Source organism: Cyclopterus lumpus, chromosome 14 (assembly GCF_009769545.1).
Source record: "Cyclopterus lumpus isolate fCycLum1 chromosome 14, fCycLum1.pri, whole genome shotgun sequence".
NCBI lineage: Eukaryota > Metazoa > Chordata > Actinopteri > Perciformes > Cyclopteridae > Cyclopterus > Cyclopterus lumpus.
The window spans coordinates 8008925-8297282 of NC_046979.1; the positions used below are offsets into that span (position 1 = coordinate 8008925).

At 41.5% G+C, this 288358-nt stretch overlaps 11 protein-coding genes across 29 annotated transcripts; 6 read left to right on the forward strand and 5 right to left on the reverse strand.

The window, feature by feature from the left end:
• The first annotated feature begins 81981 nt into the window (after positions 1-81981).
• ccni2 (cyclin I family, member 2) lies at positions 81982-90063 on the forward strand. The gene is made up of 7 exons (XM_034549398.1): positions 81982-82333; positions 83032-83180; positions 83376-83510; positions 83914-83988; positions 84114-84254; positions 87208-87507; positions 88367-90063. The coding sequence occupies exons 2-7, from the start codon at positions 83067-83069 to the stop codon at positions 88694-88696; spliced, it is 1095 nt and encodes a 364-aa protein (XP_034405289.1). The 5' UTR covers positions 81982-82333; positions 83032-83066; the 3' UTR covers positions 88697-90063.
• Positions 90064-93348: 3285 nt separating this feature from the next.
• Positions 93349-119375, reverse strand: sept8a (septin 8a). The gene is made up of 10 exons (XM_034549397.1): positions 119114-119375; positions 109617-109731; positions 109269-109464; positions 107283-107469; positions 102552-102713; positions 100890-100986; positions 96049-96217; positions 95809-95941; positions 95275-95444; positions 93349-93672 (listed from the first exon to the last, which is right to left on the reverse strand). Exons 1-10 carry the CDS (start codon positions 119141-119143, stop codon positions 93669-93671), a joined length of 1263 nt encoding a protein of 420 aa, XP_034405288.1. The 5' UTR covers positions 119144-119375; the 3' UTR covers positions 93349-93668.
• A 1526-nt stretch (positions 119376-120901) lies between these two features.
• LOC117742711 (ankyrin repeat domain-containing protein SOWAHA-like) lies at positions 120902-123020 on the forward strand. Its single transcript, XM_034550300.1, has one exon. The coding sequence runs from the start codon at positions 120960-120962 to the stop codon at positions 122415-122417; it is 1458 nt and encodes a 485-aa protein (XP_034406191.1). The 5' UTR covers positions 120902-120959; the 3' UTR covers positions 122418-123020.
• Positions 123021-127465: 4445 nt separating this feature from the next.
• On the reverse strand, positions 127466-157108 carry shroom1 (shroom family member 1). Of its 8 annotated transcripts, XM_034549852.1 has the most exons (12): positions 156877-157100; positions 143137-143193; positions 141050-141090; positions 138556-138654; positions 135750-138451; positions 135468-135654; positions 135185-135237; positions 134056-134736; positions 133308-133904; positions 132572-132680; positions 131665-131937; positions 127466-129969 (listed from the first exon to the last, which is right to left on the reverse strand). In XM_034549852.1, the coding sequence occupies exons 5-12, from the start codon at positions 138443-138445 to the stop codon at positions 129715-129717; spliced, it is 4851 nt and encodes a 1616-aa protein (XP_034405743.1). In that variant the 5' UTR covers positions 138446-138451; positions 138556-138654; positions 141050-141090; positions 143137-143193; positions 156877-157100; the 3' UTR covers positions 127466-129714. The 8 variants fall into 8 exon arrangements, with proteins under 8 accessions (XP_034405743.1, XP_034405738.1, XP_034405741.1 ...); XM_034549847.1 differs by having other exon boundaries at positions 135750-138654; positions 141050-141157; XM_034549850.1 differs by lacking the exon at positions 143137-143193 and having other exon boundaries at positions 135750-138654.
• A 1916-nt stretch (positions 157109-159024) lies between these two features.
• On the reverse strand, positions 159025-189704 carry aff4 (AF4/FMR2 family, member 4). 8 transcript variants are annotated; one of them, XM_034551067.1, is made up of 21 exons: positions 189412-189704; positions 176261-176390; positions 172503-173306; positions 172166-172204; positions 171907-171993; positions 171510-171537; positions 170976-171039; positions 170660-170752; positions 170115-170259; positions 169117-169864; positions 168822-168973; positions 167822-167907; positions 167245-167479; positions 166807-166904; positions 166392-166455; positions 165381-165517; positions 164750-164821; positions 164453-164546; positions 164262-164305; positions 163767-163987; positions 159025-163066 (listed from the first exon to the last, which is right to left on the reverse strand). In XM_034551067.1, the coding sequence occupies exons 2-21, from the start codon at positions 176384-176386 to the stop codon at positions 162939-162941; spliced, it is 3465 nt and encodes a 1154-aa protein (XP_034406958.1). In that variant the 5' UTR covers positions 176387-176390; positions 189412-189704; the 3' UTR covers positions 159025-162938. The 8 variants fall into 8 exon arrangements, with proteins under 8 accessions (XP_034406958.1, XP_034406957.1, XP_034406956.1 ...); XM_034551066.1 differs by lacking the exon at positions 189412-189704 and adding an exon at positions 181237-181502 and having other exon boundaries at positions 172503-173297; XM_034551065.1 differs by lacking the exon at positions 189412-189704 and adding an exon at positions 181237-181502.
• Positions 189705-190647: 943 nt separating this feature from the next.
• zcchc10 (zinc finger, CCHC domain containing 10) lies at positions 190648-197867 on the reverse strand. The gene is made up of 5 exons (XM_034549466.1): positions 197643-197867; positions 196291-196752; positions 194876-195037; positions 193599-193640; positions 190648-191412 (listed from the first exon to the last, which is right to left on the reverse strand). The coding sequence occupies exons 2-5, from the start codon at positions 196329-196331 to the stop codon at positions 191172-191174; spliced, it is 486 nt and encodes a 161-aa protein (XP_034405357.1). The 5' UTR covers positions 196332-196752; positions 197643-197867; the 3' UTR covers positions 190648-191171.
• Positions 197868-198441: 574 nt separating this feature from the next.
• hspa4a (heat shock protein 4a) lies at positions 198442-211580 on the forward strand. The gene is made up of 19 exons (XM_034549457.1): positions 198442-198772; positions 200725-200782; positions 200898-201038; positions 201861-201983; positions 202798-202897; positions 203370-203503; positions 204079-204323; positions 204660-204736; positions 205512-205663; positions 206002-206108; positions 206647-206780; positions 207519-207700; positions 208217-208300; positions 208552-208704; positions 209220-209345; positions 209486-209593; positions 209943-210062; positions 210218-210379; positions 210592-211580. Exons 1-19 carry the CDS (start codon positions 198666-198668, stop codon positions 210790-210792), a joined length of 2514 nt encoding a protein of 837 aa, XP_034405348.1. The 5' UTR covers positions 198442-198665; the 3' UTR covers positions 210793-211580.
• A 754-nt stretch (positions 211581-212334) lies between these two features.
• Positions 212335-218115, forward strand: rnf14 (ring finger protein 14). 3 transcript variants are annotated; one of them, XM_034549458.1, is made up of 9 exons: positions 212335-212404; positions 213067-213225; positions 213396-213526; positions 213712-213901; positions 214298-214683; positions 214807-215035; positions 215736-215908; positions 216296-216426; positions 216538-218115. In XM_034549458.1, the coding sequence occupies exons 2-9, from the start codon at positions 213075-213077 to the stop codon at positions 216596-216598; spliced, it is 1452 nt and encodes a 483-aa protein (XP_034405349.1). In that variant the 5' UTR covers positions 212335-212404; positions 213067-213074; the 3' UTR covers positions 216599-218115. The 3 variants fall into 3 exon arrangements, with proteins under 3 accessions (XP_034405349.1, XP_034405350.1, XP_034405351.1); XM_034549459.1 differs by lacking the exon at positions 212335-212404 and adding an exon at positions 212411-212539 and having other exon boundaries at positions 216538-218113; XM_034549460.1 differs by lacking the exon at positions 212335-212404 and adding an exon at positions 212550-212974.
• Positions 216659-223988, forward strand: endou2 (endonuclease, polyU-specific 2). 2 transcript variants are annotated; one of them, XM_034549462.1, is made up of 8 exons: positions 216659-216753; positions 219153-219267; positions 220555-220708; positions 221146-221248; positions 221948-222069; positions 222356-222468; positions 222884-223037; positions 223608-223988. In XM_034549462.1, exons 3-8 carry the CDS (start codon positions 220607-220609, stop codon positions 223860-223862), a joined length of 849 nt encoding a protein of 282 aa, XP_034405353.1. In that variant the 5' UTR covers positions 216659-216753; positions 219153-219267; positions 220555-220606; the 3' UTR covers positions 223863-223988. The 2 variants fall into 2 exon arrangements, with proteins under 2 accessions (XP_034405353.1, XP_034405354.1); XM_034549463.1 differs by lacking the exon at positions 216659-216753 and adding an exon at positions 218470-218990.
• Positions 223989-224745: 757 nt separating this feature from the next.
• On the forward strand, positions 224746-231233 carry LOC117742303 (NEDD4 family-interacting protein 1-like). 2 transcript variants are annotated; one of them, XM_034549464.1, is made up of 7 exons: positions 224746-224953; positions 226215-226302; positions 227067-227197; positions 229119-229206; positions 229328-229452; positions 229641-229707; positions 230067-231233. In XM_034549464.1, the coding sequence occupies exons 1-7, from the start codon at positions 224924-224926 to the stop codon at positions 230168-230170; spliced, it is 633 nt and encodes a 210-aa protein (XP_034405355.1). In that variant the 5' UTR covers positions 224746-224923; the 3' UTR covers positions 230171-231233. The 2 variants fall into 2 exon arrangements, with proteins under 2 accessions (XP_034405355.1, XP_034405356.1); XM_034549465.1 differs by having other exon boundaries at positions 224751-224953; positions 227067-227185.
• Positions 231234-276012: 44779 nt separating this feature from the next.
• On the reverse strand, positions 276013-283289 carry spry4 (sprouty homolog 4 (Drosophila)). The gene is made up of 2 exons (XM_034550632.1): positions 283020-283289; positions 276013-280573 (listed from the first exon to the last, which is right to left on the reverse strand). Exon 2 carries the CDS (start codon positions 280520-280522, stop codon positions 279371-279373), a length of 1152 nt encoding a protein of 383 aa, XP_034406523.1. The 5' UTR covers positions 280523-280573; positions 283020-283289; the 3' UTR covers positions 276013-279370.
• Between the last annotated feature and the right edge of the window lie 5069 nt (positions 283290-288358).

The window sequence follows — 288358 nt, forward strand, 5'->3', positions numbered from 1 at the left end:
CTTAGTTATTAAGGAGCAGTGGGCTGCATTGAAATGCCCGGGGGAGTAACTGGGGGTTCAGTGTCTTGCTCAAGGACACTTCAACATGCAACTATGGGGAGAACGGAGGTAGAACCGGATACCTTGTGGTTACGGGACGACCACTCTCCCCTTTGAGCTACAGCTCAAAACAGATTGCTCACACCTAGATCGCCCTTCCTGAGAGCCGCACTTGCTCCTCTTAAAACAAAAGACTGTGGGTGCTGTATAATCAGACTTCATTGATAGTGGCCTGGCAACATAGACGCAACTTTGATATCACACTTTGATCCAAATATTGTTGGAGTGAAGTACAGTATGTGACCCCACCCTATGAAACAGCCACAAATGTTCAAACTTAAAATATTAAATTCATGTCGGAATTCGGAATTCATGGCAGCACCTACGTTTCTGACAAGTGAAAGGGTTTTTTCTATTATTTGGGAGTTTTTTTCCTTCAATTAGAGTACTGATATCATAACTTTGTGATACTGACACATGGTGCTACTGCAATTCTTCCATCAGTCTCTGTCATTATGATTATGTGACTACCCATAAAAGTAGGTCACATTATGACAAAGTGAAAATCTAAGCCAGCCCCTCCCTCCTTGGGGCTCAACATCAAAAAGAGGGGTTTTGGGTGTGAGGCCCTGCAACAGTCTAACATCTTGTCCAGAGGATGTATTTGAACATAAATCTGCCTCGGGCTACAACAATAAAGATTAGCTGCAGCTCAGTGGGCTTTTTTTAAATTAAGACTTACTTACTTACTGTACTGCATATAGTGACTTGCTTCTTCATTGACTCATTTATTTATTGTGTTCCATAATTTGTTTTAACTTCTGTTAACTCAGAGTACTGATTTAGTAATCTATATACAAGTGAAATGAGCATTTCCAATGTGTCCCCCTTGACCTACTTCTGAAGACAACGCATTTTAATGATGCCTGTGACATTTTGTTTGGTTGGAGTGAATTACTTTCTCTGAGTATAGCTTGATTCCACATCAACTCCACAGCATGACACTGACATACATGCCTCCTCTTGATCAAGGACCTTGTGTACCTGGTGAGACAGCGAAGAGAGACGAGGAGGAGAGGGCGGGGGGGACTAAATGAGGGGCGAGGGAGAGAGGGATTGGGGAAGAGGTGTTAAAGGGTGCGAAGAAAATTCATTCAGCTCGGTTAAGTGTGACTGCCACACTTTACTGTGTATATATAGCCTCCATAAACAGAGAAAGCTATTTTTATGTTCCAAAACCAAAAGCGATCCTTCGCTTGAAATTGCTGTTTTCCACTTCATGGCCACTGCTCCATTTCTGCTTTCCACACACAAAACTAGGTGGGGAATTTAGACTTTTTGTAATGATGCTTAATTTACGATGGCGGGGAAGTCACGGCAATCAAAAATCTGTAACTTTTTCATTGCAGCATCACACTTGTGTTCGTCACCATCTTAATGATAATCGTGCAGCCTCTCAACTTAGCACTCCTCCTCCTGTTCCCAGCCCACCGCTTTGTTGGTGTCTGCACTCGTTCCTGCTTCTCTCACTTTCTTTCTTCTTCCCATCATGTCTTCAAACTCCGACACGTCCCTGCCTCCTCTCTTCAGCTCAGTCATTGCCTCCTCCATAAAGTAGTTGTAAGCACTTTCAAAGAAGTCTCCAACATGAGGTATGAACCAACACTGCCCCCCAAAGGCTGAAGGAATTTGGGGGAAAAAAATTGGTAAAGACGTTCAGGAAGCTGGAGAAGACGTTCCTCCTGATTTATTACATGTATATTTTTAAACGTTTTAAATGGAGTCGGCCCTAAACGGTTCAACTAGTCACAGCACAATCTAGACAAAACTTTGTCTCCTGATTTCATGAATCTTTTTGCAATGCATTGGCCTTCTGGCTCTATCCCGTATCAGCAATGGGCTCCAGTGGCTGATCTGTTATATTTCTCATACACACTTGCTATAATTCTTGGTCTGTCTTTACTAATAACGAGTATAGATCTGTAATTCAGTGAGGTCCAAAATTTATTTGACAAAGCAAGTAAAAAACAGAATCAAGACAGATTCATCAATGTTACGTGAAGCCAATACCTGCTTGATGATGCTTCCTTTAACAATTCTTTGTAGTCTTTAAAAGACCAGTCCAAGGTCTGAATACAACTGTAGGTGTATCTAAACATTATCAATGGTAGAACAAAATTGCTGTGAAGAAACGCTGTGATTTGAAAAGGATTTGTCTCTTGAAACAACTGAAATTCCTCGTTAAGTACTTTTAGGAATAAGCATGCTTATAAAAGGACTCTAGTCTTTTGCGTCAGCTTCAAGTTTAGTTTATTCTCTCTATGTTCTCATAACATTTGCACTACAAAGTGCCTTCCAATTTTCTAGCATTGATACTGTAGGTGTTGATTTTGCAGTGACAGTCATTTCTTTCTGTGTTTATTTAGTCCGACAGCAGACACGGCCGTGAGGCGTCTTTTCTTATCTACCTCAAAAGAGTTAAATCAAGTCTGATGGATGTGGACTTTCATAACCACTGGCATCGCATTTACTACACTGAGTTTAATTAACAGTGCATGATGATTTTTCTCCGTACCAATCATTTTGTAAAAGCATGCGTCACTTTTGACTAAATGTTGGCTCCAGTGGAGCCAAACTGTTCACATCATACACACTAGAACAGGATGGGTGTTGTCAAGAGAAGAAACAATGGTGTCAGAGACTTGCAATCACTTTGAATATCAGAATCTGCAAAGTGGTGTCCGACCTTATGATGAACACTATTTTCAGAATTCTAATCTTTAGTTGTGTTGTTGGGTATGAATAGAAACATATTTCGGAAGTGACGTACAGATGTTTCATGGAAGCTCTGAGGTAGATATTTGTTTGCAAGGCAGTGTTTCGCCGTGCTGCAGTGCAATCACAAACATCAGCATTTCCATTACTACTGCATAAAAATTACCATTTGCCCCTCTGCACGAGGCATTGCTGTATACTTTACACAGAACCTCGGTCACCTACAAGTCATTGATATTCAGTATTCAGGGAGGTTTCTGAGCTGCATACAGAGTTGGCACACTCCTGTACTCCCTACAGTAGCCATCAGCATCGCCACACACTCTCAGCCATGTGATTTTACTGGAGTCTGTTATGATTTACTGCAGCAGTGTACAATTATCAAGAGGCAATGATGTCCCTAATCATTTGATTCCTTGCATTGTGTCATATAAGAAAAAATATATATAAATCAATAATAACATATTAAACAGCGAGACAAAATACTCACAAAAACCTTTGCGATAATGGAAGGGAGTCATTTGGAGGGAGGCTCTGAAGAGGGCCCTGAGACATATTTTGTTCAGGGGCCCCACAAGTTCAGCACTCTTGGATTTATGTAGAAGTCGTGGCCTCGTGTCTCTGTTTGCCGCAGAAGCAGTTGCTTCCTTCAAAGTAGATTTCCTCAGCAATTTTCACTGACGATCCCACTCTAGCCATGGAGCGACTGTAGCGACATACTGCTTCAGTTTAATTTCAGAAAAATCAATGACGACTGCAACAACAGACTTTAAAAGGGTGCAGTGGAAGTTTGGTTTTGTGTACGAGGAAGGTGTTGTTATGTACAGTCTCGTGACCATTGTTGTACTTAACTTTACTGGCATAAGTTTCCACAGAATGTTGATTTGTCTGCTGTAATCCTGATAGCTGTGACTGATGGTGTGAGGAAAGATGACTCATGACCATAAAAGATGCAATGTGGCATGCATCATGAAACCGTGAGTAAGACTACCAATTAGTCAATCCAAATGAATCTTGCTACTGGCAGTGAGTATTAAGTATCCCAGATCAAGTCCCATGAATTACTAATTTACATGTCTACTGTGTTGCTTGTAAATCACAAGAACATTTGAATTTTACAATTCAATGGGTTTTCTGAGGAGACAGTTCAAGCAAGCAAGTGCTCAGATTCTCATGAGTGGACATGCAAATGTAATGAATGGAAGACATTAGTCTCCGTTATGTGTAAAACAACTGTGAACAAATGGTTGGTCGTGAAACAATATAAAAATAGACCGGTGATTGTTGGATACATAATACATGACATAATACATAATACATAATACAGACAGATTGTCAGTCCATCAAAGACACCAGTGAGCAGACTCATACATATGCTAGGGTTGATGATGCTGAATCACCGTTGAACAGTAAGAGGAACGAGGAAGCTATGTCACCTCATCGCTCCGTTTGTGTGGCTTCTGTGATTATGACTGTGTCACCAAGACGCTTCACAGCAACAATCAACGAGCTCCAGTTAGCTTTCACTACTTGTTATATAGTCCCGTTAGGACAAGAGCCTGACTGATCCGCAGATTTGAATCACATCCATCCAAACGGTGACCGATCATTTATTGGTCATTTGAGTTCATTTAGAGACAGTGTTTGCTATAATTAGTTTTGCATATAAACTGTAAAATGTTCTGCTCGGTACTTCCTTTGTTTTTTTTTAATGGCCAAATTGAAGGATTGGTTAAAAAGGAAGGAAGTTAAAAAAAAATTAACTTATGTGATTAAAATATTAACTTCTGTGATTAAGTTAAAAAACAAAATAACGGACGATGTAGCATTGTGATAGTAGCCCAAGTTGAGAAGAGTCACCTCGTCTTCTGACCCCTCAAAACGCTGCACACTAGGTTTCATAATTCACCCTCTCTCTCACACACACACACACACACACACACACACACACACACACTGATTGTAAAGCCCTGTGTATTCCATGTGTGTCTTCCCAGTGTCTCCTGAATGTTTATTCCCCGCTCACCGGCTCTCGGCCACTCCCCTGCCCTCCCATGTGTGTCTCTCCTGATTGTCCATTCTATTCACCTGCTTTCCATGTGTTTGTCTCCTGATGTTTCCTTCCCTACACTTGTGGTTACCCCTCACTTATATACTCTTCATTTCATACATTTTAGATTTGTTTCCAGAGAAATATTGAGTTTATATAGTGTCTTTGCTGTTGGAAACATTACTTTTGCTGCTCTAGAAACAAAAATGTATATATATTTTAAATACTTGAAATACAATGGAGTGCAGTTCTACGCTGTGTGTGTGTGTGTGTGTGCGCGTGTGTGTGCAATGAACAATGCTGTATTGTGTGATTGAATGAATACAACCAGTGCTGTTGGGCATTGTCCAAAAAACTTGATTCAAACTCAAAAACATGCGACGATGTTTACAAGCTATGGACTCAAAGTCACTGTATAATACGCTTCATACAATCGTGCCAAAACACAAAGGTAAACTCATCAAGGGCTCTGCCCGCTTAGTGGCTGCGTGCCGGAGAACATCTGCACTGGCACTCCATTAGCTGTTAGAAGTTAGCCAAACACACCGCCAAAACACTAAAAGTGTGCAAAGTGAGAAAGTGTGAGTCAACGGTGTATATGTATTAATTTTTTTTAAGTGATTATTTATTAATGAAAGAGAACCAATAAGAGGATTGATAGGAGGAGTAGTATGAATCCCAATCCTTAGTTTTTACTGCAAATTAAAACCGTGCTATTTCTTATTTTGTGTTCTTTATATAGTGTTGCATTTATTTACACTATCACCGTGGTGTCTTTTCACAACTTGAATAAATGGCCTGAGAGCTGAAGGCATCAATTCAAAAGGTCAGCTTTGTTTCTGAAAGGCTGCTAGAAATTATTTCAGTTAATCTGATTTCATGATAATTTTTCCTGTCAGAGTTGAGGGCAATGACCTTCTTTTCCTTTATTTCCCTGTTAAACATTGGGCACTTCCAATAGTGTTACAGTGTTAAACACTGATAGTAACCCTAATTACCTTCTCTCTCTCGACAACATGGACCTGTGTGCTGTGTCATCTGTTCCCTTTGTACATATGCATGACCCCTAGAGGATTAGGAAGTGATCCCTGCCTCAACCGTGCCTAATGAGACACACGCGCACACACATGCACTATACTCTCACAGAAAAAAGAAATGCGAATTAATGAATATCATGTCGGCTGCACTGGACACTCAATTATCCGATTAATGCAGATATGGTGTTGTAAACAATGCAGCTGGGAAATCTCTCTGTGGCTTTAAATACAAGACTAGGTAGTAACAATAAAAGCAAATAAGTAATGCTTATTTCCACAATTTCTATTTTGGACTACTTATCTGAAGTGTTATTCTCCTATTTTGTCACTAAGGGTAACAGCAATACAATATCTAACTATATTATTTTTATTCTGATTATTTTGTTATAGAGAGATTATGGCATTAATGCCAGTAAGGCGGAATAAAGCTCCGTCTGTCATAACAGTGAGTCTTACTATACTGAGAGCCTTATGGGTGGTTCTCTTTACAGCCAGAGATGATGTCACTGTCAAGCCACAACAAATTCGCTGCTCTGTATTTTAATATAATAAGAATATTTTCTGTCTCAGACAACAACGAAGATTCCTTTAACGTAAATTCGATAGAGGCCATTATTTCCATAGAGCCATGCCACTAGCAAGTGGCACGTTCCACAAAAAACAACTATTAGTAAGTAAGACGTATGTAAGTAGTATGAGTGAATGGCTTATCATACCAAGTCTGCATCCATATGAATAGCATGTAAAGACCTCAATCTGAAGTGAGCCAGACTTCCACGACCTCTGGCAGTTAAACAGTAACTAAGCATGTTCAGCACGGCCCAGAGCCAGGTTTTTAGTCCTTGATTTGGTGCCAAACACAACCAAACGGAAGAAACAATCATCTGAAGGACGAGAGGAGAGGTGAAGAGGTGGTCGGCTGAACACAAGATCAACTCTTTTATATCACCAAAAAGGCATTTCCATTTTGTTTGATGGTGATGGTTTGTGTCAGAGATGATAAGCAGAAGGACGAGAGGCATGGAAAATATTTGGGTTGTGGAATGCGTTTTTTGGGAAGCAGAACATACATATGGATGAGAACAGAAATAGAGAATTTCAAAATAAGACCAGTAATTCCAGCCACACATTAGGAAAATAGCATACATCAATCATTACAGCATCGTCAAAGATCAGTTCATTGGTTAGGAGTGGAAACCAGTCTGCTGGTTTACACATGATTCAGTTCACTTCAGGTTAACATCTGTCAACAAGGGAACACCCTCTTTATAGCCAAAGGCATAACATAAAAGTTTATAAGACATAAGACTAAAGACTATATGTACATAAGACTATATGTGTTTAGACTTACACCCTGAGATCTAGAGCTAACTCACAGATGTATGTGATACAATAGACTTAATGTAGCATTAACCTGAGCTTCAATATAGGCGTTCTGTTCCGAAATGGTACAAATGTTGAACCCAAACCAAAGTTGAAACCTTTAAAAGCTAGAAACAAACAAAACAGAGAATAGAAAAGAGAAGGAATGGCGTATGTTCAGCAGTCAGTGAAGGCAGATAGATAAAAGTGCATGTGAAAATGCTTGTAAACTATCCACATCATCAAATACACGAATGCAGCAAACACTTCCTTATTTTCACTCTGTCTCTTGGAATCTGCCCATTTGCTTCTCAAGGAACCGAGGACTTTTTGGTTCTTTTTACCCTTTTGACTAGGGAAGGTTGCTCAGATCACATTCCTATTTGCAGAGGAAACCTGAGGGAGTAGCTGCATGTGAAGGAATAGCCACACTAATTCACACACTCACGCCTGGGAGCAGCTCGGTGTCATCGTGCCACTGTGCAGTACCGCTGAAGAACTAAGGGATCTAAATGCACTCTCCCTTCACAGGGAGACTAGACTGCCATTTGCAAAGCCTATCCGCTTCAGATGTCTTGACAATGATACAATGAAGGTCCCAGCAACACAGACCCTAAATCTGCAACAGATCAGCTACTGTATGAAGCCATCAAACAACTTGTGTTTGTGGTGGTTTTCTTTCTGTCAGTGATGCTCATTCAAAAACGTATGTACACCCTTCACAGGGTTGCAGTCACAATGGCATTATCCATGAGGTTTATGATTTTGGTCAATGATCCGAAAGTAGTTAAGAGCCTTAATAAATATACAACGCTCTGTTGAACCAGAGCCCATCATGTCCAATAACTGCTGTTACAGCCAAGAGAGACATTTGTTCTAGAGGACATACAGAAGTCACAAAAAGTCCACCCGCTTCTATTTACACCCTTTAAACTTAAACTGATTCCCCCCCCCCCCCATTTAATTTGCAACTCCTTCAGAGTGTGTCCTTGTTTTCATAGTCATGCTTTTCCTTTCAATCCAATGACAATCTGCTAGAAGGGCATCTCTGATACATTACTTGTTTGAAATAAATCAAATCTGAAAAAGGCTCAAATAACGTTAGGCTATCAGCTTGATGGAGTTGGGGACAATGAAAAGTTCCACTGGCAAAGTTTGCCCGGGTTGTCGGCACTTCAGAAATTCAGACACTGAAAGACTGACCAATAAATGGGCTACATAAAAATGTAATGGATGGTTTTCATCATAACAGGAACTGATCATTTCCCAAATATTTAGTCAGAACTCAATTGGTTAGACAAACCCTTCATATGAAGCATCCACTTAAGTGATCGGACTATAAAACTAAATACTTCAATATGCTACATACCATAAGTTCAAATGGAATTGTGGAGACAGAAAGAAGCTTTGCAGGGTAATATTGCCTCTACTCCATCTAGAGCACAGAGAAAGAGAGACAGCAAGAAGAGCAAATACTTTAATGAAATAATGAAATGAGATGATAATGATTTGTCTTTATAGGAGTCCAGCAGTGAGGAGAGGTGGATGAAAAGAAGCGGAGCAAAAGCAGATATCAGGGGAGAAGCAGTCATATAGCAGCGGAGTGAGTGGTGATGAAGCAGGGAGTTATAGGAAGAAACTATAACCAACACAATTAAGCAAAGTGGAGGGACTTAATTCAGTAGACCAGATTCCAGAAGGAATAGTCTTCTTCACTTCCACATAGACAAGGCCACAGCTTTGGTGACAGGCAGTTGGAGCACTTCTGAGGATCGGACTGGTAGGAAACTCTCCGAGTTGAAACATCAGTAGAAACAAGAAAGGAGAAGCTGCGTTCGAAAAACAAGTTGCACACAATTCCCAAAGAGCAATAGTGTAAAGCATTAATTTACACATCTTAAAATTGTTTGGTCCATGCCGTTCAGGGTGAAGTCAAGGTCAAGAATACACTTTGAAGAAGTAAGATGCAATCAGTTAAGTTTCATTTTATGGGTTCATTTGATCAACTTTAGCAACTTAATGTTCTGAATAAGCCGACCACTCGCTGAGGCTCACGGCGACCGTGCTATTTAGAACGATTTGAGAATCTAAGATGAAATATTTACGAATGATTATCGAACTGTTAAATCATTGAAGACACCCCTGTGTTTCTATATTCAGGCACATTAAAAATAAAAAAAACTTTTTTAAAGTTTCAAATGCCAATCTGTAAACCTTCTGTCTTTCAATTGGACTACTGTCATCATTTCATTCATTGCCATTTCAAGAGGAACTAAGCTATATGACAAGCATATGTCATAGTTGAACAATAATGATAGCAGCCCATTGTGACAGCCAGTCAGCAGTCAATACAAAGTGAGGTTATTTAAGCAACCATCTTCCATAATGCAATTTCATTAAAATGTCAATGCTGTCTTTTTTTTTTTTACTCCATAAAACCGGAACCGTATTTACCTGCCATCCATCAGTTTTAGAACGAGAGCATTTGGAAATGAAGTGGATAAAAGATTATGCCTCTTCAGAGAAAAGCAAAAACAAACAAGTAATACCTGTTTTGAAAACAGATCAGTCAGGAAATTCTTTAAATGTTTTGTGTCGTATTCTTTTCCAAATTGGCCTCTCTGCTTTTCATCAGTCTTTCTGTATTCTGGTAGCTGCGAGAAAAAGAAATCAACAAAGGGCACCAGTCCATCACGGAGAGGAGAGGTGACCTCGCTCTGATGGGAGAGATCTGCTGTTCCCATTGGTAAAAGTACCATTTCTACCTCCAACAAAACAGCTTAAGAACGTAGATGCAGAGGTTCTTTTTTAGAGTGAGGAGTAAGCAGTGAGACAAAAAAACATCTGGTTAACGTTTGAACTGCATCAGAATAAGACACAGTTGCATCATGCATCGGTTGGCATGTGTTAATGCACAGATTATATCTGCTTCCATGTTTTCCATGTTAGCCTTATTTTTTAGCCACAATGTTCCTTTAAGTTGCAAGTCAGAAAGTGAGGATGTAGCAGCCGAGGTGGTGTTACAAACCTTCTATAAGCTTTCATCTTTTTCTCTCCCTAATGTAAGCATAACCAAGTGTTGTAGTTGCCTGATCGTACCCATACCCTGATTATTTACCATAACCACGATCACATCATAATTATAAATGTGTAAATACAGTAGAAAGCGGTACATTTAATTAGCGCTTCAACGATTAGACGATTAATCAATAAATCAATTCGTCAATTGTAAGGAAAACTTGTTCGTTAGTTATCATAAATTACTGAAATTATATATCAAGCAAAATATCCACAAATTCTCTGGGTCCAACTTACATGTTAGGATCTCATGTTGTCAGAAAACACAAGTAATTTAAAAGGAGTTACCATTTGAGCCCGGTATAGCTACAGACAGAGTAGGTTGTCACGGTAGCAGGGGCGTGGCGATCAAGGGTGAAAATGTAATAACAGCGACGGAGAGCTGACGCATGTCAAAATTGGACAGTGACATATCTCAATGAGACACAGTGGGAAACTTTGACTTTGTACATTCACTGCGTGTGTGTGTGTGTGTGTGTGTGTGTGTGTGTGTGTGTGTGTGTGTGTGTGTGTGTGTGTGTCTATTCACTGTATTTACTGCAGCAGACCTTTTCTACCGTACACTTTCCCCTATATCAATGTCATTTTTTATTATCAAACATGTCAAGACTAGTATATTTTCCTTTTCTGTTGTCCTTAAAAATCCCCAAACACGTCCTGTTGAAGAAAATGAATAGCTAATAGACACCTTTTTAATGGTTTTGTCACGTTTATATACTATTCCAATGGTGAGCTGCAGGGAAGGTCCGTTGTTTCAAACAAAGCAATCTAGAGTCTCTGTAATGGAGCTGTTCATAATTAAACAAAAGCCTAAATGGAAGATGCATTAGGGGCATTCACTGTGTCAACGAATCACAGTGAAGAGGAGCTCTGACTTATTACGAGTCTGGTCACATTCAATGCCAAAATCTATCACCGAAATTCTCTGTTAGCAGTATCAGCTAGATGAAAATAAAAGGGCATTATTGAAGTTGCTCAGTGACAACATTGTGGTTCTCTTGTTGCTACGCCAGTGTTATCGCCTGTACTTCAGGGAGAGGCGGCGTGAGTAACACTTGGCTAGTGATAACTAGGCCACTGATACTCTTGGCCTGGAGGCCACTCACAGCTTTTGAAAAGTTTACATTTTTCAGAATAAAAGTAGCCTAAACTTCTATTGAAAGCTGTCTCTCGAGTAATTTCATCCTTGGTTGCTGGTTGAAAATAAGAAAAAGAAATTCTGTGATATGTTCTCCAGAAAGTAGGCCGACTTTAATTAAATCCCAGAAACAGGAAAAAGCTTTTTAATTTGTTAATCTTGAGGCATAGCAGGAACGGTGCAAATTATTTCGTTAGCGATGACATGACTGGCCTAATAATTCTGATTTACCTCAACGGTAAGCATGGAGTTGGCACTGAACATCCTACTTTTGCTTTTCTCTGTCTCTTTTGAAAATGGCACCCAGGCTGAGCTAATTTATTTTTGACTGGGCCTATGTGATGTAATGAGACGGAGCTATAGTGACATGTTACATCATTGCAATGGCACTCTAGATAAAGGAGTGGGGAAGAAATTATTTATTTTCCCTTTACAGCTTTGTAGCGAAATATTTAATCCAGATTTTGTGAAACAGCACGACTACGAGATTGACTTTAACTGACTTCTGCAACTCCATACTCGGGTCTCTAGAAGTTTTTTGACATTTCATTTTACTGCACATAGGTGCAGCTACGGAGGAGGTCACAGCTTATGACAGGTCAGTGGGTCGTGGTGACGTGTAAAGTCATCACCAGCCTTACAGTGAAGAGGTGCAATACACTAAATAACTAATGGTAATAGTGAATACTACCTTTTGATTCTGGAAACTACATCAAAGCCATTTGATTCTGAACTAATGAATGCAAATCATAAAAACACTTATACTGTTAAAATCAGCATTCAAATGGATGTTCGTTTTATCATATTTCTTCTGCTGAATGTCGAATATCATGATAAAGGTTAAGCTTAAGTATGTGCACATAGTTGAATTAATTATGTGTACGGTCATATTAAAAGGTCTGACACAGGAAGATCTTTGCAAGACAGTAAATACCGGCACCTTTCTAATGCATGGTTATGAACTTTACTTTATAGATTTGACTCCAGTTTTAAAAATACATTAGCATATACGTGATATTACAACCCGGAAAGTCACCTGAGGCATTGAGAGATGAGGGCAGCGTTAATGAGTACAACAAGTAGCCTCTGCACTGTTGCTGCTAAAGTTTCCCATCTGTATTCCCCTGCACATTATCACCCCAAGTTTATATCTCTCACACAGTTATTCCCCAGGCATCCGGATATCAAATCCTGCTGTGGCAGTGATGGATTACATAGTAAATGTGTACACATTTTCTCAGTAATGACAAAAGAGATGGCAGCTGAGATGTGAATTATAAACTCATGACAAGGTATAAGCATGACACGGGCTCTAGCTACTAAAAACAATGGCACTGCCCTTAAAATACCCCAAATTGTTGTTGTATGCCAGGTCACCATGTGGATATTTGTCCGTATGGCTCCTCATCTGGCTCCTGCAGAAGACAGAGGTGACCAGGCAGGACAGACAAGGAGGAAGAAATCTAGGATGTACAGAGCCAACAAAACTGAAGGCGGCTGAGCCTAAGCTGGAAGTACAACAATCTTAAACAAATTAAGTATCGAGCAAAGCTGATTCAGCCAAATTTAAAAACTCAGGGTTTGCCAACACTTTGATGCAGGATTTTCACTCTACACTTGTAGCTCTCTGACGGAAGGGTAACTAAGGCTAAATCTGGTGGAGCGAAAAAGTGTCCCCCTCTGAAAGCAAAGAACATAGGAGTCTTAAAAGGGTAGGATTCCACCTATAAATTAAATAAGGCGGCCAGTGACAAGCTGTTTAAATGTCAAGACTGATTACACCCTCAGCTGATGCAGTTGCTCTGGGACCACTAGTAGGGGCCTACATAAATTAATGTGTACGTGACCCTCCCACTCCCTGCAGGTAATAATTACCTAGTTCATTTCAAACAAAAGAGAGCTCTGTCACTTGGCTGAATTAGGTTTACAAAACCCAGTGTGGTAATCTGAGGTTGATCAGACTGTTTAGTGTATCCTAAAGAAAGAAGCTCGTAGGGCTATTGTGACAGACTAGTGCCAGCAGGCTATGTTAGCAAGTCATAGGAAATGTGCCCACGTCACCAAGCAAATAGTTAGCAAATAGCGCTGTGCCCAGGCGACAAACTCCGGGTCAGAAAAATTAAGCTAATGCGGAAGTAAACTTGCTTTCTGAAAGACAGCAAGGAGCGACTCCTCTGGTGATGAAACAAAGAGGTCCGATTGTATAGAAGTCTATGAGAAAGTAATCCTACTTCTCACTTGATTATTTCCTCAGTGAACATTGTGAATAAGTTTATGATCTCAATCGTGGGTTGCAATAAAATATGTTGTTCATTTTGAAGATTACAGTCCCATTTTGAGAAAGAACGGTCAGCTTTAGAGCGTGGCGTGGATTGCCCGGTCAATACCACAGCATTGTACCATTTTGGTCATTATTCAGTCTCTTGTACTTTAACTGGGTAGTTAAACAGGTAAATAAATCTTCTATATATATATATATATATATATATATATATATATATATATATATATATATATATATATATATATATATATATATATAAATATAAACAGGCGCTGTACCGGTCCGTCTTGGTGAAGAGGGAGCTGAGCCGGAAGGCAAAGCTCTCCATTTACTGGTCAGTCTACGTTCCAACCCTCACCTATGGTCACGAACTCTGGGTCGTGACCGAAAGAACGAGATCTCGGATACAAGCGGCCGAAATGAGCTTCCTCCGTAGGGTGGCCGGGCTCAGCCTTAGAGATGGGGTAAGGAGCTCGGACATCAGGGGGGAGCTTGGAGTCGAGTCGCTGCTCCTTCGTGTCGAAAGGAGTCAGCTGAGGTGGTTCGGGCATCTAGTCAGGTTGCCTCCTGGACACCTCCCATTAGAGGTTTTCCGGGCACGTCCAACTGGTAGGAGGCCCCGGGGAAGACCGAGGACACGCTGGAGGGATTATATCTCCCAGCTGGCCTTGGAACGCCTCGGGATCCCCCAGAATGAGCTGGAAAGTGTTGCGGGTGAGAGGGAAGCCTGGGTCGGCCTGCTGAACCTGCTGCCACCGCGACCTGACCCCGGATAAGCGGGTGATAATGGATGGATGGATGGATATATATATATATATATATATATATATATATATACGTGTGTGTATATATATATATAAACCATCAAAATGGCGAACATGAGGCTTTGAAACCAAAGTCTGGTAACAGCACTGTAACAGGCTTATAAACAGGATATATGCAGAGGCCTTATAAAGTCAGTGGGATGTATGTTTCAGAATCCTCAAAGTTGCAGATGACAATTTCACATTTAAATATCAACACCTATTGACACAACATGTATAATAATTAATGATGCACCCTTTTAAAAGAGTGTAGCAGACATCATCCTGAAGCCCTGAATCGAGTTCTCTCACTCTCACAGTCAACAGTGTGTTTGTAATCCTGTTTGCACATACACTGTCAGGCAAAGCTAAGAAGAAGAGTCACACACACACACACACACACACACACACACACACACACACACAGCTTATTATGCAAGCTGCAAGGTAAGCAGTGTACTTTAAGCTAAAATTGCCTCAGTTATACACTTGCAAAAAGTTGGCAAGAGCATGGTGTTCAAGAAAAGGAAAGGAGAGAGCAGAGAGAGTGATGCATGGATCAAGGAGGGCGAAGGAGAAAGACGGGGGGAAGAGGACAGGGCTTGGGGGTAACTCAACAAATTGGATATCAAATTAGATTATGAGGTTGGACATGTCTTTTTGTGCACTCAGGCCTTCTTGCTTTGTCTCCTTCTCTATCCGTTTCTCTCCCTGTCACACCTGACTAAGAGACAATAATGTGAGAGGAGCGTGTTCCATTTGGCCACAGTGAAACACTTTATCCTTGGCCACCTTCCACTTTGCACACAAATAGACATACACACAAAGAAATGCACGTACAAAAGGACACACAACCTGCTGGCGGTGTCAGCTACACTGACGAAAGAGAGATTGACTAGCAACGTTACCTCTTTCCGCCAGTCTGGTAACTCTCTCTTTCCATGCGTTACCATTCTGTAGGACAGGTGTAGCGCGTTGCAGTGTGCCTGACCTAACAAAAACAAATCAAACATGCAACATAAAAACATATTTTGACATTTCTGGATGCAAGGGTTCTGCTGCAAATACTTCAGTCAAGTGAGTGGGTGGTAGTTGTGGTTGCTCATTGTGGAAAACTCATATGCAACAAACAAACACAACATAACAGGCGTCTTTTTGTTGCTGTCACTCGTGCTCTTTTGGGTTGCTGTTTCTCTCCACAAAGGCAGAGCTCAGTGGTAGGTTGTAGGTTTCATAAGCAGATGTGAACGCGGAACAAGAATCTCACTGAAACTAGCGGCCTCACCGTCAGATTTGGATCCACTGGATGAGATTGTACTGAACATGCGACGGAGAAAACTGCCCCAAAACAAAACTTTTAATATTAATTAAGGTGGCCACCAGAGTGAGATCAGACCAAAGAGATCAGATCGGCAGTGAAAACAGATAAATCTGTGGAATAGTGAAATCAATAGGGCTGAACAGAGCAAAGCTCAGGTCGATAGCTACGCATTTGTATTCTCAGAAGCAGCCCTCTAACAGGGCTCTATAGCAGGGTTTATCAACCTTTACTGGACCATGACCCCGGTTACAGGGCTCTATAACAGGGTTTATCAACCTTTATTGGACCATGACCCCAGTTTTACTACCCATAATTCTCCTAATTGCAGCAATTAACTGTGAAATTGCATTATTTTATATCATATTTTCAAGAGACGTATAGAAGCTCTGCGTTGCATATCAAAATGATCATGCATCTGTAGAACAAGCAATGCTCGTTCCCAACCCCAAAGGGTGACAAGGAATTTTTTTATTTAAGTTTACATACTCCATCATTGTGACATAATCCTTTGAAAATAATGGGAGCTCCTTATTAGATACTTTTTCACACTTTTGTACCATTTCACACAGAATTTGCTTTTTGACCCCTAATACATGCAGTGAAGGGGCCTTGGTTGCTACAGCGACATCAAAAGCCAATTGGCAATAACCACCTTAAATGAGGGTTAACCAACAACCCTGTCCCCATAGGAAGGAGCTGATTTGTGTGCCTCAACATGGCCTTGCGTTCAATAACAGAGGGCACAAGTGGGGCAAAAACAATGCAACCTCCCCACTGGGATGAGGGTAGAATGGTTCATGCTCAATCATGCAAGACAGTGACCTTCTAATACTCTCAGGCATGCAGGATGGATTTTGAGTGTAGAGCTTGTCACAGATACTGAACTGGCTGGGCATGCAGATCACTCATTGTCATATTCAATGTCAAAGCATGCAGTCTGTCGGAAGTGATGTCAAAGACATCTGAGAGATCAGTCAGTGGAGTTTGAAAGGCTCTTTGGAAAGATCCTCAAGAAGCAAGGAACCACTGGATCTCCTCCGGGAAACCAATCTCACTCCGTCTGACACACACACACACACACACACACACACACACAAAAAGTGGAACGCAACTCAACGAAGCAATGCTTTATTTCATATCACCGCTTCTGAGTGTTCCTCTCTGGATAGGAAGATAATTAAAAGGCAACCTCAGACCAGGCCACCATGCCTATTGCACTTGAGTGTGCAACCTCCACGAATGTTCCCTTGCACTCAGAAAATGTAAATTAAATATTTGTAAGGCCTTGAGGACAGGAAGAACACAGAAACACTAGGGGAAGTTAATGCTTTAGCTGGTCACTAAAGGGATACCGACGATAAAAATAGCCCTTCTGGCAAACAATCCAGTTTTGATTTTGTCGACCAAAGGAGAAAACTGGCTTCGCTGCTATGACCGCACCAGGCAGCCCCCAGCTGATGGTTGGTATGCGGAAGGACAGGAAGACGGATATGAACACTGATGCTCTCAACAGTGGATTTTCATTATATTACAGAAGCTCTGCTGAACTAACAAATGGAGGGACCAGGATGTTAAGTTATGTGTTTCCACTATGAATGCAAGTAGTGGTGCATGTATGACAGGATCAGAGGTGCCGGCCACCCCATACTCCAACTCACTGTGAAAACAGCCGACGACACTCCAAACAATGCCACAAATTTGATTAAGCCGGCCATTAAGAAAACTACAGCTGCTCTTTGATCCCAGTGGTCCTTCGGGAAACCAGGTAGCAATGGTGACGTTTAAGCCATTGCAAAACTTTCTTTAAATGAGGTGCATCAAGCATTTTCAATCAAAATGCTTGACTTCAATGTTGTAAGTTGCCTGAGGCAAAGATGCTTTTACAGCAGTAATTCAAAGCCAGGAATGTTGGCTCCCACAAAGAGGTTCACTTTCTCTGCCAGACCTGTTTACTTAATATGGGGAAGTTACAAATAGTTCGATGTTTCTGTCATGTTAAAGTAGATAAGGGAATCTAAGAGAATATGTTAAGTAGCAATGTACATTACAGGAGGGTGTACATTGCGGAAATCTCCCGGCATGACCTCTGTGATGGCTACATTGTTGTTCACTAAATGTATTCACCTGCTCAGCTTAATTCATATTTATACCAAAGAGGAATCGGTTATTTCTCGCTGACCTGAAATGCAGACCGACTATCCAGACAACTGGAAATGTTTGCTCTAATCTCACGCTTGATGTACCCTAAAGTAAAAAATGTTGACGAATCAAGAGGTTTGAAAGAGAAAAATGGTCTCATGCCAATGTCTTCCTGTCTTCCTGTGATGCACCCTGGACACAGATCCCCACAACAAACACCGTCTCCTTTGCCTGTTCTTTTTGATGCGGCTGCCAAGACAATCACAAAGCATGGCGTCACTAAGAGGAATAAAATGCGTTGCATGCCAAATAAGACACTTTTGAGGATGAAAGTAGCCTCACACCCCCTTGACGGACATATACAGACAAACACAATTGTTCTCCTGATGACAGACTTTCCCTCAGTCCCATCCTCACATAACCACAGTGATTGAGCCGGGCACATAAGGCACTTGCCCAAACGAGCTGAATGTGAAACATTAGTTTTGAGTGTAACCCCTGCAGAAGGCATAATATAGATTGGGGAGTTTTTATATAGAAGAGCTGAGAGTGTCACCCCCTTGCTGTGGCTTTTGAAGACCGGGGTTGGAGTGCACAAAGCCAGAAACTATACAGCGGGACATGGAGAACCAGGGGCAAGCATCTGTTTTTTTTTGCTTGGTTTATCTGTGCATTTCTTTCCCCTTTCCGTCTTGTCCTATTTTTCTCTGTGTCTTTTCCTGTATTGTTCTCCCCCTGAATGACTTTTTCACTATGAAGATAAGATGAATCTTTAATGACCCTCTGTGGAAACTTTTCCACAAGCAAACGTCATAGAACAAAGCATGGGGGTGAATATGAACATGAAAACACTGTACAAGTATTTGGAATTATATAAAGTTATCTGAGCTGTCAAATGAAAAGATTGTTAGCCAAAAATGTTTTTTTCCAAAACTTTTCAGGCACGAAGAAAAGCAAACCACAAATGATGCCGTGGTATGGGAATCTGAAAGTGGTTACTATATCCAAGACGCTGTATAGGTTTGTCAAAAGAAATACGAATATTTGGGTGTTGGAGTTTGAAAAAAATGGCAGTCAGAGGTAACTCTTTGATAACTGCATTGCTGTTCCCAGGAATGATCTAATGCTCACAGCCTACTCATGTGTACCAACCCGGCCAAAGGATATCAAAGTGGCAGAGTTGGAGGAGCCAATGTTATCGAGGCCAGCTTTCTCCAGAGTGCTCGTTTGTTACCATTTATAGAACACAGTTTTTATTTTACTGTCAAGTTTTGATTGATCTCTTCCTCCGAACAGAGATAATTTCCTGTCAGAGGCCGAACCTGCCCGACAGGATTTCATTTGGGAAAATACGTTTATTAAAGCTTTTCAGGCGCTCTTCCCTACTGCTCCACTGTATGATTTAAGCTGATAAGACTAGTGTAAGCTATTGGCTTGGCTATCAAAATAGCAATCAAATTGGTTCTGAATGGAGTGTCAATGTCAAAAGAGTTTTTTACATGCTAACATTTTAGGCCAATGACAGCTGCTTTCTCACGACACAGCTGAGCCTGCCAGCCCTTTTGATTAAGTAATATTTTGTATTTGGCTATTTTTTCACCTTTTATAAGTGGCGATCAAAAACTCGTATACACTTGTCTAGTGTATAATAAAGGTTACAGCTTGGCAGTGCGACAGACATTTAATCGTTTTACATGAAAACATTGCCTTTGTTCAATCTGTGCAACAGATACGTCCATCCCATGTGTCGATGACTCGGTCTCTCCCTCTCATCTCTTTATCTGCATTGCAACACTTTATCCCTCCTTCCACCTCGAGCACATCAGCATCCATGTCTACCTCCCTCCCCCTTATCCCTTCAGCCCCCATGCTGTCAACCTCAACCCCACTCAACCATCAGCAGTTAGATCAAAGTATCAAGACGTGGGTTATTTAACCCATCACTGGTCCTGCAGATAAGCACCTTCAGGAGGCCTGCTGACAGACTAACACACACACACACACAGTTACATGTCATGACTCAGCAAGAGAAAGATGTTTATCTTTGTTGAATATAATTTGATATATGTTAATAAATAACTAATTTATTTCTGTTTTCTCTGCATTTAGCAGTATCTATTGTTACTGCTAAATGCTGAACCTATAACAATTAAAGCCATAATTAAAACGTACTTGGAAATATATTACATGAGGGACAATGCTAATGAATGGGAAAAGGTATTTATTTTATTTTACTTTAAATGTATACAAATGTACTGGAATTATTCCACAATGATGCGCACATGCACACGCACACACACATACACACACACACCAAGAAGACTCCCAAAGCCTGCAAGGAGAGAGGAGAAGAGGACAGGTTATTGGCCTTTAAAACGCAGAAAGTGCTGATGCTTGCCATCGATTGATATCTTTCATCGGTTCGATGGGGCGAATGCATGCATAATCACAATTACAGATGGGTCTGATCTTTAATCTACAGGCGATTCATTTTTGTCGATGCCTTTCATTTATATTCATTAGCTGTTTGAACCTGAAATGGTAGATTTCCTTTCACACTGTTAAGGTCAGACACTGCTTGCTGTCACATAACTTTTGGAAAGCAGAGTTTCACTCCCTCTCTCTACATCTGTCTTTACCTCCCTGTATCTATCCATCCATGCATAAAACCATACACTTTTCGGGAAAGTTTCCTTGCCCTTTGATCGAGGGTATACAGGGATGAACATCTAAACTACACTTGGTGGGAAAGAAATAGCTGCCTCATCTGTTTTGACTTACTTGTGAGTAGTCCCGCAAAAACATTTCTTCAGTTTCAAAGTGGTTTCATCATGAAATGGGTGCCGTCATAATATCCAAAGAAAGCAGAGGAGAGCCCATAAATTAGCACATGCATTACTCTTTCATCAGAGTTGCCAAAGTAAGCTACTGTTTAAAAGTGAGGGGAAGCAGATGAGTAACACTGAGGATTCATACTTTCCCAATGGGAGAAAGAAAAAAACGAGAGCCCTCGAGGTGGCACAACTAATTGACCTCCGCTTTTGCAAATTGTGTGTGAAAATACATCACACAGCATATTTATTGTCTTGACAGATGTCTTTTTTTTAACCTTGCCACGTAACAGGAACATGCCTGTGTTGCTTCTACATTTGTAATTGTAGCCTCTGGAATCTACAGTATGTGTGACGTAGATATCATCAGAAAGATATCACGATCAATCCCCCAAGCAATAACATATCCGTCTTTTGATGCTGTCAAGTTGTGACGACTCGTATGGAGCACTGACAACTGGAAAGCTGTCTCTCTCCTGAGCACCGACTTACAGGCCTGCCTTTTCTCCCGTGGCCTTTCCACTCAAGCTAACCTCAGACGTGCCATATATTGAAGAGCTGTGATAACACATGACAAGGTAGCAAAGGAGGCTATTAAAAAACGCAATTACTGTAATGGGTGTGCCAGGACGTTCAGTTTCTGTGTAAATGGGGGACTATTTTTCTCGTGATCTCTAACCCCTGTCTCAAAGCCATCACAGCTAATATGGGAAACTAATATTGACAGATCCGTTCGTCAGTGATGATTGGGCTTTTGATGAGAAGGTATGACGGTTAATATGAGGAGAACACTTTATGGCTATGAGCTATATATATATATATATAAGCTATAAGCAATAACATCTGTACACAGACATTCTCGCCACCGTGTGAAGGCGTGGCTTAATTTTTTCCGAGGGCTTGCAAACAGATGGTAAAGATGGTGGAGATGGAATTTGCTAACTAAAATATCTCCTATTACAAAAGAAAAAGAAATGTAATATATCTCGGGACTGCATTTGAGTAATATGCCTAGTGAAAAAAAAAGTACTTATTTAAGTTTAAGCTTGATTTCCCTCAACATCTTCATGCGTCAAACTGGTGACAGTGAAAATAAGATGAATCCAGGAAGGAGAACAGTCTAAATGAAGGGCCACATGTGCATCTCTGTTAATTCCTTCGCCCATTTCCACAGCGAAACAGGCATAATGATGGAAACCATCCGCTGATAATAACCATCATCAGTTTGACAGCTGGAAATATTATCTGTGATGGAGCAGCAGTTGCGAAATCACCTGAGACATTGAGGATATTCTATTTTCACTGAGCCACTGCATCATAGAGATAAAAATCCAGGGATGAAACAGATTGAATAAAGCGCCGGCATTTCCATCTTTTTAAACCACATTTGTGGATGTCTTTCCTCTCATCTTTTCCACCACCCCCATTTAAAACCGTAAAAAAAAAAAAGTTCTGTCTGAACACTCATGACTCATAGAGCAGACGAGAAACACGGACAGGAGCTTGTTAGCTTGTTGAAAACAATTTGTTAGTTTCAGGTGTGCAAGATGTCAAATCCGTCTTTGTTAACAGATGTGAGAACAGACCCAGCACGTCACAAATCAGACGACATCAGCAGGGGGCCGGGTGCAACTTGTTGTGGCAGGAGAAATTAATTACTGCATTTAGCCAAGCTGAACACTAGTCAATATGTGTAATCATTACTGTTCACGTCATCATGGCTCACTCACAAGGCATGCTATGTGAATGATTTGTCAGGATCTGCATCACGCTAATATGGTTCCTGTGAGTTGACAGCTACGGTGCTGGGATTCACCCTGTGAGGTTAGATTGAGACCAGTGGCGGCTGGTGGAATTTCTTTTTGGTAGGGCCATCCAATCAATCATATAATAATATTCAGTATAATATGATATATAAATACCATCTAATGTGCCACAATATAAATATTGTATAATATAAATCATAAATATATATATATATATATATATATATATATATATATATATATATATATATATATACTAGGATGCCCCTAACCTTGTTAGGGTTAAAGTGTGCCTGTCTTTATCCACCTCCTCATTGTGTTTCTTCACCGTAATCCTGTGTCCATTGTCCAGCTGGTAGTGACATTCACTTTGCCCAATATGGCCGCTTGACGGAGTTATCCATGTGTGTCCTGGTGTTCTCATGTTTTCTTAATTCTTCCGACAAGTGCTTCATGTCCCTTTCTCCGGTAACTGTCCATGCTGGATCTGTCCCCGTTGATTTTACCGTGTCGGGTCTTCTTGGAAGAGATGTGCCTGGCCGTTAACATCTCGTTAAAAAAAGGCGCCTGACGAGAACGCGCAGCTTTTGGGCCACTGATTGAGACTATAATTACCGTTTTTCTGATTAAAAGTAAATTAGCCCTGACTATGTGACAAAAACATTGGCTGATTTGAATCATTTTACAACATTAACCTTCTGGTTTTTAACATCATGAATCTCTCCGGTTCAGCGATACAGAGGAGAAGACTCAGTGATGTTTGCTTTCCAAGTCCTAATGAGTCTCAAGTCATACGTCCATCCTAGGATTATTCAAGTTGACATGCATAACGGCCTCATTCAATTTAATAGTTGGTGATTAATTTTGACTATTTTGACTACTAGCATATTCCTGTTCTGGTGATGTGTTTTGGTTGAAGGGGAACACAGAGAGGTTTTACCAGCCTTGTTAAACTGAACACTTTCAACTAAAAATATTTTTTTTCTGCTATAATAATTGGATAAAGCTTGTCAAAAAACCCAAATAATCACCTAAACAAAGTATCTAAACAGAAAGAAATGTGGTGAATATCCATAATGGTGTTAATGTAGAACGCTTATTGAATAAGCATTCTTCTCAAGTCTCAAATGCACATCAGAGTTTTGACTTTACACTTTGTTTTGAGTTAAGTCCGATTGGACTTTTATTACATATATGGCTCACTTGGGCAAGAGAATTTTTAATCTCAATGAAACCTTTTTTTTCCATGACCTTCTCTGACTTAGTCAGATGTTCCAGCCAAATAAAAGAGAGATCGAGATATAGAGACAAAAAGAAACTTACGTTTGTTCAGGATAAAAGCACTCAGGGTCCTGGAAAGTCGATAGCGTGGCGTAACTGAATTTCCTCCGAGTCCAAGAGCATCATGAAGATAATGGATTTGTTGTCAGGGGAACGGGGTCTTGGTGGTGTGACAGGCCAGCTGCCTACACACACACACACATACACAGATACTATACTGTAGTAAGAAAAGGATAACTAAAATGTTGACCGAGGAAAAGGATAGAAATTATTTTGAAGAAAAGAAGAGAGAGGGATGCCGGCCAGAGGTAAAATGAATTGGAAGGAGGAATGCATTTTTTAGATGGAGGACAAAAAGAGACCCATAGGGAAATGAAAGAGCCAGAGGAAAAGTTGAAAAGAGTGAGAGACAGTGTGAAAGATAAGCAAATTGACCAAAGAAAGAATAGAAATAGTAGTTAGATTGTGTACGGAAAGAAAGAGGAAGACAGAGGTAAAGGAAGGACGAATAATTTGATTCAAGGTTTAAATGACACCCTTAGGGACTGAGCAAGAGAAGGGAACGTTGAAGAGGCAGAGAAAAGAAAGAATGTTATAGAAGTATTCAAAAAGGTTAAATAATGTTGCTTGAGCATGCAGCGACACAGAGGCAAAGAGAGAGAAAAACAAGAGGAGGACAGAACGAAATAGATAGACATGAGGAAGAAAGGAGGGGAGCAAAAATAGAGAGTTTCACTGGAGGATTAAGAGGGACCCCGAGGGCGAACCCGAAGGAAGTAAGGATGATCAGAGAGAAGCACTGACAGGTGGTGGAGATTTACAGTTTTACATGAATTTCCTTCTTTTTTTTTCAAGTAACAATAAGTTCACTTAGAAGTTTGTGTCCGCTGATAAAAAAATGTGTGAACCACCAGAAGCCTCAACAGGCTTTATTTTGCATTCTAGCCCCGGTCTTGCATCTTTGCCAGTTTCTCATCAGCAGATCAGAGATTGTTAAGACAGCATTAGTCAATTCAGCAAACCTTTGGCCTTCGTATGCTGACATAACAGCCTCCACTCTTCTGGGAAAGTATACCTCAAGATGTTGAAAGCCTGGATGCAGGAATCAGCTCTCATTTAGCCACAAGATCATTGGTGAGATGTTGAGCGTCAAGACCTGACTGACAGTCAACATTCAGTTCATTCAAACATTTTGGATGCGGTTGAGGTTCAGGACTCTATGCAGCTCAGTCAAGTTCTTCCACACTGTTAACCTCAAAAACTATTTCATCTGGGATCTCTCGTTGTGGACAATGGGAATTGTTTTCCTGAAAGGGCTTTCCCCAAACTTCCATTAAGTTGGAAGCACACTATAGTTTTAAATATTGTTACATGTTGTACATATGTCATTAAGAAGGGGAGGGGGCCTAACCCAACCCATGATATCTATTACCAGATCAAAAGTGCACATGGGTTTCCACATACTTTTGGTCATTTAATGTATCTGTATTTATAAAATGAGCTTCATCTTGGTCCCCTGATTATTTCCAATGTTGCAATATGAGAAGCTTGAAGACTGTACTAAATCACATTTCTTCTAAAATGCTTGATGTGTGGTAAAATATATTCCTACTAATCTAATAAACCAACCGCATATATCATAGTTATAGTCAGTGGAGACATACTGTTTCTTACCACTGAAATAACAAACTTGAAGTGTACATTTAGTCATTGTTTCTTATAATACTGCGTGGATATTACATTACATTTCATTTAGCTGATGCTTTTATCCAAAGCGATTTACAACACATCCATACAGCTACGGCAGTAATTTGGGATTAATTCAATTCAATTCAGTTTATTACCCCAAAATCACAAATTACAAATTTGCCTCGGAGGGCTTTACAATCTGTACACATACGACATCCCTGTCCCAGGACCTCACATCGGATCAGGAAAAACTCCCCAAAAAAATAGAAAAAAACATTTCACGGGGAAAAGGGGAAGAAACCTTCAGGAGGATCCCTCTCCCCGGATAGACAGAAGCAACAGATGAACAGCCTTTCCAGAGTTACAACACATTTAATGAATTTGACATAAATGTATGAATAGGCATGTACCATGATCCAGATTTCCACAATCCATGAAAGAGAGGAGGGGGGGTGGGGCGCATCAGCAGGGCCATGGCAGGAGGCAGGAAGCAGGAGGCATCGCGAAAGAGGCCACACCAATGAGGTCGGCCTTTGAGGCAGAAGGCACAGAGTCTTGCTCAAGGACACATTGACATTGGAAAGCTGAGCCGGGGATCGAACCACTGATCCTCTGATTAAAGGACGGACCTGCCCACCACTGAGACAGTCGTGAGCAGTCACTTATTGAAACTATATAGATTTTAAAAACAGGACGCTGTACTGGAATGCATCCTCCTCAGAATGTGAATCATTGAATAAATAAAAATAATGTCCCACATCTGCAAAAATGCCCTTTTAAATGTGCTGATCTCCCTCTAAAGCTATTCTAACATATGTTCTTAAAAAAATAACTTTCTGTAGGAGGTGGGAGTTTATAAAATTAAGAGTTAATAAGGGCTTAGCTAAATATGTTGTTGTTGCAGTAGTGATGAATCAATTACCTCTCTATATATATACACACACAAACAAATACAGCAATACTGTTTTCCCAGCCTTGTAGTGTTTCCCCTCTCACATATTTAAGTCTCTCCTCAACAGTGAACATGCATTTTCTCCTCGCTCTTTTCATTTTCTAATGGTACATTTCCGTTTTGCACATCCATTGTCTCAGTCTACCGACTCGAAGCGCAGAGTGAGCAGCAAACTACATAATGTTGTGCAGTCCATCAGCTGCTGGACCATGTGTGTCAGCCATATGGGAATAAGGGAGGAAAAGAGAGCAGAAAGAGAGGGGGGAGTGTTTCTCTGCCGTTCTGCCATGACGGTTTCATATTGGAGTTGTTAGATGTTGCTCATTCACGTACCAATAAATTCACTCCACATTCAGAGGGCCAAGTTTACTCATGCACACAATACACACATTGTATACTGTTTATATAACTGTAATTACACGACAGAGACTCATCTGCACATAACCTGTTAAAAACGACATCATGCAGAAACTCATACGCAACTGCCTCCTTTAGATGCACATGAATTACCTTTGCTATACCCCTGAGATTGATACTGAAATTGTGTTGAACTGAAGTCAATTAATCAATTTGTTAAATTTACTGAAAGCCATTTATCAATTAAACAAATGTAAAAAAAAAACGCATTAATTCCAAAGAAGTTTATTCAGTTTTAGGAAGCCATCGAAACAAACAGTGACATCTGCTTGTCTACACAAAATACAACGTGAGCTTAATAGCCTACTGACTACTTGCAGGGCTAGTTGGTAAACTGCTGTTGCGTGAGGGCCAACCATTAATTCACTAGCTGGCCTGGCTAGTGCTGGTAAGTCACAACTGGTCCGTGCCATCCTTATGTTCACTTCCCCCTGCCAATTTGTGCAATGGTAAATTTGTTTACCATTGCACAACCTTTCCTTCAATAAAAAAAGACATTGAAGAGGAAAAACAGAAGGCGGCCATTTGGCAAACCTTTTTATATCAGCGTAGCCCCATTGCTAATGGGACAATTAGTTCATACAGTTTATTCAAAAGCCTCTTTTGTATCCTCAACTCATGTCTCATAACTGGTTGCAAACCATTACTCTGTTGTGGAACAGTTTTTACTCTGCCAGAAGAGGCTAAATAAATGTTAATGATGGCAACTCTGCTAATAAGCTACAGTAGCCTCCTCTACTTTGGACTCTGCGGCTCTCAGTCTCCTCAAAAGCGCTGTCAAGGGGGGTTGCATGTAAAAGTTCACTAAAGCTGAACTCTACACCGAACATGTGCACAGATTTGATTTGCCTCATTGAGGAGATCTTCTGACTGTTGCCATTCCTTGAGGACACATTTATTTTGCCAATTGATTGGTGTGTCCTTTCCTTTAGTGATGTAAAACAAACAATTCAAAGATGTCACCTTAGACCCTATGAACTTATTATTGAATGAATAGAAAATCGTGAACATAATGACTGATATGGGCTGCATGGTGGTCCTTCCTGTGTGGACTTTGCACGTTCTTCCCGTGGGCGAGAAATTAATTTACTCTAAAAGTAGGTTTGGATGTGAGCGTGATTGGTTGTCTGTCTCTATGTGTGCCCTGTGATAAACGACATGTCCAGGGTGAACCCTGCCTTCACCCAATGTCAGCTGGGATCGGCTCCAGCTACATAGGTTAAGTGGTTGGGATAATTATTGGATAATGGAATGACAGATTATATTACAAGTTGGATGATAGCATTCTCCAATCATGTCCCATTGTCTCTGGGATGAAACCTGTCACTTTCTCCTTGCCAAACAGCCTCTCCACTTAACATGCAAGCCCACAGTTTGAAAACGTATGGGAGTGTGTTTCAGGAGATAAACTGGAGGGAGTTCAGGGCCTAAAAGTATTGGCTGGACTTTGTTGACGGTAAGAACATCTTTTAAAGTTCAGGATCAGGATGTAACTGTAATTTGACCTTCACTTTACACTCTGTTGTTTTGTTGAGTGTGTTGGCAGACTGGGCCAGCGGCATGTCACTTGTGATGGAAAGGTCTTGTAAGGAGCAGGATTTTCCAGTCTCGTCTCGCTTGAGGTTGCGATCATGGGCAGATTTCCAGCTTCAGATATAAAGGAGTGAACAGAAAAAAAGAAGAAAGGTAAAGAGTCACAACCATGCCAGCAGCAGGTGTTGACGGTCATAGATGCTAGAGCCTAGTTGAGAGGGTGCACTGTGAAAAGAAGAGATCATTGGCAGACCTCCACATCCCGAGGCCAGCACAGGTGGAAAAGAGCATCTGGTGGTCGACATTCCAAAGGCAAGACGGATGGAGAGGAAAAAGGGTAATGTTTAAAGACCGAATGAGAGAGTGAAACTAGCCTGTTTCAGAGCTTTGGAGAGGGGGAAAAAAAGACATTTACTTTCCTCCAGTTTTTCACACCACATGGGGCACTGATAGAGTGATTGTAGCTGATTGAAGGCAGCTGATATACAGCCAGATGTAAGGTAAAAGAGCATGTGATGACGGTAGGCACCAAGGGGGGATTCTGATTAGAACTAATGGTCAGGAAAGTCTGTGATGAAAAGACTAAAAGGGCAGAAATAAAAATGAAATGAACATTGTGTGGGGAGTTGTAGACATGTACAGTAGGTGTCCCATCAAGGTCATTAACTATTTAATTTCAGAGCGGTCTCGCAAAATAAGGATGCATGCAAGAAATGATGGCCTGTGAGCATTATAGTACTATGTACTATCAAATGTACAAAGCAGAGTCGTTTCTATATTGCAATATGTGAGGAAAGGCTACAGATCAATCCAACAACATCTTTTAATAATTGAAGGAATAACTAACATGCTAAGTGCGCAGGTTGTGTGCGTATTGTTAGTGAGTATGAGAGGGAGAGAGAGTACCACAGCCTCAGTATATTCGAGACACGGACCACATCTCTACGGACAATATCTCCAAAACTAAGCAACTAACACCAAAACTATCTAGATTGATAAACAGTACAGTTAAGAGGGAAATTATGTATTTTAGATTCTGGGGTGAACTGTCTTTTGAAGATTTATCCTCTGGGCATCATGAACATATTCACAAAATGTTATAATAATTTTCATAGAATTTCATAGACGATTGTCTGTACCATTTCTTCGCAATCCATTTGATTGTTGTTTATATATTTTACAGAGGCTGATATTGCCTTTGATATTGTTAGAGCCATGCCACTTGCATGAACGACCACAACCACTTCATCGGGTTCTCCACTTGTTTACACATGTCCGCCAATTCCACCCTTACTCTCAACCATACTATGAGTAATGCATTTCAAGACCATCTATAGTCTCTACTATCCTTATATTATTGTATCTCCCTTTCCCTGTCTCCCTCTCTTTCCTTTCTACTCTACCACTCTTGTTGCTTTTATCTCTTTCCAATAAATCCAATTTCTCCTCCAGAGCTTCTCTGCTTTCTTTTCTGAGTGATTTAAGTTCAAACACACCCTCTCTGTTCCCTGTGGGCCCTATTGGTGATATTACTGAGCAAGGCCACATCGGGATGATGTTAGTGGAATGGGTTTGGAGTGAATACGGTGTGTGTGTGTGTGTGTGTGCATGTGTGTGTGTGTGTGTGTGTGTGTTGTCTGGATGGCTGCCCGTGTGTTTCATAATTTCCATGTGAAGACTAATAACCTGCACCAACATTGTCACAATCGGGGTTTCCAGTAGACCAAGTAAAAAGTCAAGATTAAAAATGCAGGCAAAAGGAAGGTGGGCGGTTCAAATTCATGAGCCAAGAACTCAGAGCTGCAAAAGTTCCACTTTGCACAATGACTGCTGTGAAAGTACCATTTCTGAAGGTAATTAATCTCAAGCTGTTCCAATGGAGTGACACAATGGCCAGAAGTAAATGACTGTGGCTCTGCTGGCCAAGTCCCGGGTGTGAAGGAAAATAAGGACAATATGGAATTAGCAATATTGAAATAGATCAGTACAGTATAACATTCTTGTACGCCAAACAATATCAATAGATAGATGGATAGATATCCTAATATTGGCAGGGGCCCTGAAAATCCCTTATTGGTCTGGCTCTAATCTATATAGATGTGAAACTGCACCTCAGACCAAATCAGCTTGCCCTCCCATCCGAACATGGCCATGGAGAAATCAGATGGAAAATACCACCTTTATCATATAGCACCAAGAGAGAAGGAACCATCAATCAGATCCCGATGACAGCCGAGTAATTTAAACTGCAGCACGCCTCAGGCTCATGTGTGTGCATCACGGGTTGTGTGTACGTACATGTGTGTATGACTGCACAGTATGTGAGCGTGCGTGTGTGTGTGTGTGTGTGTGTGTGTGTGTGTGTGTGTGTGTGTGTGTGTGTGTGTGTGTGTGTGTGAGCATACAGGCCGACTACCGCTCAGCTCCACAGCCACTGGCAGGTAATGAGAGCTTTATGTGTTTTCATTACTTTGTGCCAGACAACAGAATCACACTGAGGTCTGCTGGCAGAGACAGAGGCTGGAGGAATGCAGTCAAATCAGATTAAGGAGCTGATATATATGGTACTACAGGTGAGCAGGTATACTGACTGAACTAACAAACCCCTGCTCCGGCGTGCAACACACACACACACACACACACACACACACACACACACACACACACAAACACTCACATACCTGAAAGCATGAATACAACTCTGTGTGCACACAAACACAGCATGTGGACCACAAACAATGTCTGACATGCAGAAGAATATACATTGAATGGATTTGTGTGTTTTATTTAGCACACAAACTACTATTCGAAAGAGTTTGATATTTTATCTGTAAAGATATGACCAAATGTGAATTTTGAGATTCACATTTACGTAATTCATGTAAGGCCCTCTTCTGTCTTTGAAAAAAAATGCAACTAACTTACAGTAGTGCTACCACAACAACAACATTGTTAATTAAGTGTGTTGTGTTTAAAATAACAAACTATGCCTTCGTGCTCATTTGTGTCAACATGAAGTGGCAGCCCTCATACGCATAGAGAACATGCAATAACACATTAGTTGTACCATCCGATGCTCTAATGTGCACCACTTTATCACGCACTAGGAAGCAGATTCACATGTGTGAGTATGCATATAAATATACATACAGAGCCAGGCTTTTATGGAGCACAGCTCTGGCACAGAGGTTGTGCAATGGTAAACAAATTTACCATTGAACAAATTGGCAGGGGGAAGTGAACATAAGACTCCATGGCAATCCCTGTCTTAAAAGAAATCCAGAATGAACGATGCCACGCGGTAAAATATACGGATTTCTAAGTTGGCATAAAAGAGGGGACTGCTTTCAGATCGGTACTCGGTGTCGAGATATTGTAATCGAGAGAGAAAAGGATGGATTGGTTATTCCCCAGCAAAATTGCAAACTAAATCAATGGACACAAGCAGGTGTGGATTTGACAGCTAGCTCCAGTTCTGAAAACTGAAGTGCCTTTACCTCAGTCAGTCTATGAGAAAATGACCCTACTTCTCACTTGATGTATTATACTACCACGGCGTTGTCCAGTCTTAATATCATATGTGCTTTCATTTGACAATTTTAACCCTTTCAGTGTGTTTTCAGTGCATGTAATTTAATTGTAACATTTTGCTTTACGTTGTATGACTCCACAACCGACAGAGACAAATGGAGAAAGAAGAAGAGGAAATAAAAGAAAGAACTGGGGTTCCTTATTCTTTCGCTCTGTATTTCTCTGTGCAGTGTGTAGGGACTAGAGATGACTACAAATAGAAAGAAGCACTCCAGCAATCACAAAATGGAAACGACTCAACACACATTTGTAGCTTCTTCATACATACAATCACATACAAACTTTTAAAGGGTAGTCTCCCATGTAGTATCAAATGAGTGTAAGAAAAGCCTGAAAAATATTGTCTTGCGTCAATACGTGAGCAAAGCAAGAAAAACTAAACAAAAAGAGAGAAAATGGGGATTTAAGGAGAGAGAGAGAAAGAGAGAGAGCAAGGAGGCAATGTGGATAGAGAAAGTGACAGATTTGGAGAGAAGATAGCAGGTAAGTGCCTTGAGACAGTATAATATTTAATGTTACTGCCTCTGGACTCACATATATCCCTGATGAGTTTGGCCTGAATCCTGCCATCTTTGTCTGATTTCTTGCCAGAGGCTCAGTTAAAAAAAGTAAAATAAAAAAATAACAAGGATTGGACTTGTCTCTCTTCTTTGCAATAAGAAAAGATGAAGGTTTGCTCGGGGAGAAATGGAGTAGTGGGAGCCATGTGAGATATTAGTAGTAAATTATGGATGTGGGAGTGCATGACTGGAAATTGGTCTAATAGAGGAGAATCAGAAAGAAGAAAGAAGTGATGAGCAGTGGTGTCAGAAGAACAAGCTGTGGTTTTAGTGAAAACAATTAAAGTACAGCTGATATAGCTTCGGTATTAAAACTTAACTTTACGGCTAAATGTTTGTGCTGCAATATCTTTTATAGTTGCAGGAATAGTCAACAAGGTAAAAACACTGTTTTAAAAAAATCAAAAGTATTCTAGCATGTAAAAACAATCGAATAATTATTTATTTAATATAAGTAAGATCATATTGACAAATTCAGGATGTTTAACTGCGTATAGTCACATGGACAGTTGCTGTTTTGTTGCTTGGGAACCTTGCAGCAATTGGTGAAATTGTAGTTCATACTTATCAGTCAACAAGTCTAATAAGTGGTGCACCAGATATCAGTTCCAATGACCAAACTGATGTTTAAGGATGTTTCTATGTCCATTTATGACTCGTGATTTAGATTTCTGAAAAGGAATCAGGGGTACGTGCGTCTTTAAGAGAGTCCATGCATCGGCAGTATCTTCTCTCTTTATATAAATGCAAGTTATTCGGCAAAGTACAAAAGCAAGAAACCAAACGCAAGGACATTCTTGCATCGTGTCGACTTTATCTCCACCTCATTCGCTTTTCTGCCCGTCTCCCTCTCAGCAATCAGGTCAGTCACGGTGTCTCGCCAGCGCGCATGTGCTCTCACAAAATCCTGCTCTCGCACGACTTGCAACCTGACTATGCGAGAAAAGCAGCATGCGACTCAGAGAGACGAGGAGGCTAAAAGGGGGAATTGAGAAAAGGGAAAAGGCGCGGCATGGATTGTCGCCTACGAGGACGACCGAGGCGCAGGCAAGAAACACTGGGGAAGAGAGAGAGAGGGGAAATGAAATGAGAAACATAAGTAAACAGAGAAAGGCAGCTCGGCGTAGCTTCATCCTCCTGGGACAATCTATTTCCGATGCCTGACAAGCATGTTCTTCCTCTGCGAAGTGCGTCAGGGCAGGGGAAACACACAGGATGCACAGTGAATCAGTGCCGTCTCCCTCTTTCTCTCACCAACACCATTTGTTCCCCCATGGATGTCACGGACTTGAAGAGAGGAGCATTTGCATTTCTCTTCCCCTGTGTCTCCGAACTCACATGCTGATTCACGTGATACTGAGTGTGTGAGTGTGTGTGTGTGTGTGTTTGTGTGTGTGAATGTGCATCCAGGTATACATAACTGCTTAAAAGCAAGTCATGTTCGCACGTTACCATGTGCCTGTTTGGGCTTCTATCACTTCTTGTGAAAATGCACGGAGCATGTGTGTGCGTGTATTTTATTTTGACACATTGAGTATCGTCAAGAAAGGATGCTCTGTGAAACACAGAGAGAGAAACAGAGCAGGGATCTTGTCAAAGGGGTGTATTCTAGGGGAGAGGCTCAAGGCAGAGAAGAATCCATGTTTGGCACATACACCAATGCGCAATTTGACACTCAAGTATCTTGAGTGACAGTAAGCAAGAGGTTTGAGGTTTGTCACTATAAATCACTGTGGACGGACTGGTGAAAATCTGACGTGGTAAAGTGAGTGAGATACCTTCAGTACAAATTGATTTGTTTGTTGTTTGTTATTTTATCATCTTAAAGTTCTCAAAGTAAAATAAAACAGTCCAGATAACATTAGTGAATGCATACTAGAGATGGCTGAGTTGGAGCCTCCAGAACAACTTCAATGCACCCTGGACAGATTATCCAACTCTCTGGAACTTTTTGTATGAACATCATTGTTTCAAAAGATATTCCTTTATTTAGTGCCTTAATTATGGGTGCTGTAAAGATTATGATTTGGCACAAATATTCTCCCTTAACCTTGAAATGAACTTAAGAACTGCAGGGCTGCAAAATTCGTTACACAATATAAAACCGATGGAAAAAACAACCACCTTGCAATTCTTCAACCCCCATATGAGATAACACTGCGTGGATGCAGTTGATCAGTGTACTGAGATTACAGCTTGGACCGCTGATGTTAAAAAACACATTCCAAAAGCTTCCATGATTGCATAGAGTTTAGCATCCTTCAATTAGTTATTGTGTTGTCAGGTACATTAACATTTCAGCTTGCCCATGATATGGACAAAACATTTAAATCCAAACACAAGTGCAGAAAAATGTATGTAGGAAAGAACAAAAGCAGGATGATTGAAATGAATAGACTCAAATTATCACATAAAAGGACTAAGTAAAAGTAATAAAAATCAACATTCCTTTGACAAACTATGAGAGAGTTCAAGTGCCATTATGGCAATGCATAGGCTTGAAGGACTGCAGTAAAATTAAACAGTACTTTTAAGTTGAATACAAAGTTGTGTATATTACACAAGGAAGGATCCAATGTGTACATAATCCGCCAATTGCAGAGCTCCTGGAGGTTCAGTGACTCGACGACAGACTGATGGACATGTTGGCTGCCGCTGTGATTAACCTTGTCGTCATGAGTCACAGAAGAGGCTGAGTAGTTTAACCCAACAGAAAAATAAGGAGGTGTGTGAAAGAGGTAAGGAATTTGACTATTTATCTCACCCACTTGTTATTCTCTCTTCTGTCCTCATCTGTGGAGTTGAAGTGTTTTAATTAAAGTCACTATCCTCGGGGAGAGGGCAAGGGTAAGCAGGAGCAGAGGTGAGAGTGTAGGAGCAGGAGGGAGAAGCGGCATGGGGAGGCTGAGGCCAGGGATGGGAGGGTGAGATCAAAGACAGCATCACCCCATGTGACCCCTCGCTAACCCCCACCCGCCTCTGCTACTCCGTCAAACTGTCAGCGCTACCATGGAGCCCACCGCGTCACTAACTGCACTCTCTGCAAACAATACCATCTAATTTAAAAATGGATTTCAAACGGAGGCAGACAGAAGGAATACACTATGATGTCTGGAGCTATCCAAATGAGTTGAAAGATAGAGATAGAACCCACAACATCACCTGGGGATCGAGACAAAAAAGACAATGAAATTAAAGAACACTGTTCTTGTAAAGTCAATAAAAGTCAAGATATGTATACTTTACACATGCAATATACCTTGCATAGCAGAAAAAAGGTTTACACTAGTGAATGATGTGTTAATGTCCTCTGCTAAAGTCCTCTGCTCCCAAATCATGCCCCAGGCACAACATTTGATCTTGACTAGCTCGGAATCCATAAAACCATAAAACCAGACTGAAAATGAAGGGAGTGTGAAACTATTGCATGAGTGTCTCTGGACAGAGACAGACAGTTGACGAGCCCCGGTGAGAGCGGGTCGAAGCCTTGCTATGAAGTCTGCTTTCGTAGGGGCCGGATCATAGAATGAAAAACCTCATGTCGGTGAGTCCGATTGTTTCTAAAGAAGTTTGCCTGGGATGGGAACGGTACACATACAAAAGGGCTGCCGCTCTGAACTGACCGTCCTTTCTACTCCTATTCTATTCCTATTATTATATATTTAAAGCACATCAGAAAAAGTCTACCATTTTCACAGAAATGGATGGGTGGATTATGATGGATACATTTAACATTGTCAAGTAACTCATCTATGCGTGGAAATAATTAAAGAAAAAAAGCAAGTGCATGATGAAGGTTGTTGGTTGGACATTGACCAAAAACGGGTTTGTTTTAGACTTGCAAGATAGGTACAGGAAGTTTAAACCCCAAGGAATAAATATATAATGACAGAATATATCACTTTAATAGGATACAAATGGTGAGACACCTGCCTTGTTTGTATTAACTTAGATCAACATTTGCATTTTTGGCAATTACAGAAGCTGACAAGCTTGTACAGAGGAGAGCAAACAGCAAAATGTCTGCATCATTAACTTGAGACGCAAACCACCAGTAAGAGGGGCCAGATCTAGGTCAAAGCACCTGCAGTCAGACGAATACAAAATACATAAACCCACAATTCATTTCACTGAGAAAATGGATATTCAGGCAAGTCATTATTTCTTGAGTTTTCTTCAACTTCCTCTCCTTCTTCAAACATGTCCACGTCCAATGCATCGGAGATAAAAGCTTGAGCTGTGATCACTTGCCTTGATGCTTTGCCGAGTTTACGAAAAATACACAAAGAACGCAAGTTTATTATGTGCATTTATATCACATAAACTGAAGTCAGGAAGTTGGACTGGTTAGGTCATGACTGAAAGGCACAATGTGTCAATCAAGTCAATCAACATTTGCCCAATAAATGTTTCCTTCAGTAAGCTGAATATACGCTGTATGTATAAAACGCAGTACCATGGGTAGTTATAAACACTATACATTATCTGGGTAGAAAATCCTCAACAATGGATACTTTAATCCTCAACATTACTCACCTGGGATCCCAAGCTGTGAGAATGATATGCAAGTCATCCGAAGTCGCAGGAAGGTTGGAAACAGGCGGTTTCTAATACCTTTGTCCCCGTTTACCATCTTTTCTCCCTATCACACCATCTTAACGACTCTGTGCCTTTAAGCATTCATCAAAGTTACAGCCGATAAATCAGCCATATCACAACATGTCGACGCTCCTGGTTGACTGATAATCTGTAATGCAACGCTCACAAATACACACACAGAGGCACACACTCGCGCGTCCTCCTTAACCTAACACAAAAAGGGAAATGGGCCACACGTCACAGCAGTTTCATAGCATGGTGTCATTTACCCCTAGAAGAGTGTAACTCTCTGGAGGTGTCTTTGAACATTTGGACTGAAGCGGTTTAAGACCGTTTTATTTTCCCTCTATGAAGTTATTATATTATAACTGTCATCGGCAGCGGCAGTTGTCCAAGTCGGTCCTGCACTGGAGTCTAATGGCTATTAGTCTCAGCAGTAACTGAGGGTTGTAGAGTGAGCAATACGGATGCACCCTTAATGGACATCCCATTGTCACTATTGGGAACATTGTTAGGGTCTGCCAGCCTCACATTGCAGTGTCATCTCACCAAGTACAATATTTATGAGTCCAATTAATTTAGATGACTATCTGAGGCACTGTAAGACTGCACAGAGGAAGATGCCACCACAGAAAATGATTATTGTTGGGGGGGAATTGTGTTTATTTACCATCAACTAACACTATGTGTTTGGGCTTGCATCCATATGTGTGTGTGTGCGTGTGTGTGTGTGTGTGTGTGTGTGTGTGTGTGTGTGTGCTTAATGAGATCAACAAGATGTCGTCCACACAAGGGCTGTCACTGTTTAATCGGCGATTTAACTGCCGCTTGAAATAATCTAAATATCTAAGCAAAATTCACAGTCTATAAGCCCAACAGGCCGTGCCTTGAGCTCCAGTGGGGGGGCGTTCATAAAATGCATTGTTACCCTTATCGACTGCATGCCCTGTTGCCCTCTCAGCAAACTACACTATTGCTGTTCTCTTCGATAATGCAAAATGAAAACTAGCAAGCCGTGGTGCGCAGATAATCATGACACCAAACCGTCTGAGAATGTTGAAACATTTGGGATTTGACACCAACATATGATGTATGCATGGAAAATTAATAAATGGAAAGGCTGTCCATAAAGACTTTTATAAAATAAAGCTGCCTGACAGTAACAGTTCTGAAGTCACATATTAATAGCCTGATAAGACTGCAATTTAGTTTTACTGTAAATAACTAAATAATCAGAGATTCGGTGTATAATTCAAGCCCACACACACAACACACAGCTTTATCACACACATATCAGAACACTATCGCCAGGACAATATAGTGTGTTAGTGCCTTTAAAAGACAAAGCATCTTTTATTAAAATAAACTTGAATTCTAAAGTTTATCTGATCTACATTACTGGAGAAGAATAGCACAGTATCTAATTTGCACATGGCTGCCCTTCAGGAATAATATACTGTATATTTTTAAGATTTAACTTTTTCAAGACCCATCTGAGAACTAGAATAGAATGAATGCATATTAAAATATGAAACAAATTAAAAGACCTAAGAGAGAAGCGAGACAAAATACAAAAAGTTCCAAATGTTGTTTCTTTGGGGCAGAACTGAAGTGCTGTATGAGGAAATGTTAGAGATGAAGTAAATGACCTTACGTATTGGTTCCTGATGGGTTTGTTATTTGGGGCCATTTTAATGAATGTTGGAAGAAAAATATCCACTTACGCACATATTCCAATTTAACTTGAAGAGATCTCCTTCTGAAATAGTTTGTGTCCATTCCCCATTTAATATGTTTTCATATTAATTTCCATAGAGGAGGAAATAGCATTTGAAAACAATTTACTGAACTTTTACACAAGTCGAAAAAGAACATGTATCGAGTGCCACTTTCACCGCAGTGCACAATTTACAAAAAGCATTTGTCAGGAGACAAATAACACCCGAGGTGCGGACGGGGGGGTGGAGGTTGGAATTGTCTCTTTAACTGAATCAAGCAAGTCCGAGTCCAAAAGAGACAATGGATGTACCATCAAAAGTAGGATCTTTATCGAAATCAGAGCTTGGTGATTAAACTGTAGCGCTGCTCAAACAATGATGAATTAAGTATATTGATTGATGGTTGGCCAAAGGTGTGTGGACATTTCAGACCGTGGCAGCAATGCTGACTCAGCAGGAGCGTGAGGTGACTTTTTCTTGGCTGTTATCTAAGGGACGTCTGCTTTCTCCAAGCAATTTGACACCCAGCTGTTTCTGGCAAATGTAACTAATCACCTCATGTTTGGAACTTATTTACACCATAAACATGTAATCCGCCAGCTTTTCTTTGGACCTTGACTCAACTCCAACACAAGAGGGGAATCACTCCTGCGGGAGCCAATATCCCCCCGCTGAGGTGCCCATGAGCAAGATCCTAAAGACCTTCAGTAGCTCCTGACGTGACCTCACAGAAGGGGGCAAAAGTTTGAATTTATCTATGGAAATCGATGAAGAATCACACACATCAAGTCCGTTCACAACCTCCAGCAAGAATCCTACTGCTGCCTTTCCTTGAAAAAACATAATCTGTAACATTGGTTGTTTCATCGTTGATTGACTAGTCGGTTGGATGACTCATTTGACAGGTTTTTTTCATTTGGTTGGTGGGCAGGCTATTCCTTTATTTGATTCTCAGTTTGATTAGTTATTTGTTTTGGTAATCATACAATTGGCCTGTTCTTGATGGTTATATATAATTGTGTTACATACATTAGACTTGGTTTGATTGATATAACTTGATTGATATAAAGGACTTGAATAAATCCACTTGTTTTGATTTTAACTTTGCTGTCCTGGTCATCTTTTTTCCAACCTTCAACAATTGTTATTTTTTTAATTCCTTTCATTTAGATGTATTTCTTACATTATTCTAATATGTCCTCTCTTTTATTAAAAGAATGCTTGTGCATGATGGAGAGATGATGAATTTATATTGTGAACATCATGCATGTCTACTTCCTCACTACAAATGCAACAGGACAGGTAATCCAGGCTCAGTTGGCCAGAAGATTTATGCAGGCTGGCAGAAGATGTAAAAAGAGGTGTGTCTTCTGTTGATGAAGGGAACGCTGATTCAGCAGAAATTCAGATGGGTAAGATGACTCATTTCCAATACTGCAAATGAGTGTTTTATTAGGCTAGTCTCAGACCATAAAATGAATGGATGCTTTGAATTGTACTAAAGTATATGGATTTTGGAGGGTTTTGCTCAGTAGCACATCAAGCCCAAAACAGCAACTTCATATATGCATGTAGCCACAGCGAATTGTCCAGTAAAACGGTCCATTTTCCCCTTTAGAATATAGGACTGCTGTGGCTGGTTGAATTTCTAATCATTGCACCACCTCTGCGCAGCCCAAAGGGTCGTGTCTTGGGAGGCTACAGTATATGTTCCATAATACTACTGTGAAATTAGTAACCTCAGCCACTGGATGTAATAAAACTCTTGCCAGAGTTGGCTTTTACCACCGTCAGCTCATTTACATAAGCAGAGCACTGGAAACCTTCACACTGTAGGCCTACAAGGTTTAAAATGGTCACGTGAGTACAACTATAATACACATAGGATGTTTGCATTCATGTTGTAATCTATGCATTTTTTTGAGATGCTGGTTGGAGCTGGGGTCAAGACTGACCATTGAAGCGTTCGTCAACAACAACAAAAAAACTTGTATATTGTCAAAATGTTGACATCCCTGAGCCCTCCTATCTTGAATTGTTTCTCTTGCTTGTCTGGGTCAGACTTGAGTCCTGGGTTTGAAGTTTATTGATCGGTCCGTCCTGAGAAAGAGATTGAAAGCTGCCAGCCACACCGTTTCCCCACAGACAGTAGAGCTTAAGCCTTTTGGTCTGCCGATTCCTTCTTTGACAATCCATCTGATGAGTGTACAATTAAAGTGAGGGTGAGTTAGGAGTAAGAGCAGGCAGCGTGAACAGGGCCTGAGATTGAGGCTCCAGAGGGTGAAGACAAAAGGAAAAGAGAAGGGGTGCTAGGCGGAGTGATGGAGAGAGTAAACTGAGCTTTAAGCAAGAGGCAGAATTGGCAGAGATGCAATACAGAATGGAATATAGACATAGTCTTTATGGCTCATTGATTTCATTTGAATGCATCTTTCTTTACTTGCTCAAAATGAGCTTCCCCCATCACAACACACCTTGAATGAATATCTCAGGGAAAAATACTATTAGCCGCCTGGATGGCACTGCTGCAATGCAGAATTTATTACAAACAAATTCCTAAAGAATATGCCACTCCAAAAAAAATAATCAGTACGTTTTTATTTTTATTTTACTTTAATTTGTCAGTCTGCTGAGCATGCGTGCGTTCCAGTTTTAAAGTGGTGTCCTGATTCAAACTGTTGTTCTACATTGAGACCCTCAATCAAGTTCTCACTCTTCATCTCATGTTCCTCTGGTGCTCCTTTCCAATATTCGGCTCCCAACTCTTTAATGTCTTGCCATACATCTCTTCTCTTACTTTTTCATTTCATCTCCTCACTACTCCTTTTTCCTCTGTGCCTTTTAACTCCCCCAAATACTTCTTCCTACACTTTTTATAACTTCTACATTCAAACACTTCTGCACTAACACTGTAGTGTTTTAAATATGTCTCGTATTTGAATTTTGTTTTCCATTTTAGTGTAATTATATTAAGAGCTGAACAAAAAAATATATAATTATATCATTCCATTGGTGTTTATCCAAATTTGGCATGAAAGTGTCTTTTAATCACCTCCCGTGGCTGTATTTATTCAAATCAGATTTATTTAAATCAATTTATTTTGCTCTTCCTCCAGCAGTAATTCGCCGTATGTGCTCCATTTTATTTCCTGGTTTATATCTAAAACATGGAGAGATGTTGATTGTCGGCAAAATCCACCATCACACTGGTTTCTGTCCAGCATTCCTTGTTCCTCTGACACTGTGCTGCCTATTAGTCCTCTAAGGATCACAAATTACTTGAGATTTGTTTAAATTGAGACGGCAGCATAATTAATCGCTGTTATTTAATATTAGATCATTTTGCTTGGCTCCATCTCTCGATGATCATCCACATGCAGCTACACGTGTCTTTCGATGAGTCCTGCCTTGATCAAACACAAAAACACTTATTTCTTCTTGCTTAGTTTTGTTTTACACCTGTACAGCCAAAAATAATAATACCCACGTGGACTAATCATCCTACTACTGCTTTCAGTATCTTCCTCCACCTGCAGTGCACTGACTGACAGTTCACACCGTAACACAACTCCTAAAAAAAAGTGTGTATACTCTCTCATTTACACACCACATCTTATTTCTTCTTGTCTGTCTTTGAAACAGTGTAAGACGACTGGGGCCGCTTGTATGAAACACACAAGTACACACAGATGATCTGCAGTGGTGCTGGAGCTACTCCAGAGGAGTCCGTAAATGCAAGCTTGCAGTTGCCTTGTACTTTACTGGGACGGTATGCCTGCTGAAATGAGTCACTGCAGCCATTAACACCGCCATTGTCGGAATATCAGACATGACTCAAGCTACATCACATTGCTTTACTCATTTAGTAGAAATATATTGAGCTGAGGCTAATTGTGTCCCAAAATCAGAAGGCATGAGCAATGGTCCGCTGAGGTGAGAGATGCAAGGTCATTTCTGTGTTTTATCAACTCTCCTCCACCTTTGAAAAAACTTTTTTTCTTTTTTTAGAGCTCCCAAGGCTTGTGCTATTCCAGTAAACACCATGACCGAGGGGCATTTTCTTTCACTTCCAGCTCCCTGACCTCAACTTTTTCATCTCTCTAAGCAACTTAAATTTGAATACACGATCATTTGCTTTACAAACCCTTCCAAAATCAATGTAAATCTTGAATGTAAAAGTGCACCGTTGTCATTCTAGCAGAATGTTCTGCCTTGGGGAATTATATCCTGAGGAGCCTTGCTACGTGTATTGGTTTGCATTAAACCACACGGTAAATGGAGGGACGCCGCTTTGCAAGACAATTGTAAAAGCAGCTTTTACAGAGGACATCGAGCCAGACGCAGTAACTACTTGTAAAAACTTTTACATTTTTTTAATGTATTTCTGCATTGCACATTGGAGCATGTGTTGGCTATAAATCAAGTAGCAACTGCAGTGGTTAATGAATGGGGAAAGTGTACAGTTTGTACCCCTGGCCACAACATCTACCAGAGGTAAACGTGTTTTATTTTTTACATCTGCATTTATATCAATGTCATATGTAGGCAAAAGTCTACAATTAAAATAATAAGTACAACAGCTAGGTCTCCAGTTTGTCCAAAGAGCTGGGGAAATTAGTACAGCTATTTTAGGGGACTAAACTTAAAGAGCAGACTCAATTGGTCATGTTTCAGTAAGAACCACAAAACAATTTAAATTGTGGGTCAAACTAAATTGAAAACCTTGTTGGAATGGAATTTGATATTTAAAAGGCCATCTAAGTGAGCCTTAGATAGCTATTTGTTAAGTGTCCAGCAGTCAGAATCTGAGAGTACGACCAGACATAATCTGGTAGACTTTCTGGTGGTGACATATACAGGCTCAGTATACCGACAAGGAACTGGGGCTTAGCGAACATGACCTATTGGAAAAAAATTGCTCTGTCTATCACTGGAACCACAACTGTGGATTAAAGGACTTGGGATCAGAAAACACAATTTAAACGCCGCAGCTTGTTGCTGCCTCTGCAGACTTTAAACGAATCTTCTGATAGCAATGTCGACAAAACACACGCCTGTTTGGCCTGTTCAATGTCAAAGACAAAAAAATATATGTTTTAATACCTGACTGTTGATGATGACATGGGCTGGGATTGTTGTTCAGAATATCGAAAGGTTTTTCTGCTTGCTTGGAAGGGCATGAGGCCGAGATGGACTGAAGCACGAGCTTTCATCGTGCTTAGACCCCTGGTCTAGAGGGCTGAGAACATATTGCCTGGGCATTTAGTGCTTTAACAAAGAGATGCATAAACACCAAGGAGATGGTGTGCTGATTGAAAAATGACCAATCAAAATGACCAATCAAAAACCAGTGCATCACAATTAAACTGCAAAAATCATTAAACAATCAACTGTATTCACTTACCCACTGTAAGAGCACATAGCTCCGCTCTGCTGTATACTAGAGGCATCAATGTGAGATCACTGGAACGCTAGCTCGTGCCCCCAAGATGAAGACTCGTATGAATTTTGGGTTGCCTCCATGTTTTTCTCATTATAGTTCAAGCTCAGTTATTCTCTCACTCAAGAGTATTTTTTGGTAAGGACAAGATTTTTGTTCTTTTTTTCCCCTTCAAGGATCTTTCAAGCAAACTGCATTCCTGAATATTCTTTTCACACATTCTCACTTGCAGTATTCGACACCCTGGCGAAATCATGCTAGGGGAGTCAAGTGTGATGTTTTCAATTTGAGGCCGGTTAGGGAAAACACGCTGCAGGGTCGCTCCAATTTCCCACGACTGCTGCAAGACAGAGGTTGCAGGCTTGCATAGCCGGGCATGCCTCCAAGACTTCCAAGGATCAGTTGGTCCTTTCTGTGGGAACTTCGAGGGTCCAACCTCTCCCACAGATATCACAAGAGCTGCCCTGGACACTGGCTTAGACATGTGGACGCACACACACTGCGTATATTGCACATGCATGCATGCGACTGACAGAGACACAACCTCAAAGGGGGAACCGTTGCTATTACTCAGGATCCTTAAAATGTGACAGCTTGCTTATTGCTCTCCTCCTCTTTTTGCTCTGCTGTCAGCCATTGATTTCCCTGGCCTGATCTAATCCTGGGTTCAGCTAGCTGAGCATTAATTAGAGAGGGAGATGCAGCCAGAGAGAGAGCTAGTGTTACAGACACCAAGGCTTAAAAAACTGCAGGTTCAAAGTTGGATCAAGGACCAGTTGAGAGAAAGAGATGCACAGAAACCCCGAGTCAATCACAGGCTTTTATTTCATCGATGTTTTCCAGACCTCATGGTCCCGTAAACTCCAATTGATAATCAAATCTGTACTTTCTCAAGCCATCGACCTCCTTCCCAATTGTCTCTCTCTCTCTCCGTTGCTATTTTTCTCTCCCCTCCTGCTCTCCCTGTCGGGGTGGAGGTCACTTGGATCTGAAATTGCAGTATTTGTCACTTTGGAATGAAGCTCTCGCAAAGCTCTCGCTGTAAGGAGTACTAGGTCTCTTTTTGCCTTCATGGAAACTTGATTGAAGAGAGTTGAAAGGACCCGTCTGCCTGCTTGGGGAAAAAGAAGAGGAGGTCCAGCGTGCCACTCACCATCTGGAGAAAGTCACACTAAACTAGTTGTAATGTCAGTGTGGCTTTGCTTCCATCTACTGGACGGTGTGGCCACTGCCGGGAGACGGAGGGTGTGGGTGGAAACACAGTGTCTCGGCGTCAGTGAGAGCTTATTTAAAATCAGTCAGAGGATCATTGTAGTGAGATAATAACTTCTGACAATTATTGCTGAGTTCTGTAAACAACAACATCTCTCTCAGGGATCCTTCCACACAAACCCAACACAGTCCCTCCCCCCTCCCTGCATAAGTTGTCTCCCAGATATTTAATGCATTTTCTGTGCATGCTGAGGGTGTAAAGGATGCATTGAAATATGTGGACCAAAGGTTGGATATTTGAGATGGTTAAAATCCAAGAATGCAGACAGGGATTTCTTATCTTCTCACAATCTGAATTGATTCACATATTACAAAGATTGGTTTGGTAATGTCATTGTTTTGTATTTTTATTTCCCACTGCTATGGTTCCTACTTTTTAAAGAGCACATATTACAACCATGCTCCAGCACACAGTGCAGATACCATAGCAGTTATCTATGAGCAGACAGACACATTTGGGAATTAACTAATCTCCCGGGAAAGGAGAAGGGTACAAAATGTGGCTGTTCACAAGCTGTTACTGCAGTCTGAAACATAAAAGAGGAGGGATTACCCAAATTCATCTATGTATATTAAATAATGTAAAACTGGCAGTCAAGCTGACTAACCTTAGTCAAGGTCAATGACTGAAATCCTGATAACTGCATAGGATAAAAATGTGTTGGAGCCTTTGGATTTTGTGTTTGAAATGTAAAATTAGCTGCAGTCATCTTTACATATAATGTGTCCTCTTCTGCAACAATGTGAAGAATTTGACCTTCAGACAAATTGTAATATGGCACGAAACTTGCACATACACAAATGGTGCATGCTCTTGTCCCTCCTGTACTGGTAATATAGAGAGTTGTTGTCCTTTCAGTCTACATTTTAACCTTAAAAAATGGTCTTTGATTCATAGGCCTTGGTTTGTGGTTACCGTCAACAAAAATATTGAGTTTTCATAATCTTTGAAAGTAGTACAAAATAAATTAAGAGAGATTGAGAGAGAGATTCTACAGTGAGTATTTGCTGAGATAATGAAATGGTCAAACAAATGTCCTGTAGCACACACCCACACACATGCTGTGTCCCCGGTACATGTTCTTGCAATCGTAATAGTTGAGATGACATTAGAACACAATTTGCCCAAAAAAATAGAAAAAGAATTCTGCTATTGAGGTCCTCTGAGAGTATGCAGGACCACATAGTGTGAAGGCCGTTCATCAAATAGTGAAATGAAATCTTTGCGTGTATAGTGATATTGGAGCAACCTTCTTTCCGGATCAACATCAATTGTAACAAAATGAAGGTTTTGTCAAAAACATCATGGCTGGGCTTAAAGAAAACACAACCTGGCATGAAATTGGGTCACACAGGAAGTGCAATAGCAGTAAACTGTATTCTCTCCACTGCTGAACCAAGTCTGTCAACTCTGTACCAATGTGATAAATCTTTGAGTTACAACAAAGATAACTGGAACTATGACGGTAGAAGATCATGACAGTCAAAGGTTGTTAGCTCTTGCGCTGCTACATGGCTTGTAAATAAAACGCTTTAACTGGGAAATGAATTCGCTGCACATTTGCTCTCATTATGATGAGGGAAAATTGTTAAGTGCGGCGTGGCTGCCTGTGGGCCAAAGCACGATGAGTACTTTCACATGGGGTTTCTGGTTGGCAGCAGCTGTCTCCTGCCAATTAGATGCATTGTGTGTGTGCATGTGTGTGCGTGTGTGTGCGTGTGTGTGCGTGTGTGTGCGTGTGTGTGTGTGTGTGTGTAGGTGTGTGTCTGTACACGTGTATCCTCTCTAAACAAATACATCCAAGTCCTGCTTACCCCCCCGGGCACAGACTGTCTGAGTCTTGGCAACCCTCATGACATTGTTCTTACACAAACACACACTATCCTCACACTCATATTTGATCCCCTCCCCTCCCCCATTCCCGTGTTTCTGCCCCCAATAGGACCTGAGTTGCTGTAGTGTAGACAAACACACACAAACTCTCTCATCAATTCAGATCTAATGCTGTCAAAATATGGTACAAGCTGTGGTGAAGAAGACGGGCAGAAGGGGCAGCAGGCAGAGATGCTACGGTGTTATATTGTACATGGTGTGATATTTCATGTCTGCACATCAACATGTCTGTTACATGTGAAAAATGTACAAGAGATGCTATATAAGTATCCCCTTGGTGTCAGACATCACTCCTCTGGTGCAGACAGCAACAAAAGGTGCTTGTTAAGGTTGGAACAACATGAACTGATACCTGGTTTCTGTATTTGCTTTTACACAGAGCTCCAAACACTCCGAATCCATGTCCAAGAGCTTTTCCTAAAACTGTAGTTAAGGTGGTGTTTTTACCTGCTATTGTAAAACAAGAACTTTGTTTCACTCAACTCTGAGTGGAGAGACAATTAGTTTAAAATGTGTGGTCAGTAAAGTGCTGCGAGCACTCTGCAGGCACTTATCTCTTAACCTTTGTGCAAAACTGTCGGGTATTTAGTCCACTTTGTTGTAATATGAAACACAACTGGCAGTTAAACAGACTGGCCTAGATGGAGGTCCATTTCCAGTAGAGTAAAGAATGTGGGAGAACATGACTTTTTTTGATTTACACATCATTTGAAAACATGGTACAGTCTCCTGCCTGTATAAGAATAACTGAATACAAGTGCTTTACTGAACTCCGCCATGTTTGAATGTCTAGGTAGAAACAGAAGCTGGTTTATAAATCAAGTTTGCATCCCCATGTAACACTTTTTAACACAATCTCCAAATAATGTGCATTTCTATCCACTGCTGGTATGTGAATATTGTCAAAAAATAAAAATTCCAGTCTTATGTGAACAAATGTTCCCCTACATGACAAGCAATATGTCAGGTATGTTGAAAGTCTAATGTGCAATAGCAAAAACATAAAATGCAACTAAAAGCAACAGAACAATCATAAACTAATTAAATAATTAATTTGTCCAAATACATAGTGTTACCCTTCAAAAAGATGCTTTGTGTCAGATTTAAATATTAATAAATCATAACCTAATTAAGAGACATTAGTATAATCACAGTGATTAGTGTGCTTTCTACAAATAAACAGATGGGTTCTCTTTGTTTGTATAGATCAGTCGGACTTTACGTCACATTTTACAGTTGATGACACCAGGTCAGTTTACAGGAATTCTCTGTAGGATAACTTTATGGCTGTGAGGGACATTGTTTCATTAAAAATGCAACTTTATTGCACTTACACTATTCTTACAAGAAAGCCTCAACTTCGTGTTTTCCCACTTAACTGATTGGCTGTATATTCGCTATCGTCCAAGACTGCTGAATATGCTTCTTTGTCCTCTTCCTTAAAGGGGGCATCTCGCAGCATGTAATGTCTATCGTTATTAACGAGGAGATGAGGAATTGCAGTGAAGTGGCACCGTATAGTGTCTGTAATATTCTTCTTGTTCTTGTCTACTCAGAAAAAAACATTTGATGCCAAAAAAGACTCCATTGATAACCTCCAGAAATAATGGATGGATGGATGAGAGTGCTCTGGGGTCCCCGAGCCAGACTGCCCTCCAGTCCTCCCTCAGCGTACCAGGAATTGAGCCAATTTTCAAACAAGCAAACATGTGCACACTAGTAGGCACTAATGAAGGTTGTGTGCCAGTTTTGACAGCTGTGTTTGTTCGAAACTGAAAACAGCGTGTGACAGCATCATTCCACCTAAAAGAAAACTGAAGGGGGGGGGGGGGGGGACTACAACCACCGACCACCGGCGTCTCACAAGACGGAGAGACCTGAAAATGAGAGCAGTCTGTTGGAAGGTCACAGCCTGTGCACTACATATCCATTTGAGCTTTTTGGCATGGCGATCTTGCTATGATAATGGCTGCCCGGAAGGGGAACTCTCTGGATGGATGGAGCTGTTTTAATCTCAGAGTGGCCGGCCTCTGTGACCTTGTCAGGAGGTGTCCTAGGTCTGTGTGAGTGACGAGACTCTCCACAGGCACGGCGCAGAGCAGGGAGCACGGCTACCCTCTGATGCAGTGCAGAGCAGAGCGCTGGGAAGAGAAGGATGAGACGGAGAGCGAGCACAGTTCACTCCACAGGCTCAGATTCAACGGAAAAAGAGGTCGCTGCAGAGAGATGCAGCACAAAGTCGGGGACAGTACATCAGAAATAAGAAAACGTTTTTATTGACGGCCAAAAGAAGTTACTGGTATGCCACTGATGTTTTTTACTGGCCACCTACAAACAGCATGCCGTCCGTTTATACTGACACCACTTCTCACCAGCAGGTGCCATTCAAAAACTGTCTGAACTGAGACTGAAGACCAAAATGGGAGATGGCAATATAGAACGCAGAGCACGCAAACCGCCAACCATGCCGGCAACAAGCCAAAGTGGTGTTTTTAAACCCGTTTAGGACTTATTAAGCATACAAATGAAGAGCGGAGCAGCAGAATATGCAGCAGGAGGGGTTTGAACATTCACGCATTGATTCTGGGTTGACAAACCATGAGGAAGTGAGCTACTGACTTTTTCAGAGCTGCTCTTTCAAGCCAGTAAGGGGGGGGGGGGGGGGCACAATATTTGATCAATTTGTTGGCTCATTTGGTATAATATTCCTTTTGTCGCATCATTGTGAAGCAAGTATGAAGCAAAGTCAAAGAGAAGAGACCTAAGAAAGGAGCCGCTTTTCGTTTTACATATATTTGAGAGCAAAAGAGAAGGGATATGAACAGCAGAATATTGAGAGTACTACTTGAGATTCCTCACACTGACACACACGCACTTCATAGTGGACGGTCAGCCTTGGTTTGGTTGTTCGGTCTTCACCCGGGTTTGACTGACAGCTTCCATGCCAGCACCAAATGAGCCATCCTAACCAGGCAAATGGATCCGAGTTTGTTTTAAACAAACCAAATTGTTTGGTGGATGGATCAATAGGAGAGGAGAGAGACTCCCGTGTGTTCCCTTCAACCATTCAAACCTCCCTGAGCGACTGGTTCCCGTGGTGGCCGTGTGCCGACAGTGCATGGGGTTGGGTTGTGAGGGTGGTCACTGTCTCCCACCTGTGTCGATGCTGGCAGGTAGGCTTTGTCGTACCGTGAGAGACACCTTTGCCTCTCCATGGGTCCATCTTTCACACTTTGAAACTGCCCCACACAGTTGAGCGACGTGCTGAATCTAACTGTGCAGACTGACCGTGATGACAATGTTGTTTAGGCCGTGGCGGCAAGGACAGAATACAAATCTTTAAATCTCCCAAAATTGTTAGCATGTGTAGAAGAAGAACAAAATGTAACTTTCAACACCTACTTCTGAGCCTGTTCGATGAGACAGGCCTAAATAAATGCGGGTGGCCCTGTACTGAACTCTTGTAGAAATAATCTGAGAAACACGTCACATGCATTTCCCCTCTTACTAAAGATGATAGTGCTTTTGGATTTACTGATTGCCTTTCTGATAAACATAATCATTTACAATATCTCAACAATCACTGCTGATTGCTGAAAACTGAAAGCAATCAATTTATGATATTTTCAGTCTCAGGGTTTTGCTTAACACATGCTCACGATTGACAAGGCAATTAACAGAAAAAATCCATTTCACCACATATCAATAATGCAGCAGTTCTAGCAATTTAATACGATGATGCCTATAATGTTGAGATAATTATATGCCGTGCTGTCCTTCACAATTACGAGGCATATTTACATTTTCCTTGCATTGAGGAATAATTACATGAAGAATGAGCAAATGGTAATGAGTTCACAGACATCTGCCGCCGAATGTTAATCTGATGCAGGTGTTTCAATTCAACGACACATTCACTGGTGCCGGAGCCACGTGTTTGCAGAAAAAGAACAAGAGTAGGCAGTCGACTGCATGCAGCTTTTAGCTGCTCTTTGAAAGTGACTAATCTTGTTAGGGAGGGCTGGGAAAACATTCCTTGAACTGAAAAAAATGCATGTGTGGCTGTGATTGCCAGTGTATTTTCTGTTGAAGGCTTGACTTCATTTAAATATGAGATTGAAAGATTACGATGTTACTCATTGTTCAACCTAAATCCTATCAATCCTTTTCCAGGTTCAAGGGCAGTCGCATCCCTGCACGAGGGCTGGGAGGCAAGGTCACAACATGGTTAATTGCAGGTTCAACACAATTATAAACCTCATTCACACTTTTGGACAATTAGGTTTGTATGAGAAATATGGGGCTTTAAGTTTTTTGACGATAGATAAAATGTAAATGCTGTCTCAGAACCAAACACAGACAGACAATCTAATCACAGCTCGAAATGTGGCAAATCATAAACAAAACCAGTTAAAAATGTAGTTCAACTAAATAATGCAATAACCTACGTGCATGAATTAACTATGTCCTCATAAGGATGTATGGTATACATACTTAAATCAAGAAGATAATATTCATATTCACGCATTTGAACCAAGAACAATAACCCTAAAGTTTTACACTATTAATCAATATTTTTCTCTGACAGGCGTGAGCCTGGAATCATGTGTGTGTGTGTGTGTGTGTGTGTGTGTGTGTGTGTGTGTGTGTGTGTAGGTGTGTGAGCGTGTGTGTGCGTGTGTGTGTCACAATGCAGACATTTTGGCTTGTCAAGGCAGGAAAAGGCACAGGTATAATTATACCATCAACAGCGACAGGGGAGCTATAATTCTAGGGTTTCGGTATTGGGCATTATGGCTCACTGTCATGGCTTCCTGGAACACTTGATGGAACTGAGCCATCGTTAAATAAATGTGCTTCACCTGTGCTTTTCCTGCTACGGCAAGTCAAAAATGTTTGCCGTAGAGAAGGCCTATCGTGTCTTTGCTGAACTGGATGCGTTTTCAGACTGATGGTCTCCCAGAGCTAGCTCGCATGTGCTCGTGAGCACCAAAGCAAAAGAGCTACCACATGAAGGATTTTGGTGGGTTTGGTTTTAATCTTTGCTTACTTGACAGGCAAAGTGACCAATCACAGCAACCTTTATGCATTTGTAATAGTTTAATTGTGCATTTGCCACCCAACGTTGAGATCACCTTTTCCATCTCAACTTGAACACCACATTTTTCTCTCCTGTCTCCCCTTTGTCCTTCTAACTCTGTGTCCTTTTCTTCAGGTATCTCGGAGGTACCTTGAGTGTTAAAGATTGCCAAAATGAGACAACCTTCCCGCCTTCTGTCTCGCCTCCCTGAGTACCCCATCCATTCATACTCCATCCCTTCATCATCCATCTATTCATCATCCATTCAGCTCACCCAACTTTCATTGATTTGATAACGCCAGCACACCCCGCTTTTCGGAGGAAATTATTCAGTAATTGCTTAAATCACTTTAAGATCAACATAATACCAGACACACGTCAACATTTTTACTAATTTGTTTTTAAAATGCAATATAAAACACGGGTATTGTCGTGGTTCTATACGGATCCATCTGTAACATAACAAACTGATGGAGGGCATCCATCAGCATGAATCTCATACATAACCAATGGATAAGTAGGCACCACCAATATTCTACAACGTGTGCCTTCATGTATATGCAAACATGTGGCACGGTTCCATATCTGTGCATCATGTATTGCACGTCACTAATGAGCAACAGCAGGAACTCACCACTCTGCATTCGTCGTTCTGTGCTCCGCTTCCAAAATCCATTCGTTCTGCTCAAGGTTAATTGTTTTCTAGGGCAGACCCAAATGGCTTGTAAGTAGCATGTTCATGCAGCTGTTGGCACATGTTTCTATCTGCGTGTGTGCGTGTGTGTGTGCGTGTGCGTGTGTACCACTGTCAAACCAAATCAGCATCACAATTAATGTCAAATCGTAAATAAAATAGGCAAGCATATGTTTACCCACCTCTTGTGAATACACACACCTCTTGTGACATACACACGAATGCATTCTGTAAGTAAACGCTCAGCTGGGTTTTCATATGAATAAACAATCAGTCCACGTCAATCAGTCAAACAGAGACGTATACGAAGAAGCACATGTTAGTATCAGCAGTGGCGAGGCCAGTGAAACTGTAAGATTTGTTCAAAGCTCCGGGTCCCGTGGCCGCAGGAAATTCAGGATTCAATGAGTTAAAGTTTAACAATATTTAATGGCAAAGATAATACTCATGTAGCGTTCATGATCGTGGGGCCAGAAAGGAGAAACTCTCCAGAGACGGACTGCAGCTCCCAAGGAGCAACAGACCGGGGCTGTCTCGAGTCTCCAGACCAGTAGAACCATGTCCCCCAGCATCAGGGACCGGAAGTTCCCCGTCAGAATAAAACCTACTATCCTGCCTTCAGAATAAAAGCAACATATCAGGTTTCAATCGGCATCCATTTTAACTATTGTCTAAACAATAAAACATTCATTCATTCTCATGCATCACACAGTTAATCATTACATTTGTCATCAACAAACAGAATAATAAAACAGTGATCCTCTCTTATGTTTCATAATACATTCCTCCAGTATATTCCTCATAATATCCCAAATTAATTATCATAACTTTCTTTATGTATTAATTTAAAACATGACTTCTCTTATTTACATGTGCAAGTATATATAAAATCCACTACAACTCAACAAAACCAATGGCGAGGATCTAGTGTAGGGTGCAAATATTGGAGGTGGCACTTCACCCACTTCAACCCACTTCACCCGCAGAAATAGTATTTGTATTTGTACGTGCACCAAGCACAGTTTGGTCATGTTTAAAAATTATTTTTGTGTCCCCTTGAAAACTGCAGACATTAATAGTTTTGGTTGGTTTGGGCAGACAAACGGCTTGGTTAGGTTGAGGTAAAGGTTGTGGTTTGTGTTAAAGCCACTACTTCATTAAGACTAGATGTCTAGATATCTCTGTTGAGGACTTTTGGCCAAAACTATTAATACCAGATGCAAACTGATACAGTACAAAAGGCTGTTCCGGACAATGTACCAGTTAAATAACACCATCTTATGGCCAACTTTTTTGGAACTCCATCAAAAATAATAAAGAGTACATAACCATTTTCATCGTATGCAGGAGTGTCAGAAGTGACGTATAGATGCAGCACTCATGTTTTTATTCAACCCCCTTAGTGTCACTGGATTGCCTGGAAACAGGTTTTCAAACAGCGCGGATGAAAAGCCTATATTACAGGAGTGAAAATGGTCCATACATGTAGCTGATGCAGCCGGAGGGCATCAGTGCGTATACGCTATGAGAGGAAAATCACGCTCAATAATCAAAATCACTGAAAGCTAACGGCCTTACGTGTGAGAAAATGTTTATTGCAGCTATACATTATAGAAAAAGTTTGATTCCCCAGTGAGAGTTAGTTGCCTTTTGGCATTGACGCTTTCAAGAGGAAATGAAAAAGTTGACGGTGCTACCAGATTAAACAGCGTTATAAATACTGGATAGGGAATATTTATTAAGGAAGCCTGCATCTCCCCAGAAGAACAAGACAAAATGTGATGAAAAACCAGAATGTGCTGAACAGAATGTAAGGTAAATCATCTCTGTACTCCACGTTCAATATTACATTTTCAAATCGCATTCGTTCTGCTCAAGGTCAATCGCAATCCGGGGCTGACACAACTGGTTCTGTAACGGCACGTATACTTAGGTAGTTAGTGTTTGTTTGTGGGTGTGTATGCCTGTCACACCAAATCAGCGTCACAATTAATGTCAAGTTGTAACTAAAACTGACCCCGGGGTGCGTGTCGTTCTCTTATTAATACACACGTGGAGCTATGAAGGCAGTTTACCATCGGCAGAGCTGCCTCGAGCACTATGGTTGTTGTGGAACCAGTACCGACCGGCACAGAGATGGAGCTCCTGTTCCTGGGACTTAATCGACAGGTCCGCCCTATATTATTTTTAATGCTGGTTAGAGCTGTCAAACAAATAAATACACAACAGGCAAAAACACACACACACACACACACACATGCACATGCACATGCACACACACGCCCAGACTGCCTGGCCAGACCTGACAGCCGCCTACCCTCTGGTCCCCCGCCAGGTCAGACTCGTTAACTGTTTTCCGCAGCCACTTACAGCCACTTAGTGCCGGAAACAATTCCCTCACTCACTGCCTCCGCCTCTCCTGTACCTCACTCTATCACAAGCTTGTTCCCTCGCTTGCTCTCTACCACTCTTCATTTGTTTTATGACAGACTCACTGGGTTCTGGCCATTTAGCAAAGCCTATTAGGGCCCATTGTCTTTTGGGAGCAATGGCCAGTCAAAGCAGCACGGCCTGTTTAGAGTGCAGAGAATTCATCACAATCTTAAGGGAAGTGTTGAGGCCATTTGTTTTTCTCTCACGCTGTTCAAGAGGCAAAAAGAAACCGCACGCAGCTCAACAACACAGCTCCACGGAGGCAAAGATAAAACAGGGAATTGTCAGGCCCTTCGACTCCCACAATCATAATACACCATATACAGCCGCCACACTCCCAGAACGTGTTATCAATCACATTTAAGCCGTGAGAGTATTATAAGCAATTGTTCCTGAATTGCTTCACAATGCTCAGGTCATGGAGGAATGAATTAGCATAATATGTGTGCGTGGCTATTAAAACTAAGCAATATTTCTTTTGCCCCCATGCCAGCCACGACATCTGGCACGCAGACACTTAAATTGATTTGATCACGCCAATCAGTCACACAGGCAGCGAGTTAGTCGTTTACACAGATTAATTGCGGTGAAGCCAGACAGAACTCAGGTCATCGAAGTGCTGAGCCAGCAAGTCTCTAAGACGGGAACAAGACAGAAAAGTGCCACAATCTAACACACTGAATAGAAAAGTCAATGTAGAAAGTCCTCAGGATGATAAAAAACAAACAGTCATTTCTTAATCTTCATCAAGACATCCGTTTAATCAACTGAATTTGATTTAATTTGACAAATGGAGGAATAAAAAACTTAAATATGGCCAAATGCTGAATAAAAGTGCTGACAGCCCCGTTTGTCTTGGTTTTGATTACAGGATGCTCAATTACTTTTCATTACTAATGTAATTTGTTCTCCAAATTGATGAAATGAGCTCTAGACTTGGGCATGGAAACCTTTTTGTTTGTATTATCCAGAAAACAGAGAGACTTTTAGATTGTGTGCAAGATTTGGAACAGCTGAACACATTAAAGAGTGATGATTTGTCTTATATTTACTTTTATGTCGTGAAGTTTGTAGAAATCTATATCGGCCCCTCATGAGGTAAATCAATATCTTTGTATATGCAGAGCAATCAAGTTTTCATTACTATCCTATTCCAAAGTCAGACAACTCACTGGGTGACTACAGAATATGTAAAGAGATGATATTTGACCCCATCACTCGCCAAATGGTCTCAAACCTAGTGCAGCGCCAGAACATTAAAACACTTCCCCTAAAGCATATGCGCCAGATGCAGACCCTCACACCAGTTATCATCACAAATCTGGTATGTGGGCCAAACACCAACAATCAGGTTGCATTCCCCAATCAAATCACCTCCAAATCATCATGGGAAGTGAAATGAGACACGTGTCACACAGTGTGAGCATTAAAAATTGCAGTTTCAGGTCGTGATGGAGGCTTATTAACTCAGTTAAAATAACAAAAACACAATATCTGCTCAGCTTAAAACACATCAGTGTTATTCAGCAGATAAGAAATCATCTTAAACATATTTAATTGCTAAGCAAGTCATGACTTAAATAATTCATGGCTTGGAGCAGACAGTTTTATAATATAAAATGTTACGTAACATTCATAAGCAGTAGATGAACATCAGGACATCAATAAAAAAAAGGTTGGAAATGAGTTTGGCTGAGTGTAAACCATAAAGCAGCAGAAGCTCGGCAATTCATATTTTTTTAAGTACTTTTTTATGATATGAACAGTAAAGTCAGGTTTCATGTCAACCAGTTGCTTGTGAGCCGAGATCATTTCGTGTGCGAAGAAAATGTGAATGTGACAAAGCTCAGCTGCGAAGCCAATACTGCAGCCAAATAATTAAGAGAATGTGAAATAGAATCTGCGTGGAAGATAATTACATGTTAGGTTCAAGTCCCTGCACCAATATACAACCGTACTCATGGCTACAGCTTGTGGTCCCAGCAGGAAACGGTCCAATAGAGGATATGAATAATTCAAAACAGTGAAAATTCTTAAACATGGGTCGTAGCATTTCATCACAAACGTGAACGCATCATGTTTCACATGCAAAACAACCATCCAAAAGAGACCCGAGCAAAGGAAGTCAGTCACTACTTAAAACCAATAGGGCCTTTTTTTTTCCTGTCAGATATTTTGACATGGGAGAAAAGCAACACGGGTGCAGCACAGTAACTAAGAGCGGCGCAGCATGCAGCTTTACCGCGGGTTCATTTGCAGTCTGCACTCAAACGCGACTCTGAAGCAGTTTAATGGAATGTGTTGGGGTAAATAACCTCAAAAGAGCACAAAGCAAAAGCCAAACGGGACAATAACAAACAACTAATTGGCATCGCAGCAGCTCTTACCTTTCTGTTCTTTTCAAGCCAACAACGAGCAGCTGAACAGAGCCAGGACTAACTCACACAAACACCTGCTCGGCAGCAAACACCTGTACCTGGGGAAGGGATCCCTGTGTCCTCTTTGAAGGAACACAAACAGACAGTAATTGAGTACACAAACAATTAATAGCCAACATGTTCAAGTTGGGTTTCTTGTTAACAACTGTTCTTTTTTTAAACACCACCACAATCTGGTTATAAGGAGATTTTATACTTTATAGTTTGTCTTTTTTTTTTTACTTTTGTACAGTATGTCGAATTGTTCTCACCACACCATTTGAAGGTCATTAAAGATCAATTATGTCAGCTAGGTGTATGACTCAAACATGCGCTATTACATTATCCCAGAGACATTATGAGTAATCGTTTCACGTGGCTGCTTTATGACATTCAAATTTAATCAAGCACACTATCAAGAGACAGAACAGCCAGATTACAATAATGGAGAAAGACAGTTGGCAGCTTTCCCTCTCTTTGCCGAGCATGGTATGATTGGAGAAAAGCGGGTTTGTTCTAAGTGCAATTGCTGGAAATTCTGTTCTCCCATAACGACTGATTAATTCAGATATCCTGGATACACGTAAATATCACTGGCACCCCTGCTGTCTCTGTTGTATAATCCAGAGGACCTCTTCCTCGAAGAGCCACTCTTCAATCATTTAAAGTGTGCCTGTGTGATGCCGTATTGATTGCCTTTGTTTTTTTGTTCCTGTAATTGTTGCTTACATAGCAAAGGTTACATTGTAGGTTTCCTTAAAAAATGCTGACCCCTGCAGCTGATAAGGATTCATCTGTACGCCGGCTATGATGCATAAGCTGTAACACAGCTTGATCCCAGGCCTGCTGTTGAATGGGTAGTATCAATTGCGGCTATTAGAGACTGGAAAATGTCTTAAACTCAAAAGGATGCTGAAAAAGCTTTGCATGAGTTTTCCAAAGGTCACAGAGAGCAGAACTTCCCGGTAGGCACTGCTTATACTTATGAAGCCCAGTGTTGTGTGATCAATAGAAAAGAGGAAGGTGAAAGACAGATCAGAGGGGGAATTGAAGAATGCAGCTGTGTTGTTTACAGTATATGGGCGTGCTCGGGCATTTCCTAACTTCTGGAGTAGACCTAGCGTGTGCTCATTAGTCATTCATTGAGAGAGAAATTACATTTATGCAGTGTTTGTAATAATTAGCATATTTTTCATTTGTGGAGTAACTGTGCTCCTCAGGCAATTACATCAAGCTCTACATTCATTATGGCACTACCTTGCATTCATTTCGCATTTTCAGAAGCTCTAACGCTCCAAGGGGGAGGGGGGACGGGGGAAGGAGGTGGTCAGGTGAGCTGTGATGTAACAGAAACGTGAACAGATACGAAGTGGGAGCCATAACAGCGTCAATGAAGCGATACCTCGTCTATGTCAGGATCACTTTGAGTATGTTTTATCAGCAAGCTCTGTTGTTGGGGCAAAAACAAAGGAAACTTAAACCGGGCCCATAATGTTAGCTCTGAGGCTGCACGATTAATGAACGAAAATGCAATCATAAAATAAAAATCGATCGAACGGGATCACTTAATCACTTCCCCGATGGTAAACATCTCTAAATGATGTCATGTAATGTATCCATCCCACATTTCATTGATGAATCATTTTAGTGGGATTTGTGTGATAGAATAGAATCCGTAAGCACAATATTAGACTGCAGACATGTAACGTCAGACGCCACAGATCCTTTGGTGCCAGTCCTGTCCTCTTTTCCTGCTCACCCGCTACGCCTGAGACATCATAACACAACACTCAGTTCTCAGATGACTGTTATTGTCTGGGGTGTATGCGTAGGGAAAAGGTTCGTCAAGGTTGGTTTTTTTCCCTTCCAGATGCCAAGACTCAGAGACAGACGGGAGGAGTAAAGGTTTGCTTTTACTTGTGTTCCAAGAACAGGCGTAAAAGTCAAAACCAGGCCAGGTGGTGGACAAACTGTCAAATTTACCCAAACGGGTTCAGGCTGAGGGGGAAAAGGTCAGATAGGAGATCTGGCAAAAGGTGAATGGGAACGGGCTGGTCCATGTACTGCAAGGCCAATGGGGAACGTGGGAAATCTTTCTCTGTCTCTTCAGATATTGTCTCAAAAGGTGGTTGAAGACTAACACCCGCTAGTCCTCTTTGACTACCTCGACCCTCCATTAAGCCTTTCTGGATGAACACGGGATCGGCTTGAGCACTGGACTGACAGCACTGAGGTCCAGCTCCGAACATTGGCCCATCAGTCAGCACAAAATGTCACACTGCTGGACACCGACAAGGATTATCATCACGGACTGTCATCATGAACCTGCAACTCAATCCAGTGCCAATTTTGCTGTAATATTTGACGAAACAATGACAACACCATGGACGGAAGTGTTAAGATAAATAGTTTATGGATTATGAAACGTATCAGAGGAGCGAGAAGCAGGTGGGAATGGTTGGAGGTGGCTTCGGGAAGAATCTACCATGGCTTCCGGGCTCGGGAGACCACCGGGGGCGTATCAGCAGGATACAAGGGGCTACGAGAGCAGAGGGAGAGAAAGGGGGGATTGGAAGGGAGCATGGGGCATGGGACAAGGGGGAAGAAAACAGACATTAACTATAGCTGTAACAGTGACAAAAATGCACTCTCTTCTTTTTTTTTATTGCTCATCATTTATTACCTGTACCCCGCACTTGTATTCAAGCACTGCAACATCATTTATCATTTGTCCCTCCCTTTTTTCTACGTATGTGTATATATAGAACATTGTATCAACCGTTTCGATCGATACATATATTCTTTTATTCCAGACTCATGAATCCATAAAGCAACAAACACAAATACAACAACAATATATAAAATACAATACAATACAGGGACACAGGTACAATTACTGCAGTTAAAAAGTCACTTGTGGTTAAAAAACATACAAACACTTGTTCCAATGTTTCCAGAAACAGGAAGAATACCTTGTGCCTACCTAAATGCCACCTGAATCTTTTTCATTTTCGCTTTACTATAACTGCACCACAGGTGGGCTGTATAGAGAGGAGTACAGTAGGCTCTGAAGAGAGCAGTTTGAACATCTTCTGTACACATATGAAATTTACATGCCAGCATGTTGGCTTGGGCATAAAGTTTGTCATCATCACTGAGGTCGTTCCTGATGATGTGACCCAAATATCTGACTTTCTGCACCACATTTAGCTCCTGGTCTCCCAAAAAAAAGGAAGGAAAATGTAGCTTCTGATCCTCCTTGGTTTTAGCTGTCATGATAACACTCTTTTTAGAGTTGAAATTGATATCATAGTGCACCCCATATCTTGAGCAGACTCTGAGCAATTGTTGTAAACCAGCGCTGTAAGGGGACAGGACCACTAAGTCGTCAGCGTAGATCAGATGGTTAATAAGACTTTCCGCCAACATACATCCTGTCTTACACTCTTTTAACTCTTTAGAAAGGTCATCCATATATAGATTAAAAAGAGCAGGTGACAGTATTCCACCTTGTCGGACCCCATTGGTCACTAGGAAGGGTGCAGATACACTCTTACCCCATCTAGCTCGCATGGTTTGACGTGAATACCAAAAGTGCAAAATTCTAATCAAATATGGAGGGACCCCTCGCTCTTGCAATTTGATAAACAATTTGGAATGATTAATTCGATCAAAAGCTTTAGATGCATCTAGGAAACACATAAATATTGTGGTGTTATGTCTCCTGTACTTACTAACAACTTCTTTCAGTGCATATATACATAAGTCTGTGCTATGTTTACTTTTAAAACCAAATTGATTATCAGTGGTTGTGATGTAATCTTGAAGCCTATCTAAGAGGATTCGTTCTAATACTTTAGAAATTATACTGGCCAGAGCAATTGGTCGATAATTTTCAATGCTGGATATTTTGCCGGTTTTATTTTTGATTACTGGCACTAACAGAACAGTGAGCATCGAGTCAGGAAGTACGCCATGCATTAACAATCAATAGATAGATAGATAGATAGATAGATAGATAGATAGATAGATAGATAGATAGATAGATAGATAGATAGATAGATAGATAGAACCATTTCTCATTTCTTTTCTAACTAAGCTTGTGTGTTGTGCCTTGTGCTTTTTCTGAAAACATTGAGCATTTTAATGATGAGCTTATACCATCCACTACGGTACATGACACCGTACGACTTCCATAAATCAGGGCACACTGGGAAAGGCTGCCCTCAAACATTTGGGACATTTTCGTCCGCTTTAAATTCACAGACATTCATAATGTTTCAAGGGCATTTTTTTGCCTCAAGCCTCATTAATTTTGGACTGTCAGCCATGGGAAAAAAATAAATAATTCCGAGCAGGTCTCTCGTGTCTCCACCAAGGCAACTTAAAAGTAATCAGAGTGTGGAAAAGCATTCACTTCTTCACAAGGTGCGGAGATTCAAACCAAACTACGCTCAACCTCGTATCAACCGTTTCGATCTGCCTCCGTGACAGCTTCAAGCCTACACAACACAAACGCATCCACATGAGCATTCTGTTCAGGCCTCACACGTTTCCTCTTTTCACAAATATTCATTCAAATGTGCTCATCTGTTCATTAATATTCTGAGAAGTGTGAGACCTTCGCATGCTCTTTATTCTCCTCTTACGTTGACTTTAATGATGGTGCTGGTGGTGGCAGGTGATGATTTCAAGCAAACAATAGTATGATTGCTTTTTTTTTCTCATTAGTATTCATCCCAGGGGAGTCATTCCTCAGTCTTTTCAATCGTTCTATCAGATAATTGGAAATATTATAGAAAACGCAAACATTTCTCCAGCAGCAAACAGAAACACCCCAGACACACCGGTTTAAAGTGTATAAATGGTATTAAATTATTATTCAGGCAATATAACAACATTAATGCATTGTGCTTGGTGCACGTACTTAAAGCTCTGCTAGAGATTCAAGTCTCAAATTAGGATGAACGTGTTTTTTGGGGGTGTTTTGTTGACGCTGTCATGAAAAAAAGCTTCATTAAATGGCAAGAAATAATTCCTTCAACACAAATGCTCCCTGGTTGATTTTTAGAATAACCCAGAATCTCTGCAGCTACTTCTCAGGCACCTCGGAGACGGAGGGAGGGAGTAGTTTAAATCATGGACTATTTCAAACACAGGCACAATTGAGCCTGGCTGCAGCTCGCTTGCCGGATAGTTGGCAGATATTTTCCAAATCCTAAACACTGACAACAGCGAGCTTTGGAAGGAAGACAGAAGGACAGAGGGAGAATCAAAATGAGATGGAGATAGAGCGCTGATATTGAGGATGATAATGCCAACCAGCCAAAACATGGGGAATGTGCTTGTAATTAAGAAAGATAATTTATTTTATCACTCCAAATGTGATATTGGTAATCTGCATTGTATTAACTTGTCTTAAAGCCCCACATCACACGTCGTATTATTATGGCGAGCTACAACTTGGTGCATTTGAGAATACAAATACACTGAAAAGTCTTAGATGACTAAACATAGAAAATAATCAGCGGCTTAATCGGCGGATCTATTTGATCGGCAAAGAACCGACCGGGGCTTTAGTTATGCTCCCGAGGTCATTCAATATTTAGATTTGGCAGATGAAACGGCTTTTAACCTCAACATCAAGTCCACTGAAAACACTTGTGGCTCGACCACCAAAAGCCCGTTCGCAAGGTCGTGATTACACCTACACCCCCCTCCACCTCTCGTTTCCCCCCTCCCCCTCTCGCACAAACTCCCCACCGGGTGCCCGGTGCCATGCATGAACACGTGCAGATGTGCCGACAGCTAACGGGGCCCAGCGCCGAGTGAATAAATCATCAAGTGTACGCCGAGAACGTTCCGCTGACGTGAAATTAAGTTTGCGTTGTTGAATAATGTATCCGGCCAAATGATGTTGGAATTATGTTCACTGGTCATGTTTTCTTTTCTCTGGAGGTTACACTACATTGGGCTCCAGCCATGTCCCATATTTCTTGCGTTTAATATTACTATTACAGTGTGGACCTTTACCTCGCATGTCTTCCTTCGACAGATTACATCCTTAAAAGGTCATATTTCAGAACTATCAAAACACAGCACAATTCCAATCCTGAGATATTATGTTTATGTAATGCTAATTTTTAAAAAGAAAGTAAATGTGACCCAAATTACTCGTTAACAATATAATTATTCTAATGAACATAAGTGCTACTGAAGTTATGATAGATATGTTCACTGACAATGCGTTTCATCTTTCTATACAATACTAGCTCAGAGCAACTTAAGCATGATGAATGTATTGTTTAGTTATATTAGTAAAAATACAATTATTTTTCACATTCAACAATGTGTGTGCTCCACGGTGGTGTAGTGGCTAGCACTGTCGCCTCACAGCAAGAGGGCCGTGGGTTCAATTCCCGGTCGGAGCGGTCCTTCTGTGTGGAGTTTGCATGTTCTCCCCGTGGCAGCGTGGGTGCTCTCTGGCTTCCTCCCACAGTCCAAAGACATGCTGCAGGTTAATTGATCTCTAAATTGCCCATAGGTGTGAATGTGAGAGTGAATGGTTGTATGTCCCTACATGTGCCCTCGATGGACTGGCGGCCTGTCCAGGGTGTCCCCTGCCTTCGCCCTATGTCAGCTGGGATAGGCTCCAGCGCCCCCGCGACCCTAATGAGGATAACCGGTATTGAAAATGGATGGATGGATTCAACAATGTTGAAATGTTGTAAAGGTTTTTAGTAAATCCTATTTCTGGAAGCATCCATTCGTGTGCCTTTTATTATATGCAATTTATTAAGAAGAAAAATACATTCAAAATAATGAATCAGCAAAAGCTCAAACCCCCTTCTGAGCATCCCAGTTGGGTTATTATGACAAACCTACATATGAGAGGGCAGGGAAGAAATCCTGATTCCCGGAAACACAAATCCTTAAATTTATTCCAAAAAGCTTCACAGTACTCTCACAAAATCAATTCCAAAAAGCATAAATAATTGTAAGGGTCTAGGGCCTAAAGAGGCAGATCTGTTTCCCTTGTATACCAGAAGAAGAAAAAAGAAACCGGAGGTATTTCTGTTCAAGCTGAGATGGAAGGCACAAATCGGTTCACTGAAGAAAACAACCTGGGATGCTTATTTTCCCGCTCAGCTCACATGGGGGTTAGCGTGAGGACAAATCCAGCAGGGGGGGGGGACTGTGAGTTAATGCTGCTGGCGAGTCACTGTGAGTTCATTTGCATATGTTTAAGTCATGTGGGCCTGAAACTTTGAATTAAACTTTTACCAAAAAGGGATTTGCAAATTTAAATCAGATACTTAAGAGATGTACGGAAAGCGGTTTTGATGTGGAGCATTGCCCAATATCCACTGACAACACACAAGCTGTTTAATAATGAATTCGTCATGATGCATACTAATGCTCTACTTTAAAAAACACTTTCTCTTTCAAGGCCACCCTTTACAGCAACCCTGTGGACACTCGGACAGTGGTGTGCATGGCAGCGGGGGGGCCAGCATGTTCCACTGCGGCTGCCAATATGAAAACCAAAATGTCAGACGACATGGGGAATTTTGTTCAGTCGACCCGTGTTGACGCCTCAGATCTCCCCCCCACGCGGTGATCAGTGCGTAAATGAGGGTGTGCTCTGAGCGAGATGGTGAAGCAGGTGTTGTAGAGCAATGACCACTTCCTGATAAATAGACAGGATCAAAGCTGTTCATGCGTACATTTTTATTTACTACTTAGGCTGAGTAAAACCGATTGAAAAAAAAGACGGACAAGCATCAATGTCGGTTGACGTCACTTAACCCAGACGATATTTCTAAACAACCGTGAGGTCAACCAGAGAGCTTTGGACACCCTGTCACTGAAAACTCTTTTCTGACTCCGAGGACAATGTCGCTATTTTTGCCTGCATGAAACATGAAAGCTTCTTGCACACAAAAGTGTAACTTTCAGCCTCGAGTCTGGCAAACGGATCGTTAGTCATATCATCTCTTCCCCTCATTTGGCCCCACGCTTGTCATTCATTGTGATGAGCTGTCGACCTCGCTTGTGGCATCCTTAAAGCTGCCGGAAATATTACACATTTACACCTATTACACATCCTATGAATGTTTTGTTATTTTGTGGGGAAAAAGGTAGTATATTGCAAAATAAGACATCACATTGCATATATAGTATATTGCAGCTATTTGGTGAGTTTTAATTGATTTGTGGAGGGAAATTATTATAATTAAACTATGTAAACTAGTTACATGGTAATGATGCAAATGTGTATTCATTATTGATTATCGCAGTAAAGAATGAGATTGTCAGGCCATATATATGCTAATATAGGATGGAATACAAGTATAGATATGATATAAAAGTATGGATGAAAGCCTGTTCATATGAATGTCATTTGCTAATATAGAGTATTTCTACAACAGGAAGGCTGACTTGAAAGAAATGTATTATTGTAGATATTGTCATGTATTAATGAAGAACTGTGAACAGTTTATGCACTTTGAAACCAACATAACTCCAGTAACATGAATTAATGCATTTAGTTATGTGTGTGGTCTCAGGGGAATCAAACCCCTTCAGTTTCCCCACTGAGCATCCTTCTTTATGCAGACCCTTGCTCCCGTTAAATGTTCCCAGCTGCCAAACCTTTGAACCAAGTGTTGGTTCATTCATTAATATTTATTTCTCTTTACATCACTTTGATGGTGAAGCCTTTTAAATGTTTTATTTGGTTCAGCGTCATTAAACAGTAATGCCGGAGTCTTTAAATACTAATGTACACATTATGGTACAGCCTGCTTTGTGGGGGATGACCTGTATACTAGTTTCCTATTACTCTATTGCTTTTCATATGTGAAGCTTTGCATTGCCTTGATGTTGAAAGGTGCTATGCAAATAAATATTTCTTGTTGTCTGAAAAAAAGAAAAGAAGATCTTTCTTCAGTCTAAACTTCATAGAATATTGTCTTTATTGGCATTTGTCTTTACCTTCATAAGTACATACATTCAGGATAGGATACTGTTTCCATGTTCGAACAAACATGTCCTCTTAGGTCCCCTAGTTGAGAAAAACCTACTTGGTTGAATTGACCTTTTATTTATCTCAAACCATTTCAGGCAAAGAGTAAAATGGCCTTGCATTTATACAGCGCCTTTTCTAGTCTTTCGACCACTCAAAGTGCCACTACATGTCGACAATCACCCACTAGCAGACTCTGATGGCAGAGGCGGCCACACGAGGTGCCAAACGGCTCATCAGGATCTCAACTAAATGCTCATTCACATACAGTCACACACCGATGGCCCAGGCTTCAGGGGCAATTTGGGGTTCAGTATCCTGCTCTAGAACAAGTTGACATGAGGAGCTGGGGTGCCTAACTCCAATCTTCCGATTAGTGGACAACCCCGTGAGCCTCAAAATGTCTTTGGAGTGAAGACTGTGAATCCGAGATGACCCAAAATAACTCCCAGCTGGCAGCACCTGGCTCTTAAAACCATACGGTACACAAAGACCTGAGACATACAATCCATTTCAGCATATCAGCTATGACGCAAAGACATCGACAAAGCAGCTACACTTCTGGAGGTGTGTGTGTGTGTGTGTGTGTGTGTGTGTGTGTGTGTGTGTGTGTGTGTGTGTGTGTGTGTGTGTGTGTGTGTGTGTGTGTGTGTGTGTGTGTGTGTGTGTGTGTGTGTGTGTGTGTGTGTGTGTGTGTGTGAGAGAGAGAGAGTCCTTCATACAATCCTTCTGCTGCCTCCCCCGTTCCCCATTACCACAGGTAATTCCCCAAACCCATGTGACCACATCGAACACATCTCCCATTAGCCCGGCTCACACTCAGTCCCACGTGTGTCTCTCTCGCACTCTGCAACAAGTGTTCATCTCAATTTCATTAGATTATTTCCTCTAGTCCAGAGGATGCATACATTGACTGACGTCCAGACATTACAATTGATCGAATGCTGCTCAGGGGAGAGAGGAGCAAGAAGCCTTTGACAGGAGGCTGCAGCGAGGACACACAAGTGCATCACACTGAGAGGGGCACTCTTAGTGTCTCAGATTGAGCTCATTTCTAAGAGAAAGCCTGCACTATAAACGGTGGGTGTGTTTTTTGAAAGACAAGAAAGACGAAAGAGGCTGACGTGATGCTGCATTATTGAAAGTTCATAGAACCCACTGTTGTTGGAAATTGTCCAACAACAGTGGGTTTAAGACACACACAAAAAGCCAGTATATCAGATTAAAGTCTGGACATTTCGATTTGTCATAAACCTCGAGACTTTCTAAAAGCTTTTTTCTTTTGTAAGTGGAGCAAAAAATGAAAACAGTCATGAATGCTTGAATGATTTATTAAGACTCCACTTTCAATCTTGGCACAATGGAAAGCACTTTAATAAAAGTCAGAAATTAGTTCATAATGAAGGCATATATGTTATATAGGTGATCGATAATATCGGAATGGAAAATCCCACCACTGGACCATGTATGTTTTATGACTTAGTGCAGAGGCAATGGGCTGGAAATCTGTTCAGTAATTGAATACTGGAGCTAATCTGATGAGACCGTGAAATGATGATATAGATTCAGCAACATCAATAACATTTCCAATGTGCTTGACTAAAATAGCATATCTATTTGAGCTTGTGTGCACATGTGAGATGAACATACAACTCATGTGATTGATCTCATGGTTCTAAATGGCCCTTTGCTGTTCATGTGTGGATTTATGGGACGCCGCATGTCATATGCTTCAATTTAAAGACACGGTATGCAAATTATTTCACATCTTATTTCCAGAACTGATCTGCAACGCAGGAGGAAATTACTGAATGAGTTTGTTTAACACAATAGTACATCTCCAGTTGTGGAAAAAGTAATTGGATTCTTTACATAGTAAGTAATACTCCAATGTGTTATAATCACATGAGTATGGAGGAGGCACCAATTCAGGAGGCACCAATTCAAAAGTGTACTTTTGTGTGCATGTATTTCACAATGGGCACATACTTGTCTTTTTAGCCCACAGGTCCAAACAGAGGTTGTAGCTCGCAGTGTCCCTTCATTGAGGAATGCTAATAACACTATTACTCCTAATGTAGCAGGGCCTAGGGAAGGGGGAAATGAAAGGGAACCAACAATGCCACCTGGGGACTTACACCCCAAGAAATATAAGTTTAACAACACCAAGATATAGTTTGAGAATTGTTAAGGACACAGATTCATTACTGATATTTGGCCAGAGACGTGTTTAGTAAAATGAACCAGGAGTTTATTAGAGGAATAAACGAAAATAATCTAAAAATAAAAGCCAGAAAATGCAGAACTAATTTACAACGGCCAAACCAGAAGTAAAAGCAAGCATAAAATGGATGTGGCAAAACAGGCAAAATGGGGGCAGCAAAACAGCAGCAAGTGAACCACCTACAAATGATGAACAGAGATTAAACGGTAACCCCATGCTGCAAAATAATACAAAGATTGTGACTACTTACCACCTCACATATGGAGTAAGTAGTCAGATGGCAGGACAATAAAAGAAGAATGTCTCAAACTCACCAAGAGCCACCACAGGGCGAGGACATCTAATGCTAATAAAAACTTGAATTAAAAAATAAAAGCCCCTTTTGTTTGCATGTGACTAAACCAAACTAGCAGAAGTCATCGTCAACTTGGTTTCATGACCTATAGTACTGTAATTTGGAAGCTTTCCAAATGTCACCACTCATATCTTATATTTGCTGTGGGTTTTTATTGTAGTACAATTAAAATCCTCTCATATGTCACAGAATTCTGTATTCTGTATCTATTTAGTTTATATATCAGTTGTATTTCCACATTGTGTCTATTGCAGATTTATATGTGTATGTATGCAGACGATATGTGTATATATGTGACAAAACTATTTCCTGACAAGTATCAAGTAAATGTCTACAAAACAACCATAGTCATGTATACTCATTAATCCTTACAGTCTTTTCTCTCAGTTACTGTGAGTGATTAGGGGATTTCCAGATGCATTTCTTCTACTTTTAATATAAATTTGACAGCAACAAGATTATTTACTCAGAACTTTTGGGACTGAATCAAACCAACCTGGTATTACCTGTACTCAAAAACAAGAAAGCATAAATACAAATTGCTCACCTAAACTCCTAAATTAGGAGAAAGGCTGGCTCAAATAAAGTCCATCTGCCCCAGCTGGTCCCCAGGGCCGCATGCCAATATGTAACCACATGACACTATTGATGATTGTTTTACAAAAAGGTAGAAAAAGGTTGGAGGTGGACGCTGGCCACCAATACCAATGAGCCTTGAAATAACCCTATTCAGAGAGTAAACAATGCTGTGTTTCAATAACTGAAAATGTAAAATTAAAATAATATACCATACTGCACTCACTATACTATCTTTTTTAGAGAATGTGAAGACTGTGAATATAATTAAATGGATAATAGCATCCTTGAAACTGACTTGAACATAATAATTAAGATGTTGAGCCTTCACATTTTGACTGTGTGTGTGTGTGTGTGTGTGTGTGTGTGTGTGTGTGTGTGTGTGTGTGTGTGGGTGTGTGTGTGTGTGTGTGTGTGGGTGTGTGGGTGTGTGGGTGTGTGTGTGTGTGTCGTCATGCTTAGATCGTTGGGGCAGGCGTGTTAAAAACCTGTCCTTATTTAAAAACAGGATGAAAAACAATTATTTGAGCTGTTGGAGTACATAAAGTAGAAAGGGCTCATGAGTTTAGATGTGAGTATTTTGTGTGCGTGTGTGTGTGTGTGTGTGTGTGTGTGCGTGTGTGTGTGTGTGTGTGTCATTAATGAGCAACCTACCTTCCAGGCAGGTTGCTCTGATGAGGACTCGTGCTCTCCTTTCCACAGAGATGGGAGATGATGCTGGCAACCCAAAGTCTCATTATAAAGTGAGCCTAACAAACCAGCCGTTCATATGTGTCTCACAGCTTAGTGCCTCTGAGGATAAATGCTGGAATTTCCTTGTAATAATTCTCCTTCCGTGTCTTTCATGTGTTTCGCTTCCTCAGAACGGGGATGGGTTGGTTTGTTTTGTTCCTCCTCCTCCGCCTCCTCTTCCTCCACCTACGCAATGACCTCTCTGTTATGCAACCTCTCCCAGGTGACTTTTTATCCAAGAAGTAATTACGTGACCAACAGGTTGTCATGGTTATAAGATGTAGCAACTGTTCAATTATATCTTTAAAATGCATGTTTTGAATATATATATATGTATATATATATATATATATATAGAAGAAATTCATTTCTACACTCTAAACCAGTGTTTTCTAAACTATAGGTCAAGGCTACTCAAGGTTACCACTCGATGATCAATCAGAATCAGCTTTATTGGCATTGTGTGTGTACACATACGTGGAATTTGACTCCAGTTACACATTGCTCTCATCATATATGTACATATGATATACAAATAAACAAGAGACATTTTTAAAAAGACCCTAAAGACAACATGATTAATTGGATCAAAAGTCATTTTCAGGCCTCTAAAACTCCTTAAAATAAAACAATCTGAGGTGGAAAAATGTGATTCAACTGATCACAACAAAGGCAATGACACGGCTTTGTTTTAACAAGCCAGCAGAGTTATGGTTGGACAACTCTGCTGTTCTAAATGATATTAAAGTAAGCAGTTTGCAATTTAGATAGGAAATTAGACTAAAGCTGTATCCCAATTCCTTAATACATAGTAATTGTAAACATTATATACAGTTCTATATACTAATCTTCATAGTATTCTGGTTTTTAAAAGTAGAACACAAGAAATCAACATACTTAACTGTTTTATACTAACTAAAGTGATGCTGATGATCTATGGATTCAGTAATACAGACGAGGCTCATGGTAATGTCATCAATTGTGCATGTATTGTATATGTATCATGATTTAATAGCGTTCTTAGCGATTGCGGTTGTGTATTATGAGTTTACATGTCGGAGGGTCAAGACAAATAAATAACTCTGTATGGATTATGTGACAAATAAATGACACTGTATGTAATATGCAAATGTTTCAATTAGAATGATGGGATGCATTAAGTGATTGTGGAAGGAATCCAGGAAAACATCAAGTCCCCACCAAATATGTTAATGTATGTGAGCACAGCAAGGACACAGCATGGAGAATGGAGGAGATGAGAGGAAGCACTAAGGCCTGAGGACTGCTCAGGAATGTGGACGGGGTTGTGTTGACCGAAACCTATCATGGAGAGAAGAATAAATAACAACAGAACGAGGTCTTGTCCAATCGATGGACTAGAACAGGAGGAAGGGGGGTTTGACTTTAAGCTTACAAAGATGGAAAATGTGGTAGATCAGCAGATATCTTTGTACCGACTGCCGGGCAGGTAACCGATCTATGCCGGTCTGCCCGGGGGCGGGATCTCTGTCCCATGGGATATATTTTGTGTAGTTATTAGTGTGATTCAATTTGTAATTATGTTCCCTGTATTTTTTTATATAAATCATTTTTATTGTAACTGGAACCGTCAATTTGACTCAATGTTGTTGACGGACCTCGTGGCAGAGGAAACTCTCCTTGGAGATGGCCGTTCATTCCCCAACAACAATCCATTCTCTATAGTTGTTGAAATATTTCAATCAAGACCAAAGTGGTGGACAAGACCGACGCCCCAGACATTGCCACCGCTAACAAGTTATGAAATTATCCATCCAGAAACAGCTCCACAAACTCTAAAGTCAATCAAGAAACCATAAGTCACATTTCCAGGGCTATTAATTAGTGCAGACGACTCCTTGTAAAAAACAACGAGGCAAAGCGAGGAGATGAGGAACAGTTCGAGAGGGTTATGGTGCGGCATGAAAAATAAGCAGCTGCAACTCCTCCTTCACCTTGGTGAAATTACTTTGATATTTCAACACGGCTACACTGCGGTTTTCACAAAGGGAGGATTGTAAAACTGCTAATAATTCCAATAATGGGCAGACTTCCCTTTATAATCTCCAGTGAACTCAGGATAATAGTAAAGAATGCCCTCGCGGGTATTACTTCCATAATGATATGTACAATGGTGGACAATTAGCTGTGCAATAATGATTATTATACTCTAGGTGGTTTCAGCCAAGCAATCTGATGCCATAAATCTTAATTTGTTTAATGCCCGAAGTAAACCCACACTCAATACTGATTAGGACTACATTTAATTCTTCACCCAAGGTGCTATACAACAGAGTGATTTAAATGGAAATTTGCTTATTCCATTTTAAGCACTTGCATGAGAATGGCGATTATAATTTAATTTTAAAGTTAGGAGGTATACCTTACAAAAGGTGTGGCTCAGCCAATCAGAAACAAACCAAATATCTGTTGGTTTTACACTGGAATTATAAAATATGTGATCAGACAGAAAACTGAACCAAACTAAACTACTTTCACAGAATACATTATTAACTCAAGGCAAGGATGCTTCATGCTTGATGTACTTTGAACAAGGTTACAATCGAAATCTAAAAAGTTAAACATCCAAGGTCTTTACTCCAATTACTACATCAAGTACCAAGAGCGAGACGGCCCGCACAAACTAAACTCACTATTCATACTCAAATCAAAAAGTTGTTTGCAGGAGCGAGATAGTACACAAGCTTGAAAGAAAAAAGGTGACACAAGAATCAGGGAACTAAAATTAAGTTTCCAGAAATTCCTAGGCGACCACTGCTCTGCTTCCAAGATGATTTTATTATATAATATGCTCCTCTCTTTGTACTCAAGAGAGCTCTTGTGCAGAGGATATTGAGAGCAGCGCAGCTCCTGTGTAACCGCACTGCCCCCTATTGATGAGAAAGACAACCACAGCGTCACGCCTGCTGCTTCTGCCTATTGCCAAAAGATGCACAGAAGCCGGTCGATTCCAGAGCAAACTGCACTCTGTCACAATATATTTCATAAAGTGTCTCCGATCCAACCTTTTCCTTCCAGAGAAGAAAATGTGACACTTGCTCCACTCTGCAAAGAGGCAGAAGGTGAGCGCTCATTAGAGGGAATAAGAGTGAAGACGGGAAGATATATATGCGAGGTCATGCAGAGATGTCACGGTACAGTGAGTAAGTAGATTAACATCGGTTTAAGTGTTTGGTTTAACAGCCACCAAGGGACCAACTCTCCAATACTGTGTCACTCAGGACATTTTGTATGACATTTCTGCTGAAATGAGCATAACACATTCATCCAAATAGATAAACCAAGCCTTCTAGCATTGAAGCATGGAAGCACCTGTACCATTTCTGATTTTATATAATAGAATATTGAGAGCAGAAACAACTATCACCCAAGAAAGAGCAGAAATTCCCTCTGATGACTTGCCATTTTTACGCAGAGATTTAAATTAGTTTTAAGTCCTATAGGATTTAATAAGACGGATTGGGGACGTAACCTCCCTCCTGTTTTATCTCCATCCATTATGCCACATCAGACACACCGACTGTACAACGTAATAGGACAACCTGCCACTTTTCCATTAAACAGACCATGAAATTGATTGAGCCGGCCTCGATGTTATTATCTCGATGTTTCCCACCTTCTGCGTACAACCTTTAATAATGACATGAAGGCGTGGGAAAGGAACACTGTGTATTTGTATTATTCAGACCCACATTGAGAGGATGGTCAAGCTCCGGGCAGCTCTCCCTGCTCCCACCTCTTCCTTTCTTCTCTAACCCCAGGCGATATAAAGTCTTCCCCTCTGGAAATCATCCACTCAAGCTATTCAGGGGGGGGTCAGGGGTGAGATCTGACATCTGAGAGTCAACCACAGTAGGATGCTTCAAAGGAAGAGAAAAAATAATCATTTTTTTATGACAAGCAAACGGGTGCACAGTTCACAACTTCATATCACAGGGAAGACGAAGAAAAGGAAGAGCAAAACATGACAGGGGTTCATGGAAGCTATTGAATGGTCAGCGCCTGTCTTAACATCTATGATCTGGCCTCTGTCTCCCTCCAGTGGTAGGAGGGTAGATCAAATAATAAGATATTAATGTAAACGATCATGTCGACGGGCAGGAAGTAAGTTAGTAAGACTATCTACCTCTAAATGATTGCAGAAGCCTTTTGATGCCCAACTTCCTGTCCCACCTCCTGTATCTGCACGGAGAGGGGTCGATGGATAAGTGCACACTACACAGCCAGGAACCATCTGCTAATCTGCTTAAATGGTTTTACTGTATTTGTACAGCGGATACTTATAGCTGAGCAGGAAAGTTGAATATGTCAAATATGAATCTGTCTTGTTGCAATGGAAGTTACAGAGACACAAATTCAATTCAATTCAGTTTATTTTATATAGCCCAATATCAGAGGGCTTTACAATCTAGACAAATACGACATCCCAGTCCCTGCAAGACCTCACATTGGATCAGAAAAAACTCCCAAATAATAGAAAAAACCCTTTCACAGGGAAAAAAGGGAAGAAACCTTCAGGAGAGCAACAGAGGAGGATCCCTCTCCCCGGATGGACAGATGCAATAGATGTCATGTGTACAGAATGAACAGCATTTACAAAGTTACATAAACACATTACATGAATATGACAATGTATGAATGGACCTCCACAATTCATGAAACAGAAGGAGCTAGAGAGAAGGGGGGCAGGGCGCATCAGCAGGGTCCATGACAGGAGGCCGGCTCACCAGGCAAGAGGCATCAGACACCGCCAGGTGACCCTATGAGACGTGAAGTCACAAAGACTCCGGGGAGGAAGCAGAGTTAGTAAGGTGCAATGGAGACATGTAAATTCATCCATAAGTAGAGAGAGAAGAGGAGAGAGGTGCTCGGTGTATCCTAAAACATCCACCAGCAGCCTATAAGCCTATAGCAGGGGGGCTGGACCAGGGCAAACCTGATTCAGCCCTAACTATAAGCACTATCAAACAGGAAAGTCTTACGTCTATTCTTGAATGAGGTGACTGTGTCTGCCTCCCGGACTGAAAGTGGAAGCTGGTTCCATAAAAGAGGAGCTTGATAACTGAAGGCTCTGGCTCCCATCCTACTTTTTAAGACTCTAGGAACTACGAGTAACCCCGCATTTAGTGAGCGCAGCTCTCTAGTGGGGCAATAAGGTACTACAAGCTCCTTAAGATATGATGGTGCATCACCTATCAAGGCTTTGTAGGTGAGGAGAAGAATTTTAAATGTGATTCTTGATTTTACAGGGAGCCAGTGCAGAGCAGCTAATACAGGAGTAATGTGATCTCTTTTCTTAGTTTTTGTGAGTACACGAGCTGCAGCATTCTCGATTAACTGGAGGGACTTAAGAGACTTATTAGAGCAGCCTGATAATAAGAAATTGCAGTAATCTAGTCTAGAAGTAACAAACGCGTGAATCAGCTTTTCTGCATCTTTTTGAGACAAGATGTGCCTGATTTTTGAAATGTTAGGTAGATGAAAAAATGCAGTCCTTCAGATTTTGCAAATGAAAGGTAATATTGTGGTTAAAAGTATGTCAAATGTGAAAACTGCTCAGTGAGCACCTATTTGGTCAAAATAACTGACATCTAACTTAAAACCAGGCTAAATTTGGTTGCATGATTGTATATGGTTTTAGGTCCTCACTACATTTCAATAAAATGCTGCTAAAACAAGCGTTATATGTAATCTAAATATCTACAAAATGATATATAATGCTGATTTCCAACCAGTTTAACTCAGTGCTAACCTCAACATTAAGACATCTTTTGAAAGGCTGGCGTTGCTTAAGTTTTGGTAATGTATTTGATTTTAATGTTGAAATAATGAAACTGTCTAATGACAGAAAATTAACTAACTCAACCAACACATTTTAATCTTTCAGTAATCATAAAACATTTAAAAAAAATACTATGTTCACGTTGTGCTTCTCAAATGTGAGAAATGTCCTACTTTAGCAACTTGACACGGTCACCTTGGGCCCTTGGACATTTATCTGAGATTTTATGTACTAGACTATCAATTGATTTATATAAAAATGATTTTCAAAATGTCATTAAATTTATACGTTAACATAATCGTTCGTTGTAAACCTACAAACTCATTTTGACAAAGCAAGTGAACAAAGGATAAATTACCCTGGACTTGAAATGAGTCTGTAAATCACTGCAGAATACAACAGGTACTAAATAAAATGGGTAAACCTTTGCACCAGATAATGAGTCAAGATTTTACTGTGCATGTGTTGTATCCCAATGATATGAAGCGTGACATCTTCCCTTTTTATATCTCCTTGGTAACATGGCGCCTTGAGCTTTGGTCTACTTCCTCATATATCCGCTGGGCAGAGGATTATGGTTATGAATATAGCCAGAAAAGCATGCCAGCTTGCATCCTGCAAAATGCAACCGGATGCAGTGGGGCATCCTGGCACTCTAAATAGTAGGGTAGTTTGGGTATTGGGACACACAGAATGTACACCTGAGGTTGTTTTGCAGATATTTAATTAAATCAAAAATATTGGACAAATCAAAAATTCCGACATGCCCGATGACACATTAGGGAATCACCAAAGTGAATACGATTCATCCAGGGGCGCATTAATGTGTGTACCAAATGTCATAGCAAACCATCCAATAGTTTCGTCTGGACCAAAATGGAGGAAAGTCAAGGCTGAAAATGTTTTTGTGTATATCTATATTTTGGTGACAGCATTTTAAACTGAAGGATGTGATCCAGGAACATGGGTGTGAAAGTGTCTTCTTCTCTGTAGTGACAGCCATCTGTACATTATGTTCAAACAGGGAATTGCTGAAAACTCTACGTGCAAGTTTAGTTAAGCCAATGCAGAGACGACAACGCTCGAGACGGGCCTCAAAAGATGAAAAGAAAAAGAATAACCAGTTCAGTTTGGTCCGACAGGCAGTGATCAAAGTCAGAGATCAGATGTGACTTTAGGAACATAATGTGCTCAGCCGAGTGCACAAAGCTTTCCTGACAGGACAAAGTTGGTTCAGGGTTGACATTGATTTACGGTGTAGTGCTGAGCATTCTTTGGCTGAAGGGGTAGAGAGGAGCCACGGGGGGGGGGGGGGGGGGTGTCTGCAGACACATTGTAAGTTCTTGTAAAAGTGATCACACTGTGCTCAGCAGACCGCCACCGAGATATCAAGCTGAACATGTAAAGTCTCCTTCTCGGTTTCATACTTAGGATCCAAGAAGTTGAAGGCAGTGTTCCCCCGAGGCTCTGTGAGTGTTTCCACGTCTTGTTCAAGCAGTCCGACTCGGCTCCCTTGTGAATATAGGCTCCTGTCGCACTGTATGTGATTCTGTATTCCTTTTGGGTTATTCATGCTTAATGTTTCATCTTTTAAAATTCACATGTGTAGATTTTCTGACTAAATTCATTATTATTATTATTTAAATAAGATGATATTTGCTAAAGGCAAATCTTTTTTTGCAGCATGTTATGTCTCTCTGGAAAAGTTGCCGTTATTCCTGAGAGGCTACAGACAATGTATACACTTATGGCTTCAACTGACAATTGATACATGTTTAACCAACTTCATTTATTTTTAACATTGTTAATCAATCATTGAATAAAAAAAATGATTAGGTGTTACCAGGGGCCAAATTGTCTTACTTTATCAGACGAGGAGCCAAGAAAGATATTCATTTTAAAGTAAGAAGACACATTTCAAGATTTCATTTAATAGTTGTACTTGATAAATGCCAAACAAGATTAATTAACTAACTTAAAATTGGACCAAAATGCAATTAAAGCAAAAATCAAGGTCCGCTTAGCAAATGGAGTTATCATTATAAAAATGTATTGTGTTAAATATTTAATCATATTGGATTCTTGTTAATTGTGAATTTCACAATGTAGGATTGGTTAGCTCGGTGACCAGACCCGTTTTTATTCTGATTTGAATTATTTATTGTTTTACGAGACACAAGCTAAAGGTTCTTCATGCGATATTCTGAAGTTTGAATTTGGCACCTTTGCACTGTTAAACACTGAAGACAGGAAGTCAGTCGGATACAGAAAGCCTGGCGGTATTCTATATTTTATTATTGACAACAAATCCAATGGGCTTGTTTTAATGATTTACCTCTTCAGGGTGAACTCATGAGCTCGAAAGTTTGTAAGTCTTGAGAGACTTGTCTTTTTATGTCATTTGTTGACAACAAGAATATAGAATATCGCCAGCCTTATCTTTTATTTGACAGGCACTTTTTTCCTTCTTAGCTTGAAAAACACAACAACAACAGATTGGTTAATGTTTTAGTTTTTCCCCTAAGCACTAATGCCAGTTGTGTGTTCGGCCTCTGTTTCAGTCTCATCGTTATACTGAATTAACGTAAAAAAACAACGACAGATGCTTATGTTGCTTCTGTGTACCAACCGGGAGTGGCAAAACACTCACAACCATGAATATCAACAGTTTCCTGTGCCTGAGATGGAATACAAACACACACACACACACACACACACACACACACACACACACACACACACACACGCACACACATATAACTGTGCAAACACGTAAAAAGGCCGACCAGCAATAGCAATTCAGGACAGGGGGATACAAATTTAAATTTCTAATTTTAAAAAAAGAACAGAGTTACTGTATGTATCTGAGAATAACATTTTGATATTAAAATATTCTGACTAGTATTTTCATCTCAAGCATTCGGAGCCCACAGAACAAACACGATGTGAAAGTCTAAACAAAGCCTGACTATGATACACAACCACTGTGTTCCCACTGTTGGTTACACTCTGTCAACATACAGATACGCTGCACCCTGCGACCGTCTCTCCTTATCAACATTCCAGCCGTGACCTCGGCTCAGACACACCGGTCGACTTTGTTTTGTTTTTTTATCAGTCAGCTGTTGTGGAAAGCAACAAAAAAAAACATTACGCCCCTTGTATAGTAGCTGACGTCTGTTGGCATTCGGTGAAAGTTTGTCGACTCTACAATTGGACAAAAGAAATTGTGCTTCTGAAAGTTGTGTCTGAGGGAGGCAGAAACAATCTTTGTGATGTAACGTGTGTACCGCTGCACAGTCTGCAGTTTGTAAACCAAGCTGTCTGATCCTTAAAGTTTAGTCCGTATAAAGTGACACGGGGCAATCTATTACTTACTGCCAGCCTCCATCTGGGACAGAGAAACTAGAACAGCAGGCACAGCTTAATAACCCATAATGGACATAAATAATACATTCATATTCCAACAGTGAGTAAGCTAGTAAGTCACAAATGAATAAAACTGACAGTTAAGTAAAAGACCCCAATCGAAAGTGTGTTTTTCTCCATAACCAAGTAAACAGATGTTTTGGAGTAAGCTGCTGTATAAAAAACTTTTTTTTTTTTAAATGCCATTGAGCAATACTGAGTATGCAACATTCTCCAGTGTTGCAATGTCAGTCCTGGCATTTGTGTTGTTTTTTTATGGTGAAGAAAGTTGGGGGTTAACTTTAATTATCAGTGGCATTCAACTTGTGACATATTGACACCAATATTCAGACAAACTGGATGCAGCAGGTAAGGCAGTAAAAAAAAAAGGGAATGAGAGCAAATAGAAAGAATAAATATATCTACACGTATACTTTATGTACAGTGGAAGTACATTGTTGAAACACCTTTAAGAGATTGTAAACACATTTTAACTACTTTTTTACTATATGCTTTATACATGAATTATCCGGTGACGTATAAGTACATTGACAACCAAAGTTAAGCATTTAAAAGAATAAATTCATCATGAACTGTGGTTACAGCAATAGAATAAGACACACACGTGCATCTGGTGTTGGTTCTTTTGATATTGGTCGGACAGTTGTTTAGTCTCTTTTTCGCGTAGCGCTGAAATGATCAGTTGATTAATCGGTTAGTCGATCAGCAGAAAATGAACTGTCAACAATTTTGATAATCAATTAATGTTGTGTGAATTTATTGAAAGGAAACGCTCACTGGTTCAAATATTGTTTGTCTTCTACACTAGTAAGCTGACCACTTTGGGGTTTAGACTCTTTGTTCTACAAAACAAGATATTCTAAGAAATCTCCCTCTTAGAATTTGTGGCTATCGCTATTTTCTGGCATGTTATAGATTGAACCATTTGTCACCAAATAATCTACGGATTAAAAGGTATTGACCACAACCCCCTTCCTGTGTCTCCATTGTGTCCACAAACCAAACACTAATCCTGAGAGATTTCTCCTACAGGATCGAGGACTGCTCATCAAAATCGAAATAATATAAATTGCAAATTTCGTGAAGTCTTTTGTTCAGTAGACATTTTCACGGCAGGCATTTGGATCTAATTAATCAATTAATTGCACCTGTGCGTCCATCCTACGACTAGACAAAAAAAAGTGAAATCAAAGACAGCCACAGAGGCCAGGCTGCAGGACCGGGCCCTGCGTGAAAAGAGTGAGGTTTGGTGGGCCGTGTCATCAATGGCCTAAACCAGGCCCCCTTTCACACAGCGCAGCGGTAATGAAAATGACAAATTATGTTAAAGCTGCTGTTGTAATGTGAACACATGAGAAGGTGTCCAACAAGCACAAGATTCCTGAAATTGTCAATTTCAAGATCAGATATCTTATGCAATAATGGAGTGGGGGGGGGGGGGTGCAGCCTGATTCAGATTCCCTGGAGAAGTAATTTATGTACTAATATACTCTTTAGTCCCTCACTATATAAATCTTCCATTTCCAGTGTAAGCTCGACCATTTTGTGAGAGGGGTCCCGTATGTCTGACCCACTAACACATTTATGTTTAATAGACGACGTGACGTCACGGCGGGGCGGAGCCAGGCGCGTTCAAAACACAGCTTGCCCTCAAGCCTCCCTGATTTTTTTATTTTTTTTGCTTCCTGCCTTTTTTTTGTTGCTTTGTTTTGCGCTTCTTTACGCCAAGTTCACCCAGTTGTTGGAAGTACTTCGCGCTTTCACGTCTTTCATTGTACTCGCTCTTTTTTTTGTATGTATATAATGCGGCTGTTTGCCGTGTATTCCCCCCAAAACGCGCTTTTTTCGGGCTCGTATTCTCTAAAAGTACCCTGCTGCTTGCTCGTTTCTTGCTTTCGGTGAATATGGACTAATTGAAATAACCGTATAAATGCACCTGCCGTCAGAGGGATATCCCGCGTTTGAAATCGAAGAGGTAAGACTGCTTGAACAAATACAGACAAAGAAGAAGGAGCAAAAGAGAGAGAGGGTGAGAGAGAGACTAATGTTTTTGACTGCAGCATCAACTGTGCAAGAGGCTGCAGTAGCTGCAGCAGCTGCAGCTCATTAACCCGCCCGGGGATCCTGAAAGGCTGTGTCGCATTTCACGCATTAGCAGACAAAAGTCCCGCATACACGTTTTGCATTAAATGTTAGTCGCTCAAACCTGCGCTGCTAGTCTGGAGGAAAAAAATGGCGATGTTGTTTTGCAAAGTGAGCGATTTCCTGCTGCACTCTTGGCTCTTTAGAGCACCGCGGCTGGTCTCATGAACTGTGGACCTGATTATAAACGGTCGGCCAAAACCCATCTGGAATTTTAAAGGAGATGTTCAAGTTTCTTTGAGGGCCGCGCATTTTCTTTTTAAATCCTACTTCTGATTTTATATTACTTCTCAAATTCAACATTTGACTACTTTGTGTCCTCATCAAGGCTTTCACCTGAAAAGGTGAAATGTTCATGGAGTAAATATAACCGATACATAGTCTATAGATGGGCCCCATATCAGATAAATGAGTATATTTGTATAATTATTGTCAGATCTCTGATAGAGTTAGGCTGTGTGTATGTATTAAAAGATGATTAAAGTTGTTTTGTTTCCATTGTAATGTCATCTGTCGCCTCCTCTTCCTCAGGTGTGTGGGCCGTGGGTGCAGCCTGTCCTGTGGCAATGAAGAACCCAGGAGCTGTGGGGAGCAGCCGGTTGGTCAGTCTGCTGGAGGCCGCTCTGGTCCGGGAGGCTCGCCTCTGGAAGGTCCCCGTCTTCAAGAATGGACTCATCCAGGTGAGACAAGTGGGCTGTGAATGTCCATGCTTGTTTTAAAGTGTAGTATGGTGTTAAAACATTAATACGGTCAGCCTGTTTGACTAATCCAAAAACACACACAAAGATTTGCATGCAAAAAGCATCTAACTTCTCATATTCATTTTTTTTTTTTTTTTTTAAATTAACCAATAGTTGTCGTCTTTGACCGCTCAGGGTGCCGACATCTCTTCGTCCCAACACCAAGAAATTATCCTTTGGCTCGGAGAGATGAACCGGCTGTTCCAGTTCTGTCCCGAGACCTTTGCACTGGGAGTCTGTGTCCTCAACCGACTGCTGTCCACTGTCAAGGTAGACCACCACAACATATGACTTCCAAGCTTCTTTTGGTTATCCACAGCAGCATTTGTCCAGGATCTAAACTGTACTTAAGAACCTACATCTGAATTCTTCATTTCTTCTTTCGTCAATGGTTCAAGTCTGTATTCAATTAAATTAACACATTTAATCTGTATTTTGCATCATATTGTTCTCTGGAAAAGAGCTGTGCAGTGAATCATGAATAATCATGTCTTTACTTTAGTCCATTTACTTGCAAATTCGACTGTGTCGAGTAATTCTATTTAGTTTGATTCGTAACACTGCACTCAAATCAAAACCTCTGACATTTTTACAGCAAAATACAACGTGCCGCTTTCATTTCTTCGCTGTTTCTGGTTCTTAAGAATCAAACGATGTCTTTTTATTTTCATAGGCCCAACCAAAATATCTGAAATGCATAGCTTTTACCTCCTTGGTCCTGGCTGCCAAAATCAACGAGGAAGATGAGGTAGGATATTCCTAAAGTATACAAAAAACATGTAAAACCACTGTAAAATGTTTAAAAAACAGCCGCCACATCAATGCTATTTCAAAACAATACGTTTATTTGTTCCCTTTGTTGGTGTCTGTCAGGTAATAGGTTCTGTTCAGGACCTGGTTGTGCAGAGCGGATGCAACTTTTCAACAGCGGAGATTCTTCGCATGGAGAGGATCATTCTAGACAAACTGAACTGGGACTTGTACATCGCAACGCCAGTCGACTTCATTCACATAGTAAGTTAGCAGATAAACAGGCAAACATCACTCTGTTTTCTTTTTCTTTTTTTTTAACTGGACCTGAGTTGTCGAGCATCTCGTTGTGAGCTGGCTGGACTTCCAAATGCTTGGTCACTTCAGGTCCTGGTCTTGCCTCAAAATGCAGCAGTACAAAAGCACACGTGATGCCATCATGCTTGCTTCAAAATTGGGTTTTACAAATCCTCACAACCCCCTGCCCTCACATTAAATAATTGGTCCTTGTAGAGATTGTGCAATTATTTGATTTGACTCATTGTGCCCATTATTATTATTATTATTAACTCCATTCAGTCCTGTTCGGGGTGTGTCCTTCCCTTTTTTAGTTTAAAAAAAAATTTATCACCAATTAATTTGAATGGAAATAATCTAATTGGCGAATGCTTAATTTGGTTTTCCAATATATCAGAATAAAATGGACTAATACAATTACATATTGGTTGACCATAAATATATATATATATATATATATATATATATATATAAAAAAATCATAATCTGCCTGACCTCAGCTATAAAACAAATTGTTATAAAGATCAGAATCACGGCTTTAGTGTCGCATCATTGTCTAAATGCTAAAGGTCTATGTCCACGGAGGCCAATTGACCAAATCCTGTGTGTGCCACTTATGACTGCAAGCTGCGAGCAAAATAACAGGCGTGTTGCATATCAGGCCAAGGCACTTCTGACTTACTCTTTCCTGCAGCCATCACAGTGGATCCCCAGACACAAGATCCTTTACGCTATCAAACCTCACGAAACTTAACAGAAACACAGACGATTTGAGTTGTTGGGAATCTATAACATGCTGTGTGAATTGTTGACTGTTACTGTGTCTCTGAGTTTATGGCACAATATTGTTTAACAGCTTGGATCTGTTCACAGTAGTTTCATTATTAAACCCTCACAAATCATTGGCTGAGGCCGTAACCACCGACTGAACTGTCAACAAACACACGCACAACATCGTTTAGGTCCCTGCATGCTGTCGGGCCCGGGGGTCTGTATTCACAAGACCTTTAACTTGACGTCATCCACAACGTTATTATTAAAGATCACCAACTGTACTGCCAAGGAAACGGTTCACATAGGGCTGGGGGATGATCAATATCTTCATACATCACTATTATGGCAAATAAATGCAAAATCCCTTTATCGCATTGAACATCAGTTTGATTATTTAAACCGTAAACCCTTAATGTGTGTGTCAAACAGAACTTCGGGAACTACCTTTTCAGTTTGTTATGCAAACTGAGTGAACAGGGAAAACTGCTTTCTGAATACAGCCGTAATCCTATAGACAAACAGTTTCACACACACAATTGATTCACACTATTCAAAGGATTTGCATTGAGACAACTTCCTCTTTTTTGGGACACCATAAGTCCTAATGCACATCTAAGTGATTTTTAGAAGATATTGATTTTACTTGCTCAAGAAAGACCCTCCCGGTCTTCTTGTGCATTCTGTGAGTCACTAACTTCGTCTTGGACCAAAGGACGACCTACTTCCCCCTCGACAAACAGCCGTGTTAGATTAGTAATATTGAATTTCAGAGAGGACCGATATGTTTTCTTAAAGCAACAAACTATAAATTGTCACCAAAAAGCAGTTTGGCACATTTGGACTGATTCTTTGTCTTTTGCAAAACCCCAAAATGGCACTTTCCCATACAATCCCAGCTTGTGGATTTGACTGATATTGGTGTAATATGTTTTTTCAGTGTGTGGAGTTATTGTTGAAAATTGATTTATTGTCCTAGCACTTCACGTTAGGTATTACAAAAGATTTTTTAAATAGTGACATAATATATTGATAAAAACTATAATAAAATAAAGACATTTTCTCTTTATACTATTCAAATAAATACTTTTGAGCAATACTGTATCTTACAATTACACCCCCCTGCCCTGAAGAAATTGCTCTGCATTCCCTTTGCTAAATAAAGTGTTCTCAATTGTCTATAAAACAGCAATCGGTAAAATCTATTAGTCACAGACTCCCACCATGACACTTTGATATGAATAAATAAGAGTATTTACAGCGATGCTTTGTCAATGTGTTCAATAAAGGCAGAATCAGCTACGTGACCCCCTTCAGAATCTTATCAGGACTGTCCTAATCTAAACACACAATTTTCCTTGTTTGCTACATCATCCTGAATTCCCACAGTTTCCCATAATGAAGTTTAGAATGAGAAAAAAAAGTTTTTAGATGTCGAAAGCAACCGTTTCAGGGATTACTGTATCTACCTCCAGTGAATTCCCCATTCTTTTAAAAACCCATGGCTTAATGTTGCTACAGAGTAGGAAACAAACTAAAGCAAGTCAGCTCAACACCACATGAATGAAGAAAACAGACATCTGACCGTAACAAAGAAACATTAGAAGAACGCATTGTTATTTCTGTGTAACCCCCGAGGGTATGAAGGAAAAACAAAAACTCAAAGCGTCCTTTTAACACCGAGCCCCCGCTCATGCTCAGGTTGTGGTTTACACTCTGCCTCTAAGGGGGAACACAGAAGCACTGCACGTACGATACGAACAAGATTACTATGATTCCTCAGGCAAAGGGGCGTGTCTTCATTAGTCAAACCTGATGGTGAGATTCTCCACCTGCTCAAAGTGTCTTCCTGCACAGAGCTGCAGGTTTCACAGTAGCTTGTAAAGCAGATATGAACACTCGAGAAGAGTAGAGAGTCACAGCCTGCAAAGGGGCGGTGACCTGGGTGGATGAGACTGAAGGTCGGGTCAAAGGAATGACCTCTTTGTCAGATATGCAAGGTTTGACGTTAGATGCACTGGTATATGTGATGGTATGAATTATAAAGTAGTAGAGGTAAAGAGTGCGCAATGGAGGGATGGACAATGAGACAACAATGACATCATTAGGCTAACGTTTTGGTCTCGTTCCTCTTCCTCCTCCGGTCCAGTTCCACGCCCTGCTCGTCTCCGGCCACCCTCACCTCATTCCGTCCATCGGGCTCGGCTCCGGCGTCGGCTGGGACTCGGCAACAGACCCCGGTGTGCTTCCCGCCGGGCCGGAGCATCAGAAGAGGCCTGCGGGCTTCCAGGCGGCGTTGTGGACCAGGCAGGTGCAGCACTGTATGGCCTGCCACCAGCTTTGGCAGTTCAAGGGTTCCACGTTGGCCTTGGCCATCATCACTTTGGAGCTGGAGGCGCTGACGCCCGACTGGTTCTCCGTCTTCACCGACCTGCTGAAGAAAGCACAGGTAAGAGGACAAGCACGACTCTGCTGGGAAGACGGTTTCTGCACGATTATTCTTTGCGCGAATGGAGTGGGGCATTGCATATGTTTACTAATGTCTAGTAGAGCTGATTTTAGCTTGCTACTAATATAGAGGAATCTAAATATGTTTAATAAATGTCAAGAAATTGCAGTACAGAAATGCCAATGAAAAGTTTGAGGTAATTATAGGTATTTTATTATCTTTAAAATGTTCTGCCGTGTGTGTGTGTGTGTGTGTGTGTGTGTGTGTGTGTGTGTGTAATTTATCAATCACTTATGGATTAAAATATGTTTAGGTTGTGTAGTCATTTATTTATATTAACATCTTTTATAAGTATAAACATATTTTAATTCATAAAAGTGATTGATAAATTGAAGCTGGAAGGGTTGAATAAAGGATTTACGTTCTGACTGCCAGTAAATCCAATTACACGTTAGACTTTTATCTTTAGATGTCTCATGCTATTTTTAAAAACCCCTTGCGGTGTTTGGAGTGCAGATTTTCTTTTTTCTTCACACTGGTCGGTGCTTTGGATGAAAAGGCACTTTTAGGTCATCAAAATGCACTCCGATCTGCCAAAATCAACATGGTTAAAGTCAAACATTAGTAGGAAACTAAAGGAAGGAATGGATATTTTAGTTAACTTTCACACAAATGTACAACTTTAAAAGCACAAACAAGCACTTAAAGTACTTGCACCCTTTTTTGAATGTCAGTGAAGGCTTGCACGGTTGACCACAATGATCATCTCAGAAACGATATTTAATAATTCCTCCTGAAAGGTAAACTGTGAATCTAGTTCGGGCTTGGAGGATTTGACGTTGCAGCGTTGCTCTTCCAGGTTGATAGTGGCGATTTCATCCACTGCAAAGAGATGGTGGACGAGTACCTTCAGAGCCTCGAGTTCTCCCTGCCGTCCAACGCCGTTTACATCTTCGACAGCGCCCAGATCCCGGAGGAGGAGGAGCGAGCCTGGAGCCCCACGCAGCGCCACAGGAGGGGGCAGAGCGGCGCGCAGCAGGGGGAGTCTGATGAGTATTACGACGGTTTTAGGTGTTTGTATGACGAGGACAAGACTCCGGGGCCTCAGGGAAATGACGTTGAGGGTTTGTTCGATTCCCAGCCGACGAACGCGTCGCCCTGCCCGCCGCTGCACCCCGCTGTCAACTAGTCGGACATTTTTTCACACCGTCGTCCTCCTTAACAGTGAGAATGAAAGTCCAGTATACTGTAGATCAGCACATTTTAGGACCTCAACTGTAAGTTTCACAATGAAAATCCAGATGTTGTTTTCCTGCCATAACATTTACGACTGATTTTAAAAGAAGATGTTGGCGTCTCTTCAGTGCACTTGTCCACACACACACAAACATGAATCTGGAGGTGTGTATTGGTCAGTGTTCAAGCAGCTGGGCAGTTGAAGAAAAATTGTGGGAAATCATTGAGCCTGACTAAATGTTTCTCTTTAGAGTTATTGGCCCATTTGAGTTATTATTATTATTATTATGCCATATTTGTCCTTTTAATAGCCACCTCTTGTTGGAGGTTGAAAAATAAGTGAGGCAGTTGTTTTTTTTAAATTATATATAAATATATTTTTTTAAGTGTGTTTGAAGCCAAGAGTGTCTCTTTTATTATGTTTGAGTTGATCCTGTTTGTTGGAAGGCATCATGGTGCTCGGGTTCCCGCCCAGAGCCACATAGCACTTTGAGATAAAGATAAGCTTCTTCTTTTTTCTGCAAATATTTTTTCTCAAGCTTTTTTTATTAGTATTTTAATCTCCAACTGACTTGTACTAATTTCTGTACTTTTTTTTTTTTTAAATTTATTTAGCAGTTATTTACAAAAGCTAAGTTTTTACAAAAAAATGCTTTAATTTCCTGACTAATGCTGCAAACTTTTATTTCATTAATACTTCAGTCTGTGTTTTGGTTTCTGCAACTACGGTTTAGATATTAAAGAAAACAAGAGCACCTTTGGGAGATTAGTTCAACAGTAGATTGAAATGACAAAAAAAAATGTTTTGAAATCATGATTACCTGATAAATGAGCCTGCATTGATCTCATTTACATTTTTTAAATTTTATTTTTCACACACTGCATAAGAGCACCGATAATCATACTCCAAATATTGACTGTTTTTTTTAAAGTATTAGGATAGAAGTATCCAATTTTTATTTTGTAAATACTACCTAGTTCTGTTTCATGATATGTAAACTGAAACGGTGACAAAATCTTCGGTTTTCAATTTCAACTGTATTTAATACTGGCTGGAACATGACATGCTGTGTCCAGAGGCGTCGCCTCCACTGCCAAACATGTGAAGCCTCTAGACTGAACTGCATACTGTGTTTATGGGGAAGGCAGCAATGTGAACTGGTGGCTCGTCTTCTCAACTATAACAAGTCTGCTTTGATTCATCACCTGTGACCAATGTAAAGGTTTTTATTTAATTTTTTTCCAGACTCCTTCATTTACTGAGGCAGCTATATCTTATTCTCTGGTGAACCACAGAAATAAAGCTATGGCTTAAGAGTCCTTTTCTGAATTGTCACTTTATTAAGGTGGGCGGAGCTTTCCCATTATTGGAAGGTTGTCACATTTAGAACAGGATCAGATGGAGAAAATATCAACGGGTGAAGACGTCCTCAGTCTAGAGACAAAGTGTCCTTGAGCAAACTACTAAAGTCCATTTAATTTGTGCGTCTTTCCTATATAGATACAACTGTACAGGCGTGATTTGGGCCTCTCCATAAATCATATGTAGTACACTGGAACAAATGTTTGTCCCGACCCACAGGTGTTTACACTTACGCTGCCTGATTAGACCTTAAGTGGGCATGCACAAGTGATGCTCACTTTGAGGGCACTACAGTGCGTAAATGTACACACCCAGTTTGGTCGGTAAGTCTAATGCATGATATAGTAGATCAATGATTACCAAGGTCTTATCGGCCTTGGTAATGGAAGACACCTGTATGCAGGGCGACTGGATCAGTGGTTCGCAGGTCCGTCTTTCAATCAGGATCGCCGGTTCAATCCTCGGCTGTGCTAGCCCTAGTCGATGTGTCCTTGAGCAAGATACTTAACCCTGAATTGCTCCCTGTAGACAGGTGTATGATTGTAAGTCACTTTGGTTGTCAGCCTAATGTAATGGGTGTGCAGGGCCCATTACAACCAAGCGGAAACTCCATAAGGGTGGAAAAAGTTCAAATGTTATATTTTGTAAATCAAACTTAAGACTTAAAGGGGAACACGTCTGAAGTACGGCTACATTTATTTAATAAACAAACATTTAAATCGCCATTGGTCGTTCACAGGAAGCGGCATGAAACGTCTTAAGTGATGAAAACGTGTTTGGCTCTGAAGACTAAAAGTTTAAAATTGGGGAAAAAAAGTCTGGGGTACTGAAGTTGGAAAGAAGAGCATACTAGACCTGTGGCTCCTCATCTCTGCTCGAGTCAAGCAGTTCAAGGCCACCTGAACTGTTGCATTGTGGGTTGTGTAGTTGCTGGGTTTTGGCAAGGAAGGAGTGGGGAAAAAAAAAAATCTTGTCCTGATGCATTTTTTTTTTTTCCCCCCCAACTGTCCATCGTAAGTCCAATGTTGCTAAATGCTAAATTTGTGGAGCGCTCAATGTCAAAATGATGACTTGTTAAGACAATTTGAGTCATCAATTTGCTCCATATGACTTCAGTGTGCAGTTAACAGCTTAGCTTCCTAATGTTATTCCTAATTCCTCAACATGACCCCTTAAAACCCTCTGACTGCAGCACCGATGGCTCAGGCATACGAGCCGCAGTGTGCACCATCATGTTGTCCTGCATGTAGAACAGGCTGTCGGAGCCATCATCACTCAGCTTTATTAGCAGTGTTGAGGAAGTAAAGGACGGAGAGAACGGAGCGCTCTAAACAGATTGTACTGCTGGAGGAGGTCCAGCGAGGCCGGCAGGTGGTGGCCAGAATAATAAGTGCTGGCACGGCCTCCCCGGTGAAGACGAAACCATTAGTACGGGAAGATCTCAATAGTGTGCCGTGACTAGTTTTCAACGACTCATTCTGTGCCGTTAAATAAAGATAATACAGGAAAATAAATCTTCAGATGGAATCAAAACATTTGAAGATGTCCTCGTGGACATTGTAAAGCATTAGAACAATGCCCATCACAAAGTCAGCAACTAATCAATTAATTGAAAATATAACTACGTTTAGTTCACAATAAAATTAATTGTTAGTTGCACATCAAAAAGATAAATTTGTATTTACCAAATGAAGTACTTGGGCGAAAAAAAGTATAAAGCTATTTCCCTTTTTAGAAAGAATACATTATCTTCACTAAAGAGACTTTCATTTAAACTATCCATAGTACATGTCTATTTAACATCCCATGAATAAATCAAACTTGCCCTCATTTTTAGATCTAAATGAGCAAGCATTACCAAACCAGCTAGTTGGAACCGACATCCGACCAATGATGATTCGATCTGTTTTCACACTAGAATGATGAAAAGCTGACGGCGAGATGAAGTGAGGAAGCTGTTACTGAGTGTTACAATGCACCCTTGTTGTTTTTAAACAGCTGTGGACTGTGTTGACACATGTACCGTACACACACACACACACTATACAAAGTCAATACACTTCACATATTCCTCTCCCCCTTTGGCAAACGCACTGTAAACGAGTCGTCTTGCACGTACACACACACCTCTCTTCAGTTTGGGTTCACTAAATAGGAAACGCTGCATCTCAAGCTGACAGCTGTTGAGGGTACAGTTGAGGCCGACAGCAACTGCATTGTCTGTGTGTGTGTGTGTGTGTGTGTGTGTGTGTGTGTGTGTGTGTGTGTGTGTGTGTGTGTGTGTGTGTGTGTGTGTGTGTGTGTGTGGTAGCTTCACCTGCTTCATCTCCCTCCCAGCAGAATATAATCAGTCAAACAAATCATGGCAGAGACACATCAAAGTCGGAGGGTGGGGGGGTTTGCATTTATTTCCAACGACAGACAGTAAATACAGCTGCTCTCTTCTCTCTGAGTGTAAACTCTTCTACAGCGAGCTGAGGCGTGTACGTTTTCCTGAATCCTGTGTTTGTGTGTACGTGCACATACTGGCTTCTCGTTTGTGCGCGTGTCCACTGTCACAACGCTCACATCAAGGCGGTCACTCGTGGTTTACAATAAAGTGACATCATTTGTGGACAATGTCTACCATCATATGTGCTTCTTACAATAATATATTCAAAAACTAGTACATTTTGCATATTAAGCCGAGTGAGCTCTAGAAAATATTCACATACATTGAGTCAATATGAAACAGCACCAGAATATTGCATATACTTGTATTAAGGGTTAGGAGTAAGCTTTAGGTTGTCAGTACCTGTGTATATGTAGTAATTTATACAGTAAACAGGTACTTGGTTGTATTGCTTGACAATGTTATTTAAATTTATTATTCAGGCTCAGGGATTTATTCTACTGTGAAATGTATTTAATCTAAATTGTAATTGTACAAAAAGGTTAACAGGCACATCACACCTGGACAACATTTAAAACAGCTCAGGTATTTAAAAAGACTTTAAGAAAGGTTTGATTTCACTGATATCTTCAAATAGTCGTTTAAATAAAATCAAGCCCACCCTAAAATTCTTTAAAACACATATTGAAGGGTTTAAAATGACTTGTGTTAGTACCAAAAGATTGAACCTTCGTTTTTGTGTGAATAGTTGATGGAAAACACAAAAAATACAACACAAAATCTTTGACAACATAGAAAAACAAAATATATATATATATATATATATATATATATATATATATATATATATATATATATATATATATATATATATATATATATATATATATATATAATGAATGAAATATCCTGAATAAATGAGATGGCCACTGTTGGCAAGTTAACTTTATTTTCCTAATAATCGCTCACCATCTTTCACTCTTTTTCTCCCTTGTGGCATCATCATCATCCTCCTCCTCCTCCTCTTCCTCCTCCTCAGTGTCTTTGGTCCATGTGCACAAAGTCAAGATGGAATGTCATAACGAAAAAACAAACAAAACAGGTGTCGTTGCAATGGTGATGGAGGACAAATCCATGGTCGTGTGTGGGAGGGAATACAGCGCCCATAAATTAACTGAAAAACAATGACAAACAATAAACAAAATAAATTGAATGAATAATAAATGAATAGGAAAGATTTCCACAGAAAACCGATGAAGTAGAGTTGAAGCAAAAAGGTGCTACAGTTAAAATAACCAGCACTGCTTGTGTTAGTGAGTAGAAAGGAATAGTTTGAGCCATCACTACACTCAATATGATGCAGTTCATATCCGTCAGCAGAGGGCGCTCTACATTTTCCTTCTCAAACATCGCTCCTGAATGCACCCTCTGTCGTGCTACTTTTTGTGTATATGTTTCGATATCAACACGTTGCTTTGTAGCAAAACTTTAGAGTAAATCAATCGCATGAGAGGAAAAACTGAGGCTTTGTGGGATGTCCTTCACAAAACCACAAAATGGAAGATCAGTTTTCTTCAAACAGCACAGAGAGCAATGTGTGCGAGCAGCCACAAGATGGAGCCAAGCGTCTTCACTTGGATTCTCAGAGAACGAGCCTCAGAGAGGAAGACTCGAAGGATAACGGCAAGAACGTTAACCACGAGCCAGGCACACACATGAAAAGCATTCATATGAGCTTAGCATATGCTGTCAGATCATTTCCAACCTCCCAGACAGACACTATATAACTCTCTAAGATTAACCTGGAGTCTCAGAAGCTGCTTTAAGATACACCAAACGTATGTATTTACAATGGTTTGCTATTCTAATCTATACAAAAAGAGTTGGGTGAGGTTGAGGTCAGGTCTCTGTGCGAGCCAATCAAGTTGTTGCTGACCAAACTTTTCTCCGTACATTTCTTTACGGAGCCTCCTTTTGTCCTCAATGTGATTTAATGGGACGAGTCCAAACACAAAGGTCTGTTAAAAAAGGGAGGAATTTCTTTCCATACAATGGAAACTGATGTTAACTGTGATGGCTTCCTGAGTAATGGGTCAGAAATGAACAGACGGTAAAGAGGACATCTTCAAACTTGTGCCTTGGAAAATGCAGTCCAGTGAAGTATACATGCTGTGTAGTTAAACATGCAACGCCTGTGTTGTTTTTATACCAGAGCCATCATGAATACGTTGTATGCACAATCAGCATAACCCTATAGAAAACAGTTTGGCCCTGTTTGAACTGTACTCTGTCATTGAAGCCAAGCTCTCAATGGCTCCACTGCCTCCTCCCTGAATATCCAGAATAATTAGTGTGAGGCAAAAGGAAAGAGTGAAAGGACAGGAAATGTTACGCTTGGGCAGGACAAAAAAAAGGGAGGAAGTTTCCTCAACACATGCCAGGTCTTTATAATAGCTGAAATGCTTGCGTATTAGAGAGTGGTCGACAACTGCACAGCACGTTCAGTTTAAAAGGCTCATTAATGTGACACTATGCCACACTCTGACTTGGCAGAATAAACACCTCCTGCTTAGACTAAGGGTAACAAAGGGTGAGAGAGACAGAAAGAGAAGGGAAACTAGTGTAGAAAAGAGGACGTCGTTTCAGAAGGTAAGGCACAGAATGAAAAGACAACAGGATTAGTTCAGAAAGGAGCAGGGTTAGGCGGGGAAAGCAGCTTCCCGCTATGGAAAGAAGAGTGAGCAGAGTGAGTGACAGAAAGGAGGGATCGGCTTACTTTTTCCTGTCCTTGTCCTTCTTGAGGGGCTGAGATAAGGAGAGCGTCTCGACTGCCACCTTCTTCCTGTTGAAGGCGTTCATCTCCTCCTCCAGGTCTCTCCGCTTCTCCTCGACCTTCCTCTTCTCCTCCTGGTGCATCCGCTTCAGCTGCTCGAACTTGTCATGCAGCTGAGGAGGAAAAGGAGGAGGAGGAGGAGGAGAGGTGGTGGTGAACAGACAGGACGGGGGTGACAGAGGAGAGAGAGAAGAGATTTAAATTGCTACTTGCCAAGACTTAATCCACCCCTTACTGGTGACATGGACCTAACAATAGAATACACTGACTGTAAACAAACTTTAAAAAAAGATTGACAGAGTTCCTCGCCTCTATCTCGTCCATTATTTCATATGTGTAGGCATCTTGTCATGTATACTCATTACGCTGTACTGTATATGCTTTTTAAAAAATGTCTCTGTAAGTGCAGTGTTGGTATATGGACATTTTAAATTAAATAGACAGCATCTACAACCATAATTCCCCCTTAAGACTGACCTCTCGCTCCTTTTCTTTTAGCTCCGCTTCCGTCTCTTTCACTTTGTTGACAAACATTTGTCGCATTTCTTCCTCTTTGTGCTGCAGATCCCCCAAGAACTCTTTCCTCTTGGCCTCATATGTCTCTTGAAGACTGGACAGAAGAAAAGACAGGGATATAGATTAGGTATCGTCTCCTAACGACACTCCAGTAGCTCTGTGGTTTTGGGATGTTGAGTGTTTCCCCTCTCCTCTCTCTACCTGAACGGCTGGCTGTCGGGGTCCGTGTCCATGAAGCCCATCTCCTCCAGCTTACAGCGCCGGTAAAGCTCGTAGTGGCGAGTGTGGGTCTGCTCCCTCAGGTCCTCCATGTTGACCCTGATCAGCATCTCTCGGAGTTTGACAAAGTCGCAGTGGCTTTCGTTCTCCACTGAAGGGAAAACGGACACCAGAATTAGGAGAGCAGTTGCGAATCAGGAGATCATCGTAGTTCTTGTACATGATAAACAAATCCTGATGAAAAATTGTTTTTTGGTTGCCTGATTCAACAAATGTGCAGTCTCGTCTTGTTTTAAAGTTCAGAATCTGTATTTCTGGCTTCCATTCTGTGCCTGGCTGTCTTTCCTTGCTTCTAACTTACTTTAACAACCCATCTGTCCCCCTGTAACCCTCCCTTCCTCTCCATCAAAAGCAGGAAATCACACCACGTCTCTGCAGGAATGTTGTCACAAATTAATAAATCACATTTGGCATCCATTGAATTAATCACTCTGCACTGTTCTAATCAAGAAAAATCACTCGCCTTTGAAAATTAGTCTTTTTCATCTTGACGTTATTTTTGCCCCCGCATTTACAGACTTAATATCTAGCCGATGTGGAAACTTGGAAAACGTCTAATTACTTGATATGCTCAATCTCCTACAAATCTTGACATTTCTGCAAAACCTGGCGCACAACCTAAAACAGCTGTGACTTATTTACATGGGCAAGCGTCGTCAGAAGTAAAATAACTTTCCCCTTTGAAGAATTTTATGTGATCAACCTGTTAAGCTCTCTTTATAGCATTTCTCTGAGGTTTGCTGTCGTCTCAGATCGGTGTATGTGGTGACCGAGGGCACGTGGCGTGTCAGAGCGGGCGCATAACATGTTGTGTTTAAATACCACCACAAGCTGTGAGCGCTGAGGATGTAAAGGACGGCAATAATGATGTGGAAAAGTCCCAATTAGTGGGGCATTTAGCTTCACCTGATGGAAAATACTGGAAAAGCACCCTAACACGTTCCTTCATTAGACTTAGACACACACACAAAAGCATATGCACTAACTCAACCTCGTCTTTTTAAATGCTTTTGGACCCAAAATGCATCTTAAAAAGTCGTGAAATAGCGTGCAGGCATGCAGCTGTTTGAATCACTCACTCTTATTTTTACTTAAATTTGCTGGTTGACCACACATCATTAGTGGGAGTATACAAGTTCAAAACAGGCATGAGCTGTTCTTTGGGGCTGCATCCAGGCTACCGAAATTGCCTGTTTATTTGGCACCTAATAGTCTCTCTGTACTGCCCCCCGCCCCCCCGCTGAGGGCTGAATGAGGGCCAACCCTCTGACTTTTCTGCAGCACTGAGCCCTCAAGATATCAAAGCACAGACACAGCTGCAATAAATCTACAGTTACAAAAAAGATTATGACAATGGACAACTACAAATACATTAAAATGATCCATGTGTCCCTGGCTGATCATTTGTTCCTGTGCTTTTGGTAAGGCTAAATGTTTAATGGTAGACAAGCAGACTTATTGATGATAGCAGCCGCTCTAAAGCTACATGGTGTCTTGTGTAAGATATCAGCAACATTTAGAAAAGTATACATCAAAACTAGGACTCTACAGCCATACGAGAAGCTCTGAGAGGCATACATGTGTCTACAAAATCTTATACAATGCATCAAATAGTTGTCTAGACATTTCACTTAAAAACAATGTGGACCACATGGTGGGAAAAGATCAAAAGAGCTCCAAAGTCATAAGGATTTGTCTGGGAACCATTACAGTCTGTACAAGATCCTGTGACAAGCCAGTTGGTGCATACTTGGATACTTTATTGGATAAGGGGAAAACTTTCACCTGCTGGTGGCTCTAAAAGAAAAGCGTGGATATCTGTGCCAAATCTCATTGGAATCCAGCCAATAGTTGTAAACGTGTCAATCTGCTGGTGGCATTAGAGGGAAAGTCAGGGGATCACCAGAGTAACCATTCATCCCCCGGAGCCCGTGGATGTCTATACAAAATGCCATGGCGGTACAAACTGTTGTTAAGCAAGATGCAGACAAACCAACTACACACTGAATACTTATCAAATTACCAAACACTTAGATTGTGGAAATCTTACACATTCAGTACTTTGTATCAGGGCGGATGATTTGGGATTCTTAGCGATTGACAACAACTTAAACATATTGCCCAACCCTAACGTCAAGAATGCAGTAATCAAAGAAAAAAAAGACTGAGAATCTAAATGCAAAGTCATTGACTGATAACATCCGTGTTCACATACAAACGCCAACGACAACATGTGCGCACAGTTGAACAAACACAGAAGCCTCCAGAGAAGAGCTATGACGGGGGTCTGCTACATGTCCCAGATGTCTGGAGTTCAGAGATAACAGAGCATCAAGGTCCTGAAGGATCACACACACACACACACACACACACACACACACACACTCTCTTATCAGTGGACAGTCCTTCCTTTGTCTTCCTTCATGTTCCCATGGCTCTTCGATAGGTTACCATAACCCGTCTATATGACATCTGCAAACTGTTTCCGTTGAGAGAGGCCGTTCTTTCAGTCGGCCTAATGGAGGAAAACACTAAGACTTCTGTCCTCTTCAGATACTGTGACGAGTGCGTCGTATGAATGGTGGCCAGCAGGCCGACTAAAAGCTAAGTAGTGTTCTTGTTCTACATCCCATCAGAGCAGATTGTTGTTAGGCTGAGACGGACAAGGTTGATAAGATAATTAGATGCAGATAATAACAAAGCCGAAGAACGAATGGCAGTTTTTTTTTTCTTTAGAAATCTTAGAATCTTGTGATTCTCATCTAAACTTAGTCCACAAACACAACTTTTAGTTTAAATTAAAAGGCCCAATCAGTATTCCTGTTATGCAACATCTGGCATTTTGTGTGTCTCTGAACTAATTACAATGTTAAAGATGGTCTGTTTCCGGTAAAATGTAGATTAAGCTGTTTAATGTTGTTGGTTACATTACAATCTGCACATTACTTTCCCCCTTGACAATCGTGTATTTTTTTACATTCCACAAATCACAATTTTTGCTGTATTTATATCAGCTTCAAGGCTTGTTTTCAGACAATATAGACTACTTGTTAATTGCTGATTAAGAATAACAAGACAACTGCGATAGAGACAAATTCCAAAGAAATGAGTTGACGGTAAACCCGAGATAACATTTTGCAGACGGCACTATTCTGTGTATTACCGAACAGGGCTAGCGTCATGGTGACTGATGGAGTCAGAAGGAATCTGTCCCCCAGGAGACACACAGCTGGCTTTATAAATAACCATAGAGTGCCCTCAGAGGGTTGTGGAATGAGAGTGGTCAGGGGATAATGGAGAGAGGAGAGGACGACGGTAAACTGAGGAAAGGAAGGAAGAGAGAGAGAGAGAACTGGAGGGAGGGAAGGACTCAAGAGTGCAACTCCCATCTGAGCAGTTATATTCTCACAGCACAACCCTCGGTGACATTATTAAATTAAAATGTTTACTCTCACTGACAAGCGGAGGAAAGAGCTGTGGGAAACAAAGATGTCTCCATGGGCAATGCACGGCACGACACACACACACACACACACACACAGTAAGACATGAAACATTCACATCTCTAGCACACACAAATGCACACTGGCAATTTCCTAAAACGATCTCCACCCACTCGTCCTTTATTTCGCAGTGTGTGTCTCTGCGTGAAGTCACACTCTCGGCTGTGAAGGGCACTCCGCGTTAGGAGGGAGGGTATAAATAAATAGGCAAACTGATGCACTCGCCACTCTGCCGCAAGCAAGAAAACATCTTTTCCCGTGGATACCGATAGATGCTTTTGCAGCTGCCGAGTTATATTTTTGATTCTCCATCGAGGCAAAAGTAGAAATGTGGAAGTTAATCACATGGTTCCTCAATTCTCCTGCATGATTCTCTTCTGTGTTGTTTAGTAAATCTTTACTGGTGCATTTTCACGTTTGAGAAGAAAATCCCAGCAAATGTTTGGACTTTTGCTAAAAGAATTATGAATAAAAATGTATAAAAATATATTTTTTTAAATTGCAGATACATTTTCTTGCAATTAATGTATTAATTAGTCTGTCACTTGCTCACAATTCTCTTGTATAGATGTTTAGTTTCTAATTTTATATATGAATCTCTCATTATATATTTATTTTACCTTCTCTTTTTAACTGTACTTATTGCGGTCCATGTGCTGCGGCAACAGAATTTTCCCGCTGGGAATCAATAAAAATGTATCTCATCTTAATTGTTGCAGCTCTAGTTTTTATTGTTCACTTCCAATCCACACTTAGTGCGTTGGGTCCTAAATATGACGAAAGCGCCACACCCAAAAGTACGAAAACATGTACTTCCTCAAACATGATACACCCATGACCACTTTCAGACGCATTCACAATGCAATAAATCCCCGAATAACCACTATGCATGCACACTCATAATGTGTCATACAAAAAAGACTGTACCAGAGTTCAAGTACTGACACTGTCTTGATTGGTTGAGAATGAGTGACACCATCTCATGAGGTCGCGCCCCTCCCTCATCTTTACCTAATTCGTTAATGGTGTCGTGCTGTCAAACAAAGACACAGCAACTACTGTTCAAGGCCTTTCTGTTGCTTCATTAGAGGCAAACTGGGCAGTGATCATTTTGAAAGTAACTAGCAGTAAATGTTTAACTAATAATTAACTACCGCTTTATGGAATTAACCTTCATATTCTCACTGAAGTGTTTTCTTGAGGAACGCCCCCCCCCCACACACACACACACACACACACACACACACACAAGGTTCTCACCTTGCACGATACCCCAGGGGTACTGCCTGGCCCTCACGGTTTTGTTACCCACTTTGACCTCTTCCACGCTCCCGACCACAGCAAAGGGCAGATGGGCCTGCACAGAATTAAGGTGGGTGTTAAAAAGGTCAAGAGGCCACAGATGTAACTGGAGTCCCAGCTCCCCCTTTCTTCTGGGTTACCCTTTCTGAATGAGTTTCTGCATGCCGATATTCTTTGTAGCACAGCAACCATTCCCCAAGTTGCATTTCACTAGACACAAACATGGTATGTACAAATAACGGTGTGGCTGTTGTCACTATTATCGTTCACAACCGGACCACAACAGAGAGACGTGTAACCACGCTGACATGCGAGCTGCACCAGAGCTGTGTTTTAAGTTTTACATGTGGCTCAGCTAGGGCTGAGAGGCCTATTTAGTTTAAGTGATCACACACACACACACACACACACACACACACACACACACACACACACACACACACACACACACACACACACACACACACACACACACACACACACACACACACACACACACACACACACACACACACACACACACACACACACACACACACACACACACACACACACACACACACACACACACACACACACACACACACACACACACACACACACACACACACACACACACACACACACACACACACACACACACACACACACACACACACACACACACACACACACACACACACACACACACACACACACACACACACAGCTCTCAGAGCTACGACAGCCTCGTTAAGATCGGCAGTGAAGCATCATGGGAAAAACATGCCTGACTAAACCTCAAAAATTAGGTGGCGAGTTGAAACCAGCTGGCTGGTTGCAGCTCAGAGGAACAAGCTGGTGAGTGTGGGCGCTGATGTAACCCGACTATGAATAGACGGGGGGGGGCACTGTACGAGGACTGTGTCTAGGCAAACCGAGACACATATTTATCCATGACATAATTTATTGTTTGTGGATCTGTGCATGTGGGTGTGTGTGTGTGTTTGAGCACACTGATTATATGCATCATCCTATAAAATCTGGAGAAAAAAAACGCCCAAAACAAAGTTATAATGGTACATTCAGTTTTGCTTCTGATACATAACTAGAAAATGTACAAATGGACACAAATCCAGTTGCAGGAAAGCATGTGGCCACCTAGCATATACAATCTTTTTTTAGAATGGAAAGAACTGAGAATTTGGGCAACTGGTGCAAACAAACAGAGCCAGTATTCATACAGTTTTGTGTAAAACCCTATATGATGTTTGCATATAATGCATGTCCAAGCACATGTCCAGGGTCAGCTGGTATTTGCACAAATTTATACTGTTTTTCCCTCTCTACACTCACAGGTGTGTGTCCAAATAAGAGAAACAAACTAGCTTTTCAGCACGTGTTAATAGCAATAAAATGGTGTCAACATACGCTGCCGTTAACCAGATGTGCGACACGTGTGGCGCTGAAGACATGATGCGACTAGTTAGTAGAAACACACATGATCCTTTTTAATCCAACGCTGTTGAGAAGTGTCACAAGTCTAAAGAGCAATGCTATCATTTTACTTTCAACACATTCATGTGCCTGCAAAAACGCTAAACGATTGAAAGACTGATTGTAAAAAGGGAAACGACTTACGTTCATGGAGGCGTTGATCTCACTGACGGCTTCGTCGTCTGTTGGGAACTGATATATCTGGACACCATTGCTCACCAGCTCACTCATGATCTTTATTTTGAATTTATGGAGCTCACTCTTTGAGATTGTGTCTGCTTTGGCGATAATGGGAATTATGTTGACCTGGGGGAAAAAGGATGAGAAAGAGAGACGAGAGATTTAATAAACAGAGTTATTGACCGCGTGGAGCGTCGTCCTTGTTTTTATCATGCGGTCGTGTATTGAAAGCTGCTGTGTGTTAAAGCGAATACGTGGAATTCATTATGTAGTGTTGTTTTTAGTCTGACATGCATCTTCATGGCAAGACAAAAGGCCGTTGTCAGGCTCAATATGATGAGAGCAGCTGCACAGACAATCAACACAATGTCTTAAGTGAATTTCAGATTGGAGCAATTAACCTCCATATGTCAGCGGGTCATGAACAAACACTCTGAATAAAGCACTGAGCATATTGAAGACCCAATTAGAAGCCAAAAAAGAAACTCAGCGCGTTGCTATTCATGGCTGGACGAGATCATGTGACGCAACACTGGAGAGTGGAGGAGCTAAGTCAGAACCCCGACAGATACATAAAACAAACAGTGATTATGAAAACAAACTGGGCTCCATCTCCAATCAGCAGCAGATGTGCAGAAATAAACACAGTTTGTCTGCATTCCTCTGCATTACCAATCACCAACCGGGAGGACGAGGAGCATCCCCACAGATTCACTCATCAATTCCATCGTGTGCCCCAGAGCCGGAGCTTGTTAGGAGTCAAATTACAGGCTCATCATACTTTATGGGATCATTAGTTTACAGCAGGGCAGCCAGTATGAAATTGAACCCTTATTAACAAACCAAGTTCACTAATCCAGTGCCGACAGAAGGAAGACTCAGTGAGGAGTGAGGGGACAGAGAGGTTCGGTCACTTCCCACAACAGAGTTTTCCCAGTTGGCCAAAGAGTATTCCAAAAATAGTTCTCAGTGTTTGTTCTCAACAACTAGGAGCACCAGATGGGGAGCTGTAACCACATCAAAGCAGGACGCATGTGAGATAAGTTCACATATGCTGATATTTCTGGCTTCTTTTTGGGGGGTTTTAATGTTTTTATCTTGCGCAGCTTCAACTTCGGTGATAATCAGCTGCTCAGCGCTTAATTTTTTGGGAAATAGGAAGTACAATGTGGCCACGCAGTCCGTTAGCTGTGGGCTACAAATCGACTTGTTTGCCTATATTTTTGTAAAAGTGGCACCATAGCTTATTAGCAAATTAGCTTATTAGAACTTTGCAATATACTATGCGTGTATAGACAACTACCAATGCCTTACTTTGATAGTAACAAAGAAAAGCATAAAAAACTGTTTTTTTAGGCAGATTTATGGAAGTCACATGGATATCAGGTATAGATGACCGAGTTATGACTCTCAGAAAGATTCCGTAGTTTGATGCAAAATGTGATAATTGGACGCTGAGGCCAACATGACTGTGCTCATAAGCCAGAAAACTAAAACTAAACTTCTCTATGATTTTAGAACCCAAACGTGTATCTGTCTTTCAGCTCACAGTCTCTTCGTCCTCCAGGCTTCCCCATCTACTCACACTTGAAAACCTCTTATCTGGTGCAAACAGGGAAAAACAATCTAAATCAACAGAAACATGTAGATTTGACTGATTAACATTAGCATATAAGACATTTTTAAAATGGTTGAAGGGAAATATCAATCCTTGTTTGTCAAATGACTTCCACAAACTAAATGGCCTACATCCTATTATTAGATAATTAACTCGTAAGGATTTAAGAAAACAATATTTTAAACAAAAGGACCATCTCCCTCCGACCCTTATCTCTCTTCCTGCCTTCAACCACCACAAACCAAACTCACTCTAGTGGGCCTTCAACCATCCTCTGGAGGGAGGGAGGGGTGAATCGGACCCCAGTTACAAGAAAAACACCATTGTCTTGGATTGACAACAAACTCTACTGAGGGAACAGTTGTCTTTGGGCTGCTTCCCTGGTAGACAGCTCTGTTATGTAGCTATAGTTCCCAGATAAATGTTCATTATCACATAGACTGATGAGTGGTTCAATCTTCAGAGTAGAATTAAGGTATATATCTCTATATATATATATATATATATATATATATATATATATATATATATATATATATATATATTCACTTCAAAAGGGAGCATAACTATGCCTAAAATATATAAATTGTAAGTAAAAAACTTTACTTAAAGTAAACTTTTCTCTTTGTGGTCTGGGAACATACGGAGGGCATTGTTTCAGTATGTTCAACAGTTTACATACTAAACAGGGAATTAATCCACGGAAAAATAACTAGTATGATGAAAATAATCAAGAGTTGAAGCTGGTTAATTTGTGAAAGTCAGGTGTTTGTTTAGGCCAATAGAGGCAAAGCAGGTACTTTTGTGATCGACCTCTGGCCATCTAGAGCTTAATAGAAATGTGCAAAAATTGATAGTATGTGCCGAGTCGCTGCAAATATTGCCTGCAACACATTATTATTTCGTGTGTAAGGAGACCGCTGCATAAAACACCCCGTCAAGCCTGTCAAATAAAACAGCGTCACCTCCACACTGTGGTCCCTCAACACTGTCTTGCTTTCAAATAAAACAGTGGTCATATTTCACATAGTGGAAAGATTGCTGGGGTCGGAGTGGTGTTCACCGTGGCCACCCACTGCTGCACTCTCAATGCTGTAATCATTTTTTGATTAAAAAGTGCCCGCTGCCATCTTATTTGATAATTCCTGGAACTGTGCAAATGAAGAAAAAAAAAAGAGGCTTGTGCATAACCAAAATGTTCCTCACAGACATTCACAAGAAAGAGGGTTTGGTTCACACGAATGGATGAGGAGATTTAACTGAGGTAAGCCGCTTTGCCTCCACTCATATTAAGAGAGCGTATGGCAGGGGAGCTGCTACACGATAGCAAACACATTTAGCTCATGTTCACATAAGGATAATCTATTTAGCTCAGGTAAGGAGGGGACAGAGAGTTGGCTGTGTGGGGGGTTTGGATGGCATCGGGAGGCAGTTGGCAGGCGCAGGGCGCCAGGTTTTGATCACTCGATTGGCCGGTAAAGACGGCACAGGGGCTCAGTGGTCAGTGCTGGCGCCTCACAGCAAGAAAAGTGCTGCATTTGGATCGTGAAGACCTCTCTGCTGTCAAGTATTCTGGTCCATGACTTTGGCCTTCGGAGTACAAGTGGTCCTCAGGTGGAACTTGGGTGTCCGAAGTAGTGAATAAATTACAACATTTAGACTTCAGCTGTGTACAGTGAAATTAAATATTAAATCAAGATATGTGTTTAGTGAATGTAAACCTCATTGGAGACCTACACAAGGTGAATGAAATACATTGACTACGAACTGCCCCTTGAGCGTGACAGTTGGCTGAAGTATCCGCTCATCGTTTTGAATGGACACACTTGGCAGAGAAGCGCAGCCGTGCGTTGATAGTTGGCAGAGGTAGTAAACCAGCAGGTTTTGGTCACAAGCGGACCATCTGCTTTGTTCTGGATTCATTATCACTGCATCATTAGACACAAGCCGAGCTGAAGCTTCCGCGTTTGACATTTATTTATATTTAACAGTGTGACCAGTAGCTGTGTACGTTTGACTGCTGTAACTAAACTTCCTCCGTCGGTGAACCTTAAGGTGTTGTGAAAAAGGATGTTAACAAGCATACACATGCATACTTCAACAAAACGGTTTTAGCTGCGTTTTTTCGCTGAGCCTATTTTGCAAAAATGTAATTTAAATCGAGCGTTAGAGCAGAAAGAAGTAATCTGTGTAAAGACTGTTGTTTAATATTCGTGCCGATGTATTTCTTTGGATTACAAAGAGAGGAGTCTGGTAGGTAGCATCAGTAGCAATAGCCACAAGAGGCTCATACTTCTACTGGAAAACTCTGAGAACACATCTGACAGAGAAACAAATAGCCCCACTATTAAAATGTATAGTTTTCTCTCCCTTTCTGACACCGTCCTCCCCCACTAAAACTCTCCCCCCTCCCCTTGTTTCACACCCAAAGCGCTGATGTGATGAGATTCTTTTCTTTTTTTTCCACCAGTTTTCTAATTGATTGCACCTCTACTCACACATCGTATGCATGGCAAAACACGGATCCACTGATCGATAATCCGTGTAGTAAAACTCACACAAGAGCAATCAAAAACTCACAAATCAATTTAGCTCTGAATGTGATTATTGACCACTGTACTACTGCAATTATGTCACACAGGAACTCAGTATTGGAAACATGAGCATCAGGAGGATGTACTATGTATCTATTATTTCACTCTATGCCACTGCTTCACAAGGATCCTCTTTATTTTTAATCGTATAGTTTTTCAATATATGGTAATTCCTAATTAGGATTAATAAAGTGTTCTAATCTAATCTAATTCAGACAGTTGGCTGGACCAGTGTAATATTGGGCAGGTCTAGTGAACCTTTCTAGAAACTGTGTCCACACCCGAGCGAAAAGATCAGTGGCGTTCACATCTCAGTGAAATGCACACCGGTCGGAGGTCAGAGGTCGGATTTCACCGACACCGAATGTCATTCACAGACAAGTGAAAGGATCGTCGGTTTGCGAGTGTGCTTTTTTTAATTTTTTTTTTTTTTTTTTTTTGCTCAGCATATGATGGTGTTTTTTGTGTGTAAATTGTGTGTACCTTGCTGTCCAGTTTTTTCATAGTGACGAGGTCCAGAGACTTGAGGGAGTGTCCTGTCGGGGCGATGAAATAAAGGCAGATGTGGATCCTGGTGTCGTGGTAGTTAAACAGCGAGCGCTTGATCTTCAGCTCTTCCTGGAGATAGTTTTCAAACTCGGTGTCGATGTAGTCAACGATGGGCTTGTAACTGTGGAGGCAGCCAAAGAGAAACTGGAATAATTGATGTCCGTAGGTAAAAGCATAAATATTTGCCTTCTTATTCATGCGTTTGTAATGAATGTGAAAGGAAGTATAGACTCGTCACTGGGGAAAATCACCCACGCCAGTTATGTTTTCAGTAACTGTGGGATCCGATTCAATGCCAAGATCTCAGCTCGGAGCTGTACAGCTTAGCCATGCATTAAATGTGTGCTCGGCTTATGGGAGTCTGATTGAAACAAAACACAGAGGAGGCAACACATCCCGTCCTCTCTCACAGCGCTCTGAAGGTCTTTGTAGCCTACAGTGTCACCAGTGGACCAAACATACACGGTAGTTTGTTTTTAAACTTTATCCCATTTAGAGAGGTGAGGACAAAACTATTAGCAGCCAGTCGCATATTTAATAAACTGTATCATAGCCATAGATACAAGTCTCACAGACATCCTTTAGTTTTTACAACATCACTGTTCCTACATATCCGCTGTTGTGATAACCACAACGACCACCTTGGCCTCATTGTGAGACCCACGTGATCAAATCGAGGGCCACTCTGAGCCACCGGCAAGAAACGAGCATAAGATGTGCAGTTTCAGGGGTTTGAGGAGACTGGTCTTTACATTGGATAGCCAGCTGTTTCTTTGGGCGCTGAACAATTGCTTAATTTAAAATCGCATTTTACAGCTCAGAGGGAGACATAAGTCTAAATATATTCTACATCCTTCGGCCAGCACCGTGTTTACAGTCATCCGTCCTCTCCAGTCGCATCTCTCTTCAATCTTCTCTGAGGAATGCACCGCCTCTGACCTTTTGAGGCTCTCTCTCAGTGTGCATTTACAGTCCACTGCAGGGTCCGTCCTTCTGCATGTTGGTTTATACAGCCTTCAGAGGACGCTGCTATCAAAAGGGCGTGAGAGTGCTGCTTGCTGGCTAGGTCACAACAAGAACAGTGCATTCCACAGCTGCATGTTTACAAAAAGTAAATTAAAAAAGATCTTCGATTTCCTCTTTATTGCTGTCCCTCCTTGTCTTATTTCCATCCTACAGAGGTTTTCTCTGTAGGATGGAAATGAGACGGATATCAGTTTGAGCCTGTTTCTCTCATTTGTGTCCCAAAGCACCACGGAACTAATCTGGACAGATCTATGTCGTTTTGTAAATGGAAAGGCCGGTATGAATAAGGATTGACAGGAGAATCTGTGGTTGTCAGGAGTCAAATAGAAAACACACTGACGGTATGCGTTTCACACATGTGCTCCGAGGACGAGATGTACGAGATTTGACTCATAGGACAATACAATAGGTGCTGTTTATTTGAATATGTCAAAATGGTCTTGAGTCACTAAATGTTTGTGAGATTTGCCACCGTTTATATTATACACATTGTCATCTGAATTCTGCAATGGCTTCATTTAAACTAAGGACTGTACGGTTTTAGTGAGAAGCCGGTTAAGTAACATCTGGGTAAGGTTTAAATTATTATATACAAGAAGTGTCGAAGGGCTTTGTTTATTGTTCTTTCCTGTCCCATTCATCATCTCACGATGTGGTTCTTGCAAACAATTATTTTAGCTGCAAATACTTCTGTACTTTTACTTTAGTATGGAATGAGGGAATTTTTTGTATAACATTGGAGCTGCTTCACACTGAAATATAGCCGCTGATATGCTGTTTCAACACATTATTCGCCTCCAGGCAGTTAAGACATCTTTTGACCTGTAAATCAGTGCCAACCATCTCATCATATCACTGTCTTGGCGTCATCGATCATCAGTTCACCGTCCTCACCTGTCCTCTTTGTTGATCTGATCCCCGAAGCCAACGGAGTCAACAATCGTCAGTTTGAGCTGGACGTTGCTTTCTTGCAGGTCGTATGTTCGCGGCCGCAGATAAACGCCATTCTGATAATGGCTCGCCTCTTCGTTCTCAAACATGGTGTTGAAGAGCGTGTTCATTAACGTGGACTTGCCGATACCAGTCTCCCCTGTGTGATGGTAGGAAGGAGAGAGAGGAGGAGTTAAAGGACTCATTCTTCGTCGCTGCTGTAGTTATACATGCTGTTTGGAGGAAAGCAAATCAAGTAAAGATTGGGGGTGACTGTAGAGAAATGTCCACACGCTGCTGTTCGGTACTCACCTACACAGAGAATGTTGAAACAAAATCCCTGTGTGACCGATTTACTGACCAGTTGGTCAGGGAGGCTGTCAAATCCAACATGTCCGCCCAAATTTAGGTTACGCTTCTCTTCATTCTGAGTGACAGAAACAAAAACAAAACATTGAAATTCTGGTTGCATGAGAGGTAAGACCCACATGGGGAAGACATTAGGACGAGTTGAAGCTAATCCCATTCCTATGCAAATGAAAGACCCTGTATGCATTCTGCAGATGTAAAATGCATCACTTGACATTAAGAAGGAGGTAATAAGCAGGGTCTGAAAGGATGAGCTTCATGAACAATCTTTCAGAAGCATGAGGAACGAAAGACATTGCCACAGAGAGAAAAGATGCACTTTTTAGCAACCAGAGAAATTAACTCACGACATTTAATACGGAGTGTGGGAAGTCGCTTAGAGTTGCGGTGTGTAGGTTCAGCAGGTCTTTGGGATAATTACAACATAAACATTTCAAAGCTACTCCTTTCCATTACTTCAGCACTGATGAGCCACAAAGTACAAGTAATGTGAATACATGATATAAAACCATCCATCTTAATGTAGCCCCTATATGTCCAGTACATTTCCTGTAACAAGCTGCACCTCTCAAACAACCCTTACAAATGATCTTCAATCACCCCGGCAACAGGAAATTATTGCAGAAACCGTGCACAATCACTCTATACTCAATCTGCATTGAGGAGAGGGCGTCCTGGAACTTAAAGCACAAAGATGACCGATAGACAACCAACCAAAGGCAGAAGCTACTTAGTTGTCAGTGTTTTCACCTTTGAGCTCCCTTATCTAACCCCTCAGAAGGATAGACAGTCGGTGACGAAGAGCGTGTTAGAGCTGGAGAGCAACAGACAGACAGCAGCTTGAGATGAATGGGGCCACCCGAGCTCGCCCGGCTCAGCCACGAAGGACTGCATACTTGAAGGCTGATGTCACCGAACACAGGCAGCCCGAGAGCTCAGCTGAACGCAACCCGACTACACTGAACCGAGAGGTGGATGCCGGCTCTGCACGAGTTACAAACCTGACTGAATTGCACAATAAAGGACGACCACTGCGTGTGCGTGTGTAAACAGAGGGAAATGGGGCTTAATGTGTCAGGAAACACCACTGGAGTAATCTGACATCCGCTGAGCTCGGCAATACTGAGCACACTGCGATGCGAGTTCATTACATTAACATCTGTATTCAATGATGGGAAAAATATATATAATCTATACAAGCTGTAAAGAGAGTGATGCAGGAACAAGTCCTAAAGCGCAGGAAATGAAGTCAAGACAAGCTTAAGATATTTTAACGTTTTGAACTATTCTATAAAAATAGGTCAGTAAATACCCCCTCTCTTGAATTTGGTAGCTTTTAAGCGTCTTAAAAAAAGGCAGTGTTTACAGCCTCGTTGTGTAAACGTAGTGTAGTTTGTTTGTAGCCCGATGTGAGCTTTTTACTTGCATCCACGCTTCAAAAAGCCGGAAAGTGGTGTTTGTGAAGGTTATATTGCCAAAAGAAAACCTGTAAGTATCATGAGCTTGCGTTTGCCACAGAGCTCATTTTCTGCAAAGTTGTTCTACATGTTATGTTGTTTGTGAAACATCCAGTCAAACTGAGGACATGTGTTTTATGGTATGTCAGGTAGAAGCAAAGGCTCAATCAAAAACTTGGTCAATTAAAAAAAAAAATTCACATTGGAGGGTTGCAATGTTCTGGTTCTCAATATTAGGAGGTCAGAGATGAGAACGAGAAAGAGGCAGTGGCCATTTTCTTTAATTTTTTTGAAATATAATTAACCAGCATTCATGCTTCCAAGTGGTATTCACTTTGCTGAATAAAGCTTGGGAGATATTCAGACAGATTGCTGGCGGGGGAGGGTGTGATCTCTGGTATCGAGCCTGGAAGGAAACCGGTGCAATGACTCGCTGGATGCCTGAGTCGTGTTTAAAATAGGAGAGGTCCACGATTTATATTAGCCTTTATTTATCATGGGAAAGATAAATAAAGGCCTGCATGCTCTTTTTTGTTTCCAGTTTCACGTGGGGAAGCTGCCTGCTCACAGTTGGGGATTAGGCTAAAGGGCACCTTGAAAACATTTTTTGTGAAAGATTTTTTTATTTATTTACTACACCACAAGTCTAGGAATTTACACTCCGGGTCACACAGGCTTACTTCTGGAAACTACATGTGCCTATTGAATACATGCCTGGTACAGAGAAGCATTGGCCAAAGTAAAGAAGCAAAGCGTCTGTCACGCTTTTCGTTTTGTATTTTTTGACCTTCCTCCAAACTTATCTAACCACATTGTTGAAATTATGAGAAAAATAACAAAGACCCTGTCATATAATTACAGCAAACACATTGATTATATTTTACTGTATGATAATACTCGAAAGTAAAAGTAGGCTACTCATTATGCTGAAATAGCTTCTTTCAATATATCTATTAAATGTAGTGGGAGAGCCATAAACATGTTTCTTTCAAACAAATGAAAATATAGCAATTTTCTAGTTAAACTTTAGGTCTGCTTGTCCAAAAATGTACAGTATGTATGTTTTAGAAATGATTGGCTGTAGCTTGAAATAATAATGTGTACTTGATGAGAAAGTACTTGACACATTCTTGAAACAGGTCTGGCTTTATTGGCAGGTTTCTTTACTTCACTAAAATAAAACACAATTTGCAGAAGCAGAAGCAGAGGAAGAAAAAGTGCATCATATGCTTTGTATGAAAAAACCCAATCTGCTAAATATATATACAAATCGATTATTAAAATAGTTGGCAACGAATTCCATTATCGATTCGTTGTGTCGCACGATTATTACGCCACCCAATAAGACGCGGAGATGTTTGAGTATAAAAAAATAAATAAAAAGTTGAGTTGAGAGCGGAGCAAAAAAAAAAGCCGGTAGAGCAAAGACCATCGGAGAGAACCGTAACGTTGTGCGAGAACTAACGGTTATTTCCCCGGTGGTGAACGGCTGTTTTTATGGAGACAAGCCACGCCCCCTCCCACTTCCTGCCGGCTTGCATGCTGCTGCTCCGGCAGCGCTGGAAGCGGAAATTATCGAGACGTCGTCGGTGAAATTCCCCGAGCTGTGTGAGCCTACGGGTGATGTTATGAACCCAAACACCAGGGCGTTAGATGTTCCGACGTTTATGTCCACAACAAGTATAAAGCAGAACTAGAGGTTATTTATTCCGCGGTGAACGGCAGAAATAACAGTTTTTACCGAGACAAGCCACGTCTACTTTTCCTGAGGTTTATAGACAAGTGCGTCTTATTTATGTACAATTTCTTTTTTCTTTTGCAGGTGCGGCCTATAAATAGGTGCGCTCTATAGTCCGGAATTTACGGTACCTGTTACCTGTGCATTTTCTAAATAAAGGGTTGGAAATTAATGCTTTTTAAAAAAAAAAAATCTGATTCATCGATTAATCGAACAAATAATCGACAGATTAATCGATTATTAAAATAATCGTTAGTTGCAGCCCTAATCCAGACACTTACGTCAACAAAAAAAAAAGTACAATATTTGCCTTTGGAAATAAAGTAGAGCACACAGTAGTAGGAGAATGAAACACTGACCAGACTTAGGTTACATGCAAGTCTATGTTCTCATGCATATATTAGTACGTAATTATTGTCATGTGAAAACATCTCCATATTTGGTAATGTTCTTGTTAATGACAACAGCATAGTAAACACCCATTAGCTACAGATGTATAACCAGCGGCTACTAGGGAAACTCTGAGGCATCCGTCCACCTGCCGGAGCTACTGGAGAGAAGAGGAGCGCAGCAGCGGGAAGTATGACAGGAATGAAAAGCCTCTTGTGAACCGTCTGTGAGGAAGTAACAGTCAGCTCTCAGGCCACCGTATCACCGTGCCGACAGGAAGTGGCCTCACACAGGGAGCCCCAGGTGAGGCACAAACCATAAAAGCCAGCTCACAATGCTGTGTGTTCGTAGCTGGCTGATAGCTGGGAACTGCTTTTTCCCGTCACCACCAGTAGGCCTTTTTCACAGTCCCTCTCAATGTCATGGTTTACTGGGACACTTGAACAGAACACAGCCAATCGTTAGCGTTATAAGTCAAAACCTGTGGTTTTCCTACAAGTCAAAACATCTGCTGTGAAAAAAAGCCCCATCAATGTCAAGCTGGAAATATATTTTTTCGCACTGCAAAAGGCTGGTGCTTTCTACTGAGCTATGCAGAGTGTAAATACTCTCATGCTCTTTTAACGACGATTACAGTGTCAGCTGTCACTATAGACCATTTAGTAAATGGCTATATTAAATGATTATTTTTATTGTAGAATTATCTTTCCATGAAGTTGATGATTAAATTATTAGATTAGATTATTTAGTCTATAAAATAATTGTTCGAGGTCTGACACTGGGCCTCCACCACCACGCATCAGACCAAATCAAGACAACTGCTCCCCCCTCCCCAAACTCAGGAATTATACTGTTGCCATGAGAAAAATGTGAGTTACACTGTAGGCTTCAACTTGAGCCCTTTTGTACTTTTTGAAAAATTGGCAACATCAGCTATTGGCAATTCCTGTTTGAAATTGACCAAAGGATACACATGCAACTCTCTCAGGATTCCTTTGATGCTGATTGAAAACGTGATAATTCTCAGCTTCGGAGTTATAAGGAGCTTGTTTTTTTCCATGATTCCTAGGCAGATTTATGGACGTTTCTTCGCATTGAACATTGGCGACAGCGATATCCTCAGGAAGTGTGAGTGACATTGAATCTAGAAATATAATGTATGTTTGCATGTTCAGAGTTGACTGCGTTAGGACTTAATTGCCTCCATGTCCGCCATGGCCACTGCTGCAGCTCCAACTGCTGCTGACCATGTTCATAAAGCAGACAAACCACAAAAAACAACTCCCAGCATTCACCTGTCCCTGTCGCCTCATGAAGTGTCTTTGCCTCACGCCTCTCCCTGCACTTCCCCATCTTGACCTCAAAACTATTTGTTTTAGTCTTTAAACTGCAACTCAAGGCAATACCGCCTGGCAGCATGCAGGGCACAAGGCCTCATCTGTGACATCAACATAACTTAAGTAAATGTCGCAGATCCAACCTGACATGAACTGAAGGACAAACCGAGATGTTTTCGCTCCAGCGAAATATTTTTTGGCAAACGGTCCTTATATGACCAGAACTTCTCGTATCGGTCATTCCGACCTGCTGTCTTTCTATCCCCTCTCCAGCTTCCTTCTCACCTTCTGGCCTCCTTTCCCACCTGACTTGTGTGTTCTCAGCTCGTGTCTGCTTCAGTGAGCCTCCACCTGACAGACTGAGACACACACTGCTGCAGCTGATGTTTGTGAGAGAGAGTGAGGGGGGGGGTGGCACACTGAGGGGAGGCTTCAAATATTTACAATAACTTGAGGTGCACTTTGTGTAGAACTAGTTTCCCTTCAAAGTCTTGTTTACACATTCAATTTTAAAGAGGACAGATCAACTGCGAGAGTATTCCTTATATTTCAGGCATTTTCCACTTCCTGTATCTATTATTTATGTTCATTATCTTAATGCATATATATACAGGCGGGATCCTAAAGAATTTAGAATAGAAAGTTAAGCATGCATGTTTGCTTTTTAGGAGCGGGAGTGACGTGACTTGGACTAGATTGACAAAAAAATATTACAAACTACTCTGTTAATCTTATAACTATTGAAGTTATTTATCAAGCACAAATGACAAACATTAGCAGGGTTTAGCGTCTCAAAAGGAAGGTTTTGCCACTCTGATCTGTTTCATATTATTGTAAATGTCCTATCTTTGTGTTTCTGACTTTTAATTAGAAGACGTCACGTTGGGCTGCGACACGTTGCCAGGGAACCTGCTGGCTGTTGACGACTGAAGGGGACAGAGCTGTTTCTGTCACTACTATACAACTGCCAGAGAAATTCAGACATGCAAAAACCTTCTTTTATGTTGCTCTTAAAACAATATTTTATTGTAAGGCTTTCTTATAATTGTATGCATTCAAAATATGTGTATTTTATATTATATGTTGTGCTTTTGTTGTTGGATCTAATGTTCTTACTGTTTTCAGTTGAAATATTTCATTGCCTTAAGCCTGCCCTTTGTAAGCGTTGATTTTGATTGAAGTGCTATACAAGTGCTTCCTGTCCAATGACGGTCTATGAAAGGGCCTTGCGACCTTTTAAATATAATAATATTTTGAGTGGACTGACTTGCAGCACAAAGGATTTTACATCTCATCCGATGTCATCAAACCAGAAACATACCTGAACAAGATGTTTTTTGTAATACTGATAGCACTAAGAAACACCTACAGATTGTGTGTGCTGCAATAGTTCTTCTCCTGCCACTACTTGTGCGAGCAAGCGGTGGTGTTGTAATGGTAAAAATGTTGATGGTTGAGATTTGGATGCCAGGAATGCACAAGCGCAGATATAAGAGAGACAGACGAGAGACAGTAACCATTTTACGAGACAAATGGAAGGGGGGAGGGGGGGGGCAGTGGCAGTGGCAGTTTTGTTATTAGCCACAAGCCAAAAATCGTTATGATTTCTCTGTGGACTATAGGTAAAACTTGTTTGGATCTGGTGATCTTTTTATATCCCATGAACGTAAAAGCTGTCACACATGGTAAGTATTCAAGAGCTAGACTAGTTATGCATGTTATTGAATGTTGTTGAACAATGGATACGGACTGAACAGCTCAGAGAGTTATAGGGTTTTTATTTTGTGCCATTTTTGGATGCAGTAAATCCTTCTTTGGTTTTGTTTTGATATGATTAATCAGAGAAAAATTAAGAGAGATGTCTTGCATTGTGCACACATAGATGTCGTTTTGACTTGAGAAAACCATAAGCCAATGCATTTTTCTTATTTTCCTTCTCTTTTTTTTCGTCTTCGCCCTAGAGCCGTCTCTGCCAAGTCAGCATTCACATGCCTCGCTCAAGCTGCATGGTTCAGAATCCAAATCAGAGTTGGAAAAAAAAAAATGGGACTCTGTGCAGCCTTTTTTACCACTGTTAAAAGAACACCACCCAAATCCCGTGTGAAGCAAATAAACTTTAGAATTAGAGCACTCTGAGCTGGAGAGCCTTTTGACAACACACATGACTGCCTGGTGATGGATTCACAGCGGGGGGCGAAGCTATGAAACCGTCTCGAACTTCCAGGCGATCCTGTCAACAGCTGTTCAGTGAGGACTACATTTCATAGTGAACTTTCCTTCCTTTCCTTTTAAAAAAAAAAAATGAAATTTGAACTTCCCATCAAACATCACTGCCTCAAAAATCTTCGTTCAGCTTTTGCTAACAATGTTTTTGGAAAAGCTAATCTTGGAGCGTCACAATTTGGGCTCCGGACAAGTCTTTGAGAAATTTCGACCTATTCTAAAGACGAATATTGACTCATCACCACAGAAGCTGCTGCTCGGCTGTCATGATCCATCTACAACATCGGATTTGACAGGCTCGCCTCGAGGCAGTTCTGGCCTGTACGTTCTATATACAGCGAACATCAGTGCAATCTGCCGTGAGCAACATGCAGCGGGGACAACATGGAAAAGGCACTGGCTACGGTTTAAAGGAAAGACGGTTTAAAACAGTACACTGAATAAAGCACATATGTGATTGTGTATTTGCAAGTTAAAAGTCATCACTTTTTCTGCACAAGCAGGCAATGCTGCAGTTTTAAAGTGACTCGCCCTCATTACTCGCTCCTTGTCTCTTTGCCTTTAAGCACTTTGTGAAGCTAATTTCATTTTATGCATGCAGGCCTCACGGGAGGGACAGTACTCGTCAGGGTCAGTAAGCACTGTAAATGCTGAATATGTTGTCGGGCATTTCATTACATAACCAAATTAAATTAACAGCATTATTTTCTATATGCTACACACGCTGATGGGATCAATGAGTGAAAACAATAGATGGGTAGTTGGCTCCATTGATCGCCTCAAATGGCTCTGGCCTAGAAAGTTACCCCGATGCCAGGATGCCCGTTGGATGGGCTTGATGTGGGCCGCCGATGCGACCAACCACACATCCTTATCAATAGCTGCACATAATTAACACTATGCCCTTTGCACGCACACTGCCAGGCCAGCATATCAAGTTTGTTCAATATGGTCTCACTTAGTTCTGAAAGTTAGACAGGAAGTCGGACAGACGGTCAGGCAACTGAGCTGCTGCGAACAATGTTGTTCCACTGGCCCGGTTCCCTGCATTCTCAGCATTTTTCCAGATAAATCAATTATCTAACTTTGTATTCCATAAGAGACATTTTAGAATTAGGCAATATTCAAATAAAAATAAGTGTACAATAACCCATATGCATCTTCTTTATGAGTCCTTTTCCTTTATTGCAGACGGGTGTTGCACCAAGAAGTGACGGGAGTGGCCTGCAGTGCGTTCTTAATCTCTTTATCCCCCTGAGACTCAGCAATGCTTACTGTCCAATTCACTACCGCAAAGATCTCTGCAAGCATATGCTAAAAAGGTTAATCACCGCCTTTAAAATCCCCTCCTGTGTAGTTGCCTTGTCCCTATAATTCTGGTTTTCCCAAATGCTTTTGTTGTTGTTGTTGTTGTGTAGACTGAGAATATTCCCGACGTATCATGCTTGATGTTATTCACATTTCCATTAGCCTGTATTGCATGATCACCAAACTGTACAGGGTCACACCTGAAGACAACAGGGCTCGTCACTATGAAAGCAATGCAGGATGCATTCTCCCTCCCACTCATTCTACCTCTCTCTCTCTCTCTCTCTCTCTCTCTCTTCCCACATGCCCAACCTAATGCTGCACATTGTTTAGCACACAAACTGACACGGTGTAAAATACAAGTTCAATTTCCTGATCAGGAAATTAAAATGAAACCACATTGTTTAGGACCGAGGCTCACCAATCACACTGTAGCTACTGCTGCCTACATGTAGTCATTTAACACAACAGGACAGCAGGCCACACACACCTTCCAGGGGCTCAGGTGTGTCTGTGGTGCACTGCATTTACTTTACAGCAAACGATGTCACACGTTAAAAGTATGTCTGTCTGGTAGCTAGCCACATGATACATCAACGTCACCCTTCTGGTCACAGCCACTTCTCATAATTTCCCAAGTAAACAGTCTAATGGTTGGCATGTGCTACATACACCCCATACATACATCTACGAAACATAGAGAACACAACAAGACACGACATTAAAATTAATACATTATTTCTTTTTTTTTTGTCGTACGTGAAAGGAACCTCACTGTCACCATCGCATAAATGCGTGTAGCCACCATCTCGGCTGAACCCACATTACAGGCTTCGACTGAACGGGTGGGAGGCTCAGCTCCACCGCAGCTCAGGCGAACACTTTTACGAATCACACGCGAGTGATTTCCGGCTGCACTTGTTTTCGGGGTTGCAACGGGAAGAGAAGGAAGAAAGAAGAAGAAAAAAACCTGTGGTTGTTACTTACCGAAAACACGTCAACGTCCGTGGCAGCCATGGTGCGGAATGTATGGTGGGCAGACTGAGCAGTTAGTGATGTGTCCTTCCGTGTCGAGGCTTCGAAGCGTGTGTCGAGTAATAATCCAGGAAGATTTTTTTTTTTTTGTGAAGCGCGTATCGAGGCTTGTGTTGATGACGTATGCGGTGACGTTCAGTGAGCAGAGGCGAAAGGGAGCAGCCCTCGTCCCTCCGTACAAGCCTTGAACCACTGAGCCGAGCTGACAGAGAAGAGGAAGAGAGGGACGCGAGCACACGGCGGGGGAAAGGGAGGCTGCGAGCTCCTGGCGACGAGAGCACTCACCGCTACGTCGCCCCTGTTTTCGCTCAGTCAGCCTAAAGCTTTTATTTGTCTTCGTTTGCGACAATGGCCGCGAGTCGACTGCTAAAAAAAAAAAAAAAGACTTGCGTTCGTTATCTTAACTATGTAGCGCTGGCGGCGGGCACATAGTTTATTTTTTTATTTTGTATTGTACTCCTATTTTGCGCATGCGTATAAATGCGGATGTCATACATTCCTTCATATTTGCCACGTTTTTTAATTGGCTTCTACTTTTATCATTGCTAATAAATATATTATTAGCATTAATAATTATGTAACCGAGCGTTCTAGGTTCATGTTGGAGATCAGACATGCCGTTCAGCCTACGGCTTCCCTCTTTATTTATTTGTTCCCCCCCCAAGTCCAGTTACTTTTTCCTTTCTACGGCATCCCCGAAGGGACATATCATCTCCAATACCAAAGCACATGAGACAGTCTGTTACAATTCTATAGTAATATTGTATATATATTTCAATTTGGAGCCGTTTAAAGTCCATTCGAGGCGTTTCCGAGCGGTGTCACGCTCAACGTTTATCCGGACGTTAAAGTAGGAAGTGAACTATCTTGACGTACAGGTTACATCTTTGAACGTGACATACGTTCCAATATGGCCAATTCTCGGGAACTCCCATTCAGTACAGGAATGTCATGTTAAACACATTACAAGGCAAGACAGGAGAGACAAGCACCGCAGGACAACAGAGGGGGAGCACAACTATGTGTGTTAGCGTTCGAGATAATCAAACATCCAATCATCACTTCAGTGTATCCAACTCTTTCTGTGCGTCTGTGTGTGTGTCGTTTTCAAGCTGCGACATTAATATTTTAATTAATTAATAGGTCACAGATTGCTCGAGTGATACCCAGCCAATACGAGCAAGCCTTCTGACAGTGTGTCTAATTAACTGCTTTTATGAATATAGTGTACTCTGCTGTGCGTTTTTAGGACCCACACTGAATTTTGAGAGGGTGTTAAATTAAAACCTGGTAATGATTGGCCTAACACACGTTTTTTGATCATTTGAAAAGTTATGGCAATATCCCTTAATGTGAGCTATATAGTTACTTAAAAGTAGATGTAGCTTATATTTAAATGAAAATGACCTGTATGTTAAATGCTAGTAACCTCTAAATGGGAATCAGACTATAGGTAATAGTTTATATGTTAAAACATATCTTCTTTTTTTATTATTTTATTATTATATTCAAAAACAGAAAGAAAAAACACGAGCAGACAGCCTATACTGATGGGCTCTACCAAAGCACTTACTTTTATTGTGACAAATAATAAACAATGCATCATCCGTCTTGAACTCTCACTTTTTCCTGCATGAAAACGATATGCATATGTTATTCAAATTGTGTCCGCGTCACGCGTTCTGCCCCGGAAAGAACTCCTCCAGGTAGGGAGGAGGAGAGAAGTGAGCAGCCAGGTGAGGCAGCCTGTACTCTCACCCGGACAACGGCGGCAGCAAAGCAGATCTCGGAGTTATAGATGTTATCAAACTCTGAAGTCAATCTTACAATAATGGTTTTGACGCGAGAATCCATCCTGTCCCTGCTGATCGCGGAGGGGGGCAAAATAAAGAAATCCGACTTGGTGGACAAATTCAAAGCGTCGATCGACTGCGACGATCCCGCGGAGAAAGAACGGAACAAGGAGCTTTTTAAGACTTGTGTCAACAAAGTCGCCTCCGTGAAAGAAATCCACGGTGTCCGCTACGTGGTCGTCAGGAAAATATATCACCATTTGCTGGACGGCGCCCAGACTGCGGAGAGCCGAGAGGAAGAGCCGGACAGGAAGGAGGAGACAGGTGAGCAGCGGAGTGAGGAGACCCGAGGCTCCGGTGATGCAGCCGGGCAGAGATCAGCTGTTTCTGAGCCTGACCGAGAGCAGGCAGGTGAAAGTGGAGAAAACGCCACGGATTTACTCACTCCTATCGAGCTGGCGTTGCAAAAGTGCAAATATAAGTCTGGTAAAGTGAAACGGATGATGAGTTTTGAGATCCAAAGGCAGGAGGAGGCGCACGGCGATAACGGTGCGAGGAGGGTTGCGTTAAATCAGCCCACAGTCGCAAAGAGCAAACCGTATGGCTTACCTCTGAGGGGGCCACCCAGCGCCACCCTGGTGGAGTTCCGCAAACTGAAAGTGGACCCGGATGAGCCGCCTGGAAGCCCCAAACTGGACTCCTTCGGGAGCAAGAGACGACCCTCTTCAGTGGAGACCAGCGCCGCTGGCTCGCCCCAACTGAGGAGGCCAGCGAAGAGCAACAAGGAGCCGGAGGAGCCCAACGAGACACGGGTCTCCTCCTTGTTTCCCCTGGAGCAATCGGAGCACGAGTGGCTGGTCAAGTGCGCCGCCGGCCTCTGGAGCCAAGTTTACGGCCTGCTACTGAGGGACAACCAGCTGGCAGAGAAGAGGGACTTCATGTCGGGGTTCACCGCTCTGCACTGGGCAGCCAAATGTGGAAACAGTGAAATGCTCGTGAAGATTATCGACCTATCCAGGCAAGGAGGGGTCGGCGTTGACATCAATGCCAAGACCCACGGCGGGTACACTCCTTTGCACATTGCGGCCTTGCACGACCAAGAGTTCATCATGGCCATGCTGGTGAGGGAGTTCAGGGCCGATCCGAGCATCAGGGACAACTGCGGGAAGAGGGCCTACCACTATCTGCACAAGGGCATTTCTGCGGTGGTGAGGGAGATGCTGGCCAAACCCAAAGACCAGGAGCCTCAAGACCGGGCCCAGCATGACAAAGAGGAGCTGGACCTGTTCCCGGATCTCCCCAAGGGCCTGCATTCAATAGGCCGTCTCTTCCAGCCCCACGTGATGGGCCACAAGAAGAAGCACAAGCAGAGGCCCATGATTTACTCCATGACCGATGAACCCAGCGAGGACCTAGAAAACAGTAGCTTCAGACAGAGAGCCATGTCAGATGCTTTCATGTGAACTCAGGAGGACTTTCTTGTCTCACATCCGTGAGGAATGTGCACCAGCCATCATCACAGGTGTCGACTCACATTCCTCCGATTTGCAGGCCTTCTTCAACAGCGACAAAAAAACTCTCAAATAAATCAGTGACTTCTTACTTGTTCTACGCTTGACATTTGTCATGACATGCAATTCTCATCAGCAAGGTTGAGTGAGACAGCTTTGGTGTGAGATATCACCTGTAGGAGGAGTTGCAGAGTTTACAGGTGTGAAATAAAACGTGATTCAGAGAATATTCCAGTGGGCCATGTGAGTCGTCTCATTACTCACCGTCTGTGGTCTCTGAAAGGCCTCATCTTCAGTCTACGGTTTAACCATTTAACAGACATACTGTTTCTTTTATGTTTACTTACTGATTGTCACAAATTCCTTTTTTTTCCGCATGACTTGATATGAAAACGTATGTTCTCTATTTTTTATTAAAAAATGAATCGATACTAACTGGACATCGATCTGTGACGGAGGCATTCTGTTTCTGGAGTAGCAGGAACACAAATCCAGACTGGACTTGTGTGTTTCAATATCTGAGCAATTGCGATGAAAGTGGTTGTCCTTCACGATTCCCAGAGGCAAACATACACAACTAAAAATCCTGTGCTAACTTATGGGTGATTCAAACCTCTGGAAGCAACAACATTAATTCATAATTAATTAATTAATTAAAATATATGTCTCTGAGGAGGATTTACAAGGATGTGTCTTTATTATCAGATTCATTATTAAACACGGTGAAGTCTTTAGGAAAAAGCAAACATTCCAATTCAATTCCCTGGAAGAAGGCAAACATTGGATTTCTCTGGATGACAGCGCATTTCCTTTGAAAGGGCAAAGGTCGTGTCACTCAAAGCGGCGTGCAGGTGCTCCATAAATCCTTTTCAGGGCCCTTTGCATGTCAAAACCTGCGACTCGAATCCATCCTCTGGCTTGTTGAGACAGCTGTGATTGAGTCGCACGAGCAGCTGACTAGGAATGAGCATATGTTTGCATGCGGGTGGCTGAAAGTGTGCGTTAATGCGGCCTCGTTTCCTGGTTGACAATGTTGTTGAGTTGCAGCGTGTTTTTACGATAAGGGTTAAGAAGAAGCTGTGTTAAGAAATAGTCTTGTGGTCAGCCTCATTCTCAGACTGTTTCGTCGTGTCCCCGCCTCCAGTCGTTTCCCCGCCTCCAGTCGTTTCCCTCTGTTTTCTTTCGCGTCTCATGATGTCACTTCAGCCAGCAGCTGATATTGTCTTCACGTCAGGACGATGTTTCATCTCAAGGCCTCCGGGTTTTATTAAGCAAATGTTCTTTTCCGCTGCTGCTGCTGCTGCTGCTGTGAGGAGAAAGGCCAACACAACGTCAGGAACAGGACCCGGAGTGGTAGAGAAAGTTGACTCAAGTCTTGAGATACGAGAAGCAGAAATACTTTAATGTTAGATCACATTATCAAAGGAAAAAAGGTGTTAGAATTAGAAGTGTGAGTGGGAAACATTAGAGCTTAAAGTAAAGATGCTTGGTACATTTGCTGTGTTTTCATAGTCAGTCCCATGCTTTACAGAACAAACATCAGATAAACCTGGTTAAAATCTCTCCCCTGTAATGTGCGGAAAGAGTTTTGTTCCATTATGGCATAATTGTATGAAACCAGATGAGACTTTATGACTTAGAGCTTCTCTGAAATAAATAAATGACTCACTAAATTAAGAAATATAATAATAAGGAAATAATTCTAGAAATAAAAGTCTCATCAGATTAATACGCATGTATAGAAAAATAATATTTAGATGATTTAGATTTGTATCTTTTATTTATTATAATATCATCCTTTGTTTGTAAGCCTAATTCAAGTATGGAGCTGGAACAGCTTGCCTGGTTCCGTCCAAAGGTAACAAAATAAAGAGCTGCTTTACTCCAGGCTATATGCTAAGTGAACCCACTGCTGTCTGTAGCTTCATATTTGTTCTACACACATGAAAAGTGGTGTCAATCTTATCCCTTAACTCTCAATAGTAATGATGTTATTTCGCAAAATGCCAAACTGTCTCTCTAAAGGGCGATCAAGTGATCTGTGACTCTTATTAATATCTCCCGGTTGTCGAGTAGGATTTGATTAAACTTGTATCCGCCTCTTCTCAACACTACACAAAGTATTGCACACAATCCAGTGTAAATATGTTATCGCTGTATTTGAAAAGATTAACAGCACAACATGAGTTGGTTCTGCCATCCGGTGAAGGAACCTCCACGTGAACCCGGGTTTACACAAAATGCATCTTGAAGCATTAGGCTGTGCGTCATAAAACTGGGAGGAATATAATGGCGTGTCTGGAATGCATTTTTATTGTGAACTATTATCCTGTGTGTGTGTGTGTGTGTGTGTGTGTGTGTGTGTGTGTGTGTGTGTGTGTGTGTGTGCGTGTGTCAGGTGGTTGGTCACAAATGGGTTTACGGGTTTACCTTGGTTACGTTGACTTAATTAGAGCACCTAATTAAGTAGAAAAATCTACTGTATACGAAGAGGTGATCAATCTCGGTGATACTAAACCGGCACGGTACTTTGGCTTGAAAACAATTAAGGCTTTGTTGAGTCATAATTGCGTTATGTAATGACTGCCTGAAGGAGGAGACTGAAGGTGTGCTGACATTCCTGCGGGGCGGAGAGTTCAGAGTTCAAGTTGGAAAGCGAGATTTGAAGCCTCTAATCTGAGCACCTGGCAGAGTAATCACTGGGTCAAGGACGGGATCGACACACAATTTAATGTTCGCTCGGTGGCATGAAGTGAATAAAAATCACAGGTCGTGCCCCTTCACGGTGTAGACGTTGTGACCTCTACACGGTGTAATGTTGCTGCCCCTTCACGGTGTAGACGTTGCTGCCTCTTCACGGTGTAGACGTAACCCCTACACGGTGTAATGTTGCTGTCCCTTCATGGTATAGACGTTGCTGCCCCCTTCGCAGTGTAGACGTTGCTGCCTCTTCACAGTGTAGACGTTGCTGCCCCCTTCACAGTGTAGACGTTGCTGCCTCTTCACGGTGTAGACGTAACCCCTACATGGTGTAGACGTTGCTGTCCCTTCATGGTATAGACGTTGCTGCCCCCTTCGCAGTGTAGACGTTGCTGCCTCTTCACAGTGTAGACGTTGTAACCCCTACACGGTGTAGACGTTGTAATCCCTACACGTTGTAGACGTTGTAATCCCTACACGGTGTAGACGTTGTAACCCCTACACGGTGTAAACGTTGCTGCCCCCTTCACAGTATAGACGTTGCTGCCCCCTTTATGGTGTAGACGTTGTTGCCCCTTCACGGTGTAGACGTTGCTGCACCCTTCACAGTGTAGACGTTGCTTCCCCTTCACGGTGTAGACGTTGCTGCCCGTTTACGGTGTAGACGTTGCTTCCCCTTCACTGTGTAGACGTTGCTTCCCCTTCATGGTGTAGACGTTGCTGCCCCTTCACGGTTTAGACGTTGCTGCAACCTTCACGGTATAGACGTTGCTGCACCCTTTATGGTGTAGACGTTGCTGCCCGTTCACGGTGTAGATGTTGCTGCCCCTTCACGGTGTAGACGTTGCTGCCCCTTCACGGTTTAGATGTTGCTGCCCCTTCACGTGTAGATGTTGCTGCACCCTTCACGGTGTAGACGTTGCTGTCCCTTCACGGTGTAGACGTTGCTGCCCGTTCACGGTGTAGACGTTGCTTCCCCTTCATGGTTTAGATGTTGCTGCCCACTTTACGGTGTAGACAGTGCTGCCCCTTCACAGTGTAGATGTTGCTTCCCCTTCATGGTTTAGATGTTGCTGCATCCTTCACGGTGGAGACGGTGCTGCCCTCCCGGAGTTTTTGACCACCATTTTCTTTCCCTGTAAGTGGTTACCAGCAGCAGAGCTCCTCATTATCCGGCACTGCGCTGCAGTGTTTCAGCCCATCCTGTTCCCTCCTGTCTTTTGCCCACTGCTTACACCACAAAACCTGCACCATCACTGACACCGCCTTTGTTGCAACGCATAACTTAATTACCATGCAATTAGTGTCTGACAAAGGCCTTTCTTGTTGAGAATTCCCTGAGTTGTGTTTTATGTCCCTGCTGCCTTCAGTGGGAATGTGTTTAAAAGTGTTTTTTTTAAATTTTATTTTGTAAAGTAAACTAAGTGCCGTCTGGTGTTTCTCATTGTCTCCCCGGGGGTTCATCTGCACATCAGGGGAGTAGGTTTGTTTAGGCAACACTTGGTTTGTTTGAGATCAGGGTTTGGCTTCCAATAAACCCTCTTTGTCCTGAGGGCAAACCTTTCCCAATCCGCATTTCATGTGCCACTCGCCAAACTGAAATCCTTGTTTTACCCCCTCCTTATAGTCCTTTTAATACGCATTTGATATTGCTGAGAAACACACTGGAGGACATTCCACTGAGGCTGAACAAACGAGGGCAAAGAGGCGTGAAAGAGACGAGAGCAAGAAACTGCTTTCAAAAGAAATCTCCTTAAATGCACCATTTAGTCTCTAAAATGTGATGTTTTTCAGAGATAATTTCGTTTGTTTGCTTCCCTGCAGAGCACTAGGAGCCAGGAACTACTTTATTTTGATGAAAAATGTCAGTATTTAATTTTAGACAGATTTGGTACAGTGCAGAGTTCAATTACATGACCAAAAAAACTCCCACTTCCAACCAAGTAGATTTAACCCCTGGTTATAATTGTTTAGTATAGGTTGCACCAGTATTCAGCTCAGTGCCTCACTATCACTCTCCGCAGCAGTGCGTTGATTGGCCTGCAGAGGGCAGAGACGAGCTCTAAGAAGGACAACTGCTCCAGTAAAGCCTCAATTACTAAAAAAACCTGAAGGCTTTTAAGGGGGAGAGCTTTATGAGAAACAATGTGACACAAATGTCCCATATGACCTATTGTCACAGCTTAAATATCACTATAGCAGCACAAAACATGAATCCTTCTTTCATACATAGTTAATGGAGCCTCAACTTGTTGTAAGACAAGTTCACTGTGGTAAAATAAGAGAAATGTGAAACACTGGAGGGAGAGGGAGACCTTAATTTATTCACAATATTACAAACATCACGGACTTTACAACTCCAGGCACAAAAAAACAACCTCAAACTCTCAACGGAAAACACACGCGTGTGAAATAGAGCAGAAATTGTGGATTATAGAAACGTCTCTGCTGTCATCCCACCAGCTCGGACTCATTGAAATATGTCTCTCTTTCTTGGCTTTGAAACAGATTCTGTTCGTATCAATGTTATTCCAAACAAACTTAACAAATGCAACCCTTCTTCACAAACAGGCCCATTTCCCTGCGACCTCAACAGACCACGGCTTTGATTGGATGACAGAAACGAAAAATGACCAACGTCACTTTGGTTGTTAGTATGCGCACGCAGAAAGAACTAAAATGAGTGTTCGTCCATGGGCCGCTGCTCCACTTTCTTCTCCCCCCCCCCCAGGCAACCTTTCTCCAAAATGTTGCATACTTGAGGAATTCCAGCAGGCTACGAGGAACAACATGAGAGTCTTTCTAACCCGTCAGCCCCGCATCAGCACAAAGGCCAAAACAAACATGCATTTGTTTAGCAAACGGAAACGGACGGGGCCGTAAATCTCCAGAGAAAGGTCTTAGGGGTGGGGGGGTGGAGAAACTGTTAAGCAGAAGAAACTGAAAAGGTCTTTCAACATAAGAGTTTTCTAGTTTATCGTTTTGACAATTTGAGTTAGTGAGTGAATGTGTTTGTTTTCTATGGTTAGATGCTGCTCATGATATTCTTCCGCTTTGAGGTCATTAGAACATAAATATCATATACACATTTTTTTTTGTTTTTCAGTAGTCAACAATAACATTTTGATCACTTGATGACTTCATTGGAGTTTTTCAGGAAATTAAGACATTCATGATTTCAAAAAACACACACAGAGAGAGAGAGAGAGCAGCATCTGACGTCATAGAGCAACAGCTCACATCACTGATGCCTCTGGCTGAAGATACAATACAAAGAAATGATCACATCTGTAAAAAAACGAATGCCAAATATTAATGTAAAAACAGATTTTTTTTAAATGGGAGGTTCTTTAAAAATTATATGAAAAGTCATTAGGGCGACTGTGGGTCAGTGGTCTGTCTTTCAATTAGGGGGTTGGTGGTTCAATCCCCACCCTAGTCGCAGCAAGACACTTAACCCTGCATGATTGTAAGTCGCTTTGGATAAAAGCGTCAGCTAAATGACATGTAATGTAATGTAAAGAGTCTGTCTATTTTAACTACTGTAAATTTAAATAATTGTAAAGGTGACATATGTCTAAAAAGGGGCTGAACAGAGGAGGTAGAAGAGAAAATTAGTTTAAGACACATGAAGTGAAGATTGTGGACTTTCCTCTTTAATAAAAAAAAGTGTTTCAAGTATTACGTGCCACCTCTGCGACAAAGGGACATTGGGAGAAAATACTCAGTGATTTAATTGTTGCTTACTTGTAATCCTCATTAAAGAGGTTTAGTACCTCCTTATGAGGAACCGTTCCAGCATGAAATCATCAAGACTTAATAACATTAAGTAAGAAATGAGCTGGAAAGGTATTTCGAAACAGTCCTAAATGTTGCTGGGTGTTTCCTTCAACGTTCCTATTTATGAATGACCGAACAAACAAAAGAATAGCAGTTTAACCGGATGGAGTAAGGCTTTCAATTGAAATGATTTGAAGAAATGTGCATTTATGTATTATTACAAAGTGCTTTTTTTTTCCATTCACCCTTTTTGGTTTTTAGTGCCTTAATTTGAAAAACATTGAAAAGTAAAACATAAAAAAAAAAAATTATCAAAATCGACTAGATCTATTGTACATTTTACGGACATGATGCAGCACCCCTCAACCCCTACGCTCTTACATTGAAGCCTTGTCACAGGTCAAAATACAATCTTAAAGCTTATAATAGGTTTTTACACAGGTGCAGACACAAGGCTGCAACACGGCCATCTTATTGACAAAGTGAAGGACAGTTGCTGAATTGCTAAGAGGGGACAAAAGGTTTCCACACAGCAGCTCTAATGGAAAAAGTTCCACAGCAACACCAACATCAAGGCACACAGAAAAAGAAGAAAAAAACCACCTCATTGCTCTGGTCAAAGTCAACGGAAACATGTGCACCACATGGGGGGGGGAGTCTTCAGGTGCACGCTGCACAATGGGCGGAGAACTCTTCTTAATAAGCCATCCTCCTTCAGGGAAAGTCATGGAAAGAAGGGAGGAGTCTGTGCTTTCCGTTGCTCCTCCCTTCACAGACTCGGGCTGTTGGAGAGGGCTTCCAGCTGCTCCTCTCCCAGCCTCTGCTTCTCCTCCAGGTCCTTCTGCCGGATGAGCAGCGAGGCCTTGGTCTGGACGAAGTGCCGGTAGTCCTGCAGCTGCTCGGCGGACAGCTGGCGCGTCAGGAAGGTGGAGACCAGGTTCTCTCTGCGGTCCAGGTTATCCTTCAGATCTTTGGCGTCCTCCCTCTGTTTGCACAGCAGACGGTGGCGATTGTCCAGAGATTGCTGAGAGCAGAGAATAAAGACCTTGAGTCATACCCAATAAAGTTGAAAAGGTTAGATTTAAATTTTGAACCGTATTCTGGTGTTGAAATCATGCCTTGCAGAGCATTAGACCGACGCTCACAACACCAAATGGATAAGTAAATATCCTGCTGGGAGCAAAGTCAAACAAATACAGAATTTGAAAGGACCGCTGATTGAAAAATATGAAAATAACAATGTGTCCAAAACTTAATCTTGAGTCATTCTTCTCAGTTTTAATTGAAAGGTAATAAGTTGTTCAATGTGATAGAGAGCTGTGAAATGTGCAAGATCACGTTTCAAAACAGCCACAGCGCAGGTGCAGTTTTACCATATGTCAACAGAGGGCAGGGTAGATAGAAATGTCATCGAAACCAGGGCCGGAGTTTCGGTGAGTCAGTGTAAATACTAGTGTTGCTGATAACAGCGAGAAAGCAAATGAGCCTCTAACAAGCCCTCAGTGTGCAGCACGTTCAGCCGCCCCTTCAGGGATAAATCTAGAAGTGTAATGCATCCATGCAAACACAAATTGACGCTGGCAACAATGGGCCGAGTAATGAAGCAGGATATTCAGAGATGAAACAAAGCAAAGCACAGAGCTCCAGTCAGATCCTGTGACACAAGTCATGATACTTGAATTAAAGACCGTAATTACTGACAGTAAACATATTTTAATGAATTTAAAGAATTATTTCTCAGTGTATTAAACCAAAAAGTGCAGTCCAATCAAACTGCTTTTCTATTATAATCTTTGAACGTCTGATAAAGTGTTTGGCTTAAACACAGATAAGGTTAAAAAAAAAGAAAGAAAAAAAAGGCAATTCCACGCAGATAACATTTTTTGAATTCCACACGGTGAGAAACCTTGACCCCTTTTAAAATTGCCCTTAAACCTTTTCCAAGTGGCATGTGTTTGCTCTTCTAAAGTAAACAGAACGGGAGTGTAGCTGAGGGCAGGGCGGCAGCCACACACTTCTAACACTCGGGGTCATCTTTTTTTCGCCAGAAGCGCTAAATGAGTAGTAAATAATGACATCCGTAAGGTTGCATAACATTAACACCCGCTGACAGATTTACACTTATTAGCATTCATTAGTGCGTATGTGTAAACAAGGTCAGGGGGAAAGAGAGGAGTGCAAATGTACGGCGCATTACAATCTTATTTAACCGATTCAGTTGACCTTTAACCCCGGAGATCTTAAAATTCATTCATAATATCAGCGCTCTGGATTTATAGAATTGTAGATGGAGATTCAAATTGTGATGCTTTGGCCCCATGCTTTATATTCCTTGTGTGATGTGAGATGAGAATAATTACAAGGCATTTGACAATTGGTTGCTGAAACACAGCACTGACACAAAAGACCAAAAAAAGGCATGTTAAAAATGTTTGTTAATGCAGATATCTTGGATTTAGGAAGGTCCTTGAACGCAGGCAACAAAGACAGTTTTTAAAAGTGTATTACCATTAAACTTTTACAAATAAATTAACCAACAAACTAATGAATCACTCATGCAGGGCAAACCTTTGCAAGCCTTTTATCATAGCCTACAGAAAAAGGAAAAACAAAGGCTGTCTGGAAGATAGGAGGATTCTTAAACGGGACCCACAAAACCTTAATTTGTGAACCCCCCCCCCCCCCCCTCCCCCCCTTCCAAAAGGTGTGGTTTCCTCACCTTCTCCTCGGCATCTGTGTGTTGGTCCACGGTGCTCAGGGCGTTCTGCACCCTGGCCAGCCGAGCAGAGAGGCACAGCAGCAGGCTGACCACCCTCTCCAGGTCTCCTATGAACAGCTTGTACCTCTCTAGCTCCACAGGCAGACAGCGGTCCCGGACCAGAACCTCCAGGGCATCTCCGTGGGCCGCGTTCTCCTGAATGTCGGTCTGAAGGGCGCCCCGCGTCTCCTCCAGCGAACCGAGGCGCTCCGTGATATACGACGCTAACAGGCACTGTTAATGTTAAGCAGAGGAGGTGATGCGTAAGAGATTTTTAGGCCACGATGTTACAGAAGAGATACACATGTCGAAACAGGGCCGAATGAAATAAGTGGATAAACACTTTTTTATTTTATTATTTCATATTTACTGTAGAATAAAGGCATACTGTATCAAAAGTGAACGGGGGAGGCAGTCAGGAAGCTATCTGCAAAGCCAAACATTAGGCAAGTGGGAGATGCTGATAAGAGGCAGACAGGACATCATGCGATAAGAGACACACAACTATCTCAGTCTGAAATGACTCCATTTAAGACAAAATAGCAACCACATGGTTTCAATATGACATCACTACAGAGTTTGTCTTTTTTGTACATGCAGCATATCTCTGACTATTTAAGCGACATATTATCTCGCTATTAGTAAAAGGTATACATTTTAGGCTACATGCAGGTCTCATTTTGTTACGTTGAGGCAAATCCAAAATGGTTTATTTCCGTTTTAACTGTGAAGCATCACTTCCATCTCTCTGTCATGAGGAATTAGACAAATAGTGTATCGTTTGAAATAATGAGAATATACACATTGCTTGGGCTATGAGGTTCTTTGGATAAAGATCATCCACTATTTTGCGCAAATTAATAATTACCTTTTTCTCAGTGACGTTGGCTTTGCTCTGCAGGTCTGTACACTGAGGTTTAAGGCTGTCAGGTGCGGAAGGACAAGGTGATGGTTCAGCCCCTTCGACCATTTCAGCGCTGGAAAAATAAACATGCGTTTAGGTCGAGCTCGCTCTTTTACACCCTGTTAATGTGCCACTTATAGTGTCTTCACAGGCAGCATACTGCACCCCACATTTACATATTACAGAATTCCGAAATGCAACTGCACATTCTCTATGTATCTCCACTGTGCTTACACAAGCAGAAAGGACGATAGCCAGGTGTATCCGTGCATGTGATGCAACAAAAGGTAACGGAGCACTGGTGGAGCTCAGTTTCTTTGCTCATTACAAACTCGTATCAAGTTTCAGAGAGAAACATCAAACCAGGACTCCTAATTAACTTGGGACAAAAAAAAACACCATTTAAATTCTAAACTAGTTTTAAATGGATTCTTATCTCAAACCACACTGCTGTGTACGTAAAAGATAAAGTGTTTTAACCTGAACGGATGGGAAGTCAAGGATTTGGAAAATGTATGAAGCAGGGCAAGTAATGTAACATTTCTCTTAACTTAATCATAATTTCAATTATTCTCAGGGTGCCATCTTCTCTAGCTAAGGCAGCAACATGCTCTCAATAGTGTAAAATACTGGGAATGTATTTGTGACGACCAGAGCTGGGTTTAATTTAAATGTTGTGTTCCAAGATATCACGGTTTACCTTTCTGTAGCTCCTTTCTGCTCCTGTTTCTTCTTGTAGTGCCCCTCCATCAGCAGCGTGTCCTCTGACAGCAGCTGCTCCATCAGCATCAGTGCCGTCTTACGATTGGCCAGCGGGTAGAGCACTCTGGTCAGCGATTGGTCAGCCTTGACCATTGCTTCTACCAGCTCCTCCCACTTAGGTCTCTCAGCGGGCCTCTCCAGGGTCTCCGTCTCCCCCTCTGATGATCCCCTCTCTTCTATCTCCTGGGTTTGTCCCGACTTCTCATCTTCCGTTTCTGGATTTTCCTCCACCTCCACCTGCCGACTGATGTCTGTGTCAGAGACGGAGATGCAGGGAGACACAGAGGTTTCACTTGTCTGCGTAGGAGGGGCCAAGCTGGTGGGCTCGTCGTCAAAAACGTCTGTCAGTGGTGAAGTCTGGACTTCGTCTTTGATCTCTTCCTCTGGACGGAGGATCCACAGTGACGGATCTGTGGTGACGCCGCAGCTCAAAGACACTTCGCGGTTGGAGTCAGGCGGTTGGGCGTCGTTGCTCGGTTCATCCACCGACAACTCTCTCTCTGATCCAGTCACAGACAGAGAAGTCCTGACTCTACTGGAAGTTAAACAAATTATGGTTAAGAATCACACCTGGCCAAAATCTAATTAGCAGAATCGGAAAAAAACAACTTCATGACTGAGTTTAGTTCGCTAGAACATTTCACTGGAGGAAACAAATGCTGCATTGACATTGAGTCTAATCTTACCTGGAGCTCGGCCTGTTTTCACAAGGAAGCTTTGTCTGGGTGGGGGTGGACGTGGTGGATTTGATCTCCCTGTCACTGGTCTCTAGATATCTGGGGGAAGGTGGGTCAGCTGAAGTCTCACCGGGCGGTCTACTGGACCTGAAGTCATCTGTGACCGGGCCGTGAGAACCAGGAGATCCGGAGTGAACCCTGGCCCGGGAAGAGTAGCAGGAGGCCGGGGAGGTGGATCTACTTGAATTCTTTGTTCCTACTGTGGCCTCCACGCCTGGTTCTGAGTTCTCCTTCAACAGAGACCTTTTCTGGGTTTGGTTTTGTGTCTGTCCCTGAGTGCTCTTCTGACCAACAACCTCTTGTTCCTTGCCCGCTTGCTCCATTACAGTTTGTTTCTTCCTTTCTCGGTCCTGCCACTGGGCTTCTCTGACTTCCGCAAAGAACGAAACGCTCCTCTTGTCTCCGTCCGGTCCTGCTGGTCGAGTAGAATCCCTCCACAATTGATCTAGCTGCTCTGAACTTTTACTCATAGCTGATGTTCTTGTTAACTTTGATGCCCCAAGCTCCTCCATGGACTTCCCCCTCTGTGCGACCACACGGACACGCTGCTGGACCTCCGGGGCTGGCTTTATTAAGGATTCTTCAGTAGCTGGCTTGATCAAGGAGTCCTCAGTGGCATTCGTCTGGGGCCTGACATTGACAATCAGTGTTTAAATGTTAAACAAAAAACAAGGAAAGAACTTTGAATGAAAACCCAAACTGCTCAAAGCAACACTTTTAACTATCACATTTTCATATGCAACTTCTTTAAAAAAAAGGCAAATACAAATTAATCATACACGCGCTTTACTGCAAAAGAAAATAACAATTTGATATTCCTACAAATCATAGTAGTATTAGTAGTTAGTTCGGAGAAAATAGGCCAACTCTTTGAAAATGGTTGACTCACTGATTCTTCTTTTACAGCCCATGCACTAATCTTTTAAAAGGAATGCTGGTTTGCTGGAGCAGGTGGGTGTTGACCTTTCAGTGCTGGAGATTTATAGTCGATGCAACAACGCACACTCACTGACCTAATACTCTCCTAACCTAAAACCAATAAAAAATGTCCCAATTTGTCTGCAGTGCTGGTACATACCGCCAGGTTTCCATAGTATCAACTGGTAATGGATCCTCCTCGTAGTCCAGTGCCTAGAGACCCAGAAGAAATGTCAAAAGGCAACACATGAATCTGTAGACGCTTAAATTCTTCTGAATTCAATAGCAAAGTATATCAAATTAATGTTTGTGAAATGAATGTTCTGACTGGCTTGTTCTCATGGTAATTTAATTTCATATATTTGTGATGAAGAGCTTATTGGACACTGACTTTAAAGTAACAGGTCTTATGTTTCTAACCGTCTCAATCTGAACAGACTTACCTGAAATGCATGTGGTGTGGATATGGATCTGTTCCTGGAGAAACTAGGTGGTTCTGGCTGGTCCAAGAGACTCTCCACTGAGGCAGCCTTTCCCTGAGATGGACCCTGGCTCTCCCTCCATCTGCGTTGATTCAACTCGCCCGCATACTGGCCTGAACAAGACTGAGCTGAGAAGAACTGGGCATACCTATTTTCGTGAGAATTTAAATAAAATGTAAAATTATTTGATCCATACAACAAAAAGCATCACACACGTTTTCTTGCTCCGATTCTCTTTTGTACCTGATGGAGCTGCTCGAGGAGTCAAGGATGCGGCCCGCAGAATGGGGTCTGGGAAGTTTCTTCTTTGTGTTTTTGCCTTCATGATTTCCTGATGGGGGCCTGGGAACCCAATCGAAGGGTTTCTCCCCCAGAGAATGCCTCTGTCTGGGTGGAGATATCTGGGGCGTAGGTTGCTGTGGCTCAGTGACCTTCTGGCCCGTCTTACGCTCCATGTACTCCACCAGGGCCTTGTGTTGCATATGTTTTAAGTTTGTCTTTGAAGGGCTAGAGGCTGAAAAGGCTCTACCTCTCGTCTCAAACATCTTCCTCCGTGCTGCAACCAGTCCCTGCTCTCCTTCCGGCCAACGTTCCTCTCCCTCACTTTCGTTGCCAAAGGATCGGCATGCAGAGTGGATGGGCGCACCACCAAGCTGGTTAAGTTTATCTGGTTCAGAGAAGTACATCTTCTTCTGCTCTTGAGTCAGTCGCTTCCTCCCTCCGATGCGTGCTACCTGGGGCTGGGCCACATTCGCTGGTCTCCCGTTTTCCTTTTCTGTCTCTTTGTCCCTCTCCTCCTGCCTCTCCCTGACTTCTTCTTGTATGCTCCCCCTCTCTGTCTCCTCAGAGGTCACAGAGGGAGTGAGTGTATCTGTGGAAGTCTCAGAGTCCTGTGATGGGGAGAAAGTGTGAATCACTGTGGGCCTCATCTCAGGTTTTTGCCTGATTCGGTGTGGCCACGACAGCTGCAGGTCCCTCCTTTTAAATGACGTCTCCCTTAGGACCTTTGACTGGGCATCCTTCAGCTTCTCTTTGTAGTACTTTGTAAATGAGTCATCCATAGTGTTACAGGCAACAGAGATAACCTCTCCTCTATCTTTGCTGCTTGTGTCACTTTGTGGAGTTCTTTCCTCATCTTCAAAAGCCATGTCTTCATGACCTATTCTGTTTGGGATTGCTTCATTGCCTTTCATACTGAAATCAGCATCCTTTTTCGGCTGCAACGCTGCCCTGCTGGCTCCAGTGAGTTGGTACAGCAGCGGGGTTGTTTCTTTGTTTATCCTCTCGCTGGCTACATCCCCCAAAGGCTGCCGTTTCCCTCTCTTTGCCTGCTCCTCTCTCTTGTGGTAGTTGTGCTGGTCATTGTTTATCAGTGAGGTGACCTCCTTCGTATGTTTGGTTGAATGTGGTGGACAGTTCCTGTCAGGTCCACAGTAGAATATGGGATTGTTGGTAGTGTGGCGCCCAATATCTCGATTCTGAATCATGTCGATTTCTTCCAAGGCATCGAAGCTTCGAGAGGACTGGGTCGAGATGTAAGATAGTCTGCGATTCTCCTGGTCCTGGCTTCTGAAGGAAAGGTCTTTGCTCTGGGAAGTGAAAGTCTCTCTCTCATCTGGAATCACACCACTGGACGAGCGAGAGCTATCTTGAAGAGGTCTAAACAAATGATCTATTGTGCTGTGGCATCTTTCTTTTTCTCTTAGCCGGTGTGTCTCCAACGCAGTAGAGCTCTCGCTCCCAGCCTCAGACCCACACAAAGATGCAGAGTGCGTCCTCATTCCAGATTCGGACTTACACACTCCTGTGACAAAGTAGAACTGACCTTTATGCTGGATGCTGCTGTTGATTAAACTCTGACCAGCATTCCAGGGGCTGGCAGCTCGAGTTGGCTCTGAACCAAGCCAATCATGAGACGATTGCACCCTTTTGCGCTGACTCTCAAAATGGCTACTGCTATCACTGGACTTGTTGGGATGGTCTCCATTACATCCACCACTGCTTGAGGGCTGTCTGAGTTTCAGGTGCTCAGGCTGGCTTGTACCTCTGGGAGGTGATCGGCCGAGGATATTTGTTGACTTTTGCTGCTCAGATGCAGCTTTGCTATCGGTGTTGAAAATGTATTCTGGGTTCAACGGTGCCCTGATCTGATCATGCGCCTGGAGGTGGGGGTGGTAGCTTGGTGGCTGTTGGGCCTGCGGCTGTGGCTGTTGAGAGCCTCTCCAAACTGAGTACACTGGGTCAGAATTTAATCTTGATTTGCCTGTGTCTGGGTTAGCCGTCTCAGTTTTCTGGGTATTCAGACCATGGGGCTGTGGATGGAGTTGGTTGAGGGGTTTGGGCTGTTTTTGAGGCTGTGACTGCTGGGGTTGAAACTCAGTACCTTGATGGTGGACCCTGCTGTTTTCCAAATTTTTTGTGGCTATAAAACTATCCAGGCGTGCTGGGACTGGAGGAGGACGGACAGGAGGGTAAGCACCTTGCGATGGAGCCCCCAAACGCCCCTCTTTCAGAGATTTGTTGTTGGAATAGAGACTGTCATAGCCGTTTAGGTTGTGGTGGTTTACATTGGTGCTGGTATTGTTGCGATACTGCTGTTTGATAGCTTCTACAGAGCGATAGAGCTGGTCCATGGTCTTTGAGTCAGACTGCAGAACCTGGGTCGGATGGTAAATGGATTTTACGTACTTAAGATCAGCATAGTGGCTGAAGGAGCTGGACTGGAGGTCGTCTGGGAGAAAAGGAGAGGGGTAGTCTGGGGCAGTTGACCCGCCAGAGAAGGAGCTGTATGCAGAGTCTCCTTTGCCGTGTTGGTGGTGGGCAAGATGGTCGGCAATGCTGCTGTTGGACTTGGCTGAGGAGAGCCGGCTGACAGGCAGGCTCAGAGGATGCAGGTCTACGTTGCTCATTCTCTCAAAGTGCAAGTTGTAGGAATCCATGGAGGACTGGGGTGGATGGCAGAAAGGAAAGGGCAGGGTTTGTAAATATGTTGTGCGTGTATGTGCGCTGATGCATGCGTCTTCCTTGTGGGTGAAACTGGGGAAATTACCACAGACACATTTGCATCAGGTTGTCCGTCACGCTTGTTGCTATTTAGGTCATTTTCCTGCCTTCTTCATGTTTATTCAAAGTCTCCTGAAACAGGCTCCTGGGGGAGGAAACACAAACACAGAACTAATTTGTTATCAACATCAAATCTCGACTCACATTAGGATTCACACGACTCCTGTCGTGGCAAATGACTGTTCACCTGTAAAAGTTAGGCAAAATGTGTGTTTAAACAGAGCGTGACTGACCGATGCTCAATACATCACGTGGCTTTGTGCGGTCTCCACAAACAGACCTTTGCATAGATGTTTTGAGTGCTTTGCAACGGCATGACGGCTTTACACAAACACACATGTTTGTATTAGATTGTCAACTTGGCATGTCCACTATGTTAATGGAAGACACATCCCCATTTACAATAATAAACACCTTCATACCTGATCTTCGCTGTCTCTGAAACACCATTAAGAACCAAGATCCCAGAAAGCAGTTAGTCACCACAGAAAAATCTTCGCCTGGCATTTCTAGGTCAAATTCCTTGAGTGAAAGATTATGCTCCACCTGTTGTTCCCAAATTGCAAAGACAAAACATGTACTTAGAGATATAATTCTTTTTTTCCCCCAGTAGAAAACTGTTTAAGCCTACCCAGCAAAGTGTAGGTGTTGGTACAATGCAGCACCAATATCTTTTCATGTTTATTATAATATTATTGTCTATTATAATATTATTGTTCTTCATTTATTGGAGATATATTTTTCACTCATACCTTCTTTTAAAGAAAAGAGTTCATAATGTTCAACAAGGCTGTGTCAAAATTAGTGAGCAACTAACTAAAAAATAAATCCCCTTTTCTCATACGATATTTTGCGCATCTTTACGTTTCACAGCTCACACGGTTTACTGCAGCTTGGTATAGTGGGTAAGAACAGTTATCCTGTCTGCCAAGTTGCATCAACGTGGCCCCTAATTAACTGCCTTGAGGTTAGCAGTGCACGTTGTAGCACACACATGAAAATATTTCAGGAATTCCATATGGAGCAAAAGAAATCTGGGAGGATTAGTCATGTGATGGATGTATAATGCCTTGTTATACAGAACTGAAACCTGCAAAGACGTTTCTACCTTTTACCCTTATTGTTCTGGGGACAGAAGCATTTGCTTTACCCATTTCTTGACAAATAATCACCTACAATGGAACTATTTGGGAGAGATTAATCTAACACTTAACTATACAAGCACTGTGACCGAGGCCATGAGGAAACCTTTGCAAGGTATTATTCTGTGCAAGAAGCTGTAGTGCTTTGCAGATTGCTGTAAAGCGATATCAACCAATACAACACTTGCAATAGTCCTTTGGGCCTTTTTAAACGGAGGCATCTGCATCACTCACAATCTACAGGCCATTTGCTATGACTGGGATAATTATTTTAATGGCCAGAAACCAATTCACTTTATTATTGACTTCAGTCTATGGTGGGTTTCTTCAAACTCCTCGAGTACTTTTTTTTCTCAAGTTTAGCCATTTACACATCATTTTAAAACTTAAAGGGATGCCATTCTGTAAACCCATAGAACCCTGCGGCAATCATAAGTTATCTTAAAAACACATTTTCAGTACAGAAAGCAGACCCTGCAAGGTAATGATAGGTTTATGTTTTGTGGTGGACTCTAATGACAGAGTAGATGCAGTCTTGTCTCTCCCATGACATGCATGCCTTTTCATGACTGTCATCAAGTTGAAGCTACATGCCTGTCATGCATACACAAAGGTCAATGCTGCCAATAAATATAGACAAGCCAACCAGCTAATCAACTCGGACACTGCAGTATTAAAATGTGGTCTTTAGCCAACAAATGTAAAAATCCTGACATAAATGACCACTAACTGAGACTGACGGCTCAGTTAGTAAGTGGTGGTCCTTTATAAATCTGTTCAAATGAGCTGAAAAACACAACTCAAAGATGATCCTAGGTGGTCGTTTTGCATACACACAAAACCCACCTCCCAAGAGCCTGTCAAACTACAGTATTAAGGGGGATTCCATGTGTTTATGAAGGCCCTTCTGATCTGTGAGTGCGAGTGTGAGTGTGTGTGTGTCTGCAAGTGTGTGGGCTTTCCAGCCCTCCTCTTCCCTCTGCGAAGAGAGGGCGAGGCTCCCAAACAGGGAAGCGCTCAAGTGGAAGTGATGGAGGGGACAGGGAGTGAAAAAATGTACAGAGAGGAGAGGGGAGAGGAGGGGGGGGGGGTTTGAGACAGAGGGTGACCGGCCCAGACAAATACCCTCACAAGCAAACCACAACAACAGGAGACAAGAGAACTGAACAATGACAGCCGGAAAGCTGAACACAAGTTGGAAGGCTGGATCAACAGTCACAGCAGCAAGGCAGATGGCAACGAAGCCACTAAGACATTAACCACTTGCAGGCTGGTGTGATTGGAAGTTTATAAAGTTCAGAGAGCACCCTTAGCAAGAAAGAAATAGGAAAAACTCACCCAAACTTTGAGTTGAAGTCGCAGACTTTCCTGATTGCCATCTGAGAAAGAAAGTTCTAAGTGTCAACTTAGGACTTGCTGAATGATCCACGATCCATCTTTCTTCCTCTAAAAGAGGGACCACACCAAATAATCAGGAGAGCTAGATATTAGAGGGAAGGCTTCTAGCGAGTCCCTTCTCCCCCCCCCCCCTCCAAGACCCGAAGTTGCCTAGCGGGAGCCACTGATTGGCCAGCCGATGACGTCCGGCTCTCCGATGCACAATGAGCGCAGCGGAGGGAATATTTCACTGCCACAGATAGCTGCTAGTGCTGCCGGCCGCCTGAACAACAGAGAGAGAGGGGAGAAAAAAGAAGAAAAAAAGAGGCCTCACATTCCTGGCTGGCTTCAAAGACGGAGCAGAGGCCGGGCGCCATTCACTCCCAAGGCCCTGAGCCCGGCACATGGAGACTAGCCAAGGCAGGAGGGAGGATGGAGGAGGGGAGGGGGTATAGTGGTGAGGCTGGTGGGTGGATGGGTGACCTCCCAGCCTCCACCCAAAAAAAAAAAGAAATGTCACAAAGACCAACTATCCCCCACTATCACCCTCATTTTCTTTGTTATTCCTGTCTGTTAGTCTGTATTGTTCTACACCAAACCAGATCACACAGCTAACCATTAACGAACTGCAGACATCTCTAATAATTCCTACTGCAGTAAGACTGATGGTCATCATTACTGTAATTTATTGGAGAGGCTTTGTGTTTAATTCATGTAGAAAATATTTTTTATAGAGAAAACTAAATCTTGTTCACGATGACAGTTATAATGAGAATGACACTTTTAATAGACAAGAGGTAAGCTTTTATCACCCTACAAATGTGGTTGCAACTATGTTATCTGAACATATAGCACTAAATTCCCTCAAATAGCTAAGATAACAAATGTCGAATACACTATGAGACACTAATCTGTCTGTTGCGTGGGTCAAACTCTCTCGATGACACACCAGACAATGACCCTAGTTGCCCTCTCTATTGTGTGGCTGGTAGTGCTCATCTATGCAGAGTTTGTGTTACTGTTAGCACAGTGTCAAACAAAGTGGTGCAAAGAGCACCATCAATGTTGTGTTGTTGGCTTTACAATTTTTTTTGTGATGTGGGACTGAGCCGGGGAGACACGCAACCAGATTTCATGATAAATATGTGCGACTGTAGCTTTAATATTATTTTTTTTAAGATACAAAATTAAAGATTTTATAATGACCAAGAGTCAAGTTCCACGCGACTGACACCATTAAACAGAGATGCGTAAAAACAGAGATAAGCTCATGGCCACTTTCTGTCTGGTAACAGAGCTAACTAAGTACTATATGGTGGAGGGAGCAGAGAGTATGTCTTAAGAACTGCAAACATTTAAAGACTCTTAAAAACAAACAAGGTCAGAAAAGGTGTCAGGCAAGGACACATTTTCATACTTACAAGAAGATTGGATTTACAAAAACTGAGAGAGCGAGAGCGAGAGAGAGAGAGAGAGAGATCTATGATGGATTGGAGGGGGGTGGTAAATTCTTTCAGATTTTTTGTCATTCATTGGTGATTATGTGTTCCAGCGTGACCTTCACCGTGCAGCCACGAGACTGGACCACCAGGTGTCTTGAGAAGCCAAAGAAGAAGTAGATAGATAGAGAATACAGACACAGGAGGATAAAACAGAGGCAGCAGACCCACACAAATGAAAAGGTGAAAGAAGAAACCGGGAGGACACAGATATGAGAGAGAGGGAGATGAAAAACCCAAGCAGGAAATTTGGGAACTACAATGACTAATGCCATGGTAGCCAGCCAACCAGCTAGCAAGCCAAAAGCAATAAGCCTGTTAGCCCTGCTGGCCTTGCTAAGTCTGTGGATAAAGATGATGATGGGTCGACGGGGCTCGGAGCTAAAAGAAAAACTACTGTTAGCACTGTTGCTCTCGATCAGAAGGACTTTAGACTTTTAAGGAAAGACTTTAAATCTGTTTGGTAAAACTCAGAAATAATGCATCATCATCATTGCAGACCTTTTGAGGCATCCCAACAAAAGACATTAATTAGGGATAAAGACGTACCCGTAACCGTGCTTTGGATGACTGTCAGCCCCCAGTGATGGATGTTGGCATCGTTCCCTAAAATATACGGCAGTGAGGACATCGTCAGTCAAAGAAACGACCCTGAGCCCGCCTGACTCATGGAAATATTCTATTCTGTGACAAAAAGTAAGATCTTAGCCACAGTCAAATATATCTTTGTTAATCTGACCCCTGGTATTGTGCATGCTTGCAAATTGGAAACAGATTTTACATATTTTAAAATCGTAAGAACACACACACACACACACACACACACACACACACACACACACACACACACACACACACACACACACACACACACACACACACACACACACACACACACACACACACACACACACACACACACACACACACACACACACACACACACACACACACACACACACACACATTCAGCCAAGACTCCACACACACACTTGGTGACGACTCCAAGGAGTTGGGATCTCACAGAATCAAAACATTGGATGGTTGCACGTGCGTGTGCAATGTTCACAAGGCTCATAGATTTTGCAGCATAAGCCGAGTTAGAAACAACGTTTTTTTGTTAGTCTCAAACTGGGCTGGTGCGAGCTACTGCCATAACTTGACATTATTGTAATTTGTATAGAGGTGGAGGCGAGAGTGAGAAGTGGTTATTGTGGGTTTATGCTCAATATTCAACTACAATCTATCAGACAAGACAGTTAAAACCATGGCCAATATACCAGACAACTCCAAGGGCAGAGCATTGAAAAAATGTGCGCCACTCTTGCTTCAGACTTTAAGAATTTAAGCAATTTGCTGTATATGATAAAAATTATTCCACCGACCATTTGGTCCATGAAGGCCTTCAATAAAACGTGAATCATTATATTGATGAGTTACTCATTGTACAGTAGTGCTTGACCCTTAATTAAATACCACTGAGGTAGCCTTAACACCGAGGTCGGCTGAAGAGGCGTACAGTAACACAAGTATACAAACACACACACACACACACACACACGGACCTGAAAGACATCACTCCTATTGTCCCCGATCAAACAGAAACGGAGAGGAATCTGTTTTTGAAAAGGTGGAAGTGGTCGGGTGTTGACTGACCACTGACTGAGCAAAGCGTCTATTAGCAGGAAAGGGAAAGCCATGTTGCCATGCACCGTTATCACCAACGTCTGCAATGCAATTTCTCTCGTATGTGCGTCAAGCACACAAAAAAAGAGACTATGTCTGAGTGTGCAGGGGAGAGAGAGCGTGGCTGTGTGTTGCTGGGCAGTGCTCACATCGCTGTCTAACATCTCTAACTGAGCAAGACAAGCTGTCACACTCTAATAAGCTCTGCATTCCTGCCTTGATCTGGCCTAAATACCTACTTGACAATATTAAAACATTTGGACTACTTAATTACATGTTGATGTGTTCACGAAAGTTGAATACACCTAAATAAACAGACAATGGCTGCAACTCCCTGCCACCTGTATGTGGCACACACGCGCAAGCACACAAAATGTGACAAGGTCAATAGGAGCGTATTCATAATATTCTCCGGTATGAAGAAGAACAGTTAAGCATTCGATATCCTCCCTCGTCAACCATTAACCAGGAACTGCAACATGCCTGGCAACGTCGAGCTTTAAAACTGAACACTGTGAATCATAAACGTTGTATTGCTTGCAAGTGGCTTCTGACAAGACTTACTTTTGTATTAAGGACCCCCCTCCCCGCAATATGATCTAGTCATGGTGAATTTAACTGGATACTGTAGGAATTCCTCTACACTAGAATAGCACAAGGCTGCAGGCGACAGGAGTTGTTTGAGAGTAGCTGCGTTTGGTCTAAAAATGGAGACATGCAAATTCACCATATCTGCAGCATATCGTTTTCAGTCTCTAGTTTGTGTATTAAAATCTGAGAACATACCGTTATGGGTCAAAGTCAGATGTGTAATGATTATAAATTTAAAAAAAAAGACATTTATGGAAGCAACTGCGTTACTGGGAACTGGATACCAAGTGCCATGTTTAAAACATGAAAATAAAACTTTATGCAGAAAAACTATTCGTCTTGCACCTTCCAACCAACTTTTCTTAATTCGAGGTGGTAACCTCTGACGTATACGCCTGAGAGATGACCCATGCCTGACACACACCCCCTGACCTCGAGGCTCGAGGCTCACATGTTTCGCTGGCTTAAAAACAGGGACAGCACCTCACCACATCTCACCCGCAAATGTGCGATACCACCAAAAACAAGGGAGCCACAGTGACAAAAGAGGGCCAGGGCGAGGAATGTGTGAAAGGAGGAAAAACACAGAAAGAAGAGACGGCCCCAGCAGGAAGCTGAGGACAAACAAGACAGGAAAAGAAACACACAATAACTAATGATCCACTTCCTGTTCAAAAGGTGGAAAAAGTCTCAAAGACTCCATCATTGCCGGAAAATATTATCTATTGTTCTTGGGTTGTTGTTCATCAACATCCCCCTTTGCCTGCATGTGCTATTTTATCAATACTCGATTATTTGTTTAAAAATCAACAACATTTCAGAAAATAGAGAACGTGCAAATATCCGCAGGGCGTGCCTCGTAAACGCGAAATGACGCAGTCATGAATTCACCGCTGCTTTCATCATCGGAGCGTCAACCAGCTGGCTCAGCCCGCCTCACCTCTTGGCGGTTGCCGTCTCTGCCCTGCCAGGCTGCAGTAACCGCCTCTGTTCTGTTACGCAACCTGACCGGCCGACCACAGACACGGGACAGACGCAGGGATTCATCCGCGGTGGCAGCAGCCGTGACACCGTATGACTTCACCAGGAGCACATGGGGGTTTAACACAGAGGTCAAGCCTTCTCGAAGGAGGACTTTACTGCATGTAGTGTTCCTTTAATATGACCATTCATTAATCTCAGTGACTTCTATCTCACGACTCAGGATCTGTAATAACTCACCAAATCTGTCCCTTTGTGTCGTTTGAGTCACCGAACAAAGCAAACAATGAGGCCGATGCTGATATCGGATCAAATGCTGGTTTGATTACCGCAGGTGTATAATCCAACATTCTTGAACAAACACAAGGCATGCTTATTTTCACATGCACACACACACACACACAACACAATTACATTTCTTGTTTCTTTCTTTTTCGTTGTCTGTCTTATGCATATTTCATTTGATGTTTGTTAATTGTGTGGAGGCTTCAAATAAGCCCAGTTGCCTTTTTACCTCTTCCTGCACTGATATTCATTTATCTCTGTTATGTGTGTATTTTTATTTTTAAGATAAATTCCAAGAATAAACACAGTAATTTAGCACCATTAATGAGAGTACATAGGGGCATCAGTTTGTGTTTCATAAAATGTCGACAATGAAATATAGTGAAGGAAATAAGTCTAAATACAAAGAGAGTAAATAACAAATAAGTTATTGTGCAAGCTGCTATACTGTATGTGCATTGTCCCTGTTGCAAATATATTGTTATTTATGGACTGTATTAATTATTGTAAAATCCGTTGTGTACTGGTTCTTTCTTCCTTTTTTCACAATGTACCTCAAGTGATTTCTTTTCTGTTCAACTTTGAGGATCTAATCGTTTCCAGTACTGAAAAGTAATCAAAAAAGACAATTTAATTAAATGTCTTAAAGAGAGTTTTTGAAGTTGTGGTGCATGCACTTTCCTTCAGCCTGCCTCACAATTCTACTTCCATACAGATACTGAGGTAACGCAAAAAAAAAAGATCACAATATTATTTTACTTTTGACTGTCTAGTGCTATGCAGTGGTTGTGGTACATGTTAAATTATGTATGTCTAGCAATGATAGCAGCAGATATCCAGGGAAATATTTTAACATCTATAAAATGGATTGGGACAGAATTTTTGTGAAGACATTCGTGGTTCCCAGAGGAGGCAACTTTGGTGGTCCACTGACTTTCCCTCCATCACCCCCACAAGGTGAATAATCTCGATGATTAATGACGTTTTCATCTAGCGCCACCTTCAAGTCCTCGATTTAATATGTCAACTACAAAATACCAAATACCTGAAAAACTAAAGGCATTCCCATCCGCCTCAGCTGCACTTTATGTTAAGTTAGTGCTAATTGGCAAATATGACCATGTTCTTAACCAACAACGTGTAACCGTGGTGATTGCAGCATTCAGCACAATGCACGGCCTTAAAGAGCCCTCGATAAAGAAGAGAAAGTGACTCGAGATGTCTGTCAGACAACTTCAAACAACTAACAATATAAAAACCATACAATAAAACTACCTACTATCTTTATTAGACAAGCACAGCGACAATATCGATCAGCAGGCCAAACACCTGACACTTTATGGCGGCAGGGCACTCTGACCCACTGTGCCTTATCATGGGTTTGGTTGTTTGGCAGAGGCACATTGACAGGAATGTGCCCGATTAACACCTCGGGCAGGTAAAGCAAACAGGTTGTTGTACTCCGTTCATCTCACACGTCCACCACTCAAACTGCAGAGGGGATTCAATCATCACCATGTTGGGTAAGTAGTGATTACGCAGAGGCATCGCAAGTCAAATAATGTTATTCTGTGCTCAAAAAGTTATTGAGTTTACACTAGTTATAGAGTTTGACTATTCAAATGTCACTTATTTGACTCTTCTATGCAGTGATCTCACCTGTCATTTATTGCCCTGTGCAGACGGCAGGTGAAGATAAGAGGACAGCCTGTTGGACACTTCCTGGTTGAACTAACAACTGTGCATACAGAAAGATCACAGTGATATAACCCTGCGGGGTCACGTTCAATAAAGCAACGTGGTGACTCGTTGCAGGTTGATACTTGAAAAAGGAAAGTCATGATTTTCTACAAACTGAGCTGACAATCATACTCCTATATTAAAAAAAGAAAGTATAAGGTGTTTTGTCAGACCTAAAGTCTCAAAGCCCAAAGATATTCAGTTTACCATCATAGAGGACAAAGAAAACCAGAAACATATTATCATATACGAGAACATGGGAGCGCTGGATTTTTCTCTAAAACGAGGTTTGGACGTCACATTCATTAAGACATCCTCATTATTTCGCATCAAGAGGCTATATTAAATCACAAGGACATAGTGTTAGCTTCAATACCCATTACATAATGACATTAGATATTTGATCCTGTAGTGTTGAGAATATGCAAGGGAAGAAGTGCCACATTAACAACGCATTAAGGGAAATTTCTGCAAAGCACCAATTGTGAATCGCCAAAAGAAAGTGTTTAGCAACAGCACAGTGACCGAGTACGCCTTCAATTTAGTTTTTCTATTCATCTGACTTCACTTAGTCCTCTCCAGACATTTCATCAATTTCAGCTCCAACAGATAGAAAGGGCTACGTCTATAGCCCCGGGTTATTTAGACACTGCACACCAACATCTTTCATGGGAAAAACACATAAAATACTTTATCCCCATTTTTCATAAATCTCCACATCAACACACTATCCTTTTTACATAATTCCATGTAAATAGGAGTGTTTGTTTCCCCCCCTCCCCCCTGAAATCATCCGACCTCCCGGAGTGGCCACAGTCAGGTTACAGTACTAAATGACCTGCTGAGCTCCGAGACAACAGCATTCCTCATATTGGCCTTATTGCTCCCCAAGACCCATCTAATATGAGGCAATTACAGACATTTTAGACCACAAAATATAATGAAAGCTATACAAGAACTAGTTTAAAGAAAGCAAAAGAAAGAAAAAAAACACATTCCAGTCTCCAACAGTAAATAAACTCCCCCCCATGTGCTACCAAAATAAAAACTGCTAGATTTAAGCATTAAGCAAAGTGAGAGTCCCTCCGTCCAACCCTACCATGCTGTGCTCGTTAAGGGCCTCACACCCCAACAGGTGTTTTCAGTTACCTTCACTGATTAGACTGCTGCCCAGGAGAAAGAGGGTGGACCTATGTGCCCATAATGCTGTGGCCACGCCGGACTTTGTTCCTCACTTCACGGAAGGCAGTTTGACACGTCGCAGAGGGGAAAGCGCAGCTGTGACAGACACACAACTCGTGGCTAAATTCCATTTGGCTGCTTTAATCAAAGCCTGTACACACTGACACAGTGCTGAGAAGAGGTCTGATCAGTCAAAGTAAAATCACCTGTGGAAGGCAGCCATCCTTAATGTTATTGAATACACCAGTGCTTTTTCCTATTACGATGTCGCAAAATGTCTGCCGTAAATTAAAACCACCTTGTGTCTGTACTAATTAGCTTAGCTTAGCATAAAGACTGGAAACCGTGGGAAACAACCAGCCCTCAGTCCAAAGTAAAAAATAAAAAATAACAATAATTTTGATTTTTCTTGTTTACTTAATCTGTACTACTACTTCAGGTAAAAGCACTTCACACCGGTAACTAACACGCATTGAAAAACCCCTTCTGCGTGAAGGGGTCCTTCCTCTTGTAGCAGATGCAGAACATATTTAACCAATACATTTCGGCCATGCGCACATCCTTGTGGTCCTTGTGCACACAGATTCTGCACTGACGTCAGAGGGAAAGGCTCACGGACAGCAGGAGCCATTCATGCATGGAGCTCCTGCTGTTACACGGGCACGTCTCTGACATCATGTCTGGTGATGGAGGAGAAACGGCAGAAAACACAAAAAAAGTAATAAAAGGTGTAAGATACCAGGGTCGCCTATCTAATACGGCGTGATGAAAGTGAACAGACATGCCTCTAATCTCTCCTTTTATACCTGCCAGGATGCTTTAGACGGCATGAAAAGGGCAGTCCAGAAACACGACACGCTGCCTTGCAGAGCGGCAGCGGCATGGCAACAGGGAAGCGTTTGCTCAGCGTTGCACCGGACATTTGAATTGCAAAAGAACCAGTGTGTGAGGGCGAAAGGGTTCACATTCACTTCCCCCCACTGACCCCAACATGGCTGCCGCTGAAGTCAACAACATATCCGAGGCGACACAAAGTCCACTTTTGATCTACTTGAGGAACGACTGTCGGGAGAAACAAAGCAAGTACGAAAGTGGGCAAATTATCAGGAGCACCCGCACCGAGCTCATTAATCCAAGTGGAAATGACGATCCATAATTAAGCAGATGAAGATAAATATGTCCTGTGGGGTAACAGGTGTCCTTACATGCGGAATCATCAAGGTCTGTGACTTTTGTCCGTAAACTTTGGGTTTGTTTTTCTTCCTACAAAGTTAAACTGAACACTGCCGCAAACATTTTGCCTCCCACCTTGTGAGGCACAATTTGATCTGGAAAGAAAAAACCCAAGGCACACAAAATAACATGATGGCTTGATCACATCCCTCAAGGTATCTGATTTTGCCAAACCTGCCATTTCTGGGGGCCTAAACTGTTTCATTTATTTGCAAAGCTGGTGAAATAAACTCACTGTAGTCGATATGTTGAATGTATTGCTTGAATTGATTGTGTCTTCGGCTTCCTCACATACAAAAACAAACTATCAAGAACAAAAAGAACTAGCACAACAGTGACAACTGAATTTCAATGACCCATTATAACTATAAAAAGCCTTAAATCTGGGCCCCAAATACACAAAGGGAAAGTTTCAACATCTACCTGTCATTTCTCTCATTATTCTCCTCTCTCCTGCTTCTCACCCCCTCAATCTGCACATCAAGCCTGCAGAGGGGACTTTTCTGTCAAATGAACCCTTAAATAAATGTGATTTAGTGGACACTTTAACGCTAGAAACATCTCAGCTTTCAACATCTCAGCTTTCAACGCGCTGCTCAATGGCTTTTCCATGTCCACATACCATACAAACTAGTGCTGCTACATTTTTTTTTAAAGCACACCAGTTGCCAGCCTTGTCCTAGACAAGGAAAAACACTTCCTGGCATGAAAGCAACAATATCTTTTGACATTTAAATCATCTTTTCCAGGTGGACACAGAGTTAGCATTTAGCTAACTCTTTAGCCATAATTCAGACCATGAAGCTGATGATCAGTGGAACACAGCCAACTATTCCCCCCCCCCCCCCACAGACACCCTTAAACAGCCTGATAAGTCTCTCAAACTCAGTAATCCCGAGTAAGCGCTTTTTCCTCCGGGAAGTTTGCTTCGTGCTGCAGAAAGCTATATAATGAAAATAAAGCGACAATGAAAAAGAAAATCATTATTTCGCCCGGAATACAGTTGTTCTTTGTTAGCGCTATTACCACATGCTTTGTGATTTTGCAGTCCTCCCACCTCCATCTCAGTATGGAGTGTGTCGGCACTCTTTTGAAAGAACAAAGTGAGTCTAATGTGCTGATAATTAGAGTCCCACCTGCCCCTCAGGCTACATGGACTGCACACTATAGATCTCCCATTACAGCTGTGCCTCCGCAGACACTAAAAACTCTGTGTTCACTTTTTAATTGTCCCACTTTTGAAACTCATACAGTAGCCTAATAGTACTGATCATCGCGCTCAGGAGTCAAGTTATTTCTAATCTCCATTGTGTTTCCCAGCACAGAGTCTGCCACCGTGGTTAATTGTGGGGGAGCTGATCACAATGGGCTCCTTTTACCACTGGAAGGGCAGGTTTCCTACCTCAGAGCGAGGGATGAGAGGGGGTTTAGAGGAGGAAAGGGGGGGTTAAGGCTGTAAAATAAATTACACAGAGATTAAACTTCACCAGAAAACTCTGAACACACTCTGGACTTTGTAACCTGGGGGGAAAGAAACTAGTGTGGTAGTCAGATGTGGCGCTGCCTGAGGAAGTATTGATGTGACTAGGGGGGATTCCCCTTCTACACTCTCATGGCTTGGCTGAATGCATTTGTTTAATACCCTCCTTTCTTCCAAGCACCATTATCGGCACACAAAATGTAAACAATATATATATATATATATATATATATATATATATATATATATATAAAAATAAATAAAGGGCTGCAACAAACGATTATTTATAATCAATCTGACGATTTCCTTTTTCAATTAATCGTCTATTAAATGTAAAAAAATCACAAGGTGACATCCTCAGATGTCTTGCATTTTCCAAAGCCCAAAGATATGCAGTTCACAATGATATAAAAACAAAGAGATACAACAATTACGCTCAGTTTAGCTCTGGAGAACCATGTTTTGCTTTAAACATCACTGACACTATTAATCTATTATCAAAAATATGTTCTAATTATCGAGTAATTCTTACCTAAAAATTGGGACTTTTATCATATCAACTGGCACGCTACTTATCAGTTATTTATATTTCAGCAACTTAAGACTGAAAATACACCTGAGTCACGGACCCAGATGTCGAAGCCACTCCAGCTCCGACTGGACACGCATTAAAATAGACATCAAGCCTCCACTTCCTGCCATGTCCGACAGCTGTAAATGACTCTATACTTTATCCGACAATATCATGGCCACATTACTGTGTCCGTGGCCGGCTCACGTCTCGGTGACAACCCCTCACCCACACCTCTTCATCAGGGTCCATGGAACATGAGAGGGCCCTCCAGCAGACCCGTTAACACAGCGTGTCATGGAGGTACAGACACATGAACCCTCGTCGTACAAACTGCAACAGCGTTAGAAAAAAAAAAAAGCCTTCTCTTCCTCTCTTCATAGGTGCCTTCTTTTGATTGAAAAAAAATGTCATAATCTGTGATTGTAGGGATATTTTTGATGTGGCTTGGATTTTCATTGAGTTTTCTAACAAAAGAGCGGAGGAGAGGAAGACTAGTAAAAAGGTAAGGTGACACTGAATGTAAACATTTGCTCGGTCCAAAAGAAAACTCCACAAGGCACCTTTCCTGACTGACTATATTTACATTTGAGAGTTGTGTTGGTTGTCTCTGCAGTGTTGCTTTGCCACAGTTGTTTTTCCTGTTGGTCTACATTCCCGCCCGCCAAAAGGTAAAGAAAAAGGAGTCGGACATTTAGGTGGACCATACAAGGTCACTCACACACACACACACACACACACATGACATATGACACTGCCCCATCCCAATGGGCCCTATAGGGCCATACAATAGTGTAGGTGTGGTGCTGTCGGTGCAGGAAGACAGACACACACTTTCCCGTCTGCCCTCAGGGGGTCTCCTATTAGTACAACAATAACCTCGGTCAGCCATTTGTCTCCTTTTCGCCCGTCTGCTCTACGGGACCTGAAGAGGCCTCTCTGTTCCCCTGACAAAAGAAGGACAATCTGACAATATTTAATCACAGCTGCAGACCAGTCAGTGGCCAAACCCATGGGAAAAAAATAAAAGCCCTCTGAATGAGTCTTTTTGTCCCTTTACTTTTACAATAAATAAGTTAATTAATTAATAATAACACTTATTTATTGTAGGAAAGTATTTTCCCTCGTCAATAACTGCAAAAATATGAACCAACTTGTAACAGTGTAGGAAGTTGATGTGATTGTTAGCAAACAGTTTACACATCTGGCCAGTCATCGGGCATCATGATTGGAGTTTGTGTTTCTGGCCACCTGAAGAAGCTTAGGCCAATTTTCACTCTCCTTTTAGCTCTGCACAAACTCCTGAGGGAAACATCTGGTTCTCTAGCCGCTATAAAAGCTCCATGATGCCATGGCGACCTCTTTGCAAAAGCCATACTACTTGAGATGAAAGTCTTTACAGTGATTATGGATATGTCGGTCATGCCAAATGTTCTTATACTGAGCCGCATCACCTTCATATCTTTGACTATACCACAAAAAAACACAAGCACGAGGTTTTATTTCCAATTTAGAAAAAAAGCAACCTCAGATGTTCCTCCTATTACTTATTAATCATGTGGGGAATTTCTTTTAAACTTGTATATGGCATCTTAAGCAGGCCCCTCTCTTCGGTCGGGTCTGGTTTTTGTCATACTTATTTCCTCTGTCACTCATTTTGAAGAAGACGGATTCAGATGCAGCAGACACGGATTCACTCATGTTTGACATTACATAAATTACAGAAGAAATAAGTTAACATTTGGCGATGATGGATATTTCTCACATGAGTTCATTCTCAGGGTTCTCAGGCGTTAGTGGTTGTATGTTAAATATGTTGGTAGGATCAGGGTTAAAGAGAACTTCCTGCAATGATGTCATACAAACTAAGCTTATCTAAGCGCGGCGTCATGATGACTTTCACAAACCACGATGTCACACCTTATGTATGCTAATGTTTTAGCTTATCTCTAATATGTCCTCCTGAATAGTCTAACTTTATTACCCATTGAACCCTTGATAATAACGTGTCTGATGGACTTTGCCGAGTAGTTTTCACATTGTAGCTCTACTTTACAAGCACAATCGCCTTCTTTTGGGGGCGACAATTTATTCCTGACCCCCTTGTTATTGCTTTTAAGTAAGTCTTCAGTTCTTATTAAAATATTACATGTAAAAAAACTGCTGGTACTTGATCACATCAGCTGATTTCTATCTAAATCTTGTTAGTGGTTTCATTTCAAATCCTCTCTTTGTACCTGATTAAGTCAATTATCTCACTGTTAAAAGACACAATTGAATTCCCCGCCCCCTCAGAATGACTCATTCACAGCTATTTCCTTAACACATGCATTTCCCTGAAACCAGAAAGTCTGACATCATGCAAGTACAAAGGAATCACAGCAAGATCACACTCCATTATGGGAATGTGTAAACATCTCAGGTAAAAAACTAAAATACCAGAAAGCAACAAGCTGTGAACTTATTTACAAGTCTGCCGCCTTCCTGCTACACCCCTGTCCATTATCTCACTCTAACACCTTCAATAGATTCCAAAGAGTGATACTGATTTATACAGCAGCAGTAGGCCATTTGATTTTATCGGCTTTATTTTTTAAATTTCATTATTATTTTCAAATCTGACACGAAGTATCCCGTTTAATTTTTGTCACTTTTAGCAACTTTTTTTTTTGGCTAATCTCCATGAGGTTCCTTATTGCTGCTGAACCCATCTGAACCTGATCTTACTCCCATAGCCAAACCAGTGAGTTCAATCTTGTAGAGGTGGGCTGTGTGAAAGGTCATTGAAAGAATGTAAACATCCAAGTAAAAACCAACACACACCAGGAGTAGTTTTTCCGTGGTTAAAAGAACAACCTGCCCTACGACGGGAAAAAGAAAAAGAAAACTACACTTTGCATGCAGTTCCAAACCCCAAAGTAATGCTTTGGGTCTAAAATGTCCTCCAATGACTGCACCATCACTACCCTGCACACGGTTTTGTGTTGCCTCACAGTGAGAAGGAATAAGAGCGACATAGAAAAAGGTCATGTTTCAACACCCAGGATAAGTTTACATGTACTGCCCATGGCTTGGTGACCCTACTTTATTGTATAGCCTTGCCCCTTCTATTTGCTTCCATCTTTTGTGTTTGGCTTTCTTTCTTTCTCCTTTATACTTCCTGAAAACACTCAGGCCCCTAACTCATGCTGTCACATATACCATATGCAGCTGAAGCCAAATGTGTAGTATTCACCGCCACATGTTTGAATGTTTTGTATCCGTGTCGACTTATTCTGGTCTGTCTCTGAGTCAGAACCACATCTGACGAGATAGATGACTTTAGATGACTTTCGGCTCAACAGGTGTCAATGTGGGCACCTGTGTGTGTGCAAGGCGGACGGACGCATGCGTTTCGGTTTGCGCGCCTCTATGCACATAATGAGTCGTCCGTGCGCGCGTCTGCACAAACGTCTCTGTCCGGGTCTCTTTGCGGCCTCCGGGTCAGACTCCGTGGGTGCGCTTGGAGTCGAGCCGGGTCAGCGGGCCCGAACAGGGCCTCCAGCGGCGGCGCACAGAGGGGCCAGTGTGCTCCTCCTGCTAACCGATGCACCGCATGAGTGCTTCAGTTTCAGCCACAGCACAAAACACCAGTGTCTGGTTCCCCCTCCAACCCCCAAAGCAACGCTGCCACGGCCACGGCGTATATCTTTTGTTCCCCACTTTAAATAAAACATGGTCCAGTCATTAGGTAGAAAGGCCCTACTGTGCATAATTCAGGCCACGGTATCCATTTGAGGAGAGGAGATAAGGCTAGGGATGGACAATGCAGTTTTTTCTCCTCAAAATACTGTCAAACAACAGATGTTGCACAAGTTTTGTGCAACAATAAATTGTGCAACATGGCAATTAAATGGGGTGATAACAGCAGTTTAGGTTGCTGTTTTAATGCAGTTCACAATATCCATTACAGGGCTGCAACCTGCAACCGGCAACTAACCATCATCAATTGCTCTGTTAGCTCCATGATGACATTGAACTACTTGTAAAAAGTTCACAAATATTTCAAAAGGTGTAAACAGAGAATTTTAGTGTTACTAAAATATAATCTATTATAAACTATCCAAAACATCTGAACGTGTCCAGTTATAGCTAAAGATAAAACAAATGTCCCTATGGAGGAAACTTTTTAAAATATATTTGGAAAAATTAAAACACGTACTAACTACGTTATAACATGATTTTACAGGAAAACTAAATAGCAACAGACCCCTATGTATCAAATATAGAATCAACCACTATGTCCACTAACGAGGACCGTTTGCTCCCAACAGAGCTGAGCGGAGATCAGTTGTAGCTCATTTAAGGACGTTTATTTTACTCCCAACAAGCATTGCAACTTGCAAAAACTACACCTCAAAATAAATATTCGAGAGAACCGATTTCCATTCGTCAGTTGTGGCTGTAAACAACATGCAACAGGTTGACAGTTGACAACCGAAACTGCAGCGCCGCAGCGATACTGGATGCACCTGCTGCTGCCCGAGTCCCCTTCACGTACCTGCTGATTCACGGTCACTTCGCTGTTGTTCAACTTGTAGTCCTTGTTTCTCTCGGTTGTGTTTCCTCTTCTCGAGTGAATAATAGTTTAAAAAAAATAAAAAATAAACATAAAACTAAGGGACAGAATTCACTTTTCTTTTCTTCTCGTAGGCGGCTGACGTGCCTCTCCGCCCCCCCCGGTAATGAGCTTTCCTTTTTCCATCGTTCGCAGTTAGCTTACCTTATTCCCTGAGGGAGGGGGGGGGGGGGGGAGAAGCGGATGAGAGGTAATGGATGAGCATGTTGACCAATCGGATGTGGCGGGAGGCGGGCGCGTTGGGAATACACGACACCCTATTGGTCAGGTTGTGTTAATGGCAGAGCAGTGAAATAAAAAGGGGAATTTTGTACTTCAGTTCACTCGAAAGAGGCAGAAGCCCAAACGGAGCAGTGACAGTTTCGCCTGTGTTAGGCTGCTGAACTCACTCAAACCCATGTAGTATAAGTGAATTGTTTAACAAATTAAACATGAATGCTTTCAAGAAAATGCTTTCTTTCAATCTTTCAAATGAGAGAGAAAACAGGCAAAAATAAAGAGTGAAAAAAACATCAGTAGCCATAAGAGTTAATGTTCTCCGGGCAACGCAATGTGGATTGAAAGGAGCTAATCATTCCTAAGAGGCTCTGCAATGCAAAGCTATATAAACTACTTTAAATACCTTTGTTTCATGCACGGGAAGATTAACCAAGCACCATCTATTTCTGGTTAAAACAGACAAACAACTGAGGCTGCATTGTTTGGATTGCTCAGGGTTCAGTATAAGAACTAAATATGAACATCTTTCCCTTCCACCACCAGTATACTCCTATTTGATCCAGCAGTACATATTTGTTATTGCTGTTAAATGTCAGATATATTGGTACAGATGATTTTAGGAAGCCTACAATATACATTGTATACCTATTATATTATATGTATAAGTCAGGTTCACAAATGGTTCCAATTACATTAAGTCACATAACATGTACACAATTATGTAATTTTGAGAAAATCAGTTAATATAGTGGCAAAAGAAACAAAAGATAGGACTTGGACCCAGTTTCAGTTTCTTGTCCTAAACTCATCCCAAATCGTATTCTGTATTGTACAAAACAATCAATCAGACCTTAAAGCCATCTATTGTATTGGTGAACTGTAAAGGATTGCTGGTTTTAAGCTTTATACCTTTTTTTCCCCCCTCTTTAAAATTACAACCAGGAAACCTTTCAACGTATCACACTAAAAGGACTGAGAAGTACTTGTTTTTTTAAAATCACCATCCTCCCTGTTCACACACACTGTCATCATTTTTAATCTCATACCACTGCAATCCTAACCATCAACAACAGTGAATGTAATGACAACCCCAGTGTTAGCCAGGCTGAAATAGATGACAGTAGCAACACATGACCACTTGGTGGCAATTTATTCACAGAGAACTGAAGCACACCAAGTACATTTACTTCAATTATTGTACTTTACTTGGGGCATTTTTATTTCATGCCACTTTGTACTTCATCACAATTCTATTGAATTAACTGTCGTCACGTTGCAGATGAAGTTATTACAAACAAAACCTACGAGTTTATAAAATACAATTAATTGCAATAGGCAAGTACAATACTACGGAAATTAAAAATGAGCTGACATTTACTGCTTATTATCAACCAATATGGAAGAAATTGCCATTTAGTTATTTCCAACTGAAGTCTACAATGTTTAGATGGCATTGCCTGTAAGCCATTCGTTTGGCCTCTATGAAAAGTGTTACTTACTTTCCTTCAGTTTCATGGGAAAAATAAACCATTTGTAGCCTCCAGAAGCACTATAGAGTACATAAGGATGCAGACAGTGCGTTTTGTAACCGTGACTCTAAAGATTACTTTTATTAGTTTACAAATAACTCCAGGGCGTCTTTACACGTAGTGTTCAATGAACTACGTACAGAAATATGTTTCCGTCTTAATTAGGCAGTCAGGAACCGTTCACTCTTTATAACCTGTGACATCCCCTTGGCTAAATTTTAATATCTAGCTAACAGGTTCAGACATTAGACGCCTCAAGCCCTCTTTTGCCTTCTCCAAAACTAAATACTCTCGCGCTGCAGACAAAATGAGTAACACTTGATTAAACATATCCATATATATTTTATTCTCAATACGGCAAAATACAAAGAATATTCAGGACAGACTCTCATTAGTCACAATTAATACTCACTTGACAAGAATGCTTTAAATTACATAACCTAAGTTTGAAGATCAAACTCAATGGAGTACCTTTAATCATATTGCATCCATCATATATAGTATCTCTATCATCAGTTCTCTTAAAACTAATCCAATTTAGACTATTGTACATAGTGTATGCTGCTGGTCTCACTTTAGAGACGACTTTTAGAAAAAAGATGTTATACAACATACTGTATAAACTGCTACAACTGTTTTGACCTGTAGAGAAATACCTCTGTTTCAAAAAACATGTTGGACCAATTGTTCAAAAGGGACACATAGTAAATACATCTCCATCTCTCTCGCTCTCTCTCTCTCTCGTGAGGAGGAAACAGATGTGGTTTTACATAACGGACTGTACAGACCATCCATCCATCCCATGAGATGAACAATATACATTTCATGAAAAGTACACGCCTCCATATCAAATACAGAGAAGACAAAATATTCACACTTGGATCTAGAGACAATGATTATGTGGCGACCATGATACTGGGAGACAGTGAAGCAGAAGACAAAGAATACGAGTACTGTAAGAAAAGGACTGAGAAATAAAGTTGATATACTGTGTTAAGAGACTGGGATGTACTCTGTAACAGCTTGGAAGAAGAAGAGAACATAAAAGCCCACAGAGGGGGGTTGGGGGGAAATGTGCATAAAGTATCTCACAAATGTATTTACAGCATTTTTTAAATTTCAATAAAAATGTCAACCTGTAGTAGAAATTCACCCTTAAAGAAATGTTATATTTACAATTTATACATTTGTATTTAAATAGAAACATGCAAGTGTTAACATCTTCCTACTGAATGTTAAAAAAAAAATAAAAAAAAATAAAGAAAACTCATCTTACCCTGGATTCTTTCAAGTTAGAATTAATATTAATTACTACTTACAAGGAAATCTCATGAACAATCCCAATACATTTACATCTTCCTCATTTCATAAAATGGAACTCCTTAAAATGGCAAAATAGAAAGAAAAAAAAAATTAATCAAGCAAAGGGGCAGAAAAATAAATAAATGTGAGTAGCAAACTGTTAAAAATTGATCTAATGGTAATTTTTTTACATTTGACTACAAGATAGTGTAGGGAACACAAGGCGCGGACCTGTACTTACAAAGTGTACCAGTGTATGAAGACGTTGACTGGGCTGGCAAAACCCACAGAGGAATCCCCATGAGAAAAGTGGCCTCCAGCTTTAAGTACAAAATGGCTCAAGCCATCTGTGTTTGGTTATAAAAACAGATCTATATACACATATATACTAAACCAGTACACAAAATTGCAAAAGCTAAAGGCATTGGACACTTGAGTTCAACAGGTTTCTCACTGAGGCGAAAAAAAGAACCAGGGAAAAAAAATCCCAAGCCAAAAAGTTTTTCCACAGAGAAGGATCCTTTTTTTTTTTTTTTTTTGTTGTTGTTGTAAAAATCCTGCATAGATTAAAATAATACCCTCTGGCTTTCTCTTTTTCAAGTGCCAGAGGAAATAACAGTATCCCCTCCAACAATTAAGGCCAGGGAGCCAGTGAATGAAAGAAAATACAACAAAAGGTCAAACCTGGGTCAAATAGTAACATTCTAACGGTTGGTTTTACCTCTAGATGAACAAGGTGTAAGACGAAGTGACAAAACACCAAAATTATGTTTGACAAAAGAAAAGATTCAGAAAGTAACCGACTGTTACAAGCCTGACACTTTCTTCTTTTCCAAACTCGTCCAAAACTAGCCAATAAGCGTGACCATACTATTGGACCCAGGCTTAAATGTTTCCAGCATGTTTTAGGAGGAAGTGAGCTTGAAAGAAACACACACAGAAAAAAAAGCACAGTCCTTCATGTCATTGACCATTAACAAAACACCCAAATGTCAACTGAAATATTGGGCGCAAAGTTAACATCTTCATTCAAAAACCACTGCCGTCCCCATTTCTCTCGATGACAACCAGCAATGTTAAATAAGAGAAATGTTCATTACTGGACAGCTAGCATACACTGCAACTCAGTCGTCTTTACCCGCCTCACAACTAGATGACACGTTTCTCATCTACCGTCTTGTAATACAAGTATGATTCAAACTTAAATAGGAAAAATTACATACACAAACAAATACTTTGCATCTCATAACCCTTGGTTCAACCCTGTATTAAAAGAATGCATTTGAAAAGTTATACTTCTTCTTGGCCAGAGGAAGAAAAAAAAAAAAAAAAAGAAACTGCTTGGTATATAAATAAAATCTATATTGGCCGTTATACTTCTATTTTCGAAATATATAATGATAGATTTAAAACTCTTTGTTCTATAAATGCAACACTGACGAGTTTGCCTCTCTAAATATTTCCTTACAGATTAACTTGCGTTTGTTGTGCCAAATTAGTGGTCACTCAGGCCCCGGGTTTTATAAACTGCACTGTGAATAACTGCATTGTGTGTGTGTGGAAATGATCTTCAATACTTAAGACACTCCCTGCTGTTCCTTAGAAAAATACACTCTGAGCAAATAAGGGATCAAAAACAATGAATAACACTGTCTGGAAGTCACTCTTCCTCGAGGAAATTTCTCAATGAATAATGTCGCTACAAGTGTAAAAACATTTCATAGGGAGAGGCTCATATTCTGGAGCTTCAAATACAGCAAATCTCTTAGAGAGAACATTGACGAGATCAATTTTATTAAGGCCAAGAGTCTAAAACGCCCCTGCTAGCGGCACCTAGAGGCCATGCTGCTCCTTGCATTAAACCGGACACAGTGGTTTGAGCAGACTGACCAACATTCAATTTTCTAGCAGGGCTAAAATGAAGTTTGTGATTCAGAAAAATAAAAACGACACCGTTTAAAAAACGAATACGCCGATCGATAAAGAGAACATTTATAAATATGTGTGTGTGTGTCAGAAGTATTAATCTGCTGTGCACAGTAGCCCTTCCTACAGTCCGTTCTTAAATCTTGTGGGCATGCTCCAAGATTAAAGCTCTAGCGCCTCGAGACTCCGCAGGAAAGATGAATCCAGATGGAGTGACGTCGCCAACGCCATCTTTGCTCTAAAGTGTGTTAACAGGACTTGACTTAAAACTGAAAGACTGCAATCAAAAACATGAATGTTGCCAGCTTCCATTAACTTAAATATATATTTTTTAAATGCATAAAATCGGTTAAAACAAAAAGGGAACATGATTCAGATATGACGGGTGGCTGTTTGTTTTCCTGTCACTCACATACAAGGCACAAAAATGATAAAGATAAACCTTCATTTTAAAGCACCTTTGGTGTTTATGGGAGGTACTTTGGTGAAACAAAGTCAAATAAAAAGTTAAAAGCCAAAGTAGCCTAAAAACCAAACCCCGTTGTTAAACATTTTCATAGCAAATAGTTCACCCAGCGCTTCCATGCCAAATGGATAGAAACATTGCAAAGATTGTAAGAATGCCGATATATGAAGCATGGCGATAAGCTTTTGTTTTTGTTCCTGTGCTGCAGTTTTCGATGTTTCTCCCTGTGTGGTGCTGTCGACGGCGTGAGATGCTCTAGGTTGCTCAGTGTTTTTGGCAAGCTGGTGTAGAAAATGGACACAGTGTTGGAGATATGTCTGAGAAGTTCATCACGTGTGTGTATGTGTGTGTGTGTGTGTACATGGAGGAGCAGAGGTGGGCTGTGTGTGTGTGTGTGTGTGTGCATACAGTACATCATTGTATGCGTGTCTGTCTGTGGCGCATGCGTGACTGTCTTTGAGCACATGATCCTTAACTCAAGAAGCGGAGGTGTGTGTGTGTGTGTGCGCGTGTGTAAGCAGCGAGTGGGGAACGGGTCCTTGCTAGGGAATAAGCTTAGCGTCCAGACGCAGCCAATGGAGGCCCTGCCGCGTGTAACGCACCAGTTCTGTCATGCTGCTGGTGTTGAAGATCAGAGGACCCATCACCTTGTCCAACTCCAAGAAGAATTCTGGGGAAAGGAAAGACGACACAGCGTCAGCGTCAGTTCAAAAGCCCGCGACTCAAGCAACATCATTGATATTTTCATCATCCTCGTGTTCTGTTCGCTCTTTCTTAATAATCAATTAAATGTTTAATCTATAAAAATGTCAGGAAATAGTGGAAAACTATTTCCGAAAGCCGAAGCTGATTGTTCTAACAAACCAACAGTTTAGAACCCAAATATATTCAGATGTCACATATTCTGATATTTTAGATATTTGATTTCATGTTGATCAACAAATCATTTTAGCACAACTTAGTCGGCAGTATTCGTAAGGAGTTCTGGCTAATCACCGTCTGTCTTTATTCGAGAGACAGTGGAGAGGTAACAGGGAACGGAGAAGACGCACAACGGAGCTCTCGATTAAATGGTCATACTATATTTCATTTTGAAAAGTGCTGGAATTGTAGGAAACTCACAGAATATTAGCATTACCGTAGGAAATGGTGACACAGTGCAGCATGTGGTATCCAGTTGCGACACATCAACATACTAAAAGAAACCTCGTACTGAAGTCATAAAAGCAAAGCTATTATATTGCAGTATTTGGAATGAGACTCGGGTGCAACACAGATAAAGTATACCGTTCAGTGTTGCGATCTGTCAGGAACTCCCCCTTTTCATTTGGTTCCCCCACTTGTAACAACCGTTTTATAATGAAGTTCACCTTTCTGCTCCTTGGATAGTTGCTCCGCCTGGTCCCAGACCTCGGTGGCGTACAGGAAGTTGGAGGTGACCTGGACGTAGCTGGCAGCCATCTGGTGGATACGCTGAGGTATGGTCACCGACGAGCTGGCGCTGCTGCTACTGCTGCTGCTGACTGACGAGTAGCTACCGGCCGTGCCCGGAGACAGTTTGGGAGACACTGGCGAGGGCATACCCGCCTTGCTGATGTAGGGAACAGAAAAGAGACTGGTTATGACAGTGTGTGTGCGTATGTATATGTATGTATTTTATTTACCAGTAGATTTGTTTATTTATTTACCAGTAGATTTATTTATTTATTTACCAGTAGATTTCTTAACTTTGTGAATTTCTTAACATTTTAACCATTGGGAAAATGTCAAACATATTCCCTCTCAACATTCAACATATGCAGGAAACAGATGTCTCATTTATGATTATGCTTATCTCCAAAACGGCGAGGAAGGACATGACTTACTTTCCAATTCCAGGAGAGGGAGCCTGGGTGTTACTCAGAGAATTCTGTCAAACAAAAGGAAGGAGAAGAACATTATGTACAAAGCAGGTTACACAGTCACAAAATAATAAACTACATAAATGGAATTCTTATTGAATTTTGAACGTCTGCCAAGCCAAACTTGATTTCAGCTTCCAGGAAGCTAAAAGTACCTTTAAGTGTTCGGTGAGCGTTTTGGAGTATTTTAGTGCGCTGTCTTTCCTCAGCTTGAATAACCGCAAGTAGAGGAGAGACTGGCATCGGAGGCTGGAAAGAGAAAAAAAGAGGTTCATTTTGGTCTAAAACATGCAAAGAAAACCGCAATGACAAGAGATCGGGGGGATTGCTTGAATACACAACCCTCCTTCCAATCAAATAGTGAGGGTTTTGAGATCTGTTGGTTGAAGGCTAAGGACAGGACGACACCTCCAACATGAAATACATCCGCTGGTGTCAGACAGCGTACTTACCAAAGCACAGCTAGCCTCTTGTCTGCGGAAGTAGCATCTGGGGCCAGGTAGCTTTTTAACTTCATAGTGTATCTGAAGGCACACACAGAAAATAATGTTTAGTTTCTTGGATAACCAAACGCCTAGGTCATTACAGAAACATGTATTTTAAGAAAAATTACATGCAATAACTGATTTTCTGTGTAAAAGAGTACTCTGCACTTGTATAACGTGAACTTACAATGGCAGAACCAGGAACATCATATTTTTAATTAAACATTTGTCTTTCTTGTCAAAACCTGCTGCCTATATTACCCACGATCCAACCACTGTCAGTTCATTTGGATATCGCGTGTGTGCAATGTTGGCAGCAGGTAAAGTAGCCTCACACCGCCAGCCACAAGCAGAGATGAGGATCCGGCTAGAGAGATCTAGTAAGCTCACTTCTTTCTAACTCCACATCCCAAGGTTACTTTTCATATTCAGACCATTAGTCTTGCACCACAACTGACGGCGACTCAAGTGACATCACCGAAGGAAGTTCAAAATACGCAGTGGCACCACACAGGACCCGTGAACAGACTTGGATGTGTACAAATGGTGGAGGAGCCCTCTAAATTGTGACAATGAAAAAAAGTACGTTTGTCCTTACTTGATAAGCTCCACCGTTTCAGCATACATGGGGAAGGGAGACTTTGCTTCTTGAGCGCTCTTCTCCAGAGCATTGCCACATTCAATGAAAGACACCACAGCGTCCAGGTAGTACACCGCCTTCTCAAAACGGTCCAACTGTAAGAGCGGGATAGGGACACAACAATGAAAATCACTGATTGCGCTGTATCCCAAGTTAGTGAGCGTGTACTGGTCTAATGGGGCTTTTCTTTCGGAAACTGGCACAGCAGTGCACACCTAAATGCTGTTCACGTGACTTCTAATCAACATGGTGTTGGTGTGGAATACAAAAAACTCTTTTAATAACGGCAGCAACAACTCAATTCTGTATGCGTTGGCATTTAAATGGAATTTATAACATCATAAATGTTGACTAATGAACTGTAGTGTGGGTTAATTAATGTTACACATATTCCAGATACATTATAGATCAATTAGTGTGCGTGTTTATTTGTATTAATTAGTTTGCTTGTCTTACTTAACATACAAGTTATTTTCTCTTCAGGCGGAGTATTTGAATTACAAAAAAGTATGACATGTAAAGAAATGAGAATTCTGAGTGGAAATAGTATGCAACCAGGTCAGGAATCTCAGGTCAAATCTATGGTAAGTCGCCGATACCCGTCTAGCACTTAAATATAGTCACGTGCTAATTTTTAAGTGACCCGTTCACAAACCGTTTAAAATATATATATATTTTAAATATACTGCTCAATACAGAACACATTGAAAGAAGGACTTCTGACTGTCCGAGGTAAATTTCCCAGTAAATACACTAAATTCTATACAATCATATAAATGTGAGCAATAAAAGTAAATGTTAAAAAATGTAACCGTGTTGCCATGTCAAGCATTAATCTCCATGAAAAACTTGCCAGGATGTTGTCTGACATTAAAAGGTCCACCTCTCCTCTCGCTGCTTTGCATGCGGCAACTGACACTGCAGCATCTCAATTACACATGTAAATAGTCGTGAAGCTCATGCTCTTACCAGTGCATCTGCATTGTGTTTCAGTTTCTTGGCCTCTTGTAAGTAGTGATCAGCCGAATGGACCCTGAAACAACATGATTAACAGGTCAAATTGATTTAATTACGTCTCTGAACCAGCGCATAATATAATATAAAAAAATATAATACACACACAAAAACAGTTATTCTTCCATTAAATCAAACCACAAAACAGACAAAAACCTAAGAGGCAAGCCTATGTTCTTTCTTTAGCTCTGCATGAAAAGGACAGAGATTCCCAACAGAGAGCCTTTTAAAATGTAAATTTACGTCATCTATGCATGACCTCCACAGCCTCCTGCAGCTTTATGCATCAAAGGCAACCATAGATCCCCACAGCAGTCCTTTCTGCATACCCTGCTGAGGGGTTATCCACAGTGGAAAGAGCTCCTCTTACCTGTCCTCAAACACCAGCTTGGATCTCTGAGACTTGGAGCCGTCCGTGGAGAGCGGCGGCACAGCCAGCTGGTTATCGCAGCCCTTTGAGGATTTCTCCTGCAGAGACAGCAAGCGAGAGGGAATAAAGTTTCAGGAAAAAAAGGGGCCTGGTGTTTGAAGTGGAGGATAAAAATGGAGAAACGGGTGAGATTGAGGCTGTCTGGAGAAATGTGTTGCGCTCTATGGATGTTGGGCATATACAATATATAGACCTACATAGAAGCTATGTTCTCCACCGCTCCTCTTCAAAACATGCTTCAATATTTAAGTTCCTCTGGGGGAAAAATTGCAGTTGGCAAACTTGATGAAAGACTGCACCCGCAGTTCCCAGTACCCCCAATGCCAGGTATTCACGCACAGCAAATGGCTGGGGATAAGGTTACACAGACGCACTCACCTTGCCGTCGCGTGTGCTACGCCCCTTGTCCTCTCCTTTTCTGTGTTTGGAGGTGGAGTTGCCCTTGGTGCTGTGGCTTCCCTCCTTTCCACTTCCTGTCCCACTAGACAACGAGGTGGAGGACTGGCTGACTGTCCTCTTTCGACTCGGATGCTCTGCCTTGGGCGTCCGCTGAAGACCTGACATGGAAGGAGAGGGGACTGGCTCCTCTTTCTTCTCCATAGACCTCTTCGACCTGGTGGGATATGAATCGGCATTGTAACGCGCCCATCTTTATATCATTTTAAAAACAGACCAGCCTTGTTGCAGTACCGGTATCCACATCGCAAAATGTTAACACTCAAAATGTAATATTAACATTACAGATCAACATTAAGATCATAGCCGAGATGTCATTAATATGAAGGTTAGTAGGTGCAGCTTAAAGAGACTACAATGTAATTAAGCTATTTCACTGAGCCTTTACACTTAGATTTTAAATCTAGAGTTTACAGGGTTTTTTGTGTGAATTATAGGAATAATGAAAAAGAACCTGTAAAAAAAAAAAAAAAAATGGAGGAAAAGAAAGGATACCCACTCTTTACTGCTGTTTTTATGATGAGATAGGGACTTCTCCTCTAGCTTGCAACGCTTGATCTCTGGCTTTGTGCCATCTTCATCGTTCTAAAAAGACAAAGGTGGCAGGAAATTAAAAGACACATTCAGGGATTTATTGCTGTGTGTACATCCCTCTGGAGGAAGGGAATGGATGACAAATACATTTGCAACCTAGCACAGTACAACCTTCTGCCAATGCTTAATGGTTCCCCAACTCACTGCTACACCCAATCATAGCACCTAGATTCAGAGTCTTTCTTTGGTAGTTTCACAGCTATGATGACACTTTATAAAACCAAAATGGAACGATCATTACCTCCCTGAGGAAAGTAACATTTAAAAAAAGATACAAATAAAAAGCTGTTTTATTTTAATCTACATGTTGTTTAGTCATTTCAGACCTTCTGTTTGTTGTATTTGTCCCTATTCAGGGACACATTAGATACAATTGTTGCATTTGCCGCTCAACTTGCTTGTGTTCACAAGATGATATTAAAGAGCAGTGCAAAAGTTGTATATATATATATATATATATATATATATATATATATATATATATATATATATATATATATATATATATATATATAAAAAAAAAAAAGAAGAGGCCAGTTGTTCTCTCATTGGTCAGGAATGTGACCTGGGAATATTTGCCTCAAAACACTTCCTCGCATCATACCAACATGATTAAATTATCTTAATACGGATAGTCATTTTGTCTAGACAATCTCCACCCGCTTGTTTTGCCCTGCATCCGAGTGCAATTGCTGTGTCCACATTGGCCCAAATGAACAGAACCGTGGGGGTGAAACGTTCCAGGTTTCAAACCTACTGGTCCAGGCGAGCTAGGTGTGAATAACACCACCCTGACTCTTTTCAAAGCGAGAAATACATTTTAAGACCGATCAAAACAGCAGGATAATAATAATAATAATAATAATAATCCTACAGACAGGAATTTGCTCTATCCAGTCTCATACCTTGTGTTTCCTCTTGGCCTTACTAGAGCTCTTCTCAGAGCTCTGTTTGATGAAGTCTTTACTGTCCCTGTCGAGAGAGTCGTCCCTCTCCACTTTTATCTCTGCAGGCTCCTTGTAGGGCCGCCCTGGGATCCTAGACAGCAAGCTGAGATCTATAGGAAATGGGAAAAGGAAGGGAAGGGTACGGTTTAATTTGGTCCAGAGAAAAGAAAAGCATCAGGAGTGTGCACTCCAGCTAGACAAGTGTAAAACTAGTATACATAATACAGAGAGAATTTGTGCAGCTTTGACTAACCTATCTTCACTAGTAAAACCTGGTGCTGGGGCTGCCTTGTAGGGTAGCGCTCCTCAGGGTCACTGAGAGGAGACAACAGCTCTTTTTCTTCCATTGGAGAAAACACACACACGGGGGTCCTGATACTTTCTGTGTACTTGGGTGTCTGCGACGAGGACGGGATGCTGTCATTCCCCTCAGAGTCTGACGATGAAGAGTCTGTGTCGACAAACTCACGAGACTTCTGGGAAGTCTTGGTGGGTGCCTTGGCCTTGCGTTTATCTGCCGTAGTGACAGCAGCCGCAGTGGGCCTCGGAGAGGATTTAGGTTCTTTTTTTATGCTTGGTTTGCGGGAACCCTTAGTAGCAGCTTTAGGTCGATGAGGAGGTATCTCTGGAGCCGGCTCACTCTCCACCCTCAGTCCTCCCTTGGGTTCCTCCACTACGGGGGGCTTCTCAGACTTTTTGGGCTGTTTTTTACCCACACTCCTTCGCGGATTTGTGCCACCCTCACTCTGGGCGGGGGATTTTTGCCGACCACGGCCACCCTCCGCACCCTTTTGTGCCGCCCGTAGGTCCCTGCTTGGGGTGGGTGCCGCTGAGTCTTTTGAACCCCCTCCCTGGCTACTATAGCCACGTCCTGAGCCATTATCCCTGCCTTCTTTCTTGCACTTGGTTGGAACATTGTCCACTGGAGAAGCTGGAGAGAACTGCTTGGCCTTCTTGAACCAGTTGTCCAGCTGCCACTTGTTGGCCATAGGTTGTTCAGGCTGAAGGGGAGCAGGGGGACACACAGATATAAGACTTTGTATTTGCGGAAAAAAATTATTGTATACATGCATGAAACCCAGTCAAACATAAAAGGTGGCAGAAGAATAAACAATTGATGCCATTAAACTATTACAACCTTAAATAAGGGTGTTCAGAGAACAGAACAGTTCAATTGAAAATGATGGCTGAGTCCCAAATCATCACTAAGTAGCACTTGAGCTTTGCACAAAGCTACTGGTAAGTCGTTACCTCAGGAGAGGCGGGCCGCGGTTGCTCATTGGCTTCGCTGTCCGTCGTGCTGCTTTCACTCTCGCTGTCGGAGCCCGAGCTGCTCTCTGAGCCGCTGTGGCTGCTGGAATCATCCCTCGATTGCTCCGCTCCTTCACTGTTATTGCTGTTGTCACAGGGAAGAGTGTAAAACAACATTATACTGTGTGCAGAAGGAGTGCAGTGCACTTTATGTACACTGAAGGATGAATACAACAATGCGTTTTAAATCTTGTTCAATACCAGGGACACATTTTTTGCTCCATGTGAATATTTGAAATGTTCAATATGCTGATCTCTGGAAAATGGATGGCAACACTTTTAAAGATTATCCTTAACCACTACATATAGATTAGATTTTGCCAAACGGTTGATTTTTCAGCTGTACTTTACCAGAATTCTGAATTTGCCTCACAATGCAGTTATTATCACTGCTAACAGCCATTGATGATTTTGTAAAAGGTGTGGAGGTAATGTGTGCAAAGGTTGAGGCTTTCCCCCGTAAATGTACATGTGTTGTGGTTTACCTTGCGGAAGTGTTCCTTGAGGCATTCTTTGCAGAGTCCTGTTCTCCATCACTGTCCTCACTGCTGCTGAGCTTCAGGTCATCTTCCAGTACACTGAGATGGAGGAATGACACTAAATTAAATATGTGTGTTTCATTACAGCGTTATAATGTAAATGGCGGCTCTGTCTACATAACTTGAGTGAGGTCATCTATGCATGGCTGGTTACTTAATATTTCTTACCTTGTCATAACTCTTTGTTGTCTAAATAATAATAATTGGAAGACTATAAACATGGGCTTACAATTAGAAAAGGAGGAAAAGATTGAGTACTTACGTGGGCTGGTCATCGCAAGCTTTGGACTGGTGGCTGCTCGAGCTCTTGGACGAACTACCTCGCTCTAAAAAACAAACAAAACTCATGAGCAATAAGCATATCATAAAACACACACACACACACACACACACACACACACACACACACACACACACACACACACACACACACACACACACACACACACACACACACACACACACACACACACACACACACACACACACACACACACACACACACACACACACACACACACACACACACACACACACACACACACACACACACACACACACACACACACACACACACACACACACACACACACACACACACACACACACACACACACACACACACACACACACACACACACACACACACACACACACACACACACACACACACACACACACACACACACACACACACACACACACACACACACACACACACACACACACACACACACACACACACACACACACACACACACACAGAGTTTGAATCAGAACTGAGTGTGGTACTCACTGTGCCCGCTTGGAAAAGGGTGAGAGTCCTGAAAAAAAAAAAAAAGATATTCTAAATTATTTTCAGAAACCCAAAAGATTTGCCCGTTTTTACAATCAATGACCCAAAAAAAAAAATCCATTTTAAATTAAACTCCTTGAGTTTATTATGTGTATTAGCACTTTGACACTTAAAACAACTTTCATTTAGTTTCGGTTAGTTAGTTTCACTATCAGATATTAACCGACCAATTATCAATCCACAGCAAGTGCCAGCACTTTATAGTTCAAATTAGACGGTTTTTCTGGTTTGGTTGCATTTGCTGTGTACGGTCTGTTTGCACCGAACAAGATGCATCACAACATACGGCACATCATTTGAGTCAAACAGTAAACAGAGGGACCGGTGCAATGCCGACCTTGGTGGGGAATGGAAACTTGGAGGGCTCCGTTTTGCAGGGGGTGTGGATGGCTGTCAGCGGAGGGGGCCAAGACTGAGTCATTTCCTGAAAGAAAGAAAGAAAGAAAGAAAGAATAAACACACACACACGGGGAAAAATGTGAAAATTAGTGGCGAGGTGAGAGTAATGCGAAGTGCTCTTTCACTGACTTGAGCAATAGGTTTGTTTTTGTTCCTCCGAACACTTCTGATGAACCGTTTTAACGAAATACAATTACCTTCAGAATCTCATCGACACAGTTGGCGTCACCAGATCCCTGAAGACAGAAACATCTTGTTTAACAGGTTTTCATAATCAACATGACGGTCAGTGCTGCAGGTAGGAGGATGAGTCATTCTTAAGGCATTTTATTAGACCTACGAATTCATTCACACCAAGTGTGACATGTTGCGAGATGTAATCTCTTCCACTTATTACATTATTATGAATATATGCTCCAAACATTAACACCGCTCTGGCATTCTTAGCCTTATATATGACTGCTACTATAGAGTTCTCCCTTAAGTGCCAATTATTAACATATCTTTTATGGAAAGCCCGTAGACAAGCCTTACCTCTACGGGCTGTGAGGGGATCTTGAGTTTGGAAAGTGAGGCCTTGCTGTTGGACTTCATCTCTCCCATGGTGCTGCTGTGCGACTGTCCACTGTAGCTTTCTGCTTGTGAGCTCTTGGGTTCTGCTGTTTCCTGGCCGTCCATAGGCCGCACATACGCTGTGGGCTTCTGCAGCATGGAGCCGGGCTTGGACATGAGAGAGGGGGGAAAGGCCTGACTCGAGTGCTGTCCAGTGGGGAAGGAGGTGTGAACCCGTGAGGGAGAGTCCCAGTTGGGCTCTCTGTCTCGTGGGGACTTGGAGCGGTAGCGCTCCTTGCTGTGATGCTGCTCGGCAGACAAGGAGCTCCGCAAGTGGCTGTTGCTGCTGGAGGAACTCAGCGAGCCCTTAGCCGGACTCGATGTGTGCGACTTTGAGTGCTCAGACCCCCCGCTGTGTTTACTCGACTTCTTTTCCCGCACCTCCCCTCCGTGTCTTTGGCTACTGCTGCTGCTGCCGCTACTGCCGCTGCTCCTCTGGCTACCGTGCCCGCCCTGGAGTCCTGAGCGTTTCTGGGACTGGGACGAAGATCCACCTGCTGCGGGGCCAACAGGAGTCCACTTGCTGCTCTGGCTGCTGGCACCGCTACCGACGCCGCGCTGGTCCCCGCCAAACAAAGGTGGGCCCGATTTCTCCTCGGAGGAAGACGAGCTGTTAGATGGTTTACCGCCAAGCTTAGGAAGTGTGTCACCAATCGGCTCTTTCATCTCGTCGTAATTGCCCAGCATGCTCTGAATACGGCTTGACAGTTTATCTTCCTTGCTGGACTGAAGAGAGAAGCAGAGAAAGGGGGAGGGAGAGGTAGGGAAGAGGACAGTGTGATGAAGGGAGAAAATAAATAAAAAATAGAAAAAGACAGCCATAGAGAAAGAAGAGACAGAAGATTGGTTGAGAGGAAAATAAGCGAGAGAGAAACGAACAGAGGGAAAGCAGAGAGGAGAGAAGAGGGGCAGAGAAAACAGTCATTATGGGCACAAGTTCAACACTTGGGTTAATTGCTTTGCTTTCTATCAAAATGGAGAGAAAATGTATTACTCAAACAAAGAAAAACTTAAAAATCACAAATATGCAAAATGAGCATAATTCAAATGCTGATTTACATCTGACGAAAAATAACCTAATTATATCCTGAACCATGTGTCATCAGTTTTACATTTAAAATAATTGACTTAGAACATATTCGATTGAACATAGAGATCCGTCAATCATTCAGTTAGCTCATTCAAAATGGGGCCCCCCCCGATCAGTCCACACCCATCTGTTAACACAGATAAGTCCACCCATAATTCCACCACAAAAGGTTAATCAATCACTTGAAAGCCACAGGTTCCAGCCGACCTGCTAGCAATCAGTCCGTGACAGTCTGTGCAAAATATCCAGTTTCATATGAAGCGTTTGGACCTATATTATGTTTGACAGATTCACACACACACACAGGGTGAGGAAACACAAGCCGTTATCTGTTGCAGGAAATGTTAACTAGCTTGGCCATAACATGCACAACCACTACCTCCTGCTAGCACGGCCCGGCTCACACGTTTGCAGTTGGTGAAGTGGAGCGTCACGAACATAAATGGTGCGTTTTATGATGATTGTATTAAACATCCACATCCAGTGGAACAGAAACACTGCAGCTTTTTGTGAATAAAGTACTCAATACAAGTTCTTCAAAGTAATACTCTGGCTTATCACACATATGTTGGTGTAAAAATAAATGATAAACACCTGAATCATTACAGTCGGTTCATTGTTCTGAAAATATTGTCTAAACAGAACACCTACATATTGCATTATACAGCCTTGTCCGTCTGCAGAAACGCTCTCACAAACCTTTTTAGGAACTTTACTTCCATGTTGACCTTTTCGCCTGCAAAAACGACAAACTACGGCATTAGTTTTTAATCCGTTACCCGTCCTATTTGCCAAATCTTTGTGGTTAAAATGCCGTGAAAAAGGCAAACATGAATGTGATTATTGGATTTGTTATGTCCTTTTCTTAGTTTCTAGGGTTAGTTAGATCTCGGCACAATTAAAAAGGACAACTTTTAAATCAAGTTAAAACGACGATATGCATTTATATACAGTGAGTGTACTGTATCAAATATACCAATATCAATATTTAACAGATAATTGTGTGCTCATCACTCTGTGCAGCCGAGATAAAAGTGTGTGAGCTCAGCACCATAAAAATGTTACTGCTTTGCTGGTCTACATCTGGGAGGCCCCAGCTGCAGCTGCGTGCACACATGGCCTTTAATGCTGAACACAGTAAACTTCCACTTAGTGGAGCATGACCGAGAGAAGGGGTATGTGTGTGTGTGTGTGTGTGTGTGTGTGTGTGTGTGTGTGTGTGTGTGTGTGTGTGTGGTGTGTGTGTGTGTGGTGGGTGGTGGGGGGAGACTGAAACTTACATAAGACATGAGCCAGAGACAAAACAAAGTGTAATAAAGCCAGTGACTTAAACAGTTGGTTTTCTCTGCATTTCTTTGCACTATTGTTTCTGAAGACAGAAAAACAAACATGCACAGTAACAATATTTGCTGCAACTGCTTTTTCGTCTCTTGTGCAAAAAGGTCAAGGACTTTTCCTTTCTTCAAAGTCAGCTTTTTATCTTTCAATTTGTTGTGGTCCAAAACACAGAGGTCCACACTCATCTCTCACCTCTGGTCCCCTTTCTATTCCCAACCTGTCAGGACACATTCCTCTCTGCCTTTGATGGCAAACTCTAGCTCAGGAGAGTCGCCACTTACCTCCACTCAAATCTAGTTAGTGGCAAAGATTAGACCAGTTCAGAGAACTCAAATCCACTTTACAATTATACTGGGCGACCAGGAGCAGGGAGCTGGCTGGCCTACATCTATATGTATCTGTGAGCACAGACGGAAGACATGGGGGGGGGGGGGGGGGGGGGGGGGGGGGGGGGGGGGTCAGCTGCACTACAAAAACAGCTAACCTGAGACAGGTGTTAATAATTCAACCGACTCTTTTGTATCTTGTGCCGAGTTAGTCAATAGCTTAAAATCTGACAGCCAACCATTTTTTAATTCAAGCCAAAAGTTTGGAAAAGCATTTTAATACCCATGATTAACATAACCACATACTAGAATGCAAACAGATCAGCCAATTACAGCTTGGAATTTGTGCTGAAATCATCTCAATTAAAAGAAGGACCGTCATTGACAACAGAGCTTGCTCACATATGAAGTGCACAAGTATGTATCATTTTATGAGTTTGCCCTAGTTAGCTTTTCATCATAAACTGCAGGACCCCGAAGGTCATTGTGAAAAAGAGACAAAAGAAAAACAAAAACGTTTTTTTTCCATTATTAAAAAGGCAGCCTGTGTTCAAGTCTTCAACAAACAGCCTTTTCTTGAAAACAACTTGAGTTAAAAACTAAAATCAACCTTTTCTTTCCAGACTGAAGCAATGAAGTCAAACAAATGTTACATAAAGCGTGCACACACGCATGTGTACAACGACACCAAAAGAACGAAGGCTTTCACCTTTGCCATCGAAGCCTAAAACTAAACATTCCTCTCAGCAGTTTGGCTAAGCAGGCAAAAATATTTTTAAAAAAGGTGTAGGTGATGACAACACTGTATCAACATGAATGTTCCTGTAAGTTTGTGCAGTTCTCACTTCCTGTCGCTGTTACAAAACTCCTCTAAACTGACAAATCAATTTCATGTCAAAACTGAAGGGAGAGGTAAACAAACTTACCACTTTGTAGGGTTCAGGGAAGAGAGGTGAATTTGCTGGAAAGGCCTCTCCTCCTCCCTGCTGGATTTCTTGATTTCGCCTTTCTCTTTCTTTCATTCGGAGCACATTCCGGTCCTCACGGTTCATGTTGCTAATAACGCAAACAGAACAACAACAAGTCAACATAAGAACACGCCGAGGAGGGACTGTAAACAGACTCCTTATCTTGTGGTTTTTACAAGGACGGCTGTAAGCAACGCAGAAGCGTGAAAGAAACACCTGGCGAGTCTCTCAGAGTTTCCCTAAAAGTTGCTCTTAAAACAGTGAGGTAACATAACTAAAACAACATAAGACCTTCAGTTCTCTCTCCTGCTATGATTCCTTGGTTCGGAAATGAACACCAACGAGTTCAAGTTTCCAACTGTTCACCACAAACCATACAGTCAGAGTCAGCCATCAACTACCCTCTACTTTGAGTCAGTTTTTTTTGTAAACCCCAAACAGGACGTTCATTAGTGTTGCCCCACACATCATGAACAGAGGGGAGCACAGAGATGGCCAGTGGAGAAAGTAGTCCCTAATAGGCTTAGGCTGGTCTAGACAATACGCAGAAGTCTACTTCTCCTACAAATAATCTGCTTGTACAGATGGTCAATGTAAATTTGTTCCCCATCTGAAACCGTGAACGCCCCTTTTCAACATAGTCATACATTGACATGTTTGGGAAGTACAATTTGAATGGTTGTTGGCTCACAAAATACTGTATTCAAAAATCGACAGGTGTATGATTTTTGGACTAGACTTAAAGAGTGTCATTCACTTGACATGAAAAGAATATGTAAATATTTTCAAGAATAGCATGGCGGTAAATCCGCTTGCAATTAGGATTAAATAACCTGCTGCTATTAAACTTTATCTTAAAGCCATCACCTCCATACCTGCAGAAGACGCAGCGCTAACCGTCCCACTGAGCATTTTGTGTGTAGTGCAAACGTAAAATTACATCGCCATTTCTGGGAAGAGACCGTGTAAACTTTGGAAACGAATGGATTAACACCAGAGAGAGAGAAAACGACACCAAATGCATAAACATGTAATAAAACCGTGTACACTACCAGGGGATAAAACACAAGGCTGTTAAAGTCAATTTAACAAGTCGTAAAACTTCTACTGGGCATTTGGACCGAACAAGTACGCGTTTTTAAAAAGGAGCAACCGCCACAAACAAGACTTCTGTCTGTAACAGAAAGCAACTACGGAGCTTTTAAAACCAGAAACAAGCTAATTACCAGCCAGGCGTGTCGCCTCTCGGTTTAAGTCCACAGCTTTGGGCTCTTCCAACGACAACAATGATTTTAAAGCGGTTGACAGAGTGTGATTATCCAGAAACCACCCGGACTCCTCCTCAATTATAAACACAGGAGTGTTATCAATCTTTACTAAGTATGGATGAAAAGAAGCAGATGGGGAACCGATTTCAAAACAGGGAAGAAAAAGGAAGTCAAACTAGGCTACTTTTTTCCCTGAGTTCACACATGAAAGCTCTTACACGTAAAAGCTTAAAAATTAAACAGTGGGATATTTACAGACAAAACAACAATAAAAGAACTTTTGAGACGAGGGAACCGGAAGTTTAAATTCTTCTCCGGATTTTAGAAACGGATTCCCGGAGCAATCTATTGCAGACGTAGTCACGGCAACACTTTTTCCACTTTTTTTTACAAATTCAGACTGGCTATCAGTAAGCTTATCAGCCAGTCGAAATTGTAATTTCCCCACCGACGCCTTCACAAAGCCTCTGCCTGTTTTACATCATCAACAACACCCAACTGTGAGTAATCACTCCTCACAAGCCACTTGATACATATATACCTAGGTAGGCTACATTAACCCAAATTTCAGGAGAAGACCAAGGCCACTGAACTGTTTGAGACACACCAGTAGCACCAGTTTTATCAGCAGGTGTGTCAAGAAAAGAAGAAAACATTGTTTTGCCAATCCATCAACCAAACATTCATCAACACCCCACGGGTTTCTCTCTAAATTTCCAGCACAGCTAAGAACTACCTTTAGACTACACAGTCTCAAACTAAACAAAAAACGCCGTCGAAGGTAAATTGCACAACACCAACTGGTCTCCTTGAGCCAACAGAACCGAAGATTTACTCCTGCCACATCCTAGTTTATTCTGCTCGACGTTAAGTTATTTTGCCTACCCAGTTGACAAGTACCAACATCATTTAATCGTCTTTCATGCTATAAATGTAATCTGTGGTTTGCGAAAAGGCCAGTTTTATGACATACGTTTCTACATCTCCACTGATTACAAACAAGCAAACTAAATGGTTATATGCCATGGATGCAATTAGTATGCTGGTACTATATAATATACGTGTGTAAATTAGCCTGCCGACCTCAGTTTTGAGATGTGGCTGAATCTGTGAATGGGCAACTGTTTGAACAGTTAAATGGTCAAAAGCCCCGGTCACAGAATCCTTTGTAAACAGTGCTCCTGTTCAATCTGGCCAAATAATTGAGCCAAACTATTGTTTTTGTATTAGCAGAACAGGGGGTTACACCATGTCACTGTAGCACAGCACTTAATCAGATTGGCGGCTCAATCGTCTGCTTTTGGTTTCAACAATATTGTTCGTATTAAGGCCCCTACCAGCCAGCAGTCCATGTTACGTATGTGCCTTTGCAACATGAGAATAACTTAATTGACATCAGGGAATATTTCTTGTTTAAAATTAAAGGATAAATATATGTTCAATTTCTTGTGTTGTTTTTTTTTTTAAAGATCACTCCAGTCCTCTTTAGGGAGAAAAGAAAGTCAGTGTGCTTTTGGTTTTTAATAAATTCACCAAGTGCCCAAATGGCAACAAAAAAAAAAAGAATGTGAAAAGCTATGGATCACGCATCTGAGCACAATCTGTTTTGTAAGTTGGCCGTAGACCAGCCTAGAAACTCAAACTACGCTATATGGACAAGTAAACCAAAATTAAGTTTAACAATGCAATAACTTCATATGACTGATGAAAAAAAACAGCACCGAACACCATTCTGTAAATATTTACAGATCATAAGTGTCATAAGAACATATTTACAACAACAAAAAGAGTTCTCGTTTTGGAAGAAACTGGTGGCCTTGAGGATAGATAAATATGAAGTAAAACTTTTCTGAATAAGATGTGTGGTGAAGGGGATATCCCCAGTCATATTCATAATGCCCCAGAATCAGTTCATGCTAGATGCCAAACAGCATCGCCAACTTTTAAATCGAGCGTCTACTTTCCCTTCCAGTTAAAAGGGAGCCTGATTTCTATCTGGGGGCATCAACAAAGACTGCTCAGTGTACTATAAGACATGACTCAATGATAGTGGTGTAACGAACCACTGTCGATACGTTAACCACACAGTTCTCCTCTCGCGGTTCGGCACGCATGTGAACCGTGAATTAATTACAGTTTAACATTAACCATAACATTATGAAATTAACTGACTATCGTTATCCGCGAATATTCAGTAAAATATGCGATCAGGACATCGGCATTTATGGTTTTCTATTCCCCGATCTCTGATGTGACATTGTAAACAACCAATCCGTGTTCAAGAACGCTGGTAACCGTGGCAGCACCGCTAATGTACGAAGGTTCGGATGGTTACATAATGATGCGTTTAGGCTCTGTTCAGTGAAAGGAGAATTGAACAACAGTAAATTATAACGTTATCCTGACGAGTTTACATGTAAATAGGTCACACGATTTCTTCCAAATATGAACTCTAAATTGTGGCTTTACGCCTTTCATTGGCGAGTGAATTGAATAAATCCAGTTTATACAAGAGATGCTTTCACAATGACATAAATAGATAGAGATTAATTATGATGCGTTTATAATGGCTATAAACAGATTATAATACCTTAAAACTACTAACTACTTTTATTTCCTTATCATTTGAATTGGGTGTTTTTATGAAGAAAAGAAAGTATAAATTACTTTCAAAGTAAAAAGGATCAAATTTAGAATTGTGTATGGTTTACAATGACCTCAGAGCGGTTTGTGATGGTGGCAAAAAAATTAAATAGTTTGGAGCTTTGTAGACCAGCTAATCAAATCAACAAAAAGGGATCTGTATCTGATAATACGGATCATCAATGAACAACAATTAGTATAGTCTGCAAAATAAAACGTGATCAGGGATCTCTAAAAAAAAAAAGTTATATTTTCTCCTTTTAAGCTGATCCGTGATACGAGCCAAACCGTGTGTTTTATGATCCGTTGCACCACTACTCAATAACAGAAAACAATTCAGCTGCCATCTAACCTGTGGCCTTCTGGGATAAGGCACTTATCAAATATCAGTCCAGTCTGAGAAATACCCAGGGCAAGCAATTGAATATATATTTTACTTGTTTCAATAGCAAACCTTAAGAGGCACAAGTCATAAATGAGCCTTGGTTTTGGCTCAAGGCCAAGACTTCAGCCAAGGCCCAAACCCTACAGAGTTGATCAGTTGCCAATGTAGTAAGGTTGGTGATTCAGATAGTTACAAAAACTATGACAGGGCTTTACTCAACGAATCCTTCTTACACAAGTTTAAATTGTATTTATTAATATGAAACGGTGGTGGCCATGTGTGTTTATTGTAATTCAACAGTGTGCCAAACTGAAAAGGTCAAAGTCTGAGTGGAAAAGGCAGTTCACTCTGAATCTAAATTAAATCAACCCATCTGTTTCTTTCTCACTCACAGCACAACAGCCAGGCCACAACGTCAACACAATCCAAAAAAGAAAAGAAAAAAAAGGGAAGAACTGATGGCCATCTGAGCACCATGAATAAAAAGGACTGGGATTCTGAGAGGACGCCATTATAGTAAGAACTAAAAACATGTTAGCATGACTTGTACAAAATAGTGAAAATTAAGTTGTGTGCTTTATTCTTTCCAGACACCAAGAGAAATAAGTCAAGCAGCCAACTAGCCATGCATTTCTTACCCTGACTGAGAGGCCATGGCCCCAACCACTGAAACATTGGAAGGAGGAGGGAGGAGGATTCAAAGGATCTCCCAAGGATTCAGAAGTATTCTCGTTACAACTTGTCAGTCTAAATTTCTACGCCAACCTCCTCCAGTGAAAACAACCTGGACCCTTTTTTTCTTTTTAAATGCATCTGTGGGCGTCCAGCTGGAAGAGTGTAACTACAGATTCTTTACTCGACTCGAAGGTACAGTGCATTTCCTTGGAGTGGTGACAAATCTGAGTTGGAGAGGGGAGGGGACTGCTCGTTCGCGGTAGATACCACGTCGGCAAACAGCGGGGGTAGTCGCATGCTAGATGAAACCGAAAGGGAGCTGGAGCTTTTGTTTCTGTATGTGTAGTGTTTTGAGGTTAAGGCATGTGTGGAGAACAAGAGGTGAAAAGATGCTGGGGGTGGGTAAGTGTGTAAATGTTTAGAGAGACTGTGAGACAGAGATGGGATACTAAAGAGAGATCTGGCATGTCTCCCGTCCACAGGAGTGAGACTGTCCTGGCGGGGCCACTTGTGTTAAATGCTAACTGCCATCTTTTAATCACAGTAAATTGAGCATAGGGGTTATGTAAAGGAGGCACTTACAGAAAGCATAGTGATGAGGCGTTTGTAAAGACTGCTGAGACATAGTAATGCATCTCCAACTCTTTAAAAAAAAAAAAAAAAATGGGTCGGACCAATTACACATATTGGAATTAGATCAAAGAAGAGAAGCAGCAAGAATAGAGAGGGGGAAGAAGTCTAACAGCAGTTTGATACACATTCAAACTCAAAATGAAGAGCAGTAAAACAAAAAGGAGACGAAATAGGAGGTTTAAGAAGACAGGATTAACACTGAAGAAATAAACAAGCTTGGTCTAGGACAGACTTACAGCTATAAGTATTTACAAAACAGCCTCACACGCCAACTAGGAAGACATTTTACAGGGAGAAAGACATTATTAAGGGAGCAGCGAGGGGGGAACAGAATCTCACCTCTCTCCGAGAATGGAACTATCCACCTCGTCCCATAAAAGGACATGTTATTTTACACCACAGGGCCTCTCCTCCATGTGATGTCACTGCCCTCAGAAAGGCCCAGCCAATAAGGGCCCATCTTTCCGTCAACAACCTCCCTCCCTCCCTCCCCCACTATGCCAGAGCACAGGGCAAAGCACCCTTGCAGCCTGTTAAAGAGACAGTGTGTAGTTTCAGGCATGCAGGTTGTAACAAACAAGAGACATTTTCATCAGCTATACATGATGACATACTGACAAATGTGTTATCACATGCCGCTGGGAATTTTTTTAAACTAGTACACAAACTGGCAACATCATGCCAATTTACTTCCGGTGTCTCTGCAGGTTTCCTGATCTAATCACTTCTAAAGCCTCAGTTTTACTTCCAAACAGATGCATACACAGACATCATAGATGCGTAGAAGTTTTATTTGTACTGTCCTCTTGGGAAGACCTGTCCCACACGTGTGCAGTAGATCGCTGAAAGCTTCTCACGTAATCCTGTCCAGACATATTCACACAGCCACAACAAATTGCCAATACCTGGACGTCCAATTGGTATATTATAGATATCCACTCGGCACATGGACCCAGATTCAGGGACCCTTCAGCCCTTTCAAAAGTTCAGATTTATAATTAAATCTCTTTGAAACTTTGCCTGAAACTAATACATTATATGTTGTGGTTTTTAAAAATCCTGGAAAATTGGGATTCTGTTTTTCAATATCATAAGTTTAGTTATGCTCCTCGTTATGTAAACATATCCACTGATCCTTCCTCTTCTTCCCATCCTGAGATTCCCCCTTGACCAAATTCAACCTCCAAGGAACGTCCGGGCAAATTATGTAATGTTGACTCGAGTAAAAATGGCCAGATGTTTGCCGTTTGGTTTGGGGAAGTAAAAAAAAAAAAAAAAAAGACTTGCCAAAGCCCCTACCACCTTTTTAACCCCTTCTAAAAAAAGCCTATATGTTATATTAATGTTATTCTTTCCTCACCATAAAGTGTTCCTCTTCCTTCTCCTTGCTTTGAATTATGAAATGTAACTTTTATTTATGGGATTAAGGGATTGTGTTGCAATAATGTACTAAAATATCAAAAATTTCCCAAGACATCCTTTTGTTTTCACCGATTCCACGTTAGGGAACAGGCGTAAATTACTTTTTTGGATAATTTTATAACCTTGATGATTATGCAAAATGAGCAAGAGAAAAAAACGATACTGAAAACTCAAACTCCTTTTGAATGCTGAGCTCATCTGTCGACAAGGACGTCAACGGAAACTTGACAATTGCACAGAACTAAGAATGGCATTATGATTAGGTCTCATGTTTTTGGAAATACTTTGGAAGTGATTGTGTATCTTTTGAAGTAAATACTAACTAGTCGAAAACACATTTTTCTGATCTCTTTCCTTCTGTTTTTAAGTTCATACTTGCATAGAGTGCTCAGTTATTTTCAGCACATCAATTATATGTGCCATTTATTTTTGATAAATAGAAGCAGGCTATTACCCTTGGTTGGTTTAATCTATAACAAATATCATGCAGAAAATGAACTGAGCACCTGAAATATGATGTGATACCACTAAACTATGTAATCAAAAAAATCTTGACACCACAAATGGGCCAAATTGTGCATTAACAGCTCCAAAGCAGTCATTTTCGTATGAATTTTGTCAATAATGTTGATAAACCAACCCCCCTCTAAAACTGTCATCTGTCATTAACAGATTGCTGCATTCATTCAAATGGTGTTTACAAAGAGGTTTTTTTTCATGCATCAACAACAAGTTCCCACTAACGTGTACAGATGGGCATTCAGAGCCCCCTCCTGTGGTGCTTTTGAAGCAAACCTGCTGACAGCAGGCATTCCAGAGGGAGTGTCCATTCAAAATGCTGCAAACCTGCAAACCTGCTTCATATAAGCAGCTGTTTTGGGAGCGGTGACATCAAGACCAAAAGCCCGTAGGATCAGAAAACGCCCCCCCCCAAAAAAAAAAAAAAATCAATATTTGGAAACTCAGTGACTTTAAAATCAGCACCCTTACGAAATCACTACTTTCCTTAGGAAGCACCAATGGCCGTATATACAGTAGGTAGCGAGCGCTAAGACATTTCCACACAATAGGGGGTAATTAATTTGCCTTATTTTCTGTCTTCCTTTAATGTTAAAGTATTTAGCTGATGATATTTGAGGAAGACAATGTCGACATTAGGATTAGGTCTTAGTGTGCAGATTTATTTAGTTCCTGCTTCAATAAAAGCCATTCAATATTTCCATGTGGCCTCAGATTAGCTTTAATTAACATATCAAAACAAGACTTAGTCTTGATTGGCATGTTCTCTAAACAACTGCTTTTATCCTTTCATTCAGGCAGGTTTGAAGCATTTGAACTGACTCAATGCCTGGAATGCCTCCACTCAGCAGGCGTGCATTATTTGAAATCGGTGGGAGCTGGTAGCATTTACCAATAACAGCCCTCTGCTGTGGCTGTTCTGCATTTCAAAAATAATTAATAATAGATTAATTCAGGAGTATTTTTATATTTAACATCCAGCAAAGCTCTTAACTCAGGACTATTATTAACAATGAACACAACACTTGGATGATAAGATCCAAATGTGCACAATATGCCTTGAGGTCAGTGAAGCCTTCATGCCAAGATCATAAAATCAAACGGAGAAAAATAAATTGAGCGGCAACCTTCCCAAGCTTTTAGGCCAACACCAAATATTTACTAGCTTAAGTGAAATGTGAGGTTACAGTTTTTTTCCATTCATATTCATTTCCATCACTAAATTGTTCTCGTCTTGCCTCGTGACCCATCAAAACCTTGTGATAATCTGTGGTTAAGTAAATAGCATAGAGAGAAAGTTCATATAGATTTTGAAATTGGGGGGGGGAAAAAACTAAGTAAGAAAATGCTGTCAGTTGCAGTTTTGACAGATAGCACATTGCTCTTGGTACTTTTGTATGCCACATTGTTTGTGAAACATGACACAACCCTCCATTATCTTGGAAACATTTTTAAAAAGAACCTGCGTCATTCAAACTTCAATGTTCAAACCAAGACAGTCAAGAGGCCTTTGCGTTTGTTGCATGACCCTCTTCACCCATATCTGAACTATAGTAAGTAACAATGCATAAACCACTCCTGTGGCTTTGAATCAATGTTAATTGAACAATTCTACAATTGAACAAAACAGTGACTAGTGATGTTGTGATAACTTAAATGAGAATAAATATATGATAAATCACATAAGCATTTGTGCAATCTAGGACATCTCTAATAAAGCTTTTAGGCACAACATAACCATGGCCTTTGTATGCATGTGTTGAATATACTTTGAATTTACTCATCATTGTTCATAAATGTAATATAATGCCAAGAAGCATTTGGCATGTGAAACCCATCTTGCCTTGGTCAAACAGACCAACCTCAACTTTGTTTAATCACATCTTCTTTTAGCCTGAAACCAGAAATGCGTACCTACATGAAACACGCCCCTTAATAGTCCATTACTCGCCCCAAACCTGAATGAATCGTTGTTCGGAAAGCTTAAAGTACTGAGATGAAACATGACTACCAATATTTTGGATCAGCTATAGCTCAGGGGGATGAGTGGTTGTCCTGTAACCACAAGGTACCCGGTTGATCTCCGCTCTCCCCAATAGTTGCATTTCGAAATGTCCGTGAGCAAGACACTGAACCCCCAGTTGCTCCCCGGGCGCTTCACAGCAGCCCACTGCTCCTTAATAACTAAGGATGGGTCAAATGCAGAGAAGAATTTACCCACGGGGATAAATAAGTCTACATTTCTTTCTTTCTTTAAAAATGAAGGCCTCATGCAACAGCACCAGCATGCAGTCATTCCTATTAAATCACATAGTATAACAGGAAAAGTTGCTATCGCAGAGTCATAGAGGTTTCTGTACCGTGTGGTGTGCCATGTATCAGTCCCAATCGGATACCCCAGGGAGCAGTCTGGGCTAAATTTGACACTGTTATATCTGCCCGCCTACAAATAGAAACATGCTAACCTAGAGCTTACTACTCTGAACCTCTAAATAAACCGTCACACCCACCAAAATATGTGTTTTGATACGAGTTGTGGCCAAACATGAATGAAGAGACCAGTTGATGACAAATTTAATTCCATCATTCATAGATCGTGTTTTTCCCCATGCAGGTTCCTGTGGAGAAGATTGGCAATATTGGTTTCTAGTGACTCACCTATTACAAATGATTTACCGTTGTATTAAATAAATCAATACTTGCTGTACTTCTTACTAAACTCTTCTAGATCCAAGTGTGATTTTGACTGTTTATCCATTTGTTATTGCCTGCAAAGCACTTACCCTGCTGTGAAATTATTATTTTTTATTTCCCTTTATTAGAGGTATTACGGTCACACTAGTCTCAGACTGACGCTATAATGTTCTGACCAATATTATAGTACAGTATCTAACAGAACAGATGTTTCCCAGATCTGTAAAATGAAATGTCGTTAATGAGCTTCACCTCCACTGGACTATATAGCTAGCCACAGGAGAGCTTAACTCGCATCCTAGAGAACAAAAGCTGAAGAACAGATGCATGAGGTCAGGACAGTGAGTGGCACATTTTTCTGCTGTGTGAGCAACAGTACTGAGGGATAAAAAAGAGCTGCTGATGTCTGATTAGATTTGGACTTATTAAAACGAGCAGACTCCCGGAAAAGCCTTCAAACAACCTACTTTTCACAAGCTTCTCTTTAAAAAGGAGATAAGATTTGATTATAAACTCACAGACCTTAGCTGAAGACACAATTAGCTCTTACATTTGGTGGGGTTCACGAAAAGAATAGCATCTGTACAATGAATGAACCAGATTATTGCTATGATTTACTTTTGACTTCAAATATGAAATAATCAAAGACATGAAAGGTGATTTAAAAAAAACTGAAGAGGAGCATTGTTCTGAGGGGGAAGCACAACAATCTTGTACAAGTACTTGTTGTTGAGCAGTCTGGAACTAGGTATTGCTCATTTTCCAAATATCCAACAGGGAAAACCACACTGTACGACTAGAGCAATGTACAATAGATGTGTCAAAGCCAAAGAAACATGCACCCACTCCTCTGTCAGGAATGGACAAACAAGTCACCATAACATCTCAATCGAGCATGTGCGCCCTTGCTTGGCGACAGAGGAAACAGTTATACTGAAGCCACAGAGCAAAACCTAAACAGGAAGTGAAGAGGATTTCACAGTGAGCTGCATCACAGGGAGCACAAGATGACAGAAAATAAATCGTTATCCCCCGCTGACCACATTTACTGGTTTACAGGACTGTTTTTTATTCATATTCCCATAATTTAACAGTGCCAATATTGGGAGTAACTTAATTTTTAGGCCGATAAATAAAAAATAAAAAAAGCCTGCTTAAGATTTCCCTAGATACCTCTCGGCTTAGCCTACATAAAAACTACAACATTCAGTCAGTTCAAAGACAAAGACTTCCAATTTATCTCAGTTATCAACATTTTCATTGAAGAAAAAAAAAGGGGGCAGTGACAGATTGATGCGAGCCCTTACTTTGACGTAAACATGATTTATCTGAACAGTCTCCTTTGCTATTCAATATCATGGTAAACATTTTCAAATGTTAATGTAGATTTTGGGTCACCCCGCCATTGAGCGTAACCTGAATCATCTCCCATCGCATCAATATCTGTTTCAACTAACGTTTCTGATATATTGCTATCATATTACACATGTCCTATAAAGTTAAGCACAGGCCTTATGTTTTAAGCTGCTCTTTACACTGTTTTTTTTTTTTTTTGCTGCTCAACACAGAAGTAAGATAGATGCTAAAATAAAACACTCAGACTAACACTTCCACGCAAAAGTACACTTCATGAACAACTGCACCCTTAACTCAAACCACCGAACTAAACCTCGATCCACCACCACCTGACTACAGATGTTGTGCTAGCTCACAGCTACCTGCCATAAATAAGTTCATGACCTGAGAGGCCTCCCCCACCATGATGTGTCAACCAAGATAAACAAGTTGATCGCCATGTCCTCGTCTCCGTTTGCCCAGAACACCCTGCTAAACACACACATGTAGCACTAGTGTTGCCAATTGTTACTTACTTACTGAACTGTGGACTTATGATGCATTTTCTGGCCCTTCCCCCAACTGAGGCACGTAAAATGGCTTCCTAGAAAAGCATATCAGCTGTCCCTTTGCTAGACCAAAAGCTAGACGCATAAGCGATTATGTTGCCTTCACATTCAACAGTCATTTTTGAGTGATTGCGATTTTGACCAAACACGCCGAGGACTGACACCAGGAGCAATCTAGTGTAATAAACGCAGGATCAATGTGCGGAGGCCACAGGACAACAAACCAAAAGTTTTCGCTCGTCACTGTGAGAGAAAAAGCCGACGATTGTTATGGGCCTCGGATTAGTTGAGATTGTCCCGTTTTAGGGGGTGCAGAGAAACCGCAAGCAAGTGAAGTAGCTAGTTGTTGCCCGAATTTGAATTGTCAAGCTTTGAGAGTTCATCTGCCATTTGAGTTCACGAAGCTGAGGAGGGGAACAGTTTTATCAAGCCCGATGAACCAACTGCGTTATGTTGACCGCTTACTCTCAACAAACGGCAGATACAGAGTAATTATCTCCGCGACGATGTAAAAAAAAAACACTAATACTTGACAAAATACGATATGTCAACTCCGGCGTAACAGTAAAACAAACATCAGACATCACGACCCGTTAGGCAACATCACACGAACAAAAACACTATCGCCACAATCTCTTACTTTTCCGAGAGATGGGAAGCCCCCGCACGAATTAAAGTAACATTTAGCGATATCGCCATTTTAACAATCACCGTTTCGTCGTAATTAAAAACTAAAAAAAGTAGCCACAGTGTCTGTCCGTTTAGCAGGAAGCTAACACGCCACCTACGAGACTACCTGCATATTTTCTCTAGCATAACGTTTGGAGGCTAGCGGCTAGCTAGCTAGCTGTGAAACCATTGAATTTTCCTGAGGAAATCTAAATTAACAGTCTCCCAAAATGTCAGATAACCACTGAGTATAGCTAATAACCAAATGCCGTCCTTTGTGATATTCGCCATCCTTACCTCTTGTCTTCTTTTTAGGCCCAAACCATTCTAGCTATTGGAAAGCTCTTTTCTCTTTGTCTTTTCCAGTTACACGCAAAATGGACTCAGCAAAACGCTATAACAGCTAAAATACTAAGACCGAATGGTCGGTGTCCATCTTTTCCTTGAAACGCAGCTGCGCATCGAGTAGAAAACTAAATAAATTCATTTTGCCTGTCGTTCATTGTATTATTCCATAAACATAAGTGACTGATAGGTAAGGCTGCTAAGTTAAGTAGCCAGCAGGTACCACAGACAGGACTGGATGCATGGATGGCAGCAAGCGGTGTTGCCTTCATTCACCGTGGGAAATATCTAGAGCGACCACCTAACCGAGTAAACATGGGCACGGAAGTTATTTTTATTTTAGAGAAATAATGTTTTGAGAACGGCATACAGTCAGCTCTCCGGATTAAATAGTCGCTAATAAGTACAATGTAGTTGATACAAATGTAAAAGAGTCATTATATATTTTGAACTGTGCAGTTTCACTGTAACAGCACAGCCGCTGATATGATAATTCCGATGTTTTGAATGCAACATTTGTGTGACGCACAGGTTGTACACGATTGTGCCACAGACTTGACGGTCAAGACGGAAATTATGAAGAGCGTTTCATTGTTCTCCTTCTATTTTTACATATACAACTGGACTACTAAATTTAGTTGTCAGATGTCTCATTTGGCTAATTAAAAAGTACTGTAAATTAAGTTAGACTCATGTTCATTTTTCTCTCATCCATTAACAGTAACTTTGTGATGCTTATTATGCCATCAACTTCAGTCTTTTGTGTTTTAATGTTCAACAACTCATTTGTAAAGCTCACTGAATAGATTATTCTATGTTGGATACTTATGATCACATTTATTCAATAGCAGAGCAAATAAATAAAATATTCCTTAAAAAGAATTCAGTTGCGTTTGATCAACGACATTTAGAAATATAGCTTCCTGCCATTTCAGCCCATTACAAATGTCTTCAAAATGCACTTTAAAAGTTACTCAAGCCGCTCATGTATTTTGATGACTAGGCTGTTGCATTATGGACATTTGTGTGGTCTGCCACACCCAAATTCATCATCAGCCAAGGTCCTGTAGTCATATTGTATTGTAAATAAGTCAATGTACTACCATTTTATTCTCAAATGTGTATGTAAACTCATGATATTCTCTTTAGCAAAATACAACCTATTACAATGGCAATTTACAAGAGCCGTAAAAACAAAAGCCAAGTTTATTTTTCATTGAAACAAGCATCTGCAATTTCAAACTAATGTAAAATGTAACAAACTTGTATTCTGTATCCTTTAATAGGTCTCACAGGTCTTTTGAGTAGCAGTTACAGCGTTGTATTACTTAGGTTGTGAGCAGCACACTTTAAGTCTGACTAAAAATATACTTTAATACAAAAATCACAAATTCAACATGAATAAGCACATTAGTTTCTTCAGATAATTAAAATGCATATCTTCAGTAGACCTACGAACTTGAGAAAATATCACATTAATAAAAGTAACAGGGGAAAATGTGTTTTTGAAAACAGAACTTGACACATTGATCAACCCAAAATAATCTCTTCTCTCTAATTTCCATTTTTGCTCAAACTTTCAGAGCAGTGTTACAGCCCTAAAAGGTGTCCTGTCCAATCAGATCCAACAATGAATTACAGGGAGAGAAAAAAAAGTGGACAGCTAAAATCTACTAACAAACAAGAACACCCACTTAATGCAAAATATTTATTCATTTCTTCTTTTTCTTCTTCTTTGGAGGTCCTTGGTCTGAAGCGCTGTTGCTTCCTGAGTCCGAGCTATCCGAGGACGAAGAGGAGGACGAGGAGGAGGATGAGGAAGAGCTGTCATCGTCGCTGTCACTGCTGCCGTCACTGTCGTCTGAAGAGGAGCTAGAGGAGTCGCTGCTGTCTGACGATGAGTCACTTGAATCACTGTCTGAATCACTGCTGCTGTCGCTACCGTCTTTAGCCCTGAGAGCAAATGGCAGAACGTGACGGTACATACGAGAAATGACACAGCGTGTGTTGATATTCATGTCTATGACGTAACAAGTGCTGATCGGCAAGGTTTTTGTTCTGTTTTGCTACTTAAACTGAGAAAACAGGCGTAAACTGGGAAAATATACCTGGACAAATACTATATTTTGTTCTTTGGGTGGTGTATAAACCAGTCAAGTTACGCAAAAGGTACATTTGATTAGTCTCAGCCGCCAGGTCTTTCGCCCTTTTGTTGTGTCTTTTATGAGGAAGGAGAGGCGACACCTTTAATGCTAAATAGTCATTGATGCGATGTCTCACAAATCGGTTCCCCAGAGCCACTAGCCTCTGATATCTCCTGACTGATTGCATCTGCCCCTCCCACCAACAGACGATCATGGCCTGCCACTCCAAAACAAATAAAGCAATGACACGGCACCACCATTATCATCATTTATGATGAAGCTGTCTGTCGAGTTGCTGAAGTACACTGCTAAATTACACACTGTAATACCCGTTTTGGTGACTTTTTTTAAGTTAATGTCAACGTTCCACCTGTGATAACGCATGCCAATAGTCGGTCAGTGTGTGGGCGGAATTAGTTCAAAAGACCGGCAAACACTAGTGTAGCTAATAACATTAATTGCTACAAAGCACTGCAATAAATGCAGGAACTAAGGCGTTGTTAGTTCTGCCTGTGCTTTCCCTGCTATGAGTCAAATGCGTGCTGTGTAAAAGATCTACAACACCGATTAATGTGGGAATAATAAAGAAACAAAAGGGCTTCAGTGTGTAAAAGTACAGGCCTTTTTCCGGAAGTAGTAGAAAAACGGTGTAAATGCTAAAATGAATGGCGGTTGCTTCAGTTTCAGGGTCCTCATTAGTAATGCCTGTCCCTTTCCGACTACCAGAAGTCAAAATGTCTGCTGTGAAACGGGTCTTTCAACAACACATTCAATATTCTAATGTAATTATAAACAGTAAATCACATGAACAAAACACATTAATCCTTTTTGTACAAACATAGCGTTGTGAGAAAAAGCCATTCAACGTGTTGGATTAGAAAATAGAAGAATTGTTTACTGCTGGTCTAGAAGATAGCTGCTTCAGCAGTTTTGAACAAACTGTAGTGGCTCATGGTGGTCGTCAATAGTCTCCACTAGAGGGAGCTGTGGTGTCACTCTTCAGTCAACAATGTTCAGATAGACTTCTACAGTTTGGACTTTGAATCCAGAGTTGAAGAGTAACATTGCAACGGTCTTCGACCTTCCATAAACACCACTTGATCACAAGGCCATGACGACGCCCCCTCCGAGGCAGAATCTCACACCAAGTCATACTCACATTCATGGGACCTTCTCGACCCTTTTGTTAACATGAGTGAATGACCCAAACTCTCAGGGAGCCTCTTGGATAAATGGAGCAACATCTCCAAGAATAAAACATTCTACAAAATATTGATCTAGTTGCTTCCAAAATAATTTCTATGGTTGGTTTTACCATTCTTCCTGAAATAGCTACGGACCTCTTTATGTCTTCATTTACTTGTTTACTTTTGTAACACTCTGTGTGACAATACAGTATACAATTTACTCACAAGTAAACACATAAATAAAGGCTGTATTTCAATATGTAGTGGATTACGACAATGTCAAGATGGGCGAGACTAAATAGAATTTTAATCTAATATGCACAATCACCAAAAATGTAACTAAAAGTATACAGCGACTTGCAAAAGTAATCACCCTCTTGGTATTTTTCCTTTTTCGTTTTAACACTTTGAAAATCCAAAATGTTTTTGTGAAACAAACAAGAAATTAAACCCCAAAAAAAACAGAGACTTGAGTGTTCATAACTATTCCGTAACCCCATAAAGCCCTTCACAAGTGTTCACAAGTGGCTTAAAGGTGCCCGATGGACAGATACTACGATCTCCACTTTGGAGCTCTTCCAGCTCCTTCTTTGGTCTATTTCTTGCACCTCTTATTAATGTCTTTCTTTTGTTTTTGAGTTATCTGGGCGGGCAGACCTTTCTTGGCAAGTTTGTTGTGGTGCCAAAAACTGTTGGTCCAGTATTGAAGTATTCCTATGTATATTCCATATAAAACGTGCACATCTCGCACTTGTTTCACATTAAACATATATTGTTTTTGAGCCAAAACATACAGAATCTTACTTACTTCTTTTTCATTTTCTTCTCATTGGGGCCTTCACTTCCTGGTCTGTAAAGAGAAAAAAATCAACAACTTTAAAAGACATTATTATTATTATATTGTCGGTATTTACAAGTGATGAAGTACAAATATATATATATGTGTTGCAGGACATGTTTAAAAGAAGAAAAAAAATCCCTGGTGTAGAGTGATCAAGTTTTTTAAAGTGCCATATCTGATCATGAAAAAAAACAGTTAGAAATGGGAATATTCTTCACCAGTAACTCTGAGGCTATATTAACATTGTGCCCTCTAGATGGCGATACAAATCTGTATAATTGTCCTCTGCTGAATGGTCACTTTTTGTCCAGGGACAGATTCACAGTATGTTCAAGATAGGCGAATGATAACGAAGCTTGTTCCACTACTGTGAATCGTGATGTTTCATTACATTGTGTCAGAGTGTTTGTCATATCAGGAATACAACATGACCAATTAAGCTTTAAACATCACTCCTGCTTCAGAAAGTTTGAGCTAAACTTTGTGACTGTGGGATGAGAAGAGAATACTTGAGAAATATGGTGACGTACACTAGAAATACATTATCAAAGCATGATTATATTTCCACATGACACCAAGTAATAATGCAAAAAATAAGCTCATTTAATGAATATCATTATCCCATCACATTTCATATGAAATGGTACAGTCAAGTTAAAAAGACATGAGCATGCAGTGACATTGGGCCTTAACTACACCATCTGAATTACAGATTGAATAATATCACGCAGGCTGTGTTTCAAGCACCAGAGCTTCACATCTTTTTAGGCAGAAATTCAGAAAAAGAGCCTCAAAGATTCACACGGCTTAATTCGCCCATCACGACAGTGTAGACTCCTTTACTTTTTTTCATTTGCTTTTTTTCAACAACGGTGACTCCATTTAAACTACAGACTGACTGGTTTAGTGCAAGGCAGAAGATGCTGAGTGTTAATCTGTTCCTGCTCCACAGTACAGTGCCTTACAAGACGACATCTCAACTTAATCTAACATCTTTGCTGTTCCGCTGATAAGTCATATTCCCTGACTGACTAAGGCGAAGCAAGAACATTATTTTAGTCTGGTTGCCAACCTCATTCTAGAAAGTTCACAGATCCTCAAAAACTACCATAAAATGCCAGAAACTGTACACCCTACAAGTAAACTCCAGTCATTATCTGTACACTGCTAGTTATCCGAAGTGGCAGCATTAGTGGAAACAGAGTCAGCCTGACTTGTGGTGCACTGTGGTGGAGATGTCTTACCCGGTAATGCTGAGGGGTTTGTTTTCATTCTCCTTGAGTTTCTTTTTCATCTCAACTGTTCTTGACGGTCTGTGCACATATTTCCGCTTCCCCGTGCATTCGTAGGTCCAGTGTCCAATCTCCAAACACTTCTGGCAACGCACATTTTGTTTGTTTGCCTCCCTGTATGTAATAAAAAACAACAACATCTGAATGAGGATAGATGTTGCATTTCCTTGTTGTCAGTTGAGCGGTCTTTATTTGCCAATAACTACTTGGCCGGTTCAATTCAATTCAGTTTATTTTGTATAGCCCAATATCACAAATTTGCCTCAGAGGGCTTTACAATCTGTACACATACAACATCCCTGTCCCAGGACCTCACATCGGATCAGGAAAAACTCCCCAAATAATAGAAAAACCCTTTCACTTGGGAAAAAGGGAAGAAACCTTCAGGAGAGCAACAGAGGAGGATCCCTCTCCCCGGATGGACAGAAGCAATAGATGTCATGTGTACAGAATGAACAGCGTTACAACACATTTAATGAAATTGACAGAAATGTATGAATAATGAGTAGTAGTAGGCATGGACCACGATCCAGACCTCCGCAATCCATGAAACAGAAGGAGGTAGAAATTGAAGAGGTTGAATCCTATCAATGTAGCTGAAGATGTTTCTACAGTCTGTATTTTCACATCTTCTGGATTATGTGCATGCAAATAACAGAGAACATTGTCTGTCAATAGTTATTATTATTATTTTTCTCTTTTTGGCTTAAAAATATGAAATGTAACAATAAAATAAAATGAATGAATGAAGTTATATTGTAAAAACGGTCGAATCAACTCAGACATTTTAATCAACAGGATTCTTTTTAAACTAACAACGTTACATGTCACGCTATTCTTCCAGCGCGGGAATGTTATGAGCATCAATCATGTGGTTTGTTATACTAGGACTTATATTATAAAACGCTATATGCCGATATAGAAACCAAGATTATCCTGATGGGTTTTCCACATTACGCGAAACATACGTTAGCGGTAGTTAACTAATTCAACGGACTTGGAACCTGCACTGTGAAAACACACGGTGAACGACAGATAACGATACCTGACATATCTAACACTATATCCCGAATAAGCCGAACTCTTCCCGGTTATTAGTTTATCGAAACAGATCAGTTGCGAGTTCAAAGACAAAACAAAACATGTTTGAGCACCGAAAACCGTCCGACGGCTGAATAAAAAACGATGTATTGGTAAGAAAGACCGTGGCGCATTTGTGCTACATTAAGCCTGGCAGGGTTCGTGTTTTACCTTCTTTATCTCACACGAAGCGCGGCGAACTCAGTGTCATTTGTGTTATAAAGAGCACAACGTTCACACAACGACAAAAACGATGCACTTTAACCGCTTATCTAAAGTATACTCACGCTTGCCTCCTGGCTATTATCCTGTGCATGGGAGTCGCCATGTTGCAGTTTACTTTTTCTTCTTCGTTGGTATCAAGAAGTACCTATTTCCGGTGTTCTGTCGAAGTCTGTTTTCCCTCCTGCAAAGTGATAGCGCCCCCTTCGGTAGTTAGGATAGGGTGGGTCGCTTAGGGACAATGTAGGGATCAGGGTTGGTGCTGTAGGGGGAGAGCCGTGTGAAGTTTGACGGGGGATTAAGTGGTGGACTATTCCTTGACTCGGCACAATGACCTCATGGAGCTGCCTTGGACAGATTCTGGCGAGCCATGAGGCTGAGCGAACATACATGAAAGTGGTGTCGCTCTTGTCCACTAACGAGCCACACCATTGGATGATTAGCTATTATTGGGTTTATTTATTTAAGTAACAGGGAAAGGCTTGCAAAAGGGAGTTGAGATTCAGAATACTCCTGTGGTTCGTGTGCTGAAAGAGAGAGAGAGAGAGAGAGAGAGAGAGAGAGAGACAGGGAGAGAGGGAGGAAAAGAGAGAGGAGAAAGGGTTTGACACACGCAGGGTTGGTTACATGTATAATTTCATTTAATATAATACAGTAGGACAATAGTTTTCATATTTAGTATTATTCCCGGGTTCGTCCAGTATGATAAAGTGTTCAAAATTGCTGGCTTATTGTATACTTACCTTGTGTTTTCAATCTCTCAGGTTATCCAATTCCCCTCTCCCTTATCCATCAATCAAAAACCAGCTGACACATAATGTAGACAGTTCATAAAGGCTAAAATAACTCAACTCTAGATTATGTTTTTGTTTAGATGGATCACAAACATATTTCTCTCTTATTGTTGTGTAATATTAAGTTTATTAATAGCTTGTACTCCAAAATGTATATGCTCATTCACCACCTACACCCACAACTCTAAAATCAAGTGCCTCAATCTTAGATTTAGCTAATAATAAATCATACTTAATCCCGATATTTAACTCTCCCATTCTGCAAATAATCCCGTAAAAAGTCTTTCCCCTCTTATCACACATTTAATACAATTATAATAAGAGAATGGAATGTACAGGCTGTTTGTGCTGTGGTCACCGTAATGTGTTGCCAACTTTATCCATTATTCTCCATTAGCTTAATATGTAAATCGACAATTTTGCAAGCTTTGCAAGGGAATTACCCACAACTCATAGCGTTGTGACATTAAACACAGGTTACCAGTGGAAGTCAGAGACTTAAAAAAAAGGTAAACAAAGAGGACGTTTCATGGGTGTTTGGCCTGGCATATGAAAATTACACCGAAATGGTACATAAAAACACATAAAAACAGAGGAATGCAAGCAAAGAATATTTCACCTACCATTTCATTTTGTTGTAGAAGCTGTTTTGACCAAAATGAGTAAATACATTATTTGACAATGACCTCTCATCTTGTAAATCAGGGAATAACAAATATTAAAATAAATGTCCACAATAGTAGATAACATGTTATGGAGTTGTCAATGTAAGGTGATGTACAGCAGAAAAGTGCTCTCCCATTTGTATTTATCATTTCAATTCCTTTCAGCCTTTCTCACTATACCATTTATGAGCTGACGTCAGTTAAATCCCTGAGGGTTCAGGGTTTAATGCTTTAGGGGGGACATTGAGATTGGGCACATGATTGGGCCCATGGCACTCACTTCCGGGGGCGACTTCCCACAGTAAAACGGTGAGGGCTTAAGCACACGTAATGATTACATAAAATAGAAACACCTATACAACTACACAATATAGTTCAGTAGATATAACCGTCTCTCATTTCTATTTCATGGGTTCTTAAACAGTATTTTATTCCCACCAATAAAACATGTTATTGTTTTTGTGATTAACTAAAAGGAATAACAAGCTATTCAAATGTTGTATATCCTTGACATGTTAGTTTAATTAATGAAAAGATAGAATGTACAAGTTAGGATAAACCTTTTGCACAGCAATTCTGAAGTAAAATACTATCATCCTTTAACAAAATGTACGCTAGCTAATCGTAAATGTTGCAGGAATCACAGGATATTTCCCCCTAAATCTCGAATCTTATAGAACCGTCATCCACATGGCCATAGAAACGTCTAGAGATATCTAGAACAACGCAAATCTCGCGATAACTATGGTCGAGAAGTCAGTTCAACCACCTTGCTGTACTGTGTGTATATGTCTATACTGCAGAGACACCGGTAATAGCCAGCCGTGTGGATTATGACTGGAAGTAGCTATACTTAACATAGAGCAACACGCTACTTCACTTGGCTTTTTACCTCACTTTCAAAGCGGCACAATTTGTTTCTATTTGTGTCAGTCCAACTGTAGTTAACGTTATAGCTAGAAGACGGTCTTATCGCTGAAGATGTCAGTGGTGGGATTTGACTTGGGCTTTCAAAGCTGCTATGTAGCTGTAGCCCGAGCCGGAGGGATCGAGACAGTCGCTAATGAGTACAGCGACAGATGCACGCCGTAAGTACCTAAATACAGGTGTTTATTGGAGTCATGAGTGGATACTTTAAGAAGATAGATGGGGTATTTTCTAACGGTTGTGTTTCACCGATGTTTGGGTAAAGTTGATAATGTTTCACACGCGAATGCCATAACGGTAGCTATTAGATCGGTCTAATAGCTGCCGTTACCTGGACTTGCATATATACGGTTAAGATATAATTTCAGAATGAATAACGTTATGTTAGTTAAATGTTTTCAACGTGGAACTGCTTAAATTGAACGCCAGCTAGCTTAATCCTCCGCGTACATAGCCCGTGCCCCCATCCACCATGGATCCCCCGCGAGCTAGCAGCTAGTTAGCTAAGCTCACAGGTACTGTTACTGCGTGGTTTGAAAACGGGCTGTCGTTGCCCGGAGAACACGAGCGGGCGGTGCTCCTACCCGCTGTAATCACCATTGTTCATGTCTCGAAGGCAAAAGTCTCGACCAACCGGTGTGCGCCGTGTGGTATATCGTGCGTCTAGCGTTTTGTTCTCAGCGATGACGTCATCTTGCTGGAATCTTCTAGCAAGTTGTCTTGCACAGAAGATGTAACGTTATAACTATTGTTTGTATTGTTTATAAAAGAGTGTTGTCATCAAGCTTTGTTTTTATATCGTCTAAGTACATGGTACACTTTGTTCCCACAATGTTACATTTCTTTATATGATCATAATTAATTTCGAAGGGGAACCTTTTGCGTATTTGTACGGTGTTTCCATGGCTGCCTACGGTATCAAGGAGACTGTTCATAAGTTGTAGCGTATGACTGCTATAACACATTTAGTAGACCGTATCCTGCATTTAAAAACCTTGGGGTTTTGGGTAATGACATCTTTAGTTTAATTTATTTTAGTTAGCTTTATTTTAGTTAGCTAAGTCATGATGTTCTGTTGGGAGATATTCAAATCCAAGAAACCCATTCAGGCCGTTTATTAACAAGTGTGACATTAACTTATTAATTGTTTTTAGACTAATGATGCACTCGATTGCAATCATAGAAAGTATTTCATATTCAAGCCATTGAAGATGGATGTATTTACAGTATTTATCTTTTGTATAGGAAGCATTTACTGATGTTTTTTGTGAATCCATGAACCAACATGACTGTAAGAAACTAGTTATTACTGAAGTTGATTTATTGAATTTGTCAATGCAAGAAAGATAATAGATTTTTAATTAAGTGATAACATATTTTTGTGTTGAAAGAAAACAACAAACAAACACGTGCTGATGACAGGTTTGGCTATTGGTCAAATATACAATATGCAATTTCAAGACATCAGTTTGCTCTCTTGTGATGGGGATGTTTTAGATTTTCTAAAGATTCAATGTTTAATCAAAATAATACATTATAAATCACACAAGTGTTCCCAGCGAATGTAGCTCTGCCATCTGTGATAGGGGTGAAGATGACAGGCATGTTGAGACTGGGAAACAAGTGGACTGACCACATCACTTCACTTTTGTACACTTCACTTTTGTACACTAGTGTGTGTGTGTGTGTGTGTGTGTGAACTGTGAGAGATGTATCATACCAAGCTTACATGCAGCCACAATCTTGATTTTAATAAAGCTTTCTTTGAAACATTTATAATATCTGTCTTGGGTGTGTGGACGATTTCACTTTTACATTAGCTAATGTTTTTAAGTGAATATTTTAAGAAAGGTCATATTACCTATTAAATTGTGCTTTTTTTATATTGAAAAAACAAAACAAACAGCAAGTGTTGCTGCTGCCATGGGAAACGGTCTGTCCCGTTTTTATGTGGGTTGGGCTCAGAAATGTCATGTCATGTCGAGGCATAATTTAACTGGCAAGTAAATCTGTCTTGACTTAGCGTGTATTCACAAATAGGTGGCCAATACAAACTGCTTGCACGTAATAGCATGTATGTTGTAGCATAACATTTCCATTTGTTGTCCTCCAGCTCAGTTGTATCATTTGGGCCACGAAATCGATCTGTAGGAGCAGCTGCAAAGAGCCAGGTAAGATCAGTTCAGTTCCCCTGTTGACATCTTTGGACTTCCGTCTAATTAAATGCAGAAAAAGTGGAAACGTGTAACTTGTAATTCTTTTGCTTCTTCTTTCTATTATGTCTAGGTGGTGACCAACTGTCAGAACACGGTCCAGGGCTTCAAGCGATTCCATAGCAGGGCATTTTCAGACCCTTATGTCCAGTCAGCCAAGTCTAACTTGGTGTACGACTTGGCAAAGATGCCTTCCGGAGCCACTGGTATAAAAGTAAGATTAAGAATATTACGGTGCCTCTGCTGTATTTGAGATAACATAGGTTACCACAACCAGTGGGGAAAAAAAGATGCAATTATTTATAAAAAGATATCAAAGTGATATATGGGTTAGCGCATTCAACAACCGGGTGCTGTATACATCAGTGGTACTTTATCCTTGATTAGGTCCAAATTGAAAGGGACAGCCATAAGAAATTTAACGGACAGAAAGCATAACATCTTATTCCTGATTTTATTGCTTACCCCTTTCTTACCTGCTGATTTCCAAAAAGTTACTTAATTTATTGCTCTTTCCTCGATAATCAAAATGGTTCTATGTTGTCTTTCCCTGTTTCTCCAGTCCTCTGTGCTCTTATCCAAAAAACAGTGCCCCTTACCTCTGTCTTTGAACCTTTCAATTAGCTGATTGCATAAATATGAAGTTAGCTAACCCAATGGTGCCATCAGATTTAGTATGTAAGGTCTTGCAAACTACACAAAACATCTGCAAATCCACAGCCCGGCATGTTTTTGTGTCCCTGTATTGATACTTAATGTGAATCCTCAGAAGAAATCACAAATCAGAGAAGATTGCAACAACCTGTTTGCTAAATCAGTCCTTTGTATTAAGAGTTCTCACATTGCATAGTTACACATTATACACACATACCTTCTTAGGGACTTGTGGGGCCTATTTTAATGAGCTTTCAATCTGTTAAGATGAAACTGGTGGCCTTTTTTCATTATTATGTATAGCTATATTTACAGTTATTTATAAGCTATTAAAACAATTTGTCTCAAGAATAATCATCTTCCAAATTTCCCTCAACTCTAGGTAATGTACATGGAGGAGGAGAGAGTGTTCAGCATCGAACAGGTCACTGGCATGCTGCTGACCAAACTGAAGGAGACTGCTGAAAGTGCACTGAAGAAACCAGTCGCAGACTGTGTCATCTCGGTAAGCCTTTGCGCAGCGGTTTCACAGCTTCAGCAGGGTGTCTGAAAATCTATAACACTTCTGAAATAGACTTGTCAGTACGGTGCTTTCAATTTCTTATGGAAATCTGCTTCTCGATGTCCAACTGGATGTTCTTTGGCTTTTTCTGTGGCAACACATCTAACGGCTGTTAATTTACTTGTTGGATCACTCAACATTGCTTATTTAAAGATTTGGCATTGGACTGACAAGGTTTTTAAGAGACATGTGACTCCCTTTACTTACTGCTCTTTATACTTTGAAAGATGCCTCCAAGGTGTATGTGTATGGCCACCTGTTCATGTGACGTTTTGAGCTCCAAGCACTTCACCAGATGTCTTTTCTGAATGTATGATTTCCTCTCTTGCACTTTGTTGGTGAATAGCACGCAATGTTTCTCGCTGTTCTCCATATATGAATTCAGCCAACAGCATCTGTTATGTAATGTTACAGATTTCACACAGGGAGGCGGTTACTTCCACTGGTCCTAAATCTACAGTATGCATCAGCCCTAGTGATGGATAAGATGTTATTATTACTGTGGCCAATAGCTAAATTTAGACCTTTGGCACCCGGAGTGACCAACACAGCAACAGTATCCAGATGATGCAGGCGATTCATTCATCAAATGTGTTCAAAGTGATCATTTACACAGAAGGAATTAAGGATATGTTTTACCCTTTTGACATATTTAGCATGTAATCAATACCTTACAGTGATGCCATGTGTATAGAGTTTTATTTATTAGAAATGGTTACAGTCAAATCCCTCATCTGCATTGTTTTCCCCCTCTCAGGTCCCAAGCTATTTCACTGACACAGATAGGAGGTCTGTCATGGATGCAGCTCAGATCGCAGGCCTCAACTGTCTGCGACTAATGAATGAGACCACTGCAGGTATATTGAAACGCACTATTCTCTCTGCAGTACAAGCAGCATCTCAACCATTGCTACCAATCACAGGGTTTTAGACAATTATAACGTTGTACCGTGAAATTACAGTACATGCTATTTAGTGTGAGATACCTATGTTGTTTATTTCCTGGAGCGGTTGCCTGTATTAAGAAAGCTATGAGAAAGTTTAGCGTTGTCCACTTCGAACTAAGTATATGGCAAAAGTAATTGCTGAGTAAGGGTACCCTGGTTTGAGCCATATCAGAGTTCTAAATGTAAATATTTCACAATATCTACAGCATTTATTCATAAACATCCGGAAACTTTAGGTTTTAGTTTGTGACTTTCACATCATATGCAGTCATAAAGCTAAGCCTACATTTTATTTTTATGTATTTTCAGTTTTCTATAGGTCAGCTGTAGTCAGCACAGTTGTGTACACAAACTAACACCAGATTATGCCTGTTTGTTGCAGTGACTCTGGCGTATGGCATTTACAAGCAGGACCTGCCAGCTCCAGAGGAGAAGCCCAGGATTGTGGTGTTTGTGGATGTGGGCCACTCGGGTTACCAGGTGTCAGTTTGTGCCTTCAACAAGGGGAAGCTCAAGGTGAGTAATGAATAATTTGTGCCCATTTTGAAAAGCAATACTAGGAAAAGGTTTTTAGGGGTAGTTGTGACGATTCAGCCATATGTTCTTGGCAGATTTAGTCCAACAAAAAGTTGTTAATTTCCTTTCTCATGTGGGCATAGATGAAGCAGGATGGTGAGCAGAGCTACCTCGCAATGCTTTTTAATTATTTGTTAATGGTCATTTTTCTTACGTGTAAAGAAAGATGAAACTTATGAGTTGAAACCATTCTATCAGCAGAAAAAAGAAATTTAACCCAAATGTTGCACACATTATTGGCTATTAGAAATGCTTTGTCACCGAAGGGGTCCAAAACCAGACAGTGGATTTTTTTGATTTTTAGAAAAACACACTTTATCTTCCCCGCAATTTATTTCATTTATAAAACATTTTAGATACCGTGGTACCTAATGAAGGTTGTTTAATTGAAATATATGTATTCAAAAGATGGGTAACAAAAAACTACTTAAAAGTCTATCCTCACATGCAGCCATCCGAGATATACAGCTATGCAGTAATATAAAATACTCATCCACCACCGTCTCCACCGTCAGATCCTGGCCACGGCGTTTGATTCCGAGCTGGGTGGGAAGGCCTTTGACGACATCCTGGTCAACCACTTTTGTGAGGAGTTTGGGAAAAAGTACAAGCTGGACGTCAAGTCCAAGCCCCGGGCGCTGGTCCGACTGCAACAAGAGTGTGAGAAACTCAAGAAGCTGATGAGCGCCAACTCCTCCGACCTGCCTCTCAACATTGAGTGCTTCATGAATGACATTGATGTTTCCGGTAAACTTAACAGGTGAGATTCAACTTTACTCGAGTAATTAAGAGGACAAAATCTGTTATTCAATAGGTATGACACAAAATAACGCTATAAAGAAACGCTATAATTTATGGTGTTTGTGCCATCGATGCCAGTGAAAAGAAAGCAAATTGTTGTCGGAGTTTATTGATTATGCTTTTACAGCCTTTACAGTCTTTTTGAGTTGTCTTTTCTCATTACTAGTGTCTGAATATTGTAGAGCTGCTATAGATGAGCACAAATTAAAAAATAAATGCGTTGGTATAATTAGAAGTGACTTCTGGTACTCGGTGTGTGCAAATGTATTAATAATCCTTGACCATGTGTCCCCAGAGGTCAATTTGAGGAGATGTGTGCGGGGCTGCTGGCCAAAGTAGAGGGTCCCCTGCGCAGCGTCATGGAACAAGCCAGTGAGTGCATCTGACTTTATTAGCAACTGGACTATCCCCGTCAGCACGTGCACACTCTCACTGAGGGCTGCCTTTCGCCCTGACACTGCCTCCCTTTAATCATTCCTTGCTGTCTCTCCATCTCTGCTTGCTCTTGCTCGTCCATTCTCAGTTGTCATATGGCAAATAATGAAGTAAGGGATATTAAGTAATGGATAATACATAGCAAACCGGTCATTATTGTGAAATCAACCTCGACAGGGTGAGCAGAACATGTCGTGGTCTTAAATCCCCCTGAAGGGGTTCAATTTGTAACAATAATTGGCTCGCTGTACATTATCCCTCTTATTACATGTCTTCTTACTAAAGAAATCCATAACTTTACACAAAATATTGCTAAAGTTATTTGATAGCTTCAGCTAAAAAAATTATAGTCCTCGCTGTGTATAGAAATCAAAACTTCGTCCACAGCAACTTGTTGTTAGTCATAGCAACGATCTGCTATAAAGAAACAACAGATTGTTTAAATCCCGTGATTGACCAATTGGAAGTATTCAACAAAGCTGTGTAAAAATACAAATCTATACTTGTAGTAGTTGTGTTAAGTGTTGTTTGATAATCCCCAAAAGATATACATTTTAAGAAAATATATCCTGAAACGTTCTGCAAACACACATTTCCTTCTGCGCTTTGTCCCAGTGTTTTGACCAGAGTATTGGAAAATGGAGCTTTGATTCTGTGTACTTTTAACAAGCCTGTTTTGTGTCATCCTTGTCTTCTGCTCCCTGTTATCCAGAGCTGAAAAAGGAAGACGTCTATGCATTAGAGATTGTGGGCGGGGCCTCCAGAATCCCATCCATCAAAGAGCGAATCAGCAAATTCTTCAGCAAAGAGCTGAGCACCACCCTGAACGCAGACGAGGCCGTAGCCAGAGGCTGTGCTCTGCAGGTACAGCTCACCTGTCACGACCAACACTTTGCATACTTACTTGCTGACACCTGTGAATGCGAGGAATATGACATGCATGCGCACATGCATAATGTGATGCAACTTATTTGTTGTTATTGCAGGATTTTTTCAATTGTTGTCCTTTTTACATGTATATTATTTAGTAAAAAAAAAAAAACATGATGGCAGCAACTTCACTAATGTATATAAAATCAATTTTTTTGTTTTCTCTTTAGAAATTGTATATTTGGGTCGGATACTGAATTTCTTGCTGTTAGTCAGAAAAAGAAAGTGACTTTAAGGCAAAAGTTTGAGTGTTATTTTTTTCCTCTCCCCAGTGTGCTATCTTGTCACCAGCATTCAAAGTCCGGGAGTTCTCTATTACAGATGTTGTTCCCTACTCCATCTCTCTAAAATGGAATTCAGCCGCAGAGGAGGGACTGAGGTAGGATCTCTGTCCCCTGAAAACATCAAATAAGGAGTTGTTTTACTTAATGTTTGTATCTCACTGGGTGAATAGGGGAGTCCATCACACCTGTTACTTTGGACATCACTCGTTACAAGATTCTGCAAAGCTAATACCCTAGTTCAGTGTTGATATCATGGGGTTTGAGCTTTCAGGAGTTTGTTTTTAGAAAGCCTTAAAATGAGTTTACGGTTTTCGTCTGTTATTATGGCTGTTGTTTTATGTCATAGTACTCACTGATAGTCTCACAGCTGAAACTACTCTATAGTCATAGTAATAATTATCAAATCATTGTTTTTATGTAGCACTCTCCATAATAAAATATGAGTGGACCCAAATCGTACCCAAACTTGCAGCTAAGACGAGTCTGAATTGGGTCTTTTCGAAATTTCGGCCAGTTTCTTTCACATTTTACGAGATAATTTTAAATCCTAACTAGTATCCCGCGCTGTGAAATATTTGCTGAGATGGTTTACCTTTGTTTGCTCATTAACCTCCTCCCGCTGTGTTTTTACAGTGATTGTGAGGTCTTCCAAAAGAACCATGCAGCTCCCTTTTCCAAAGTTTTGACCTTCTTCCGGAAAGAGCCCTTCACCCTTGAAGGTTACTACAACAACCCCAAGGAGCTGCCCTACCCCAACAGCACTATAGGTACTGCAAGTTCCACTTCAGCAGAACATAAGTGCTTGTGATGATAAAGCTGTGGGAAACTTTTATATTTATTAATTACATTTTTGGTTTGGAATGCAAGCTTAAAGTGTGCCAGTTATCAGTGACTTAGAGACACTTCATTTACTTTGAGGTTTATGTTAGATTTGTTTGCTCCTATTTTTTGAGTGGTGAGCATGTATCCATTAATCAGCCATCTCTATCCAGTCTTTAGTCCCTATTTTGACATCATGCTCATTGCTTAAATATGTTATTTAATTTAATTGTGACATCTAAATAGTTACATTTCCTGGAAACTACTAAAATGCAATATCTTTTTTCCTGTGATTCAACTGAAGTTGTGTTTATACTTTCGCGAGGCAACGTGGTGTGGGCGTCCACAGGTGGACATTTTTTAAGACGACCTGTTTCTAAGGCATTAAAAACAAACGAGTTGGTCATCTTTTAAAATGCCAATGGTTCCCTCAGTAAACTGTTTGTGACAGTCATGTCTGATGAGCTCAAAGCGTGCGCGCAGCTGGTGGCTAGTTACAAACATTCAGAGGGGCGCGACCAAGGAGCCTTAGTGCTCGGTGTGAAAGCCATAGAGATGGAATTTTTTGGCACGCACACCTCATGCCGGCCTTACTAAACAAAGCATTAGTTTCCTCACCCCTCTGCATTGATTTAAAAAGGGCTTCGCTTCTATTCTAAACTTGTACACGTTTCTCTGCCCTACAGGCCAGTTCCTGATCCACAACGTGGTCCCTCAGGCGTCTGGGGAGAGTTCCAAAGTCAAGGTGAAAGTTCGGGTCAACGTTCACGGCATGTTCAGCGTGTCGAGTGCCTCGCTCATAGAGGTCATGAAAGTAGCTGAGGGGGAAGAGCCGATAGAGACGGACCAGCCAGTAAAAGAAGAGGAGGTGTGTACTTCTTGTATTTGCACTGAGTGCAAGGTTTGTGGGTGTGGTGTGAGAGTGAGTGAGAGAGTGTGAGACATACACACACGTTTCTTTTGTAAGGTGTTTGCTTTGTTTCACCTCAGATAACGTTCACGCAGTCAGTCTTTCCACACCTTGGTTGTTTTAAGTCAGTAAAGTCATCACAATGGAATTTAGATGTCTTGCCTTAACAAGAAGACTGAATTTGTGTTAAAATCTTCTCTGGCTAACGCCTCCTTTGTAATTAGTTTGGCATTTTATTTTGTGTTGCTCGTCACCATTTGCGCTCCAGAGCCAACTGTTTGACTATTTCTCCCAAAGTACTAGAAAGTGTTCTGATTTTATCGTCACTCAAACAACTGAGAGTTGAAAGTTTATATATATATATTAATTGTGTTGTACTGCTGACACTCTTTGAAATGGTCTGAATCCAGCCGCAAAATGCAATGTGTTATCTTTAATACAATTGACGTCTTAAATTGTGTTCCCGTTTGTCAGAACAAAATGCACGTGGACCAGGAGGATCATAAACTCCAGGTTGGCGACAACGGAGAAAACAAATCGGAGGTCGAGGAGATGGAGGTATGTGCTTGGCTTTAAGGCGATCACCATTTTGCTAATGCATTTTCGATATGGCAGAATCACACTGCCTATTTTTACTTCCTTTTTTCCCTATTTTTGTGCTAAGAACATAGGAAAGAAGGAAGTAAACAAGAAAGGAATAAAGTATGGAGAAAGGGAAACATGTTAAATATTTAACATAGCCTTTAGGTATGTCATAGTTGAACGTTTTTATTTGCACAGATTACAATTATTTTCATCTCCTTTTTCAGACAACAGAAGATGCCAAGCAGGCAAAGAAGAACGACCAGCCCCCTCAGGCGAAGAAGCCCAAAGTGAAGACGAAGACAGTGGAGCTGCCCATAGAGAACCATTTGCATGGGCAGCTGTCAGATGACATACTAAATATGTCTGTGGAGAATGAGGTAATGTTCTAAAAATCACCACGAATGTCTTGCATGCACTCACGGTATTTGTCTACGTGCTGGTGAAACTTACTGGTCCTGCTTTCATTTGCTTTTTATTTAAAACCAAGAGAAAAGGCTGTTGGTCCCTTTTTATAATTTATGTTCATGATATAATAACTGTGCTTTATCTGATGACTGAATAACAACATCATATTCTAAAACTTCTTTCCACATTCTTATTTAATATTTATAACAGGTGGATTCATATTTCCCCCACCTTAGAGCTTTCTAACTTTTCCATTGAAATACTTCACACGTTTATTACATGTAGATACCACAACATGTAACATTTCACCAAGGGTTTGATTGTTGTTATTACATTTCATGATGCAGAATCAAATATGATAAAGTTACATTCAAATTAAATTCTTTGGATGTAAGTATCCAGCAAATAAATGTAATATTTATTGTCCATTTCTCAAGTGTTTTATTTGTGTGCACTTCCGCTGACGCCCACCTTGTTGCTCTTCCAGGGGAAGATGATCATGCAGGATAAGCTGGAGAAGGAGAGGAATGACGCAAAAAATAACGTAGAAGAGTATGTGTACGACATGAGGGATAAACTGCACGGGGTCCTGGAGAAGTTTGTGAATGAGGCTGTGAGTATAGATCAAACTTGAGACGCATGTTAACAGACATTAATCTTCACGGAAATTCAGATATCCTACATGTATTTAATGTTTTGTTCTGTTGTTGGTTTTGCACATTGTAAATGTCATCTTGCTTGTATGACATGTAGGATCGTGACACGTTCGCCTTAAGGCTGGAGGACACAGAAAACTGGCTGTATGAAGACGGAGAGGATCAACAGAAACAAGTTTACATTGACAGACTGGCTGAACTAAAGGTAACCAGGCAGGCGCTGTGGAACGGGACAGGTGTTACTAAGGGAAATAGATTTACTCGCATTCAAAAGTCAACTCAAACATTTTAGGAAGATGGTTGACTGTACAGTAATTTGACCAGGCCCTCTGCTTGTTAAGATGACTGTGGTTTACAATAGATCTGTATCTACTGTATTCTGTGATTGTAATAGAAAGCTGATATTTATAGTTCGATATTTGAAATAAGGGGGATGACTTTATCCTCAACAACATTTTTCTGAAGTTTATTGGTTTATTTTGTCACGATAAATAAGCCTAGTTTCTTATATGTTTTGTCTTCTGACTAAACGTGGTGTTGTCCCTTTTCTGCAGAAAATGGGCCAGCCAATTTATGAGAGATATATGGAAGCTGAGGAGAGACCAAAAGCTTTTCAGGAGCTTGGCAGACTGATCCAGATGTACATGAAGATCATTGAAGCCTACAAGGCAAAGGTAACCTGACACCGAGAGCAAGTTGGTTGACTAACCAAAGGCGTGTTTAGTTTGATTTTGTTGGTGTTATACTATACAGTTAATGTGGTTCTATGTGAGAATATTTATGAACAATCGCCAGACAGATGTCATAATTGCTGTGCTTCTCCCAACAGGATGAGCTGTACGATCATCTGGACGAGCTGGAAGTGACTCGGGTGGAAAAGGAGGTGAAGGATGCCATGATCTGGATGAACGGCAAGATGAACCAGCAGAATAATCAGGATCTCACTCTGGAACCAGTGGTCAAAGTCGGAGAGATCCAGGCCAAGATAAAGGTACTGAGTACATTCAAGGCACAGATTTGTGTGTGCCTTGAATGGAGGTTATGAAAATGTGATGGTAGCTTACTACCACAGGCCTCACTAAATCCACTCCCTGTAGATGAGTGATTGGTTGAAGAAATCAACTTAATTTAGTAAAAAAATGAAAAAACTGGATCAAGTGAAACATTGCTTTGTTAAACCCTTCTTTCTTCTTCCCTGTACAGGAGCTTTATTCAGCCTGTAACCCTGTGGTATCCAAACCCAAGCCCAGGGTGGAGCCTCCCAAGGAGGAGAAGACGGAGAACGGGCCCGTCAATGGGCAGGAGGGAACGGAGAGCCAGCCCAGCGACTCGGACAAAGCCACGTCCGCGGGCATGGAACAAGGAACGGCGGAGAACAAGCTTCCCGAAATGGACATGGACTAACTGTTGCAGCTGAGACCTGCGTTTCACACTGTTTGTCCTACTACTCGCCACCGACTGTCGTTCCTCTGAGGTTTTCATCGACGACACAGAAAACACAGACAACAGCATCCCAAATTAATACTAATCATCAGCCAGCCTCATCGGCATGTCATTTCTCTTTTTCTTTGATGAATTCAAAAATATTGCATACTATTAATATTGAATAGACTACCTTATGACAAGAAAGTTGTCGGTGTCGTGTGGGAACTGCTTTCTCCGTGTTGCTTTTATGGCCATTATGTTAAAGTTTGTTTTGTTCAGGATCTCCTTGGCACATCTATGCCAATAATGTCTGATTTTAAGAATTGTTAGCAAAGTGGCTGCACAGAAGAAAACTAGTAATACACACAGGATTCGTGATAATGTAAAATATTGCAGTGTGTCTAAATACGGTATAGGTACAGAGGCATATGTAAACGAACATGGATTGTTCCAAGTTGTACATGACTTCAAGTAATTGTAACTGCTTGTTTATGATGTATTTAGTTTAAGGTTAAGGAAGGCGTTTTTATTGAGTTAACATGTATTGTATGTTGAAACTAGGTACTATAAGTTACTGTCATGCAGTATTTCAATGTTTGGCTTTTCTCATTCAAAAGCAAAGGTCTGTTGGTTCTCTGGTAGCATTGTACTGTTTTTTTTTTTTCTACTTAACAGTTTGAATGGTGGTCCAACAAATCGCCTCCCGGGGGCTGCTGTTGTTGCCGCATCACCAAAAAAAAGCAAAAATAAATCTTGGAACAAAACAATGAATAGACATTTACTGCTATTTGTGGACAACTCACAGCAAACACCCTTTGACCTTGTGGACAATGCCTTTCAGTTGTAGTCCGAAAAAGATTACTATTAGTGAGAGCATTATTTGTCTTATATTTTCTTACACTAACACTTCGACTGATAAAACAAGCAATTTAAATATGGCGGACTCGGTTCTGAGGTTCACAAACAAGTAATCGAGCGAATATATGGCAGATTAAACAACATCAAGTTACGGCTGGCTCAACACTGAACATAATGGACACAAGTTTTATTGCATGTAAGTTTATTCAAATAAATACATGAAAACTAAATACCAAGCACCACAGAGAGGCTTCTGCAGCAGGCTGGAGGGGGTTCGAGAGTTGAACAATACCATTGTCGGCACAGGTGCCTGTCAATCAGGCCATCTAACCTAGAGGGCTTCCAAGGATTTAACAATTATCAATAAAATGGGCAGTTGCTGACCCAGGTAATGCAATCTTAGTATCAAGGATAATAATAATAGTAATCCTAATAATAATATTTAATAATATAGCCATCAAAGCATTTAGCATTGTATTTATCTGGTATTTGGTAATATGAATATAATTCAAATAATTAAATAAACTCGATGTAAATGATTCAACTTCTACAGTGTAAAATAATAAATACTAAAATACAAAATAGCCTCTGTAAATAAATATGAACGGATGTGTTGTTACTGTCAGTCTGAACTCAGCCTGTAGTACACTAACCGTCCTGCAGGCCGCGCTGTCGCACCGTCCAGTCATGAACCAGTCAGAGTGCAGGAGTCGCTAGTATTTGCTCTGAAAAGGTAAGAACCGCACATATTTCCCCCACATAACAGCTGTGTTGCCGCACTTCTGTCTGCGTGATGTAGCTTCGCTCAGCCGTACAGAGGAACTGTTGCCATGTTTTCATGTTTGCCACAGAGGAAAAGTTACAGACGGTAGTCATAGTCACTGTTTACATCGGCTAACATTGCTAGCTAGCTTAAACGCTCCTCCTTTCCTCATGCTGCTAACTTAGTTTCCGAGTTCGCTAGCTTAACTGTGTGCCGGCGTGAAGTTTGCCACTTTACCCCCACCCGCGTTTTATTCTGTCCAGATGCATATTCATGAATAATATCGTCCACGTTTGAAGTAATAAAGTTTTACTTCTGCTAGCTCGGCGTGCTAACTCTGAGGCCACAGGCATTCCGACATTAACTATGTGTCAACAAAGTTGCGTTAGCCGTGTAAACGCACGTCATGATCCACTTCTCTGTGTATGAGAGGGCTTCTCTGTCAATAGTGATGAACTAACTTTAAGTTAAATAATCAGTGCATGACGTGTAAAAGGTGTGAATGCTGGTTTTGGAGTGATGGTAGCTCGTGATAAACTGGTCGGTGTTGTAGTTTGGCCCTCGCTAACTATCTAGATTTTCATAATAATGATCCATTTTTGTCAGCTACTGTTTTTATTTTTATTTCTCAGGAATGTAAATGTCTGAGGACAAGGAAGCCCAGGAGGATGAGCTGCTTGCTTTAGCGAGTATCTATGATGAAGAGGAGTTCCACCAGGCAGAGTCGGCGCAGGGGGGCGAGATCCAACTCTGTCTGGAGCTCCCTCCTGACTTCAAAGTGGTGGTCAAAGGTACAGCTGTCAGTGAGCTAGTGTTGCACTTTTCAGACTTTGCCTTTGGCCTATTTTGCAGATGATTTTCATAAAGTTATCCTGTACTTCTCTTCTGCCACTCTTATTCAGGCACAATATTGATCTCACCGCCACAAGGAATGTAACTAAATCTTCTCTGTGTGTTGCAGGAGAGAAGCAAACTGAATATAATGTCTGCTTCTTACCTCCTTTGGTGCTCAACTTTGAGCTTCCTGCAGAGTATCCCTCTACATCTTTTCCAGTCTTCACTCTCAGCTCTAAATGGATGACGAGAGCACAGGTGAGAATCCATGTAGCTTAAATAATTCTTCGCGACATCGCCAGACAAAAGGTTTAGTTAAGTATTCTAAATCGGGAGTCGACTCAGGAAAAGTGAGTGTCTTCACCTTGAAAAAGAGTTATTGTTGGTAAAGAAAGTCTCCTCACCATTCATCACTCAATATTTGTCTTATTTTCCCTCCTCAGATGAGCTCTCTGTGCAGACGTCTGGATGAGCTGTGCGAGGAGAACCAAGGCAGTGTGGTTCTTTTCACATGGATCCAGTTCCTCAAAGAGGAGGCTCTGGGCTTTCTGGGCATCCAGTCTCCTCTTGAAGTCATCAAGGCAGGAAGTAAAGCAGGTGGTGAGCGCAGGAAAACCGACCCAGCTGCCACAGGTACAGCATGCGTTTTGTTAAATGGATGTAGTTTTTTTCTTTTTTCACTTGAGTTGATGCTTTGTGCATTAGCAAAGCTACGTCTCACACCAGCTATTTGAAGTTAAGCTTAAAGAAGAATTACGTCTGCACAAACACTAATTTGCTCTTCTGCTATTCTGTAAATTTACACCTGCCGTTAGTATTTATTCACACTGCATAATTTGTTATAAAATAATTGCTGGTGTCTCAAACAAACTATTTGATTAAAGTACACATCGTAAGAATCCTCAGTCAATTTACATGTTAAGTAAAAATCACCACAGGACAAGGACCTCACTACAGTTTTGTAAACTTTAACTTTTTTTGTGGTTGTTTTTTTGAGTGATTTAATATGTTTGATACATTTCTGTTCAGCTCTGACGCAGTGTGGGAGTCATTGTGAAACCGCTGAGGAGAAGCAAAGAGAAGCGAAGAAGGAAAAGTCTCAACCACAGTTTTCGTTGTCTTCTCAAATGGATCCGCGGGCCGTTTTGGTGATGGACCCGCGTGCCGACCTCCTACCTCAGCTCCTGGACTTTGACGAGGAGCAGCGTCAGAAGGTGTTTGACAGCAAGGTGTTCGGCTGTGGGATCTGCTTTGTGGAGAAGCTGGGCTCAAACTGCCTTTGCTTTAAGGAGTGCCAGCACGTCTACTGCAAGGCTTGCATGACGGAATACTTCCAGATCCAAATACGGGACGGCAACGTTCAGTGCCTTAATTGCCCTGAGCCCAAATGTACCTCCATAGCCACACCATCACAGGTAAAATAACTGTGTGTGTGTTGTGTGTTGTCTGTGTGTGAGAATGTCTGCAGATCTAAAACAAATAAGTGCTTTTCAGAAAATCTAGCCGGTCACTCGTAATGAACCGTCTTCATCTCTCAGGTGAAGCAGCTGGTGGATGAGGAGCTGTTTGCCCGTTATGACCGCTTGCTGCTCCAGTCCAGTCTGGACCTCATGGCCGACGTGGTCTACTGTCCCCGCCTGTCCTGCGCCACCGCTGTGATGGTGGAGCCGGACTCGACTATGGGGATTTGCTCAGCTTGCCAGTATGCCTTTTGTACACTGTGCAAGCTGGGCTATCATGGCCTCTCCCACTGTAAAATCCCTGCAGGTAATGTAACTGGGAACATTTTTTTTATATACTTCCCCTCAAACTGAAAGGTCTGGCCTTGTGCCCCAGAATAGAATTAGGAGAAACATTTCTGTTCTGGTTCTAACACGTTTACTTAATTGTTATTTCATATTCATGCTAGTTTATTTGGTTGTTATAGCAACATTCTAAATTCAGTGTCAAGTTATTTCGATGTTCACACTCCCATCTGGATCTACTGCATGTCTGTATGAATGTGAGACATATGTGAGTCCTGTTTCATTCTATTTGGCACTTTATGTTGGACGAATCCCCGACAGCCATCCAGATGCTCTACAGTTATTATACAGTATACAGTTAGTTATGCTGAAGTTACATCTTTGAGATAATCTCTTTGGGTAAATATTGAAGACACTCATGAAATTAACTTAAATGCGTAATATTTAATGCTTATTGGATTGTGTATTTTAGATATCACTGTGACTGTTATTTGGCTTTGTTAACTTAACTTAACGGTTAACTAAAAACTAAAATGTAGAGGAAGCTAAACGCAACCAAAGTCCCTCGTGGGTCAATAAATTGTAAATAGTGATTTTCATTCAGGTGCTGCAATAGTGAAATGTTACAAAAAGATGGTTGCGGAGAAGCTTTTCAATTGGAGACACATTTTTATTAATTTCAACTCTGACTTTATATCCCTGTTTTCTGCCTTCTTCGACAGAGGAATTGCGTAACCTGAGAGACGAGTACCTGTCAGCCACGGCTGTGGGGAAAAAGTTCATGGAGCAACGCTTTGGGAAGAGGGTGATCCAGAAAGCAGTGGAAGAGTCCTTTAGCAGAGACTGGCTCAATGAGAACTGCAAATGCTGCCCACGCTGTGGAACCAATATACAGGTTGGGCTCCCCCTGCTGGCCAGAGCTCAGTTAGAACAGGCTTTACTTCAGTTAGTGTCAAAACGATGACACTAACTAACGGCTAACTGTCAATAACAAACTTCCAAATATATATATATATATAGGGGTGTATTTTGTTTTAAGAGCTGAGGGAATTTAGTCAGGTTATTACAAAATTGAAACTCCAGTGTGTGTCGCACAGATCAGGTACGAATGGACTTTAAGCCATTTGAGTTTAAATGTACAGATGATTAAGTATTTTAAAAAATCTACTATGTTTTCCATAGTGTCCTTGACTATTCCAAATGTTCAGCTTAGGTTTGTCTCAGTTACTAATATCAATAGATGTCCTCTCCAGCTAATGCATTGTCTCTTGTGTCTTTCTAGAAAGCTGATGGCTGTAATAAGATGACCTGTACCTCCTGTAAACAATATTTCTGTTGGCTGTGCCTGGGCCTCCTCAGCAAAGTCAACCCGTACAGTCACTTTAACAACCCACAATCACCCTGTTATAACCAGTGAGTGGTCTTGTTTCCATTTTTTTGGTTCACCACTCCAGCCAAGTCGTCCCTTGCTGTCTCTCTATTACGTTTGAGCTTTGACCTTTGACATTTCTTTTCCTCTTGCAGGCTTTTCCAAGGTGTAGATCTTGATGAAGACGATGCCTTCTGGAGTGATGAGGAAGACTGACACCCGTGCAGCACCTCACTGCTGTATGCTCCATTTGAATGCACTTTATCTCCCATAACCATCACTTCACCTGTGACACTAACACAACAGTGCCACTACAACATGTTTTGAATATGATCGGGCGTCTTGGGTATAAAACATTCAATGTCTTGTGTGTAAGTTGTTCATACTTAATATGTGACAGATTTCATGTATATAATGAATTCAGGAAGGGCAGGCAGAGTTTCAGCTTTTTTCTCGGCGAGTAATAGAGAAACAATTATGGTCAGGTTGGTAAAAGCAGACATTTTCTTAAAAACATCAAGAATACATTGTTAGTGGTAGGGAATCTTTTTGATATGACAATGTCATAGGACTGGACTGTTAATTCAAAACACAAAAGAGAAGAAGAAAAAATCTATGTAAACCTCTTTATTGTATTCTAGATTATGTCTAAATATCTACTCCTTAATTTGACTTTTTCATGATGAATTACGACATTCACAGGCTTGTAATGGTCAACAGGTGATTCTGGAGCCACTGACGAGGCGTTTGCTTCCTATTAGCGAGCAGCTGAGTGTTTCTGTCAATAACAAACTTCCAAATGGATAGTTAGGTGATTTTTCATAATCTAACCAAGATACACACCCATTGATACAGGATTAATGTAAACAGGAAAACCTGTAGATTAATATTAATATCCCAGACATAATTACTAAAAAAATACCTAGATTTTTCTTGTTGGATTTGGGTTGACTACCAGAATTGGAAACCCTTGACATTCATTTCATCTTCTGTCGGGATGTACATTATCTTTCTTCTCTTTTTGGAAAATAGTTTTCTTGAGAATAATGAATTTACAGAAATGCACCTTTGCACATCATACGATTGAAATCAGGCAGGTTGGTTTTGGGGAATGGGTTTCATAATTAGTTTGCGTCGCCTGCATTTTTCCATCCAGAATAACGGAGGACACTGCAGTAATTATTCATGACAGTCATGGGGTTACTGGGATTGTGACTATAGTGTGTGTTTGGTCATTCAGGGACTGGGGTGGGAGAAAGGAATATGCCTTGAGGAATGATATTTGACTAGTTGTATTCATACCCTGCTTTGCACAACTTGTTACTTGAATGTTGCCAAAGTTAAGTGTCAAAGAGAGGCCATATGATCTTGATAATGCCTAGAGATACAAACATTTGTATAATGTTAATTTATTTTCCTTCATTTTGTTATGCATCAGAAAGGAGTCGGCCTCATGGAGGCAGTTCTGATAGAAAGGGTTAAAGCCGGCATCCAATCTGTTCTTCGTCAACGTGGAGCGATTCGCTTCAAAAAGGGCCGGCTGCTTTTAGAGTTGATGCCGGTGTGGACTGTTGAAAAGACAATCTCTCGCTCAGTCTTGAAATGCACATGGATTCACTTTCCCGTCACTGTCACTTCATCTCATGAAAGAAACATTGGAAAACAGGACCTGCAGATGCCTGTTAGAATGCATTCGGCATAGGTTGTGTCCAAATAAATGTTCCCACTCTACAGTTTGTTTAAGAAAGTCATTCCGTTTGAGACTGAAAGACCGCAGAGTTTGGCCAACGGTGTATAATAGAGTTGGTTATCGGTGAGCAAGATCATAGAAAAACTAAACCATGAAACAGCTGTAAGAAAAGAGTTCTGTAGACAAAGTTCCAACAAGGCATTTTATGGAGTGGACACTGACGGTCAGTAGTTGCTTGGTTACAGATCTGACAAAATGGTTGGATGTAACAATGTCAGTCAACCGCCAGTGGCCGAAACATTTTAATGCTATTGGTATTTTAAGTTGTTACACTCTGAAGCTGTTCCTCACAAATCAAATGTACCCTCCCCCCCCCCCCCCCACACACACACACACACAATGTAGGATAAGAGACAAGAAGTAGTTTTTCCACTCCTTTTTGTTATGGTTGTTTAAATACATTTAGAAATACTCTAAATGATTATTTAAATGTATGAACATATAAACATTTAAACATTCAAATTATTTTTATTATGCCGCAAGAGTGTTTCCAAATCTTTTACAAGTTAGGAATCAAATACTGATAACATTTTAAACCTGATGCAAGGCTTTTCTAAAATGTGGTTTAGTTCAGAAAGACGGATTGATCGGAGTTTCACTCAATTAAGAATTCAGAGTGAAGCTCGACAATGAAACCGCAAAATCAGAAACGTTCACACGATTGAGTGTTTACCGATTACTAAATGAGCCCCGTGTTGTGCTTTAAGTCGGCTTCTTACAACACCTGGTTACCTGAAACATGACCCACATTTAACCTTTAATCCAGAGGTTACACTGTGACCGCCAGAGGAACAATGAAGCACTAAAGAAACAAAGAGCCCACGTTTCAGCCTGAGATTGAAAAGAGACGACAACATGGTATAATCCCTTTGGCTAGAGTTGCTGACAGGGGACAACCTTTTTAAAATGGCCCATCTCTCCTGTCCCATCCCCTGCCTCGTGCCCCCCCCCTCCCCCCTCCAGCCCCTGCTTGTCTTTCACATTACACTGACTGACTGAACTGTTACTATGCCCATAAAGACACCTGCTCTCAGGAAACCACAAGCAGCAGGTCCTGACCAACAACCGAGGAACCCTCAAATCACTTTCTGAACCAGAAAAAAAGCAGGACGAGACTCAAAGGAAGAGAAAAAAGGTCAGTGGATCTCTGATGTGTGGTGGCTGATGGGACTCGACCCGGGGCCCGGACGATGGGGATGAAGGTCCCAGAGCTCGGTGTCGTGGATGTGTGTGTGTGTGTGTGTGTTCCTGTTGTCGGACATGTTTTTGTGGAATGCAGTGGTGATGTTGAGCTGTGTCTGGCTGGGGACTGCACATTCACCTGACGATGGCCTTTTGAATTGTGCTGGGATTTAAAACTTTACATATCGATCAATTTGTCTCAGAAGCTACATGTTTTGATACGATGGCTTTCTATTATTAGTCCGATTAAAATTCAGAAATGAATATCCCCATGAAGTGCCGACAAAGCCATCTTTAGCCAGGGATAGTTTAATATGAATGAATAAATATAGGTGTATTATTGTCTCATGCAAACAACTATGATCGGCCAGCATAATATTGGATAAAACATAAAAATACTTATTACATATTGTACCTCGCCTTCTTTTCCAGGCTTGAGAGGCAACGTTAGCAGTTGCTTTTAAACACATATAAAAATTCAACAGCAATTTAAATTCTTTGATATATTGCTGTGACACCAGAATATGATGTGTTTAGGACAAAGGGAAAAGTCTGACTTATTCTCAACATCGCTCAAATCCCACACCTCACACACATTTTCTTCCTAATATTTTTTGGAATCTGCCTACCTTCATACTTTGGCTTTTAGATCAGTGCAATGTGACATAATTAATAATTTAGCAACAGTACACCTGGTGTATGGTGTTCTCATTTCTGACTAATTTCAAGGTATTCAAATGAGTTAAATGATAATCGGCAATTGGCAGCAGTTGATTTAAGAAATTGATGTGTGAAGGAAGTAACTAAAATATATCTTGGATCTAAAACTGTTTAGATCTAAGATAGTTAGTTTAGTAGCTTTTATCAGCTGATTAGTATATTAGCCTATAATGAAACTCCTTAACAGATGGTTTTAGACAACCATGACACACTAAAATGTTTCTACTGAATTTAACTCTTTCTGAAATAAAAATAGATAGACAGATAAAAAAAGTGATCTAAAAAGTATACAAATCCTGAATAAAGTTTAGCACGGCATCATGTTTTACTAGCCCATAAGATGTGTTCCATGTAAAAAACTAAACTTAAAAATAAAAATAAAAAGTGCAACATTTCCCTCTGAAATAGTCACGTAAACTATCGGTAACTAAAAAGTATCACATTTAAAGTACCAGTACTTCACAATTGTTCTTTTAGTTCATGAATGTTAACGCCAAGCTTTGATAACTCTCCCATATAGGAGACATAAACTGGGACCAGACCATCCACGGCTCAACCACTGCAGGACCACCATGATGGAGAGTGACAAAGAGCTGTCGGCCATGGTGCAGGAGCTGTGGGACAATGACACCAACAGACTCAAGCCTGGACAAGACTACAGGATCTCTCTGCAGGTGCACCACACATAATACACACCTTCAGACATGAGGCTGCAATATATATATATATATATATATATATATATATATATATATATATGCTTTCCAACTTCAATATGAAAAGAGGAAACCAAAGACCTACCAGAGAGGTTTTAAAGAACATGTGAGCAATGAGGATTTTGGGGAATGTGGTCTTGAACTGCCAGCTCAGATTAGACAACAGAACATTTTCATATCTATGTTTGGTTCTGTAGTTTGATGGAGCAGCTTTTCTGCACCACCTATATATTTGTTTTACTTTCAAGTGTAGTTCTTAAACTGTGGCAGTGCATCCGTGTTGCTAAAGTAGCCCTGACGGCATGCACAATGTATGAAAGCAGGCGAAAACAAAAAAAAAAAACTATTTGCACAAGTCCAGTTATTAAGTGTGAGTGGTTCTCTCCCTGCTGCAGGGCAAAGCCGGAGACAGCATGGCCTTCGACTACAATGACGCAGCAGGGTATCCTCTGTTTACGTTTGTCGACGAGAACATTTTCAAAAAGGAGACTTTTTTAGGTAAGGGGCTTTCAAGGTGAATTGTCTTTCTTCATCTTACACAATTGCTCTGTACATTATTTTTTTTATAATTGACTCAATCTCTTGACACATTGCTTTTTCTGACAGTTTGATATGATCCCCCCTCCTCGCCTCCCTTCAGAGTAAAGCTTCTTCATCTACTCATAATCTCCTTATGACAAACAGTGGCGTGGTTGCGTAACCACAGTGCATGCAGAGTTCCCTTGCGCTGAGTGCAGACACATGCTCCTCTGTAACAACTGGCTTCTTTAAATCTTCCTACGCACGATAACTGCTGAAGAATGCTTCATTCCGGCAATTCTTTTCTCAGGGTGTTTTCACAGATCTGTGCCGTGTATCATGTTGCCCTCACAGGGAGCCGTTTGGGGAGTTATTGGAGAATTATGTAACAGTTGGTATTCAGAGTTCACTCTGAGGCAGCTGCCTTCATGAAAAAAACACAAAAAGAAGGAGGATTTCCCATGGTCCCCAGCAACCTGCTTCACTGCTCCTCCACCGGTTACTTGAGCTGGAGATTTTTTTTTCAGGACAAATGTATCCAAGAAGACACACTGTATTGAGACCTTATCCATCTATATTATACTGAGCTCGTGGTTTCTGTATTCAGCTTCCATAATTGTCATTATCTCCATTTTCCATATCCCCTTTTTGAGGAGTGTCTGTGTTTTGTCTCTACAGCCTTTATCTCTCTGTTGGATAACTACGTGAGTGACACCGGCGAGCCAGAAATTGTAACACCTGAGGAGGTGACAGAGAACCACAAATTCCTGGACTCCATCATTCAGACTCCCACTATGAAGGTACCTGTGGGGACATTTGGAAATAAACTCTCCCCTCTTGCTGTGTCTCATAAAGGCCCATTTCTAGACATATAACACAGTCTCGGGGCTCATGAAAGTCAGTAAGATTGATTTTGTGGGAATGTCTGCTCAACATTGACTGGCGATCCATCAAATAGTTGTTGAGACCTCTCAGCCTGGACCAGAGTGGTGGACTGAGCGAGTGACATTGCCATCCACTGAGCCGCTAGCGTGGCTACAAATGAAAATGTAAAACGTGTCCTAGTAAATGCTTGTTTGTTTGCAGTTAGCTCATAAATACCTGGTGGAGAAGCAACTCTCTCCGAAGGACGATACACAATTCAAGGAGCAGCTGTACAGGATCTGGTTTGAACTTTACGCGAGGAGAGGATCCAGCAGGTGGGTGGAATCTGGCGCGGCGCCTAAATATAACTTCACCGGTAGAATCTGGCACTGCGGTGGTAACCCTTCTTACTGTGAGAGACGGGCTCTGTCTCACACATCCAGTCGGCATCGCTGCAAACTACTGGAAATGCATAACTGCTGCATGTTCAGGAAGTAAACAGCCACTAAGAACCACGTTTTGTCCAAATGGCACACGAGTAAATGCAATCCCATCGTTTTAATAAATGCCACGCTGCTACATTTAGAGTCATAAGGCTCCATCGGCCTTTAAATGAAGCTTGCGACATGAGCTGATGGAACTTTTCAAATCTGTTCTTCTGCATGGAACAAGTGAGAAAGACCCGTCAGATAATATTGCGTGGGAAGCCTCCACATCTACATCGGCATATACTTGTCTGTCTCTCACCAGGCCCGACTCCTCTGGATTCGAACACGTGTTTGTTGGAGAGACGAGAGGAGGGAGGACCGTCATCGGCTTTCACAACTGGATCCAGCTCTACCTGCAAGAGAAGCTGGGCCACATTGATTACAAAGGCTACAGCGTCAATGCAAATTCACCCCAGGTATGGTTTTCATTGTTACTTTTAAGTTGGACCTCAATGGGGAATGAATATATGTTCAGCTACTACTATATCTGTATTGTATCGTACATCGGACAAATCTCTCATCTTTCTTCTGTCCTTTCTCATCTCCTCTCCTCCCCCAAGTTGACTTGCGCTCTTCTCTGTTATCTCGTGCTCACATCATCGTTCTTGCACAGTGATGAGAAACCTCACATCCTGCTACGACCACGTTTAACCCGCTCTCGTTCTGCTCGGCTCTCTGTATTTCGTCTTCGACTAACCTGAGCCTAACACAAATTACTGAGCATTTTTCGGGGATTTTAGCCCATTTTCTATATAAACAAGGGAAGGAGTCTCCTGTAGCTTTACAACAGTGTCGCGTTTTCACGTCCTATTTTCATATTTTTCACCAATCTTCTCCCCAGTTTCCAATGATCACACAACACACTGCATGCCAAAGTATTTGCATGGCGCACTGGACCCAAGGGACACCATCATCTTCAATGTGACTCTTTTATCACCTGCCATTTACCCCCCTCTCTCTCTTTCTCTCTCTCTCTCTCACTGCAGCCCGACGAGAACAAACACATCCTGGCCCTTCAGTTCAGCTGGAAGGAAGGTATAAAGCCAAAGGGCAGCATCTTCATCGGCGTCAGTCCCGAGTTTGAGTTCGCCCTCTACACCCTCTGTTTCCTCACCTCGCCCAACGAGCGCGTCAAAGTCCAGTTCAGTTTCTACGACGTGGAGATTGTTTGCCACCACTACAACCAAAAGCACATTGGTACCACTTACCCCGTGCTCCTTAAGTACCGGAAACCTACCTAGTAACTTGACTAGAAATCAATCTGAGATATAACTTCTCCAACACTTGAGCTTGCATACAAAATGTCACAGGTATTGTTGTTGTCTTTTTATTTGAGATAAAGATACAATAAAACTTTACAAGACCAAGTTGCTTTTTGTTTTTATTGTACAGTGATGCCTATTCGAGGTGTCTAGAACAGTGAGTAAGATGTACATTATAGAATGCTAATTACTCTAACACTTAACAATTTATGAGTATATTTTCTCACTCTCTCTCTCTCTGTATATTTGTCTATATTCAAATGATACATGTATATATAAATACGCCCCACAATTACCAGGTGCAATATGAAAGGGATGAACATATAAATACGCCAATAATTAGAATCCAGCAACATGATAGTTTGCATTTTGCAAAGTGAGTGCTTTTCCTTTTGATACTTTGTGTATTTTGATGCTCATATTCATGTACTTTTACTTCACTACACGTTTGAATGCAGAACTGAGTACATCCACAGATGATGGATGACTTTTACTCAGCATTAACATTTTCCGAGCTAATTGTCAGTAACTTGTTCGGGATATAGTTGTTTCACTTATTTCCAAATGGGGGCAGTAGATGGTTTGTTGTGGCCAATGACGTCAATCGATTGGCGAGCAAGACCGTTATCAAGTTAGAAAAAATGTCGAAGGAATTATCAGGTTGTGATTTCAAAATAAAAGCATCAGACATGTCCACATTACACAATGTTAACATTTCCTCATTATAAAGATTGACTGAATAAACATATTATTACTGTTGTAGGCTACCTAGTACTTCACAAAATCGCAGCCTTTTTAAAAACTATTTATCGTTTTCAATTTGAACTTTATTTCTAAAAAAAGCAAGACAACCGGAAGCCTTGTGTTGTTATGCCAACAACACTGGAGCTTGACGGTGGTGTTTCCACCGAGCAGTTGAAGGAGAGAACAGGTTTTTCATTGTGGCGAAGATTGAGTTTACAGTTTCTACTGTTATATAATCGTGTTGTTTGGTGTCTCGTCCATCTCTCCGTTGCCGACTCCCAGCCGTTCAAACCGGAATGGCCGAACCGAGCGGCAGATATCAGCAGGTATGGAAACACGTATCGGTTACTAATAGCTAACGCGTTAACGATTTAACGTTAAACATCACGTGCTAACATCAGCTTTACACTGTTAACATGATGACGTCGACACACCTGGGACACGCTCCCCAAAGTGACGAGCTCTTTGCGAGTGTCGTCGAGTATTATTTTGCGATTTAATTTCGTTATTTCCAGTCGAGCGAAGATGACAGTGAGCGTGAACCCGACGGTTCACGTTTCCGCCTTCGTGAAAGCCAACGCGACACGAACGCCTGTCTTAACCATCTCATTCGTTTCCCTCTGATTGTGTTTGAGTTATGTTTTGTTCAGTTAGCATTGTGATGCGAGGTGTCACTTCCAATTCACGCTTCTCGACGTCTCTGTGTGGACTCGTGTTAATGTTTGGGATCTCGCACGTGACCCGCAGCGCACCAAGTGGGCGTGTTTGATGGTGGTCGAACTTAACCGCTAAGTCTGCTGGGTAACCTGCTTAGCGAGATGTTGATGGGGCATATTATGATTATGATTATTATTATTATGTCTGCTAATGGGATCGATCATTTGCTGTGAGTGACAGTTCACGTTACACGAGTAGAGATTTGTTTGTTGACTATATAGTCAGTTGCTTTTTTTTTCCAAGAGGAATTTTCTTGAAATGATTGCAACATTTACACCACAAATTAATATTCTATCAATATTCATTTATGTTATTTGTCCTCCATATGTTGAAGCATGTCTGGAGACAAATGTGTTTATATTTGTATCTTCAGGTGATCTTATTGACTAAGAGAGTGATTGGAGTTAATTAATTGGAAATAGTAATTTGGATATGCACCAGTTGTCAGTTACAAGTTGCCCATTTCCCCTCTGATCTTACACATTTATGGTGGGATTACAGTTCCTTAATGATAGGAAACTATGGGCCCACGAGAGACAAAGTGTTAGTCTGTTATTACGTTTAAGTAGGCCATAGACATAATAATAATAATAAATCACTCCATAGGCAGTGAGACACTTCTTTACCTGAAAGCATCTGTTTCAAACGGAGAGCAGACTGCTGACACGCATGTTGAGGAGCGTGTCAAATTCTTCTTGTTATGTCTAGTTCCTCCACACGGATCTCAACATGGCGTCGGCTGAGCCTGTGGCTCGCAGCGCTAACTGTGCAACCAACGACGACAGTGACGGAGCTCACGGTGTTTGCCTGCATTAACATTCATGTGGGCCTTTTAAATAAACCAGGATGTGGTTATTCCTCCTCTCTCAGCTGACCAACGAGGAGGACCCAGAAGAGAGTCCCGAGGTAGCAGCTGATGCTCCACCCCCGTACAGCAGCATCACAGTGGACAATGCCGGTAAGGCCATGACTCATCCAGATGTTTCTCTGGTGCAGTGGTGGCACCTGGAGATGCCGCATTTGTGTTGGTCCGCAGAGGGATAACTGGAGGAAACACGGCCCTTTTAAGACATCTTGAGCCAGTGAATAATAATAATAATAACTGCAGACTATTCAAGAAAAAACACAAGAGCATTGTTTGAGGTATTAATATTGATATCTTTATAACTGCAGTATACCGCACCAAAAGAATAAATACATTGAAAGGTAGACACAACACACAGGTCAGAAATAAATGATTCCTTCAGGGATGTTCCAACCTTGTATGTTTCTTTTTAAAATTGGGTATCTGCTGATACCGAGTCCGATCGTATTTAGGTAAATATAACAGCTGTAGCCTTCTAACATTGGCCCGTTTTTGTTTTTCACAAGCTTTTCTTGATTCAAAGCTATGATGTTGACAGGCCTAAATTATTGATTGGGATGTATGGTTGACTCGGACGTGTTTAACCCTCTTTCATCACCCATACCGTCCCAGTTATTTTACCATTATCGGGGCAGTCAAACACAGGGATTTGTCTTGATTGCATAAGCAGCACTCTTATTGTAATCTAAAAAGTCAGTGCAGATTAGTAAGAAATTGTAGTTCAGAGATCGCGTCCGAGTCTTGTGACTGTTTTCCAATTTCAGGGCTGCTTGTAAACACGCAATGCAATACGAATCACTTTGCTCTTGTACAAACATCTTCCTTTGTTTGTGAAACTGTGCCGTTTCCTCTTACAGCCTACTTTGACTACAAGGAAGACGGGGCTTTCCCCAAGCCTCCTTCATACAACGTAGCGACCACGCTGCCTTCCTATGATGAAGCAGAAAGAACCAAGACTGAGACTACTGTTCCCCTGGTAACTGGGAGAGTGAGTATCTCACTCTTTGCCTGTGGTCACATTCACTATGTACACTGACACACACACTGCAACGCCTTGTGCCCAAACACTTCCTGTGTTGTCAGCAAGACGGGAAGTGTTTCGCACCCTGCGATGGAAAGCTTCGCTCCTCGCTACTGATTGTGTCTGTTTGTCTTTTTCCGATGTGAACAATTGTCGCTGGTTTGAGCAGTAGGAGATTCATAACACTGAAGAAAAACATTTATTATCACGCCGATTTAAATGACCTTCAGCAATACCTTTGCTCATAATGACCACAGTCTATGCCTCACAAGTGCTCACAGCTGGTAACCCTTTTCTGTTAATGCCTCAATCTCCCGTTCCCCCTGAACTACCTCCCTCTGTGCACTTTGCACCCAGGTTTGTTCTGAGCAAAATCTGAGTAAATATTAGCGCAGCATTTGAAACGCGAACGGAGCTTCAGGCTTTTAACATGTTCTGTACTGATGTAGGGTTGGCGTTACATGTTTGGACAGGTATTGAATCTGTGAGGTAGCTCAATTTAGCCGCAAAGGCGGTACTCAAAATTGTTATGATGCGCCGCCTTGAGATTTATCTCTGTATCCGTTACTTCACAGGGGGGTAAGGGTCGAAATAAGCAGTGAAATCTCCGATTTCAATTTGCTTTCAAGACGTTGTTGTTTTGATGGTGTAGTTTTTATTGCTGCAACCACATGTTACTAAAAAACCAAAGCCCCAAAATCTTTCATTACTGATTGTATCTTTAAAATTGAGTTATTAATTTTTGTTGTTATAGTCGTTGTTGATATCCGGTGAAGAGTTTCCAGATCTTTATTGATATGATTGCGTCGGAAAATATCCCTGTTCTTTTTATAAAGCATTGGTTTGTAAAAAAGAACCTTTTTGTTTTCCAGTTATTGTGTAGCTGTCGTTTTCATCTACAAAGGGAAACGCACGCCTCATCTTCTACAGGATGCCATTAACTTGCATTTAATGCCGTTTGAAAAGAACACCAGTAATCTAACCTCCCATGTGTAGGTTACCACAAAGGTCTCTTGAGTCTCTGTCTTATCCATCAGAAACTATACGAAATGACTTTCTGTTAAAAATATCTGTTGAGTGAGAAAAAAGGAACCAAAAAAGACATTTCCGACGGCTCATTTCTGACCTCTAGTGGTCACTGTGAGGCTTTGCACTTGACTGCGTGTGTGGCCTTCCTGTTTTGATTTGCTGGTGTTGTGTTTCTCTGCCACACACTGCCTTGCGCTCAGTACCAGCAGCCTCAGCACAGGGAACGCCTGGAGGCTTTTGACGATGTAATTCGCAGTTCACTGGAGGTAACTGGGAGGAGTGGGAGGAGAGTGTATGCTGAGAGGACGAGTATTGTTGTGTGAGAGCGCAGATGCACTTACAGTGTTGGATGCATTCACTTCCTCAACCTTCTTGTGTGTCTGTGTATTTAGAGTGCTAGCTAGTGCTTAGTTGATAGGTACACGACATCCACGGTCCTCCTGATGTCCCACATTGAATTGAACTGACTCCAATCCTTTTCGATAATCTGACACTGATGGTAATTAAATGGGCTTGCTGTGTTGTGGTGGTTTCATTGGTCTCTTGGTTGTTTGTGTTGTTTTTACCCTGTTTTGAGCAAAGCTTGGTCTCCACTCATGTGCTTGCCTGTGGTTAGTCACAATTTCACTTTGATCTCAGCCACTGCTTTGTACTTGTCGAGTTTTGAATACAACATTGTGAATTTGTTTAAAATAAAAACACCAAACAATTGGTTTGTAGACTGGAAATAGTTTGAAATAAAGATAGTAAAGTCCTTGAAAGCTATGCTACTGCCTGGCTGTGGTGAAGTTGTTTGAATGCTTTAAATAACTCGCCTCTCCTCTCCTTTTTTCCTCCCCTGTCTCCTGTTATATTGCAGGATGAAGACTTTGTGACCAGAGATGACTTTGAGGACGCCGACCAGCTGAGGATAGGAAATGACGGCATCTTCATGCTGACTTTTTTCAGTTAGTTACTCAACGCACTCGTCCGTTTGTCTCTTTTCTCTCCGCCCATCGTCTGTCGTCTACAGCTCTCGTCTCCCTAGATTGTCTAACACATTTCTTTCCCCCTCCACCCTCTGTCCAGTGGCATTCCTGTTCAACTGGATCGGTTTCTTCATGTCTTTATGTGTGACCACATCAGCAGCCGGCCGCTATGGGGCTATCTCAGGCTTTGGCCTCTCCCTAATCAAATGGATCTTCATAGTCAGGGTACGACAAGGACCAGAGTTGTTTGTACGCACAAACAACTCTGGTATTTTAATGTTGTTGCTGTAGTGGTTGGCTTGTTGGCGCTGCACTATTTCCTCAAAGTTTCCTTGAGAAGAGCGCTGCTTTGAGACCATGGCAGGCCATATTTATTCTTACCAGGCACCTCTGTCTCTCTGTTGGGTTTGTAGTTCTCCACATACTTCCCCGGGTACTTTGATGGACAGTACTGGCTGTGGTGGGTGTTCCTGGTGTTGGGTAAGTAGCCAACCTCTGAATATGAAAGATTCAAAAAGGGAATTTAATGTTTTTGTGACACATTTGTGCTCGGTGGAGCTTCCCTGGAGCAGTGTTGAGGTGTCAAATATGTTACAGAATAGTTACAGCAGGATAGTCGGCCCTGATTATTATCCTGTACATAGAGGATGCAAAGTGGGAGGAGAACAAGTTGTTCTCCGATCTTAAATTCCCATTTTCATAATCATAAAGAATACTTTAATATTGGCAATATATTAAATTACTAATAATAGGGGAGTGGTCACTATTTTTAGTGAATTATAACCCACTTTAAGCCATTTCCAGTTGTCTCACTTTCCCTTTTTGTTGCTGCTCTCCAGGCTTTTTGCTCTTCCTGCGAGGATTCATCAACTATGCCAGAATCCGAAAGATGGCTGACACCTTATCCACCCTGCCCCGCACCCGAGTCCTCTTCATCTACTGAGCTCACGATCCATCAGTTTTCATCATAATCTTTTCCCTCTTTTCAGTGAAACATACTGCCTGGTTTTATCCAATCACAACAGGAGAAAAGAACATGTTTCCCCTCTGCTTGACATGCTTTGGACAATACAACTTTTGTCTCCCTTTGGTGTAAAATAGTGAAATGCCGTGAAACCCTTCAGTTGTTAGTGGTGAACTGTCAAGTGCTATTTGCAGTTATGACGTGTGTGGTGTATAAATGAATGCCTTATTTTCAGTTTTACTCCCTGTTGGTAGCAGCAGCGTGAGCTGTTCTCCTGTTAGCCACCAGGGGGCAGTCTTGTTTGTGTGTTTTTCTTTCACCCGTCTTCTATCAGATGATGTCATGGTTCTCAGGCCAGGTCATTTTGGGGTTATGGGTTGATTTACTCAGTGTGAAATAATATAATTAAAGTACTTAATGTACTTTTAACCCATTTGACTAATGTGTCATTCTATTGGGAAATAGTGTATAATTCAGTTAAAATAAGACTAAACAGGTTGAGGATGTATAGAAGATCAGGGGCCAGGTTTCTCACATAATTAGAAATTGTCTGTGCTTACACACCCTGTAATCGGGAGTGTTGTTTCCTTGCATGTAATACATGCACGTCAGCAAAGAGGTAAAGCAGAGCTTCTTTGACAGGCTGGGGATCATTGCCCTGCTCAAGGACACAGTTACGGGGATGGAATAAGCTGATAGTCTGTCACTCCATTCAGATGTGAATTAGACGTCCTATCTCAGTCACTGGCACCCAATGATTGGTTTCCAATGAGGAAAAAATTATCGTATTGCCAGAAGTGATTTGTAAACCCTGCCCTGGGAAGAACAAGAAATGCATTATATAGAGCAGAGAAAAATAAATGTTGGTCTTGAACTATTACATGTTAATAAGATCCCTGTGAACATCACATACCATTATAGTTTTACTAGTTATTCATGTTACAGTATGCCACTTGGAAAAGCTTATTGATATCAACTAAAAGGAGGAGATATTTCAGATAATTGTCACAGCTGGATTTCATTAAACATTTACATACAAACATTTCAGTCGATGCTGTTGCTTTCTGGGCTGCTTCAAAAGGAGAAGATCAGGTGTGGCCTGACTTTAGGAAGACTTCACAAGATACACAGAAGAAAAAGAAGACCCAAACTAGAGGAATATATGAAGAAGTTGAGAAATGTTATTCTCCCAGTGGATGATGGATAGTTTTAGACTTGATCACGTTTAATTTGACCTCGGCCTCGCCCAGATGACCTTACCTACCAAACTAAAAGCATGTATTTCAGAGTGCGTGGTGTGTGGAGGACTCAGAAAGGTGGGGAACAGAGAGGAAGCTGAGCTGACTACGATGTTCAGTTACTGACATGAGACATACTTTTAGCCATGCTACATTTATCACACAGGAGACACGTGTGTGTGTGTGTGTGTGTGTGTGTGTGTGTGTGTGGGAAATGAGATGATTGACTGCTGGCGGTTAATTATACATGTCAGCAGTGTTTTTCCTTGCAGTTGGAACAGGAAGTGAAGGTCAACCCACCTGGAAGACACGTCGCACCAACTGACACAGTGTTTGGTTTCACTGGAAACTTTTACCGTCACGGTTGGTATATTGGCCTCTAGTGGTGCTAGGTAGTCATGACATTAGCTCCTTCCAGGTCATCGTTCACAGGGCACAGGGGGGAAATGTCACTCTATATTCACCAACAATTATTATTATACTGCACGTGATTGCAGTATTCTCAGGAGAATAAGTCAAGCAAACCAGATGTTCATGCATGCATGAATCCAGTCTTCAGGTGGATATTAATTGTAAAGTCACTCCATGTGGTCCATACCTTTTTAGAATAGTCATACCATACATGTGATTAGATGACCGGAAACTCTGGATTTGACTGCATGTTGAGAGGTAACTGTTGAATGTTGGGGCACATTGTTCACAAATGTTTCTCTTCCCATACAAACTATATATTTCCTCTGTTGTTTATTTCTGACTTGCTGCACCACTGCTTTCTGAAAATCTGATTTCCTGAAGTAATTCCTTCTTATGCGCTGAGCACTTTGGAGAAAACAGAAACAGCTGTTGGTCCAAAAAAAATTGCAGATGTGCAGTAGCTCTGAGACTGAACCTGTGAACTCAAACTGCCTCGGCAGTGGAAAACAAATGACTTCAGAGTATTTTTTTCTGATCATTTTTTTGTTAACTTAATCGATTTTACTCGAAAAAAAAAAAAAGAAGCCTGTAAAGCGAAGTGAGAGAATACAGACAAATAGGGCAACGATCATACTCCAGACCATCAACACCAGTCCACTGAACCACCACGTCACCAGATGACCTTGGATAAACAAACTTCATTTTCCCAGGTGGGGACGGGTTCAGTTCAGCTGTACATTCCTGCAAAGCGCACACAACAGAATTCCTTATCGTCAACATCGTACACAGATTGAGCCTCGGTACACTTGAATCCCCTCTGTAACGTCATTCCTCCACTGCTCCAGCAGGGTCACCCAGTCCAGGTGTTCTTGTTATCCAGATGTCATTCATAACATAACTCCATTGTGCCAAGAGCTGTCTGTGTCTTGTCAGCTGCCCTCGATTTACAGAGACGGAAGTATTTCTCTGAGTAATTGATGGGAATTATGTGTGCTAGCCAAGTGCCTGCACTGCTTGCATGTTTTAGCTATCAAAAGATAAGAGGAGACTTTTTTTTTTTTGATTTACAGAGAGCCTGGGAGTGAGCCATCTTTCCGAAGAGACATGCTGAACCTTGCTGGCTGCGGTTAGAGAGGCTTTTTGTGCAAACAATTTTATTCTACAATAAGCTGATAAAGTGATACGATAAGACAAAGAGGCTGTTGTCCAAAAACAATAGGAAGACTTTCCCTTAATTACTGCACAAGTTTGTTTAGAGGTTGTGTTTTTTGCAGCTGTTTCACCAGGTAAGTACGATTTTAAAACCTCTTCTGCAGAAAATAAATGGTGCAATATGTGTTATTTTCCTAAACACCGAGTGACCAAACTGCGTGTTAAACTTGGATGTTATTAACAATTAATTATTATCATTCACAACTGAGTTATTCTACTCTGACATGTCAACATTTCACACATGAAAAAATACTTATTTTACATTTCTAGGGGAAAAAAATGCTTTTAGTGAGACTGAAATATAGATTTTGATCATTTCCTTTTTGTTCAGGCTCAAATGAATACTTGACATTTTGGGGGAAAACACTTCTTGTTGGCAGTTAAATGAGAAGATGGATACGACTCTCAAACACGAGAGTGGTATCGACCTCCTCATTTAACTTTCGGCAAGAGAGCGATAAGGATTGTGTTGCATGATCATCACTTTCCCTTGTTTTCTTTTCATACCTCACTCATCAACTTCCGCTGTTGGGTTTGAGAGCAAGACACTTTGAATTTAAATTGCTCCACTAAAGTTGCTCAACAGCACAATAATGGCCATATTGAGCAGCTGCCAGGTGTAAAAAACTTCTACTGCTGTATGAAGGTAAACATTTTTTTATTTAATAATCCCTCCTCATACATCAAATTAGAGACACCAATTTGCATAAAATAAGAATGTTTCACAATATGTGACCCTGGATCAGATGTGTGTTCACTTTACCACACAGAGCAGGTCGATTGCTCACAAAAGGAAGTGTTGCACCGTGGGCACAAAAACAGACCATATAAAAACCAAATCACGGACATAGTCCATGGTAGCATAAGCGCACGAGAAACAATATGTCAATAATCCGTTTACAGCACCAGCATGTTGTGCTAATAAGAGTTCCAGAGGGCACCGTTCTGTTCAGCACAAATGGAGCTAAAGCTGTCTTATTTTTCTCAGAAAGGCAGATGGTGGAACGAGTGAAAGGCCGGTGGAAAAATCACTTGTAACATGTTTATCCTCCTCGGTAAGACGTGGATAAAACGCTTGGCTTTAAAAAGATCCATTCTGTTAACACAAGGGGGGGTTCTGGGAAATGTGGTCTGAGGTATACTAGTGATGACCCTCCAAGCTCTTACTTGTACTAAAAATTACACCAAGATATCAAGCTTACATGATTAAAGACCGCTGCAGGCGTTCCACCGGAAACCTTTCACATTTTGAATTTATGGTTATTCATTTTTAAGTCAGAATATCCTGCCAGAGGTTCCCATCACTTAAGACAAACTGCAGTCAGTCAAAGCCTCCTGCTGTCAGTCTGAGTTTCAGATGGGAGGTTTCCCAGGATGTGGGGAGGATGTGGGTTGCATCCAAATGATATGTCCGTCTTTTTCTTCTGTGTGTGTGTGTGTGTGAGATTGGGCCAGGGGGAGGGGTGTTATCATTGATGTGTGAGTCATCCTGACCCTCCCCTCTTCTCTCTTGCATTTCAAGTGGCGTATTTAATGCGTGTGCGTACAAATGTGTGCGTATCTTTGGATGTGCTTGCGTGAGCGTCCTGTAGGCAACGCGTGTTTAGTCTACTCGCTTCTAATGCCAAGAAACAGGCTGTGATGTCATTTATACCTGTATGTGTGCCATGGCAAATGGCGTGACTATCCCTCTGTATTGTGTGTACGCACATGCGTGTGTGTGTGTGTGTGAGTGAGAGGTTGGTAAAGCAGTGGTGAGTCATCCACAGGCCAACGTTGCCTGTTACCATGGGTCACACACAGCAGGTTCCCCACCTCCCCATGAGCTTTTTTTTTTACCCACCTCTCTTCCTTATCCTCTTCCTTCTTCTCCTTCTCCTCCCCCTCCATCTCCTCCCCTTCTTTTTCCTCTCTGACTCACAGATGACTCCCCCACCATCACCAATGACATCACCACCCCCTCCCTAACACTTTGTCGTGGTGAATCATACTGTACGTTGAGATTTTCTCGGCTCCTCTCCTCAGCCAACCAGCAGGGTGAACCTGAACGTCACCCATTCCTTCATAAAATCACAATCAAGTCGCCGAAGCATTTGCCTATGACTGTGACCATTAAGTAACGTCATCCATTATAAGTTATGTGCAGTGGCGTAATCAAAAGGGATTAGACAAGCAGGGTTTCAGAGTCACAGAAAGCTCCTACAATGCAATTTGTATGTCCTCTGTGTGTTTAAAGTAGGCGACATGTAATGATACGATTCGTCTCCTGGTTAGAAGGTGGGAGCTGCTGAAAGGTTCAACGTTTCCAAAGATGGAGGGTCAGTTTAAAAGTACTCATTGGTGGGATTGACGAAGGAATGCTTTCAAGCACGGGTATGTTCTTTGTAACGCACAATATACGGAAGTAGAGACCAATCTAACACACCGACTGCGCATTTGAATGCCCATACTACCATACTATTTGGTTTGCTTAAAAAATAGATGTTGTAGTCAAATGCATTATGCCAAAAATACCAGGATGTCCAGTTGCATCCGTTCACATTTGGCATTTCTGGCTATTCCGGCAAGAGGGTTAAAATCTTATGATGTCTTATGTCACCAATTGAAAGCATAATGCATGCAACAATATGCACTTTGTAAGAGCAGCTGCAGTATGTACTAAAAGTATACTTGTGAGACCCAAAGGATAGACTCGATGCGTATTGGTGAGAAACACTGAATGTTACCACTGGATCCGAGTTGCTCATTTGTGCTCCAGACATTTAGATATTAACCTAACTTATCTTTCAACACCTTCACATTGCACAAAGAGGAGTAGTTAGGTCACCTAGTTAGAACATATAGGGAATCCCCCAAAACGTGAACATTTCTCAAGTAATCAAAATGTATTCTGGACAACCTACGTGGATATGGTTACAGTTACAGTTGTTAATCACTTTAGTATTCTGGTTAGTATTATTCAAAATGCGTGACATTTTAGTACAATCTTTCATACTTTGTTCAAAATTAACTTGACTGAGACATTTTTCGTGGCTGTTGTAGCTTGGACTCTTAACTATCAGTTGGCACAAAGGAAAGTCTGAATATTCTTCGGTGACACTCAATACAAGGTAGTCTGCATATAAGAATAAAAATGTACATAATATCAAAGGCCAGATCAATATAATATGCTTTCTATGGCCTTTTATGTCCCTCTTTAATGGAAATGTATCAAATGTACCAGATTTTGCAACCTACAGAAATGGTCCTCTGTCCCTTCCATGTATTACTGGTCATCCTCCATTGACAATAATGTAATGTCATTACATCTCTCCCGATATATTTCTTGCTGTGTGGCACTATTTAGTCCATAAGGTGAAAAATGACCCCTGTTTCTCACTTTACTGCTCACCTCCACAGACTGCTGACGAGTGTTAGCTTCTGCAGACGTTTCTAAATGTCATAAAACGCCGGTCCGTTGTGTTGTCTGTGTGTTATTAACCTTGCAGAATGCTTGTGAATGCCAGTGGTGGATAAGACGCCGCTGTCTGAAACACCAAGAGGCGGGTTTGTCCATGACTTCATCCTGTGGTGACGTCAGAGACCTGGAGTCCTGTTTGCCTTCACACAATTCAATTCTGCCTGAAGGATTGTAGATTATTGGGTGGAAGCTGTGACTCTAATCGTCCCTCTGCTCCTACTTAATGCCATGACTGGTATTGTAAATGTATTGTTTGTGATAAATCACATAACATGTAGCGTTCTATATACCTTGCATTCTACTACATTCTCTATTGCAATGAATCACGCAGAACTCGACAACATGCATTGTATTGAATTGTGTTCCTGCATATTGTATTGTATGTTTCTATTCTATTCTGCTTCACGGTTTTAGATTGTGATTTGTCCGCTTTTGACTCGGAGTTGTCGCATGCTCGGACACCCCAAACATACCTCCTGTCAACAGTTTAATTGCGGTTACAAGTCAGTGCTTCTAGCTCACATTTGACTGCACATGCTGTAACCATGGCAACAATAAACCGTGCACAACATTGATGGTTAAACTCAGAAGTAAGGGTGAAACTAGCCGAAGATACTTATTTCATTTGCCAAGAGTTTTTTCTCGTCGTATTTATCTGGACAGCTTTCACGGTAAGTGCTTATCATTTATTTACTATTGCAGAATTGTATTATGATTTATTGTTTTGTTCCGCATTATTGTACTCTACTGAAATGTATAATATTCTGGTGTGAGACAGTTTGTGTTCGTTCTAGTTGTGTGAATCCACCTGCCGTCTCCCTCCGTCTCGGCTTACAGGGCTTTTTGTGAATGGAGAATTGCTCTGCTATGACGGCAGGATGGTTGAATGGGAGGGAGTGACGGACAGATGAATGGGAGGGATAGAGGGACGCATGTGCCGAGGGAGGGAGGGAGGGATGTGGAGGCTACGTCACATTACGTTTCCGCAGTGCATCAAGGGAACTGGTCTGTCTGTGACTCATACTGTCAGGATGGGGCGGGGAGGGGGTGATGGAGAGAGAGAGAGAGAGAGAGAGAGAGAGAGAGAGAGGAGGAGGAAACAGAGAGGAAGATGATGAGGAAGAGAGAGAAGTAAAGGAGGGGTCCAAGCTTTTTTTGGTCCTACCTTTACTTTAGTTTTTATTCCTTTCCATCACTCCATCCTCCATCAGTGATGTAATACAGGTGACCTATTCATCACAGGGAGGAAGCCTTCCTCCTCTTCCTCTCCCTCTCCTCTCTTCTCATTTTATCTCTGTCTCCCCTCCTTCCTTCCTCCCTCCCTCCCTCCCTCCCTCCCTCCAGACCTCCCCCACGCTCAGCTGACTGGCTGAATGCATGAATGAACAGGCCTTGCTCCTTTTATAGCGGTGGGGGAGGGAATGACACAGGAAGCCATGAGGCAGACGCAGAGCAGGAGTGGAGGAAAGAGTGAGAGATAAAGAAGAAAGAGAAGGAGGAGAGAGAGAGTTCCCATGGCATCTCAATGGATACACATTGACTGCTGATCTCATCCTTTACGTGTGAAGCTGTTGCTATTATCTGTCTGTCTGTCTGTCTGTGTGTGTGTGTGTGTGTGTGTGTGTGTGTGTGTGTGTGTGTGGTGTGAGTGTGGAGGCATACTGGTTTATGTGTGTAATGTATGAATAGATGCAACCCTGTGTACAATCTCTTTCCTTATGCAAATACTTCCTCTTTATGTCACTATCTCCTGCTTTACGGAAACTATGAATGAATGAGAGTGACAGTGAGCTGTCACATGGTTTACAGTCTGCAACAATTTCTGGTGATAATTAGATTATTTTTCAACAGGTATCCATGTTTTACAGTAGCTGTTTCCTGCGCTGATTATTTTCTATATCAGCACATCCCTGTCTCAGGGTCAACTGACCTATGGCCACTTACACTGACACAAAGAGACATTGTACTCAAATGATTAAAATTAAATAAAATAATTTAAACAAACTAACTGCAGTTAGTTTACACGTGTATAAAAACGTAAGCAACACTCATCCGTATTTTTCTATTGACGATGTGCAGCTTGTTGAACCCACCTGACTCACCTCAGTTCCTTTTAGCTATACGGAGCATTTTAGTGTCCTTCAGCTCATTGTTTTGGTTTTACTGCCCACATCTTACGTTAAGTCTCTTTCAACCTCTTTTCCAGATGTAGCAGCTGCAATCATTCTGTTGATCCTTTGCTCATAACTTGCCCAGCACCAAAGAGCGACGTTAGTGAGGAGCTGCTCAACAGCAACTGAGGAGCCAGATATGGAGTTGGTTCCTAGTAGCAATGGTGCTTCATTTCCCAATTTCCAATGTTTTTAGCTCACTAGATTAATTGTGATGGACTCGAGGCTCACACCGGTCTGTACTTTGTTGTAGGTGAGTTCTTGCGCAGCAGAAATTGTTGAAGACAGTTTAACTCATAATTAGGTCTGTTTCACCAGTACGAGTTGATGGTAATGGTAGCGCAACACAGCAGTGCAGTTCCTATGGTTACCTTGTGCACTGTCTTAGAACAGTGTTTAAACTGTTAACCGGAACTATGCTTGAGCTTATATTATTTTAAACACCTGTCAGGCAATCGGGCATAAATATTGTCTGTGGATTGAATACATTTTTACGTTTTTCCCATTAACCTTTTGAAATGATTCTAAATAGCTATACATAGATATATGTGGTAACTGACTATATAACTTAGCCTCTGTATATGTATATCAAATGTATGGACACTGCTTGTTTACTTTGCTAAATAGACCATATAAGTGTGTGTGTGTGTGCACACTCATTGCCAGTCATCAGACCCTAGTTGTCTCTGCCTCCACCTTGTATGAGTCAGAGCTGCAGTACAGTGTGGGAGGGGCTGGGATCGGATATCCTGCTAGTGGCTCGTCCACACACATGCACGCACACTTTTGTATTGTTATATTTGTGAGGACCCTCAGTGATGGAATACATTCTTAAATGTTTAGAAGTGAGGACAAGCAAGATATTAACTCACAGGGGCTAAAACTCTCCCTGGTCCCGGAATAGATGTAAAAGAACACATGAACACGTACACACAAGTATACACACTTCTCATATGCTGAAAGACAAACAGCAACATATATATGTCTGAACTTAACACACATAAGCACACATACACACGCACAAACACAGCATGCTGTCACATCCGGCCCTGCGCTCCACAGCGTGGCCTATAATTAGCTGCCTGCAAAGCTGACTGCCTAGAGATGAGAAGAACTAACCAGAGAGAGAAGGAGAGGAAGAGAAGGAGATGAGCTAACCACATGGAGGTAGATGCTGCTCCATCGAGAGAGGAGGTAGAGGAGGAGGAGGAATGTGGAGAAAGAGGGAATGTGAGGAGGGAGAAATAACCAAAAGGAGGTGAAGCTTCATGAGGGGGAAGCCACATTTGATAGAGGAGAGATTATCCAAAGTGTTACAGTACGATGGGTTCACACACTCGGTGTGGGTTGCCCCTGCAGGGATTAAACACCAAACTCTTGCAGTGACATACACCGGTCCACAGCCCATTCAGCTATACAAGAGACCAAATAAGGGATTGGAGAAGTGTGTGCATGCGTGTGTGTGTGTGTGCTCCTTCCTCTGCACATACTCAGAGATTGGAGCATTTTTATGAATGGGGCTCCGGCAGCCAGAGTGGTAAAGTATGTCAGAGCACTATAATGAGCGCTGCGATGGTCTCTCAAGTAGCACGATTCCATCCGTATAACAAAAGTAGGCTTGAGATTCGGCTTTGAACGAATGAGTCAGGATCGACGTGACCTGGCTACATCGGCACTGTAGGCAGAAGCGGGGTGCGGGGGAAGGGGAGGGGAGGGGATATGGGCTGGTGTTGGTAGGGGGCGAGGGGAGTCAGGGAGAGAGCGAGAGCAGGAAAGAGGGAGGGGTTTGTGTATGACTCATACTCTCTCCTCTCTCATTGTCACTCCACTGCATTGGAGGACTTCTGGCCTGCTGTCGGCTCTCCCTCCTTTATCTCCATCTCCCCGCCTGCCTCTCCATTTGCTCCACAGGCTCCTCCGACCACTGCATTGTTGCTTTGTCTCATCCATGTCTATTCTCTCCTTTTGAGATGTTCTATCTGTAATGATGCGGGTGATGAGGAAGACTTTCAACCCACTTTAAACCCACTAAGCCCGATGTTGGATCAGTCCAGTAAAAACTCATTGTCGAAACCAACAGAGATGTATTTTGAATTCAAGTAGAGATACCAAATATGAAATTAATATAGCATTTTGCACAGGGATATTTCTATTTGATGGGATGGTGCCACCATGAAAATCAAACTTTATTTCAGATGGTGGTAAAATCAGATATCTCTGATGACGAAGTGGAACACTTTTAAAGATTCTCCCAGTGAAAGCCTCAAAGGTCAGCTGCTGTCTAAAACCTTTACTGGAAGTGTGTTTAACTCGCTGCATAGGAGTGCAGCTACATGTGGGGGTTAAAGCTTCTGTCTTTCACAGACTGGCCAACCTATACTATACTTCATTCAGTTCCCCGACGTCACATGAAATGAAAACAAACTTGTTGCTGTTCCTCTGACTTTTCGCTCCCTGAAATGAAATGCTCAATCCAGCATCGGCCTTGAGAATGACATTATTCTGTCTTCAAATAATCAATATTGGTTTGATTAGTTTGTTTTCACAGCAGCATGATTAAAAAGTGAGAAGATCTTTTTAAAGACTTCAAGCAGAACGTGCAAGCAAACCAAATGCCGGACAACAATTAGACACAGTGACGTCGTGACGGGGATTGATAATGATGATGACAAATGTGGATGTGGCTACGAGAGGTGAAAAAACATAAATAAGTGATAAGGGATTTTTTTTGTCATCCCTTTTCCGTTGGTCCACTACATAGAGCTAAAACAGAAAACCTCCCTTCCTGATAGAGGATGGAGAGATCTGTTGAAGTGAGAGGGACATACATTTTACATGATGGAAATACCTCCTGGAAACTCACCGGCGGGGGTGGTGGTGCTGCTGGTGGTGGTGGGGGCTTTACTTGCTCATGCGTGTGCGGTGCGTTCATTTTTATACCATGCCTTCCTCGGCTTGACTAATGGGTGCACTGGGCCCTGTGCTTTCACGCTGGGCTGGAGGAGGCATGGAAATAAGATCCAGGGTGTGTGAGTCAGTCAGTGGTCATTACAAATTAACAAACAGCTGGTAACCTTCGACTTTAAGCAACCAAAACCGCTGATCTTTAATTAAGAGAACTTGGGAAGGTGAATAAGTTAAGTTCTGTGTTACCACATTCAGTCTGATGATTAATTATCATTGCTTACTGTGTTCTCATTTGGAAGAAATTCATGTGCAGGGTTGCTTATTGTTAGCTATGAGGGAATTATACTTTAATACACGATACAGTGCCAGTATACGATGTGGAGAGCACCTTTAAAAAATCAATTTGATCCCTTTATTTAAGTATCACCATAATGAGTTTCACTGCATATGGTTGTTATTTTGGTGTCTGGAAGTATTTCTTTTCTCAAAGCAGAAGTTAAGATACTTTATATAGACATGTGTTAAATAAGTACCTTAAAAAGGTTCAAATGTCCCAGAACAGTGATATATGGTCTGTTATGCAAAATACTCCCACCATGGCTGACATGTAATGAAAGTGTGGAATCGCCTCATACTGATGTGCAAATGTGGCTTGACAATGCTTTATGCAGATTTTTTTAGCAGGTTCAGAATAATGTTTAACAATGGTCATCACTCATCTTCGTTTAGCATGTTCACATCCTCACATTTGTCCCACTCAATAAAGACACTTCTCACTGCAAACAGTGGATTTAAAAAGCCCACAGAAATGCTTCACAAATATTTTTTTACATGATTACAATGCTATTTTGTTCCCGAGATGTTCATAGATCGATATCTCAAAATAGTCATGAACTAAGCAATTTTAGTTGAGTTCACTTTATAATCACTGTTCTGTGGTCGTCTTTATAAACCGCAGAGAAACTGGCCCATCAATGGTTAACTTTCTCGTCTGTATTTGGGGTACCCGGCTCCCACTAAGCCTCGCACAGGATTACGTTACACCGGGTTCATCTGAGTTTTGGATCTTTAATTGGAGACAAATCGTCGAACTCTATAAAATAACATAAAACAGACTTCTCAGGCTGATCTTGTCATATATATCAGACCACAATGACTCACGATTAGAGTTCAATTTTATGATTCCTATGAGCATCTTTCTATCAAACTGTTTTTATAATTTTACCTTTCTCTTTCTTATTTTCACTTTCCGGTCCAATAGAGATGCCGTGTAAAGATCTCTCCAGAAATGGAGCCATCAGAGTGAGCCAAGAGAAAGCTCAAAGATCATCATTGCTCTCATAAATTATCCAATCATTATTAATGACTGTGATTTAGTAACAAAGAATTCTAGAGTTGCCTTTTGTGAAACACTACTCCTGGCAAAATATGATTTCTGTTTCCACTGTTCGCTGGCAAACCACAACACAAGTCCAACGTGCACGGCTGTGCAGGGCAAACATCTAGACATGAAACTCATAGTTTAATCACTGGTGTCAGATTGATTGCAGTGTTGTTCTGGTTTCAATCAAATCTATTTATTCAGGAACATTTGACATTTTTTCAGGGAAATTATATCAAACACAATTTTTTTTTTCTTGAGGCAATTTAGAAAAAAAATCAACTTTGGGTTTTTGATATGGTTTTAAAGGCACATTACTGTCGAGAAGGATCAATTGAATGGATTTAGCAAAACAAGGTCCCTGCGCAGGAGCATAATACAATGAAGAAGAAACCAAAAACTGCTGGCAAGATTAGATTATTATTATTATGTCAGGCATGTCATTCTTTTGCAGCGTATAAACAAGCCCTTTTAATGATTAACTGCAAACTGCACCTTACATAATGCCTCTTGAGCTTTATATGGTCATGTCTTTGTACCTGTTACATGTCTCTTGTACAACAGTTTAGTGAGTATTTGACAGTAAGCAAGTTGTCCTTTGAGGTTAACAAAAACATTCTTTACAACATGAATATGATTAAACTGCTGTACTGCTGTATTTAAAACAAAAAAAGCAAATATAAGATTTAAGCCGTATTGTGGTTTCATTATCCAAAACTATCTAAATATGTGCTACTTTTATGAGCAGACTGGTCAGCCGCTAACAGATGTGAGGAGTCACAGGAACAGCGAGTCATTGTGAAGCAGTGGCGAGAGGAAGAGAGGAAGAGAGGAAGAGAGGAAGAGAGGACGAGAGGAAGAGAGGAAGAGGAGAGGTAATGAAGGTGTAATTTGCTAACCATCTGTGAAGTGCCTGGCTGCCCGGAGGTTTCCCTCTTTCCCGGAACTCCCCCACCGCAGGGGCCACAGGTGCTGGAGAGAGGAGGAGGTGGTGAGGGAGACTGGTAAAGAGGGAAGGTAGGAAAGATTAAGGGGGGGAAAAACAGACAGAGAGGGAAGACGGATGAGGGGGGTAAGAGAGAGAGAGAGATGGAACATGGATCAAGAGGATAAAATGACAGAAGAAAATAAGGAAGGGTTTGGCAGGCAAAATTGGTCAAGCGTTCATTTTGGTCTTTAATGCATAATCCCACCTTCCCCAAAGGCATCATTAAAGTTTAATCTATTCTCTAAAAAGGTAATTTTAAAGAAATATCCAAAAGGTTTGGTGGGGAAAGCATGAAAAAATCTAAATATATATATTTTTTTCATACAGTCTGAATTTCTTTACAATATTTCTAACACAAGTCCAGTATTATGTTATGAAAATGGGGCAGGAAGCAGTCTGTATCTGCACCACTTTGTCCCAGCTGCTTTCAACAATTCATCTCTCTCTCTTGTGTATGCATCTACTCTTCCACAGCCAAGCCATTTTTCCCTTTCCAACTCCAACCGTCCATTCTTAAGCTCGACTATAACTCAACACCATGACTCACTTCCTGCTCCATCCCATTCCCACCAATTCCCAGCGCTGTAATGCTTCACTTTACAAAAAAATCAATCAAAGGATATTTTTAATTTTGAAACATACAAACATAATATGTCAGTGTTAGTTTTCAGTCAGAAATGTAACAATGACCCTCATTCACAAAACAAGAGGGATTTAATGTGACCTCACAGAAATACGTGAAATGACCACAACCTCTTAGCGACTCCATCATGGAAATAATTCAACGTTACATTTAACCACTTATCTATAGGTTTTACAATACGTAAACACACATCACAAATGTCACTAAGCTTCCTTCATAGGAGCTCAACAACTTTGGGACACGGACATATCCATTGGCATCATTATTTTGTTTTACTGAACAAATTATGTGCCACCACCACGTAATGTGCTGCTAAGAGGTTGTGGTCATTTCACATTTTTCTGTGAGATCTCAAGCACAACATGTCAGGAACGTAGGTCTCTCTGGGGAAACCTCAGCATAACATAGAAAGATAATTCACCATATGATGACTCAATTATTCTAATTAAATATAAACAGAGGAAATAAAAGAAGCTGCGCTCATATTGAACAACATCCCCTCACTGAATTCTGCTGGATTGTTTTATTATTACATGTTTATTCGCAGCAAAGATGCTTCGACTGTACACAATAGCGATACTGTATAGCTACTTAGAAACATGTATCACAGTAGATTTTGAAAATCTACCACCAAATCCGGTAGCATCTGCTATTTTTACTTCAGAGGCCTTTCTCTTTTCTTTTCGCGTCTATCAGTTCATACGTTTCTACATACTACCACCTCATAAAGTGTAAGTGTAAATGGTGAATGTGTTAGTGTCACAATACATTAAAGTTGTGGGTCATGACACCAAAACAATAAGCTGAAAAGCGTTGAAACGGTCTAGAGCTGAGGAAAAGTGGTGTGTTAATTAAATTATAATTTTTTGGTTTCATTCCATTTTAACATTACATATGAACAAAACAAAACTTAACTCAGGTTATGCTAACTTACCAAACTGAATAAAATTGAAATATAATAAAACACCATGATATATCTCATATAGAATGAAATATAATAGGTATATAATGGCCGATCAGACCATGATTAAACAAAGGGGTAACAGAAAGGCAAATACTATCAAATAAACTACAAATAAGACAAAACAGAACTAGTCTATCAGTATACATATTTAAGAAATCACTCAAACAAAACATAAACAAACTCTACTCTAAAGAAATAAAAGAAATCTCTTAGAAACAGACAAAACTAGAAACCCCGCCCATGATTTGTGGGCACTTGGTACATTTTGAATGGCCACTTCCTGTATTTAAGAGCCATGCTTTATAGTGTGCAATGACGTGAACTTATGCAACAACAAACTAAAGCACAGCAGACGTGAACTAAATGTGTGCACTACAAATAGAAAACATTATACTGCCAACATGTATATGTTTGCTGATGTATATGCAATGTGCATAAGGTCAAAAGGTCAACAAACAAGAATAAAATGAACTATTAACTGTAAACTATAGAAAACTAAGCAGTGTGCAGGAGGTGTAGGCACCTTTAAAACTGCTGTGTGGCAGCAGGTACAGCCCATCGCACATCCAAATCCTTGTGTCTTCTCATCCACCCTGCTCACCCCTTCCCCCATCTCACCCTGTAAACTACTCACTTCCCCTTGAACATGCAGGCTGGTGGAGGTGGAGGTGGTGGCTGGGATCCTTTCCTGCTTTGAAGCGCTCCCAGTCAGCTGTGTTTGCCCCTGACTGCCTCTCTCTTAGGGGCATATAATGGCTTTAAGACGTCCTGCTTCCTCTATAATAACTGCTTCCTCTGCTCTTTGTCTTGTCCTGGCTGTCTGGGAGTGTGTGTGTGGTGGCTGGCTGGCCACCTGACAGGCTGACCAACACTCAGTTAACATCTGTTGTATACTAAAAAATCCGTCGCTGTTGTTTACGACAATCTGTCCCTTGTATATATCTGTCATAGTTTGCATTTGTTTCTGATGTCACTGTCTTATCTGGTAATTTCCTACTTGTTTGAGTACTAATTGTTCCATCTTTCAAATAACTTCCAAACTTGTTCTGCTGTTGCTGTGCTTGTCGTTGCTCCGTGCGGATGTCTTTGTGTCATAATCTGATGTTGCAAATGGCTGCTCGCTTGCAAATGATAGTAAATCCCTCTAACTGACTGACTGGTTTACAGATTGGCCGGTTAGTTGTCTTGCTGATTAACTGACGGGATGGATGGCTGCTTTAGTGCCCTGGCTCTTTGAATGGCTGATTAAAAGCTGGCTCCTTAAGTAGCTGACTTATTGGCTGTGGAATGCAGCAGGTGGTCCAAAATCTGAATGGGTTTTGCGGTTGTGTGTGCATACATGCACGCACGTGTATGTGTGCGTGTCTGGGTGCGTGCTTTTTCCCATGGTTGAAGCCATTGAGTTTTTTTTTCTGCAGGCCCTCCGATTGCTTCTCTAATCTGGGATGTTTCACATTCCCAATTTTCTCCGCTGATGCATGACTCCTCCACTCTGTGTTGGGCTGGAGTCTGCAGAGAAGAAAGTACGACAACTGCCTGTCTGTCCTACTGTCTATGTCTGTCTCTCTCTACTCCAGCTCTAGCTCTTCCTCCCAGCTGATGAATCTAACCAACTCTATTTGTCTGTCTGTATTTTTTTCTCCTATTTTCTCTCCTCTCCTTGTTGTCTGACTGCACTATAGCCTAATTTACCCTCAAAGATAAATCAGAAGAGGTATGTACTTTAATAGCTAAGAGGAAGTTACACTTAATGGCCTTTTACAAAAGCCAATAAAAGGCTGTGTTTACCAACACTTAAAAAAAAGCCAATGGAGCTTTATGGTTTTGCTTGACAAAGAAACGTTAGTACTTAATGTCATTTGAATCCGTTTGTCTCTGGGTATATGACGGCTTTTAACTGAGTGGGCGTAGCCAACTGTTCTGCAGGAGTTTAAAATGTAATTCAGAGTGACTTGAACCTGGGCATTAAACCTTTGACCTTTTTTTAAAGTTATCAAATGGCCTCTCTTTTGTGATACATGTTTGAAGCTTAAGCATTTCATTCCGGAAGTGGTTGCGGGTAATACTTTGACTCTGTTGCTGACTTTTAGTTCAAACTGGTTCAAACAGAGTTAGTAGCTCTGTGAGGTTATGGACAGTGGTGTTTTGAGCTAAATGCTAATGCCAACGATGCTTAACCATTTTCACCATCTTAGTTCATTGATTTAGCATGCAAATAGTTCACGAAACACAGCTCAGAAAATGTCCACCTCGTAGGTCAGAGGATCACCAAAGTCATTTCTGGTATCAAAGTCCTGTGATCTGTACACGTGCCTTTCTCTCCCGACCACCTCCCTGCTACTTGTGTCAGGTCCAAAAACTCTCGCACCTCTGCCCCAAAATGTTGAGACAGAACATAATCCGGGCAAATCAATTTCTCTCAAAACGTTGTTTTCAAAACAAATTAGTTGTTTATAAACGAAATCGCAGTGTTGTTCCAATCATACATTAATGTACACACACAAGGATATAATACGTGACCTGGTTGTTGTGCAAGGGGAGATGGAAAACACCCACTTAATCACACACACACACACACACACACACACACACACACACACACACACACACACACACACACACACACACACACACACACACACGCACACAAATCCACTTTATCATTAGGTAAACAAAGGGCAGCGGAAGCTCCGGAACACTCTATCAGCAGGCTATCTACAGTACTGTTGACTCTACTGTCCCTTATCTATTACATGAACTCTACTCTGTCACATAAACATGCTCTCTTTCTCTCTCTCTGTTGCATATTTGACTAAACACTCGTATACATATGTTGCATTAGTATATATGTATGTATGTATGTCTCAGTGCAAAAGTGTGTGCCAGGATGTATTTGTCTGTGTGTGTGTGTGTGTGTGTGTGTGTGTGTGTGTTCTGCCGAGTAGAATTAAAGCTGCAGGGCATGTGAATCTGATACCAGCGTTTTCTGATGCAAGAACGCTGCTGGATTAATTTTGTTTGTCATCACGCCCATTACTTCATCCAATGAAGCGGGGGATGCATGCACACGGTCATGTTCTGGATGCATTTAGTGTGCTGAAGCTAAATTAATCGACAGCGATCCTGATGATTGATTCATTGTTATTTTTCAAGCAAAAAACTAATTATCTGGTTCCATCTTCTCCAATGTTACTCTGCAGATTTTTTGTATCCTTGTAAATTGAATATCTTTTGGATATTTGGCGAACAAAACCAGCCAATGTCATCATGGATTCTAGTTGCTTGCCCTTGCTTACAGTCTTTATGCAGAGCTAAGCCAACCGTCTTCTAGCAGTGACTTCATATTAACGATAACTCTTCTTGAATTAACGTCAACTATTCCTAAAAGTTCTTCCTTTATTGTGCTGAAGATCAATCCAACAGGTTTCTATAAAACCACATTGAAGTTTTCTGCAGTATAAAGCGCAGCATAATAGCTGGCCAGCTGAATCCAAACAGTTTAACTCACAAGCAAAACATCTGACATATACACTGTAGCTGAATAAGAGAGGCTGGCTGAGATTTCTAAGAAACTTTTTTACTAGTTGCTCATGTTTTTGTTTGCAGAGGGGTTTGCCAGGAAAGGGGGACATGCCGTTTTTATAAGGATAACCAAAAGGGAATACAAATAACCCAGAATTCATCAGATGTTTGTTGTACTAAGTCAACTTCTCCCAGGGTCAGCATGAGTGTGCCACATTATAAGCAGAGGGTAACTGAGGTAGACTATTATGCAATGTAAATAAGAAAAAATAAGCAAACATTCATTAATGCATTATTGTCTTGCCCCAAATCAGTTATGTAGGTCAGATGAGAAAATGTCTATGTATAAATGTAAATGTCAACGTGATCACAATTCCAAAATCTCACTAAAAGACAATATTACCTTTTTTCTTTATCGTTTTCTGCTTCACAGGCAATCACCTCCTTTTTTTTTTGCACTCACCTCTCTTGTTTTGTCCTCCTCTCCCTTTCTGACCCCCTTCCTTCCTTCCTTCCTTCCTTCCTTTCTCTGTGTCCCCATCCTCCATGCTAAATGAGAACCAGACGTTCAGCAGACCTAATCAAGATGTCCTCCGCTGAATGAGCCTTATTATGGGATGGGTAAACAGTGAGTTCCGATGTTGCCGGGGGATAACGTCTTGGGACAGACCAGGGTTGATGAGAAGAATGATACTGACATCACACAGTGAACACTTGTCAGTTACAACTACCATTTGTTGACGGAGGAGAAACAGATCTTTTCAGGATTCAAAGAAAAATTGTAAAAGGTTGAGGAAGAGTAAGACCGGTTATCACAAGTGTTGGCATAGCAACTTTATTTAGTTAAAGTTAAGCTTTCCATTGTATTGTACACATTTACATTGTTTGTTGTTACTCTCTTGAACTCTGAGTCCACAGGGCGTTTTGTGCAGTTTCCTGTGGATTGGGGACTTGAGTGGTCCCGCCATAAACTCTGAACTGTGCTTGTTTTGTCCTTAATGATGAGAGGCCATTCAGAATAACAACCTGTACATAAAGCGTGGCCGTAAAAAAGCTGTGCGTTGAGGCTGCTTTCGAGCGTTAACTATGAATCGGATTCCTCGTGGCAGATGTCTAACCCCAAACATTCAATGGGGGAGTTCATTCCCAAAACTTCTTTGCCTGAAGACACATTTTTCACATCAGTAAAACATTGGAGGTTAACTGTGGAGTCAGCGAGCAGATAAGCTCCCAACTCTCCTTTTTTAAGTAAACAACATGACATATCTCATAAAGAGTGAATGTCTGCCTTGCTGCATCTTTCCTATATTTCTTTGGACAAATGTTACCTTTCCTGCTCAAAAGACCCAGAAAGACAGTTGGTCTTTGTTAACACAAACTCAGTGCCGTGCAGGAAGTCGTGTGCTTTGTTTCAAACCAGAAGAGGTACTAGCTAGTTGCGAACATACCATTATGTAAAAGTCTGACGTTAGCATGATAACATGATAACATTTTATACGTGAAAAATTGTCAGTATTTACACATTGAATAGATGCTAACCTGTATGTGAACACACTAACCGAATGCATTAGCGTTTAGCTAATAGCTATTCTTGTGCATGGCGTGCACAACAACAACAACAATAGGGTAAAAAAGTCCCTCGCCTTTTGTGTGTGTTGTTACCTGAGCTTCCTCTTGCTTCGTTGTCGTAGCCGGGCCGGCCGCGTGTATCTATTAGTGCATGTGAGCGTACCTCACTGGCTAACTCACGGCCGCTGCTCTGTAACTGGAAGTGTAGCGCTCACCCTCAAGCAGGGTGACCATATCCATAACACCAAAAAGGAGGACACTATGTGGTATTTTGTGAGGCTGTGAATAATTGCATAGGACTCTGGCGTGCTCCCCTCTACAATACAACTTTGTGTGATTGCTACATGATGTATGTGTTACAGAATAGGAAAAAATAGTCTTGAAGAGTCAAAAAGTGTTTGTTCACAGTATTTGTATTTATTTAATACATTGTGGTGTTCAAAAACTGACCATGAGATGAATCTTTTAAAGTGCTGACATTTGTGGACTTAAAATGTAGAAATTAAATCACAGGTCACATAAATAATAAACAGATAAATGAATGTTAAAAGGGCAAATTGTTTGCTTTGATGTAATCTGTATGTACCTTTACAGAGTATGGCGCTAGGACATTCGCACACAAAGCCTAGGCTTTAGTTCGGCCACACATCATCCCCTTAGCTATGGGCGAATCACTAAATATCTCTCGGTCCACCTTCACGCCGCAGTCTCCATCCCGGTACGACTGGTGGTGCTTTACAGCATGGCAAACCTTACACAGCTCAGCAGCGGTGATGTTGTCATCCAACGGCGAAAAATGTTTGAGTGCGAGATACCTGCGGCACGTCTGTTACTTGATGCTGCGCCGGACGCCGGACAGGGCATTGGAAATCCGGATTGTCCGGCCTAAATTCCGGACGTCTGGTCACCCTACCTCAAGTTCCTCCTCAGGTAAACACTGTTAGCTCTGTCAGCACTTATGCCATAGTTTGCGCTGTAACAGGCGGCAACTTCCAGTTCGGAAAAGTGCCTTAAACTTGCATTCTCTCAACTGGCCATCAGGGGACGACTCGCCTGCTGGCAAATAGAAGTCTGAATGTATAGAAGTCTATGAGAAAATGACCATACTTCTCACTTCAGTAAACATTGTAAACATGAGTTTATGGTCTCAATTGCTAGTTTAAATGGTGATGGCCAGAATGCCAAACTCAAGGCTTCAAAACCACAGTCCACAAACCAATGGGTGGCATCCATCACGATGACTGTTCCTCCACTTCTTATATATACAGTCTATATGAGCCATTGAGAGGAACTCAAAATGCTCTCAAATGATCCCATGTTTAAGTTTCCAGGTCTAATCTTTGTAAAATGTGTTGTGCAATCCTGCGCAGTAAATTCCACACCCATCTTCCACCAAAGGTTGATAAGATAACAACATAAATGGTTCTGTTTGGCACACGTTTGGAGAGTTCGGTACCAGCACAACTCGAATCATCAAAAGAAACAGGGTTTTGTTTTGTTTCACAAACTCGGTTCCCCATTGTGGCCTCTCTGTTGACTGGAGCTTAACTGGTAGTCAAACAGAAAGCCCTTATCATAGGTAAACACTAAGTGGCCACTCAGCCATCCGGCTACAGAGATAGGCAGGGAGGGATAAACATCTATCGCCACGCAGAGCGGCATTCAAATTGAATATCCGTTCTACAATTTGGAGTCTTGTTTATATCCAAAAGCATCTGGAATATTAACATGCCCTTGAAAGAATTTCCTGGCATGCCTCATGCAGTGACCACATGCGTCTTTGAGGGCCATAGTAATGCGAGTGCATGTTTAGCAGGCCGTGTCCCAGTGTGTGCATGCATGTTTCTCTTTGTGAGAGTGTACATATTGGTGAATGTGCTCCTGCTTTGTGTATTGCGTTTGTACCTGTATGTGTTCCGTGACTTACCAACTTCTAAAAGTCTGAAGTCCTCATGACGGTAAAACCTTCAAATATGAGGGAATTTGAAAAAATCACACTGCTTTATGGTTTGTCATTTCAATGTTTTCTCTTCACAATTGTTTTCAGTTGTTTCTCCTTCAGGATAATGCTGGTATGTTCTACTTTTGTTTTTTTCTCACTGTCAACAAATATCCTTACTTTTAGAGTGCTCTGCTGTGTCTGTGACCCTAACCATAAGACCAATTGTTCCTAATAAAGACCAACATCTTAAAGGAATATATCATTTTCTTTTTTTTAAATGCTGAATGATGCATGTGGGATTGGCTCAACATAAACTACACTACCCATGTTCATTATAATGAAGGAACATGTGACTCAGTACAATGTGCTTTCAATAGCTTTGGAACAACAATGTAGGTCTATAGTGCAAGGAGTATATTTGATCAGGTTTTAGTCATATTTGCAGGATAAATTAATTACCGGTATTAATATTCTCTTGGGTTTTGTTGACAATAAGATACAGTAATATATTGCCAGTCTGATTTTTTGTCCTAACACCTGTTCTCATGTGGAACAAGCACACTGGATGAACAACATATGCTATAATACCGTCAAACTCACAACAGTGTAAACTTTGAGCACAACTCAAATCAACTCAATTCATAAAAAGCTTCATATACATATCATCTAAGCCTTTGTTCATCTTTTAATTTTTTTTCTTAGACATGTTTGTTGACACACAATGCTCGTTCCTTACCAGGAACCTGAGCAGAGAAAAATGGGATGTGTGGGATGTTGTAAAAAATCTAAAAACAACTCTGTGCACACTTATGTTGCTCTTGTTTTCCTATAGCACACCAGTTTTTCATTTTGGGGAGCGATGGAAGGATGAAGCGCGGCGAGGAAGGCGGGATAGAGTGCGTAGCGTTGACAGTATTTATAGCCCGCTGTTCTGACCAGAATTATCAGTGTACCACAAAATAACTTCCTCTTGCCTCACCACCAAATAACAGGAAGCCTTCAATTGTGTGTATGTATTAATTCTAACGCAGACACATGCACACACGCATACACACAGCTGTGCACACATAAAATGTATGCACACAAACAGCTCATACATCCAGCACATGAAAACATGCTCTTGTGTACACACACACACACACACACACACACACACACACACACACACACACACACACACACACACACACACACACAGGTAGTGAGGGTTTGCTGTCTTTATAAATAGAGCAGGTCCTGGAGCTCTGCAAAGTTGGCTGTGTAAACTTCCTCCACTTTTCTGGAGTTGTTTTTTCTTTGTACTCACAAACTCTCTCGCTCTTTCGTCTGTCTGTTGCTCTCATGCACATCCAGATGGACACACGCACGCGGAGACACGCTCACACAAACATGCACACACTCTCAAAGTATGGCCTCCATTAGAGAGCCATTGAGGGGAGTTTGGGCGAGGGGTTCAAAGGTGAGAGTGTGTTAATTGGTGACGTGGGGGGTCTTTTCTGCTTGACTGACCATCCCTGTGCACACACAAACGAAAACGCACACACACAAAAACCTGCATATATTGTTATAAATTATACTTAAATCCTACTTTCTTTTCCACGACTTCTGCCTATCTCCTTCTGTCTTCTCAGAGTTTTGCCTTTGGGTCTGTAAATCACGGGTTGGATGTTTCAACGCGGCACAAAATACAATCACAGATGCTGCACCTGGTAGACATGTTAGCATGTGCACATGTGCAGTTCTGTGTGTGCACATGTGAGAATTTAAGTGCACGCCCACCAGCCGATAACTGTGGCAACAATGCTTACGTTTCTCTTTTTAAAAAAGTATATGAATGTGACTGAATTGATGTCATATCTGCGTAGATAACGTAGATTTGATATAAATACGCCTCGTTAGGTTTGTTGAAACTAATACTTGCAAACATATATTTCCGTTAAATGAATAGTTGTCAAAGCCAAGATGCTCAAAGAGGTCCACACCCTAAACACATGGCCGGCAGGACATTGGAACGCACAAGCCCTAAATCAAAACCCTACGTGTTCTGCCTCTTGTGTGGATTGAATTACTGGCATGTGCTGTTCACTGGTACAGCAACATATTCCTCTTCCGTTAACAATAAACACAATCCCTGAATTCCTTTTGAAAATGTAACCAAACTTGCTCAAAAGCAGCCGTCGGTGAGCTGCTTTCGCTGTGCAAAATAAATAGATTGGATAAAGTTACAATTGTTTCCTCCTCTCCAGCTGCTTGTGTAGATATGGTAATACAATATTCATCGGTCGAACCTTAGATAGTCTGCACATTTTTAGACTACCTGTCTTGAAAAGTTGTCCAAGCTGGTGTTAGCTTCTAAATTCAACACCTGCCTCCTTAACCCCTTACCGGCTAAACATTATAAAGATTTCTAACCTACAATGCTGAATATTGTTAACTTATCACTTCCAAATGGTCCCCACAACTTATAAGATTGAACCTTTATTTAAGAAACCAGCTATGACTACATTACATTTCATTTAGCTCACGGTTTTATCCAGAGCGACTTACATTCATACACCGTAGACATAGCTACGGGGAGCAATTCGGGGTTAAGTGTCTTGCTCAAGGACACATCGACTAGGGCTAGCGGATCCTCTGATTGAAAGGACCTGCTAACCACTGAACCACAGTCGCCCTAATTATAGTTGTAGTTATTAGTGTATCAGCAACGTTCGACCGGCACTTTTTTTTCACTACACGTATAGGGCCTGCCACTCCACTGAAACTGTAAATGTTTCGTATGTATATATGATACAAATTCCACCTCTGTGCTTCTACTACTAGATCCATATAGATCATTGTATATTTCTAGGTCGACTGAACTTGGCGTCTGGCCTTCATGTTGTTAAAGTCTCGCTACGCTGAAAGAAGTGTTTTCTACTCCATTTCCGAGGTGAAATATGGAGTACCTCAGGGCTCTGTTCATGTTCCTTTGCTCTTCTCTGTGGCCTCTTGGCCAAATTAAATCCATTTATTCTGCTGCTGCTGATGCTCATCTGTAAATAGGACTATGTACGCATTAAAATCACGACCTGGATTAATTGACTGCAAGGTAGTGTTGCGATGGTGCTCCTGTGCGCTAAAAATCAACAAACATAAATCTGGCTTTAGCAATGCTCTTCTCTTCTTTTTGTGTTTTGAGACAGAAGCTTTTGGAGCGACCGGCCACATCAGACAAAGTAAACGATAGGTTTGGTTTTGCAAGTATTACGCAGAGTCAAAAATCCCAGTCAGCTGGCGTAAGAACCCTACGTGCCTGTATACTTGTGAGTGCGTCTGTTTCCTCACCCAGGTGAGTGCATTATCGGAGTTTGAGTGTGGGAGAAAGAGGAGTTGGCTGAGGTTGCGTAACCACCATGTGCCTGAAGCCGGCAGCTCGTTAACCTACCTTCCTTCCTGCTGTCACCTCAAACTAAATAAACACAGAGGCTATCTGCTGTGCATGCATGTGTGCATTAACACGCACACACACACACACACACACACACACACACACACACACACACACACACACACACACACACACACACTCTTACACTTGCATTCATGAGCATGGACATTTCTGTGTTTCTCTCTCTGAACACATGAGCTGTGTATGTATGTCACCGAAGGCTCTTAGCCTTGAAGGGGAACGATCATATATCTTTTTCAGATCACAAACACACTCAGACACACACACTAACTTTTTGAGCATTTATTTACCCTGTGGGGAGGATGTTACTGTTAGGATGGGATACAACCTGTCATTAAGGAATCCTGTCTCTGACAGTTGAAAACAAGCTGCCGGGTTTCTGCGGACTATGACCTCTGTTTGGTGTTTTTCAGGCGGGTGGCGTATTGGTACCCAACCGAGGTGTGCAGATGTTGTGACAGGGCTGCCGAGATGTTTTGAAAATAACATGTATGTAGCTTCAGACAAAGTTCAAATGTGGACGGTGGTCCAAATCCTTCGCTTTGTTACTTGGTATGAATTTAGTGAAGTAATGATAAAAGGTTTTAATCAGGAGTTTTTATATTTAGTTTTACGTGAAGCAAACGTGGCTGTAAATACTTCAAAAGTACACAGCGGGCTTACGTCGTTATTTTCTCCAGCCACACTTAACTGTGAGGCTGGCTTTTTCATATTCATCATACATATGTATCTGTTTTTTGGGTGTGATAATGATCAGAAAATGATGCGTCGTTTTCAGATTTAGCCAGCTTAGTTTTTATGTAGTCTCAGACAAGATACAGTTAGATAATTTTTATTACAAATGGGATTTAAAAACAATGGGGATAGCATGAGTTGTGAGAAAAGTTGAGGTATACAGGATGAGATCATTTTTTTCCACGTGTCCATATATAAAATCTTGGACATTGTAAGCGATACAAGAAATTGGTCTGCAAAGTTTGACCTCATTGAGTTTCACTTTTTTTGTCCTAAGGCCTTTAAATCGGCTTAATACGCACTCGGAAAATTCAGCTTTTCATTCCACAAACACAAAATATATAAACCCACATGTAACAAACCCACATCAAGCACTCATGTTTGTTTCATAAAAAATAATTACATTAACAAACCCTCCCCCATGTTTTAACATTAAACTTGACTGTGCCTCTTTGTCAGGAGGGTTTTGTATTAGTTTATGTCTTTAAAAAACAACAACACAGAAACATGGGGGAGGAGTAGCTGAGGAAGCATTAATAAACAAATAAATAAATAATGTTTATTGCAAGCCAGACATCACTGTGAGTTTATGGCTGGATTGTAAACTAAAAGAACAGGCTTAGAATTTACATAATTACTTCCTGGTGTAAATTCCCCCCCCTCTTCATCTCTCTCTCTCTCTCTCTCTCTCTCTCTCCCCCCCCACACACATATTGTGTCAAATTCTGTACTCCAAATTTGTTGAGTTTCAGCAGCTGTCTACATAAGTTAGTGCCTTCCCAAACATTACCATCCACTCTGATTTGCAACAGGAAATACAGTTTTATAGACGTAATGTCCCCTTAATTTCTTTATCCACATAATGAGGATGTTTTTAATAAACAGATTTAACAAGTAAAAGTTATGCCCAGTGTATGGGCAAAACCTTCACCTACAACTTATTTTGTTCAGTTTCCCAATAATATCTTGCAACTAAAGTATGACATGGTTTCAGATATTTTAATGTTTTGGTTCTCAAACTTGTTTAAGATTAAGGGTAGATCCTAAACTCTGTAGTAGAAGGGGCGTCACCATATTGGTCTGTGGACTTCTGTTTTGAAGCCTGGAGTTTGGCCATCTTGGTTTTGTGCGTCTTGTTATTTTTGCAACCAGAAGTGACACGAGAGGGTGGAGCTAAGTACAACCGAACACTGAATACATTTTTTACTGATTTAATTACATTTTGTGGGCGACCAAATTGGTTACAATTAATGTTCATGAACTGAAAACACACTTTGACGTGCGTTAAAGTTGTGAGAAGAAAACGCTGACAACACCCACACCGGACAATGCGGTGGTAGCCATTAGTCAACCCTCAATGTAGCCACGCCCTAAAGCACCCAGCTTTAAAGGGGCCCATCATTTACTAAATGAACATCATGCTGCTTTGAGGTATGAAAATAAGTGTAAAGTCATTTTCTCATAGATTACTATACAATCAGACTTTTCTTTACAACTAAAGGAGTTGCTCCCTGATTGGATTGGATAAGATAGTGTACTTGGTTAAATTTTTAAAGAATATTTAAAAAGTCAACAGTGACACATGCACAAGACACATATATTGTCATTTAATCAAAAACGCTGGTTGAGTATTATTATTTTATCTCTCCTATACAACCTTTAACTAATGCAACCTAATCAATTAGAGTATCCATCGGTCTTGGGACTTTACAAGTCTGCAGCTGCGAGCTGCAAGGAGTGCTTTCTGTCTCCGGTCCAGTGGTAAATTGTAAAGCACAGGGTTCGGTTAGTGGAGGTCTAGGAACACAAGGACAAATTTCTAAATGAAACGTTTTGTCTTCTTTAGGTCAGACGATTTGCCTTTCTGGTCCTGGGCCCGAGAAGAGGGAGGTGGAGGGAGGAAGAATAGAGACCTTCTCTTTCTCTGGCCTGTTTGCTCAGAGCTCAAATGTTTGTCATTTCAGTCTTTTCTTCACATTTTTCTCTCCCTTCCATTTCATTCTTCCACTCTTTCCAAACCCCTCTGTCTCTCTTGCTCGTTCCTTCTTTTCCACTGGGGTGACAGCCATGTGCTTTGGAGGCCCTCCGAGATGAAACCACACGTTTGAGCTGTAGCAGGGGGTAGAAGAAGAAGAAGAAGGCTCCAGAAAAAGCTCTGCTGGGGCTCCCAGCCAAGACACCAGCCAGAAACCAAACTGGATGTGGTGAAACTGTCAAATTACTTAAGGAAACTGCAGCAAAACCTCAGCAGGCGAAAAACAGAGAGGGAGAGGAGAGATTTAGTTTGTATTGAGTTGCAAAATAAGCGGAGCAAAATGGTATTTGTGAAATAAACAACTTTTTAAAATGTGCTTTGATTAGTTAAGTTATTATATTATATGTCTACATCTATTATATAGATATATTTGTTCTCGGATAAGAATGACCTTCATCCAGGTTGCTGTACAACAAATCTTTGTAGTTTAGTTAAAAAAGTATTTATTTTTAAAATGCGTTTTTAAAATTGAAATCCACCTGGGACCTTTATTAGATGTTTTTCTACCAATATTTCAAATAAGATCTAAAAATAAGGAATAAAATGCCCTGATTTACACATAGAAACAAGCTATTTATTTGAATGTATTTCAAAACTTGGGCCACATCTACATTAAGAATTGATTTTGGTTATTCTTTTGGCCACACTAAGCCAACCTTTTTGACCATCAATAACAACACTTTTTTAAAATAGATGCACCTTTGCCACCTGGCAACATACATAAGCTTTAAATCTAGAGTTATTTACCAATTGGAGTTATTGACCAATTGGAGTTACTAATTATCCAGTAGAAGAAGCTGCACGACCACATCCATTTGCAACCTTGTCCCTTGATATTGTGTTTATATAAGTGGCTAACTTCCTCCTAGTGAACAGTAGGAAGTGCAACATTTTTGTACCACATGCAAGTCATCGGGAGTGTCCTGGTGTAGATGGCAGTCGTTCAAAGACGTTTTAGGAACCAAATTGTCTTTGGTTAAGTTTGGGGAAGAGCTTAGTTTCCATTCAAGTAAGTGCGTAATGTTTTGTTCTTTTAAACGTTTCACTTACTCAGACGATGATCTTTCTCTAACCTTACCAAGTGCTGTCAGTGCCCAAAAAATACCCATAAAAAGGTATATTATTGAAAAATAAATGAAATACATGTCCGTGAACAATTTGCTGATATGTTCCGTATAGCGTGAGCATATTGCGACTTGCCAGATACATTTGTTGTTGGTAAGGGACGTCATTCAGTTATTAACGACATTACCTTTCTTTTTTTCATAATGGGTCCTGTCAACTGTGGATCCTTATAAAGACATTGGCACTCATCATTGATTCATATCCAGCAGTTAAAAACATGCAACGCTCTCAGCACCGTCCAGAATGTGCAAAGGGACAGTGATGAAAAAAAAAGTTACAGGACGTCCCATAACTTCCGAACATGCTCTTACTCAGCTTCTTTGAGGTATTACCCCCCCCCCTCCCCCTGTACATCTTAATCTGTGAAAAGTTACAAACAACACAATTTGGCACTAGTTTTATGTGGATTCTCATATTTACACTGTAAATAAGAGGGCTTTTATTTTGACGTCGGTGCCTGTTAAGCTGATACAGGAGTCCAGTTTCATGTCATTTAAGAGGAAGTTTTAAAATGAAAACTTTGTAAGACTTGACATAAGGGATGAATCAGCTCACGGCCTGAGTGGATCATTAGGCCGCTATAAATCACTACTATGCGTTTCAAATAAAGTGTTACCATTTGTCTGTGTGTGTGTGTGTGTGCGTGTGTGTGTGTGCGCTCTGGCTCCACTAAGACTCCATGCCCAGCAGTTATAGACAGCAGACATGGCTTTAACTTCCATTGCCTCCATCTCTCTCTCTCTCACGCACACGCACACACACACACACACACACACACACACACACACACACACACACACACACACACACACACACACACACACACACACACACCTCCTCACTCCATAACAAACAGCAAGTCTGGGCCCCCAAGGCTTCCTGTGTCCTACACACAGCCAGCAAATAAACACGATCACATTCATTTACCCCTACACACACACACACACACAGCATTAAGTCGTGCTTGCTACACAAACACACACACACAAGCATTCAGGCACGTGCAGACAAACAAACACGCACACTCTACGACTGAAACAGACTCGGACCAAACAGGTAACCACTGCTATTTCTTCCCTCATTAAGCAGCAATATTACAAGCTGATACTCTGAGAGGGCTGCGGGCTTGGACTCTGTGTCCCGAGGTTCCCACAGTTAAAGGGGGCGGGATGTCTCCTTCTGTTACAGGAAGAGGGGAATAAGAGGAGATAACTGTGCCGCAAAGATTTAATGCTCATATTTTAGAGGTTAAACAAAGGAAACTATCCACAGTATGATTAAAGTCACAGAAAAGTGGATGAGTTTTTCTTTTGTCATTCTCAGCTTATTTTTCCAGTCATTTAAAATAAAGAAAATATTTGATTGGTCTGTGTTGGCGGAGCATTTCTGAGATGGGATGGAAAGAAGTGGTATCTGGGATACCGTGGATCGCGTAGGCCTGCAAACAAGCCAACGCCTCCAAAATGTTCAATATGTGTTGTGCAAATCTGTGTTTCTTTGTGTCAAACAAACTATGATTAGTGGAGATCGAGTGGTATCACTGGGATCGCGGCAACACGGGACAAAAACAAATAACCGAGGATTCATATTTTTTCATCTATTTCCGTATTTCTACATTTTGTTTTAATACATTCCCTTCTTTACATTGGATTTTGATAAATTTGACAGTGCCCCTCTGTACACATATTACATCAATGCATTTTGTATGTTTGCATACTTTACTAGGAAGAACTTTGTTACAGTATTTATAATTACATAAATGTTCATTATGTTCACGTATAGCAGCATTACAATATGTTACAACCCAGGAACATGCAAAATAAAGAGGTTCCTCTTTCTAAGACACATCTTCTAAAGGTTTATTAGTTATATTTATATTGGTATTAATAACCATCATAAGAACAATGTTTGGAGTATTTACACATTTGCTTACTCTTCAGCGGCTTTGAATGTGCATCAAGGCAGGAAATGAAATGGATTTGTTGTACTTCATAGCAAGAATCTTTGCTGTTGAGTACATGTATCACTGAATATGAACCGGTGCTGCATGTTTCACAAAGCCAAACTTCAAATTCAGAAGAAAAAATAAATCCTCAGCACCACTTCACAAAAGTGCTGCTCCTATTTTGTTAAGTCATGTAAATTACCCACTTTTAGCCCCAACAATACTATGTTTTTTCCCCCGATACATACATGTGTTTATAATATCCTTTCCTCTCCCGTCGTCCTCCTCCACTCAGGCGTGTGAAAGGAAGATACCAGGGTAGCAACAGAGGAAACATAGCAACCACATAATTGGTGGCCAGGATCAAACTTCAATCACATCGTCCTATCGGCGAGGCTCGGTACCCTGTTCTTTTCCCATATTATCTTGTACCATAATGACCGTGACACCGTTGCGCTACTACAGGGTTTGGTCGAGTCGGAATGTATGTAATTGGTTTAGTGAAGTTGCATTTAAGGAAAAATAAATCTGCAAGGTTGCAAGTCACTGACATGGACTCAACTGTTGTTGGTGGAAAACTAAACCCACCGAAAAACCGTCCAGCCGCCTTCTAGGCCAACATCATTTCTTGTAACATAAATTTTCAGGATGCATAATGGTGTATATTAAGTTTAAAGTTCCATAGAATAAATCGTTTTACTTTGTGGTCATATAATAATTTGTGCACATCTCTGCATTTATAGAGTTGCTTATTAACTCACGGTTTACTGATTGTGAAAGGAAATATATTGTATTCTTTAAACATAAATAAAATAGACCAGGGCATTATTTAGTAGCATGTACTTAAAATAAGGAATACATCTGCTGTTTTAGTCTGTTTTATTGATTAAAATGGAAGCAGCTAACCAGTGAGCTCTAAATGTGTATTTAACTTTGAATGTAAGTGATTTTACAACTATAGCTGCAGCACTTACAGAAAAAACAGTTAAAAATATATTTCTAAATCTGGTCGCAGGAAAGGGAGGTCATGAAATGTTATGTCTTGATTTCCTTGGACTGTACAGCTCTAAAACTCCAAGGACGGGTTTGTTGATTTTAGAAGGTTGAGTTCTCCTTCCTGTTATCAAAGACAGACATTGAGGTGGTGGACAATTATGTAACACTGAATATCGCGACCCTGTCGCTGAGCTGAATTCTGAGGCCAAAGACAAGGAAGAAAAAAAAAACTTTGATGTAAGCTTTAATGCAATTGTCCTTATTTTCAAACATTTCCCGTCTCTGTTGTTTTGACCTCCTATTGGTACCCACAGTATTTGAGAAATGCTACCTACATTTCTTCTATGGCCGTTGATCTGTTTCCATGGCGATGTTAGTCTCAAGTTTTAGCATCTAAAGTTTAGCCCTGAAGGGGGAGTTGTGGCCAACTTTTGTGGCTCACGGTCATTCTTATTCTTTTAGTTTCTTGCACCAGACTCCTGTCTTCTCTTCTGCATGTTATCTCAAAGACAACACAGGAATGATATCAATGTGATGAAAATACATGAAATCTGTCTGAGAGAAAATGTTTCAAACAACTCAAACTGATCGTCTTAATCAGACACCAAACTCCACCAGGAAACAATATGTTTCATCTGAGGCATTTTAAAAAGACTCAAAGGAACACCTTCCCTGAAAAGTAATAATTGTACTTGATCACAAACTAAAACTTGTGCAGAAATGTTTTTTCTCTGGGAGATTGCTGCCCACCGCTTTGTGTGTGTAAATATAATCCGCCCGCACCAACAGCTAGCTTGCTGTGCTATTTGGTCGTTTCCACCAGACACAGGAAGTCACAGTGCCCCGGACGTCATTGTACTGTGGGACAGAGGTGTCTTTTGTCTGGCCCCGAGGTCGCTGAGCAGGTGCTCTGTCTCTGTTCCCTCAGTGTTTCTCAGTCACTCTCTCTTTTCTCTCCCTCTCCCTCTTTCTCTGTTTGTCTCCTCACCATTACATTACATTACATGTCATTTAGCTGACGCTTTTATCCAAAACGACTTACAATAAGTGCATTAAACCATGAGTCCAAACTCAGAACAACAAGAATCAAGCAAGTACAATTTCTTCAATAACGTTAAACTACAAAGTGCTATCAGTAAGAGCCATTTAAGTGCTACCAAGTGCTACTACCTTCCATATTCAAGGTATAGTCGGAAAGATGTGTTTTTAGTTTGCGACGGAAGATGTAGAGACCTTTCTGCTGTCCTGTGTCAATGGGAGCTCATTCCACCAATGAGGAGCCAGCACAGCAAACAGTCGTGACTTCGTAGAGTGTTTAGCTCGTAGTGACGGAACTACAAGCCGATTGGCAGAAGCTGAGCGAAGTGAACGAGGTGGGGTGTACGGTTTGACCATGTCCTGGATGTAGACCGGACCCGATCCTGTTCGCAGCACGGTACGCAAGTACCAATGTTTTGAAGTGGATGGGGGCGGCCACCGGTAACCAGTGAAGGTCGCGGAGGAGCGGAGTAGTGTGGGTAAATTTTGGGAGGTTGAAGACCAGTCGAGCAGCTGCATTCTGGATGAGCTGTAGCAGTCGAATGGCAATTAGCAGGTAGGACCTGCCAGGAGGGGTTGCAATAGTCTAGCCGTGAGATGACCAGAGCCTGGACCAGAACCTGTGCCGCCTTCTGAGTGAGAAGAGGTTGTATTCTCCTGATGTTGTACAGCGTTGTACCTACAGGAGCGTGTTATTGCGGTAATGTTGGCAGTCAGGGAGAGTTGACTGTCGAGTGTCACACCGAGGTTCCTGCCAGTCAGAGTCGGAGCCAACACTGAGTTGTTGAAGGTAATATTCAGGTCATGGGTGGGAGAGCCTTTTCCTGGAAGGAGGAGAAGTTTAGTCATGTGCGGGTTAATTTTCAGATGGTGTGCGGACATCCACTGAGAGATGTCAGTCAGAGAGGCAGAGATTCGTGCTGCTACCTGTGTTTCAGATTGGGGAAACGAGAGGATCAATTGGGTGTCGTCAGCGTAGCTGTGGTAGGTGAAGCCATGCGAGCAAATGACAGAGCCGAGAGAGTTGGTGTACAGAGAGAAGAGAAGAGGACCCAGGACTGAGCCCTGAGGGACCCTAGTAGTCAGAGGACAAGGCTCAGACACAGATCCTCTCCAGGTTACCCGGTAAGTGCGGTCGGTGAGGTAGGATGAGAAGAGTGAGAGCGTGGTGCCTGAGATACCCAGGTCCTGGAGGGAGGAAATAAGGATCTGGTGGTTCACTGTGTCAAAGGCAGCGGAAAGGTCTAGACGGATAAGGACAGATGAAAGAGAGGCTGCTCTAGCGGTGTGAAGCTGCTCAGAGACAGCAAGGAGGGGAGTCTCTGTTCAGTGGCCTGCCTTGAATCCAGACTGGTGGGGGTATAGAAGGTTGTTGCTGTGGAGATAGGAGGAGACTTGGTTAAAGATAGCTCGCTCTAGAGTTTTGGAAAGGAAGGGGAGGAGAGAGACAGGTCTGTAGTTATTGACTTCAGATGGGTCGAGAGTGGGTTTCTTCAGGAGAGGGTTGACTCTTGCCTCCTTCAGAGAGTGGGGAAACAGTCGGTAATAAGATGGGTGAAAAAGGGAAGAAGGTCAGGAGCAATAGACTGGAGAATGTGAGACGGGATGGGGTCAAAGGGGCAGGTGGTTTGGGCGGGCAGAGGTTACCAAGGTAAGAACTTGATTAGGAGACAGGGGGATGAAAGAGGAAAACGAGGGGGAAGAAGATAGAGTTACTGGAGGTGTAGTTATAGAAGATGGATTAGTAAATGAGGAGCGTATGTCGTCTATCTTTTTTGTGAAGTAGTCTACAAAGTGGCATGGTAGAAGGGTGGAGGGAGGGGGGGGGGGGGGGGGACCAGGGCGGTCAAGGAGGTTGGAAAAAATAGAGAAGAGCTTTTTGGGGTTAGACAAAGAGGATTCGATTCTGGATTGGTAGAACATACTTTTGGCTGCAGAGATAGAGGCAGAGAAGGAGGAGAGAAGAGAGTGATAGGCGAGCAGGTCGTCGGCGTGTTTGGATTTTTGCCATTTCCTTTCCGATGCTCGCATAGTGGCTCTCTTGGCGCCCACTGGTTCGGACAGCCACGGAACCGGAGAGGACTTGCGGACCTTTCAAGTCGTAAGAGGACATAGAGAATCAAGAGAGGAAGACAGAGTAGAGAGTAGAGTGTCAGTGGCAAAGTTAGGCTGCATGAGTGAGAAGGTATTGTGCATATTAAACACGTGAAATCGCAAAACAATTAAATTAAAGATGTCTATCTGATATTTAAGTCACACAAGTGGGAATTTCAGTGCTACAGAAAAAAGGAGCATCTATTGTAGTGTCAAGTTTGTTAACTTCCATCTCATTATTTGGCTTTTTAGTATACATAGTGAAATTGACAATCTCAATCCGACTGGTTTCCCCCGAGCACACCTCTCTCTGGATTCATACTCTGAATACAATAAAACCTTTTGGCCTAGACGAAGACCGTAATTTTAAGACCTGATATTTATATGCTCTTATGTTTCTGATGTCATTATAGTGTACGGGGTGTGGCACTTGGACACTAATGGCAACGCCCACCCTTGAATCCGTTATCCAATAGATTTAGAATCCTGTTCAACCAATGATCCAATATTCTATATTGATAGTCCATGTGTTTGCCAGCTGTCTTTGCCCATTTTGACTCTGATAAAGACTCTGTGGTGTTGAAAAGGTTGCTCTGTTGGCTCTATTAAAGACTGCAAATCAATCAGTGTGCTCCAGTCCCTCTTTTGGAAGTTATCCAAACTTATTAAGAAAAGAATACAAAGGCAAACAGTTAAAACATATTCCCCTGCTGTGAAAATCCATCACAGATTGCAGACGGACTTCAAGGTTCAACTTTGACATAACATACTTACCATATAGTTCCCATAGTCTTCCTGTGTTTCTTTCCCCATCAGACTTTGGACGTCATAGCTCCTTTTACAAAATATCCATAGAAATTCTTTAACAATTATTGTATGTCATACAATTGTGGAAATGCCCCCTAATGTTTGATGTATTAAATTATTAAACCTGAATTGAGACGTACAGGTTTCCATAGAACATTGAAGTAAAGATATTTTGGTATAAAGAGCATGAGTTGACATACTGGTGAATAAATACATACAAAGTGAATGAATACTCACTCTGGCATGACAGGATGCAGGATATTGTGCAAATAAAAATGTTGAAGCTTGGAAGTACGACAGATGTATTTTCCATGCGTAAGATGCCAATAGCGGTTACATGGCTGTTATAGGAAACATTACAATAATAACATGTGCAATTTTTTTATAAATCTCGTCTTTGGATAAAAGTATTCATTCTAAGAAATTATAGCTATCTTATCACTTAAAATGACATTTTTTTCTTCACCAAAAACCAGCTGTTGAAAATGCATCTTGCATTTTTCTTGTACTTTTTCATAGTTGGATGGACATATATGGACGTTTGGGCCTCCTGTTTACAGCATCGTAGGCCCTCGGCAAAGAAAGGAAAGGATGAATCAGGTCTGTGAGATGGTTTTGAAGAAGGCAAGTGTACACAAACACACACAAAAACACACAAACACACGCACACACACCCAGGGAAGAGGAACGTGAGAAAAGAACGAGAGGGAGATTAACACACTAATCCAATATCCGATGCTCCTGGATGGAGGAGCGGCTGTTGAATGATTCTCTCTCTCTCTCTCTCTCTCTCTCTCTCTCTCTCTCAGACACACTCACTCACACTCACACACACACACACACACACACACACACACACACACACACACACACACACACACACACACACACACCTATACACAAGACACTATAGAGGGGGCTCTGAAGGATTCGTCTTGTAAGCATTCAGTGAGACAAACCACATCCCTGGCTAACACACACAGGGCCATAGCAATCGTACTCCAGGCCACATGGCTTCACAGGCCGGACCACTTCTCACACTACTGCCACACAATTTAAAAGGTTTGCTGCTAATATACATTCTGCTGGATTTGTAAGTCTGTACATGAACGTGTGTGTGATTATGTGGTTCAGCTAAACTGCTTCCTGTAGTTCCTAGAGAATCCCTTTCTCGGAAACCATTAACTAAATCACTTTCCCCAATGGCTTGCACAAAGGGAATCCAGAGGGTTTGTGATGCATTCCCGCTCTCCGTGTTTTCAGCAGTTCTGTCCATTGAAGCCTATTGATTGGCGGCTGGATAGAGCACTTTGTTGAGTAAGATTAAAGAGTAGTTTGTCAATTTAATTTTGCACATGCCTGAAAGGTTTACGTCCCCTTTGTATCATTATGTGGCCCTGTGTACTTCTATTTCTGGGTTAATACACCTCCTTCTAAACTATCATTCAGTACAACTGGCTTCAGCTGAGAGATCTGTGACCTTCGAGAACAGAGAATGCATGACAGGAACTTCACAGGAAGAGAAAAGGTCAGCCAACAGGAACAAGAGAGGGCCAACAGAGCTAAAAGGAAACATTGAACCGTGGTGAGACATGCCAACACACCACACCCTCAAGTACTAAACATGCAAACACACATACACACAACTCTCACACATCTGAGAAAACATGACTTGACTTCTTTTCTCTTTGCCTATAGGTCAGCCAGTGTGAGAGTTGGTGAGTTGTATCTGGTGGGTTGCCGTGGTGATTTTCCTTGTTGCTCATGATATTGACTAAACAGATGTATGTTAACAGGAAGGACAGAGGGCATTTCATGGTAGAGCTATGTTAGAGATCGGCTGAAGAAGAAGATGTGACCATGTGAAATTTACAAGAAGAGGAACGTTTCACAAAGGTCTCTCCTCTCCTCTCCTCTCCTCTCCTCTCCTCTCCTCTCCTCTCCGGAGCCTGAGAGTGAATTGGCAGATTCGGTGAAGTAACAGATGTGTGTAACATCATTATTTCAGTCACTGGCACAACCACTGTTGGAGTTGTATTACAAAGCTGCTGTAAGTTTATCAAAACATAATCAGCCTTCACAACTAAACTCTACAAGACCCCCAGGGTGTGTGAGAGTGAGCCCATGCTAGTGTTGCGCATGCGTGTATGCATTCATAGTTCATATACCACAGGATGAAGTTCACATGCTTACTGTGATGCCTGGGTGTGTTTCTTCTGGGTCTCGCCTCAGTGACAGTTACAGTCATTGAGTCTCTGGAAGTCAAGTTATGTCCTTTTTAGGTGAGCGGACATGTGGGCTGTCAATATGACGACTGATGCCCGCCTTTTATCTTTTGCTTGCTGTACTCAGGCTTTACTTTAAAATGGTGGGTTCAGATTCTGTCAGAGAAGTGTTCCACCTTTTTTCAGTCAACATCATGAGCAACACCAATGTTTTTGAATATGATAACACCAACCGTTTAATCAAACAATTCCATCCCGATATGATACATTATGCCATTGGTGCATTGAATATGACTGCGTGTTATAGCGGCTAACGCAGGGAATGGAGAAACAAGAGTCAAACTGGACGTCAATTCAGTCCAATATGAAGCCTCATTGTGGATCACAAAGCTGACAAACACACACAAACACACTCTGTCATACGTGAATGGGTACACTCCCACTGCATACTAGAAACACACATGCCAGGGAACAAACAAACAAACACACACACACGCACAACACACACCACACACACACACACACACACACACACACACACACACACACACATACACACACACACACAATGGCCCCGACTTCCTGTGAAGTGAAGTCATACCTGTTACATTAAGTCTCTCCCTCTCTCTCTCTCCCTCTCTCGCTCTATCCCGTCTCTCTCTCTCTCTCTCTCTCTCTCTCTCTCTCGTCTCTCTCTCTCTCTCTCTCTCTCTCTCCTTGTTTCTCCCTCTGTCGTTCTCTGTGTGTTTCTCATCCTTTTGCAGTTGTCCTGACAGGATAGAAAGCTGGAGCGTGGACAGACAAGCAGACAGGTGAATTAAGCAGGTTCAACCTCAGTAGGCATTACATGAAGAAGTACGAGTGACTTTGAAGCCAACTACTAACAAGCAATTGGAAACATCATGTTGGGTTTTTGGGAAATTAAAGCGGGCACCTTTTCACTATTTTCTGACATGAATAATTAGTCAGACTAACTGTTAACATACACCAAATATAAAAGACCAGCTTACAAGCTCCCACAAGTTGGTTTCTCCTTCTTCCCCAGACGAATGGATAATATACTTTTTTTTTTCCACCATCGTAAGCTTTCACAATTACTTGTGTATCTTGTATAATATCCTAACTGCCATCCCTGGAAAGGATCATTCTTTCGTTTCTTTAATACATTTTCCTTTTCTTATTTTTTTTTTGCATAACTACATACTTTAACTGGCTTACCATACAAGAGATTAAACCGAGTATAAAAGGGACTGAAATACATTTTTACTTAATTGAAAACTTAATAATTGGTGCACACTTTTTTCTTGGAAGCAGTCATTTCTCAACCCTGAAAAACAGTTGCGAGCCCGTGTGAAGAGACCCATGAGGACGAGGAGGATATGATATCAGCTGTATCCCGTCGTAAGTGGAGGATGAAGGCAACGTTGTTTGCTATCTAGTGGAATCATGAGAATGAAAAAGTCAGTGCAACAGCTTCACTTTAGAAAAGAGAAAGCAAGATTAGATGATAGATTAGGATAAGGACAGATTCAAAACAGTGTTTGCTATTCTTTTCTACGTGCATGCACACACAGTTTATTTCTAATGCATGCACATGTATGTCTGTTCTCTATTTGTGTCAGTGCTGAGTGTAAGAGACTTGAGCCAGAGATAAATGTATGAGATGTTATTGTGGCAGGGCTGGCCCTGCTCCAGAGGAAGTGCTTGGCTTGACAATGCTCTCACCAGGAATGCACTGCAGGCTGCCGCCAAGGGGGCGTGTCGCTGCTCCGGGGTCGGAAGCCAAGTTTGGTCGGTTCAGTTTTGGCCCCTCCGACGCCTCGGGGGACCGTTCTGCTCCGCTGTTGTTCAGAAAGAGAGAGAACGAGAGGGAAAGGAGAGAGAAAGAAGGGAGAGAAGGTTTAGGTTTGTGTGTTCTTGTGAGCTTACTTTGTACAGATTTGAATGAGTGTGTTTGTGCGGCGTGTTTTCTCTTTGAGGGGAGGATCTGAATGGAATGCAACTGTTCCTTTACACATGGTCACCCCCCCCCCCCCCCCCCCCTCCCACCACAGGGCCTGTTGAAAACAGACACGCATCCATGACACACACACACACACACACACACACCACACACACACACACACACACTGAGGTTGTGGAATGGAAGGAAGTATCAAACTACACCGGCAGAATACTTATCAAGACTGAGGAGCAAAGCTGCCCATTAAGATTCCAGACATTCACTGCTTAACTTCTGCAATAAGAAAATAATAGGATCACAACAGAACAGAATAGAATAGAATATCATATTTTTAGGCCTCTAATGTTTAAAAATGTGTTTTTTAAGTCCACTGACATGAAGTGGAAATGCTGTTTGGTGGGTTTGATTTGTTTTTCTTTTTATGCGCTACCCCCTTTTGTTGAAACTCCTGAAAGCTGAAATAAAAACCCTCCCCTGGGTACAGGGTCAGTATAATGGGAGAAGGCTGTAACAGAAAGCAGTAAAGAGGCCGGTGTGGTGGAGGCCTCTGTGTGCTGCAGACTGGCAGTGCCTGGTGATAAGAGGCTGCGGCCTGGATGGCCTCTCTGAGGGGAAGTGATGCAAGACAGTAGCTCTTTGTTTAGTGGCATTACTTGGTCCCATGCCAGTGGCCCCACTGAATGAAATGGACCGGTGGCTTGTTTGCTGGCCTGGGTGACTGGCTTCATGGTGGACAGGGTGACTGCCTGGCTGACTTGCTGGTAGGCAGGCAACTGAAACTACTGGCACTAAAACTCGTGGCTAATCTCTCTTTTCTCTTCTTCTTTCTGTCTCTCTTCCTCTTTCGCCTCCTTCGGCTTAAAGGACCACTTAAGCCGTGAACTGGGAAATATTTTGTTCTGTAAAAAATGCTGCAGCACCACCGCTTTGGTTTTTGATATACTGGAAGTGAAAACTATTTGGATGTTTGACAATAGCTGTCAAGGCTGACATTTTTCATGAAAAACTAAGATGTTTTTTAATTTAATATCTACGGTTGTAGCTCAAGCACACTGAGGTTCTCAGTGACCCTTTTAGAACGGATATACGTTCAATCGGACAAGCTTCTCAGAATCCCAAACAACCGCTCCTCCTTTGCTCCTTGTACTCCTCCCGCTGTCCCAGCAGCTCTCGCTCCTCTCCTCTCTGCTTCCCCCGCCACTTCCCAAGTGTTGAAATGTATGTTTTCCCTGCAGCTCAAGCCGCCCTGTCACACTTAAGTTCATTTTACTTTTGAATTCCACAGAGGAAAGAGAGGAGGGGAAACGAGAGGGGAGGCAGAGGAGGAGATACAGTGTGTGTTTGGACAACTGTGCAAGTGTTTGTGTGTGTGTGTGTGTGTGTGTATGTGTGTTGGGAGGCAACATGATTTTGCAATCTGCAGGTTTAAATGTCAGGGGTTTCATTTCCAAACAGCGTGCACTTGCCATGTCTGCCCCATATAAGAGCGGGCATTCCTGCAGACCTGCACTGGATCTCATGTGTGTAGGAGCATTACGAATCCCTCCTACAGTCACCGATATGTACAGACACATATATACACATACATGAACTCCTTCTCACGCGCCATCATCATTCTGCTCTTACATTAGGGCAACCAAGTCTCAATTTTGGCATTCAGCCATTGCCATGCTGTTTTTTTTGGAGCCAGATGGGACCATCTTTGGACAAGAGGGTGGATCTGGTGAAGAGCGAGGCCCTGTGATGCCGGGTGCTGTGAGCAAATACTAAGTTACCATTGAATGCTAACGATAGCTATCAGGCTTGAACAGAGAAATTAACTATCGAGATTAAAAAAACGTTTTTTCGACCAGGCTGCAAAACATGTTTCTTTATGCTGTAAAGTGTGACACTTTGTCATGGGGGCCCATGTGGGTTGACTTTACCCTTAAAACCAGCCTCAAGTGGCCATTCAAGGAACTGCAGTTTTTGGCATTTTCAGACCCTTAGGTGGCCGCTGGATGAGACTAATCATAGCTTGAAGTCTCGCACAACCTGCAGGTACAGAGCGAGTTGTTGATTGGTAAAATTACAAATCACTCATGCGGTAATCTTGCAGACTAATTTTGCCGCCACAAGTCCAAAGCTGTATCACCGAAAGATCGCTAAATTGTCACACTTAACATCATTAAAAATAATCTGCATTTTTAGATTGTGTTCTGTAAACAGATACATAGAGAGAGGGGGGTGAATGGGGGTGAACGGAAAAGGGAAAGAGAGGAAAGTGTGTGTCTGTGTGTATGTGTATCTCGTGGGGTTGTCGGTCCGAAGGGGTTAGGTTGAGTGCTGCACCAGATGTGAAAATTGCTTTTGCAATATTTCATCTAAACAGCAAACTGCAGGGGATTTACTTGAGCTAACTTGAAGCACATAAGTGGTGGAAAGTCAAAATTACTGTTAGCTTCTTGAAAATCTCAAACGGATTCAGAGACCAGCTGAGGGGAAACATCATTCATTGCAGGAAACTGGCAAGTGGTTTTCCCCACGGCCTCAGAGCATTGGTCCAACACATGTTATCCAAATGCAGATTCACGCTGGAAAGCGGAGGTTTGCCACTTTAAGTTGAAATATGACTTAGCAGGACGAGTTCTGCTGGTTGTGAAATGCAGCAGATAAGAAGACTAATGTGAGATGGGTCAAGTCAGATGCTGCTGCTTGGAGGTTACACCTGATGATCTCATTGTCCTGCAATAGCGCACCACAACCTCTGTTTTCAGTGGGACTTGTCCCCATTACTACGTTTTCATTTTAAAACGCATACCTTTTGCTACGTTTACACTGAGCGTCCACACTACGCCGGGGTTATAGAGCACCGGAAACGGATATGTTTGGAAATGCTCTCAAGGACGGATAAGTTTGAAAACTCCGGGGTTACGTCCGAGTGTGGACTGTTTCGTCACGCGCATGCCCAGTGTACGTGAATAGTCATGTGATATGTATTAGTGTAGCCCTTATTGTAATGATGGTCCAACTCACACATACACAACCACACACACACACACACACACACACACACACAAACAGACAAACACACACACACACACACACATGGTCACTTGTGGCCTCACTGGAACAAAGTCCCATCCAGCCTGATGGCCATGGACACACTTCTATCCCATTTAGTCTCTTTAAGAAAGAAAAATATGGGGCACATTTAATAATAATTAAAGTTTTTGGACATTCATGTAACACTGTCATACTTGGTTTTGAGAATGTCTGCATGTGTCAGAAATTACCAGCACAACAGAAATACTTTGTCGTGAGAACATCTGATGTGTGCGTTTGTGTGTGTGTGTGTGTGTGTGTGTGTGTGTGTGCTGGGTGTGACGACCTTATTCTTGACACACTGCAAATGAAGCGGAGCACAAACCTGCAGAAGCAGTCCGACATACTAGCTTCCTGCTCCACAAATAGCAAATAAAAAAATAAAAAACATGGTAAACATTCAGAATATCTATATATTTATTTAAGAATAAGTTTCAACTGTTTTTTGGTGGGTGTTGCACAACGCCAGCACAAGTAATCATCTGCATGCACAGTTTCTGACCCGGCACTGGTTCCCCAGTGATTCCAGTCTGCCATAATACTAGCCGATAATAAATGGTTTCTCCTTCACCTGCCTGTACCGAAGCTTCCTGTGTTGATGATATGTATGTGGACCGGTGGGGTGGAGATGACAATGAAGGTGTGGAGGAAGTCAAATGCAGGTGTTTGTGTGTGTGTGTGTGTGTGTGTGTGTGTGTGTGTGTGTGTGTGTGTTTGTGTGTGTGTGTGTGTTTGTGTGTGTGCGTGCATGTGCGTGCTGTTCCAGGTGGGTGCTGACAGACCGGCAGGTAAACAGGCAGGTTGGTCTCTGATCTCACCTGTTGGAGCAGACAGTGCAGCGCCTGTAGGGCTTCTGCAGCGGAAACATATTCTTTATGTGATGCTGGAAGGCCAACACTGCACTGCTCTTTTTATGTCTTCATTTTTCTTTTCTTTTTTGCTGTCTCTTCACTACTTTTCTCGCACACTCAGTGTCGTTCATTTGTTCTACTCTCCTCTCCCAGGTGCACTCGGGTAAACACCCAGGAAACAAGCGCAGAGTGAGGAAGGGCATAAGGGAAGGAAGAGTGCCTCGGGGGTAACAGCAGCACAGGTGGGCTGGGGGATGGGGGGTGATGACAGTGTGTGTGTGTGTGTGTGTTTGTGTGTGTAACAGGAAGGTTTTGTTTGCTCCAGCTTCTTAAGGAGGTGCTTTGGAAAGAAAGGAATGTTACACATCCAGATTATAACAGACCACCCCTATAAACTAGAAGGAAGTCAGTTTAACCTGTGAGTCAAACACACACACACAAACATAGCAGCCATCAAGCATAAGCTCTAATATGAAGTGACCATCTGTCTCATATTACATCGTCCAGAGGAAGTCGCTGAATTATTTCCTGTTGCTTATGTAATGTTTTCTTTCAGTTTAAGGTCAAGCTGCTTTATTTGACCTTCAGTGACCTACCAGTGTTTTATACGGAGCAATCTATTCAGACACAGGAACCGGGGGACCTCAGGAAGTTGAAGTGTTGATGTAAAACTAAAGCCCGTAAATGTTGTCTTAGAAAATTATTAATAGTTTAACTAAATAGCATCTAGTAACATACATATCTTCATAATCTTACATGGGTACGGAGACGGTAAAAGCAGTTTAAAAGGGATTTCTGTACTAAAATGCACTTTACATATGCACGCTTATTGCAGGACTTAAGCTTTTACTCATATTGAACTTTTTGGCCTTATCAAACTTTAATAGTAGAAAGTGTTGATTCATACAATTATCTCAATACGAGAAGAGTATTTGTTATCCAAAATCCCACTGAACGTGTTGCTTAGAGTGCATGGCACTTGTATATTGTTGTGTGTGTATGTGTGTGTGTGAGTGATTTAGGTGAAAACTACTCACAAAAGTAACGACACAACAATCTGGTATATTTAACAATATATATTTCCATTGTCAATGTACATTCCTTTTCGACATAAGCTTTCTTCACAAACAAAAAGTTGCCATCTAAATAAATACTATATAAAATAGAACTTCAAAATAAATATCTATAAAGGGAACCTTTTATATGAGAGATTTTTTTTCTTTTTGTTATATCTAAACAAAACAAAAGCACAGATCTCGTTCTTAATCCCAAACACTGACATTGCAAAGGCATAAAGGAATGGAGGATCATCACCCAGCTGTATGAGACCTTTCCTCTTGTTTGGATTGAAAAAAAAAAAAAAATCTATCCCCGCAAAATAAGCGACACAAAGGGGTGTGGGTGTGTAAAAGTCACAGCATTGTAGCAGAGGCAAAAAAGAGAGAAGAATAAAAATGTTTGAATCATTGAGTTGTCGTTGTTGGATGATTATTCCACACCTTGAGCAGGCTAGCGAGCACATAAAAAAAAAGTATAAAGCTAATGCGAAGTGAAGAGTATTACTCTTACAGTGACAGATCTGCGTAATAAAAGAAAAGAAAAGCAGCAACTGTTAAAAAAAAGAGGTCCACTGATTAAAAAGATGGCACGGAACTACAAAATCCAGAGGAAAAACAAAGACTGGGGGGTGGGGGGGTGGGGGATAACAGACGAGAAATGGAGAGAAAGAGAGACAGACTTGTCTTTCTCTCCCGTCTCTGTGGTATGACAAGTTTATGCACAGCAGCTGTGTTTGTCAATCAAGGCCAGGGGTGTTTTGTTGGACTATTTCTCAGGGAGGAAGGAGGGAAGAAGAAGGAAGAGAGGAAGGGGGAAAAAGCAAGAGAGAAAAAAAAGAGGGGAGCGAGCTGATACACTGAGCAGTAACAGCAGGAAATGGGTTGATCCGGAGAGGGGTAGCTTGTGTTCCCTGTGGGGATTCAATAAGTCCACAGTCTGTAGGACTCGGAGAGGAACCAGGGAATTAGCTTAGCATCTCGACTGCTAATGAGCCATGGATAGCATTAACAGCAGGAGCTTTTTTCTTCTTCTTCTTTTTTTGTTATTGCCCGGCATACTTTTCTAAATCAAGTGCTAGTGATAGATAGTCATTTGTGTTACCCCTTCCCGAACCTTCCTCTTGCCACACTCCCTCTTTTTATTTATTTATTCTCACAACCTCAAAAACATCTTACCCTCAAAATATATATCTAATATATTCTCTATATATTTTGTACTGAATTGTAGTTATAACGTACCATGCAATCTTTCAAGGACATTTAAAAGTCTCTTCTAAAGAACACAAATGTTGTGAAACTATTTACAGCAAATAACATTTCACCTGCATAGCTCTATTACTAAATATATCGTCAAAACATTTGTGATTTTTGCCGCCCACGTACGCCTTTACCCAGTCACACAATCATTCTCTGTTTTGGCACCTTTCTCTCGGACTGAATTGCTAGGTTTGAAAATATTGCCTCATACATTCAAGACTAAGGACAGTGTGTTTTTTTTCTTCTTTTTTTTCCTGTGTGATACCAGCTTTGTGCAACAAGACAAATACAGATATGAGCTAAGTTAGGCACCCTAATGGAAGTTAAGGGTCCAACATGAAAGAGAGGTGTGTGTTATGGAGCAACAAAGACAGTCTGCCTTTATGCCAAACAGAAAAGGCCATCTGTATTAAAGGGCAGAATGCCTTTAAGAACCAACTGCCGTCAACTCCATTTGGCAAATGTGCATAACAACTGTGATCACTCAGACAGCGAAAACAAGCTACTGTACGCTAGCTTCCTTTGGCAAAGTCCTAAGAACATCATGCAAGCCACAAAAATAGACTTTAAGAATAAAAGACAGACTATCTGACTAACGCAGCTATGCAGCATGATTAGAATTTAATGAAGACACTGTGTGTAGAGGGGGCTTGGGGGGTGTGGACTAAATGTGGTGCACGCAAACGTAATGTGAGATAGCTGAGGTGGTAGTTAATACTGTGCTTTAGTACATTAAGGGGTTTGCGTCTTCCTAAAAAGGTTGTGCAAGTGGCAGGTTTGATTTCGACAAAGGCTGACTAGATATAAACACAACAACAACTTTGCTATGCCTTCTCTCCCCTTTCTTCACTCTCTATCACTTGCATCACCTCTCCTCTGGAAACCTTATGTTCTGGTCAGTTTGTCGCTCACTTAGCTTACTTGTTTTAAATTATTCACTATTGCCTTTTTGCCCCTAAATGTTTCTTTGCCTTCTTGTGCAAAGAGGAAGTAGACCAGGCTCTTAGGCAGTTTAGAAATCAACATGCTGTAGGCCAAGTTCTAGAGAGGATTACTGAAACAGTCCCTGAGAAGGTTGGGTGTACTTTTTTTACACAATTTCTCTACGACACATCAACTTCTAGCATGGTGGCTAACCATTAGACTAGAGCATGCAGGTCATGACATGCATTACCTCTGAGGTGATTGGTGAACAGCATTCAAAAACCTTTAGAATCTCTGGGATTCACCCCCTAAAAACAGGAAACACACAGTAAAGTGACCATCTCTCTCTCTCCATTGCTGTACAACTGCTTATGCACAAGACAGAGTAAGAATTATGGAAAATTACTAATATCTTTAAGTCTCACAAAGGCTCGTTTTTACAGCTCCTCTGTGGAGATTAATACTTAGAGATAAAATGTTAGCATTACCAAGCTAGCATCTTTTAAGCTAAAAGAGATAAAATGGCGACAGTAAAAGGTGGTGTTCATCATAATCGTGGAGAGAGTGAGTACGTGGTGGTTTCACTCTTGCTGTGGCCTATCATAAAGCAGTATAGGTGATCACATGTTGTCGTGTTTGTTCAGACAGACGGACACTGGGCTGTCCTTTTGGGGGGTAGGGAGTGGGGGGGGGGGGGGGGGGTAGTAGGGGAGCGTACAGATATTTATCTCCATCAAATACCTTTTATGTTATCTGAGGATCAGCAACCAGCTTCTGGTTAGTTACTGTTACAAAATTAGCTGAGAAATACAGAGCAGCAGAGAGGTACAATGACTTTGTGCCTTCAGCCATCTTTGCGAAACAACACAAACACCAGTCCCACAATCTTGTGTCTTCTTCTTATTGTGTCACTCTTACAAACAAACAAAAAAAAAACATCTCAGAGGGCCTGCTAGCTATTCATACTAGCCAACTCTTTCCGAACAGGCCGCATTTGATCATCCAACATAGGTCAAGAAGCCATTTAAGTACCTTTGTTTTACATAAGTCACCTTCCAGTAGATTAATGGGGTAGTTTAAGGGGTTGGTGTTGGATTGTCCTTTCCATAGAGAGCAAGCAAGTACTATATGGTCCTGTCCATTTCTTAGCAAGGCCAGCGCGAGCCAGTTTGGTCCACTATCATGATCCCTGCTGCTGCTTCTCTAGCGTCCCAACCTTTGCTTCCACGCCTCCGTTTTTACACACTGGGGCCGTCACGCCGCCCTGTAAGTTCTTGCAGCGGCAGCCGGGCCTGCTAACATTGTCGTAACACTTCTGTCCCAGTTTGGCCAGACCTGTAGCTGGCAGGTAGCAGACCAGGCAAGGCAGGACAACTGAAAGGGCCGCCATGAAGGACCAGCGTGCACAGCAGTTGGCCTGGGAGCACGAGCAGGGCTTGTCGGCACAGGAGCCCTCGTCGTCCTCATCCTCGGTGCAGTGGTAGAAGATCCCTTTGACCAGGCACATGCAGGTGGCTGTATCCACCAAGCTCTGAGCAGAGCACAGGCACTCCTGGTTGCAGACCCAGCAAGAGGGTAGGGTCCGGGGGAGCGTACACTCCGTGCATCGGCACTTCCCGCAGTGCTCGCAGAGAAGGAGGTGCTTCTTCTCGGCCGGGGAGGAAGGGATCAGCGCCAACCCCTGCTGGCCTCCAGTGGTGCACACGCCTCCTGCAGGCATCTTTGCAGACTTGAGGTCCAGCGATTTAGAGGAGGCGCAAGATGAAGCAGAGGACGAGGAGGTGAGGACTTTTGATTCAGAGGAAGTGAAGCAGCCTGGAGTTCGGGTTGTGATTGCGTTGACGGGGCCCTGGTGGGGGTGCAGGTTTGGGTGGTGGTCCACTGTTGGGGTGGGGGCAGCGTGGTCCAACAGCCTCTGATCTGATGAGGTGCTGCTGCTGCTGCTGATGGAGCTGGGCCTCCCACTGAATGAAATCCAAGGGTGGGTGGTGGTGTCCTGGTGGGGGTGGGGGTGGGGCTCACACCTGCCCTGCTGGTGGTGCTGGTGTTGGTGATTGTGATGATGGTTGTGGTTTGCCCCGAGGAAGGCCTCCTGATTCTGACCAAGCCAATTAATTCTTCGGTTCACAGACTTCTGGCTGGGGGGCTGCTGAGAGACGACGGCAGGACTGTCGATGTAGTCGTTCTCCACATGCGAGGACTTTATCTGGTCGATGGGGTAAATGGTGAGAGGGTGCTGCAGGCGTCCGTAGGGCACTCGACTGTCCAGCAGGGGCTGGGATATGAGGGAGGAGGATACGCCGGGGATGTGGTGGGGAACCCTGGACTCCATGTGTAGGCTGGTGCCTTGCACGTCTTCACTCTAAAGCAGCATTTAGCAAAACTGCAAAAAGACAGACACACAAGAGACAGTTATTACCGGTTGCATCTGCTGTTGTTTAAGTTCCCGTTGATCCTCTTTTTTTTCTAAACATCGTAGCGAAGTTTATTAAGAATCAAGGGTGACAGGGAAGACTGTTATCTTTTACATGAAGTTAACATGTCACAAAACTGTCTGAACACATTATTTGAGGGTCATGTTGTAAAGTGTCATTTTTATCAGTTTAATTTCAATTTCCGGCTGCTTTTGCGTTGCTTCTGTTGATGACTAAGCATCGTTTTGTCATGATTAAACTACTACTACTACTTTCAACATGAATGAGAGTTTTACTAGATTTAAAATCAACTCCTCTGGTTAACATGTTAAACTGACTGATATATTACATGAAGTTTTCTTCACCCAAGACAATTAATAAATCTTTAAAACCGCAGCGGCTCAGTCTCTCAACCAAAACCTCTTTCCAGGCCGGATTTCTGCAGTAATCTGAATGTAGAGTTTCCAAACGATCTTGATCTTTAGACTGAATACCAACAGGGTTTCAAACCTCCTCTATTCTAACTTTGACATTAGAACAATAGGAGTTGGACTCTCATCGCCTCCTTTCCAAAGACCAGGGAGCACCAGAGAGCAGGGCTTGCATGCAAAAGACTCAAAGATGCAAAACAAAGCAGAGAAAAGAGAGGCTGCCAGCAATGGGACTTCAACAACACCAAAACGAACGCAAGAAGCAAAGAAAATTAAGTATCTGTATTGAATCCCACATTAAAAAGACAGTAATACAATTGTATATAAGTGTGTCGTTTGTAACTTGTCTCTCCATATATGTATATAAACACACATTTCAATCAGTGAAACGGGCCCAATCCGGCAAATTTGTGAATGGATCTGATTTTGTGAACCGCAGTTTTTGTTTTGTGAATGAAAGCTGCTGGCTGCACTCGGTGTTGCAAGCATGAATCAATGCGCTCCAGTCATGATGAGCCTGAATGAAATCGGTTTCATCATTCATTTCATCGACGGACTCTCGGCAGCCGGCACATACCATAACCTGCTTTATAGAAAACAAAAAAGAGGGTTGAAGACAAACGACGGAGCCCGACCGACATTTCCACTGACCCACATCTGCGGTGTTCAGTTAGCTTATTGCAAGACAGCCCGCACAAGCTCATGCAGACCATACGATGCATTATGGTTCGCATTATTCTTTCAAGGCAACCTGGATTTTTCCGAGGACCCGGAAAACTCGTCGTGCTGTGTAGCTATATTACTGCTGGTTGATGATCTATTTTATGAATACCAAAACAAAATGTCAGTAGTCGACACAGCTCTGCTTGACCGTCGGCTCGTTATTCTCCGTATCCTCGGATGTGCAGAAGCCCGGTTGAGAAACCTGTTGCGACATTGCTGGCACCGACACAAGCGCTTGTGATCGTCAAAATATAGACCATTACAAGCTCCAAGTCGGAACGGTGCGTGCTCAAGTGCGCGCGTGTGTGTGTGTGTGTGCCCGTGTGCGTGCGCGTACCTCCCTTCGATATGTGAATGGACTGACTCATAAAACCGGAGGCGGCCGCTCGACATATTCAAATAGCATGTCTATAAAGGCATCGCAACCACGTATTCCTACAGCTCACTCATAATATCTGTACATTGAGAATAATATGACATTGATATATAAATCGGTACACTGTGTGCCACCAGACCAAATTGTAATCGGCATCGGTTACATGCGTGTAGTTTCGATGCGTATACCTGGACGGTATCGCTCCTGGCAACCGAAATAAACGGATTAAATACATATTTGTGTATTTTCTGAGAAGTTAGCCGCACGAGACGAAGACACCTGACACGGGCGACGTGGTGCGCCAACCAGGCGGAGAACGAGACACGCAAACAGAACCGCCCGAGATATGCTACAACATATACGGTCTTCAGAGTGCACGAGGGGTTTCAACAGAGATTGAGATGTGGATCTGTTCCGCTGGGCTTTTGGTCGTGACAGTGGCGTTAAAGGGACGCCGCACACAGCCACGCGTTGTGTTGCTTGAAATACGTGTAACGCTGTCAAAAAGAAAAGAGTGGCGTTACGAAGAAGTCGCGCTTTAAAACGCGTCGCCGTCCGTCCGTCAGTCGCCCTCCCCCTCTTCCCCCCCCCCCCCTCCTCAGCCCTCAACCTTGCCTTTGGTACGGCATCGGTGGTTAAATATTTACTCAAAGTGCAAACACTGGTTGGAGAAACAGCTTGTTGCAAAATAGAGTTAGCAAGAGCGCTTTGGTGCCTGCGATCCAGTGGCTCGAGAGTGGCGCGCGGGCAGCACCGGGGCGAGAGAGTCGGGTTGTGCAGCCACACGCTCACGAGACACACACACACACACACACACACACACACACACACACACGGACACACACACGTTTAAACGATGACAGAACACCAGAGGTGAGCACTTACTCTGGTTTCAGGACACAATTCTCATCTCTTCGTTGCGCACGACGTTTGCGCGCAGCCGATAGTCCAGTCCAAGCGAGTGAGTAGCTCCACAAATGTTGAGTAGGGATAAGTCCAAACGTCTGGAGATTATATGAGCAAAGTCATGCGAAAGGAGAGCGGATCTCCTGCACTATTCTCCACTCGCTGGTGCGTAAAAGGCGACTGCGGTTGTGGACGCAGAGCTTTGGATATGATGTTGCAACCACCGAGGGGGAGGGAAGTGAGTTTTTTATGAATGGGAGGGCAGAGGAAAGGAAAGGGACGGCACTGCGCAGATGCCTCGGCTTTTTTTCTCTTTTTTTTGTGAATGGGAGGGCAGAGCAACTCGGGAGGGCTGAAATGCGGAGGTTACATTTTTATGAATGGGGAGGACTCCGTATGGCATTGCGCAGGCGCGATGCCGATAATTTTATGAATGGGAAGAAATGGCGAATGAGGCGTGTGTGAGAAGGGGGTGAGGAAATGGGGAGGTGGGGGTTGTTTTTTTTGGTCACAAGGGCAATGTCAGGACTGATTTACATAAAGCTCGTCGGCTGTGGTGCCACACTCGCTTTATTTTAATCTGTTGATTTATTTATCTATGCAGCTCGCGCTTCCTGCAACATGTTAAAAGATACGTGATTACGGTGCTTTTGTGTAATAGATCAAGGGGTTGGAAGGGGGAGGGGTGGTGGTTGAAGGGGGGCTAAATCTGCAATTTATTTATTTATTTTTCCATTGCTGGCAAATCTGATCTTTAATATTTTTTCGATGCTGATGGATGGGTGTCAAACTGTCTTGTGAAAAACACGAATGCCCTACATTTTAGGAAACAAAACATCTTACAACGGCCATTAATCGTTAAGGAATACAAGGGGGTTTTATGAATAAAGTATATAGTGTGGAGGTTGGCTTCTATTTTAATAAGTCTATCATCGATATCAAGATAACCCTTTCAGATCACAGGCCTCGGTTCAATTAGGCTAAATAATGACCGCTTGTTTTCCTGTTCTATCTAAAGCTGTCTATAGCGAACAAGGACGTGCCCTTCCTTCCTCTTCAACAATGCGAGGTATGAGCTTCTATAGAAGTGTAAAAAAAAAAAAAAAAACACAGAGGAGAAGAAGAGGAGGAGGAGGGGGAGGAGAGGAGACGAACGAGTGGGGGGGTGGGGGGGGGGGGTGGGGGGGGGGGGGGGGGGGGGGGGGGGGGCAGGAGGAGGAGGGGGGTTATAACGCCTACTCTGAAACGCAAACCAGCATGAGGGCTGGCAGGATTCACAAAAGGACAGGATGTTGTTGATTTGTACCGAAACCACACGGAGGAAATGAGTGTGAATTTCCTTTCTCTCTGACATCCCTGTGTGTGTGTGTGTGTGTGTGTATGTGTGTGTGTCTCCCTGCAACCCCCCGTCACCACTCTCGCCCCCCTCCCCTCCCTCAGTTTGGGGCTTTTAACCAGTCAAAGGTTAACAGTTGCCCCATTATCCGTTTGCACACATCACCATGGTAACCACTACACCTCCAAATTGGGATTATTGTTTTGGAGAAATGCTGGAGACAGAGAAAGAGTTGGGGAAGGAAATAATTTAATTCATTTGTATTTGATAAATCCGAATTACAGGTAACTGGCAATATATACCTGTAACACACACCGGGGAAAAAAATAATTAAATCAACTGAATTAGCTTGTCACACTTTATGGTGCATGTCCTCTATTTCCTATACTATTCCTTCTAATACATGCCTGTAATAACATATACGGTTGTGGGACTGGCATGCTCAGTGACCTTATCATGCAGGTGGCATTTTATGTTTCCCTTTTGCACAATTTGAATTGCTTATTGTTAGTTAATAATAATATCTATTAATATATGAAGTGCAAGTAAAACTAAGGCTAGCGAGTGTTGTATTTGCTGATTGTCAAGCCCTTTGTGGCAAATTTGTGATTTTGAGCTATATTAATGACATTGACTATTTATACAGCTCTTTTACACAGTACATGAACAATAGAAATATGAGAATATGACTGTCTACATAAATAGACTCTCAGGCAGACTGTTATGAGGTTTTAGCCATGATATTGTATGTTGATTCTACTCTACAGTGTCTTGTGTTCAACATTTAACCGAAAGTAACTGCAGGCTAATAAGTATATAGTGTCACTGAAATCGCCAGTACAGTATTACAAAACTGTTTGGTGAAAAAACAAGCTGATGCAACCCAAACCTGTTAATCTTTTCAATAACAAAAGTAGCAATGCTCTCAACAGTGGTCCGGAGGGACACAAGCTAAATTGTGATGCTGAGCAAGAGCCGTTTATGCAGGATCTTCTTTTCTCAAGACTCAAATAAAAAAGTAAGCCAAAAAATGAGTATGTATTAAAAAAAAAAAAATCATGCCAGTTCCTCTCTCATTATCCTCACATTTTGTATTATCTCCCTGTCTCTCTCAGACACATACTGTAGATGCTTGCAGATTTCTGTGCGCAGCTGTCTGGCTTGCAGGCATGGCCCACATGAAGCGCTTGTTGAATTGTAGATTTCTTGTCGCTGTGATCATCCAGGCATACATGCACGGAAGGGAAGGCCTAGATTTCTCTCCAGAGTCTTCCCTCCCTCCCAGCCTTCCTTCCTGCCACATCTGTTGGCTACTGCTGTGAGCTTGAGATTTCTAATGGACAGCCCCATCTGCTTCCACAGCAGTTTGACATGTTTTTTTCTTGTCATACCATTGTGCAAATCTAACCTTTAAGCCTCTGCATTAATCTTATTTCTACTAAAAATATCCAGTTGCACTGTTATTTCCAGCTATTGTTTTTCATCCAGACTTAACCACAGATATCGCTGTCTCAATCAAATTACAATGTCAATAGCCTTCTGGTTTATAAGTCTATCACTTTTCTCTAATCTATTGGCTTTGTCAGTCGTGTATTTCCTGATTGCCCCGAGACACAATAACTTAAGAAAAGCTGGTAATTGTTCAATGCATGTGTGTATTTGTGTGTGTGTGTGTCTGTGTGTGTGTGTGTGCTTAAATGCAAATCACAACGATGGCTCTACAGAGAGCTCACAGCTCACATCAAAAGCTTCCTGTTGCAGGTGAGCCATCATTTACTCTCCCCTTCTTGACGCGTCACAATACGCATCTCTCACCAATTAACAGATGCGTGGGACTGGAGCTGCAGTCGACTTCCTGATGACTTTGAATGCCTTCAAAGTGCATTTCACACCAGGTCACCAAATCTGCACAACTTTCCTCAAAGACACAACATAAAATCCTAAAGAGAAGTGACGATAATACAAAACTAGACTCATGAATGTATCTTAAAAGAGGAGATATAATGTTGTTTTATGGTATTTAATAAACATATACAACATACAGTAAACAGTATAGCTCATTGGACAATTTTGAAACATATTTCTGGAACAGATGTGGAGCAGCGGCATTCATTAATATGCCCGTTTATTTAAAGTTCATAGATTCAACTTAAGTTCTTTAACGTTTCTCCACCAAAAGCATATGACACAATTGTAGCAGTAGAAAAATGTCTGTGTCTAAGATAAATGCACACGTTCGAAGAACAGTTGCAACCCCACAGAAAACTCCATCTCTCTTTAGAGTCCTGTCCCTGGTTTGACAAGTCTGCTTTGCTCACTTCCTGTAAATATTTATTCTGTTAAGGAACATTGAGCAATCCTATTCTACCTTCTAGCTGTGAGCAGTGGTCCTCTGATGCATTCAGGGGGGCGGTTCCTCCTCCATATCACAACAACTCTGCTCGCTCATGACGATATTCTTCCCAGTTGTGGAGCAGAATGTTTGTTCTTCAAGTTTACCAAAGGATGTTGATGCACAGACGGATTAAAGGGACATTGCGAGGTGCCCCTCAGTGTTGCTTATCGTCAGTGTGCAAATTGTTGCATTAAAACAGAATATTGATTCGCAACCAGAGAATTTTCTCTTCTCCAGTGGATTTTCAACATATTTGTTTTAGAGAGGATGTAAACAGCCAAATGGGAATAAATTGTTGTGAAACTGATCTTTGATAATTTTGTCAATAACCAGCAAACTGCCCATCAACGGGAGTTTGTTGCCACCGCTTGAAAAAAACTAGTTGCAGTTGAAATAGTTAATGATATAAGTGCAATGAAAAAGATCTGGCGAGAAATTCAGTTTAAAATATGCAAAAAAATAACATTATCAACACAATGTGAAGAGCGTTGCTGTTGTTTTAATGCCATCGATGTATCGTGCTGCAGGGATATCTATTGTGATGAGATTGCTCACCAGCTGGCCAGGCCTGTCTTGTCTTGCAATAACACTTGCACCTCGAGAGGTGATAGTGAGTCCTGTAGCTTCCAGTCCAACATGAGAGGACTTGCTCTGCTGTTTGTTAACTGGTTGCTTTTATTTATTTATAACTGATTACTGCAATTGGATCATTTAGCGAGTCATTAAATAGTGCACCTTTAATGCAGCAGTTGAAATAGTATATAGTAATGTAACAATTGAAATAGTTAGTTAGTTAAACAGCTGAAATAGTAAGCTAAAAGTATTGGATATGTGGTTGAAATAGTTTATGGAAAGCCGTTGAAATAGTAAGCTTTAACTAAATGTAAAAGTGACGAATGGACAAAAGAAACTAAAATAAATGGACAAGTTGTCCCCCAGCTTCTGCCACTCCAAGTGGTAGGCTGTGGGAACAAATGAAAACTTGACAAAAGCAACCAAACACTGTAAATTAAATTATATAAAAACTGTATCAACATTCTCTCACGTGTAAGTGTAATTTCTAATAAATTATTAAGGACATATTTGGAACATGGTGGGTGGTGAAGATGAATGGGTACTTGAGCTCATCTGAAATGCCTGTGGGGGTCGGTTACCACTGCACCACATCACGAGTACTTGTGTTGTTTTTGTACAGTTTTACCGTCAGGATGGGTTTTTCCTTTAAGCAGTAAAGTAGACTAAGGGCCAAAATCCTCAGAATTAGCAAATGCATTGAAAAACAGTCAAACTCAAACTGAGAAAGCTGAGAGCTGCGCTGTAGAAAAGTCCATAGTTTGCCTCCAGTAAGAGGCGTATCTCGACAACTAGGCCAGGTAGTTTCCACTCCTCAAATATTGACTTCCTTGCTGCCCGCCTGGTCAGGAGGTGTGTTTGTGTGCTTGGGAGTCGGGAGAGGTGTGCGGTAAAAGAGATAGGAAGAGGGGGTGGGGGCGCAGGAACCTGTGGTTGTATGAATATGTGTGTCCACATCCATCAAAATAAAGAGTTAGATGACTTTGGCCTCCCCTTATTGCACCATAATAGGCT

Coding starts and splice junctions, on each gene's coding strand:
- LOC117742711 (XM_034550300.1), top strand. CDS start 120,960: ATGTTATCAAACTCTGAAGTCAATCTTACAATAATGGTTTTGACGCGA.
- ccni2 (XM_034549398.1), top strand. CDS start 83,067: ATGAAGAACCCAGGAGCTGTGGGGAGCAGCCGGTTGGTCAGTCTGCTG. Junction 83,989..84,113: donor AAATCAACGAGGAAGATGAG/GTAGGATATTCC, acceptor GGTGTCTGTCAG/GTAATAGGTTCTGTTCAGGA. Junction 84,255..87,207: donor CAGTCGACTTCATTCACATA/GTAAGTTAGCAG, acceptor CCTCCGGTCCAG/TTCCACGCCCTGCTCGTCTC.
- shroom1 (XM_034549846.1), bottom strand. CDS start 138,445: ATGGATTCCTACAACTTGCACTTTGAGAGAATGAGCAACGTAGACCTG. Junction 132,681..133,307: donor CAGAAAGGAGCTACAGAAAG/GTAAACCGTGAT, acceptor TTATTTTTCCAG/CGCTGAAATGGTCGAAGGGG. Junction 129,970..131,664: donor ACACAGATGCCGAGGAGAAG/GTGAGGAAACCA, acceptor CTCTGCTCTCAG/CAATCTCTGGACAATCGCCA.
- zcchc10 (XM_034549466.1), bottom strand. CDS start 196,331: ATGGCGACTCCCATGCACAGGATAATAGCCAGGAGGCAAGC. Junction 193,641..194,875: donor AAACCCCTCAGCATTACCGG/GTAAGACATCTC, acceptor TTCTCTTTACAG/ACCAGGAAGTGAAGGCCCCA. Junction 191,413..193,598: donor GAGAAGAAAATGAAAAAGAA/GTAAGTAAGATT, acceptor ATTTGCTCTCAG/GGCTAAAGACGGTAGCGACA.
- spry4 (XM_034550632.1), bottom strand. CDS start 280,522: ATGGAGTCCAGGGTTCCCCACCACATCCCCGGCGTATCCTCCTCCCTC.
- LOC117742303 (XM_034549464.1), top strand. CDS start 224,924: ATGGCCGAACCGAGCGGCAGATATCAGCAG. Junction 227,198..229,118: donor TTCCCCTGGTAACTGGGAGA/GTGAGTATCTCA, acceptor GTTATATTGCAG/GATGAAGACTTTGTGACCAG. Junction 229,207..229,327: donor CTTCATGCTGACTTTTTTCA/GTTAGTTACTCA, acceptor CCCTCTGTCCAG/TGGCATTCCTGTTCAACTGG.
- hspa4a (XM_034549457.1), top strand. CDS start 198,666: ATGTCAGTGGTGGGATTTGACTTGGGCTTTCAAAGCTGCTATGTAGCT. Junction 204,737..205,511: donor CAGCGTCATGGAACAAGCCA/GTGAGTGCATCT, acceptor CCTGTTATCCAG/AGCTGAAAAAGGAAGACGTC. Junction 206,781..207,518: donor CTACCCCAACAGCACTATAG/GTACTGCAAGTT, acceptor TCTGCCCTACAG/GCCAGTTCCTGATCCACAAC.
- endou2 (XM_034549462.1), top strand. CDS start 220,607: ATGATGGAGAGTGACAAAGAGCTGTCGGCCATGGTGCAGGAGCTGTGG. Junction 221,249..221,947: donor CAAAAAGGAGACTTTTTTAG/GTAAGGGGCTTT, acceptor TTGTCTCTACAG/CCTTTATCTCTCTGTTGGAT. Junction 222,070..222,355: donor TTCAGACTCCCACTATGAAG/GTACCTGTGGGG, acceptor GTTTGTTTGCAG/TTAGCTCATAAATACCTGGT.
- sept8a (XM_034549397.1), bottom strand. CDS start 119,143: ATGGCTGCCACGGACGTTGACGTGTTTTCG. Junction 109,732..119,113: donor CGGACGTTGACGTGTTTTCG/GTAAGTAACAAC, acceptor TCTGTCACTCAG/AATGAAGAGAAGCGTAACCT. Junction 95,942..96,048: donor CCCGACAGCCAGCCGTTCAG/GTAGAGAGAGGA, acceptor TCTTCTGTCCAG/TCTTCAAGAGACATATGAGG.
- rnf14 (XM_034549458.1), top strand. CDS start 213,075: ATGTCTGAGGACAAGGAAGCCCAGGAGGATGAGCTGCTTGCTTTAGCG. Junction 213,226..213,395: donor CTTCAAAGTGGTGGTCAAAG/GTACAGCTGTCA, acceptor TGTGTGTTGCAG/GAGAGAAGCAAACTGAATAT. Junction 213,902..214,297: donor AACCGACCCAGCTGCCACAG/GTACAGCATGCG, acceptor ATTTCTGTTCAG/CTCTGACGCAGTGTGGGAGT.
- aff4 (XM_034551065.1), bottom strand. Junction 172,205..172,502: donor TCCCCTCACAGCCCGTAGAG/GTAAGGCTTGTC, acceptor TTCTGTCTTCAG/GGATCTGGTGACGCCAACTG. Junction 163,988..164,261: donor CCCTCTCCTGGAATTGGAAA/GTAAGTCATGTC, acceptor TCCCTACATCAG/CAAGGCGGGTATGCCCTCGC.